This window comes from Leptidea sinapis, chromosome 2, assembly GCF_905404315.1.
Source record: "Leptidea sinapis chromosome 2, ilLepSina1.1, whole genome shotgun sequence".
NCBI lineage: Eukaryota > Metazoa > Arthropoda > Insecta > Lepidoptera > Pieridae > Leptidea > Leptidea sinapis.
The window spans coordinates 16693156-16977570 of NC_066266.1; the positions used below are offsets into that span (position 1 = coordinate 16693156).

Genomic DNA, 284415 nt, shown 5'->3' on the forward strand with positions numbered 1-284415 from the left:
TTCACATTCAAGGTAATTAAGAAAATAGGAATATATTTTCTTTACATATTATATCATTTTCTTGTACCCATAGTACAGGCTATGTCTAGTTTGGGGCAAGATATTTGTGTACAAGTGTGTCAATATTATAATTATTATATCCTCATCCAAATAAACAATCATCCCTTTAGGTAAATGACCAGCCCTTAAATGTTTGTACCACTGGATGATTATTTTGTGCTTTTCAATTTAATGAGAATAGGAATTTCTGTGTGGGTTTGAACCTATGTATCTTAAACTAGTAATTGCAGTGATGATGATTTACTATCTCAGGTTTAGGTTTCTCATACTTTTTTTGTACTCCATTTTAAAAACAATTACTATTTTTGATGAACCCCTGCTGCTATTTCTACCATATCCCCAAAACTCATCTAAACATGTGAAATACTAGACATCATTATATTAGTTGAGAATCATTGAAGTTCATGCAAAATTGCAATCATAGTAGAAGTTGTATTCATCCCTTTGCATATGTCATATATGTCAGTGAGTTTTGTCTCCTGTCTCAGGTCTTTGTGAAAGATTTCAGACTTAGATAATTTATACATCTAGATAGAGTCTCATGCCGTTAGACAACTGGTAAAAACAGGTCAGTAATATTAGTTTAGTGTGTGTGACAAGCTATGTCTTCCATTCGCGATTTTTATGACACTATGTTAGTGTCCGTTAATTGCTCAAAATAGAGGTTAGCTGTCATAGCCTATCTAGATGTATAAATGATCTGAAATTTTTCAGGTTTGTCCATGTTGAAAACCTTTTGAAATTCTGTTGACTGTTTTGTATGATATGTTGTGACTTAATTAAGTGATAGTACAGGGTGAAGACTAAATAAAATACATTTTCTTTCATAAATATCTCAGGATGGCAACAATGACTGATCACTATGGAACCACAGGAACTCTCTCCCTGAAGTGGGACCCCAAGAACTTGGAGATCCGCACCATGAGTGTGGAGCGAACTCTGGAGCCGCTAGTGCTGCAGGTGACAACCCTGGTCAACAGCAAGGATAAGGCTGCCAAGAAGAAAAGACGTAAGAATTATTTTAAGGAAGAAAAGGATGAAGGATGAAATGTGTTGGTCTCCTGATTATATGTGTCACTGCCACACTTATTCTCCTGCAATACCAAAAGAATTGCAGCAGCATTACCTGTATATCAGTTAGGTGTTTACGGTTTATTTAAACTACCTATGTCATATCTTTCTGAAAACACAGACAACGGAAGGAAGCTTATTCTATACAATTGATTGTGTGACACAAAGTCTCTTGAAAGCCACACCGGAAGAACATCACACATCCAGATGGTGAGGCTGTTATTAATGTATCTGGTGCGATGATGCATTACAACATCAGAAATCAAGTCAATCATCACTTCTGAACATTCCCCATGACAAACTGATTGATTTTTATTATTTTTTATTTATTTACTTATTCATTTGTTGGAAAAAACAACAACTACATATCATAAATCTAGGTTAAGAAATAATATGTTGAGCAACTTAATGTTTCTTACTAATAGCATTGTTTATTGAAAATTGAAATTGTAGGTGAATTAACAATATCTAATATTAAACATCTAAAGTAATCCTTACTGCTAATAATAATAAGATACAAGTTATTTATTAGATTATTCTAATTTACGCTTCCACTTGAATTTGTAAGAAACCGTTTTTTTTCCTTTTTAATATATGCAATCAGTCCCCAAACTATGAGCGTTGATGATGTGTTGGATATCTGGAGTCTTGTGGGAAGAGTGGTCCAAAGACCTTACCTTCATTTACTTGAAGTCCAATTCGACAATGCTCTTTTTTGTGTGTTGGCCATTCATTCAAACTTCTCGGAGCGATCTCGTATTTATTAAAGTTTTTGCCCTTGGGTTGTCCACTCCTGCACATTCCAGGGTTACATGATACAGATATATGTTTGAGATTTTCTCGAGATAGTCAGACAGTAGTAGTAAGACTACTGCGAAGGCGGCTGATTATAAGAATGTGGAGTTGATGTAATATGTTCTTTGTGAGCGCTCACGCCTCCCAATTCTATAGCAAAACGGTGTTAATGTTAAGCCAGGATACATTCAGCTTAACCCTACGACTCAGCTTCTGTAGTGTTGTACTAATGAATGAATGCTGCTACAAGTAAAATAACTGAACTATATATTCATTGTAATTGTTCCATGGTTCTTATTTTCAGCGGGTAAATCGAAGCGTGCGAGTGCCCTCGTTGCGACCGTCGAGAGAGCCACGGAAATCTTCATCGAGCGAGGACAGACCATCGCTTATGAGAACCCCGAGATCACTCAAGAGATGTTGACTGCTGTGGAGGAAGTTAGGAAGGCTGGTATGTAATGCAATAGTAATATAAGATTGCTGTAACAATGTAGAGTCTAAATTTCTCGTGTACACGTTAAGTTAGCTGTAGTATAGTGTGAAGTGGTATCTTTATTAAAATCAATACGATAGGTCAGAATACTATGGAGTTTGTATTGTAAATTGTTAAATCTTGTGCTGCGGGCAGATTTTTGCGATAAGGTGAAGATAAGTTTTGTCGCGACACTTGTGGACAGTTTAATTAACAATGAAATAAAATTTCTATATTAGTTTATGTACAATTTATACACTTATGCAAATCAATTATATGTGCAAGTGACTACCAGGAGGCTTTGTTCTGAGAAGAACCGGCAAGAAACTCAGCAAATTTTATCCTCCCTTTACAGCTTTCACAGTATTCACACATTTTTATTGCCTATATATTCCTGACCTTTATATTTATGACACACTTTCTTCATTTAAATTTCGTTAATGTGATGACGTAATCTTAAATAATCTATCAGACTCTGCTAGAGATGGTAAGTCCCTCCCAGGCTACTGGTTGAATGATGGGGGAGGGCAAAGTACTGCTTATAACACCACGAGAGCAAAGTGCACCCTACACTATGTTTACTTTGGAAACACTCTCGTGATTCCACTGGTTTTCATGTTAGTGTGGCCGCTGGTGATCACTTGGCACCAGGTGATTTGTGAGCTGGTCTTTTCATAAAAAAAAACATGTCAAATAACTCTATAATGCAACTGGGCTTACTGATACAGGAGCGGCCATGTCGTTGGCAGCCCGCGAGTTCTCCGAGGAGCCGTGCGCGTCGTCTGTCCGCTCCGCTATGGTGCGAGCAGCCAGGAGCCTGCTGTCAGCCGTCACCAGGCTGCTGATCCTCGCAGACATGGTGGACGTGCATCTCCTGCTCTCCAAGCAACGTATGGTGAGTGTTGTAGAGCACAGATCTCAGGAGAGTGTTCCGGGACACCAGCGTTTATGTCTTTCAAGTCGGAGCATGCACCGTTGATAACAACCTTGATGCTCCGATTGTCCGATGTCCCCATCACTATCAGGGGAAAAAGGAGTCCATGCTGTGAACAGTTTGATGGCTTGACATTTGATTATGTGTCACTTACTGCTATTTTCACGGGAAGTGTTCTGAAGAGCTGTTTAATCTGATTCCTTCCGCCGAACTTTGATATCATCCCCACCATCTGGATGAGCTTCCTTGTTCGGTGTTTCCGGGACGATACAACTCTTATTTTTTTTTACATATTTTTTTAGCACCAATTTACCCGTGTGCTCGAGGTATAATCTTTTTTATTTTTATTTTATTTTATAACGTTAGAAAACTTACAGCTAGGTACATACAAAAATTAATCTATTATAAAACAGAAAGCTATTTGAAAGTTTTCACAAATAATAACTTTTTATTGTGTATAGTCTTTATTACATTTAATGTAATATTATATAACCTACTTTTACTTTACGTAAGGTAAAAGTTTTTATTCACCTGACGTCTAAATTGAAGTGATGTTGTCTTGAAAAGTTCAAGGTCCTATTCACTATTGACTTCATTATAAAGTTTGCATGCTCTAATAAGAAAACTGTTCTGTCTATTACATTTTGCTGATTATATTTCAAGTATGTTGCCCCGCCTTTGGGAGCTGACAGTGGTTCGTAAGCCAATCTGCTCTAGTAGTTCTGCATAGTTAACTCTACCGTTTACTACATTAAGGATATAAGTAATGTCTGCAATACGTAGTCTTTCTTGGAGAGGCAAAAAATGTAATTTTTTACAGTGTGACATATAATTATGGTAATAGTTTTTTGTACGGAATTGTAAGTAACGTATGAATCTTTTCTGTATTGCTTCAATACGGTTAATGTACACATTATAAACTGGGTTCCATACTTGAGATGCGTATTCTAGATGGCTACGAACGTAAGCACAGTATAATATTTTCCTCAGTTTAATTGACGTTGGTTCAGAACACATCCTTATGATAAACCCTAATGTCTTATAAGCCTTAATAATTATTGTGTTTATGACATTTTGTTTTCTAGTATATGTGCAGATAAAGCAATTTGAAATATTGACATCTAATTTGTGTTCTGCGCAATAACGAACAAATTTATTTATTTTTTTATGTAAATAAGGGACGAGACGAGCCAGACGTTCAGCTGATGATAATTGATACGCCCTGTCCATTACAATGCAGTGCCGCTCAGGATTCTTGTAAGACCCAAAATTTCTGAGTCTTATTCTCAGAAATAGGCGCCGTTGTGGTACCCATAATCTAGCCGGCTTCCTGTGCAACAGAGCCTCCCACTGGTAATACTAGATCAATTTGTAAAAGTTCAGCATTTCTAACACAACTAACCGGGCAAAGTATTTTCATATCGTCGGCGTATAATATTATTTTGAAATTAGAGGATATGTTATTTACGAAAATATTAAATAAGAGGGGTCTAGAATGGATCCTTGTACGACTCCTGAGGGAATAGACATAGTAGCAGATTTAAAACCATTTTAAACAACAATTTGACATCTACTGGCGATATAAGCTGAAAACCATCGATATAGTAATTTGTCAAGAAGAATAGAATGGTCAATTCTATCAATTGCTTTCTTAAAGTCAGTGTATATGACATCTACTTGGGAAGGACATTACTGTGACAGTGTTTAATTGCAAAGATTGATTTGATTTTCACTAAATATGTGTTTTAGGACAAATTGAGCTTGCTTGTGATTTTTTCTAGAAATTTGGCCAAACCACATCTTTGCTTATACTATAAGGCTGAAGTGACATATGTGTGCGTGAAACCACGGGGTTCAGCCAGTATTACTAATGAATATAATATGATCTGCAGGTTGAGAAAGATCTGGACAAGCTGAAGTCGGCGTCGTCCCAGTCTGAGCTGATCGAGAGCGCGCGGCAGTTCTCGCGATCGGCCGCGGAGTTGGCGGCTCAGGCGGCCAAGAGGCAGCGCGAGCTGAAGGAGCCGCGCATGAAGGACGAGCTGGCGGCCGCGCGCGCCGTGCTCAAGAAGAACTCCACCATGCTGCTCACGGCCTCCAAGGTACTGTATGAGTAGTACATGGAGCTGAAGAGTACAGACTAGATGTAAAGACACACAAAGGCTTGTGATCGCAACACATTCGGGATAAAGACTCAACTGAAGTAATTCTCACACTCACACTCAAATTTAAATATTTTTATTCAAAATAGCATTTATTATCACTTAATGAACGTAAAAAAGTACCACTCATTTAAAATAATGTACCTCATACCTGAGAAACTCAGTGGGCTTTTTTTTAATAATTTTTTTTTACAATATAATATCTTACAATACTAGTATAATTATTATGATACAAGTAATCTAAGTTGTTCATTATACACGCGGCTGTGGGTTGCAGTAATTGTAATCAACAGAGTGTCGAGTGAACAAGTTGCTCGCGAGTTTCATACGAACTTTTATCTACACCCATGCTATAAATCCTCCAACAAAAAGTCTAAAACAGTTAGGTTATAGCCAACATTAAAACACCCAATGTTATAATAACCATAACAATGATGTTGGATGACCAAACGAGTGTTGTAATGAAATTCAGTACAACATTACAACACTCGTTTGAATGATGTAATGGTTACTAGGACTGGCTTTTTTATGTTAGCAATAATCTTACTGTTTCAGAATCTTTTATAGAGGATTCATATTTTTGGGTGTATATAAAGTCTTGTATGCAACTGTTGATAATTAGGTATTAAAACATTCGTGTGATACTATAATAAACCCACATTTGTGTTTTAATACCCCTTATTACACAACAGTTGCATAAATAACTATAACAACACACAAAATATGAAAATTATGGGCAATGGAGTGCAAGATTTTTATTTTTGGCGGGCGCCAAATGTTAGGTGATTGATTACATATTATTATTAGCCATACAGCCTATTCTAAATTATAATTATAGTGACCAAATGCATATATTATATAATAAAATATTGGGAATTATAATTGATTTGATAGTAATAAATGTTTTATAGTCTTAATAAGGGACACAAAGAAGGTTGTTACAAAAAAGGATCTGTATTACCCAGTTAAATTAAAAATCCTCTGTTTACTGTAATATAATGTAAGGTACATTAGTGTAAGGATAATTCTATTATGCACAAGTGTGATATAAGTTCAACAAGCAAGTATGTTGCAAAATTTATTATTAAACAAATTAAATCTGTAACATTGTTTGGGTTCATTGCTGCTTCACGGTAGAAATAGACGCCGTTGTGGTACTCGTAATCTAACCGTCATCCCGTGCAAAGGAGCCTTACACTGGTAAAAAAGCGGCCAAGTGCGAGTTGGACTCGTTCATGAAAGGTTCCGCAGCAGCGAATAACATAATATAAAAGTTATACAGAAAGGAAAATGATATAAATTATTTAAATGGAGAAGGCAAAAGATACTTGCTCAAAATCATACAGTGCAAATGAGCTCTTATCCTTTAAACGTATTAAAAAAAATTTACTTACTAGATCTCGTTCAAACCAATTTTCAGTGGAAGTTTGCATGGTGATGTACATCATATATTTTTTATTTTTATTATTTTCTTATTTTAGAAATTACTGGGGGGGGGGGGCACATTTTACCACTTTAGAAGTGTCTCTCGCGCAAACGAAATGAATTGAAATTAGAAAAAAATGATATCAGAAACTTTAATATCGTATTTGAAAACCTATCCATATCCACATATGTGTTTAATGAAATAAAAAATTTGAGTTTCTAAGTTTGGGGCACCCCCAAAATTTATTGTTTTTTTTCTATTGTTGTTGTGTGAAAATGTTAGTGCGGTTTAGAGAATACATGTACTTAACAAATTTCAACAGTATAGTTCTTATAGTTTTGGTAAAAAAGTGGCTGTGACAACACAGACAGTCAGACAGAGATCTATATGGGTTCCGTTTTTGCTATTAGGCTACGGAACCCTAAAAATACTTTTTTTTATGGAAAAAGAGGACAAACGAGTGTACGGGTCACCTGGTGTTAAGTGACCACTGCCGCCCACATTCTCTTGCAACAACAGAAGATATCGGCCTTTATGGAAGGTGTATGCGCTGTTTTTGAAGGTACCCATGTCGTATCGTCCCAGAAACACCGCACAAGGAAGCTCATTCCACAGCTTGGTAGTACGTGGAAGAAAACTCATTGGAAACCGCACTGTGGTGGACCACCACACATCCAGGTGGTGGGGATGATATCGTGTGCTTGTGGCGTGTCGTGCGAATTTAAAATGGCTGAACGCTATCGTTGTTGTGGTGTAGGTGTACGTGCGTCACCCCGAGCTGGCTGCTGCTAAGGCTAACCGGGACTACGTGCTGCGAGCGGTGTGCAGCGCTGTCGACACCATCTCCGCCGTGGCGCAGGGGGCGCCGCTGCCACCTTCTGATGCAGGTACTGGTCATCAACATCATTACAAGAGCATATTATGAAACAATCCATCTTTTTACCTCGAGTCGAGTAGTTTCATTCCTCTGGAATGAGTACATTGACCGTGAAATTAATGCTAATGCGAGATAATAAGTGCTACAACTTCAATATTTTGTTGTTTTCCTGATAAAATAATATATTACACCTTATTTACTTATAAGCATTAATTATTTCTACTAATTATCGAAGTGAATCTTTATAGACGTATGAGAGAAATTTTATAGCAAATTGTCACGATTTTCGGTTACGCGCCATCTTGTTTAAATCCAAGATGACCGCCGCGCAAATTTATGATTTCAACATTATATCCATAATGTATCCGAGGTTCTGGAGGGTGCAGAGAACGAGTTTGGAATCATTTTTGAAATCCAAGATGGCTGCCGCGCGAATTTATGATTTCAACCATATGGATATAGAATTCGAGGTTCTCGGGATGCAGAGAACGAATTTGGAATCATTTTTTAAATCCAAGATGGCCGCCGCGCGAAATTATAATTTCAACAATATAGATATAGAATCCGAGGTTCTCGTGGGTGCAGAAAACGAATTTGGGATCAATTTTTAAATCCAGTATCTATATGTGCCAATAAAGTGTCCCGAAAATGTGGAATGTGTTATGGGAGGGAGAGGGAGATTGAGACCGATTGAGATAGAGTGAGAAAGTTCCTGTTTCTGGTATATATTAACGATCTGCCATTTTTTATAAATAACAAGTATCATATAGTCTTATTTGCCGATGATAAATCTTTATTATTTAGAATCAAACGTCAGCAACATCAGTGTGATAAACAATGCTTTGTTAGGAGTATCAAAATGGCTCAATATGAATAATTTATTATTGAATAAAATTTAAACAAAATGTTTGAAATTTACGTTGCCAAATGTAAGGCAAGTACATACATAAGTAAATATTAATGAGACAGAATTGAAAATTGATGATAATGCAGTAGTTTTAGGTATAAAATTAGATTCCAAACTACAGTGGGGGCCTCATTTACACAATTGAACTAGTAAATTGAGTTCATCAGCTTTTGCTGTAAAGAGATACGAGAACTTACTGACATAGCAAGAATTGTCTATTTTAGCTATTTTCATAGCGTTATGTCATATGGTATTATACTATGGGGTGGTACAGCGGAAGTAAATGATATCTTCATACTTCAAAAAAGAACTCTACGTGCAATATACGAAATGAGCCCACGAGAATCTCTAAGGGAAAAATTAAAAGATATTCATATTATGACCATGTACGGCCAATATATTTATAACAATCTCCTGCAAGTACATAAACATTATAATTTATACAGTAAAATAAGCGACAAACATAATTTAAACACTAGAAATAACTACAAGCTTATAGTGCCTCCTACTAGGCTCTGTAAAATAAACAATTCTTTTGCATGCGATGGTATTAAATTTTACAATATATTACCAAAATGTGTGTGAATTATCATATCATAGATAACTGGACTATCAATAAATAAATTTAAATCTTTTATTAAACGCAGGCTTATGTCGAAGGCTTATTACAATATTGAAGATTATGTAAACGATATTACAATGTGGACTGGAATAGAATTATAGTTGTTTTTTTTTTATGAATTTTATTCAGCCTTGTATTGTTTTTAACCGACTTCAAAAAACGAGGAGGTTCTCAATTCGTAGGTATGTTTTTTTATCTTTGTTACCTCGAAACTTTCGACTGGGTGAACCGATTTTGATCATTATTAATTTTATTATATAATTAATTAATTAATTTATTTATATAATAAGCTGGTGCTTCCCGTGTGGTCCCATTGTAATTTGGTCCAGATCTGACAATGGCATCCGTGAGAAAACCATAAAAGTCTTAAATTTGCTATACATACGTATAGCAAAGTGGATGATAAATTTACGAATAACTCAATATCGCGCCATACGATTTCGATGATTCTTTTTTTATTGGAAAGGATATACTTCAAAAATAGTTTGGTGAGAGTTTTGTTAGGTTCTGATTACGGAATCCATGGCAAAGTAACGGAACTCTTTTATTCTTAGGAGCAAATTAACGATACTCGGCCGAATCTTTTTTATGCTATCCGGATATTTAAGTCATCTACCATAGCATAGTTACCAAGTAATATCTAATTGTCGAATATGATGATCAATGGTACTCCTTAACGACTTACAGTAAGGCAAGTGCGATCTGTGGCAGAATTTCTAACTGTCTGTAATCAAATTGCAAAGCGCTTACGTTCATTGCTGCATTGAAAAATTTAGTGTATCTACACATATTTAAACAAATTGTTAGTTAGTGTACTTCAAATTCACTAAAAATCATATAATAATAAAGAAAAAAATAACAAAAAAACAACCGACTTCAAAAACACTATTCCAAAACACTAATTGTGCACTAAAAAGTATAAAAATAATTGCGTATTTTTATACATTCTAATGAATCAATCTAATTCTAGTTACGATTATTGTAATTTTTGGAGTCAACCAAGATAGGTTTGTTGTTGTATGTATAGTATACATGGTGATCTCGTGAGGAGGTGAGAGCGGGTCGCAGCGGAAGTACACCGAATCCAAAAAATGACAATAATCGTCACTAGAATTAGATTAATTAATTAGATTGTATAAAAATACGCAATTATTTTTATACTTTTCTAGTGCACATTATATCTATTGTTTTAGAATAGTGTTTTTGAAGTCAGTTGTTGTTTTGTTATCATTTTTTTTACTGAATTGCATTTTTTTAAAAATATGTATATGTTTAAAGTTTTGTGTAATTAATATTTTTATTTTATATTATTGATTGACGTTGACGAGCAATCTTTTGATTTTATGTCAATTAAATATTTTTGACTATGACTATGAAAAGTGCGAACGGAGCATGAAGCACATGACACTGCTAGTATAAGTAGAACAACTTCGTTACTAGCGTTGTATCATGCAGGTTTAGCGCGTGGCCGCGAGTAAGTAGAACATCTAATACACAAATAAAATTTGAAAACAACATTTTATCGACGATGCGGAACTCGAACCGCGTTTATTAAAAAAAAACCTCTCGCGTTCCGTGCGAGCGCTCTTCCTAGTGAGCCAATCGTTCGAGTAACGTATCGTCATAAAATATTGTATGCTTTGTTTAACTCTCAGGTTGTGGCTGCATCTACAGGATTTACTTTACAGTTGATAACCTGCTCAACTCCAATAACTAGGGTATTGACTTGAGATGTCACTCTTGCAAAATCTTTTCAAATTTTATTTGTGTATTAATCCCAGAAGTGAGGTATATCACTTTAAAACATAACATATTTAAGTTAATATATTATATATATTCCAGGTAACCGTGTCCCAATTGAAGGACCCGGTGAACTGGCACAAGCGCTGGATGATTTTGACGTAAGTTACAGAATTTAACTACATACACTTTACTACACTGCTTAAATAACTACCTGTTACCCGCGCATTCGTCCAAATTTATCAGTGTGAATATATTAGTAGGTATTTCAATGCTGCGACAGACATACATATATACAAAAAAAATCATATATCTCTCGTTGTTAAGACAATTAAGAACATTGCTTACAGTGCAATCCTCTTCCATCTTACTCAGCATCCTACACATTTCCTTTATTCAACTCTCTTCCACCCAGTCCGCTCCGAGCGGCTATCGTTTTTAAATTTAATAAATGCTCGTTAAATAAATAAAATTGTTTTTTAAAAAGCTTCTCCAAGGCTCACGCACAACAGTTCGACTGTTTTTGTCTGACTTACTTTGAAAATCCAACTTCCACGGAAACGCTTTCTCAGTTTTTGGGTTAATATATAGCCTACGACACTTACAGATCATGTAGGTTTCTATTGGTGTCAGAATTTTCTAAATCGGTTCAGTAGATCCAGAGATGACCCCCTACAACCTTACAAACTTTACCTTATTATAATATGAATACCTTACTTCTCCAGGAACGAATGGTGATGGAGCCTCTGGCGTACTCCGAGCTGAGAACACGACCCTCCCTGGAGGAGAGGCTGGAGTCAATCATATCTGGTGCCGCGCTCATGGCTGATAGCTCTTGTACCAGGTCTGACGATACTGACTGAAATAAAAAAATACAGTTAAATAATTTAATTAATTATAAATAAATTAACATCTTAATTGTTGTTTCTCAATATATTGTTGATAATGTAATGTATGTTCATAGACATATAAGTGAATTTGATAGAAACTGTCATAATGTTAACACCAGGAACAGACATATACTTATTATTAGAAGCAACAGTCAAGATGTTAATTTCTTTGAATTTTGCTCTTAATGATTCTGTAGGACCTAGGTTATAAATAGCGCGAATAGCCCTCTTCTGCACCACAATTATTGTATTAATATCGGCAGCGTTGCCCCATAGCAATATACCATAGAACATAATACTATGGAGTCAGTTAATTGTCTAATCCTTTTAACCTCGTATGCTGCAGAACTAAGTCTGTTCGCCAATCCTTCAATATGGGGGCCCCATTGCAATTGCCTTGCCTTCCACTGGTAATACTTTACATAATAACTTGATGGAAATTAAGTTGATTTTAATGTTCTCCGTTACAGGGACGAGCGTCGTGAGCGAATCGTAGCGGAGTGTAACGCAGTGCGACAGGCGCTGCAGGACTTGCTTCACGAGTACTGCAGCAACGTGAGTGTCGTTACTTATAATGTTGTTTTCAGTTTTATTTGTTTAATTGGTCGCAATGACTTATCTCAAGGGTTCGTCTCCTTGTAATACCAATTAGCTCAATGCAGTGAAATTCCAGGGACCTTGATATCTTCTGCAGGCTCCGCCAGGACGTCCTTCACTTTATTACACTACAGACACAGCATCTTTTCAAATTAATATAAGTCTTAACAACTTTAAATTAAAGCTCATTAAGAGTGACCTATCTACAGTCTCAGAACGTAACACTTAGGTAGTCTTATATAATAAATTGGTTGGAATATTGCATTCACAGATTTGTAATTAATATAAATAGCTCGTAATTTACAAATTTTAATCAATATTTTTCTAGATTTCTCCTTACTAATAATTTTTGTAACACAAAGCGTGCTGTGATTACCTTTGATTGTAGGAAAAGTTAAATTTTATAATTTAATGCAATGTATTTATTAATACTATAACTAGGTACTATTTATTATGTTGGTGATCCATTAAATAAATAAATATAAACTATGAAGAGCTCAAATATCAAATAAAAAGTTTATAATATGAGGAACCCACGGATTGAGATCCGGGGGTCGACATACACTCTTCACGGTCGCTCCGCGAATGACGACGCGATCCAAGTTAGCCCTTTCATTCTACGCAATGAAACTAATTGGCGCAACTAGTAATTAATACCAGAAACAAAGTCGAAATTAGTTAAAGAACAGACAACACAAAATAAACTAGTAATGCTACTGTTTCATAATCCAAATCAAATCAAAATCACTTTATTCATGTAGGTCACGGAAATGACACTTATGAATGTTAAAAAAATATTTTTTCTTATTGAATCTACCGCTACTTCGTAAAGGCTTGTGCTAATGAGAAGAAGTAGCAAGAAACTCATTGCCACTCTTTTATATCATGATTTACATTTTCATTGATTTACAAATCATTTCAATTACAATATAATATGTAAAGTGATGCAACAAACATACTCAAACGTCAAATAGTCAATGCCTGACACGAGTAAGTCAAAAAAGTAAATGTAAATTAATACAAAAGTTATTGAGTACAGTAGCTGCATCATCCACACACACCGTAAATAAATAAAGGTATTGTGTGAGCATCTTATAAGTGATTATAAATAAAGTATATATATTTCTGTTGTAACTGAACAGCTCCTTAACGGCTGTATCAATTTTAATGAAAGTTTCTGTGTGTCTTCAGGTGGATTCGAGAATGGTTTAAATTCATAATTGAATTAACTCCTAAACGGCTGGACTGATTATGATGATTTTTTGTGTGTTCCAGTGAATTTGAGATTGGTTTAGATTCTCAATTACATACATACATAAAATCACGCCTCTTTCCCGTAGGGGTAGGCAGATACCACTTCTTTCCACTTGCTACGATCCTTACATACTTGTTTCGTTTTGTCCACTTCACGCTCTCCTTCAGGATACTCTTGACCTGGTCTTTATTCAAGACGTCCCTGATTTGATCTTGAAATGTCCACCTAGGTCTACCCCTTCCAACACTTTCATTCACACTGGCCTTATACACTTTCATTCACACTGGCCTTATACACTTTCTTCGTCAATCGTTCTTCATTCATTCTCTCGACATGTCCAAACCTAGATTCTCAATTCGTTCATATAATATAATTCTCCTGCTCATGTGTATGTTAGTGAACTCCTCCTAACCCTCCTTGTATCTATTTTTTAATGCTGTATCATAATAAAATAAAAATAATTAATTTGTCTAAAAACTAAAAAAAAAAGTTTCGGAGGACTTTAACTAGAAACACCGCGACACGAGAATTTTATATGTTAATTACTCAAATTTTCCAATTAACTTTAAACATAGTTGATATATTGTTCACGAATTACGTTATGAATATAGAACAAAGAGGAGTTATATTTCTACGCATTTCTTTATTGTGTCTCTTAGCATATCTATAGTATCCAAGGCCTATCCCCGTTACAGAATCTCCCGGACCTACTACTTGTATTAGGCTAGACGCTAATCTGGGTGCGCAGGCTCTAGTGTATTCCTTTTGCAGTTCATGTACTCCTGGATACTGACTTCTTTATTGCTGAACACAGTGCTTGTTGATGTGCCATTCCTTTACATGGGAGACATGTCCTTGGGAGATTCCCACCCCTACCTTCTTATTTAGTCTATCTTGCAATCTTTATTTACCAGTGGAGGCTCCTTTACACAGGATGCCGGCTAGATTATGGGTGCCACAACGGCGCCTATTTGTACCGTGAAGCAGTAATGTGTAAGCATTATTGTGTTTCGGTCTGAATGGCGCCGTACTTAGTAAAATTACTGGGCAAATGAGGCTTAACATCTTATGTCTCAAGGTGACGAGCGCTATTGTAGTGCCGCTCAGAATTTTTGGGTTTTTCAAGTATCCTAAGCTGCACTGCATAGTAATGGGTACGGCGTATCAATTACCATCAGTTGAACGTCCTGCTTGTCTCATCCCTTATTATCATAAAGAAAAAATCTCCCCGGACCTACTACTTGTATTAGGGTGATATCTCTGGGAATGCAGGCTTTAATGAATTCCTTTTGGAGTTCATGTACTCCTGGATCCTGACTTCTTTAGTGTTGAACACAGTGCTGGTTGATGTGACATTCCTTCACATGGGAGACATGCACTTGGGAGATTCCCACCCCCACCTTATCGCAAGGTTCTCATTTAGTCTATCTTGCAATCTTTATTTAGTCTGTACTGCCCAGGAGTTGCTTTGCTTTGTCTCTTATTTGCCACTGTTTAAAAGGAGACTCTGTCAGATTATTTTTTATAAATAACTGTAAGTGTGAATTGCATAAATATAGATGTTAACTATATTTATGCAATTCACACTTTCTTGCAACATCAGAAGAATCACAGAAGCGTTGAGGGCCTTTAATAAAAGTGTACGCGCTTTATTTTGAAGGTATCTATATCATATCGTCCCGGAAACACTGCACATGGTAGCCCATTCCACAGCTTGGTTGTACATGGAAGAAAGTTACTTGAAAACCGCACTGTAGTGGACCACGCCTCCAGGTGGTGGGGATGATACTTTAATTGATAAATTAAGTCATATAATAATACAATTAATAACTAACTGTAGATTTAATATTCCATTTCGGACATACCAGCGGATATATATTCATGATAATGTAATGTATGTTCATACGTACATAAGTGAATTTGCTAGAAACAGTCATAACAATAATGTTAACACCAGGACCAGACATGAACTTATAATGCCAACTACTCAGCTAAGTCGAGTTAGTAAGTCTTTTGTGGGACGATATGCTTTTACAACAAGATCTGAGAAAATGTTCGTGTGGTAAAGGTTACTATCTCATAAATGACTTTCTTTATGATACCACAGATTGGAATGGAGCGACCTCAGGCTATTAAATAATAAGTTTATTTGTACAATATTACTTTGTAAACATATTTTTTCGATGAATAAAAAAGCCCGCTGAGTTTGTTGCGCCCTTTCTTCTCAGGTCTGAAGCATTCGTTTTGGTATGGGTGGTAGTTTTTTTTTGTCTTTCAAGAAGTGATGTCTATCCTATTTTGAATAAAATATTTGAATTTGAATAATTTTTAATTCGTATTGTCTTGCATGAAGGCCGGTCGCGCTGACCAGTCCGAGGGTCTGGAGCGAGCGCTGGAGCACATGTGTCGCAAGACCAGGGACCTGCGCCGCCAGCTGCGGAAGGCGGTCGTCGACCACGTCTCTGACAGGTGATCACCTATTTATAAAAGAGTTCTCTAACAACACCAGGAATACCCCTATCACGGGAGGGTTGCCGGGGTTAAAAGTGAGTGTCGGGGCTTTTGTGGCTCAAGGGGTTATGGCCGCGGTAATTATTTATGATCACATGAAAGCTAGTTCTACCAGTGGGAGACTCCTTTGCACAGGAAGCCGGCTAGATTATGGGTACCACAACGCCGCCTATTTCTGCCGTGAAGTTGTAATGTGTAAACATAACTGTGTTTCGGTCTGAAGGCCGCCGTAGCTAGTGAAATTACTAGGCAAATCAGACTTAACATTTTATGTCTCAGGGTGACACGCCCAGTTGTAGTGCCGCTCAAGTTTTTCGATAATCCTGAATGGCACTGCATTGTTATGGATAGGGCGTATCAATTACTAACAGCTGAATGTCCTGCTCATCTCGTCCCTTATTATTATAAAAAATAGTACTAAATACAGTCTAGTAGGGGAGAGTGTAGAAGATGTAGAATCAGAGGAGAGTGTAGCAGATGTAAAATCAGAGGAGAGTGTAGGAGATGTAAAATCAGAGGAGAGTATAGCTGATGTAAAATCAGAGGAGAGTGTAGGAGATGTAGAATCAGAGGAGAGTGTGGGAGATGTAAAATCAGAGGAGAGTGTAGGAGATGTAAAATCAGAGAGTGTAGGAGATGTAGAATCAGAGGAGAGTGTAGGAGTTGTAAAATCAGAGGAGAGTATAGGAGATGTAGAATCAGAGGAGAGTGTAGGAGATGTAGAATCAGAGGAGAGTGTAGCAGATGTAGAATCAGAGGAGAGTGTGGGAGATGTAAAATCAGAGGAGAGTGTAGCAGATGTAAAATCAGAGGAGAGTGTAGCAGATGTAAAATCAGAGGAGAGTGTAGGAGATGTAAAATCAGAGGAGAGTATAGCAGGTGTAAAATCAGAGGAGAGTGTAGGAGATGTAGAATCAGAGGAAAGTGTGGGAGATATAAAATCAGAGGAGAGTGTAGGAGATGTAGAATCAGAGGAGAGTGTAGGAGATGTAACATCAGAGGAGAGTGTAGGAGATGTAAAATCAGAGGAGAGTGTAGGAGATGTAAAATCAGAGGAGAGTGTAGGAGATGTAGAATCAGAGGAGAGTGTAGGAGATGTAAAATCAGAGGAGAGTGTAGCAGATGTAAAATCGGAGGAGAGTGTAGGAGATGTAGAATCAGAGGAGAGTGTAGGAGATGTAGAATCAGAGGAGAGTGTAGGAGATGTAAAATCAGAGGAGAGTGTAGCAGATGTAAAATCAGAGGAAAGTGTAGGAGATGTAGAATCAGAGGAGAGTGTGGGAGATATAAAATCAGAGGAGAGTGTAGGAGATGTAAAATCAGAGGAGAGTGTAGGAGATGTAAAATCAGAGGAGAGTGTAGCAGATGTAAAATCGGAGGAGAGTGTAGGAGATGTAAAATCAGAGGAGAGTGTAGGAGATGTAAAATCAGAGGAGAGTGTAGGAGATGTAGTATGGCTGCTGTATTCCAGTTTCCTGGAGACAAACGTGCCGCTGTTGGTGCTGATGGAGGCGGCGCGGAGCGGCAACGAGAAGGAGGTGGAGGAGTACGCCGTGCTGTTCACAGAGCACGCCAACAAGCTGCTCGAGGTTCGTGTTAACTTCATTATGATAGTAATATATTACCATTTAACAGTATTGATATTTAAAGTGGTTGTTAACGCCGATCTGTCCTTCCACCATTTGGAACGACGGACGCTCTCAAGCGAGTCTCCGCTCGCAATCTGCAAATTAACGCACTGCGAATCAAATTTTGAAATCGGAATGAGGAAAACCGCTAGAACCAATGGGACTACAAACAAGGACCGGATTTAGAGTCGCCGGCGGCGCAGCTTTATCAGGCCAATTCCTAGTCCATAACTTACAGTCCACTTTCGATAGAAGTTCTCTGAATTACGGTTGTATTGTTCATACATAAATCTATGTTAAAGAGTTCATCTGTGGCGACATTATTAATTCTCACGAACTACGTTAGGTATAAAAGGTTTTTTTTGCCGCTTGTCGCCAATTTTCGTTTCAACGAGCTGAACGGAGTAGCCGTGGATGAAAGTCCGGCAATTTTCTGATTATTACTAATGGTTACCCACTAAGCCTATATGATCTACCTCTAAATTGGCGCCCAACGTTTCTTAACTCGGTGCCCAATGAAGCTTTACACCTTACAGAGTACAATACTTGGTGGTTTATCTCAAAAGACAAACAATGCGCCCATGTGAAAATAACATCTCTAACGGAGATTTAGTAAATAAAGTTAAAGTCTAATACATGGGGCACATAAAAATTTTGCACTTCTAGCTAATCGGAACTATTTGAATTTCGAATGTTATATTTTTTGAAACGTTGCAACCTTTTTAGTAAAAAAAAAAAAAATTGGCGGCAAATCATTTGTCAATTGTTTTTTTATCACACATCAAAGTTCCACGTACGCAACGAAAATGGAATTAAGTCGAATAGATTTTAGAGCGATGATTTTTTATGATTATAATGTTCTCTCTCCGCAAGAATGTGCCGCTCGTCTTCAAAATGATTTTGGGAGGGAAGCACCTTGCGTCAGCGATGGTTTGATGAATTTGAGAGAGGTCGGGTTTCTTTACATGACAAATTTCGTGAAGGGCGGCCTTCAACGCCGTCAACGAAAATAAAAATATGGCTACTGTTAAGCGTCTAATTCAAGAAAACCCGCGGATTACCTGTGAGACATGAGACAAATGTAAAGGAGAGTATTTTGAAAACCAAAAAACATAATATTTTGGTTATAACATGTTGTATTTTTAAATTACGCAAAACTTTTAGTTCGACCTACGTATACTTTATTCAAATAAGCTTAAACTAAACACTTTTCAATCGTCATTATAAATATTTAATTTAAACTACTAAATTCCATACCATATGTTCGGACAAAAGTAGAGCTCGTGACAAGAACATACAAGAAACTTAACGTCCACTCCTCTAACCAAAAAATATATTTCATTAATAGAAATAAAGAATAAAGTGCACGTATACATATAAATTATAGTATATTGGATGGATCAAACATTAGAGCTAAATTCATTGTTTGTGTAGGGATGTTGTGGTCGTGATTACTGTCATAATTAGTATCATTCAACAAATACAATGATTTATTAACTACAACCAGTCGGACCTAGCACCACAAGCAGCAGCCGTTCACGAGTTGATAGAAAAGCAAAGCGAAGCTATTGTTACTGTAGCCGAATTTAATTGACAGTTTAGTACAAATTAAATTTGTTTTATGTTTTGTCCTGTTTGTTGAACATAAGTTATTATGAGAGAACTTATTTTGAATGTTGGCAATATTATAATATTAATTATTTAATGTGTTAACTAACGTTATGGAGAGCCATAAGATATACCAATTAATAATTACATTTCTTTAACTATTATTATTCATTACTATATTAAAGTAAAGTAAATAATCAATGTTGTAATATTATTTTATCTACACCCATGCTTTAAATCCTCTATTAAAGATTCTGAAACAGTTAGATTATTGCCAACGTATAACCATTACATCATCCAAACGAGTGTTGTAATGCTGTACTGAATTTCATAACAACACTTCTTTGTTTTTTTCCCCTTCATGCGCGAAGAGTTTCAACAGACAGCCACATTCTTATTGCTTGATCTTCTTATCTATCGATGCGTGGTATCTGTATGAATTAAAAAAAAACAACAACATTTTCGTTCACGCGCGTCACGCTACCAGAACGTGGCGCGCCGTAAAAAAAGTAGGTTATTCGAAACCCCGCCATTTTTCTTGAAAAAATGAGAGATTCAAATTTTGACAGCACACCACCGGATATTTTAAACGCTGCAAAAGAACATGATGTTGAAGTGAATTTTAATAATTGCACTATACAAAATGTAAGTTATTACTAAGATAAATAATTATTTCTTTAATACTTAGTTTAATTGTATATATTTGATATTAGGTTACTACTAGGCCTGGCCAACTAAGAGTTGGTAGCATTATCAGGGATATAAGCTAGCGTGCTAAGTTTTCAATTACAGTGATTATAAGAATTCATTTTTCTGAACATGCTCTTCGCCGGTCTGCCGCTGTTCCTCTTATCGACGGCGGTACTTTCAACGCGTCACACCGCACCGAACACTAAGTCTCTTCTATCTACTTGTTCTTTTTCTCCTGGATCACTTTTCACTACTTGTTCTTTCTTCTTCTTCTTCCTTTACACTTTCGAGCGAGAACTAGAACTGCCGTAGGCCACGCCTAGTGTGGCTTATATACCCCCGGATCTGTTCTATTTTCAAAATGATTCTCCCATTTCATCTTTAAATTTAATTTGTACTAGAAATTTCTTTAGATATTTTCCATCCTTTTTCTCTGTTCGATTTGATCCTGAACTTACTAGAAATTTCCATTAACTTTAAAAATCCCAAATAATTCCATACAGTGGTAGGTGTATCCGCTGAGCTACGAGTATTGTTGACAGTTTGACAACTCTCGTCATGTACGTCGAAGCGTTGTATCATCTGCAAGACCCGTGAACCGCTTGCGACTGGACTCAATTAAGTTAACGGTTATTATCGAATAATAGCGAAAACGATACATAATTTTCCGGCTTTGATTATGTTAATGGGTTTAGTAAAGTTCCCGTGACAAACTTTGTGGTGCATGCTGTATCAAGTCATGTTCATGGAACAGGAAGAAAAATACGGGAAAATACAGTGCACGGGTCCTCTGGTGGGAAGTTATCACTACCGTATTCCCTCCTACTTCTTTTGCAACACCAGAGGAAACACGAACGCATTCAATCTTTTCCAAGAGTGCGCACTTTTTTAAAGTACCGATGCAATTACCTCCTGGAGACACCGAGCTGTTTATTCAACAGTTCGATTCCTGGAAGTAAGATCCTTAAAAAACCCTCAGCTCAAACAGCTCTTACACTCCCCGTGTTAAATGCGATAGATTTAATGCTGTTTTTAATTGCAGGTCGCAAACCTGGTATGTTCGATGTCGAACAATGAGGACGGTGTTAAGATGGTGCGTCATGCTGCTTCGCAGATCGAGGCTCTCTGTCCCCAGGTTAGTAGGAGTCGACATTATTACTAATTGACTCTTTATGTAAAGCGCGACGATCGGTTCTGCGTTGCCCTCATCCAACGTATCTTGACCAGATCGTCTGTCCATCTTGTGGTGGGCCTACCAACACAGCATCTTCCGGTACGTAGGGGAGGCCTTTGTCCAGCAGTGGACGTCTTCCGGCTGGTGAAGAAGAAGATGTAATGCTCGAGTATCTGCTCTTGTTTCCGCTTGGTCGGGAATAATTTAGTTTAGCCCCAATTATGTGGAAGTTTAGGTTGTCACTTCTGTATATATTGGAATTTGTTTTCTGTTAATGAGTGGGAGTTTTTTATGGAAAAGGAGGACAAACAAGCACGTATGTCACATGATGTGGAGTGAATATCTCCGCCCCTATTATCTTGCAAAGTCAGAGGTTTCACAGGAGCGTGTAGAAAGCCTTTTAGAAAGGTGTATGTGCTTTTTTTGACAGGACCCATCTCGTATCGTCCTGGAAACACCGCACAAATAATTTCATTCTACAGCACGTACAACGTGGAAGAAAGTTTCTTGAAAAATACACTGTGGAGGACCGCTACACATCCAGGATGGTGGAGATGATATCCTAATTTGTGGCGTGTCGTTCCAAGGTGGAAATCGGCGGCAGGAATAATTGTATTTATTGCTCTTCATTCACTGTTAGTCGGGAGTTTATCATCAATTCCTAGTGTAGAAGGTGGTAATGTTCTCCGATCCAGTCCGACCTAATAGAATGTGACACAATATTGTCCAGGTAATGAACGCGTGCCGCGTGCTGGCGGCGCGGTGTCGCTCGCGCGTGGCGCAGGAGAACGCGTCGGCGTTTGGGCGTGCGTGGGAGGCGGCCGTGCGCCTGCTGACGGACGCCGTGGACGACCTCACCACCATCGACGACTTCCTCGCGGTCAGCGGTCAGTAGCCCACACTATATAACTTACCCATATTTCACTAACAGAAATTTTAGCTGCTAACTTCGAACAACTAGCTTTACAAATAGCTAAAAGTCTAATTAATGCAGAATTCATCCGTATTTATAAATGTAATAAATTACAAATAACATAGTTTCGTATAGTCGAGATCAAATGTCAATAATTTTACGCTTTGGTTCCTCTAGAATATATTTCAGTGAAGCATTTAACAAAGTTGACCACACGTTAATGTTGAAAAAATAATATTATAATGGAGTAAAAGACAGTCTTCTGTGATGTTTATCATCACACCTTGAACGTAGGCATCATTTTTCTGTTATGAATCGTTTTTCTTCTATGACTACTTATATGTATAAGGTCAGGTTCTCCACAAGGATACATTCTGGGCCCCCAATCAGTCATAACTTTCTTAAATTATTTTCAATACTGCTTTAAAAGCTATGCTTTTCTTTATGCTAATGACATGTCGAAATTAAAAGGAAATGTGTTACTAAAACTCACTGTAATATCAAATAATACCCAAAATATGTACATCGTATCGCAACTCAAACATGAGTCGTAATCTATATAACCTTGCCCCAGTTTACACACACAATTATACTTGCATAAGAAACTACCATGGTGAGAATTATAACGGCAATGCTCTCGTTGAACTACGAAGATGTATTTTCACTCGATCGATCACGAATTATATTGTAAGTAACATATATAAATGAATGAATCGTTAAATTTGATGAAGAATTATAGAAGTTTTGGCCTTCTGACTCAAGAGAACTTTTGATAATAATACATATTATTTCGTTGGTCTAATTTGAGAGTAGTAAGTAGTAGTAGTAAGGTGTGTGTCACTTACAGAGAACCACATCCTGGAGGACGTCAACAAGTGTGTAGTCGCGCTGCAGGAGGGAGACCCGGACTCCCTGGAGCGGACGGCGGGAGCGATACGCTCCAGAGCAGCCAGGTACGACGCACTATCACAATATTGATAGCCGGAGTTGATGTTTGAGTAATGACTATGTTTGTTGAATCACTTTACGTATTGTAACTGGAATGATTTGTTAAACTATGAAGCTGTTATTGTGTTCACAACACACCCCAAATGAGGATATCATCCTCACCATCTGGATGTGTGCGGTCCTCCACAGTGCGGTTTTCAAGCAGCTTTCTTTCACGTACTACAAACCTGTGGAATGAGCTTACTTCTGCGGTGTTTCCGGGACGATACGATATGGGTACCTGCAAAAAAATGCGCGTACATCTTCCTAGAAAAAGGCCGGCACACGCTCCCGTGATTCCACTGGTGCTGCAAGAGAATGTGAACGGCGGTGATCACTTCACACCGGGTGACCCGCTTGTTTGCCCTCCTTATCCATATAAAAATAAAATTTTGATTTAAAACAGTAGCAATGAGTTTCTTGCCACTTATTGTGGTATAAATGTAAAAAGAACGAAAAACATGACATTCATATGTGTCATTTCCTTTACCTAAATAAATAAAGTGATTTTGATTTGATTTATATACGCTTGTGTACTTCAGCCTCCGGCCGGGTGCGGCGTCTTTTTCTGTAATCAAGTATAGGAGGGTAAACCGCTTCGTAACGTAACGCGTTACGGCGCCAGTCTGTCTGGCTTCTCTTTCTCTCACGCACACGACAGCAATAGGCAGGCTCTTCCACTCTCACTCAAACCAATTGTTACTTTTATAGGATTAAAAAATTATGCTTATAATGTACATACACATAATTCTAATGTACATATTCAAGAATTGAAACTGAGAATAAAACATATTTTATAATCATTAAAATATTTTATTAAGAATTATTACTTTCCTTTTATTATCATATTAATATAAATAATTTAAACAATTTCAATATTAAATAGTTCAACTTAGATTAGTTTAACTTCTTTTGGGCACTTTTGAGGAGGCACATGGTTCAAACCGTCCGTTAACATCAATACTAGAGGTCGAGAAAAACTATGCTAGCCTTTGATATGGGAGAATAAATTTAGCCACGCTTGAAGATCCCTATGTCTTTTATAAGAGATGGCAAACAGGCAAGAGGTGATCACGCGATTGAAAGTGTCACGTGACAACCATCCATGGACATCAGCAACACCAGGGGTCAAGAGATGCGTTGCCGGCCTTTGAAGTGGAAGTAAATCTCTAATCTTGAAGGTCCCTAAGTCGAATCGGTTCGGAAATTTTTAAAATATCTTGGCGCGGTATCAATTTTTTTATGGCAGAAAGGAATGAGACGAGCAGGACGTTCAGCTGATGGTAATTGATACGTCCTGCCCATTACAATGACGACGACACGCCACAAGTTACGATATCATCCCCACCATCTGGATGTGTGGCGGTCCTCCACATTGCGGTTTTCAAGGAGCTTTCTTCCTCGTACCACGAAGCTGTGGAATGAGCTTCCTTGTGCGGTGTTTCCGGGACGATACGACATGGGTACCTTCAACAAAAGCGCGTACACCTTCCTTAAAGGCCGGCAACGCTCTTGTGATTCCTCTGGTGTTGCAGGAGAGTGTGGGCGGCGGTGATCACTTAACACCAGGTGACCCGTACGCTCGTTTGTCCTCCTATTCCATAAAAAAAATGCAGTGCCGCTCAGGATTCTTGAAAAACCCAATCATTATGAGCGGTAGCCCAGTCTCTTGTAAGTCTTGCATAGTAATTTTTTATTTTTTTTTTATGGAATAGGAGGACAAACGAGCGTACGGGTCATCTGGTGTTAAGTGATCACCGCCGCCCGCGTTGCCGGCCTTTAAGGAAGCTTTAATTTCTCTAGCTAAGGCGACCTTCGGACTCAAACACAATTATGCTTACACATTACTGTTTCACGGCAGAAATAGGCGCCGTTGTGGTACCCATGATGTAACCGTGCTATCCTGTGCTAAGGAGCCTCTGTGTAAAGCTGTTCTGTATGTGTCAGGGTTTGCTCGGTGGTGTCCCAGGAGATGGACAACTATGAACCCTGCATTTACACCAAGCGAGTGCTGGAGGCTGTCACCGTGCTGCGAGATCAAGGTTAGACATTTTTTATTTTCACATCACCTGTGTCCAGTACACAGTACGAACCAGCTTCGTATGGATATAATTAAATAAAAAGAAGTAAACATTTGAAATAACTGCCTTTCGTAATAGAATTTCGTTGTGAATAATTTTTTTCAGCTGACTTTTTGATAATACCCTCCTTGATTAAATCATTTGACTTTATAAGTTTGCTTAAACGCTTCAAACATATCTGTTGGCAGGGATTAGATCGGCTCCTAGTTTTTATTAAAATCCAATTGTACCTTGTTACAAATTTACTGCATTTAAATTTCTTGAAGACTGGCAACAACATCTAGAGTTGAGCTCGGCACCTACCTGCAGTTCAATATGTCGCTCTAACCGGCCATTGGTCTTTTATATAAGGTTGTTCCCCCGCCCCCCTCGCCCAGAGTTTTGTAACTTCTTCTTACGCACGAATATGCGCAATATTGCATTTAAAGTTGAAGCATGTTTTATTCTCAAATTCCTTCATAGTTGATAATCACGGGTCGTCCATAGTATCTCAGTTTTACTCACCGCTACTGAACAGTCATCATCATTCATCATCATTATTTCAGCCAAAAGACGACCACTGCTGGACAATGGCCTCCCCAAAGATCCCCATGACGATCGGTCCTGCGCTGCCCTCATCCAACGTATTCCGGCGATCTTCACCAGATCGTCGGTCCATCTTGTGGGAGGCCTACCAACACTACGTCTTCCGGCACGTGGTCACCATTTGAGGACTAAAGTCCTTGTCCGTCGATCTTTGTTCATTGCCCACTACCAATTCAGTTTCGCAACCATCTGAGCTATATTGTTTCTCCTAGGGATCTCCTCATTTCTCATTCGATCTCGCAGAGAAACTCCGAGCATAGCCATCTCAATTGCCCTCTGAGCGACAATGAGCTTCCTCATAACTGAACAGTACTTTCAAGAAAACCTTTCGGTTCGAGTGCTCGGTCGGAGAACTGCTTTAAAACTAGACTTTTACCTCTAACACTGACAGTGAAAAGAAATACGAACGACCATAGCCGATTATCAAATATTTATTTTCATTTATCACTCATGCAAGTCAAGTGGGATACTTTTATTTTAATTCTGAGATCCGCGATGATAAAAGCTTAAAGGCATAAAGATAACTATTCCAATTTGTGTTCCAAGTTCCAAAGAAACGTGATTACTGACGTAAGACGATCTTATCGCGGATGTAATTTGATTTCCTAAATGACATTCAAATATAAAACCTACTGGACACAAATGAGAACCCTGTGCGATACCACATGAAGGAATAAAAGTGGAATGAGTTTTAAAATTAGACCAACAATCTGCATTCTCTTATTTGAAAATGAGTCCAAAACTTCCATGAATATAGCATAGAATTTGAATTTAAAAAAAGTTTAAATTTAGTAAACTATATAAGTTGTTGACTTTATCGAAAGCACTAGTAAAATCTATGTGGGAGCAACAAAATTAGTTTTACAACCCCCAACTTCCAATGAGCATTTTTCCCCAAATTGATAAGTTATTCTTTTTCTCAAAAGTACTAACTATCGATCGGTTAGTTCAGTTGGCAGAGCACTGGTTTTCAAATTTTATTTGTGAGCTATCCATAGATGTACACGTATGGGATTTAAATTTTAAGATGCAGTTGTAAGTATGGGAAACCCCCAAAATTTATTGTTTAATTTCTATTTTTGTGTGAAAACGTTAATGCGGTTTACAGAATACATCTACTTACCAAGTTTCGACATTATAGTTCTTAGGGTTTCGGAAAAAGTAGCTCTGACATACGGGCGGACAGACAGACAGACATGACGGATCTATAAGGGTTCCGTTTTTGCCCTTTGGCTACCGAACCCTAATAAAAGCATGTTCAGTTTTTCAACTGTGGTAACAGTAAAACGAAAATATAATTATTAAATTATATATTACTTAAATCATAACTTAGATTAGGTTCCAATTAGTTCTGCGGTGGTGGTGGGTGGGACCGGATGTACTCCAGCGACCTCAAGATGGCTTCCGGAATCGGAGGAGGAGTGGGGATGTGAGAACCCTGGAAGTATCAATAAACATTAAACTGAAGCCCAACCGGATTCACAACTTAATTATAACTATTGTAAGGCGGAAGTCAAGCCGTATCTATCCGTATCATCTAGCTCTTTGGATTAAAAAACAGAATAGTTACTAAAATATGATACATTACATATTTGATAGAAATAATTGAAATGACAGTATTACGTAATTATACATCTAGAAAGAACCTCTTGCTGTTACTCAACCGATGAAAACAGTCCAGGTTTATTACTTTAGTGTGCGTGACAAGTTACGTCTTACACTCGCGATTTGTATGTCACTTTGTGTTAGTGTGCCTGCATTGCTTATAATAGAGGTTTAACTGTCAACCTCAATTTTTTTCGATGTTGTCACAGCTACCAGTGGGAAGCTCCTTTGCCCAGGATGGCGGCTAGGTTATGGGTACCTATTTCTGCGGCGCCTATTTCAGCCGTGAAGCAGTAATATGTAAGCATTACTGTGTTTTGGTCTGAAGGGCGCCGTAGCTAGAGAAATTACTGGGCAAATGAGACTCAACATCTTATGTCTCAAGGTGACGAGTGCAATTGTAGTGCCGCTCAGAATATTTGGGTCTTTCAAGAATTCTGAGTGACACTGCATTCTAATTGGCAGGGCGTATCAATTACCATCAGCTGAACGTTCTGCTCGTCTCGTCCCTTATTTTAATAAAAAAAAATGTTTTGTGGTTGTGGTGGTGATGGTATATTACCTGGACCTGGTAACCGTTCTCGTCTGCCGTGTACTGGAACTGCACCACCTGGCCGTCTGGAGCGGTCCACTGGGCCTCTCCTTGGGCCACTTGAGCTGCATTTTCCTGATCACATACAGAATATAATTTTGACTACTGACAAAGCAATACAATTTAGACAAATAAATTTTGAAAATTTTATAAACGATGCGGGACTCGAACACGCGACCTCTCGCGTTCCGTGCGAGTGTTCTTCCAACTGAGCCAACCATTCGAGTGTAATTTAGATTTGCAAGAGCGACATCTCAAGTCAATTTTCTAATATGCATATGTTGGGGTTGAGCAGGTTATCAATTATTAGATCCTGTAGATGTAGCCACAACCTGAGAGTTGAACAAGACATTCAAGATTTATGAACGGTACGTCACTCGTACTTGTTGGCTCACTGAAACAGCGCTCGAATGAAACCTGAGCGTTTAGAATTGTTTAGATCTTTTGAAGCATAGGCTGAATTGCGAAGCGCACCGGGATATAATTTGTATCACATAATGATGACAACATCATAATATATTTGAAGAAATCATTTCATCATCACAAGATATTTGAAGAGTGACTCACTGAGTTGGGGTTGTTTAGAGTGCCGCGAGCTCCTCCGGATATTCCGTTCTCGGTCTCGATGGACCACTGGTACTGGCCCTCCAGACCCACGTCCAAATCCTGAAATAAATATTAAAGCATTTATTAAAAGACATAAAAAAGGCATTTATTTTCTCAAAATTGATTTGATTCCTTAAGAATTCTTTTTGATGTCATTTCTAACACTACCACCGCTTCGGAGACAACAAACTGTGCAAGATACTCTCCCAGCATTCCTTTTTCTGCGCTCTTTTTTAATAAAATATTCAATATTGTACTGTCATTTTTATTGCTATAAAATAATCATAATCTAGTCCAGGCTGTCGGATCACTTAGATATTCAGCTGTGGAGTATTAGGATTTACGACAGAGCCATTTTTTTATAAAACATTTAAATTTATTTATAGATAATGCCTGAACAGTGGCTGGGACTTATAAAAGTGTATACATTTACCCTTAAAGCTATTATGTATCATATGAAGCCTTATGTCATACCTACTAAAAACGTGAGGGGTTCTACTTGCCTGTTTGATGATCTTGGCATCTCTCTCGCCGCCGTGAGGTACTATGTGGGAGACGTCAGCCAAGGTGCAAGCCACCAGACAGGAGATGATGAGTAGCTTCTGTAACACAGAGAGTTATACTCTTAAGAGCATACATTCAAAATATATTGATATGTCAATGCGTGGCCCAAACGCGTGGTGGTTAGTAATTACTTCTCACGTAAGGCGTTGAGTATTTGATGTTTGTGTATTTTTGTTGCATCCCTTTACATATATTGTAACTAGCTGACCCGACAGACAAAGCTCTGTGCATAATAAAAAAAAATACTGTTTCTTTATGTATTTGTCAATAATATTTCATAACACCACGAATTATTTTGTAAAATATGCTCCCTGTCAATGACGTTCTATATTATGTTATAGAACGTCATTGCTCCCTGTTGTTATAATATAATGAAATTGTTTCACAGCAGAACTGTCAAACCGTGGGTCAATAAATTCTCTCATAGAAAATATGTCCATACAAAACAAATGTTGGCATTAATAATAATTTATGGTTTCAAATCGAAATAAAAACTATCCTATTTCTCAAGCTGGAGTAAACTGCACTCGATGAAGTAATAGTTTAGGAGTCCATCGCGGACAAACAACGTGTCGTGTAATTTATACAGTATATTAAGATTAAAATGATTTGTAAGACGATGAAGCTGTAAATGTTGATTTAAATGAGTTTCTTGCAACTTATTTTCATTAAAGCTCAACCGTTTCCGAAGTGGTGTTAAGTGTAAATTAGTATCTCCAACACAATAACCACTAACTAATTAGCGTAAATATTAATCTAAATAAGTGTTATTGCACTTACAGGCAACGACCACACGCAGGTACTAAAAGGTATAAAAGACATTTATTTTATCAAAATTGGATTCCTTTACAATTCTTTTTGATATCATTTCTAATATGCTAGATACTACTGAAAAACTGTTATTTCAATATTACAAACACACTCTAATTTTACAGATATGTATAGGCTAGTCCTTTTACCTTGTCTTTGGAGTGTAAGTTTCAAATCGGATCACAACCATTTAATTCATGTAGGTCGTGGGAATAAAACTTGAATGTCAACATTAAATTAAAATTTAAAAAATAATTTATAGTAGTTATATTTAAATGTTTTATTAAAAAATGGCTCTGTCGTAAACCCTACTACTCTACACACACAGCTGAATATCTAAGTGATCGGACAGCCTGGGACTTGATTATGATTATTTTATAGCAATAGCAATGACACTACAATATTGTATATTTTTATTAATAAGAGCGCAAAAAAAGAATGCTGGGAAAGTTTCTTGCGCCGCTTCTTCTCTCTCAGGGCGCCATTTGTTTTCGAAGTGGTAGTAGTATCTAGTATATTAGAAATGACATTAAAAAATAATTCTAAAGGAATCAATTTTGAGAAAATAAATGCCTTTTGTTTTTTTTAGCTGGGAGCAATATTAAGTAATTACAAAGACGAAAGTCAACAAGTATGTAGGCAGTAGGCACCGCCATCAAACAATGCTGGTGTCGTAACAATGACCCTCGGGCTCGAAGAAGCTCGAATTACCATATCGGGTTGTCGCTGACCCGCGCGAGCTCTTGACCCGCCGGTGTTATGGCCCCACTTGCGACATCTGAGCCAGCCGCCACACTGACGGCGGGAGCGGTTTTATCATATGAGCTTTTAGCGTGCGCAATTCTATTTTGATTCATTTACGGCCGTTCCAATATTCAGTCTATCTCTTACTTGAGATAAATATCTTAACTATAGTTGACTTTTCTGTCCCAATAAACTTATCGACGGTATCTTATCCGTGCACGCTGTCTGCCAATGGGACGACGGATAGCTTACCTGCGTTAAAAAGTTTGTATGGTAACTGTAATTAACGCGTCCCAATATTAGGCGATAAGAATGACTTATCGGGTATATTGGAACAGCTTCAGATTATTGAGCTAATTACTGACAGTAGAAGGTAGTCCTTTATCTCTATCTGTAGATAGTATATTGGGAACGGCCGTTATCACATATCTAATAATCCCACACTAATATAACATAGTTTATAATAATGTAGCAAAAACGCTTCATGTTTTTAGGGGTCCGTCCGTTCATTCTTCTTGCTGTCAGCGGGCGTTATTTGAAATATCGCAATCCTTACTAATATTATAAATGTGAATGCGCTTTTACTCTATTTTACGCTTTTGAACCGATTTTGATATAGGCTACATTTTATTGTGGAAAAATCTAAACTAGTAGATTTAAAAAAGGGATCATGAAGATAAAAAATTACGTATGCACGATGATACGGAACCCTAGTTCTTGCACGGATTTTCTACGTTTGTTTCGGCCAAGAAATCAATTTTACTACATGTTAATGTCAAAAATACACGTATAGAGTTTCCCGCTAATCGCTCCGCTCATCACCCAGCGCAATATTATTATAATGTCGGTATTTAAAAATAAATGTCAAGAATGTAACCTTAGGCATTTGTAGTTTAGGTCAAAGTTTATGTCGGGTATTAGAGAAGTGCGCCGGCTTGAGATTAATGATTGGCCAAGCGTGTGTCAGCGGTGCACGAATAAATTGAACTTATAGAAATCATTAAACAAATAAAATATTAATAATGAATATAACTAAATATTGAGCTATTTTTTAGAACCCTTAATGAAGCAGGACTTTATTTTGTAATATGTAAACATTTAAAGTAAGATAAAACAGTGTCCTGGATTATGATATTAATTAAAGTAACTCAAATTTTTATTTATTTTTTGCAGGAACTAGTCTACAAAATACTAGATTTTCTTTATCATAAAATAAAGTCTAAAAATAACGTAATGTAAGGCTTGACTTATTGAGACTGAAACGTTAAATTCGTCGTGTCTGAACGTTGACCCGTTGGATTTTATTTATTAAAAATTAACAGACTGGGATTAAATATGCAATCCATTGCTAAGAAGACTATTGTTATTATAAGTTTATTTTGAATATTTTTATATCACCTCTCGATAGATGCTATGTACATTTCGTTAAGTCAATCTTAATTTACAAATATATAAACGATTATCTGTCAGTGCTATAAATAAAACCTTTAAAGATAATTTTTACGTATAGATACAGTCTCTTGCTGTTAGACAACTGATAAAAACAGGCCACTAATATTAGTTTAGTGTGCGTGACAAGCTACGTCTTACACTCGCGATTTGTGTTAGTGTGCGTGAATTGCTCAAAATAGAGGTTAGTTCTAAACTCGATTTTTTTCGACGTTTTCACAGTTGTCATAGTCTATCTAGATGTATACCACTACATAGTATAAAACAAAGTCGCTTTCTCTGTCCCTATATCCCTATGTATGCTTAAATCTTTAAAACTACGCAACGGATTTTAATGCAGTTTTTATTAATAGATAGAGTGATTGAAAAGGAAGGTTTATATGTATAATAACATCCATTAAATAGTGGAGAAATACTGTTATTTTTGAGGTTTCTAATGTGATGTCGTAAATAATTTCATTTTTTCCGCTTACATTGCAAATGCATTCTGAACTCTACGAGATTTATCAAAATAATGTACTAAGTATTGTATACATTAAAATATATCTCTTATGGATATCCCACAATAACATATTTTTGTCATTTACTTTTTACGACAAATAATGGCTAATTTTCGAAACGATTTAAACCAATAGAGCATTTATCCTTATCTAATTAAATACTTACATACATTGTTGATTTAATATAGATCTATATGGCCCTTAACAGTATATGATTTAAATTTATATTTTCGAAGATATTACAGATTTAAAAATTGGAAATCTTCGTGTTTTAGGGAAAAAATTAATTGTATTACTCTAAATATAACGCGTACGGGCCACGGGCATTAATGAATAAATCAAAACTACTGGATCGATTTTAATCATTTTTTCAGTGAATGACATAGGCTGCGTGTTTTATACCCTTACGAAGCCGGAGCGGGCCGCTAGTATGATCTAAGAATAAATATTTGTCCTCCTAAAGATGGGTTGAACAAAATAGACCACTGATACCATACTTTTAGCATTAGAATGCTCAAAGTTGAAAGTGGTTTAACGTATCATTTAGAGCGTTGATTGATTATAGCGACCGCGATTGTAACGTTCCGATTTCAATAACTTTGATAATAATAAAAGTTGTTTAATAAAAACTAAAAAACAAGCTTTGGTTGAACAGATAATGGTTGAAATTTAAAATGAACACCAATTCCTGCCTTATAAATGAGAAAAATCTAATGCAAATTGAAAAATCGATTTATATTATTAAATTAATGTTTTGTAATCGGTCCTGGATAAATCTACGAAGTTTGAACGAAATCTGGCCGTTAAAAGTGGGTCAAAATCGCGCCCAAATGAATCGGTTACAAACAAACAAACGAACATACAAGTGAAGCTAATAAAAAGCGTGTAAAAAGATAAGTATGTTAAACTTTTCACGTAAAAAGCTCCGGACAAAAGCTTATTAAATAAGTTCAAACCGGGCAACTTATATCAAAAGTTTAAGCGTCCCTTAATAATGCAATAAGGTTTAAAAGCTCAATGGCCGATGATAATAAAAATGAAATATTAATAATAATGCAATACTGACCATATTGTATGTGTGAAGATGTCGTGATACTACAGGGATGGGCCCACGTCGCTTATATATATGTGGAGACAAAGGTCGCCAGTAGGGCTGGCACGGGTGCGTTTCGTACTTTTGAGATTTTATTCAAATTCAAATATTTTTATTCAAAATAGGATGTGTCATCATTGAAAGTCAAAAACTACCACCCATTCCAAAACAAATACATCAGACGTGAGAAGAATGGGCGCAACAAACTCAGCGGGCTTTAGATAGTAATTTTGTACAATTTAACTTATTGTTTAATAGCCTGAGGGCGGTTACTCCGTTTCAAAACTGTTAAGAAAGTCATTTATGTTATAGTAACTTTTACCACACAAACGTTTTTTTCAACAATTACAATTCTGTTGAATAACGTAATTCTTTTGTTTTGAACATTTTCTCGGATCTTGTTGTAAAAGCGTATGCATCGCCCCACAGAAGTCTTACTAACTCGAATTAGGCTAGTAGCAGGCATTATAAATTTATCTCTGTTCCTGGTGTTAACATTATGGTTATGACAGTTTCTATCAAATTCGCTTATGTGCCTATGAACATACATTACATTATCAAGAATATATTGAGAAGCAACAGTCAAGATGTTAATTTCATTGAATTTTGCTCACACTTACATACACTTGCAAGGGTAATAAGAATACTTTTTTTTAATTATTACATTTTATAAAAAATATAGCTTAAGTAGGTAATCGGAGAGCCATAATACATCCACTTGCACTCAACACCTGAGGGAGGAGGAGATGGCTGAAAAACAGCGCTGCATGGAAATATAGATCCATGATTCCATGTCAGGTGAAGCTGAGCCTTTTCCTTCTGCCTTTTATTTCATCGCGTAGCCTATTATTCTTCTTTTTATTTTTGTAATGTTTTGTATGGCAATAACGAATTTATTTGTGATCGGTTAAGCTGATTCACAGATTAGCGAGCACAATCAAACTGGCAAGCAGATAATCATTTAAAAACCTATTGTTTGACCTCAGTCACATGATTACAATGCGTGTAATAAGTTGTTTTAAACATTATTAATTAAAATACAAACTACAGGCGCACTTTTCACAATTGCCCTATAAGTTAACTGTGACAGATTAATTGAAAAGAATATTTAATACCAAAGAATATAAACTTAATTTTAATCTAAATATTACTCGCAGAAACATTTTACTCGAAAGCAATATTCTGCTACGTAAAAAAACAGATATTTAACAATTATAAATTAAACAAGAAAAAAAAGATAGCATTTTATTGATTTGGCGCTAATCTATTTATCGTACATTTTAAGGAGCCTTTTAATTTAATTTAATTTTTATAATTATAACTTTATTCATGTAGTTTCGATGTTTCACCAATAGAAGTTTAGTTTATCATTGTCGTAATTATAAATAGTTTAGTGTCATCTCTTGCCTTGGAGGTGGTATTTGCTGGAGACGATTGTTTTGGATAAAACTTGGCTGACAGTGTCAAGCGAGCCTATGTTATTACAGACTTTTTACTATCTTTAATTTGAAGTTATAATTTCGCGATTACTGTTGGTAAGTTCTTAAAATTTCACCCTTAATAACGTTCGCGAATAAAAAATGTTAGTTGTAGTATTAAACTAAAATATAAATATTCTAATTATATGTTTATAAACTATGCAAGTGGCAACCCTGGCTACCGTGACCTCAAAATTGATGAACGCAATTATTTTTGAAGAGCTTCTGGCCCGTTCATCAACTGAACTTTGCGGTCACTTTTTATTTAAAAATCAGCCAGGTGCGTGTTGGCGTTATGTCACAACCGTAGAGTTAAACAAACACGCGGAGATTTATGAATAATGCGTCGTTCAAGTTACAGCGTCGTAGACGTAGTACCGCGTCGTCCATTTTGGTACAAATTAAAATTATTGTATATTGTGTCAATATGTCAAGCGTTTCAGAAGCTCCATAAAATCTTCTCGTCAAAAATACCACAGTGTCTGAAGATGAAGGTTTTTACCAATGTGTGTTGCCAGTGATGACTTACAGACGTGGTCGCCAATAATGGGCCTAATGAGAAAGCTTATGATCGGTCAGAGGGCAATGGAGTGGGCTATACTCGGAGTTTCCGTGCGAGATCGAATCAGAAATGCAGAGACCTGTAGGAGAACAAAAGTCACCGACATAGCTCGGATGGCTGCGAAACTGAAGCGGCAGTGGGCAACGCACATAGTTCGACGGACAGATGCCCGTTGGGGCAGTAAAATCCTGGCATGGCGACCACGTACCGGAACACGTAGTGTCCATTGGATTGTCCATTGTACATTGGATGAGGGCAGCGCAGGACCGATCATCGTGGAGATCTTTGGCCAGCTGTGGACGTCTTCCGGCTGATGATGATAATGTCAACGGTTCATGCGTTTGTTGAAGTGTTCAAAATGTTCTCGACCAGAGGTGGAATATCCTTTATTTAAAAAGATTGTCTTTAAAGTTGACTATATACTACACGTTGAATCCCGTATTAGGGGCGCCGATAGGTGCTTTCCCGGGATGCTTTTTACATTTAAACCACTTAAGCCCTCACCATCGTTGATGATGGAGTATTTTAGTAAAACTTGACTTTAAACTTTTGAGTTTTTTATATAAGAGGGGGCAAACGAGCAAAAAGAGAGGTGAGACAACCGCCCATGGACATCCACAACATCGGGTGCCAAGAGGTACGCTGCCGGCCTTTATGGTGGGAGTATGCTATTTTCTTGAAGGTCCCTAAGACGTTCTGTAAAACAGCATCCGGTAATTGATTCCACTAAGTTGGCTGTGCGTTGCAAGAAGTTCCTCGCAATAAGCGCGGTTTTTAAAGTTACGTATTGACTTTTGACGTCATGTCCGAACAATTCTGAGCACTCCCCGTGATAAATGATGCACGTCTCCGGATGAGAAAGATAAACATTAAATTGTGTATATGTATGAACGAACGTAACAAACTATAAATAATATTAATAATAATTCAATACATAAACAAAACTTCGGCGTAGCAAAACAAAAAATAACTTTGTAACTATTATAAAACACTAGTTCGCCTCGACCATCATTTCATGGCTCGTATTTACCCTCGACTTCGTCCGCGTTGCATCTTTACTTTGGTCAATTTATTTATCTTTTAGGATACTTTTCAAATTATTCACATTCAAACTGTTCTTGTATGATACAGCGCATATCCCTGTGGACAGTCTCTTTAATAGTATTTCCCTGTGAACTTTAATATCCTCTTTCATCCCCATGCAAAGTTTCAAAAATGCTCGAACAAATGTTTATAAATGATTTCTTATCAAATGCCTTAATACAAAGTTTCATGGTTTTATCTTCGATAATGACGGATTTCCATGCGAACTGCCATTCCCTATTTTAACCCCTCTAGTTATTATTTTTGCAATAAAAGGTAGCCTATGTCCTTTGTCAAGCTATAGTCTATCTCTGTACTAAATTTTATCAAAATCGGTTCGGTGATTTAGACGTGAAAGCGTAACAAACAAAACAGTCACATATATAATAATAGTTGGGATAAATTAACTGAAACATTCTATATTATGAATACCATATTGTGTAAAACTTTTACACTGATTTGTCTTTACAAAGGAGACTGTCCATCTCCTATACATCATTATACCAGTGGGAGGCTCCTTTGCACAGGATGCCGGCTAGATTATGGGTACCACAGCGACGCCTATTTCTGTCATGAAGCAGTAATGTGTAAGGATTACTGTGTTTCGGTCTGAAAGGCGCCGTAGCTAGTGAAATTACTGGGCAAATGAGACTTATCTTATGTCTCAAGGTGACGAGCGCAATTGTAGTGCCGCTCAGAAATTTTGGGTTTTTCAATAATCCCGCGCGGCACTGCATTGTAATTGGGCAAGGCGTAGCAATTACCATAATTATTTTCATTAAAAAAAAAATACATTGATAATTTCAAAATATTTGATCAAATAGCACACATTCATTGGATCACATATATAACATAACTGTGACTATATCTTGATAAATCAATTCTGTTTAAAACTTAAATCGGTCTAAAACCATACACTAGCGAATATATCACCTGACAGAAAGTGAATTCGTGACCAATTTTGATTTGTCAAGCTAGTTGTGGTTTAGTATTCAAAATACTAAGGACCTTATGCCAAGCGTGGCTGACTTGTTACGACTCTTGTCAATCAAAATAGGTTACAGTTACAATAGATTCGTTCACCATTTCTATCTTGATATCTCAGCCAGAGAGGTTCTCTCTCGGACGCTTCGTTAACTCCAGCTGAAAAAACTGACAATGCAGCTCAGGATTATTGAATAACCCAAAAATTATGAGTGGCACTACAATTGCGCTCGTCACCTTGAGACATAAGTCTCATTTGCCCATTAATTTCACTAGCTATGGCGCTGTTCAGACCGAAACACAGTAATGCTTACACATTACTGCTTTACGGCAGGAAAAGGCGCCGTTGTGGGGCCCATAATCTAGCCGGCATCCTGTGCAAAGGAGCCTCCCACTGGTACCATCCGTGATATGAGGATCTAGTAGAAATTGGGTTCTAATAAATCCATATATAATTTGTTATGTTTTGAAGTGATAGCCCACACTTCCAGGATTAATACATAAATAAAATTTGAAAACAAAATTTTATGAACGATGCGGGACTCGAACCCACGACCTTTCGCGTTCCGTGCGAGCGCTCTTCCAACTAGTACCTATTTTTATTTCTATTGTGATAATTTTTGTTATGTTATTTATTATCAACACGGAAGAACACGTCGCACGAACATCAACTCTGGCGTTTTTTGTAACGAAACCGAGAACGTTTGGAAAAAACTAATGAATAAAATACATGACGCCTCGTAATTATTGGTCAAGGTGATCGCTTCGATCGTATAAATAGTAGTTTATATTATTGATGTATTGACATTAAATTCAATGTGATTTATTTATTCAAAATATCTCACTATTTAGATCAAGGCTTATGATTCATATTTCGGTTGTCATTCTTACTTTATTAAATAAAAAAGTAAAAGTAAAAAACCGTGTACACCTTCCTTAAAGGCCGGCAACGCTCTTGTGATTCACCTAGTGTTGCAAGAGAATGTGGGCGGCGGTGATCACTTAACACGAGGTGACCCGTACGCTCGATTGTCCTCCTATTCCATAAAAAAGAAGTAAACAAAGTTTTTAAAGGATTAAAACTCATGTAATTGTAACTGTGTTTTTACATTCGATTTTTGCGTAAATGTTATGTTGCTAACCCGACGTTTCAAGGCCTACCATGAACTGTTATTGCGATTCAATTGACGACCTAAAATGAACTGCTTTGGTATTTCATACCACGACCCTATTAGAGCTATTCAATTTAGGTTGACGTCTAATCAAGTTGGAAATTGAATCGCAAACTGTTTTAGCTGGTTCATTCACTCGTACTATGACCTAATATTTCAACATAAACTTAGCTAGCTAGATGGCTTATGTGAAGCTTATGTGAAGTGAGCGATTAAAAAAAATGCTACTTTCTTAGCAAAAAATAATAAAAACATACAGAAAAGGAAAATGGAATTGATGAAAGATGAGATCAGAATCTTTTACTGGGCATTTTTGTAAAATGCTATATTATTATGTTTTTATATAAACTCCGTCAAGTTATAAACCATTTACACGTCTAGATAGACTATGAGAGCTATGAAAACGTTGAAAAAAAAATTGAGTTTAGTATTAATTATTATAATTATTGGCTTGTGGGTGTCATATTCGCGCGGGGCTTATAGCGTTCTACGTGTCACATGCGTTAAGGAGGCTGTTGGGGCTACCGTGGCGTTGTAGTGCTTCTGGAATGTTTGCTGATGCTGATGCATCCGTGGATGGTTTCCATGGGATAATGCGCAGAAAACCGGTATCCATATTGCAGCGTCTACGTGTTAGCAGTAACAGCATCCTAAGGATGATTGCTGCCAGAGCTGACTGTTCCTTCCAGAAACACTGGATACAGTTAGCTCTAGGTTTATAAATATATTTCACTAATAATACTAACGTAGTTCATAAGAAGCATTGTTACTAATACATTTACTAATATATATATGGAGATCTCTTTGAATTAAATAAATAAATTAACCTATATTTTGACCAATTCACGCACACTAATACAAAGTGTCATACAAATCTTGAATAAGACGTAACTTGTCACGCACGCTAAACTAATATTATATAAATATTTCTGGCCTGTTTTTATCGGTCGTCTAGCAACAGGAGACTACTAGATAGATCTAGACGTATAAATTATATAAGGTCAAGTTAATAGAAAAAAAAACGGGATAAATGCGAGTCGGACCTGCCTACTGACGGTTCCGTACATATTTTTTAAATCAAATCAAATCAAAATTACTTTATTTACGACTACAATTTATATTAAGGGAATGACACTTATGAATGTCAAAAGGTTCCTTTTGTTTTTATATCTACCGCCACTTCGGATAGGGTTGAGCTTTAATGAGAACAAGTGGCAAGAAACTCATTTAAATAAAAATTTACAGCTTCATCTTCTTACACATTTCAATTACAATATAATATGTAAAGCCAACACCTTTGATATAACTAGCTGATGCCTACGACTTCGTCCGCGTTGATAAAATGTTTTTAAAAATTCCAGTCCCGGTTCCCGTTCCCATCATATTTATGAATCTTATTCCAAGGATGATTGCTATTGCAAACTAAACCTACTATTGGAATAGATATAGCTCATCGGCGTGAATTTCAGTTTTTCACGAATCCCGCGCGACCATTAATGTTTCAAATCTAATTTAATCTTAAGCGGGCGTAAGAGGCTGCGTGGAAGACGCCACAGTTAAACTTCGAGAAATAGGTACAATTTGAGACTTACTGTTGTATCATAGCGTACAAAATATAAAAATATCAATTTTAAAGCGGGTAGACGCGAGTTCGTGTCAAAAATTCAGCCTAGACCCGTGGTCTTTTGCAGCAGTAGAGAAATCGACGAGCGCTGCTGGCCTTTGAGGAACAATAATAAAAATTGAAACGATCTATTGAAATTACATGGTATATTTAAAAGATCGCAAAAAGAAATACTGGGAGAGTTTTTTCGCCTTTCATCTTTTTCAGAACTCCATTTGTTTGTCCTGAAGCGTTGGTAGTGGTATTGAGGCCGCAAATAATTCAGAAGGAATTGATTTCTAGAAGTAAATGTCTTGATGTATTTGAGTTGCGGGAGTATGCTGATTGATATAATATCTAGTTGTTGATTCCTTTTATGGCGTGTCTGTACGTATCGTAGACGAGGTCCCAGAAAGACAGGCGCTGGTGTAAGGGTCTGGTGTTGACGCTCGGACATGTGTCGATGTTGAGATAGTTGAGGGACTCTGGAGTAACAGGCGGCCAGGTTATGGGGAGCAGTTCAGTGACATCAGGAGTGGGGTTGCTGAAACAATAAAACAATCTAGTAAAGTTTATGTTTAGTCTCATACAATTGATATATCAGCCAATGTGGCGATATACTTTCTTGTGTGGTGTTTCCAGGATAAATGGAAAAAAATCGTTTTTTGAAAAACTGATATGGGCATTGTAATTATTATGACGGCTACTCACATTATATATTTTACTAGCTGACCCAGCAAATGTTGTTTTGCCGATATTAAAATCGCGATACAAAAGTAACTGTTGATCTTAGATGGGTGAAAATTTGAAGTTCTATGTATTTTTTTAAGCTGACTCATAATCAAACAAATGCACTTAAAATTTCATGAGAATCAGTCAAGCCGTTTCGGAGGAGTTCAAAGTTTAACACATGACACGAGAATTTTATATGTTAGATATATTTGATGACGATATTTGGATTGCAAGAATCGTCGTCTCTTTTTGCAATACGAATGCAACAAAAAGATGGTATGATGGTGGTATGGTGGATGGAAGTATGGACGTCATCAGTAGTGTGTGTCGTGAATTAGGGAATCAAAGACCAAAACGAACTAGGTGCCAAGTGGACAGATTGATGTACTTACTACTATTAGTGTCAAGTGTTTCTCGCCGCCAGCGCAGTTCCGCCGTGACCACGATACATGCAATTGGATCGAAATATCGGCATCAAATATATAAAATATATATCGTGAGTACCCGTCATAATAATTGTTAAAGATTTAAAGAAAAGTTTAAAAACATTTACATAGTTATCAACTTAAAAGCGGGCAACGACCTTGTGATTCCTCAATTGTTGCAAGAAAGCATGGGCGAACGCTAGGCAACCATTCTATTCATAGGTGGTAGCGGTGGGGGAAAGTCCGACTGATGGTGAAACTTAGCGATACCATCAGTAGTCCCATAATCATGGGATGATCACCATACGTACCCGTATTTAGCAAAATTGGTCCACATTGTAGTCATCCTGTCAACGATGAGCTGATCCTCATCACTGATGTCTCCGAATGGATACCTCATATCAAACAGATAGCTCAATTCATCTGCATGAGATGCCCCTTCAAACGATATGTTGAACTGGTGCTTCTGATAGTTTCTGCCGCCAGCGTACGAGAAAACATAATGGTAAACATTCTTGGCGTTGATTAGGTACCGTCCTATACTTCTTTGCGATGGATAGTTGAAGTTGATGTCTGAATCGAACAATATCTGGCTGAAAACTTGCTTATAGCTCACAGAGCTATCGCCGAGATAGAAACGGCGTATATGCTTCTCTGCATTACCAAGTTTATCCATATCAAAAGCTAGAGGAAGAGTTGCATCAAATGGGTCTTCAGTATTCAGTTGGTCTTCTGTTTTTCTTAAATAATATATTAGACTCTCCATGCTGTTGAAGCCGATTAGTATATTCATATTCTTGGCTTTCTGCACTACTTCCACGCTCGATGTGTGTTCAGTCATTAAGTTCTCAACTCCATCGAACTTCTTTTCGACACACCCGCCGGAAATAAATTTAAGTTCATGAGCAGCTGCCATGACCAGTTTTATATCTGTTTTCTTTAGAAAGTCCAAGGCGCTATAAATACATTCTGTATCAAGTCCTAAATGTTTTGCGATTTTCAGGGGAACGCTGGTGTCTGTATCTCTAGTTGCCCAAGGTGCTAATTCTGTCCCGCTTTGCATTATAGCTTGATTGTACAGCTTTTCGTTGTTGGAGGTCAGATGTTGTCCAACGGATGATCCGCCAGCACTTTCCCCAAAAATGGTAATTTTGGTGACATCGCCGCCAAACTGACCAATATTTTCTTTCACCCATCTAAGCGCCATTGTTTGGTCTTTTAAGCCCTGGTTTCCAGGAACTTCGGGGATGTCCAAACACATGAAGCCATACGGGCCGAGTCTATAGTTAATCGTCACAAGGATCACGTCATGCCGCACCAAAAACCTTGCGCCGAATTCGTTTCTTGTACCCGAGCCACTCTCGTAAGCGCCTCCGTGAATCCAGACCATGACAGGCAGTTTATTCCTGACATTGGATTTGTTAGGAACGAAAATGTTGAGGCGGAGGCAGTCCAGGGAACCGATGAAGCTCTCGGAGTACTTGTCTTTTTGGGGACACACGGCGCCGTCGTCGAATGCTTCAAAGACCTCTTCAAACACTGGATGTGGTTGGGACGGCTGGAATGTAAAATTCGTTAAATTAGTCACACAGATATTTTAGGGGAAGCGTTTTATTAACGTCAATCATTTGAAAAAATGTGTCGCAGACCCGAGAAGAGTGCAATAAGTTCAGAGAGCCTCTTTTTCTAATTTCGACACAATCCTTCATAAGGTCGGCAACGATCTTGTGTTCCCTCTGGTGATTATATTTTATTTATTTATTCATTCATAAAGGCTAACCAACTAAATACAATTTATTAACTTAATTAAACAAGTATAATAAAATAGTTTAAATGTACTTAAATTATAGGTAGCCACAACATTACTATACTAAATACATGTTATATTTTAAAACCTAAAGTCTGTCATTTTGGAGAGCATTTTTAATTTGTTTTTTAAAATTCAGAAAATTTTATGAATATAACAGTGTTTTCATCTATATAGAAAATCTTATATATAAAATTCTCGTGTCACAATGTTAATCCTTACCTTACTCCGATATACCGAAACGGCTTTACTAATATTTACCAAATTTTATATGCATATTAAGTAGGTCTGGGAATCGGCTACTACCTTTTTCATCCCCCTAAATGTTAAGGGTGGTCCCCTAATTTTGTTTTTTTTTGGGCGTAATTTTTTGTTTTTATTTTTTTATGATACAACATTAAAAAATACATACAACCCTAAATTTTCAACCCTCTATGGTCAACCCCTATTTTTGTATCGCGATTTTTATATTATTCTGTTCCATCCACTAATCCCCTATAGGGTTGCAAGATGGCAATCAATACATACAATAATTGTAGTACGATAAATTTGGTAGGTCTGAGAATCGGTTGCATCTACTTTTTACACCCCAAAAATTTTTTTATTACTTTATATGGCAATACAATGTTTGCTTGGTCAGCTAGTACTATTATATAATTGTAACATTAGCTGTAGGGGAGAGTTTGAGCCATAATCACTGTGATGGAATTTAATGTGCATTGGGGAAAAAATACTAAGCCGACAATTGTCTGAAAAAGTCAGGCACATGCAAACCAATTTGTGATTAAAGCGAAGGACAGTCTATATAATATCTTAAAAGTTTATGTAAACACAGCAATTGTGAAGCATTTCTACGTATTCGCAGAGATCTCATTTGAAAAGTATTTAATTTATTCTTATGTTATCATAACGGCTATTTAAAAAAAAACTTAAATTTGAAAGAAACTCTTTTTGTACAGATTCTATTCTAGATGATATTCTCTTCGATTATATTCTAGATTAGATATGACAACAGAGATGAAAAGTATCTCGACTGGCAAAATACTTCTAAATCTTTCGTATAACGGAAAATAAAACCTAGCATTTTAAAACTGTTACGAACAATGTGATCTATATGTCTAAAACACCAAAATCTTTAGAATAATTTTTTTTCAAGCAATAAACACGTTATTAACTTGTAACTACTTTTAAATTTAAATGTTTCCTAGAAAATTTTAAACATTCAATTGCCTACTTTTATATTGACACCATAAGTATATTGTCGATATTATCTTGAAGCATTTTTGAAGTAAAACTTCTTTAGGCGCGACTTGGGGGTAACTCATTTTTCCGACGGAAGTAAAGATTCAGTACTTCCGGCAGAAAAAAGTCAATTGAAACAATTTTTAACCGTTATGGTTTCAACTTAATAGTTATACAAAATTGTCTCAAATTCCTCAGTAATACTTTCTAAAAATCTCCAAGTGTATTTATTTATTTATGACTAATTTTGTAATAATTAATAAATAAAAGTTCTCAGTCTGACGTTTGCGACATTCGGTTATTTTTTCTGGTTTCTTCGTCCATTTGACAGGCAAAACGTTCGAGCCCATACAACCATTTTCGTTAATATGCAATAACAACGTTATATTAATAATTTGATTATTTTAATTCAATTATTTATTAATAACACGGCTTTAATTAATGTAAGTATATATTTAATGGTATAAATTAAATCTTTTTGTCTTTCAACTTTTTAAGAATATCTGTGGTATACTGGGTGTCTCAGAATAGGTGGGACAAGGGCAATTGAAAATAACATTTGTCTATGAGCTTTCAGATAAGCGAAAAAAAGTATATACTGGTAACTGTATCTGTTAATTATTATTCATAAAGTTAAATATAATTAAGTTTTACTTCAATCGTGCGTTAAGGTTACACGCACACACTTTTTTTGGTCCTCAAAACATTTTACCGTCTTGTATAATTATTATATATCATAAATGTATACTACATCTGATGACGGTAAAGTGTTGCAAGATAGTAAAAATGAGAGTACAGTCAAAAGAATTTTATTTACTTCAAGTTCTATATTGTCCTTTTTATTTGCGCTGAAAACCTTTTAAATATTTTCTATTATTCGTATTATTTTCAGCAAACACTTTAATTTGATATTCTAAATTCAAATTCAAATATTTTCATTTAAAATAGGATGTGACATCACGTATTGAAAGTCAAAAAAACTACCACCCATTCCAAAATGAATGCCTCAGGCCTGAGAAGAATGGGCGCAACAAACTCAGCGGGCTTTTTTTTTCATCGAAAAAATATGTTTACAAAGTTATATTGTACAATTAAACAGATTATTTAATAGCCTGAGGGCAGTCGCTCCATTCCCAATCTGTGGTATCATTAAGAAAGTCTTTTAACAGTAATACTTTTGTTTTGAACATTTTCTGGGATCATGTAAACGCATATACATCGCCCCACAAAAGAACTTACTAACTCGACTTAGCCGAATAGGAACTATAAGTTTATGTTTGGTCCTGGCGTTAACATTATGGTTATGACAGTTTCTAAAACATTCACATAAGTGCCTGTGTCCATACATTACATTCTCTCTTCTGCAGCACAAATATTGTGTTAATATCGTTGCCCTATAACAATATACCATAGGACATAATAATATGGAAGTAACTAAAGTATACTAGTTGCGCCCATACCCATGTGGGGTATTCTGTCAACCCTTGTAGGGTTCTCTCGTAATTCCTCAGAGTCCAACGGTTCCCGTTCCCGTATAGCAGCTTGTTTTCGTATGGTAAAACCATCAGTTATTCAATCGTATACTAACTGTATTTAACTGTTTGGCACAACTAAGATTGCCCGTATCATGACATTTTCAAGTGCATAAAGAATACTTTCGAGATTATACTTATCATGTTTAGTCGCGTAGCGTCAAGGACGAAAATTATTATCGTATTTTTTCAATCTATAAGTGCTATAAGAAAATCATCAAAAAGCATTAAAAATAATTTAAATTTCCAATTCAGTTCTCTTACCGCCAATTGCAGAAAGCATATTAGAAGTTAATGTTTCGTTATATCACATGCTATCTTTTACTGACAAAATGAAAAAGAAATTGACGGTATTATATTAACAGACGTTGTCCTGTACACACGTCTTAAATTTGAAAAATCGGTCCAGCCGTTAGGAGGAGTTCACTAACATACACATGACCATTATATTATATGGACGAAATTGAGAACCTAAACCAATCTCAAATTCACTGGAACACACAAAAACATCATCAAAATCGGTCCAGTTCTCTAACCAACTGAGCTAACCGTTCCAATGACGTATCGTCATAAAATCTTGTATGCTTTGTTGGACTCTCAGGTTGTGGCAAATGCGGCCGGTAAAGTTATATCCATTTCTGGCATGTTTTTTATTTATTTTTTGTCTGAATATTGAATATTTTGAAAAGAATTAATACTGGTCAGTTTCAATTTATATTCTCTTTTTTAAATTGCCTTCAATAAGCCCTCAAAAGATGCCTGCGCTTAATTTGTAAAAATTATCAGAAATTCCCTGTGGCTTTGATGATTTCGCTCAAGATGGTTGTTTTCGCGACTCCTAAATCGTATAGAGCAAAAAATCTACGTACCCCAAACGGGTTGTCCAAATCCACTTGTCCATACGGGATACCGAGGAACATGGAGTAGTCCCCATCGTCAGCTTGCAGCCCCCTGATGAGACCCTGCTTGGTATCAACCAGAGGGTCCAGCCTTGAGCTGATCTCTGCGTGGGCAGACGCTAGTAGGAATAGGAGAGGCCACATCGCTGTATATAGAATGACTAGTTCATATTATGTTCAACTCGTATATAAGATAACAACGATTACAGATTACAGATGATACAGAAGATAATTTTGATAATTGACGGTCGGCTCAGTGAAAACTCCTCTTGGGTTAAGAGATGAGAGATGGCATCTAAAAAAATTATACGAATTGATCCATTTTACGTGGCAAGTGAATGAGTTAGTGATGCCGTAGTAATGTGCCTCCGGCTTAGAAGTTGTTTCACGCTACATGAGTAATAAAATACAACTGACAGTGCACGTCATGTTATTCAAGTTGACTGGTGGTTGCAATGACGTTCTTATGTATACAATGTAATTGGGTGGGTGTGTTTGTTTCGAGTTTCTATTAGCTTATTGTGCCATCTTTCTCGACATAGACGTAATGCAACTAGGATTCGAAACATTGCGAATTGGACTGACGAAGAACAAGGAATTCCAGATAAAAGCACCGCGTTAGTATGGGCTCCACGTTGTGTTTCTGAATCACAAGAGTAAAGCGAGGCAGCCAGTAAACCTCAGACATAAACAACTGGATACTTTTCGACGCAGAAGAAGAAATTTATGAAGTACCGATTTGAATCGAGCAGCGTTTCGATACGATTCCAGTACTGATTACCGCTTGCATACTAGCGTTCACTTTGGGTCAATGGACGTTATTTGCAAGTATTTTCCGGAGAAACGCCAGTATTGTGCTGCCTTAGTGGGAAACTACCGAATCACGACATTTTCTAGCAAACACTCAAAAATATGTTCTATTAATGATCTGCAGCAACCACTTTATGAACATTTTGCATGCCGAGTTAGCCCGCAAATCTTTAATTTCCGATCCGTCTATATATATATAAGAGATTTCCACGTGTATAGTCATTCATCACGATATCTCTGGAACCATAAGGATTTTACGAAATTCTATCGGCGAGAGAACAACGTCTGTCGGGTCCGCTAGTTAATCATAAATTGTATTCGAATGAGTGTTCGCGTCACATAAATGAATCGGAATTCACCAAAAACTAGCTTGTGAAATTACTGGGCAAATGCGACTTAACATCTTATGGCTCGAGGTGACGAGCGCAGTTGTAGCGCCGCTCAGATTTTTGTGTTTTTCAAGAATCCTGAGCGCCACTGCATTGTAATGGGCAGGGCGTAAATTTACTAAAAATCACCATCAACTCACGCATTCTTTTTATTGAACGCCTTACGTAGACTTACGTTGATTACATTTCGTCTCAACAGTAGTAATTCTCTTGCAACATTTTTTTACGGAAAAGGAGAACAAACGAGCGTACATTTCCCCTGGTGTTAAGTGATCAACGCCGCCCACATTCTTAAAGGAAGGTGTACGCGCTATTTTGTTTAAGGTACCCATGTCGTATCATCCCGCAAACACCGCACAAGGTAGCTCATTCCACAGTTTTTTAGTACGTGGAAGAAAGTTTCTTGAAAAACCGCACTGTGGAGGACCGCGACACATCCAGATGGTGGGGATGATATCCTAATTTGTGGCGTGTCGTGCTAAGGTGGAATTCGGTGGCAGGAATCACGTGAAACAGCTCTACGGAACACTCCCCGTGATAAATCCGGTAGAAGACAGCGACGTCTCTACACAACGCCAAGTTATCCAGCTGTTCACAGAACACTGGGTCCACTACAATTTGAGATGCTCAACGTTGCACGCGGTCAAATGGATCGAGCTGATCTGGGGTGGGGACTGTGAAATCATTTAAATTATGTTTGTTGGTTATTGCTCCTTCTTCCTGTCTATAGACCTTTTGAGGCTCATTTACATACGCAAGTTAAATCACAGAACATACAGTACTAGTACAGAACTCTCACTTACTCGACATATGTAACTAAATATCTACTTTAGCGGCCTGCTAATAAGGTGCCGTTTAAATCTCACTTTGTTGGCATCTGCAACGGACGCTAACACCACGATGACACTGCAATGTACTCGTATGTTGTCTACTCAGGGGTGACACCCCCGACAAAGACAGGAGGCGCTATTTTGACTTTCAGTTGTACTACTTTGTTAACCAGTTCCTCATTACCGTACTGTGTGTGTATTTCATTACTACTGGGCAAGTAATGAAACCTGGGAATATTGTTCTCAGGATGAGATCAATGGTTTTGAATTGTTTTGTTTATTTTCGTCCATATAAGTCGCAGTAGTAGCTAGGAAAAGGATAGTAACGGACAGCAGAGCCCCGCATGCCACCTGAAAGACTTAGTACTACACCTAGTCGCCCTGGCTTCGGCGAGACACCGTCAGTCTTACACTGAGCATCCCCTCAGCCACCCATCCATCGGCACGCTGTGTATGACACCTTGGATTGGGTTTTTGAGAAATTCTTAGCCATCAGCTAGTGACAGACCATATTTGTACAGAGAGTCACTAACAGATGGCCAGGATGCACCGGCCAGTAGTCTTCATTCCGGGAGAATAGAACATTTCAGCTCGGCACTTGGTCCTTGCCCTTTGGCACACTTGGAGGTAATCTCTCGTAGCACCTCTTTGATGTATTTAGTTATGTTCTTCTTGAGACTCTTTTCGTAATCTCATCATAATCACTACATATTATAAAACAATGTCCTCCGATTCTGTCTGTCTGTTCGCGTTAAACTCAAAAAGTACTACACCGATTGTCGTGCTGTTTTCACCAATGGATAGCGTGATTCTCGAGGAAGGGGTTAGTATATAATTTGTAAACATTAACGATATTTGTTGGAGGTGTCGGAAACCAATAAGCCGTCTGGGAGATTGTATTCAACTATAATGCTATTTATATGCATTTTAATACTTTAAAAAATAGCAATTACATATAAAGCGGTAATGTAAAAAATACACAAATACGATATTAATCCGCAACACTTTATTACTACATATTATAAAATCATTAATTTCCGATGGCTTTAAATTACATTATTCTCGAATACTTACATTATTTTTTTTATTGACAGAACAGCGTCTGTTGGGTCAGCTTAGTATATATTAAAACTTAAATAGTATCAGTTTGTTACTAATAATAGTTTTACCACGGTTTTATTTTGCCACAGATTAACTGTAGTGAGAGAAATTGTGTCGTCACACAGATTAAATCCACTCGACCAAACTTCATGAAAAATTCGTTTAATTACAACAAACGGCTTCCTCCTACACTCCAGTATTTGGAGAGTTTTCGTAGATGCGATAAACTAGTTCCCAGAAAGTCATCCTGTCGTGGAACGGTCTGGTCCCGACGGACAGGTCGGAGTTTATATCCAGATAGGTCAGCGAACTCTGGGATGCTGGCGGCCACAGAACTGGCAGCAGCTCGGTTGTCGCCGGTGTTGGGTTACTGGAAGTAATAATAATAAATCACCAGGATGCCGGCTGGGTAGGTTATGGGTACCACAACGGCGTCTTTTACTGCCGTGAAGAAGTAAAGTGTAAGTTTTATTGTGTTTCGGTCCGAAGGGCGCCGTAACTGGTGAAATTACTGCGCAAATAAGACTTAATTATGTCTCAAGGTGACGAACGCAATTATAGTGCCACTCAGAATTTTTGGTTCTTTCAACATTCCTGAGCGGCATTGCATTGTAATGGGCAGGGTGGATCAATTACCATCAGCTGAAAGTCTTGGTCGTCTCGTCCCTTATTGTCATAGAATAGTACCTACGGAGAAAAGTAGGTCGTTCTCACACGCGGAATATTGACACCCGAGCCGTGACAATCGCGGGTGGCAATGTGGCACGTGGTGCGTATACGATTTTTTTTCCCACCTGGATAAAAATCTCGCTATTAGTCCCCGGTACGAGGGACAAAAGTCGTCTTGCCGGGAGAGAATCGGCCAGTTTTGTCCCTCGTACCAGGGTCTAAATGCGAGCTTTTCATCAAGGTGGAAAAGTAAATATATTATTGTTATTTCGTCGGCATCGTGTGTCGTTCGTGTACCCATGTTATATCGACAACATAGTTCATTGAAGATCTACGCTTTAGAAAAGTCTAAAAGCCTAGTGATTTTATTGAAAACTAGCTGTCACGATAGACGTTGTTCTGTTAAAAAAAAATCATGCGGTTGGAATTTCGTAAAATCTGTTCTTAGGTGACCTCTACTCGACGAAAGGAATATTCCTACCGCACCTAAATTTCAAGTCTCTACGCCTTATGGTTCCAGAGATATCGTGATGAGTCAATATATTGGTGGAAATCTCTTTTATATATTAGATTACTGTTACATACCCGTACTTGACAAAGTTGGTCCACATAGTACTCATTCTGTCTACAATCAGCTGATCACCCTCATTGATTTCCTTATCCAGGGTCCCCATATCGAATAAGTACCCTAACTCGTCAGCATGTGACGCTCCGCCCTCTGTTACATTAAACCTTGTCTTTACAAAGTTTCTGTTACCGCTGTAAGAGAATATATAATGATACACGTGCTTGGAAACTTTTAGATATCGGTCCAAACTTCGCTGAACGGGATAGTTATATAATATGTCAGAGACGAAGTCCAATAGTTCAGACTTAACTTTGATGCTCGGCTCTTCATCACCGATGTAGTAACGGCGAATCATCTTCCTCAGATAATCAATTTCTCCGTCAAAAGCTGTTGGCAACAGTTCATCAAATATATCAGTATTATTACAATAATCTTCTGTTTCTAGTACAGATGATATAAGACTTTCATGGCTATTGTATCCCGATAGTATTGGCATATTATTTGATTCAAGTCTAAATTTAGTAATTTGATGTTCAGTCACAAAGCTATCAATTCCTGCGAATTCTTTCTCGACGCAAGTAAGAAACGCTAAGTTTAATTCTTTTGTTGCCCCGATTACTAATTTGACATCAATGCCTTTAAGGAATTCTAAAGCGTCGTAAATGTTTTCCGTTTGAAAACCCAATTGTTTTGCTAGCATTGTTGGACCAGCATTTCCAACATTTTTTATAACCCCTGGAGTAAATACGGAGCCACTGTGCAGAATTGCCTGGTTAAAAAATTGTTCATTATTGGACAGTAAGTGGCGTTCTATTGATTCTGCTCCTGAACTTTCTCCGAATGCAGTAATCTTGGTGGCATCACCACCAAACCTTTCAATGTTTTCCTTTATCCATCTCAAAGCTAAGACTTGATCTTTTAGACCTTGGTTTCCAGGAACTTCAGGTATATCCAGACACATAAATCCATAGGGACCCAACCTGTAATTTAGCGTGACTAGTATTATATCGTGTCGTACTAAATATTTTGGCCCGTAGAGGAACCGACCGGCGAATCCAATTCGGCAACCTCCTCCGTATATCCAGACCATGACTGGAAGCTTATTTCTAGATGTAACATTGTTGGGAACGTATATGTTTAGATGTAGGGAGTCCAGGGATCCCACTATGGTTTTATTGAATTCTTCTTGTTGAGGGCATATTGCTGAGTCATCGTTGGCCTCGAAGATTTCTTCAAATGGTGGATAAGGTTGGGCAACCTGGAAATATAGTATAGCGCTATTATATTTGAATCTCATTGGTGTTTTATTTTAATTGTAATCAGCTCGAAACATTGCAATCGGGACAATGGACCAATAATAAATGGTCCAAGCTTTAATGTTGTCAAATGTTTCTGATACAGGTACATAATGAAAGTTGAATGTCAACAGTGTACAACATATCCAAATTTGGGCCCATAATATATCCTTGAGGCAACCGAAGTCTCTTACTTATTAAATATAAGAGAACTGCCGTCAGAACGTTAAATCCGTACGTATTGATAGCGACTACTCAAATAAATTGAAGACCATGAGAGCTTCAGAGTCAAAACTATTTGAAGGAAAGGGAGTCATTACTTAAATAATCAAATTCTCTTGACAAATCTAGCAGCACTGTAAATGTACACATTCGTTGGTCTTGAACGAGCACCCTTCCCCAATCCTAGACGTCAAATTGGGCGGTTGTGGTGGTACTACGTCCTTTTCTGAAACCTAAATGTACGTCTGGCAATGTATTATGTTCTTATAGTATACAAACAATGCAATATACTGAAAGGCCTCCAATCTTTTTATCCAACTCAACCTGTCTAATTACATAAGGAAAGGCGGTACTATGAGTTCTTTGCAGACCCGTTTTTGAATAACGTTCATCATGTTACCACATGAGAAAATGAGCATGTCAAGATAAATGCCATCGCTTTCATTTCATCGTTTGATGTTAGACTTCTTATTGTTTTACCTGCCTCTCTACAATCTGTCAGCAGAGAATGCTCGCCTATTCGGTCACACAATTAGGAGAGATAAGAGCCTTGAAAAGCTGATCGTAGTTGGGAACATAATTTTTTTATACTGTTTTGTATGGGAGTGGATAAAAGTAATTAACACAAATACAAAAGTCTTATATGTTGTACTTACTTATATTTTTATATAGTCAAAATCTCTTGTAGTTGTTTTAAAGACGATGGTCAAACTTAACTCTGACGTTGCTATTGAAGAAAGTAGCATTGAATTTCAAAAGATTACCATTCATTTTGTAAATCTCTTCTAGCCACATACAAGACGAAGAGTTATGTTATCCACAACGTCCACAGTTCTGATAATGTTATGTAACATATTCTCAGAATCACGGAACAAAAATTTACCGTAATCAGTCGTTTTTCAGGACGGCCTCTTAATAAGAAGTGTTAATAAACTCATTGCCACTCTTTCACATCAATACTTACTGCTCTAGCGTTTTACATAATATTAATGCAATCTATGCAATAAAATACTCAAACGGTTGCAACTCAAAAAATATTTTTTTAATAGATATGATTTGGAGTTCAGTCATTATTAATTACACTTTTTTAATCTTCGGATTCGTACTCACCCCAAATGGATTATCTTCGTTCACCCGCCCGTACGGTATCCCCAAGAACATGGAGTAGTCTCCATCGTCGGCGTAGAGACCTCGGATCAGACCTTGTTTGGTGTCCACCAGGGGCTCTAACCTTATCATGGCCTGAACGGAAACCAACAGGAACAGGAGTGCCCACAAACTTGTTCTCATCATGACTGAACAGCGGTCTTTCTAATTTTGCTAGATGATGCTACTAACCTAGATTTAGGTTAATTCTAGTACCCACATTGGAAGTGACAATTGTTCGCAATGTAACAGGACACGATTGACTGTATATAACCTTGCGACTGAAGAAATTTAAGAAGTTTTAACTGAAAAATCAAAATAGGCAAAACAACAGGCTAGACAAATCACAAAAATGAATCAGAACAATTGGTTACTGTAACAGTTCTGGCACTTCATCACTTGTCTAAACTGACGTCGGTATCTAATAAGAAATAATTATTTCATTGACATTTATTGACACTTATCTTCTCGCATCCTTTTAGCCGTTCGCTGCCTGTCCTTCACTAAGTGTATTAACATTTTAAACAAAATCTCCAATTTGTCATAGCCAAGTATAGGCTGAATTAGAAAAATTTTATTTTATTTGATAAGAGAGAATCGTTTCTCTTCTCTATACGAGCAGGTATAATATAACAAATAGACACTACAGTTTCAATTAAATCTACAAATTTATTGAGAAAATTCAATGCGCTAATAATTTACAATTTTATGTCATATAAAGTACAACCAAAAGTAATGTCGGGTAACATCTTCACCCAAATTCTCTTCGAGTTAATCTTCTCCATTCGTCGTTTTTGCGTATGTCTGATAGATGAGGTCCCAGAAAGCCATTCGGTCGTGGAACGGTCTGGATCCAAGGTGCAGGTTGTTGCCTATCTCGAGGAAGGTCAAGCTGTCCTCGGATGCCACCTGCCATTGGATTGGAAGAAGGTCACTTGTCTCTGGTGTTGGATTTCTGAAATTGTTTATTTGTTACAAAATGTGAAGTAACCTTGGTGTTTAATTCTTGGTCACAAGGAGGATGCAGGTATTGACAAAAGTGGAAGGAGCTAGGAATATATTTCAAGATCCTGGTGACCACTGTTCTCCTCTGTGATCTTTGTCTTTGTCTAGCTATTATTATTATTTTCAGGTTAGATTGACTATATTCATCTTTATTGTTCCCAAAATAATATTTTGTCGAGTTTAAAGTATTCCAAATAATTAAATTAGATGCACATTTCATTAATTAACTAACCAAAAGATATAATTTTAATAATTACAAATTTAAGCAGAATCTAAATCTAAAAACCTTAAAAAATAAAATATAGTAACTAAAATATATTATTAAAAGCGTTCCCCCTTTGAATAGCTAGACTAATTCTTTGTCCGGGGTAGCGGCCAGCTCTTCGGTATTCTTTAGTTTAAAAAAATAAATACTTTTAAAGAAATTTACGCAAAAAGCACGATACAATAGATAATAATTGTCCTCGAATAGTACTTAATAATGTTTCTGGCATTATCTTCCTTTAAAATTAAAGTCTCTTAATGTATTGTTAAATATTATGTACAGATTTGTTTTTGTAGTTACTTACCCATATTTGACAAAGTTGGTCCACATCGTAGTCATCCTGTCCACAACTAGCTGATCGAACTCATCCATCTCCTTGTCCAGGGTTTGCATATTAAATATGTATCCTAACTCGTCCGCATGAGCTGCGCCACCTTCTGTTATATTCATCCTCTTCTTTACAAAGTTTCTGTTACCGTTGTAAGAGAAGATATAATGGTACACTTGCTTGGAAAGATCTAGAAATCTTTCCAAACTTCGTTGAACCGGATAGTTGAAATTTATGTCAGAGGCAAAGTCTATCAGATTATATTTAATATCGATGCTCATCTCTTCATCACCGATATAGAAACGGCGAACGATCTTTATTAAATCATCTATTTCTCCATCAAAAGTTGTTAGTAAAGGTATTTCAGCAAACAGATCAGTACTTTTAAAATAATCTTCTGTTACTTGAACGAAACTTGATAGACTTTCATGGTTATTATATCCCGATATTATAGGCATGTTATTTGATTTTAGTCTTTTATTGGTATTTGGATGTTCAGTAAGAAAGCTTTCAACTCCTTCGAATTCTTTCTCAAGGCAAACAAGAAATGCTAAATTTAATTCCTTTGTTGCCCCAATAACCAATTTAACATCAATGCCTTTAATGAATTGTAAAGCGTCGTAAACGTTTTCCGTTTCGAAACCCAATTGTTTTGCTAGCAGAGTTGGACCGTCGTTTCCCACACCCTTCATTGTCCATGGACTAAATACAGAGCCACTGTGTAGAATAGCCTGGTTAAACAACTGTTCATTGTTAGACAGAAGATGAAATTCTACTGATGCTGCTCCTGCACTTTCTCCGAATGCAGTAATCTTGGTAGCGTCTCCACCAAACTGTTCAATGTTCTCCTTTATCCATCTCAAAGCTAGGGCCTGATCTTTCAGTCCCTGGTTCCCCGGAACTTCAGGTATATCAAGACACATGAATCCGTAGGGACCCAGTCTATAATTTAGGGTGACTAGTATAACATCATGTCGTACCAAATATTGTGGTCCGTAGAGGAATCTACCAGCAAATCCGATTTGGAACCCTCCTCCATAAATCCAGACCAAGACTGGAAGTTTGTTTCTGGTCGTGGCCTTGTTGGGAACGTATATGTTTAGATGTAGGCAGTCCAGGGATCCCACTATGGTTTTATTGAATTCTTCTTGTTGAGGACATATTGCTGAGTCGTCATGGGCTTCGAAGACTTCTTCAAATGGTGGATACGGTTGGGCAGCCTGGAAAATGTAGCATAGTATTAACATAACAGAAACATTCTTAGAAGCTATGTTTTAGTGTATTATTTTGTAATCAGCTTGGATCTGAAAATTTCAAATGGGATCCAACCTTGACGTTTTAGCCTAAACGTTATCAATGTAACGTTACTCGCCATATAGATTTTCGCTCAGATACAGATAAGCTATCTCTTAAGTATTGCAACATCAGTCCCACCTGTTATTTGTCAATTTTGCTGTAATTTCTGTCACTTATTTCTAAGACATATTCACATTAACACACATGATCCAGGTGAGCCATATTTTATGCGGAGCTATAACTAATATCTTAAAAGTTTCTACTAGACTAGCTTTCGTTATATTGTCTTGACTATATTATAAGAAGAATAAATAATGTTAGACACCGCATTAAGAAGATTTCAGTATGTCAATTGGGACCTTTACCAGTGGGAGGCTCCTTTGCACAGGATGCCGGCTAGATTATGGGTACCACAACAGCGCCTATTTCTCCGTGAAGCAGTAATGTGTAAGCATTAATGTGTTTCGGTCTGAGGGCGCCGTAGCTAGTGAAATTACTGGCCAAATGAGACTTAACATCTTATGTCTTAAAGTGACGTGCGCAGTTGTAGTGCCGCTCAGAATTTTTGGCATTTTTCAAGAATCCTGAGTGGCACTGCATTGTAATGGGCAGGGCGTATCAACTACCATCAGCTAAACGTCCTGCTCGTCTCGTCCCTTATTTTCATAAAAAAAATAAGAGCTGCAGTTGCCTTATTCGCACTAATGATTGTCTCGTCCGCCTTAGTGCTACGGTATGTTCTTTTAAGATTTCTTGAAACTCAGCGAATGTTTCCTCTTAACCTTCCCAAATCGGCAGTACCCCAGGGCACTAGATTTATCAGATACACCAAAACCCTATTCCCATAGTTCTGACTCTTATTTTGTTTATATGGTGGTGTATGCATGGTCTTTTAGCTTGTTTCAATAGCTTTCAGATACATCCACTCAAATCATACTAATTATAATCAATCTATTACTACACGTAAAATCATACGCATTGGTAGAACGATGCGCGATCGCTAAAATCGCGCCAATCTGAGGCATACTGCGCGCGATCAGAGCTTCCCAGAACGGAAATGTTAAACATCCAAATCAAATGTGTCTATTTGAAAAGTGACCTGTGAAAGTTACAAGTGAAGAATGCCGTAGAACTGAGATGAGTGGGCGCAAGAAACAAGCAAATTATATGGAATTGGTATATGGGTAAATAACACAGACCGTATATTTGAACGGCGTCACCTCTGAATATTAGGACCTCTGTTGTGAAGCTACTGAAGATCCTAAACTCATGTGTCAGTTAGAGTGGGGTGCTTTAAACTTAAAGTAGAGGACTTACGGTAAAGAAGACAACCCTAACGTCAGAAGAGGTAAGATTCACGCGATAGAAAGAGAGGCAACTTCTAGGTGATAAAAGATGTAGGGTTATAGCACTGTGCGATCTGACTTGCACCTTATTGTATTGACAAGAGTCACTATTTCTTTAAATGATTTTGCGGAGTGAGCCTTCTGTACTTGTATTATTACATATTGTTTGGTTTTTTTGTTACTCACCCCAAATGGATTATCCTCGTCTACTCGTCCGTACGGTATCCCTAAGAACATGGAGTAGTCTCCATCGTCGGCTTGGAGGCCTGCGATCAGACCCTGTTTGGTGTCCACTAGAGGGTCCAACCTTGATCTGGCCTGGACGGAAACCAGCAGGAACACGAGTGGCCACGTACTTGCTCTCATGATGAGTGAACTTCAGCGGTCTGTTATATTTGACAGGTGATGCTGGTATCTGGAGTGTCTGATAGTACTGATCTTTATCTCCGTAATAGATATGCCATATATGATAAACCATAGTTTGCAAAGATATTATACAGGCGAGCCGGCGACTTTGGATTTAAATAAAATAAATAAATAAAAGGTATTTATTTCAGGCATAATAAAACCCATAGTTACAAAAATTAAAAAAATTTTTGGACACTGTAAAGGGGTGCCAAGTTAAAAGTAAAATTAGACTAACTAAAACTATATAAATATTGCACAAATTTGTGCAGTCATTTTTTGTTCTTGTCCATGTGAACAGAGATCCAGCGCTTTAACACTGGATTCCTGATGTCGTCAGAGACAGCCACGAGTATTTTGTTGTCGGAACGTTGCAGTCTCCGCCAGAAAGAGGCAACGCGAGACCGAATTATGGCAAAAAAGGCGGGGACCCCAGCGTCTGCGAACATGCCCGACGCGCTGCAGCACCGCGGGAGCCGCATAGGAGCCCGGAACGCATCATTGTACTGGACTCTTATTCTGCTCATAGCTTTCTGAGAAAACGTTACCCACAGCTGGCAGGTGTACATGCCTAAACACTATGCCTTGAATAATGTGGTTTTTACATCCTTGCTGCATTTTGCAAATCGTCGAGCGAGCATGTTGCCTCTGACTGCAAGGGCCCTCCGCTCGCGCTCAATGTCATCATCGTCATACAACCGTTCCATCAACAAATGTCCTAGGTACCTGAACTGCTTAACTACACCAATCACCGTGCCGTACATAAACACACTCGGCACTCTCTCCAGAGGCTGTCTTGCCTTAAACACCATCATTTGAGTTTTAGAAACGTTGTCTTTCAGTCCGTGCGCATTTCCAAAATGCTCACAGACCGAAAGCAGCTTCCTCAACCCCTTGATCGAGGGGCTGAAGAGCACCATGTCATCCGCATAGCTTAGGTTATTCACGCAAACGTTCCCTATATGGCAGCCGATCTTGGTGCTCCTCAGCTCCTCAATCAGCCCATTGACATAGAGATTAAACAGATCCGGAGAGGTCACCCCACCCTGACGAACTCTACACTCTAGCCTATAATTGCTAGAAGTTGCGTCGCCCCATTTTACACAGTTCGTTTGGTTTCCGTACCAGAATCTCAGCAGCTCGACCACATGTGTGGGTACTTGTGACGCCAATAGCTTGGCCCAAAGGATATTGTAGTTGACCAAGTCAAATGCGCGGCTTAGGTCTAAGAAGCACGCATAGACAGTAGTATTTCTGGACGTGTAGTAACTAACAGTTCCCTTTAAACTAAATATAGCGGCATCTGTCGAGAGTCTGGGACGGAAACCAAACTGCGCGTCATAAATTTTGATGTTTTTAAGCAGCTCAGGATAATGAAGACATTCTAGAATTTTGCCTAGTTCGTACCCAATGAGATAGGTCGATAATTAGAGGCAGAACTTAGATCAGCCGTTTTGTTCTTCACGATCGGAACTACAATTGTGTGCATCATGGCCTCAGGCAAATAACAATTTTTAATGCAATGGTTAAAGAGACAACATAGATGTTTATAAATTTTATCACTGGCTCAGATTACGTGCTCAATACTGAGCCCGTCATGTCCGGGTGATTTACCACGCTTCATACTCAGTATAACTTTCGAGATAAAAGTGTAAATTCAATGACGTTATTATTGTAACTAACTTCAGTATCGAGTTCGGAATCCGCGGCCAAAGGGCTTACTTTGAACCTACTTGCAAACAATTCAGCAATACCGGACGGCTGCTGGCAACCCTCCACGGATACAGATAAACTTTGTTTATGATTTAAGTTTTTTGTTGCATTCCAAAATTTATAAAAGTTTTTGTTTCTTCTATGGCTAGCTAATATATTCATTTTAATACTGTCTTCATTTTTCTGACACCATTTTAATTTGTTTTTGAATAAATTTACGGCTATTATACATATTTTCATATTCAATAGCGCTAAAGGGTTTGCCAGCAACCGTCCAGTTTTTGAAATAAAACTGAGCTTCTTCATGGCTTTCTCTGACGTGGTAGTTCCAACCCGGTACCTTCTAACGACTACTCTGTTCACGTGAACGACAACTAACAATAGCAGCGTTCTGTAAAACATCCGTTATATGTCTGTAGTGTCTATCTATATAATCATGGTGCTCCCGTATATGAACACATTTTAAATAATTATCACAGTCACAAATATCAGAATAATTTAAGCTAAATAAATCTAAATTATTGTAACAAAATTCTCCATAAGTATTTATTTGACTTGTAGTTCTCTCGCCCCATTTTACATACTTTAGAGAGTCCGGTCCACAGGAGGTAGCTGAACTCATTGTCAATCCAGAGATATTGCACTCAATGCTCAGTGGATGGTGATCGGAGCTTCTGACATCATGGGTAACATACGCGCCGACCACGGTATCCCAAGCCGCTTTGGTGGTTATACAGTGATCCAGCCATCTCCTGCTACCAGTAGCCAAACATTGGAAAGTATATGTATCAAAATTGTTGCCCAATTTAATATGGTCAGTCCATTCCCATAACATGTCCTCACAAAATTTCATTAATTGGTTACCGAACCTAGCACCCGGGTGCGCATTTAGGTCACCCATTATATAAGGCACTTGAACTTCAGATTCGTCCACAATCGCACTGGCTTCAGCTAAACAGTCCGTAAATTCCTCTACATTCTTACTATTGTCAACCGGCATATAAATATTTACTAATAAGAACGAACTCTTGCCTACAAAAACACGAATTGCTTGAATTCTTTTGTTTGAGCACTGCACGGGTACAACGTTGGAAAATATTTTCTTATCCCACATGATAGCGAGCCCACCGTATGGTCTTCCGCGAAGTATACCCTCCGAGGAGTCCACGGACGACTTCGCTACGCTGCCGAATGATGTATTGATGGACTGCACGAAGTTCAGGTCGTGCTCCATAAGCCAGGTCTCTTGCAGTTAAATTATATGTGAAGTAGTTGTCAAGTCTAACACAGTTATAATAGAGCTCTTAATGTTCTTACAATTAAATGTAGATATTATTATTCTAGAGATTGTACTATCCATGTTAGTGTTTTGGTAATTTTATTCCTCTCGCCGTGTGTTCACGGAACAACCTGAATTTGACACCTACTGGCCAAAAATCTTTACTAAGAAAAGTATCTAATTTATGTCTGGCGACTGATAACTTGAACTAACAAAAGTCCGTTTCGTGTCTTTGTTGCAATGGTTCTATTTTAAGACATTCTTCATTGTTTTCTTTTTAATAGTCTGATACATCCACCACTGTAGTACACTTTTTTAATCGAGATATGTAGATATGAGATGTCAAATCCGCTAACTGCAATCTACTAGAACTTTGCGCAGTTCCCGTTAAGTTATTAATCGTTTTCTTACGTTTTTTACTTTCTACAACTATAAAACTATCATTCATATTATTCTGCGAAACACGGCGACCCCGCGATCGCGGCGAGCTATCCGTAATTACCATATCTCTATACAGCGGTACGTGCGTTTGTATATATGTTGTATTGGTAGCAGCGGCTACCTGAATCTGACCCTTCGGTTTGTCTATGCGAATCGTCGATCACAGCAGGCGATAACTGGTTGACGGCTTTTTCATATTATTACGCCTTTGTGTCTTGTGACTGTGAGCAACTGATTGCGATGCGCTGTTTTGCATACTATTTTGTTGTTTACATTCGCAAGTGGAACTTTCTTTATTCTTTAATGAATTCACTATGGATTTCACTTCCTCAAAATCTGATTTTATTTCTTCCATTTCTTTTGATGAACTTGTCCCCTTTTCAGCTTTAATTATAGCCACGTCATTCCGTAAAATCGCTATTTCTTTTAGAAACGATGTCGAGTCAATATAGTTAAAAGAAACAGGTGGGATCTTGTTTGGATCTTTTGCCACAAAATAGGCAGACACTCAGGGTCACACTCTTTTATCAACTTAATCATATCCTGCATGCTTTTCTGTTCTCCGCCGCATTTTTTTTCTTAAAAATTTCTTGTGCGGTGCCAATAATTTAAAAGCAACACTACGAGCTTCTTCAATTTCGTTTATGGTGTATGCAGTCATGCATATCTCTAAAATTGCCGTCTCGGGTAGAACATGAACTTTATTATTGAGGAATGCAAGTAGTTTATTTATAACCACTTTACATCCAGAGCACTGCACGTCCGTGGCTGTATCCGCAGGTGGCGCGTTGCGATTTGTATTCGCTTGCGAAGCGAGAGGGGATCGAGATAAAGGCATTGTGCGACTCGCGCGCAACTCGCGCGGCAGCCGGCGAGAGACTGATTTGATCCTTATATTATATCTTTACTTATCCCTACTAATATTATAAAATGTGAATATAAGTTTGTTTGTTACGCTTTTACGCCGGAGCTACTGAACCGATTTTGGTGAAATTTGGTACAGCGATAGACTAGAGCTTGGTACAGGACATTGCCTTTTTACCCCGGAAAATGAAATTCACGTCGATGAGCTATAACTATACCCCAATAGTAGATGTAGTTTGCCGTAGCAATCTTCCTCGAAATAAGATTCATATAATATGTTGGGAACGGAGGCGAAAACGGGAACCGGAACTGGAATAGGACATGAGATAGTCTTCAATTCCAAACTTGCTTATTATTTTTAGAAACCCATTATCAACGCGGGCGAAGTAGCGGACATCAGCTAGTAATATTATAAAGCGGTAAAGTTTGTGAGGTGAGGGATGATTTCTGGATCTACTGAACCGATTTTGAAAATTATGATAACAATTGAAAGCCACGTTATTTGTGAGTGTCATAGGCTATATATTAACCCAAAAACTAAAAAGATATTTAATGTGGCAGCATTGGAATACTTACTAATATGGTAATACTGGAAAAAGTGGAGGAAATCGCGGCCTATACTGTATTTACAGTATATTGTATACTTACAATCGTGGTATTAGTGTGAGGGACTTGAGCGACAATATATTACATTCTCTTATTTAGTAAAGCGCGTGCTTAAAAATTGTAAAGAATTGTTTTATGTATTTTAACTATATACAGCTTTCTGTCTGCAAGTTACTATAGAAGCCATTTATAAAAATACATCATTTTAATTGAGGCACATTGCGCCCTTTCAAGATCTAAAAGTATGGATTTTACTGTGCCTTCCCAGATAGGTATACAATATGTAAGTATAGACTGGGCTAAAGCAACATATATTTTATCGAGAAGGTGTTTAAGTGTGTTTGTAGAATAAGAATTTTTAAGGACATGTGTCTTAAACTTCTGAAAATCCAGGAAAGTTTCCGAATTGTCTCAATCAGTTGTTCAATATGGTGGTATCAAGATAATCACTGATTCATCACAATTCCTAAATATTTTGTGCTCGCAGCTTTTTTTATAGTCGGCCCGCAAGTTTTACCATACATGCTATCACACTTATGAACTCGTAATATCAAACTTCTTTGGCTGAGAGGGACTAGATATGCTAGAACAGATATAATTAGCTGTAACTGTATTCAGAGTTTGTAAATTAATATCTAAGCAATAAGCAAATTAAATATAGGACAGGAGCTAGCAAACTTAATGACAACTGACTAGGGCTGCAATTAGATCTAAAGGGGGAAGCCCATTTTAGGCTATCAAACGCCCAGTAATTTACTTTTATCTAAAAAAAATCTCAAATTTTTCTTAATTAATATATCAAGAAAATATTGGTACACTGTCACACATAAAAAGTAACGCAACGATATTTTACAATACAATAAGACTGCTGCCAATTACTAAGTTTGAAGCGATTTACTAGGTTTAAACGATTTCGAACTTGTTTATAATAATATATTTGTTACAATATGATATGGTATTTTTATTGTCATCACACAGGTTTTAAATAACAGGATTATGTGAATAGCTTTTTGTGTTGATAATGATTGGGGCGTGTTTTCATACAGCCATAATATACATATTCATTGGATGTTGTAGCAAATATATTATGTTGTTGCACAGTGCAATTGTTAGGTATAAAGGAACACGTTACATGCAGTGTCAATAATAATATTATTTAATGATCAATATAATTATACGATATTTAATTATTCGATTTATTTATCTATTATATGCAGTGGGGCCCCCATATTGAAGGATTGGCGAATAGGCTTAGTTCTGCAGCATATGCGGTTAAGAAAATCAGACGGTTAACTGACATAGATACGGCGAGATTAGTATACTTTAGTTATTTTCATAGTATTATGTCCTATGGTATATTGTTATGGGGCAGTGCGGCCGCTATTAATACTATCTTTGTGCAGAAGAGGTCCTAAAGAATCATTAAGAGAAAAATTTAAAAAAATAAACATTTTGACTGTTGCTTCTCGATACATTTTTGATAATGTTTTGTATGTTCATAAGCACATTGAGGAATTTTCTAGAAACTGTGACATTCATAATGTTAACACGAGGAACAAACATAAACTTGTTATGCCTACTACTCGATTGGGTCGAGTTAGTAAGTCTTTTGTTGGGCGATGTATATGCTTCTACAATATGATCCCAGAAAATGTACAAAACAAATGTGTTACGAAGTTTAAAAGAATTGTTAAAAAACGTTTGTGTGGGAAAGGTTATTATAGCATAAACGATTATCTTAATGACACCACGGACTGGGATTAAAGCGAACACCCTCAGGCTCTTTAATTATAAATGTTTATTGTACGATATTACATTGTAATCCATATTTTATATAAAAAAAAGCCCGCTGAGTTTCTTGCGCCCATTCTTCTCAGGTCTGAGGCAGTCTCTTTTGAATGGTTGGTAGATTTTGTTATAAATCCTATTTTGAATAAAAATATTTGAATTCGAATTTGAATTTGAATTTATTTTTTGGCAACATCTATGTAATTGTAAAATGTCAACTTACAAATCAAGTTCTGTTTGTATTCCCGTGTGCGTTTTCAATTTGTTTTTCTCTGTTATTGCTATTTAACCGACGACCAAGTTTAGTGAAAATGGTCACCTACGATTTTTCTATTCCTCAGGTGCTGCAAGGGAATGTGGGCGGCGGTGATCACTCAACACCAGGTGACCCGTACGCTCCTTTATCCTCCTTTTCCAAAAAAAAAAATTTGACGATGTGCTTATAATGTATGACCCCCCAAAATAATGCGTAAGATAAGAAAAATGTATTTGCAATTCGATAAAAAGCAGTTATATTATAAAACGTAAAAATATGTTTTTTTTTTCCAAAAAACCCATTTTTTCAAGTCAATTTCCTAACTATTTTCTTATTTATAGTTCATATTGTATTCCTTTACTGTTCTTTGTATCCCATCCCCCATTAAAGATTATAAATTATGACTGTTTCCATCCAATATATTATGTTATTTAGTTGAGTTCTCGTGAAAGGCTTCGTTGTGCTTGCTTACATGTCACTTGCTTGTGGCGGCGACGTGGTACGGGTCGTTTCCTTCCCTAACATATGGTTGAGGGAGGCGATGCCTGTTCCATGCGTCATGCTCGTGAACGGGCGCTACATGTGATGGCAGGATGTTACCAGAAACTCTGCTTCATGCTTTTAATTGTATTAAAGTTATTATATGTTTTTTAATTGCTAATAACATGCTTACAAAATATCTTTATTTATTTACGGTGTGTGTGGATTGATACATCTACTGTCATCTACTTTCTCAATAACACTTATATATTTACGTATTAATTTACATTTACCTTTTTTTTACTTATTCGTGTAAGGCATTGACTATTTGACGTTTGTGTATTTTTGTTGTATCACTTTACATATAATAATATATTGTAGTTGAAATAATTTGTAAAAAATGGTGAAAATGTAAATGAGTTTTTGAGTGAAGAGAATTTTGTTAACAATTCATTTAATCATTAGTTATAGCCATATTCTTTCATTTGTTTCTGAATAATAAAAAACAAGGATGTCTATGTCCACATCACCTTGAAAACAATGAGTAAATGATTTATTTAATCTAATAAATAAATAGTTGTGCACAATGTTACACTTGACTCATACAATTTGACCTCTACTGCATCGTTGGGATTTCTCAAAAGCATTTGACTATCATCGTCTTCAGATATTCTTTGACTTACAAGTATTCCTTCGCGTCTCCATTAGTTCTTCTTGTATATGACTGATAGATTAGGTCCCAAAAAATCATTCGGTCGTGGAACGGTCTGGATCCAAGGTGCCTATCTCGAGGTAGGTCAAGCGGTCCTCGGATGCCACCTGCCATTGGATTGGTAGAAGTTCACTTGTTTCTGGTGTTGGATTTCTGAAATAGTTCAATTGTATCATGAGATGTGTAGTGTAAGGATACGTAAACCTTGGCGTACTTTTCAGAATCACTTCGCAGATGCAGGGATTTTTAGGAGTATAAAAAGCTCAGGAAGAATGTCAGGAGCTTAGTGTATGAAGGTCTAAGATCTTTATCTATAGCTCTGTCAGATAAGCGTAATTGATTACATGTATACCTATGATTTACGGCCGTTCCCACTATACTATCTGGAGATAGAGATAAATTATTACCTTCTACTGTCAGTAATTAGTTGTCAATAATCTGAAGCTGTCCCAATATACCCGATAAGTCATTCTTATCGCCTTTTATTGGGACGCGTGATTCGCAATTTCTATACAAACTTATATCGCTGGTAAACTATACGTTGTGGCATTGACAGACAGCGTGTACGGATAAGGTGAGTTACCGTCGATAAGTTTATTGGGACAGAAAAGTCAACGATAGTTACGATTTTTATCTCATGTAAGAGATAGACTGATTACTGGGAACGGCCGTAAGTAGATAGAAAGATTTTAAGACATCTGTTTTTTACTCATTATTATATTAAACTAAAGTTCAAGCTTTTTTTACTCTACCGTCTTCCTTATAATGTTTCCAAAATAATATTTAGTATGGTTGTGTTCTACAATTTTTAATAAAAAAAAAGTTTATAATTACAAAAAGTTTAGCTTTATTTATTCAAGGTCCACCAATACAGGATACACGTCATGTCAATTCATAAAACTATAAGACAATGTCCAAAAATCCTGCAATTACAGCTGCACACATCATGCACATAAACATACAAACAATTTTGTTCATAAATAATATAAAAGTATATTATATCATATCAATACAATATAAAAAGATTAATTAATTTCACAAATCATTACAAGCTTAAACATAATCACTAAAGAATTAATTAGAGTTTGTTCGATCAGATACAAATGATTATTTTGCCAGTTGAGATGCTCTAGTTTGCAAGTGATGGTTTTTATCTTACTCAACAGCTGCGGACAATCCATCACCTCATCAATGATTTGATAGAAAAATATCTGTAAATGAATTTTCCTTCGATCCTCCATTGATATAATTTTATAATATTATTGACACACTTTTACACAAATTATCTTACCCCAAACTAGGCATAGCCTGTACTATGGGTAGTAGGGTACAAGAAAACGATATATTTAATACAATATACTTACATAAACATACATAAATACATATAAACATCCATGACTCGGAAATAAACATCCCTATTCATCATATAAATGATTGCATCTAGCTGGTTTCGAACCCGAATCATATAATTATATCATATTATAATGTTCAAGCTTGCTACTATAGCAGTCGAAATGTATAGTTTCAGGCGTAAGTAAATAATTATTAGAATGTTTTTTTGGATATTCTCATCGCATTTTATATACTTGTAATAATAAGAATTACAAGCAACAGAACAATACTCACTTTAATAATAATAATAATACTTTTTAAGTTCCTCGGTATTCCGCAGAACAAAACCGAATCTTAAAAGCCTTGGAAGTAATGTTATTAATGTGTTGGTCAAATCTTAAGTTGCTATATAAAATCGCTCAGATATCCCGAATCTGCTTAGTAAAATCTTGGTCTAAATGCCGCTTTTTTAATGATACAGAGGTGTTTTTATTTGTTTGTGTGCGCTGTGATTAAAGGGAAAACGATGCGATTGGCCGCGGACTTTTGTTCGGTCTTGATATCGGTAAAATTAGCGACATTGCACTTTATAATAGATGATAATAGATTAGCTGACCCGACAGACGTTGTTCTGTTCATAATAAAAAAAAAACTGTTGCGGATCGAATTTTGGAAAATCCGTTCTTAGCTGACCTCTACTCGGTGAAAAGAATATTCCTACCAAATTTCAAGTCTTTAGCAGTAGTGGTTCCAGAGATATCCTGATGAGTGACTATATACTTGGAAATCTCTTATATACATATATAGATTAAACTTCGGAAATGGATTGTCTTGATTATGGCCTTCAGATTTGAATGGTCAGGGCGAATGCGAGACGGATCAGAAATTAAAGATTTGCGGGCTTACTCGTCATGCAAAATGTTCAATAAGTAGTTGCTGCAGATCTGAAGAATTGCTATTATCATTGCTGCATTGATCTCTTGACATCGATCAAGTTATTTGTCCATGTTGCCCATGAAGTATAATTGTAAAAATTTAAGCTGTGCATCTTCGAGAGGTTGCAGTGATCCAATACGAAGGTGAATCTGTCCTTATATATACAATATCAAAAGCAAAACCCGTATTACTGATTTATAAACACTTTTTTTAGAATTAGCATACACAATACATAGGAATAAGTATAGTACGTATGTTATTCGTTTACTGTATTGTGTGTAAGTATGTAAATAAATAAATACCTTGAATGTCGGATTAAATCCTCGTTCTTAGATGTCTGCCCCAAAATGAGGTCATTTGGAAACAAACATTGTATTTTTGAGTGTTTTCTAGAACATGGCAGCACAATTCTTGCGTTTCTCCGCAGAATCCTCGCAAACAACGTCCATCGGCCCAATGCAAAAGCTAGTATGCAAGCAGTACTTCAGTACAGTATAAGTACTGCAATCGTATCGAAACGCTGCTCGATTCAAATCAGTACTTTACGGGCTGCTACGCTTTGTTCTTGTGATTCATAGCACGAAGACGATCCATACTAACGCGGTTCTTTTCACCTGCAATTTCTTGTTCTTCTTCAGTCCTTTCATTCGCAATACTTCAAATCCTTTTTGCATTACGTCTTTGTCGGGAATAATTTGAACGTCTTGGTCGTGACATTGTTAATGATAATATCGGCACTATAAGCTAATAGGAACTCGAAACAGGTCAAACCAACCGGTCAACTTGAATAACATGACGTGCACTGTCAGTTGTATTTTATAACTCATGTAGCGTGAAACTAACAAAAAACTTTATTGAATTCTTTCTATTCTCGAGATGTCATCAAAATGTCAATCCATACAAAATGTATCAGAAAATATTTTTTTTTATAATAATATTTTTTCGTATTTTTTTTTTATATTTTATGACTTATCCTGGCTCCTGGCTCTAAGCTACCTCCTCACCAATTTTCAGCCATATCGGTAAAGCCGTTCTTGTGTTATAAATAGTGTAACTAACACGACTTTCTTTTATATATATAGATGATAATTATCATCGAATACTATTGATTAGTTTCAGATGGATACTATAAGAAAATATTATGTACTAATATATGTATTAGTAATTTACCCATATTTGACAAAGTTGGTCTACATCGTAGTCATTCTGTCCACGACCAGCTGATCGTACTCATCCATCTCCTTGTCCAGGATTTTCACATCGAACAAGTACCCCAACTCGTCCCCATGAGCAGCGCCACCTTCTGTTATATTCAAAAACTGCTTTGTAAAGTTTCTGTTACCGTTGTAAGAGAATATAATATAATGGTACACGTTCTTGGAAAGATCTAAAAATCTTTCCGAACTTCGTTGAATCGGATAGTTGAAATTTATGTCAGAGGCAAAGTCTATCAGCTTATATTTAACGTCGATGCTCATCGCTTCATCACCGATATAGAAACGGCGAACGATCTTTATTAAATCATCTATTTCGCCATCAAAAGTTGTTGGCAAAAATACATCAAACAGATCAGTACTTTTAAAATAATCTTCCGTTTCTCGAACGTAAGTTGTTAGTCTTTCATGATTATTGTATCCCAATATTATTGGCATGTTATTTGATTTTAGTCTCTTGTTTGTATTTGGATGTTCAGTAAGAAAGTTTTTAACTCCTTCGAATTCCTTCCCAACACAAACATGAAATAATATATTTAATTCTTTTGCTGCCCCGACTACCAATTTAGCATCAATGCCTTTAAGGAAATCTAAAGCGTTGTAAATGTTTTCCGTTTCAAAACCCAATTGTTTGCTAGCAGAGTTGGACCGTCGTTTCCCACACCCTTCATTGTCCATGGTCTGAATACAGAGCCACTTTGTACTATAGCCTGGTTAAACAACTGTTCATTGTTAGACAGAAGATGGAATTCTACTGATGCTGCTCCTGCACTTTCTCCGAAGGCAGTAATCTCGGTAGGGTCTCCACCAAACTGATCAATGTTTTCCTTTATCCATCTCAAAGCTAAGGCCTGATCTTTCAGTCCCTGGTTCCCCGGAACTTCAGGTATATCCAGACACATGAATCCGTAGGGACCCAATCTGTAATTTAGGGTGACTAGTATAACATCATGTTGTACCACATATAGTGGTCCGTAGAGGAATCTACCAGCATATCCGACTTGGAACCCTCCTCCGTAAATCCAGACCAGGACTGGTAGTTTGTTTCTGGACGAAGCCTCGAGGGGGACGTATATGTTTAGCTTTAGACAATTCAGAGATCCAGCTAAGATGTTATTGAATTCATCGTATTGAGGACACATTGCTGAGTCGTCTTTGGCTTCGAAGATGTTTCCAAAGGGTGGATACAATCGAGCCGCCTGAAAATATGTTTTAGCACTTTAATTTGGGTGGGATCTTTTAAGTTTGCAATCCAGCCAAAGGACCTTGTAGTTTTAGTCCAAAAAGAATGCGGTTTCTTCACAATTCATCGCATTTCTGCTTTAGCTCTAGTGACGACTATATGATTTACCTCGGTCTTTCAATACGTTTCTGGGAATTTATAGGTCAGTCAACAATTTCATTAAATTCATTTCAAAAATGTATTTATTTATTATTATACCACAATGTACACTGTCCTTACAGGGGAGTCCTAATGCGACAGTATATTGCCAGTGCATAATGCCTTTATTTTATTTACGGTATGTGTATTGATGCATCTACTTGTATTGTACTTTAAGTATGTACTCAATTAATATAACTATGTTTTTACTTATTAATTTACATTTTTTTTGACTTACTCGTGTAAGGCATTTAGTAATTGACGTTTGTGTATTTTGTTGCATCACTTTGCATATATTGTAATTGAAATTATTTGTAAATTTAAGTGAAAATAAGAACTTGCAATACCATTCTGTTTTAAAAAGGGCAACCTTAGAGTTTTTTGCTCGTTCTTCTCTAAGGAAATCTGCCTTCCGATTGAGCTGTATGAAAAAAAGATATATTTCAAGTGCAATGCAATTTACCTACAAAATAAAATATTTTTGATTTGATTTACTCTAATCTATCTTATTATATTATTATCCTATTCACAATTATACTTAAAAATAAATAATTTTTATGATAATTCTTAAACTACTACTTAACAGCTATCTTATGTGTAGTTAATAATCCACATTGCTATCCTTGTGATCTCACTCAAAGCAAGGAGCAAATAATATGTATCATCGCGGAGTGCACCAGACAGCGGCGCCTGCCTGAGTATATGGTACGCCCATACAGCACGGCCAGAAGCTTCAATCTAAATATCTTAAAAACGTTGTCCGCGCGGAATAGTTACTTTGGGCAGTTTTTTTTATATTTTGGGATTTTTTGCAAATAATACACAATCAAACTGCTCTTTCCGCTGCTGGCGGCGCTCTTCTACGATACAGCGGATATCCCTTGTCAATGTGGACAGTCTCATTAACAGTATTACCCTGCGAACTTTGATGTCATCTTCATCCCCATGTAGGTCAAAGTTAGAAAAATGCTCGATGAAATAGTATGAGCACTATATATATATAGATCAAATACTACAGCATTTAATAATATGAGAACGAAACCTTTGCTCAGTGTTCAGACTAACCTCTATAGGTCAGGGACTTGGGGGCAGGCACTGTGCCGCTGAGTTTCACACGAATTATATTTGTGTGGAGTTGGTGTGTGCGTGTGAATCAAGATAGCTAGCTCCGCCCAAACGCTGAAGGTCGTTGGCATTTTGACTAAGTGCTCTATAAGAACAAACTGTGGCCACTGGAGCGGACGAACCAACGAGATTCCAGAGTCAGTACTGTGTGAACTCTTGTCGAGGAAAGCAGTCGATATTGTCTGGAGTCTGGCTAGACGAAAAACAACCCTGTTTGGTTGTCGTCAGACCAGTTTAGACTTGTTCCCCCTCCCCGGAGCGAGCACTGGCTCCAGTGTAGAAGGGAAAACAGCGCGTCAATATTTGTTTTGTTCAGTTGACGGTCTGGGCAGGTCTGGTCGGGAGATATTCCGCTTCCAATGTAAAACCGGCCTAATGCAGATCGAATTAGTAGTACCCTACAAAGAGCTACAATTAATACAATTCAACCCGCACAAGAAGATCCCGCAAAGGTTGAGACCCATAAAGATTAATATTCCCTTGCTAAATATAGGTATATAATTGACTATGAAATATATATTTATCATATCTTTTCTTTTCTATATCCATCTATGGGATGACGTGTGGGTATTTTTATTTGTATGGCCGTGGCAAATTTGTGTTTTATATAATATGGATTTAGTTATTTAAAATGTCAATATAAATTAAAATGTGCGTCAGTAAAAAACTTCGGCTTGATGAAATAATTTATTTTGGAATGAATGAAATAATTTAGGACTAAGATCAATTAGATTCTTATGCTTTATTGCTTATCACATTTTACATCAAATGAAGTAAACGATTATTTATTGTTTTATGTTGTAACTTAAATGGGTGTAAGTTGTAAAACTAGCAGTAAACTGTACCGAGGCAAACTGTCGTGCCGATACATCAAGGTCTCTCATAAAAGTTTCAGCTCTGCTTCGACTAGGATTGTATTGGTTAACACTAGTAATTGTATTCCCTCGGCATAATCAAAAGTGCACAACTAACGCAGTTGTCCATGTGGTTGGACGTCTTCATTCCTCTACGTTGCCGTTACCGCTTCACTCTGTCATATGATGTATTATGATTATGTAGCAGTACTTATGAGACGTCCATTCTATTTTGATTGGGCTATTTGAAAAATATGGGTAATAACCAGTATTATTCGTACTCACCCCAAATGGATTATCCTCATCCACCCGTCCGTACGGTATCCCCAAGAACATAGAGTAGTCTCCGTCATCGGCGTAGAGACCTCTGATCAGACCTTGTTTGGTGTCCACCAGGGGCTCCAAAATTATCAAAGCCTGGACGGACACCGGCAGGAACAGGACCGGCCACGTACTTGTTCTCATCATAACTAAACAGCGGTCTTTTATATTTGACAGGTGATGCTGGTATCTACAAAGTATGAGACAATTTTTTTATGGAAAAGAAAGATTACTAGCGTACAAAGGATGTTAAATGATCACCGTTGTCCATACCACTTGGCAACACCAGTTAGCATGAAATATCAATGGATGTGCGATGGGGGACAGGCGATGTGCAAATTTACCCTTAAGAGGAAACATTACCTTTTTTGGAGTTTAGAATTCTAAATAACTTACCGTCGCGCGAACAAGTAGCACTTCCGACTACAAATCATGTGTTAAAAACTCAAAAAACAGCGTATCGTTCCCGACTTTAACTAAATGAAAAGGAAATGTTGCATTGATTTAGGCTTGTATTTGTGGTCCATTCGTTTTAAGCTGTTTGAAGTACCCAAGCACTTAAAATCAAAAATATCAAAAAAGCATAAACATATAAATACAGATATTGATTATATTAATCTAAATTACCAAGGGCAAAAAGTCGAGAACGTGTGTATGGGAATAAATTGTAAATAATGTTTCCTCTTAATTTTGATTTTTGCTCGAAACGTCAAGAGGTCCAGTGGTCTGTGAGCGGCTCGATTACTGCGTTGGGAGGTCGCTTCATTGTGTGTCTTCTATCGCACTCATCACGGAGAACGTTCCGAAGCGTCTTACATAATCTCTGCCGCCTAATTCCGCAGCACGCGCCACAATCTCATAAAAAAAAAACAATCTTGATATCATCTTCAAAATGTGGGTGTATTTGTTTCTTAAATAGTGCGGCTTTCTCTGCCACGTACAAACTATGGAGGGAATCGCGCGATGTTTCCAGCTCAATATGATATGGGCACCACAAAAAATGCACGTTAATCTAAAAGGATACCTTCCACGTTCCTGTTTTTCCTCCGGCAGTAACAGCAAGACACTGTGGACGAAATTTTCAGTTCAATTCAGTGAGTTTAGTGACTAACTAAACTGGCTGAACTGAAAACTTTTCCTTAAAATCGTTTATAAGTTTTTGTTTTTTGTCGGCAGTGATGTCCAAGTTCGCAGTCCGAGTGGATGCTGCGGTGTCTGCTTTGGGAGCTGGTGGCAACGCCGGGTTGGATGAGAACGACTTCATCGACGCGTCTCGACTGGTCTACGATGCTGTGAGGGAAATCAGACGAGCTGTTCTCATGAACAGGGTGAGTGAGAAGGTTGTGAGAAAACGTATTCTGCTGACAACCGGTGGGAGTGGCTAGTAAATCTTAGGATGCTGGCTGTTTCTTTTCCCAGAAAAAGAAATGCTGTCTTAGTAGGCCAGTAAAATTAGTACATTACTGGGCTACTAACACCGATTGGATTTCGTGTTTTCCAATCTACCTGAGCGGTGGTACATTGTAATGTTGCAGGGCGAACATATCATCATCGCGAGAATCTGGCTAGTATACTTACTTATTATAAAGAGCCGGTGTTTATGGTGGAAGCAAGTTACCAGATAGGTTGAATGAAGGTGGCCACTGCCTTGAGAATAGCGGTCGCAATTACGACCCAGATTGCTTGAGGTCTCTGCTTCTATTTATAGATTGTGCGAAATACTATATAAGCCAGCGATATGCTGTGATGTACCTCTGCTTCATAGTATATAAGGTTTTTTTTTAAAACGATGTCCCTTCTTTCACTCTTTATATATTTTTATAGTCGGTAACTATTCAATAATATGGCAATAAAAGCTCCGACACTGTCTCTCCAAAACATGAGTTTTTCCAGCCTCTCCATTTATTCAAACCTCTGGTGTTTCTAGACAATTTGGTAACTTGCCTCATCAGAAACTCTTCTTCTTAATTACCCATGCTTACAAGTAGGATAAATAAACCGATTTGGACTAGTAGCCGCGACTGGTCATGTCAAAATGGGAAATTTCACGCGTAACATGTTTAGTCTGCTATTCCAGCAAACTTAGTACTTCTCTGCAGAAACTCTTCGCCTCTTACAGCTACTTTGTCGAATCGTCGGCCTTCTGCTGTATTCCCGAATCGATGTGACTTAGACGTTTCAACCTTAGAGCATACCAGTGGGAGGCTCCTTTGCACAGGATGCCGGCTAGATTATGGGTACCACAACAGCGCCTTTTTCTGCTGTGAAGCAGTAATGTGTAAGCATTATTGTGTTTCGGTATGAAGGGCGCCGTAGCTAGAGAAATTACTGCGCAAATGAGACTTAACATCCTGTGTCTCAAGTTTACGAGCGTATTTGTAGTGCCGCTCAGAATTTTTGTGTTTTACAAGAATCCTAAGCGGAACTTTATTGTAATGGGCAGGGCGTACCAATTACCAACAAAGGAATGTCTGTCATAAAAAAAATACTGTCCACGCATAGGCTAGCAGCACATCTCTAGACATGTGGAATTCCGGATGACGAGGGTTTTTTTTTTAAGAAAACTTCCAATACCTCGGTCATCTGTAAAGTATAGCCAAACTGGCCTCGAAGAGACTGGGGGTCAATAAGTCTGACGAGGAACTTCTTTGTGCAAGCAAACTGCAATGAATTTTCTTGCGTCGTGTTTCCACGATAATACGAAATGGGTTGCTTCGAATAAAGCGCACAGAAACAAAATCGCTTCAGTGCTTCCTCCGGTGTTGCAAGAGAGCGTGGGTCACGGTGATCCATACTGTCGTTTATCTGTCTGTCTCATCCAATGAAACTAATTTGCCCTGAAATAGGGTTTAGCTGTTAAGGTTATCGATATTTAAGTTAAAATGAAGGTTACCTATCTAAATATGGTGATACTATAGGACGAAGACGACTTAGATCCTGAGGATGTGGAGTTAGACGAACAGTACACGCTGGAAACACGCAGCAAATGTGAGAGAACGATATCTAGTTGTCTCTGTCTCCCGCGTGATGTTTGCTATGTTTCGTCTCGCTTCTTATGTTATGTTCATGTCTTGCGTCGTTGGTTGAGGAAACATTTCCAATTTGTTCTCATAGATGGATTGATATAGTTAACTCTTAAAATATTTAAGATGTCATTTATGATGGAACTTACTGGAAATATTTTCATTACTAGTGTTTTGTTTGCTTTTTATTTGTGTTTGCATAAGTAATACCGAATATCCATTGGTACATCGGAATATTTTTGAAAGTGAAAATAAGTGAAATACGCTCTCGTGTGACCATTTTTCTCGTGTTTCAATAAACTTTTTTATTTGAACCGATTGAAATCAAATCAATCACTCAATTAAGCGGAGCTGTAAAGAAAAGAACAAGCACCACATTTTACGTTAATTGCTTTTTGGACGGTTTTGCATAATTACTATTTCTTTCAATTTGTTGAAGTGAAAAGTAATTACCCGTTCATGTTGTTTCAATTTATTTTGAATGCACATAATATGGTAAACTATCGCATTTTCCGCGTATTAGAACTGTTATGTTTAAATTGAATATTTTCACTCGATCAAATTAGCGGGTAGTTCGATAAAATATTAATTTCATTGGATTTCGGTATTACTGGTTATTGTTTTGTTGAGTCTGCATGTGCATGTTTGTGTTCAGACCAGTGACGACCTGGATACCGACACGGAGTTCGAACCCGTCGAGGACATGACGATGGAAACCAGGAGTCGATGTGAGTATACAGTATCCCACTTCTGACTTTGATTCGTTGATTGTTAGTCATAAAACTGCATAAATCTTTCTTTTAATACAGGCTTATCCTTGGTCAGTGTGAAAAATAAAAAGTAAATAGAGTATTTTAAAAAAATGTCAAAATATTTATTGATATATAATAATGTGAAGAAATCAAAATGGTAAGTAATAAATATATTATCCGTATCACTGTTGGTAAATTTATAATAAAACAACGAAGTTTTTCAATCTATTTGCAGAGAATTTATTACGCAAATAATGAAAGTATTTTATGCCAACAAAACTCGCACGAGTACTGAACTTATTTATAAAATAAATACCTAATTTATGCGCGCACGTTTCTTCGTTTCGCGCGTTTCTCGAAATGATCGTATCGTTTTTAATCACCGTTGCCAATGTGTCGACATCGGAATCGATATTGTTACATCCTTAATTCTTAAGAGCTTCTTTGCCATCTCTCTTGCGGAACTGTCATTTAAATAACTTTGATATAGTTCCTACCCTAGTGAAACTCTGCGAAAAACTATAATCCTGTAAAAAACGGATATAGCTGAAATCCTCTACGTTTTAAGCAACTGTTCGCTTTCAAACTTAACCGGATTATACTTCGTCGCCAATCGCTGTACTTTAATTACTACTATTTCAAAGGTATTTGTCATGATAAATAGTATTGGTGGTACAATAATTAAGTTTTCGTAAATTTTTTATCTAGATTGAATTATTGGCATGGCTCCAACTGTAAAGTTAGTTAGGGGTATTTTGGCGTTTTTTTTTTTTCGCCCTGTCCATACAAAATGGAAATGTAATGAAAAAATGAATTTTCTGCTCATATTCTGTAGATACATAATTATTTTTTGTAAATAAGCTTTAGATAAAGAAAAATGGTTTAGCTATGCGATAGTTTGGCGATTTCTTGGAATTGTACCAAAATTGATGGACAACGCGGGATTCGCTAAGGTTTCGGGCTTCAACAAATATTACCGCCATCTGCCAACCGTCCTTTACTACACCGATCATAAATTTATTTTCGCAGTAGTGAGTGTATATTATATATGTTTGGTTTTTTTGTGGAATGGTTTTTATTTATTGATATATGTATATACAGGATAATTTTATAACGGTATTATTTTAATTAATTCGGTAACTTTAACTTGGTTATTTTATTTTGTTTCGGTCTGAATTGCGCCGTAGCTAGTGAAATTGCTGGGCAAATGAGACTTAACATCTTACGTCTCAAGGTGACGAGTGCAATTGTAGTGAAAAGTAGAAGTAGTAGAAGTAGAATTTGTGGGTTTTTCAAAAATCATGAGCGGTACTCCATTGTTATGGGCAGGGCGTATTAATTACCATCAGCTGGACGTCCTCTCGCCTCTTATTTTATTAACAAAAAAGGCGCGTGAATGAATGCGGAGTGTCGGCGGGTCTTTGCTTTAAGGTCATTTTTCTATGGAAATAAAAAAGAAAAGTCCGCTGAGTTTCTTGCACCCGTTCTTCTCAGCTCTGAGGCATACCATTTTGAATAGGTGGTAGTTTTTTGACGTTCATAAGTTATTTTAAATCCTATTTTGAATAAAACCATTTTAGTATGAGTATCGCATGTGTACGGCTCTCGAGTCGCCGCTCCGTGTCGCGGCACGCGCCTTTGTATATCTGTATATACATTTATTAAGATGTATTGATTTAAAAAAAAAATGATTCAAAATTTTATCATGCTGATCGGCTATAGTTTCGAGGCTTTAGTTTTCTGTTACAAAACACGCCAGTTAAAGCTCCTGAAGGAATTTAAAATCATCCTGTATATCTGATGTTAAATTGATAACATTATAAAGGACAGCGGGATAATTTGTGAATGTTTGCAGCAAGCGCTCACACCGGCGAACATGGCGTTGACGAGTATCCCGACATTAGTGGCATCACCAACGCCAGGGTAAGTTGACTGTGTTATGGCATCATAACATCTATATATTTAATGTTTATTATTACCAAAAACGAGATCCGTAGGAGAACCAACCAAAACTTACCGACATAGTCCAAATGATTACGAAACTGAAGTGGCAGTGGGCAGGGCATAAAGCTCGACGGACATATGGCCGTTGGGGCAGTAAGGTCCTCGAATGGCGACCACGTATCGGAAGACGTAGTGTCGGTAGGCCCCTCTAATATGGACTGACGATGTGGTCAAGATCGCCGGAATAGGTTGGATGAGGGCAGCGCAGGACCGATCGTCATGGAAATCTTTGGGTAATGCCGTTGTCCAGCAGTGGACGTCTTCCGGCTGATGATGATCACCAAAAATCTTTAATGCAATATTTGAGCGAGATTACGCCTGCAACACGCTTAAATCAGCAAGTATTACCGTTATGCCAATTTTCACGGATCATCTCGTTTGAGACAAGTGATGGTTGCAGGGAGGAACATGACCTAATCTATCCTTGTGGTATGCAGTAATAATAATAGCCTTTATTCAGGCGTAAAATGGATATTTACAAATACCAAATTAAGTTAACGACTCTCTGCTCAGTCGATGACATTGACAACTTCGTCTGTTTGCCGAACATTGGCAAAGCCTTCCTCGATTTCTTTCAAATCTTCTCAGTTTAGACCTTCCTTGTCCGTAGTTTTCCTGCTATCGTCTTTATCTCGTCTTCGTGCGAGTTTCTCTGCCTCGTTTCCTTTTTCTATTTCTAAGGTACCAAAACAGTATGATTTGTTCCATTTTTTATGCCTCTTGATTGATGTCCATTGCTAACCTTCCGTATTCTAGATTATGGTATGATGTATAGAGCTCCTTATCTATATGTATATATATCTTAGAGGCCCATTTATCGTGCAGGATTGCACGGTTACTCTAACGAGCCCAGGAACTTTCAGAACCTTCCTGGAATGTTCGCAGTCTTGACGAAGTAACATCATATTTTTGAAGAATTTTGCCCCTAGGTTGGTACATTCCAGAATTACATGAATGACCGTACTCAGTAAGCCAATTTATTTGGGGCTATTCCAAAGGGTGCGTACAAATTATGCGAGCCCTAGTTATACCCTTATTGTGTGTGACAGACCAGTTCATACTTGTAACCCTTATTAGCTATAACTTTAAAGTTTCTGGCACATGGAGACTCTTATACTAACCTGCAATACCTTTTTTGAGTATCAAAACAGTCAAAACTACAAGTGTCCCAACTAGCGTACTCATCTTGGATGGTTTGCCGCGCGTCATTTATGCGCACCTTCACAGTGATTACTTTTTTTTCCCCCAGCCCTTATCTCGTCACATTGCGCCTCCAGTTAGTATTTTTTTCTGTATCCTGGGTCTTGGCCATCTGTCTTCCAATAATGGTCCAACATGCTGGCTGAATATGATTGTATTTGGAGAGGCCTTTTCCAGTGAGACGTCTCCTCCTTGTTCACGAATATTGCTGAATCAGCCTAGTGAATTTAAGGCTCCCAGGAACCTGAAGTTGAGTAGCAAGGAGTTGTTTCTGCGACTGTTAAGTCCAGTTAGTAATGTTGGGTATATGTAGGAAGCCATGCGCAAGATGACCGAGGAGGACAAACGCAAGATCCTGCAGCAAGTGGAGCTGTTCCGGCGCGAGAAGATGACCTTCGACAACGAGGTGGCCAAGTGGGACGACGCCGGTAATGACATCATCATGCTCGCCAAGCACATGTGCATGATCATGTTGGAGATGACGGACTTCACGCGGTGAGTACACACGTGTATTACAAAATACAAAATGTTATTGTCTTTACCAACTTTGTACATAAATCAATATTCATGATTGGAGCCTCCAGCTATGTTAGAAGACTCCGCTCTTCCATAGCTTATTAATACTTATTACATTACTTACAGACAATCAAACATATTCTAATTACTAAGAAGTATGTATTCTAAGAAATAAGATGTATGTGTGCGTTGGGTGTGTTTTGAGTGATAAGTAAGGTGTGAGAGGTGTGATGAAGTGTGTGTGAGTCAGTGTGTATTTGTGATCAAATGACATTCATTTCATAAGTATGTCTATAATGAAATGTTTATGTTACTGTTAAATTAATATGATTGTGTTAAAAGTTCTTCAGTTTCTGTGTAAGTGAGTGAACTTGTCCAACTTATTAGTATTTTTTTTACATTCATGAAGTTATTTTGAATGGATATATATTTCCTTATTTACCCTATTATAAAGCATGGCTGAGAGCTTGCTGTACTGGCGATTGGCAAATCCGGTTTTGGTTATAGGAATTCGATAACGCAGTCTCGTGCCAGATTTGCGACTCAACACGTCCTGTGGATGCCTCATGTAGAGGCGTAACACGTGTTGAATTGTTTAAAGACAAATTTTGGCGGAATTAACACGAAAAGAACTCAAATCATTTGAATAATTATGGATTTCCGCAGAGTAACGCCTAATTCAATAAATTTTCATAATATATATTCATCTTTTTGATAAAATGCTTGCATCATAGTGAAGAGTTTTAAATGTTTTTAGAACTATAGCAATAATATATAATTTTCTAACAGACAGAAGGTTACTGATATTTTATAGTCTTTCAGTGGAATATCGTGTCTCTTTGAAATACATGGTGTATTAATTACTAGCTGATGCCCGCGACTTCGTCCGCGTAGATAAAGAGATTTTTAAGTTTGGAATTGTAGATTATCTCATGTCCTATTCCACTCCCGGTTCCCGTTCCCAACATATTAATCTTATTTCGAGTAAGATTGCTATGCGGAATTAAACCTACTATTGGCAATCTATCATAGCTATCTATTAAAGCTCATCGACGTGAATTTCAGTTTTTCACAAATCCCGCGGGAACCATGGATTTCGTCGATTCCGGCATAAAATGTAGTATTACCATATAAATTAATAAAATCTTTAAATATTATTATAAGATTAATATTAAAAAAAATTGGGTATGAAAAATAGATGTTGGCAGATTGTCAGACCTACCCGATAAGTTTCATGCACATCGGTTCAGCCGTTTCGGAGGAGCTTGGTAACAAACACTGCGACACGAGAATTTTATATATTAGATTAATAGTTACAAATATTTAGCAGAGTGGTCAATTTGTAAGGAGAGGTATTAAGTGATTATTGCATAATATAATTTAGATTATTTTGTTATTGATGGTTCAGTTCTCGTGACAGGCTTCGTCAAGCTCACATAAATGTCACTGCTTGTGGCGGCGACGTGGGTCGGGTCGTTTCCTTCCCTAAATATGGTCGAGGGAGGCGATGGCTGGCTAAAAGTTAAAAGAAACTCTGCTTCATGTTTTTAAAATTAAAGTATTTTTTTTTTTACAATCGCCGACGACTGCCACTATTCTGTCACGCTCAGCTTTGTAACGCTTGGTCGGGTTAAATCGGCTCGTATTAATGAAGACTCTCTTGATAAGCATAGTGCTATTTTGTTTTATAATTAAACTCAACATGATGTTTTTATGAGTTTGGTATGATTCCAGCGGGCGTGGTCCTCTGAAGACGACCATGGATGTCATCAACGCCGCGAAGAAGATCTCCGAAGCTGGCACCAAGTTGGACAAGCTCACCAGGGAGATAGCCGAACAGGTAAGTGTTATACCTCGAAGGAAAGAAACTCTGACAGCGGGTTGGGTCAGAAACTGCAATATTTAGTCTGAATTGTTAACAGAGTGTATTACTTTTGAATTAGGCCATAGAGGGTAGAGGCAAGGAGAATCATCTGTGTATATGAGAGTGTCCGTCATAATGTTTTAAATTAGGGTGGCGCTACAGTCGCATCAGGCATCATAATACTAATCACTCTAGCTGCACGTTTTCTCATAATAACTCTTTAAGGTTATATTCACTACATTATTTTGTATTACGTAAGTTGTTGAAGTTTTCAATAATTAACTACTTTAGTCGACAATAATATTAATTTCTTTAACTCGGCATACTTCAGTTCGTATACAATTGCTACATTCTCCATACTTCATACTATACCCCGTGTCTACACTAGCGCCATTGTGGAAGCTTTTTGAACTATTATTAACATCATAAGCTGTACACTTTTTCAACTTATCTCCGATGTGAGATATTACTTCTTGCCTCAACCCTCCATAAATTAGGCGTAATGAAGGAAATCCATGAATATCAAAATTTTATGTTGGGTATTTATTCTATTCATGAATACTTTGAGGAAATAAATGTTTGTGTGTGGAGCATCTGATGTTCATTGCTATGTTGTCCGAGGTTACTATACCTTTGATAATTTAGTACTTTCATCATTTGTTTCATAATTAAATGACATGTAACGCAATTTATGTTTAAAACATTTGGCAGTTGTAGCTGCCGGTAGGAGTAAAAACTTAAAGTTTTTTTAAATTTTTAATTTATAATTAAATAAAAATTATTATTCTTAAAAAATAATTAAATTGTGGATATGCAATTTTTTTTAAAACAAAACAATGCACTGTATATACACATTGTAATTTTTAACTAAATCATCCAATTTCACTTTTAATACGTCAGCTGTATAGCTACAGATATACTGCTATAAGCATTTCGGTGACGCGAACTCACGAGATTTCACCCATCCAAAAAGTGTCGATATATTTTTTTTTTATTATTTGTTTATCGCGTACGCCAGTCGTGAGCATGTCGGTGCAGCATACCCATAAGATTTTTCCCTACCAAAAAGTGTTCAACACGGCTAAAGATATTTTTTCACTGCAAAAATGATTGAAAATGTTTTGTTCCAGTGTCCGGAGTCGTCCACGAAGCAGGACCTGCTGGCATATCTCCAGCGCATCGCTCTGTACTGCCACCAGATCCAGATCACCAGCAAAGTGAAGGCCGACGTCCAGAACATCTCTGGGGAGCTCATCGTGAGCGGGGTATGTCTTGTTAACTCCGATAGCGAACCTCACATTTCTTCCGTTGATTTTTAATGACAATAAGGGACGAGACGAGCAGAACGTTCAGCTTGTGGTAATTGATACGCCTTGCCCATTACGATGCAGTGCCGCTTAGGATTCTTGAAAAACTCAATATTCTGAGCAGCACTACAATTGCGCTAGTCACCTTGAGATATAGGATGTTAAGTCTCATTTGCCCAGTAATTTTAGTAGCTATGGCGCCCGTCAGACCGAAACACTATAATGTTTATAAATTACTACTTCACGGCAGAAATAGGCGCCGTTGTGGTACCCATAATCTAGCCGGCATCTTGTGTAAAGGAGCCTCCCACTGGGATATGTTTTAACATTTCGTTTTTGTATTTGAAACCAGCAATCTTGTTTATAATTTCAGTTGGACAGCGCGACCTCCTTGATCCAGGCAGCCAAGAACCTGATGAACGCCGTGGTTCTCACCGTGAAGGCGTCCTACGTGGCATCTACCAAGTACACGCGACAGGGAACCATCGCTGTGAGTTGCTCTATACATTGCTGCCTTTGAACTACTACGAACCACTAGTCGTTGACAAAATCCGACATGTACTCGTGGTAAGGTGAAACTATTGGAAAAGGTTTAATTAAATGGTATGATTTCCCAATCATACTATTTAAAAGAATAAAGTCAAGTCATATTTTTTGTATCAATTTAAATTTATATATCTATATGTATAGATAATTTGTTCATTTTACTTGTAAATTATATAAAAATATCTAACTAAGTACATATATTTTAGTAAATTATGACCGTTATGCATTATTTGTGGATTAAATTGTTCGTTAAATTAATATTTTTAAGTGTGACATATTATATTTATGATATCGCTAACGTTTATGCTTGTTAATATATATTATTTGAACGTGCGCTTTGCTTCGCTGGGACAGAACTATGTAAGTGTAATACCTGCAATAAAGCTTTATTTATTTTAATACTATTTAATTTTATGTAGAACGTTGCTTATATATAGCTTGTAGTTTTATTAATTATATGTAATGTCGTATCAAAAACAAAAGGTTTCAGAGGCATAAATGATAAACATATATAAAAATCTTTAATATGTTTCAAATTAATAATACGGTTACTTGTATCAGCTACAACAAAAGGAATCGTGTTGTCGACAGCTGATGTCAACAGGTCGACTTGGTAGGTACCATTGAAAATCAGTGTTGGAATTGGGGTCAACCACATTCTCTTCCAACACCAGCGGCGTTAAGGTACCCATGTCGTATTATTTTGGAAACAACGCTTAACCATTAGCTTTGTAGTACGTGGAAGAAAGCCCCTTGTAAACCGCACTGTGGAGGACCGCCACACATCCACATGGTGGGGATGATATCTTAATTAGTTGCATGTGGTACTAAGGTGCAATTCGGCGGCAGAAATACGACTCGTATCATTCTCAGTCGTCCGTGATCACGCTGACTGTAAAGTAAATAATAATAGACGTTCCAACACTTACAAATAGTTTTAACTGGCGAGAAATAAAATGAAATAAATTTCGGTGAACAGTCGCCGATAGTGGTGTGGAGGATGAAGGCGCCCGAGAAGAAGCCGCTCATCCGGCCCGAGAAGCCGGAGGAAGTCCGCGCCAAGGTCCGGCGCGGCAGTCAGAAGAAACAGCCCAGCCCCGTACACGCGCTCGCCGAGTTCCAGAGCCCCGCGGACACTGTCTAGAGTGAGTAGCATCGCCCTCAAACATGCACAAACATGCACTTATTGCATCGATATAATAACCCTAGGTACACTATTTCATAATTCCATTGATATAATAACCCAAGATACACAAATTCATACAAAAGTTATAGTTTAAAGTGTGCTCAACAGTTTGGGTATCCCAGAACGTAACTTACTTAAAGGATATTAAATTTAAGGCACATTTAACGATGATATTCACTTATTTTTCTTTCAAAACACCATTTTGGCTTCTTGAGAGGCCGCAACAGCATTAAAACCTACCAACAATTCAAAACACTAGTCACAATGCCGAATAATTTGACTCGGCAAATATTATAATTTTTTTAATAAATTAGTTGGTACTCAAGTACTACTCTGTGTAGAACCCTGATTTTGAAGTAAAAACTTGTTTAGCGGCGTTGAGCTCTTTTCTTGGGACAGGTATAAAATGTTATACTCGAGTCAGGACACGTGACCTGATCGAAAATTCGTAAGAGACTCGTGAAATGTGGAAATGTGTGAAATGATGGATGAATGATTTATACTTCTAACTTATTATAGTTCGGCTATTTCAACTTAATGATCATATGGTCATTGGACCACACGTTGAATCATTGTAATTGCGAAGCCGAAACACCGCGAGGTCGAGGGATCGAATCCCAGCCGTGTAATATTCTTGCAGCCTTACAAATAAAATTGGCATAAAGTTATAACTAATCATAAACCAAGAATATGTAAAATGTTTACAATTAGACATTTTGCTTCCGAATGGTTTGTTTACGTATAACATTTACCGCGTTTATTTGCAAGGCAGCTTGTCATTCGGAAAACTTCAGAATTATTATTGTATTGACAGTGTTGTCAACGATATTGTAAACATTTTGCATTTTCTTTGTTTATCATCAGTTATAACTTTATACCAAGGTTATTTGTAAGGCCGTTACAGTTTATTTTTTTTCGGTTTTTAAGCTTTGTCATTAGCAAAGACTACCTAAGGCGATAGTTATACTTGCTACCATAAACGTATTCAGTCAGATTTAGATATTGGGGATGATGATGAAGCTGGTAGTGAAGATGATTGAAAGAAACGATTAAATTATGGATGAAAGTTGATTTTTCAGAGAGAAAATGTTTTTATGTAAAATAATTGTAATACTTCTGAAGTGTTAAATTTTTTATGTAATATAAATTGTCATTATTGTGTACGATAGCGCAATAAATGAATATTGTATTTAATAACATAAATACTAGTATTTTTATACTGATAAATAAAGCAATTCGTGCGAAATTATTCCCTTACCATTCCATAATATTTAAAAGTCAATTTCAAGTTTTCACCTCTGCCGGCACATCCAGGAGTGCATACCGTTATTTTTTTTTAAATTACAATCAATGCTAAGCGATGTAACAAAAAAAAACCGACTTCAAATACACTATTTCAAAACAATAGATATAATATGCACTAAAAAGTATAAAAAAAATTGCGTATTTACAGGCAAAATATGTTTATTTTATTAATACAAAACTATTTTCCTTCCAGGTACCGATATTGAATAACCTACGAGTTAGCTCAAGTATTTATTTATATTTAGCATTAGTTGACGGTATCCTAAGAGGTTATATAAGCTGATATTAGAGCGGCCCTGTGCGCTCATACGTAATATAACTTAATTTCAGTCTTGACTCGCTTCTTTATGCCAGGTTCACATATTATAATGAAAGAAAGCTATCGAACGAATGGTAATATGTGTGTGTGAAAGATTCGGCCAGGGAAAGTCTCTTCAGAGACATTACGCTTTTATTCGCCGTGTACATGGCAATAAGGAGTGACGAAAATAATAATATTTGTGGTGTCGAAACGCCTAAAAGAGGTCAAGTCGAATCTCATCCAGTATTACGCCAATTATATACGCACGTTATTGCTGTATGACTGTGTACAATTTTAAGAGTAAAAAAATAAATTTAGTATAAACGTGTTGCGTTTGTACACAATATGTAAGAATTAAAAATAAATAAGTAAACTAATGATTGCGAAACTGAAGTGGCAGTGGGCACATAGTTCGACGAACAGATGGCCGGTGGGACAGTAAAGTCCTCGAATGGTGACCGCGTACCGGAAGACGGAGTGTTGGTAGGCTCCCCACAAGATGGACCGACGATCTGGTCAAGATCGCCGGAATACATTGGATGAGGGCAGCGCAGGACCGATCGTCGTGAATATCTTTGGGGGAGGCCTTTGTCGTAGCAGTGGACGCCTTACGGCTGACATGATGATGAAGTAAACTAATTGTTGTTTTAATTAATTAACTTATTTACAATAATAAATCGTGATTTCAAAATATTACCTTAAAACCTTGATAACTTTCAAAATACAGCCTATAGTCTTAATGGTGTTTAAATATCAACTTTAAAACTAGTTGTTTTACCATGACGTCCTTTCAGGTTCACTTGGTTAGGAAATTCCTTAATGCGAAGTCTGTTATATTAAATGATACAACTGCTTGAGATAATTTTGTAATCAGAGAGCGAAGACTGTATATTAATTGCCCTGTCGCAGTTTAGCTATTGTGTAGTTTCGACGTTTAAATTATTATAATTTTTTTGTAGTATTCGAGTATTTTTCAGATATTAATTGCATTGATTATGGAAGAGATTCTTATATGTAATTTGTATATTCTGATATATAATTCGAATTAGTAAGTTTTACTATAAACGCGCGCTCTATGTCAGCTTGTATAACCTCTTAGCGTAAGACTTGTATTATGTAATCATAGTTTAGTAAGTTGCCAGATTAAGAACCATTTCTCAATAACAACTAAACATTTTAAATATTTATTAACTCTCTATGTAACATATAACAAAAATTTCGTAATAAGTAAAAACATGTTTCTATGTACTAGACAAGATTCCACCTTGAAAATGAATTTTGAACAAAGATATATATTGTTCGTCTCAATTGCAAAAATAAAACATGACTCCCCATTTGATGAATTGGCTGTGTTTTCTGTTATTATGAAAAAAAAAATATTAAAGAAACAATAATCTGTACACTTTATAGTGTGACAACAATTGATTCGTAACGTGTTGCATCATCTACGATTGAGAAATGTTTATAACATACAAACCGGTTACATTATCTCTGGATCTAACGTTGATGACGTCACATCGTCGCTTTGGTACGTTGTGCAAAACAGGCATCACTAGGATATTATTAATAATAAATCAAGAAAAAAAATCATTATTATTGATTGGTGTAAAGGTGTTGTGTTGTGATGACGATTATTATTATTATAATGATGAGAAATCAATGAAAGTATCTAGGTTAAGTACAGAGAGATTTATTGAAGTGAATACTTCTTTGGCATCGTTGTGATTTGAAAGTCGATGAAACGAAAAAGCGATAGTAAAAAGAGACAGACACATAATAAATTCAAAAGATAACGTGGGGAAAAATTTGATAGGAATCATTATACAGTGTTGTCGTACCAGGCGATCATAGTTGAATAAGAGATTGTCGTATGTTTGACGCGAGTATACCTTAATATATTCTGACGTCATGCGAACGACGTATTACTACATAGACACCTGGAGAACATAAACATGGTAGCGATGATAGTAATGTCTTAGCGGTCGAAGTCATGTGTCACCCTAGCAACATGTACCAGGACTTCATATTTAGCTTAGAGGTTCATGCACAATGCAGGTTTCTTCTAACACACTTGTAAACATGTAATTTTCTTTTCTGGCAGTTCTATTGTAGCGACATAGAACAATAGAAATTACAGAAGTATTGACAATAAAAGTCAAAACGCAGCAATGAAAACTTCAAAAACAAAGCAGTGATAACACCTAAATATAACAGTTATGAAACTGTAAACCGTACTGTCACAACAGGGTGAGCGCGAGGGGGTGAAAGAGGTACGGGAGGGGGCTTCGCGTTCCAGCGAGGTCCGGAGATAATATGGCCTTTGAAAATGTAACAGATTCCACTAAGTGGCTGTGCGAGACAAACAGTTGCCCGCGAACGTTTGTTTAGTTTGAATTATTGAAAAATGGTTCTATAGATATAATAATGATTATGAGAATTTGTAGTGGATTTCCAATTTTTAAAAGTATGCTGTTACGGTAATGGAAACTAGACGAGATAAATAATGTAAACAAAGTTTCCGGATGTTGAAAAATTTTTATCGAGTCGACCTTTAAATATTGATAAGAATTCAAACTGCAAAAATCAATAAGAACAATAATACTAACGGACTTATATTAACCAAAAAAGTAAGTAAATACGTAAACGACAAAATACGTGTATCACTTCGAACGCAATCCAAACAGGAATGAACTGGTTCACAAAATGGCTGACCAAATTTTCACAACTGCTCTGTTGTACCAGCCCAGCGAAGCTCTCTAAGAAAAAGCGGTTCACTCGATTGTATGAAACGTGTAGTCTTTGACAGATGACGGCTATAATCTTGTAAAAAAGGGAGATGGCCGAAATCCACTACGTTATAAGCAACTGCTCGCTTTCAAATTTAGTCGGATTGTATTTCGTCGCCATACTGTATTTACTATTATTTTAAACTTATGTTAATTTGTTGCACGTTTCATAGTAAACTAAATTTCAAATTTGACTTAGGCAGTCTTGCCTCTTATTACGTAGTATTTACATCCTCTTTGTCCTGTAGCACGAAACAAGAAACGACAGTGATAGGGACAGAGATTATAATCGCTCGCTATCGCGATGTAACTTAGTACGGTCCGTTTGTTTACATTATTTATCTTGTCTCGTTGGCCTTAGTATGGTATTATTATTATTACTTACAAACTTAGTATCTTAAACCATTTATACGTCTAGATAGACTGTGACAGCTATGAAAACGTCGAAAAAAAATGATTCTAGTACTAACCTCTATTTTGAGCAATTCACGCATACTAACACAAAGTGTCATGCAAACCGCGAGTGTAAGATGTAGCTTGTCACGCACATTAAACTAATATTCCTGGCCTGTTTTTATTGGTTTTCTAATAGCAAGAGACTATCTAGACGTATAAATTATCTCAACTTAGTATATTACCGTGACAGCAAAGGGCGTCTCAATTATATAGGCGTAGTAGTATTGCTTAGGAGTAGAAAGTTATGTCATGAAAGCATTTTAATCAAATTCAGCCTTATTACTGTGTTTTAAGATTTAGTTTCGACTACAGTGAGTAGTAGAACAACATAGGTCTTATTGCTCTGCTATATTGACTGAGAGCGTTAGGATAGGTGTTTCGATGTGAGGACAACGTGCGTTGATATTATTGGTACTTTTAATATTGGACAAATGACGATATAATATTTATTTTAGATTATTAAGTAGTAGATAAACTAACTCACATGTACTTTCCGTTCGATAAATATTCCTTTTAATCCGTAACTGTTACTGTAGTTATTTTTGCAGTTGTTAAAACTTCACTGAGGACTCGCACGTAAAACATGTGCGAGTAAACTAAACAAAACAAATTAGAACACACGTTTATTTATTTATTTACATTTACACGTTTGGTTTTAAAGGACTCTTTCTTTTTATATTTTGATTGCAGATTATGATCGGAGCTATAGTATTAAAATAAAATAATAAACTTAAACATTTTTGACAATCACTGCGAAACTATTACGGGCTCTATATGTTTAACGTAATTAACAACTTAAATCGCATTTATATTAGGATATATATATGTTCAAATAATAATAGAGGATGGAAAATTGAATAAAATCACCAGTTTAGTTTAAAAAAAAAACCTACCAACTTATAGTAGTTTATAACATTCAATTTAAGTGATTTAAAATATTTTTAAAATAAATATTTAAATTTGATGTAATATTTTGATTGGTATCGTTGGAAGTTGTGGAATAGTTTCGTCAATTAGGTATACTGAAATACAATATATTTATGCGTTGTTTGCACGTACGTCGTTCTGATTAATACTAAATCACTAACTCGCTGGTGGTCTGTAAGTCACATGTTTAACTCGTCGAGTATCTTTCCATTTAAATTTCTATGATTCCAATGCTTCTATACTCGTAAAACACGGCAACACGGACGCCGTGTACGATATTGGTTATTAGTGATTTAGATGTAAGTTTGTATGTAATTGTAGTTACGTATGGATACAATAACGGAAGCCAAATTTTATGAGTGATTTTCAATGTATTCCTTTGCTTATGAACTGTTTTTTATATTTAGTATTAAGATGCGGTTAATTAATAGTTATTTATGCAACTGTTGTGTAAAGAGTATTAAAACACGAGTGTGATAATAGTATCACATGAGTGTTTTAATACCTAATTATCAACAGTTGCATACAAGACTTTATCTACACCCATAATATGAAGCCTATATAAAAGATTCTGAAACAGGTACCTTACTGCTAACATTAAAAAAGCCAGTCATAGTAACCATTACATCATCCAAACGAGTGTTGTAATGAAAACGGATGATGTAATGTTGTACTGAATTTCATTACAACACTCGTTTGGATGATGTAATGGTTATTAGGACATTGGGTGTTTTAATGTCGGCGATTAGCTAACTGTTTTAGAATCTTTAATAGAGGATTTAAAGCATGGGTGTAGATAAAAGATATAATATGGACTAGCTGGTATCTGGTCCGCTTCACCTTATAAATAGGGGCGTGCATATATATCATATAGGCAATTAAGCAGTGCCTACCTCGTTATAAACCTAAATAAATACAGTACTAGTGTTAAAGTTAATTTCGTTTAATTAGCTTCCGTTATTTATTACCAAACTTCTATTGAACATCCACTCTTAAAATTTTTCCTTACGCTAGATACTAGATACCTACGGTAAGCAATCTTTGCATATTCCAAAGATCAACTGTGACCTCAGTGTCTACCTTACTAGAAATACACGCCCCTGCTTATAAATTTAGCCAAAAAAATCAGAACCAACAGCGCCATCTATAGTTTCAATTGGGCCAACGGTTCTCTAGTTTTATGTGAACAAACATACACACCTTTAAATTTATCATCTATATTGGTCAAATAATCTTTTAGACCATCGTGTGACGTTCACCTGAGTGCTTCTGTTTGTATGTCAGATGACTGTGGCCTAAAACAATAGTTCGCTATTAAGTGTTAGATCGCCTCGTGTGGGGCTGCCCTAAGTAGTAACTAATACTCTTGTATTCCGACTTTCATATAATATATAATCAAGTACTAATATGGATATTTAATAAAGATATAGAATATATTAGTGTTTTATTTCAATCATAAATACCTTACTTATTATATCTTAATAAATATTGATAGCTTTGAAGCGCCAGAAAACGCCGTCTTGGAAACTCTGCACAAGGAAGGGAGAAAGTTTTTTTTATGATAAAAAAAGCCGAGGTGAGCAGGAAGTTAAGGTAATTGATACGTCGGTAGGTAGGTAATGCCCATTACAATGCAGTGCCGCTCAGGATTCTTGAATTCATAAAGATTATGAGCGGCACTACAATTACGCTCGTCACCTTGAGTCATAAGATGATAAGTCTTATTTGCCTGGGCAATTTTAATCAATAAAATAACTGGTAATGTCACTAGCTACGGCGTCCTTCAGGACGAAACACAATAAGTATTTCACATTACTGCCTCACGGCAGAAATAGGCACCATTGTGGGACCCATAATCTAGCCGGGATCCTGTGCTAAAGAGCCTCCCACTGGTCAAGTTCCTTGAAAACCAGACTGTGGAGGGCTGCCGAAATCCAGATGGTGGGGATGATATCCTAATTTGTGGCGCGTCGTGTGAAGGTGGAATTCAGCGGCAGGAATCGGGTAAAACAGCTCTTCGGAACACTCCCCGTGATAAATGCGGTAGAAGACACACAATGAAGCGACGTCTTTACGCAACGCCAAATGATCCAGCCTTTCACAGAGCACTGGGTCCGCGACAAAAGATTGAACGAAAAAGACATCATATCATATAATTACAATGATTTTCAATACGACATTATAATTATTAGTGTGTAGAATTAGAAACTTGTCCAAGCGAGTGTACTATGGTGTCGGCCGATAATGCCTACTACCCGGCAAATTCGAGTTAGTAAGTATTTTGTGGGGCGATGTATATGCTTTTACAACAAGATCCCAGAAAATGTTCAAAACAAATGTATTACGAAATTCAAAAGAATTTTTAAAAATACGTTTGTGTCTGTGTGCACGGATTGGGAATGGAGCGACCGCCTTCAGGCTATTAAATAATAAATTTGTATGTCCTTTTTTTTGCGCCCGTTCTCCTCAGGTCTAAAGCACACTATTTCTAATGTGTGGTAGTTTTTGACATTCAATAAGTGATTTTAAATTCTATTTTGAATAAAAATATTTAAATTCGGTGCTACACTCGCGATACTCTCCTCTTTCTGTCTGGATACTAACTCATACTTACTAGATAGACGCTTAATATTGACAAAAATTTTATGTTTCTAAGAAATCATCATCATCTTTTTAGCTGGAAGACGTTCACTGCCGGACAAAGGCTTAAAGATTTCCACGACGATCGGTCCTGCGCTGCCCTCATCCAACGTATTCCGGCGATCTTGATCTACGTCTTCCGGTACGTGATCGCCATTCGAGGACTTTATTGCCCCAACGGCCATCTGTCCGTCGAGCTATATGCCCTGCCAGTTCAGTTTCGCAACCATCTGGGCTATGTCGGTGACTTTGGTTCTCCTACGGATCTCCTCATTTCTGATTCGATCTCGCAGGGAAATGCCGAGCGTAGCCCTCTCCATTGCCCTCTGAGCGACCATGTGCTTTCTCATAAGGCCGATAGTTAGCGACCACGTCTGCGTACCGTAAGTCATCATTGGCAACACACACTGCTTGAAAACCTTCGTCTTCAGACACTGTGGTATTTGGGACGAGAAGATTGTACGGAGCTTCTCAAACGCTTTTCGAAATACTTTTAAATGATTAGGCATATTTCGGTAAAGTCATATATACGAGTAAGTATAAGAAACTCCCAGAAAAACAGGTAAATATTCTAAAAAATCTTTTAACACTTTCTGTTCGCATAAACCACCAATTCTAGTTACAATTTAATATCAAAAATCTAAAGGAATGACTTTTATCAGCAAAACACACGAGATATTCATAAATTTGTTGTTAAACCGAGTTTTATTGCACAAATATAAATTGAAGTACTTCGAGAATAAATCTCAAGTTTTATCATAAATATGTAGTGCTTGTGAAATATTATACCATGGAGTATTTATATTTCATGTTTGGTAAGTTTGTTAGACTTGATATACTTTTTGGGTTTTATGAAACACTTAGCTTAAATTTCGAGAGTATGTCTAATACAGCGGTTACAAATAGCAAATTCAAATTTTTATTCAAAATAGGATGTGTCATCATTGAAAGTCAAAAACTACCACCCATTCCAAAACGAATACCTCAGACCTGAGAAGAATGGGCGCAACAAACTCAGCGGGCTTTTTTTTCATCAATAAAAACAAGTTTACAATGTAAAATCGTATAGTAAAATTTATTATTTAATAGCCTGTGGGTGGTCGCTCCATTCCCAATCTGTGGTATCATTAAGAAAGTAATTTATGTTATAGTAAACTTAACCACATAAAAGTCTAACAATTCTTTTGAATTTCGTGATACATTCGTTTAAACATTATCTGGGACCTTGTTATAAAAGCATATACATCGCCCTACAAAAGACTAACTCGACTTATCCGAGTAGTAGGCATTATATGTTTATGTTTATTCCTGGTGTTAACATTATGGTTATGACAGTTTCTAGAAAATTCACATAAGTGCCTGTGTCCATACATTACATTATCAAGAATATATATATAAGATGTTAATTTCTTTAAATTTTGCTCTCAATGATTCTTTAGGACCTACGTTAGAAATAACGTGAATAGCCCTCTTGCAGTATGTAGTGTTTAAATGTTTTTATAAGAGATATATTTTCTTTATTTTGGAACTAATAATCTTGGTTATGATTTTATCTATTGTTATAGCGGCTTAAAAAACTTTTATTTTATAATTTAAACACAAACGAAAACTTTATAAAAAAGCGCAAAATAGCTTAACGGATTACTTAGATGATAAGAAAGCTTGGGAATAAACTTCCTATAACTCTGCCTCATTAAAACAAAACTTTATAATTTTCTAGAATTATATTTTTTTTTTAATCTAAATTATTATGCATGTAGCTCTTATTATAAGAAACCAATAAATTGACTATTCAAAATTATCAAATATGATTTCAATGAATAAAGATATTTTGACTGTGACTTCTACAATATGATCCCAGAAAATGTACAAAACAAATATATTACGAAATTTAAAAGAATTGTTAAAAAACTGTGTGGGACGTTTACTATAGCATAAACGATTTTCTTAATGATACCACAGGCTGGGAATGAAGCGAGCACCCTCAGGCTCTTTAATTATAAATGTTTATTGTACGATATTACATTGTAATCCATATTTTTATATAAAAAACACCGAGGTTCTGATGGTTTTGACGTTCAATAAGTGATTCCTATTCTGAATAAAAATATTTGAATTTGAATAAGTCTCTGTAAGACTCTCTGTCAATTTCAGATGTCTAACTATTTTGGTTAGTAATAGCTCTCAGACAGATAGAAGGTCGGACTTGTTGTAGAATTTATATTGGTGTATGTCCGGAGACCAAGATAGTGAATTCCCAAACGACTGCGAAGCAAATATAAAAACTTCCTTTTTAAAAAGTAAACCCTCGTAGGTAATGTATGGATGCACGAAAGTACGAAACATTTCGTGACTCACTTTTGACTAGTTTTATGCCGAGTAGATGATCCCCTGATGCTAAATCCTTAGATAAACGATTGGTCTGCGCTGTGCTCCACTACCGAAAGAACAATAGCTTTTTTATTCCGGCAACTATTAGATGCTTGTGTGAGTCTTCTTGACACTCAATGGTATCTTTGAAATTTTGTAACATACGCTTCGTGTTATTTTACATTGAAATTAATAAAATACAAAATACTTACTGATGATATGCGATCCCAGTTTCTTATTTCTTGTTGTATTATGTTTACAAAGTCGTACTATGCAATACGGGAATTTATTTTCAATTATTAGCAAAGTTTAACAGAACATTTGGCACGTCAACGTCACACATTGTTCTAGACTGGCTCGAGTACGCCCACTTGTGCGTAGTATTAATTGCCGCACTTTCCGCCTACGCCTGCTTAGGCTAAATCTTTGCCTGAAAATATGCGTCGAAATGGTTTGTATTGGTGACATTCAACTAACTAAGTCTAAGACTAAAGCGGATTTCCACTAGCTGGTTCTGGTTATCACACATCCGAATCCAACGCTTGAGTAGCGTTTGTATTATTTTTATGCAGTCGGAGACAAAGAGCATAGGGGTCAGCAGCTGATGGTATGTGATCAGCGCTACACTTTCTCTCTTGTTACACAATACACCATAGGAATCAGAAGGTTGGATAGGTTGGTAGATATAAGTTGGTAGGATCTGAACGGCTGGATCACTTGGCGTTGCGTAGAGACTTCTCTTCATTGTGTGTCTTCTACCGCATTTATCACGGGGAGTGTTCCGAAGAGCTGTTTCACCTGATTCTTGCCGCCGAATTCCACCTTCGCACGACACGCCACAAGTTAGGATATCATCCCCAGCATCTAAATATGTGGCGGTCCTCCACAGTGCGGTTTTCAAGGATTTTTCTTCCACGTACAAAGCTGTAGAATGAGCTTCCTTGTGGTGTGTTTTCGGGACGATGCGACATGGGTACCTTCAAAAAAAGCGCGTTCACCTTCCTTAAAGGCCGGAAACGCTCCTGTGATTCCTCTGGTGTTGCAAGATAATGTGGGCGGCGGTGATCACTTAACACCAGGTGACCCGTACGCTCGTTTGTCCTCCTATTCCATAAAAAAAGGTTGAAAGATCTTTGAAAAGCATCGAACAAACGTACATTGTCCAAATTCTCTCCATACTCTAAATAATAAATTTGTTACTGCGAGAAATAGTTACAAAATATAGTTTAATTCACCAAGGAAATTATTACAATTACGTTATTTTAAGTCTCCAACTTTTTCAAATTCAAAATCAAACAAACTTTATTCAGACTAACGCTTTTGAATCGTCACTACAAATATTTCTTGTAAATTAACTTAAATTACGTAAAAAGTTGAGCTCGTGAGAAGAACAAGAAACTCAACGGCCACTCTTTTCAATCAAATAGAGTATTTTACAATGGCTGTAATATACATAACACATTAGTTTGTAAGGTGCTGATATATGAGTCGTCCTTAAATAATATAAATTATTTCATAAAAATTAATAAAGAATTGAATTAATATAAATTATTGTATATTGGATGCATCAACGTTTAGAGATTTAATTCATTGTTTGTTCTCTTGGTGCTGCAATTAGTTTTAACTCGAATGAAGCTGATTGAGGAATATTTTTTTAATTTAATTAGGGGGGGAAGATGATGTCAGGCCTCGGTGGTGTATATTCTTATCATTTCTAGAAGATATACATCAAATAAATGCTGAGATAGAGCCAATAGCGTACGCTCAGGTTGGTGGCACTGGGCTATTGGCGCGCATCATGCAGTCCGATCATACACGTCCTCGCTGCCTCTAGTTCTGCCGACGTACAGGCTAGGGGTGGATCCATGTGAACTTTCAGGTGGTTCGTCTACCCCGGGCAATGTTACAGTCCCTTATGAGTGTCACACATCTTCACCTACCTCATGACTGTAATAGCGAAGTATGAAGGGCACAGGCGAATTGTTGGCGCCCTAAAACCGACTTTCTAGATAAGGGAGACAACCCCGACAGAAAAACCGAAGTGTAGCCTTAACCGGCTACCCCAGACCGTAAGCTTGCGGTCATGTTTTGCAGGAACGGGGGTCTGAGCTTCGCCACTCGGATCGCGAGGAAGGTAACCTCTCTAACTAATCCCCCAATCCTACAGTGAGGCACGCGCTAATAGGATGAATGACTGATGGGTTAACTCAGTCTTTAGCGACCAACCTCGACATACTGGGCTACGTGTCGTTGAACCAATGCCTTCTCTCCTATTCCTGAATAGGCGTCACCCTGAGAGTGACTACTGAATTCGACCTTACTCGTGGGAATAAAAACTAATATGAACGAAAACAAAACTACCTCACCCAAAACCAATCAAAAAACCCTCACTCAACAAGTATTCCATTCCGGACTATTTAATAGAACACGCTCAGCTTCTCTTAGCGATATGTCTAAATCTGTCAACCAATCAGAACTACAATCAAGAGACACACTGGATATGACTGAAAACCCATGCACCCAGCAAGCACCTCCACCCTGGCAGCGAGTGCCAGGTACTAACAAGCGGAAAAGAACAAGCGATTCACCACCAAACAGCACTCCCGTGCCAGTATCAAATAGGTTTTCTCCTCTAGCCTTAAATGAGAAGAACTCCACACCGAACCTAAAAACAAATAAGCCTCCGCCTATCGTTCTATATGAAATAGAAGACGTAAATGAATTGACTAAACTTATAGAATCAGTATGTGATGCCAAACTATTTAAAATAAGGATAGCAAACAAAAATTTACTGCGAGTTCTTGTAGATTGCCCGGAAACCTACAAGGATGTGATATCGGCAATAAGAGCCAAAGGTTTGATAGGTCACACGTTTACGCCAAAAGAAAAGAAGGCATATCGCATAGTAATAAAGAAACTTCATTATACCACACCTCATAGTGAAATAATCGATGCGATAGAAGCTACTGGTAATAAAGTCCGTGGAGAAATAATTAACGCCCCATATGGTCCAGACAAAACTCCATCTTTTACATTTTTCGTCAATTTGGAACCAAATAATAACAACAAAGCAGTGAAAAATATAGAGTATATCCACCACCAGCGAGTAATAATAGAAGACCCTCGAAAAGCGAAAACAATTATTCAATGCCAGCGCTGCCAGCAATATGGTCACTCCAAAAATAACTGCATGCGGCCCTATAGATACGTTAAATGTGGGGAAGGACACAAGACCGCTGATTGTCCAAAGAAAGATCGCAAATCTCCAGCAAAGTGTGCTTTGTGCACATGCGACCATCCTGCAAACTATAAAGGCTGTCAGGTTTATTTGGAAATCGCGTCCAGAAAGGCAAACCAAAACAGAAAACACCCTGCTCGACCTTCTATGAACGACATGAAATTAACTAAACCAACTGAACCACAAGATCACCCCAACAAACCCTCTCACCTAATCCCACCCAACTCCGTGACAAGCGAAGCTACTCTGATATTACAACAAATAGAGGCAGCCCTAACACTGACTGTGAAACTGAACCCAACCCTCAACAAAGTCGGATTGAACAAATCTTAATAAAACAATCCGAAAAGATAGACCAACTCATTCAACAGATAGGTACTCTCTTAAACCTATTGACGTCCGTTGTCTCTAAACTACATTCGTAATCCCCTTACGTATAGCAACGTGGAACATCAATAGGCTGTCATCGAACATACTTTAACTTGAAGAAGTAATTAAAAATAATAACCTTGACATAGTTCTTATCTCCGAGTCACATTCCTCAAAAAATAGTCTCTACCGAATGAAGGATTTCAACATCTACTTTACGCCTCATCCTGACATAGGCAAAGCTGATGCGGGCACCGCATTAGTGATAAGATCAAACCTTAAACATACCGTGCTGGAGGCATACTCTACCCAACATATTCAGGCTACTACCATAAGACTTGATGACCGAGCAGGTCCGATTACATTGTCCGCCGTTTACTGCCCACCTAAGCATAAAATAACCTATCAAATGTTTCAAGACTACTTTTCTCACCTTGGAACCAAATTCATATCAGGAGGGGACTGGAACGCTAAGCATACATATTGGGATTCTTGCATGACTCTTCCAAGAGGCCGAGCGCTTAAAAGCTGCTTTGATAGTCTCCACCTCACTTCAATATCCTCGGGAGAACCGACGAGCTGGCCAACAGATATTAACAAGACTCCAGATTTGTTGGACTTCTTTGTAACCAAGGGGATCAGCCATCTTTACTCCACTGTAGAATCGAGCCTTGACGGTTCATCTGATCATACGCCGGTAATCCTCACCTTAAGTACTTCAGTCATTCATGCCGAGCCATCTGACTCCTTATCTAGTGGAAAAACTGACTGGCATGGCTTTCGTAATTTCTTGGACGAATATATCCAGTTAAATGTTCCTATGAAAACTCCGGAGGATATTGACAATGCTTGCTTGTACCTCACAAACCTGATCCAAGTATCGGCGTGGAAAAACTCACCAGTCTCCACTCGTCTTCCAAAGATGTCACTACAATCAGCAGATATTAAAGAAAGCCTTAGAGAGAAACGAAGACTACGAAGAATCTGACATCAATCTCGCCATCCTGCAGATAAAACCGCCTTCAACCGAGCAGCAAAACAGCTAAAGTAGCTATTGCAAGATCAGGCAAATTCTTCATTCCGAAATACTCTCGAAAGATTGTAACCTCAGGGAAAGGGCGAAACGTCGCTTTGGAAAGCTGCTAAATCCTTTGCAAAGCCGTAAGAATATCACGCTCCCCTCAAACAATCAAACTCATGGGTTCGAACGGACGCTGAGAAAGCAGAAGTATTTGCCAATTATCTTGAAAATGTATTCAAGGTGAATGATGGTGGCGATGAATCTGAGATTGATAAAGTACTTGGACAAGATCTCCAGCTATGCCTGCCTCTCCGACCCACATCTCCAAAGGAAATCGCGTATGAGATTGGACGACTGAATTCCAACAAGGCACCTGGATTTGATTTAATTACTCCCACAGTTCTTAAAAATCTTCTCAGAAAATGCATAACATTCCTTGCCTCACTCTTTAATGCTACCATGAGAACTTCATATTTTCCCATAATCTGGAAAGTATCGGAAATTATTATGATTCACAAAGCTGGAAAACCTCCTCAACATCATTCCGACCAATAAGTGATATCAAAATTATGGGAAAAAATATTTTTAGTCCGCTTGAATGAACTCATGGTAAACTGCAACATCATTCCAAAGCACCAGTTCGGGTTTCGGAAACAGCACTCGACAATTGAGCAGATGCATCGGGTTCATCACAAGATCTGACGCTGCTTTGCAATGAAACTTTTCTGCTCTGCGGCATTTTTAGACGTTCACCAAGCATTTGACAGAGTCTGGCACAGAGGGCTATTGTGCAAAGTTAAAGACAAACTCCCACACTCTCTCTACCTCATCATCAAGTCCTACCTGGAAGACAGGCTTTTCCAAGTGAAACAGAGAGATGCCAGATCTACGCTACGAAAAATTGAAGCCGGCGTTCCACAGGGTTCAGTACTTGGTCCCGTAATGTATAGCATATTTACTTCAGACTTACCGGTATCTGAAGACGTCACCGTAGCAACATATGCCGATGATGTAGCCTACCTTGCAAGCGATGAAGACCCAGCACAGGCTAGTAATAAGCTCCAACACCTTTTAGACGAGACCCATGCATGGATGAATAAATGGCGCATTCGGGCAAGTGCTCAAAAATCGAACCACATCACCTTCTCGTTAAGAAGGGAAAATTGCCCTCCTGTCAAACTTGGCTCTGATGTTCTACCAGATTCTGAGAAAGTGAAATACCTAGGCTTTAACTTAGACAGAAGATTCACCTGGATTTCTCACATAAAGAAGAAACGGGATGAAATTAATCATACGTTCCGAAACCTTCACTGGCTCATGGGTAGAAACTCTGTCCTGTCTACTGACAATAAGCTTCTAATCTACAATGCTGTATTGAAGCCCATCCGGACCTACGGAATCTCACTGTGGGGCTCTGCCAGCAAAAGCAACATCATGCTCATCCAACGTGTGCAAAACAACATCCTGCGTACCATCAACAAGTGCCCCATGGTTTTCCAGAAATTACGAGATCCATCAATATCTTGGCGTTCCCAGTGTTCAGTCGGAAATTGATAAATTCAAAAGGAAATACGCTGATCGCCTCTCGGTTCACCCAAATACCCTGGCTAATCTCTATCTGATCTGATCTCCTGATCTCCTAATCCGTCCCAGAGCGATGAAAAGGCTGAAAAGGAAGGATGTGTTATAGGAAGGCAGATGAGACACTGGTCTCTTCGTCTAAACGTCATACTCACCCAACTCATCCGCTTATAGTCTTGTGACTGATCGCAAATCCGACTTAGATAAAAAAAAAATAATAATCAGTGTATGAAATGTAGTGCCGCCAAAAATTATAGTAATCAGATACCTACTCATTTAAATACGTAATATCTGCTAGAGCAAAACTTATAACGATGACGCCATTTTGTTTTGAAAATGTTCCTGAGTGAACTTCACCGAATCCGAGTGAGTGAACCGGATGCGGTTCGGATGACATTGATGTTAGTCGTCCGAATGCCCTCGGATCATGTGCTTATCTGAGTAGCGTCCGCATGGACGATATCAATTGTCGTTCGCAACGAATTAAAAAAGGAAAATTTTTAAAATCTACCTAATTAATTTTAATTATTATTTTATTCACATTAATGTTGACAGTAAAGTGCGATGCGGAATGCGAGAGTTTTGTTAAGCGCCGAGGTAAAAAAATTAATCATGATTCCAAATTACAATGAGCCAGTTACTACTGCAACGTACTCGGTTAAATATATTTCGAATAAATATTAAAAACAAGTTGGACCGACGATCTAGTCAAGATCGCCGGAATACGTTGGGATGAGGGCAGCGCAGGACCGATCGTCGTGAAAATCTTTGGGGGAGGGCTTTGTCCAGCAGTGGATGTCTTCCGGCTGATTGATTCGATGATGACGATGCAATACAATGACATTTGTGATATTTTCTTATATGAAATACAATCTTATCTATCAATTACCGTAAGAGTTATTTTATTAAACAGAACAATGAACAGTCCATAAAATTTATTCAAACCAAAATAATGGCCATCAAACAATGTCTGTTTAATATTCGCTTCATTTCTTTCTCACATTGACACACCATCAAGTTAAACACAGCATCAGAGAATGCAAAAGGTTTGTGGTAGATGTACAATGATATAAGGTGTTGCACAGATGCGGTGAAAACTGTAGCCTAACAACTTCAAATCTATATCATCAGTTTAAGATGCGGTTCGAACTGGTCGAATAGACTCGAACAGTGTGAACGCCGCTTTATCATGTAACGTACACGTGTACTGTATTTAGAAATACTTCATGTAGTGAGATTTAAGTTATACTTGATCTTATCTATAAATATGTAACAGATTTCCACCGATAATTGGCTCATCACAATATCTTTGGAACCATAAGGCGTAGAGACTTGAAAATTGGTAGGAATATTCCTTTCGCGAAGAACGAATTTTACGAAAACCCACCCGCAAGAGTTTTTTTTTATGAACAGAACAACGTGTGTCGGGTCTGCTAGTATATATTATAACTAGCCGTTACCGCCCGCTTTGCTAACTTTAAAAGGAAATAAATTAATGAAGGAACGTTGGAATTCGAAAAATTATAAAATAAAATTTCGCATCGAATGGTGGTAGTTTTATGTCATACGATCGGTGGTTTAGGTGTGAAAGCGCCTCAAACCAAGCCCATTTTCATTATACATATATAAAATAATAATCTATATATATATATGTAGATAAAATTATTTAAATTATGATATATATAGATTATATATTATAATTAATCTTATTTAATCGCAGAGCAAAATGGACAATCCGAAATTGATATCTATATGGGTAAATTAATACAATTTTAAGTACCAGTCGTTGTCCAGGCCTTCTGTGCTAAAGGAATCTGTTGCCAATATTATTTTATTGTTTGACGCTCTGTGGTAGCAAACATTGGAAGTAATTATTGATTAAATGTGAGTCTTATCTGATTTCTCTTACCTGTTTGTTTTTGCCAGCTTCACTGATGAGTGCTGGAAATATTGTAGGAAAAGGAATGATTTTTTGGTAATGGGGGCTCCTGCAACTGGAGCTGTTGACTGTATTCACAGGTGGAGACGCGACCACTACCTCCAAGTATCACCTCCAGTTATCATTCATACCACCACCCTGACCAATAACTTTGAAAATGTATCAGCGCTGAAACCAAACTGCGAAAGTAAACCGCGCGTGACTAATGACAAGTTCACATGTAGCGATTTATTTTAAACGACTGCTAAGAGTCAAGTTTACCAACAGACGTTTAAATAATTGACGACTGTTTAAGACTATTTCTGCCGTGAAGCAGTAATGTGTAAGCATTACTGTGTTTCGGTCTGAAGGGCGCCGTAGCGTAGTGAAGTTACTGGGCGAATGAGACTTAACATCTTATGTCTCAAGGTAACGAGCGCAGTTGTAGTGCCGCTGAGAATTTTTGGGGTTTTTCAAGAAACCTGCACTGCATTGTAATGGGCAGGGTGTATCAATTACCATCAGCTGAACGTCTTGCTCGTCTCGTCCCTAGTTTTCATAAAAAAACGATGAATAATTTAGTGTTCATCATGCACTATCCATTGATTAAGTATTTTAACCGATATTTGATCACCTTCGTATATCCCACAGGCAATGTAACAACGTGTCAAAGAGGTCCGTACCTCTGTACGACAGCCTGAGCTCGTATGCCTCGAGTGTCGACAGTGTGGCTATATTTATAGGGGTCGGCGCATGTGGACGTGCTTTCGAATAATGGTTTTTAACAATATTTTTATATCACAATGTAATCAAATGATGACTTATGATTTAATTCTAGAATAAAATTATTAATCTTTTTATTCTCGATTTTATAATAGGTGTGTTGTAGTGTTTGAGCCGATATATATCATATATATTTTTATAACTCATGCAGGCTTTGCGGAGCAAACATGAATAGATCGCAGATTTTTTCCTACTTCCTGACACTTATCGTTATATTTTGGATAATACACACTATTTCATTATGAATTGTAGCCTATGTGTTATATACACACACAATCACAAACTTTCGCATTTATAATATTTGTAGGATTGATGCTGTGAGTATATCAGTGCAGATTGATGCCTCATGGGATCTTAGAGCGGTATGAACCATCTATGCCTCATGCACCATGCTCCCACTACCTAAGATCATCCAAAGTGGAACAAACGCGGCGGACCCTGGTGGTCTGTGACGTGGGGATAGGCACTACACTACTGAAAAGGCGATTGTTAGAAGTTCCGAGAGCGGCGTCGGCAGAGTCCTGGTAACTATCGGGATGTGTAGTCAGCAGAAGATCTAATGAGGACGACATGTGGTTCTCCACATCCTGGAGCCACGTTGGCGACTCAACCATATGTGACAGACCATACGCCAATGCAAAATTATTATGCACAGATCGCCCTGCGTAATCTGTGGTACGTGACCCAAGCCAATAGGTCCTAATTGTGGACATTCAGGGAGGGATTCTCCAGGACTCCTTAGTCTGGTACAGTCCTGGAGTTCCTCTGCATATCTTTAGGCACTAATATTAAGTAAAGTGAAGGATAGGAAATTGTGTATCTTTAAAACGCTTTAATTTTATGAAAGATAATGTGAACTAGTTTAATGAAGTCAGTTATTTGTGACTTTAACTAACAATGAAGTACCTACAGCGTCTCGCTGGACATCATTTAATTCTAATGATGCTACACTTTTTTAAAAGCCGTACTGTCGGTCGTTGATCGACTGGTGATCCTCTAGGCATTCCAAGAGCTGGCGGTTAATAATGCTGTTCATGATCTCATCATGGAGAGCAGGGAAGTAATAGCTATACGCCTGTAGTTTGTCGGATCCGAACTATCTCCTTTTTTTTGGATCGGATGGAACAGGGCTGACTTCCATGAGTCAGGTACTACGCCTTTTGTATATGAGAGTCAACTCAGGGGCACACGTTCTGAGCGCGATTGGAGAAAACCCATCCGGCCCGCTCGACTTCTTTACGTCCAACGAAAACAGTTTTCGGTCTGAAATATATTCAGGCGTAGAGCTCTGACACCGCGGGATGATCGGCGGTGTTTTTCCGTTGTCGTCACTAGGCCAGTTGGCGGCAAAAAGAGCGCACAGAAGCTCGGCTTTCTCTTTTGCCGTATGGGCCAGGGTGTCATTCATCATGTGCAACACCGGCAGGAATGGCTGTTTGAAGTTACCAAGAGCAGCTTTCGACAACGACCAGAATTTGCGTGTTCCAGTCGGGTATCTAGATTTTATTCCAACTATTATGAACTATGTGAAAAAATAGACTTGTTACTGAATATTTTATACTTTTATTTATTATTGATGCCCATGACACATAATTAATAGGTTCATAATATTTATATGCTGAGGGGCAACGCTACCTATATTAATACAATATTTGTACTGCAGAAGAGCGCTATATGCACTAATTATAGCCTAGGTCCTAAAGAATCATTGAAAGTACATTTAACGAAATTAACAATAACTGCCATAACCATAATGTTAACAGCAGGAACAAACATAACCTTATAATGCCTACTACTCGGCTAAGTCGAGTAAGTCTTCTGTAGGGCGATGTATATGCTTTTACAACAAGATCCCAGAAAATGTTCAAAACAATAAGTGTATTACGAAATTGAAAAGAATTGTCACAAAACGTTTGTGTGGTAAAAGCTTACTATAAAATAAGTGACATTCTTTATGATACCAAAGATTGGGAATGCAGCGACAACCCTCAGGCTATTAAATAAAAAATTTTATTGTACGATTTTACATTGTAACCAAATTTTTATAAAAAAAAAGAAGCCCGCTGTGTTACTTGCGCCCGTTCTTCTCAGGTCTGAGGCATACTTTTTTGAATGAGTTGTAGTTTTTAATTTTCAATAAGTGATATTATATCTTATTTTGTATAAAAATGTTTAAATTTGAAGTTGAATCAATCAAAGCTTTTGTGAGTGTTGGCCATAACAGTGAAAGTACGAAGTAGACTGAACTCTGTCATCTTGCAGTGACCTCAAAATACAATTTATTTCGAACGGCTGAAGTCCAATAGCCAAGTGGCCTAGTTCATTGCACCTCAGTAAAGCAGAAATGGCTGCTTTTTATATAAATATTGCTGTCGGCACGTTTTTAATGCCAGCTAGTAAGGATTTGCTTAAATCTAACTTATATAATATTATCTTTAATATAATTAATTATTCCTTTGTTAGTAATAGTTTTCGTGAGAATTGCCAGACTAGAATTGTCAATAATCTAAAATTTATTTCTATTGTTAGTGTTGCTTTTCGTGGGGAAAAAAGATCTATTTTCAGATAGAAAAAAATGTAGGTCATGAAGTATTAAGTAGAAATAAAATGTAATCAAAATCTTCACCAAATACACTGAATGCTCAAAGATATTGTAGCCAGTCTGTGTTCAGTTTGAGAGATAAACACATTTTGACATTGTTGATAACTAACATATTGGGTATGTTCCGATATGCACTGCGACCACTGTACAGTGTGACGTCAATTTAGTATGCTGTGAAGCCGTTCCGTGAATATTAGGCTCGTTTCTAATATCCTCGGGCAAGCAGTTACGTAAATAGGGATGACGTTTTTTAATAGTTCATCACCATAATTATTACTGACCCTAGGTACATAATATTCGTCCGTGGATATTATCCTAGACTTTCAATATAACTATATGTTAAATAATTTTTAAAATATATTCTTATTTAATATATAAATGTTTACAGAGATATAAAACGTTACATTTGCGTTTCGAAACCGCCGACTATGTAGAAAAAATTTTTGGGCAATCCAAAAAGAAAAGAAGTTAGGTTATTTTACACGCTTTTTATTAGCTTCGCCTGTATGTATGTATATTTGTTTGTTTGTAACCGACTCATTTGGCCGCGATTTTGACCCACTTTAAACGGCCAGATTTCGTTCAAATTTCGTAGATTTATCGAGGACCGATGACAGTACATTAATTTGATAAAATTATTCCAATTTTCAATTTGCAAAATAAGATTTTTGTTAATTTATATAATTTTTTCATCTTTCGTCTTTTAAATTTCAACCATTATTATCTTTTCAACCAAAGCGTGTTTTTTTTTAATATTTTTACTAAAGATGAAAACAAAGGTAACACATTTAATATATTCGTAGGTCTTAGATCTAAAAGGTATCAATTTGTTGTTGGTCTGTTGGTCTGTCTGTCAAGACTCAAGACCCTTTATCTCGGGAACGCGTGGTGTTATCGAGTTTTCGATTTATGACGAGTAATGAAAAAAAACAATATTTTTCAATTTAATTTTCTTTATTTGTGAATTTGGCTGATATACAGGTGTTGAATATATGAAAAAACATGAGCAGCCAAACTCTGCATAATAACAGCATGCAACATTAAAAAACCAATTATTTAACTATTACTGTTCATAATATTATCATCTAACGGCCGTTTTCAATAACCTATCTATCCTATAGTTTAACTTAGGGATACATTGCTGTCACCGTTAAATAATATAGTAGTTATAGTCCAATGCTATCTGTCAATAGGTTATTGAAATGTAAGTAAGCGTAAAAGGATAGATTTGTCTACCTCTAGTAAGTTAAACTAAGGATAGATAGGTAATTGAAAACGGCCGTAAAATGTCTAATGTTCATTATTATAATTATTATATGTCAAAAATCTAAATAAATGTCAAAAAACTAAATAGATGTAAAAAACAATATGTAAAACAGTTAAAAATTTTCCGTAAGGTAATCACTGATTGTATAGATTATAGAATGTCTTATCTATCAGAAACTTTAAATTTTTATGCCTCTTTCACTGAAATTAAACAATTGTATGATAAAATTTCAGCAGTTGTTGTATTCGTGTCAGGAGAGATGTCCCAAAATAAACTGGACATTATAAATGTGGTGAAGCTGCTGAATAGTCCACAGGAGAGTGGAGGTGACGACCGTGGTTCTACCGAGGGTAAGTTATCAGGGGGCCTACACCTAAAATGCATAGATTCTGCTTCGATATATCGTGACATTAGTCGTGTCGACATTTACGATAATCTCAACGACACCTTCTAGGCTGTCGTTGCTATTATCGTTTCAAGTTGTATAGATATATTTACCATACAATATACATACTTAATAAATATTATTAAAATAATAATATGTGATTTACTATTCAACAGGATTTTTTTACTACCAAATAATTTAAGTCATTTTATTGATCGTTGATGCGTAGAAAGTAATGCAAATGGCCGCCTGAGAAATAGGAAGTCGACGAGAAGGGTTGAGTTACTTTTTTAACATCTTATTATCCGCAAGTTTTGTATTATTTATTCAATTTTAATTGGTCATATTATATTCGTTACATAATTTTTGAATATTTACATTTTGTGTAAATGATGCAAATTGGTGGTGTAGAGTCTGGCATGGTCCTTACCGCCTAAACTATGTTTTGACTTTTGACACTTAACAGCGACATAGCACAGATAATATTTAGTTTTTCAAGGATTGCGCATAATTCATTCACTATAACGTCGTAAATAAATCAAATATTAGTCTATGGTTACGATGTTGTTACGATAAACGATATGTAATACGAACATTTGTTAGAGTACGGTGGGTGCGATATATTCGGGGTATTATTGTATTGTTCCGAATATTGTTCGATTTTGGGAGTAGACCTCCAGACTCATGTGGCGATAAAACGGCCAAGATGATCATTTTTCATGGAAGAAGAACACGAACCAAAAACAACACACACACGAGGAGAAGAGGAGACAAACGAACGTACCTTTATTTCCTTTTTTTTATGAAACTAGAGGACGAGATGAGCAGGACATTCAGCTGTTGGTATTTGATACGCCTTGCCCATTATAATGCAGTGTCGCCCAGGATTCTTGAAAAAGCCCCAGAAGTCAGAGCGCCTCTACAATTGCGTTCGTCACCTAGATACATCAGTTGTTAAGTCTCATTTGCCCAGTAATTTCACTAGCTACGGCGCCCTTCAGACTTCAGACAACTCCAGAGGAATCACTGGAGCGTTGCAGGCCTTTATGGCATAGGAGGACAAATGAGAAGAAATTTTGAGCACCTACATTTTGAATAGAGTTTTCAATGCATATGATGCGAAGAACTGTAAACATATTATGTGGAATCTTGCTCTCATTAGATACGATTAAAATACTACAGAAATACTTTTTTACTTATCATAATATGAAGTGTTTTTTTAAGCCCCGTGCCACGCAGTCACGCCGTGTAATTCGATCTATACACTTTAATAAGTAACTTTTTGAGATTCTCAAATATTTATTAAACCACATCTAAACAATTTCTTATATTTTAAAAGTTATATTACTATTACTAGCTGTCCGGCAAACGTTGTTTTGCCATATAAAGTATAATTCACGTGATAGTTTTATAAGTAATAAAATATTGCCTATATTATAGCCTGTACATCATTTTGTTCTATTGTCAATAGTTTTTGCAGCGCACGCAAAAATAGGTTTTCGATTTTACACCTTGTGTTACAAAATAGCAATTTTATTACGGATCCCTAATTTTGAAAAAAAAACATAGCCTATTGTAGCCTTCCTCGATAAATGGACTACCCAACACTGAAAGAATCATTCAAATCGGACCAGTAATACCAGAGATTAGCGCGTTCAAACAAACAAACAAACACTGCAGCTTTATAATATTAGTATAGATTAATACACAAATAAAATTTGAAAAACAAAATTTTATGAACGATGCGGGACTCGAACTCACGACCTCTGGCGTTCCGTGCCAGTGCTCTAACCAACTGCGCTAGCCGTTCCAGTGACCTATCGTCATAAAATCTTGTATGCTTCGTTAGACTCGCAGGCTGTGGCTTCATCTACAGATCTACTTTACAGTTGATAACCTGCTCAACCCCAATATTTGCATATTAGGAAATTGAGATGTCGCTCTTGTAAATATACAATTGTTTAGATTAGTTGGTTAGAGCAGTGGCTCGGAACGCCAGAGGTCGTGGGTTCGAGTTCCGCAACGTTCATAAAATTTTGTTTTTCAAATTTTATTTGTGTACTAAACCACATCGTTAATTTCTGTTTTGCCACTAAATATGTTACAAATAAGGTATTTGGCTGAATGTATACGTACCTTTGCCATGCGATAAAAAATGAGGTATAATAATTAAAAATGCGCGCCTAATTATGATATTTACTTCGTGATTTACTTGTGATTTTATTAATATTTTAAAATGAAATGAAAAAAAATATGAATCAGAGCAAATGATAGTACAGTAAACGCGTGTTCATATTGCGCGATTTTATTACCCAATATAATACGGACATTATCCCATATAACGCGGGGATTTCCCACATACATATTTCTGTACTGTGAAAATAATGATTTCTACGGTAATTCATAATTAGATTGAGTTGGCAACCATATTTTTTCATAATTTTCTTTAAAATGACGTACAACATAATAAAAAAACACATGGGCGCAATTTACATCAGAAAATTAATTATACTAAAATTAATTACAGTTAGTTGCGGCCAAATTTTTATAGGCAACCAATATATATGGTTAATATATTGCATACGCCCTAAACGTTCATTTAAAATTAGTTTAATCAAAAAAACACAATCAGACGTTGGGATTTTATGCTATTACTACTATTTCAGACTTATATCAAATCACTGCACGTTTCATACTAAAATTAATTTAAATTTTTACATAAGCAGTCCCGCCTCTTATTAAGTACTATTTACATCTTCTTTGATTTGTGTACAATATTTTGTACAGTGCAGCACTGTACAAAAAAAAATTTCATAAAACAATTACTCCCTATAAAACTGAATGAACCACATAAATGTAGATGTAGCGTTCAGGTAGATGCTCTTGGACGTCACGGGTTATCCTGCCGTCAAACATCTTTGTATCGTTTGGTGTCCGTGGGGCCCAGAAACGCGGTGAATGTACAAAATAGCTTCGCGCCTCAATTAGGCTACTGGAGACCCAAGCGCTGGTAGCTATTTCGGTCAACGGATCAGCCTAGCTATCCAGCGCGGAAATGCTGCCAGTATTCTTGGTACGCTTCCACGTAATGATAGTTTTAATGTTATGTAGTCATAGTATTGTAAATATACACTGAACATAAACATTTTGCTAGAGGAGTGGACATAATTATATGTTTCTCCAGCCTATTTTACCGGCAGATTCAAAAGTACTTAACCTTTTCCAATATTTAACTTGGCGTTTTGGTTTAAGTCTTACATACTGCTATTTATAAAAGTATTTTTTGTGAATACAGCGTTTGATGACAGCAATGAAAAGGAAATTAAATTAAAGAAGATAATGAGTCTGCTGCAAAATAATTTTGACGCAAATCTGGACCAAGGAAAGATGCCTTTCAACCCTGAAAGCGGAGCCAGGCTGCACCTGATCAGCAATCCTCAGGAGATACAGGAGTACAGAGCACACCTGAAGAAGAAAGGGTATATCAACACATTAATATATTTCTACCAGTTACGATAAATTTGCGTACGAGCGGCACACTGAAATGATCAGGTCTAAGAAAAACCAAATGCATGGTATAGCTAAATTGTATTTAATTGTTTTTGAATGAATGAATGAATGAATGAAAACTTTATTAATAGCAAACACAAACCACACAGAATAATAAAAGTAAAAAAGAACTTACAGAGGAAAAAAATTAAGAACTAATAACATAAAAATAATACAAATGACAAAAAAAAAACAAGTATATGTATAATATTATAGGAATTATCTTAATTTAAAAGTACTGTGTAGCAGTTATTGTTATTAAAAGGAGCTGACTCAGCGTCATGCTACGTTGGTATAATACCAACACAGCGCTGATTTTCAGCAGCCCCTTGGTCACCCATTGAGTAACTACTATTGTTAAATATTTTTTGTTTTATTAAAGGTTCCATTAACTTATTTACTTTTAAAAGTTGAAATTTGGTACTACTGTTCAGAAATTAGGTACATAAATATTAAAATAATTGCAGTTTTGCATACATATTAAAAATATTAGCAACAATACAAACTAAAAGTTCGATCCCATTATGTATTATTAATAGATATATCTAATAATGTCAGACTTATGCACACCATTTATGAGCATATACGTTATTAATTAAACAGTCATAAGAATAAGGTTTTTAACCTTTTTCCGGAAAGTTCCAACAGTCTTGAAGCTGCGAAACGGTGGTGGTATATCATTCCAGCACTTGGTGGCACTGTACCTAAAACTTCCTCTAAAAGAGGCGGAATGATGGAGTGGGACTGATAGGACATTGAAAGCGGACCTTGTCTCAAAATTTAACTGGCTGCGCTGACCTAGCCATTCCAATTTATTATATAAATATGTTGGTGTTTTTGTCATAATAATACCAAAAAGAAGCGTAGCTAAATGAAGTCGTCTACGAGCATCCATATTTAAAATATTTGCTTCTTTGAGGTATGGAGAAATGTGTTGTCGGGCCGGTATATCCCAGCAAAAACGAGCACATGCATTTTGTACTCTTTGTATTGAATTTCTTGTTCTACGAAGCAACCTCGGACCATACACTGTATCGGTATAGTTAAATTTGGATAAAACAAGAGCCTCACAAAGACGGATGCGTAGTTCTGTGGTTATAAATGGTCTAATTTGGTACAAAAATTTTAATCTATTAAAACTGTTGGAAATTACTTTATTTACATGCTTCTCAAATCTTAGGGATTCATCAATTATCAACCCAAGATTACGAGCTTCGTGTACGCGTTCGATATGCTTATCATTTATGACTAGATTACATTGTATTCATTAATTAATTCTAAGCCTTTACAATTGCCGAAGATCATAAATTTTGTTTCATCCGGGTTTAAAATCAATGAGTTTTTTTCAGACCACATGAATATTGCATGAAGATCAGCATTTATAATATCTATTGCCTGTTGGGCTTCGTGTGGCGGAAAAGAAAAATAAAGCTGTATATCATCAGCGTAAATCTGATATTTGCAGTGTTTTATGTTTTTAATTATGTCAGCAATGTATAGAATAAAGATAAGGGGCCCTAAAATAGAGCCCTGGGGAACTCCCCTCGTTATATTGGCACGTTCTGAAAAATTTGTGTTACCCATTGTGCTCATCTATCACTGAGACCGTCTGTGTTCTATTAGTGAGATAACTTTCAAACCACTTAATACTATTTTCACTAAAACCATAGTAGGCTAGCTTGGAAAGTAGGAGATTTATATTTAAAGTATCAAAAGCACGTGAGAAATCAAGAAGTATTAAGATTGTTACTTTTTTTTCCTCTTGCGCTTTTTTTTTTTCGAAATATTCTCCGTTCAACTTAATGCACTTTTCCATTCGTGCAAACCAATCATTACAAAAGTCATTCCGATACTGATAATAGCCTGAATCTACTGGTATGTCACTTGACAGTCATCTAATATAATAGTTCGCACAGCTGCGATGTTTTCAGGTGTGACCGCTGTTCTTGGTCGACCTGCAGAAGAAATAGTGCAGAGCGACACACGACCGCGTCGGAACTCGGCATATCAGCAGTATATTGTCGTTTGACTCGGTGCTTCATCATAAATCGAAATAAGTTCGCTGAGATGTTTATCTTGAAATAGGCCGCGACGAAAATTGTGATAAATTATGGCACGGAAATGTTCACGCGTGAGCTCAATTTCTGTTAACGACATTTCAACTTTAAACCAACATAGTTTTTGTTTTTGAACTTTTTTTTAATTGTATGAATGTCATTAAGATTTTAAGAGGCCAGTATTCAAATTCTTAAAAAGGTTTTATTATAACTCAATCCGAAATATTCTATTTCCGATAATTTCAGTTTGCCCCCGTATCAGATTATCTTTCAATCCATCTCGATGATTTTAACATAACTTTACTTAGAGATGGCGCTTGATTGTCTTCTACCGCATTTATCACAGGGAGTGGTCCGAAGAGCTGTTTAACATTTTTGCCGCCAAATTCCATTTTCGCACGACACCCTACAAACTTGGACACATCCTCAACATATACATGTTAGGCACGCCTTTACGTATTTGATGGAACTTTCTTAGAAGTTAAATAATTATAAAACAAACAACAATTACACAATGTGGCATGAGCTTTTTTTATGGAATAGGAGGACAAACGAGCGTACGGATCACCTGGTGTTAAGTGATCACCGCCGCCCACATTCTCTTGCAATACCAGAGGAATCACAAGAGCGTTGCCGGCCTTTAAGGATATGTGTACGCGCTTTTTTTGAAGGTACCCATGTCGTATCGTCCCGGAAACACTGCACAAGGAAGCTCATTCCACAGCTTTGTAGTACGTGGAAGAAAGCTCCTTGAAAACTGCACTGTGGAGGACCGCCACACATCCAGATGGTGGGGATGATATCCTAACTTGTGGCGTGTCGTGCGAAGGTGGATTCGGCGGCAAGAATCAGGTTAAACAGCTCTTCGGAACACTCCCCGTGATAAATTGCCCGTGCTTTTACTCGAACACAGCCAATACGAAATCTCGATTAAGAGAATACTTTTGACATGAGCATATTCCATCAACGCAAGTGTTGCCAGAAAGTATCATCAAGTATTTGCCACGCTGGTTCACCCTTCTCTTGCATATTATATAAGACTAAAGTTGCCGATTGCATTCGCAACTAAAGGATTTATCTCAATAAAATGTTTAATATAAGAATAATCTTGTCATAAATAGAGGCGTCTGCTAGTTCAATTATCATCGAGTTGTCATACTGATTGGTCAGTCATTCTGTTGGCATAGCGACATCTCATTCTGCACGGACGCACGTCAAGAAAGGAAAGATATTAGTAGGAAATGTGACGTCAAAGCATATCAACAGTGCTTAAAATATATTTTTTGATGTTATGTATATTATATAGGGTAATTTTGTGATTTTATTACAAATTAAGATTAATATTAATGTATCCTGGATATCCGATAAGTCCATTTTTTTTAAATGCTAGAAATTTAATCTAATTCCCCTTACCTAAAATAGCTGTTAGAGATAATGGTGTGGGTCTGGGAGCAAAATGAAACTAGTGGACAGAATTTGATTCTAAATCTTTCATAAATTTTATATTTATCATAGTAGTAAGCAAATATTCAGAAATCAATACGTCGACAACAATGGTGGAGATCATTAAGAGCGAATTTACACAGAGGCAAACAATTTGATATTTTTTTAAAGTGATTAATTAAACAAATTAAATTTGTAACAAAATTTATTAACGATGCGGATACTCGCGACCTATTGGGTTCCGTCCGAGCGCTCTTCTACCGAGCCAACCGTTGGAGTGACGTATCGTTCATAAATCTTGGTATGTTTTGTTCATCTACAGGATCTACTTTACAGTTGATAACCTGCTCAACCCTATATTTGGAAATTGACTTGCTCTTCCAAATCTAAACACACTTATACAGAGCTAATAAATTTTGAAACTCCTTACAGATAAACAATTACTACGTTTTCAATTTTTTATAACGATTCTTATCCCTCCAGAGTTAAGCTTGGCATCCCTGAGTACAGTAATGACGAGGAAACGTCTTTGAAAGATCGTCTTCAGTCGCTGCGAAGGAACGCTGTCTTCCGACTCGGGAGACGTAAGTTTCTTTATGTATTATTTGCTTATTTATAGAGCACCAACACAGGATAAAAATAAATGGTTAAAACAAATACCAAAGTCATAATACAATCAATCATAATGTGTCCAAACGGTAAACAGCTATAGCCTAAATGTACCGGTCCTAATTTACCTCCCTGAACTATTTCTCTTGCTAAACAACTAAACTACATCTCAGCATGTATTAATTTTAGCTGTATTTTAGTACCCACCTAACCTACTGTAATTTTTGTTTAGTAGTAGCTTTACTTAGAATAATCACAATATGGTATCAAATCTATTGTAAAGTTCTATTATTGAGTCCTTAAATTATAATAAATCACCAAAAACATATTGTATTCAAACAATCGCTAAGTTCCATTAAAATGCATTTAAATTTTACATTTTTACGCGTGATTTCACGAAAACGCTAGACGTCAATTTGTCACGTAAACAAATACGCTGATTTATATAAGAACAAAAGTAACCTAACTTTAAAATCAATGAACTACTAATAAACTATCAATTCCACAGATTTAAGAGAGCGTAATGATGACAGTATAAATGCGCTAAGAGATGGCTTGCCACAGTCTATTGAAAAGTCAATGAAAGGTAAATCAGCCACAATTTATTCAGACAATTCCAATGAGAAACCGCGAAAGAAACAAAAAGAAGTAAAAAAGAAAGGCCGCGAGTACAGTTCAAGTGAAAATAAAAGTAAGAAACTAAGGAAAAAAAATACTTATGATATGAAAGAAAATATAAGTGGAAAGAGAAACAAAGAATACAGAGACCGAAGTCAATCGAAATATACAAAAGCGGAGAAATGGAGTCGTGAGGATATAAAGAAGGAGAAATTCAGCGTGAAGAAGAATAAAGATACAGATCGTTATTCAGAAGAAATTAGACGCAAAAAATCAAAGAAAATTTTACGTGATGAGACAATGGAGAACAAGAAATATGTTGAGAAGAAGGTCGAGATTAAGCGTGTGGAACCCAAGAAAAACTATTTCAAACCAGTCGTTAATAATTGGGAGAAACCCAAGATTAAGCATTATAATGAAAGGCCTGGGGGAAGAAGTGGTAACGAACTCTGGAATGTTAGGACCTCTATTCCGTTCATTGGGAAGAGAGGCATTTACGAAAATGAACGTGGTAATTAATAAATTGCTTAACACAAACATTATCTTTCTTATCGACATCGCACTACACGACTCAAAATTATCCTTATCACCTGTTCGTCCACAATGCGACTTTCAATGAAACTTCTTCCTCGCAAAACAAAACAGTAGAATGAATTTCGAATAAAACGCGAATACTTCGAAAAGCGAGAAAAGTCGGCTCGTTATAATTATGTTGGAGGAAAGGTAAATTTTTTTAAAGTATTATTACACATTTATATGATGAATATGGATTTTTTTATGAAAATAAGGGACAAGACGAGCAGAGCGTTCAGCTGATGGTAATTGATACGCCCTGCCCATTACAATGCAGTGCCGCTCAGGATTCTTAAAAACCTAAAAATTCTGAGCAGCACAACAATTGCGATCGTCACCTTGAGAGATAAGATGTTAAGTCTCATTTGCCCAGTAATTTCACTAGATACGGCGCCCTTCGGAGCGAAACACAATAATGCTTGCACATTACTGTTTCACGGCAGAAATAGGCGCCGTTGCAGTACCCATAATCTAGCCAGCATCCTGTGCAAAGGAACCTCCCACTGGTGTGAATATGTTTATTTGAAATCTTTCTCAATCCTTCGTTTTCAACAAAAATTACTCCACCTCAACCTCGGCGTTGTCCGGTTAGTCACAAGATTTGTTCTGCCGGCTTTTTCAGCGCGACTCCTTTCTGGGCCTTTAGACACAGAGGATTCCTCCATTCAAATAAAACCGATATATTTTTGATTCAACGTCACACATATACAATATTGTCGCGTAGCAACGCTTCGATGTATATGACGAGAGTTGTTAAACGTCATATCGTGCAGCAACGTACATGACGAGAGTTGTCAAACTTCAACACACTGATAATTTCAACAACTCCGTCCGTAATACTCGTAGCTTTAGCGGAAACCCGGTAACCCCGGGTTCGATACACCTATCAGTGTATGGAATTTTTTGGGTTTTGTAAAGTTAATGGAAATTTCTAGTAAGTTCAGGATCAAATCGAACAGAAAAAAAGGGATGGAAAATGTGTAAGCAGGATAAAAGTAGTTAAAAGAATTTTCTAGTACAATTTAAACTTAAAGATGGAATGGGAGAATCATTTTGAAAATAGAACAGATCCGGGGGTATATAAGCCGTACTAAGCGTGGCCTACGGCAGTTCTAGTTCTGACTCGAAAGTGTTAAGGAAGAAGAAGAAGAAAAGAAGAAATAGTGAAAAGTGGAAGTGTTCCAAGAAGAAGAAGATAGAAGACTTAGTGTTCGGTGCAGTGTGACGCGTTGAAGGTACCGCCGCCCACAAGAGGAAAAGCGGCAGACCGGCGAAGTGCAAGTTCAGAAAAAGTGAACGCAAATAAAGACTCGTTCCTATAAACGGAGTATTATTTCCAATCCCTGACCCACTCTCGTGACAATATATAAAAACCTTAAAAGTCCTGGCTGACCTGGGATTAGAGCTTAGAACGTGTATTCAAGGAAGGAGACTCTGGATGGCCACAATCTCTTGAGAAAGAGTAATTTACTCATAGCTGCAACGTATAATAACTTATTTGCAGTTCTATACTGGTATTCTCCGAACCTTGTCGTCCTGCCACGTAACAAAATCAAAGTGTTTCCAGGACTATGAGACAAACTGTGTACCGTATGAAAAGCGCGATCTTAGCCGCGCGCCGTAGATACAGCATCTAGACAATTTTCCGCACCCTGACACAGATTGATAATCATTTACGATCGCCTAAGGATCGGGACCGCCTGGAGAGCCGTGGCGTCTAAGAAATTTCCTACGAGTGTGACAAAAGCTACTTTAGAGAAACGGGACGCAACATAAAGACTAGCCCCAAAGAGCACATCCACAGTGTACGCAAAATTGATAGCAACACCTCGGTGGTGGCAGAGCATGCCCTCACCTCCTACACCTCACATAATATAATTAGGTTCACTAAGATGGTAAAATATTGGCCTGCGATAAGAACTTTATGTCTCGCAGGCTTTTGGTAGACATTCAAATCAACCGGTGTCCTAATTTTAATAGAGACAAGGGAAGGTCTGTGCCACATACTCGGAAACCCGTGTTATTAACACAATGTATGTTCATAGGCACATAAGTGAATTTGTTTGAGGCTGTCATAACCATAATGTTAACACCAGGAACGGGCATAAATTTAAAGTGCCTACTACTCGGCTAAATCGAGTTACTAAGTCTTTTGTGGGGGCGATGTATATGCTTTTAAGATCCCAGAAAATGTTAACGATATAAACAAATGTATTACGTTATTCAAAAGAATTGTTAAAAAACGTTTGTGTGGTAAAGGTTAGTATAACATAAATGACTTTCTTAATGATACCACAGATTGGGAATTGAGTGACCGCCCTCAGGCTATTAAATAATAAGTTAAATTGTACAATATTACTATGTTAACATATTTTTTAGATGAAAAAAAAGCCCGCTGAGTTTGTTGCGCCCGTTCTTCTCAGGTCTAAGGCATTCATTTTGGAATGGGTGTTAGTTTTTGACTTTCAATAAGTGATGTCACATCCTATTTTGAATAAAAATATTTGAATTTGAATGTTATGATCACATAGTGGACATTGTCAGTAGATTTTGTGCACCCGTGAACACCAACACCTTCTGAGAGCTGCTGGTACTCCTGTGCTTAACAGGGTCCACCAGATCCTCCAGAAGCTATACAATTTGGTCATCCTCGAGGGCAAAACGCCGAAAGCATGGCATAGAAGTATAGGTGTTCTGCTCTTATAAAAGGGCGATAACATGCTTGTGAAGAACTTTAGGCCCATATCACTTCTGAGCACTTTATATAAGCTGTTTCCTATGGTTGTCATGAATTGTATCGGGCGCAGGTTCGACGACTTCCAAACAAGCCGGATTCCGAAAAGGCTTTATAACATACATACGCTGCGACATGTTAAACAGAAAACGGAGGAGTATAGCCAGCCACTATGCTTTGCGTTCATGGACTATGAGGCAGCCTTTGATTCGATTGAGACCTGGGTGGTGCTTCAGTCTCTCCAGAGACTCCCAAGGAGTACGTCTCAAAATGAACATGGACAAGACGAATATCATGTTCATGTCGCACCTACTCTCGTATTAATTGAAACTGTACTCTCAAAATTGTTGACGAGTACGTCTACCTTGGACAATTAATCCAGTTAGGCAGGTCCGCGAAAGAGGTCTCTCATCGAATCCAACTCGGAGGGGCAGCGTTCGGGAACTTCCATAAAATGTTCTTGTCCCAAATACCACAGTGTCTGAAGGTGTAGGTTTTCAACCAGTGTGTGTTGCCAGTGATGACTTACGGTTCGCAGACGTGGTCGCTAACTATGGGCCCTATGAGAAAGCTCATGGTGGCTCCGAGGGCAATGGAGAGAGCAATGCTCGGAGTTTCCCTGTGAGGGCCGTAGGAGATTCAGAGTCACCGACATAGCCCAAATGATTGCGAAATTGAAGTGGCAGTGGGCAGGGCACATAGCTCGACAGACAGATGGCTGTTGGCGCGGTAAAGTCCTCGAATGGCAACCACGTTCCTACCGAAAGACGCAGAGTTGGTAGGCCCCCACAAGATGGACCAACGATCTGGTCAAGATCGTCGAAATACGTTGGAAGAGGGCAGGTAGTTTTTTTCACATTCAAAAAGTGATGTCACATCCTATTTTGAATAAAAATATTTGTATTTGAATTTATTCGTACTAGAACTACGGCTATTTGGACCTAGCCGTGAAGTGTTCATAAATGAAATAATAGTTTCTTTTAATAATACACCGACTGTGAACACATTTAAACAAATATTTAAATTGTAAACGATATCGTAATGACGTCATTCATTCTACTTTATTTATCATTATCAAATATTTTAACAATATAAAATAAAATAATACTTTATAAAAGTATTAAATATTACATTTTTAACTGTTCAAATGATATAGACTTTTGTTCTCTCAAAAAAATTATATCTGTTGTCAGTAGTTTGCATTTATAATTAACTAGCTGACCCAGCAAACGTTGTATTGCCATATAAAATAATTAGAAAAACAATAAAATTTTATGGGTATAAAAATATGTATATGACGACCGATTCTCAGACCTACCAAATATATCGTACATAAAATTTATCGATTTTTTTTTTTCATATAAGAGGGGGTAAACGGGCAAGAGGCTCACGGGATGGGGAGAGGTGAGGTGGACCGCCAATGGACATCCGCAACATCAGGTGTGTCAAGAAATGCGTTGCCGGCCTTTAAGGTGGGAGTGTGCTTATTTCTTGAAGATCCCTAAGTTGTATCTGTTCGGGAAAACCGCAGCCAGGTAATTATTGATTCCTAAAGTGGCTGTGCGAGGCAAGTAATTTCTAACGAAATGCGCGGTTGTGGAATGCCAGACGTCTACGTAGTGTGGTACTTTTTAGTGGTGAACGCACACACTTGTGTCTTTTTGGGGTAGAATTGGACGAAATTTTGTCGGCCCCATTCCGAGACTTTGCATAGCATAGTCTCGATTTCAGACACAAGTTTGTTCCGGTTCTCGTCGACGCTATCCCGGGACATGTTGGCACGGCCGATGTATGAAGCATACCTTGTGCTGTCGTCTGCATAGCAATGAATACTGCTGATTTGCAGCATATCATTGATATGCAGAAGAAACAGTGTAGGGGATAGCATGCAGCCTTGCGGGACACCAGCGTTTATGGGGTTTAAGTCGAAGCATGCACCGTTGATAACAACCTTGATGCTCCGATCTGCCAAAAAGCTAGCGACCCATTTGCACAACTTCTCGGGAAGCCCATAGGACGGCAGTTTCGCTATAAGCGCTAAAGCGCTAAGGCATAAATGCCACACTCAATCGAAGGCCTTCGCTATGTCCAACCTTACCGCCAATGCCTCTCCCCCTTCAAATCAAACGCTTGCGCCCATTTATGGGTGAGGTATGCAAGAAGATCACCAGCTGAGCGACCCTTACCTCGGCGCGGCCTCCGGATACCCCACTCACCGGATGAAACACAGCGGCATAGCCGCTATTTCACGCCGGTTTCGAGTGGGGGAGTGGTATTTCTCCGGGCGTGCCGGCCCAATTCGGTTGTGTCCGTGAGGACCCAAAATGGCACTACCACTCTTAAATTATTGTTCTATATTTGATTGCCATCTTGCAACCCTACAGCGGTTTTGTAGATGGAAAAGAATACTATAAAAATCGTGATTCCAAAAATATTTCTAGATCGTAGAATTGCGAAAATTTGAAGTTGTATGTATTTTTCAATGCTGAATCATAATAAAGTAAAAAATAAATAATTTATCTAAAAATTAAAAAAAATTGGGGTGGACTACTCTTAACATTTAGGAGGATAAAAAATAGATGTTGTTTGATTCTCAGACCTACCCAATATGCACTCAAAATTACATGAGAATGGGTCAAGCCGTTTAGGAGTTTAACTACAAAAACCGCGACACGAGAATTTTATATATTTGATTATGTATTATAACAAAGCACAAAACTTCATCAGCTACAATAGATACAGACCCCCATAATATATCGATGGAAAGGTCTTCGTGAGAAAAGATTAAAATTGTTTTTATTGAGTTTGTGATACTAGGTGATCAGGATCAAAAGCTATTCAAACATTTCCCAAGGACTTAAAATGAGGTTTGTTCATCCGAACGTGCCAACAATGGCTATTTGAACAAATTGGTTTGTAACACCAGAGGAATCACAGGAGTGTTGCCGGCCTTTAAGAAAGGTGTAGGTACGAGTTTTTTTGAAGGTACCTACCCATTTCGTATCGGAAACACCGCACAAGGAAGCTCCATCCAAAGCTTTGTCGTGGAATAAAGATCCTTGAAAACCGCACTGTGAAGAAACGGCACACATTCCGATCGTGAGGATGATATTCTAACTTATGGCGTGTCGTGCGAAGGTGGAATTCGGCGGCAGGAACACTCCCCGTGATAAACGTGGTAGAAGACACACAATGAAGCGACGTCCAGTGAGCTCTGGGTAGTGGGTCCCCGTCAATTCGAGCAGCTCTGCGCTGCATGCGGTCAAATGGTTCGAGAGACAATGTGGGCCGGCTTGAAGTATTGCCTAGTATTCTAATATATGTTTGGAAAAAGTAGAGCTCGTGAGAAGAACTTACACGAAACTCATTGCTGAGTCCAATATATGAACCATGTTTAAATATATCAAAAATCACAAGAAGTAATAAATAATAAACTGTATAAACATAAATTATCGTATATTGGATGCATCAACCTTTAGAGCTTGAATTCATTGTTTGTGTAATGATGCTTCGTGAACATGATGGTCGTGATTACTGTCATAATTAGTAATTGCATCCAACAAAGACGTACATACAGGACGTATTTCGAGTCCTCTTTTCCTTATCTTTTATCTCAATGACAGCAAAATTAGGTTGCTATTATATTTGGTGGATATTGGAGCAGACGGTACTCGCGTGTATAATTGATTCTTCTTTCATTGCATGTTACCCGGCGGAAACTGTATAGTGTTGTTTGACACGATTGTTCGATATTCACTCACTTTTTGAACGTCAAAAACTACCACCCACTCTAAATAGACTGCCTCAGACCTGAGGAGAATGGGCGCAAGAAACTCAGCGGGCCTATTTTTATATAAAAATATGGATTACTGTGATTGTACTACAATAAACAATTATAATTAAAAAGCATCAGAGTGTTCGCTTCATTCCCAAACTTTCTTGTTACTTCTTCTCATTAAAGCTGAACCTTTTCCTAAGTGGTGGTAAATGTAAAAGAATACATTTGACATTGACAAACATTGAAAAAATGACATATTTCAAGTGTAATAATATTTACCTATCAAATAAAATAGATTAGATTTGATATCAGTAATATACTTTTTTTTCACAAGAATATCGCCTTTACTTAAAACCATCCTTTCATAGGTACATCTTTTCGAATGACTGCACATATTATAGGTTATCACGGGCTACTATCCCCAACTCGACGACTATGGCGCGCGTATCTTACGTGGTGAGGTGGACGGCTAATCTTGCCATCCTAGCTCCTCAAGGTAGTTAATCAAACCTCTGATGTCACCCATGACCTCGGGGAGAGTCCTCGGTGACCCCAGGTGTTTGTTGTGTCTCGCCATTCTAATAACAGGTGCATTCGAGAATGTCCTATATAATCTCATGAGATCTTCTTTTATGAAAATCGAAGAATGGTGCACACAACATAAGCTAACCGCTAATCCATCAAAGACTGAGCTAATACTTTTCACTAACAAACGCAATTTTGGCAACCTTTCATTACCTAAGTTGTTCAATACCGAGATAAGCCTTACTAAAGAAGTTAAATACCTGGACAGTAAGCTGCTTTGGAATAAACACATAGACCACAAGCTGGAAAAACCATGTATAATATTTTGGCAGTGTACAACCTGGGGTCTTGCTCCAAAGATATGTAAATGGCTATATACAGCAGTTATTAGACCAATTATCACCTACGGAGCAATAGCTTGGTGGCCCAGGACAGAGCTAACAACCGTACAAACCAAGCGATCCCAACGGCTGGCCTGCACAGCCATAACTGGTTGTATGCGCACTACGCCAACGTCTGCCCTAGAAACCATTCTAGGGCTCACACCGCTTGACATACATATCCAACATGAGGCGACAATGTCGGTTCTCCGCCTGAAGCTGATGGGTGTATGCAAGAATGATGACTGCCTCACAGGAAACCTCTGGAACAGAGTAAGGAAGAATTTCCCACTCTGTGAGGCACCCTGTGATAGAATACCCAAAACACACATCTTTCAAAAGAATTACCGTATTCAACTGTTCGAAGTGGGAGCAGACCAGTCAGGTGTAAATGAACTCAGAATTTACACAGACGGTTCCAAAATGGCAGCCGGAACTGGAGCTGGCATCTTCTCAGAGGAACTGAATATACACACCTCTATACCCTTAGGCATACACAGCTCCATATTCCAATGCGAATGCATAGCCATCAAGGAAGCTGCAGACGCGATACTAAGAAGGAAAATACACGGATATTATATCCGTATTCTATCCGATAGTATGGCAGTACTGACTGCGCTGGGGAGCAACACCTATAACTCAGCGCTGATATACGAGTGTCACCGATCCTTAGAACGAGCTACCTCTAACAACTGGGTAACTCTGCAATGGATCAAAGGACACAGCTGTTCGTCCAGGAAGTCTGCGAACACCCCAGGAGTGTTCTGAACATGCCACCGATCGCCTTGGTGTCCCTCCACACTTCAGGCAGCAGGATGCCGCACCTAATGCGGATTGGGACTTCCCACATGTTCTTTACAGTTAGGCTATCTCCATTTGGTAGTGTAATTTCTGGGACGGCTGCCTTTAGCCACTCAAGTGTGTTGAGATTGGAGCACCACAGTTTCAGCCAGAAAAGCAGGCCAGCAGGAGAAAGAATCTCCTCACTTATAGCAGCCAGCATAGCAGCCATCAGCTTGTCTTCAAGTTGGTTCTGTATAAACTGGACTACATTTGTTGTGACGAATGTTATTGCTACAACTGGGTCAGTTTTCGCGGCGTTGGCATATGTAGTAGGTTTTGGCCGATTCAATAGTTTTGCCCTCTTAGGGTCGCCCCTTGGAGAGTTAGTATCATCCAGACGAGAACGTTTGGCCGGTACAGAGGGTTGGGCTACGGCACTGACTTTGTTGGAAGGAGGCCCTCGGTTGTTGGTTGTTGGGACCTTCCTGGAATCAATTCGGGTTTGGTTCCCCGGTATTTCTGAATCACGAGAGGTGCTGGGTTGAGGTTCTGTTGTTGAGGAGGCCATCGGGACTTTAGCGTTTCTAGCTTCGGCCTTGCGAAGGTGGGCTGCTATGCGCCTCTGTCTCCTGTTGGGACGATGGTGACTCATAGGTGCCGATTGCGTTTGACTTTCCCTTTTACAGGGCTTGTCCTGCTTTCGGCCCTTGTAGGACACGAGGGTCCAACCAGCCTCTGACTGCTTGGGCAGGCACCACTTGCGCAGTGTCTGTGCCCATAGACGGTTGGGCCTTTAATGGCTATTTCGCCAGTATGTTCCGGGTGCCAGTAGCTGTTGAAAACTCTCCGGATGTGTTAGTATTCTTGGTAGATTTCTCCACCAAGGAACCTTTTGGTTTCCCTCCAGGTCCCATTTTAAGGGGTTTGTTGGATCTGTTGTTCTCCATGTTAAAACCGGGTTAGATTTCGTTCCCCCCGTTCCCCACCCTCCACGGAGCCCGCACCTGGGGATGGTTAACTTAACCATCAGGGCTACGAAGGAAATATAGGTTTAGCTGGTTGGCGTCTTGCGCGACATCGGGAGCTCGAGATGGATGGCTGGTAGATCGATCCAATCCACCAGGTCCTCCACCCATTCTTACCCCGTCAGCATGGCCGAGCACCTTCCCCTTATGGGGACCAACCTTACCTCGCCTGTGACCCCGCCAAGGCTGGTGACCATTACCCACGTGACGGCTACTCACGGGGCTACCGTTTAGCTTGAAATCAGGGCCAAAGAGAGCGTATTACGTTACAGGGGTATCTAAACCCCGACCCCTGTCCCGCTCAGCTCCCCAGGATTCCGACATCCCCGCGTACGGCGATCAACTGCGCAGGCCAAAACGCAGTTGGATGCTATAAAATCTTGCGGTTGGCACCCACTAACCGCCGGAAGAGTCGAGCAGATATTAGCCATTAGCCAGCAAAATCGAGCAGAATAACTAATCAATCACTGGACCAATTTTACCAGGGCGCACCGGGGAGGTAGGTGTCGCTCCATTCAGAACGCCTCAAAGAGGTTTCTTTGTGGATTCACTCCTCCGCCCACATGTGGAGGTTTCTGCTGAGCGTCCCGACTGCACATATTATGATGATGGAACTATACACTATACCTTATTACATAATATGTCTAACGGCTGTTCCCAATATTCAGTCTATCTCATACTTGAGATAAATCAATCCGAAATATTCTATTTCCGATAATTTCACTGTGCCCCCGTATCAGATTATCTTTCAATCCATCTCGATGATTTTAACATAACTTTACTTAGAGATGGCGCTTGATTGTCTTCTACCGCATTTATCACAGGGAGTGTTCCGAAGAGCTGTTTAACATTTTTACCGCCAAATTCCATTTTCGCACGACACCCTACAAACTTGGACACATCCTCAACATATACATGTTAGGCACGCCTTTACGTATTTGATGGAACTTTCTTAGAAGTTAAATAATTATAAAACAAACAACAATTACACACTGTGGCATGAGCTTTTTTTTATGGAATAGGAGGAATACGGGTCACCTGGTGTTAAGTGATCACCGCCGCCCACATTCTCTGGCAATACCAGAGGAATCACAAGAGCGTTGCCGGCCTTTAAGGATATGTGTACGCGCTTTTTTTGAAGGTACCCATGTCGTATCGTCCCGGAAACACCGCACAAGGAAGCTCATTCCACAGCTTTGTAGTACGTGGAAGAAAGCTCCTTGAAAACTGCACTGTGGAGGACCGCCACACATCCAGATGGTGGGGATGATATCCTAACTTGTGGCGTGTCGTGCGAAGGTGGATTCGGCGGCAAGAATCAGGTTAAACAGCTCTTCGGAACACTCCCCGTGATAAATTGCTCTCCCCGTGCTTTTACTCGAACACAGCCAATACGATCTCGATTAAGAGAATACTTTTGACATGAGCATATTCCATCAACGCAAGTGTTGCCAGAAAGTACCATCAAGTATTTGCCACGCTGGTTCACCCTTCTCTTGCATATTATATAAGACTAAAGTTGCCGATTGCATTCGCAACTAAAGGATTTATCTCAATAAAATGTTTAATATAAGAATAATCTTGTCATAAATAGAGGCGTCTGCTAGTTCAATTATCATTGAGTTGTCATACTGATTGGTCAGTAATTCTGTTGGCATAGCGACATCTCATTCTGCACGGACGCACGTCAAGAAAGGAAAGATATTAGTAGGAAATGTGACGTCAAAGCATATCAACAGTGCTTAAAATATATTTTTTGATGTTATGTATATTATATAGGGTAATTTTGTGATTTTATTACAAATTAAGATTAATATTAATGTATCCTGGATATCCGATAAGTCAATTTTTTTTAAATGCTAGAAATTTAATCTAATTCCCCTTACCTAAAATAGCTGTTAGAGATAATGATGTGGGTCTGGGAGCAAAATGAAACTAGTGGACAGAATTTGATTCTAAATCTTTCATAAATTTTATATTTATCATAGTAGTAAGCAAATATTCAGAAATCAATACCTCGACAACAATGGTGGAGATCATTAAGAGCGAATTTACACAGAGGCAAACAATTTGCTATTTTTTTAAAGTGATTAATTAAACAAATTAAATTTGTAACAAAATTTATTAACGATGCGGATACCCGCGACCTATTAGGTTCCGTCCGAGCGCTCTTCTACCGAGCCAACCGTTGGAGTGACGTATCGTTCATAAATCTTGGTATGTTTTGTTCATCTACAGGATCTACTTTACAGTTGATAACCTGCTCAACCCTATATTTGGAAATTGACTTGCTCTTCCAAATCTAAACACACTTATACAGAGCTAATAAATTTTGAAACTCCTTACAGATAAACAATTACTACGTTTTCAATTTTTTATAACGATTCTTATCCCTCCAGAGTTAAGCTTGGCATCCCTGAGTACAGTAATGACAAGGAAACGTCTTTGAAAGATCGTCTTCAGTCGCTGCGAAGGAACGCTGTCTTCCGACTCGGGAGACGTAAGTTTCTTTATGTATTATTTGCATATTAATAGAGCACCAACACAGGATAAAAATAAATGGTTAAAACAAATACCAAAGTCATAATACAATCAATCATAATGTGTCCAAACGGTAAACAGCTATAGCCTAAATGTACCGGTCCTAATTTACCTCCCTGAACTATTTCTCTTGCTAAACAACTAAACTACATCTCAGCATGTATTAATTTTAGCTGTATTTTAGTACCCACCTAACCTACTGTAATTTTTGTTTAGTAGTAGCTTTACTTAGAATAATCACAATATGGTATCAAATCTATTGTAAAGTTCTATTATTGAGTCCTTAAATTATAATAAATCACCAAAAACATATTGTATTCAAACAATCGCTAAGTTCCATTAAAATGCATTTAAATTTTACATTTTTACGCGTGATTTCACGAAAACGCTAGACGTCAATTTGTCACGTAAACAAATACGCTGATTTATATAAGAACAAAAGTAACCTAACTTTAAAATCAATGAACTACTAATAAACTATCAATTCCACAGATTTAAGAGAGCGTAATGATGACAGTATAAATGCGCTAAGAGATGGCTTGCCACAGTCTATTGAAAAGTCAATGAAAGGTAAATCAGCCACAATTTATTCAGACAATTCCAATGAGAAACCGCGAAAGAAACAAAAAGAAGTAAAAAAGAAAGGCCGCGAGTACAGTTCAAGTGAAAATAAAAGTAAGAAACTAAGGAAAAAAAATACTTATGATATGAAAGAAAATATAAGTGGAAAGAGAAACAAAGAATACAGAGACCGAAGTCAATCGAAATATACAAAAGCGGAGAAATGGAGTCGTGAGGATATAAAGAAGGAGAAATTCAGCGTGAAGAAGAATAAAGATACAGATCGTTATTCAGAAGAAATTAGACGCAAAAAATCAAAGAAAATTTTACGTGATGAGACAATGGAGAACAAGAAATATGTTGAGAAGAAGGTCGAGATTAAGCGTGTGGAACCCAAGAAAAACTATTTCAAACCAGTCGTTAATAATTGGGAGAAACCCAAGATTAAGCATTATAATGAAAGGCCTGGGGGAAGAAGTGGTAACGAACTCTGGAATGTTAGGACCTCTATTCCGTTCATTGGGAAGAGAGGCATTTACGAAAATGAACGTGGTAATTAATAAATTGCTTAACACAAACATTATCTTTCTTATCGACATCGCACTACACGACTCAAAATTATCCTTATCACCTGTTCGTCCACAATGCGACTTTCAATGAAACTTCTTCCTCGCAAAACAAAACAGTAGAATGAATTTCGAATAAAACGCGAATACTTCGAAAAGCGAGAAAAGTCGGCTCGTTATAATTATGTTGGAGGAAAGGTAAATTTTTTTAAAGTATTATTACACATTTATATGATGAATATGGATTTTTTTATGAAAATAAGGGACAAGACGAGCAGAGCGTTCAGCTGATGGTAATTGATACGCCCTGCCCATTACAATGCAGTGCCGCTCAGGATTCTTAAAAACCTAAAAATTCTGAGCAGCACAACAATTGCGATCGTCACCTTGAGAGATAAGATGTTAAGTCTCATTTGCCCAGTAATTTCACTAGATACGGCGCCCTTCGGAGCAAAACACAATAATGCTTGCACATTACTGTTTCACGGCAGAAATAGGCGCCGTTGCAGTACCCATAATCTAGCCAGCATCCTGTGCAAAGGAACCTCCCACTGGTGTGAATATGTTTATTTGAAATCTTTCTCAATCCTTCGTTTTCAACAAAAATTACTCCACCTCAACCTCGGCGTTGTCCGGTTAGTCACAAGATTTGTTCTGCCGGCTTTTTCAGCGCGACTCCTTTCTGGGCCTTTAGACACAGAGGATTCCTCCATTCAAATAAAACCGATATATTTTTGATTCAACGTCACACATATACAATATTGTCGCGTAGCAACGCTTCGATGTATATGACGAGAGTTGTTAAACGTCATATCGTGCAGCAACGTACATGACGAGAGTTGTCAAACTTCAACACACTGATAATTTCAACAACTCCGTCCGTAATACTCGTAGCTTTAGCGGAAACCCGGTAACCCCGGGTTCGATACACCTATCAGTGTATGGAATTTTTTGGGTTTTGTAAAGTTAATGGAAATTTCTAGTAAGTTCAGGATCAAATCGAACAGAAAAAAAGGGATGGAAAATGTGTAAGCAGGATAAAAGTAGTTAAAAGAATTTTCTAGTACAATTTAAACTTAAAGATGGAATGGGAGAATCATTTTGAAAATAGAACAGATCCGGGGGTATATAAGCCGTACTAAGCGTGGCCTACGGCAGTTCTAGTTCTGACTCGAAAGTGTTAAGGAAGAAGAAGAAGAAAAGAAGAAATAGTGAAAAGTGGAAGTGTTCCAAGAAGAAGAAGATAGAAGACTTAGTGTTCGGTGCAGTGTGACGCGTTGAAGGTACCGCCGCCCACAAGAGGAAAAGCGGCAGACCGGCGAAGTGCAAGTTCAGAAAAAGTGAACGCAAATAAAGACTCGTTCCTATAAACGGAGTATTATTTCCAATCCCTGACCCACTCTCGTGACAATATATAAAAACCTTAAAAGTCCTGGCTGACCTGGGATTAGAGCTTAGAACGTGTATTCAAGGAAGGAGACTCTGGATGGCCACAATCTCTTGAGAAAGAGTAATTTACTCATAGCTGCAACGTATAATAACTTATTTGCAGTTCTATACTGGTATTCTCCGAACCTTGTCGTCCTGCCACGTAACAAAATCAAAGTGTTTCCAGGACTATGAGACAAACTGTGTACCGTATGAAAAGCGCGATCTTAGCCGCGTGCCGTAGATACAGCATCTAGACAATTTTCCACACCCTGACGCAGATTGATAATCATTTACGATCGCCTAAGGATCGGGACCGCCTGGAGAGCCGTGGCGTCTAAGAAATTTCCTACGAGTGTGACAAAAGCTACTTTAGAGAAACGGGACGCAACATAAAGACTAGCCCCAAAGAGCACATCCACAGTGTACGCAAAATTGATAGCAACACCTCGGTGGTGGCAGAGCATGCCCTCACCTCCTACACCTCACATAATATAATTAGGTTCACTAAGATGGTAAAATATTGGCCTGCGATAAGAACTTTATGTCTCGCAGGCTTTTGGTAGACATTCAAATCAACCGGTGTCCTAATTTTAATAGAGACAAGGGAAGGTCTGTGCCACATACTCGGAAACCCGTGTTATTAACACAATGTATGTTCATAGGCACATAAGTGAATTTGTTTGAGGCTGTCATAACCATAATGTTAACACCAGGAACGGGCATAAATTTAAAGTGCCTACTACTCGGCTAAATCGAGTTACTAAGTCTTTTGTGGGGGCGATGTATATGCTTTTAAGATCCCAGAAAATGTTAACGATATAAACAAATGTATTACGTTATTCAAAAGAATTGTTAAAAAACGTTTGTGTGGTAAAGGTTAGTATAACATAAATGACTTTCTTAATGATACCACAGATTGGGAATTGAGTGACCGCCCTCAGGCTATTAAATAATAAGTTAAATTGTACAATATTACTATGTTAACATATTTTTTAGATGAAAAAAAAGCCCGCTGAGTTTGTTGCGCCCGTTCTTCTCAGGTCTAAGGCATTCATTTTGGAATGGGTGTTAGTTTTTGACTTTCAATAAGTGATGTCACATCCTATTTTGAATAAAAATATTTGAATTTGAATGTTATGATCACATAGTGGACATTGTCAGTAGATTTTGTGCACCCGTGAACACCAACACCTTCTGAGAGCTGCTGGTACTCCTGTGCTTAACAGGGTCCACCAGATCCTCCAGAAGCTATACAATTTGGTCATCCTCGAGGGCAAAACGCCGAAAGCATGGCATAGAAGTATAGGTGTTCTGCTCTTATAAAAGGGCGATAACATGCTTGTGAAGAACTTTAGGCCCATATCACTTCTGAGCACTTTATATAAGCTGTTTCCTATGGTTGTCATGAATTGTATCGGGCGCAGGTTCGACGACTTCCAAACAAGCCGGATTCCGAAAAGGCTTTATAACATACATACGCTGCGACATGTTAAACAGAAAACGGAGGAGTATAGCCAGCCACTATGCTTTGCGTTCATGGACTATGAGGCAGCCTTTGATTCGATTGAGACCTGGGTGGTGCTTCAGTCTCTCCAGAGACTCCCAAGGAGTACGTCTCAAAATGAACATGGACAAGACGAATATCATGTTCATGTCGCACCTACTCTCGTATTAATTGAAACTGTACTCTCAAAATTGTTGACGAGTACGTCTACCTTGGACAATTAATCCAGTTAGGCAGGTCCGCGAAAGAGGTCTCTCATCGAATCCAACTCGGAGGGGCAGCGTTCGGGAACTTCCATAAAATGTTCTTGTCCCAAATACCACAGTGTCTGAAGGTGTAGGTTTTCAACCAGTGTGTGTTGCCAGTGATGACTTACGGTTCGCAGACGTGGTCGCTAACTATGGGCCCTATGAGAAAGCTCATGGTGGCTCCGAGGGCAATGGAGAGAGCAATGCTCGGAGTTTCCCTGTGAGGGCCGTAGGAGATTCAGAGTCACCGACATAGCCCAAATGATTGCGAAATTGAAGTGGCAGTGGGCAGGGCACATAGCTCGACAGACAGATGGCTGTTGGCGCGGTAAAGTCCTCGAATGGCAACCACGTTCCTACCGAAAGACGCAGAGTTGGTAGGCCCCCCACAAGATGGACCAACGATCTGGTCAAGATCGCCGAAATACGTTGGAAGAGGGCAGGTAGTTTTTTTCACATTCAAAAAGTGATGTCACATCCTATTTTGAATAAAAATATTTGTATTTGAATTTATTCGTACTAGAACTACGGCTATTTGGACCTAGCCGTGAAGTGTTCATAAATGAAATAATAGTTTCTTTTAATAATACACCGACTGTGAACACATTTAAACAAATATTTAAATTGTAAACGATATCGTAATGACGTCATTCATTCTACTTTATTTATCATTATCAAATATTTTAACAATATAAAATAAAATAATACTTTATAAAAGTATTAAATATTACATTTTTAACTGTTCAAATGATATAGACTTTTGTTCTCTCAAAAAAATTATATCTGTTGTCAGTAGTTTGCATTTATAATTAACTAGCTGACCCAGCAAACGTTGTATTGCCATATAAAATAATTAGAAAAACAATAAAATTTTATGGGTATAAAAATATGTATATGACGACCGATTCTCAGACCTACCAAATATATCGTACATAAAATTTATCGATTTTTTTTTCATATAAGAGGGGGTAAACGGGTAAGAGGCTCACGGGATGGGGAGAGGTGAGGTGGACCGCCCATGGACATCCGCAACATCAGGTGTGTCAAGAAATGCGTTGCCGGCCTTTAAGGTGGGAGTGTGCTTATTTCTTGAAGATCCCTAAGTTGTATCTGTTCGGGAAAACCGCAGCCAGGTAATTATTGATTCCTAAAGTGGCTGTGCGAGGCAAGTAATTTCTAACGAAATGCGCGGTTGTGGAATGCCAGACGTCTACGTAGTGTGGTACTTTTTAGTGGTGAACGCACACACTTGTGTCTTTTTGGGGTAGAATTGGACGAAATTTTGTCGGCCCCATTCCGAGACTTTGCATAGCATAGTCTCGATTTCAGACACAAGTTTGTTCCGGTTCTCGTCGACGCTATCCCGGGACATGTTGGCACGGCCGATGTATGAAGCATACCCTGTGCTGTCGTCTGCATAGCAATGAATACTGCTGATTTGCAGCATATCATTGATATGCAGAAGAAACAGTGTAGGGGATAGCATGCAGCCTTGCGGGACACTAGCGTTTATGGGGTTTAAGTCGAAGCATGCACCGTTGATAACAACCTTGATGCTCCGATCTGCCAAAAAGCTAGCGACCCATTTGCACAACTTCTCGGGAAGCCCATAGGACGGCAGTTTCGCTATAAGCGCTAAAGCGCTAAGGCATTAATGCCACACTCAATCGAAGGCCTTCGCTATGTCCAACCTTACCGCCAACGCCTCTCCCCCTTCGAATCAAACGCTTGCGCCCATTTATGGGTGAGGTATGCAAGAAGATCACCAGCTGAGCGACCCTTACCTCGGCGCGGCCTCCGGATACCCCACTCACCGGATGAAACACAGCGGCATAACCGCTATTTCACGCCGGTTTCGAGTGGGGGAGTGGTATTTTTCCGGGCGTGCCGGCCCAATTCGGTTGTGTCCGTGAGGACCCAAAATGGCACTACCACTCTTAAATTATTGTTCTATATTTGATTGCATCTTCCAACCCTACAGCGGTTTTGTAGATGGAAAAGAATGCTATAAAAATCGTGATTCCAAAAATATTTCTAGATCGTAGAATTGCGAAAATTTTAAGTTGTATGTATTTTTCAATGCTGAATCATAATAAAGTAAGAAATAAATAATTTATCTAAAAATTAAAAAAAATTAGGGTGGACTACTCTTAACATTTAGGAAGATAAAAAATAGATGTTGTTTGATTCTCAGACCTACCCAATATGCACTCAAAATTTCATGAGAATCGGTCAAGCCGTTTAGGAGTTTAACTACAAACACCGCGACACGAGAATTTTATATATTTGATTATGTATTATAACAAAGCACAAAACTTCATCAGCTACAATAGATACAGATCCCCATAATATATCGATGGAAAGGTCTTCGTGAGAAAAGATTAAAATTGTTTTTATTGAGTTTGTGATACTAGGTGATCAGGATCAAAAGCTATTCAAACATTTCCCAAGGACTTAAAATGAGGTTTGTTCATCCGAACGTGCCAACAATGGCTATTTGAACAAATTGGTTTGTAACACCAGAGGAATCACAGGAGTGTTGCCGGCCTTTAAGAAAGGTGTAGGTACGAGTTTTTTTGAAGGTACCTACCCATTTCGTATCGGAAACACCGCACGATCAACCAAAGATCCTTGAAAACCGCACTGTGAAGAAACGGCACACATTCCGATCGTGAGGATGATATCCTAACTTATGGCGTGTCGTGCGAAGGTGGAATTCGGCGGCACTCCCCGTGATAAGCGTGGTAGAAGACACACAATGAAGCGACGTCCAGTGAGCTCTGGGTAGTGGGTCCCCGTCAATTCGAGCAGCTCTGCGCTGCATGCGGTCAAATGGTTCAAGAGACAATGTGGGCCGGCTTGAAGTATTGCCTAGTATTCTAATATATGTTTGGAAAAAGTAGAGCTCGTGAGAAGAACTTACACGAAACTCATTGCTGAGTCCAATATATGAACCATGTTTAAATATATCAAAAATCACAAGAAGTAATAAATAATAAACTGTATAAACATAAATTATCGTATATTGGATGCATCAACCTTTAGAGCTTGAATTCATTGTTTGTGTAATGATGCTTCGTGAACATGATGGTCGTGATTACTGTCATAATTAGTAATTGCATCCAACAAAGACGTACATACAGGACGTATTTCGAGTCCTCTTTTCCTTATCTTTTATCTCAATGACAGCAAAATTAGGTTGCTATTATATTTGGTGGATATTGGAGCAGACCTGACCTAACCTGCTCAACCCTATATTTGGAAATTGACTTGCTCTTCCAAATCTAAACACACTTATACAGAGCTAATAAATTTTGAAACTCCTTACAGATAAACAATTACTACGTTTTCAATTTTTTATAACGATTCTTATCCCTCCAGAGTTAAGCTTGGCATCCCTGAGTACAGTAATGACAAGGAAACGTCTTTGAAAGATCGTCTTCAGTCGCTGCGAAGGAACGCTGTCTTCCGACTCGGGAGACGTAAGTTTCTTTATGTATTATTTGCATATTAATAGAGCACCAACACAGGATAAAAATAAATGGTTAAAACAAATACCAAAGTCATAATACAATCAATCATAATGTGTCCAAACGGTAAACAGCTATAGCCTAAATGTACCGGTCCTAATTTACCTCCCTGAACTATTTCTCTTGCTAAACAACTAAACTACATCTCAGCATGTATTAATTTTAGCTGTATTTTAGTACCCACCTAACCTACTGTAATTTTTGTTTAGTAGTAGCTTTACTTAGAATAATCACAATATGGTATCAAATCTATTGTAAAGTTCTATTATTGAGTCCTTAAATTATAATAAATCACCAAAAACATATTGTATTCAAACAATCGCTAAGTTCCATTAAAATGCATTTAAATTTTACATTTTTACGCGTGATTTCACGAAAACGCTAGACGTCAATTTGTCACGTAAACAAATACGCTGATTTATATAAGAACAAAAGTAACCTAACTTTAAAATCAATGAACTACTAATAAACTATCAATTCCACAGATTTAAGAGAGCGTAATGATGACAGTATAAATGCGCTAAGAGATGGCTTGCCACAGTCTATTGAAAAGTCAATGAAAGGTAAATCAGCCACAATTTATTCAGACAATTCCAATGAGAAACCGCGAAAGAAACAAAAAGAAGTAAAAAAGAAAGGCCGCGAGTACAGTTCAAGTGAAAATAAAAGTAAGAAACTAAGGAAAAAAAATACTTATGATATGAAAGAAAATATAAGTGGAAAGAGAAACAAAGAATACAGAGACCGAAGTCAATCGAAATATACAAAAGCGGAGAAATGGAGTCGTGAGGATATAAAGAAGGAGAAATTCAGCGTGAAGAAGAATAAAGATACAGATCGTTATTCAGAAGAAATTAGACGCAAAAAATCAAAGAAAATTTTACGTGATGAGACAATGGAGAACAAGAAATATGTTGAGAAGAAGGTCGAGATTAAGCGTGTGGAACCCAAGAAAAACTATTTCAAACCAGTCGTTAATAATTGGGAGAAACCCAAGATTAAGCATTATAATGAAAGGCCTGGGGGAAGAAGTGGTAACGAACTCTGGAATGTTAGGACCTCTATTCCGTTCATTGGGAAGAGAGGCATTTACGAAAATGAACGTGGTAATTAATAAATTGCTTAACACAAACATTATCTTTCTTATCGACATCGCACTACACGACTCAAAATTATCCTTATCACCTGTTCGTCCACAATGCGACTTTCAATGAAACTTCTTCCTCGCAAAACAAAACAGTAGAATGAATTTCGAATAAAACGCGAATACTTCGAAAAGCGAGAAAAGTCGGCTCGTTATAATTATGTTGGAGGAAAGGTAAATTTTTTTAAAGTATTATTACACATTTATATGATGAATATGGATTTTTTTATGAAAATAAGGGACAAGACGAGCAGAGCGTTCAGCTGATGGTAATTGATACGCCCTGCCCATTACAATGCAGTGCCGCTCAGGATTCTTAAAAACCTAAAAATTCTGAGCAGCACAACAATTGCGATCGTCACCTTGAGAGATAAGATGTTAAGTCTCATTTGCCCAGTAATTTCACTAGATACGGCGCCCTTCGGAGCAAAACACAATAATGCTTGCACATTACTGTTTCACGGCAGAAATAGGCGCCGTTGCAGTACCCATAATCTAGCCAGCATCCTGTGCAAAGGAACCTCCCACTGGTGTGAATATGTTTATTTGAAATCTTTCTCAATCCTTCGTTTTCAACAAAAATTACTCCACCTCAACCTCGGCGTTGTCCGGTTAGTCACAAGATTTGTTCTGCCGGCTTTTTCAGCGCGACTCCTTTCTGGGCCTTTAGACACAGAGGATTCCTCCATTCAAATAAAACCGATATATTTTTGATTCAACGTCACACATATACAATATTGTCGCGTAGCAACGCTTCGATGTATATGACGAGAGTTGTTAAACGTCATATCGTGCAGCAACGTACATGACGAGAGTTGTCAAACTTCAACACACTGATAATTTCAACAACTCCGTCCGTAATACTCGTAGCTTTAGCGGAAACCCGGTAACCCCGGGTTCGATACACCTATCAGTGTATGGAATTTTTTGGGTTTTGTAAAGTTAATGGAAATTTCTAGTAAGTTCAGGATCAAATCGAACAGAAAAAAAGGGATGGAAAATGTGTAAGCAGGATAAAAGTAGTTAAAAGAATTTTCTAGTACAATTTAAACTTAAAGATGGAATGGGAGAATCATTTTGAAAATAGAACAGATCCGGGGGTATATAAGCCGTACTAAGCGTGGCCTACGGCAGTTCTAGTTCTGACTCGAAAGTGTTAAGGAAGAAGAAGAAGAAAAGAAGAAATAGTGAAAAGTGGAAGTGTTCCAAGAAGAAGAAGATAGAAGACTTAGTGTTCGGTGCAGTGTGACGCGTTGAAGGTACCGCCGCCCACAAGAGGAAAAGCGGCAGACCGGCGAAGTGCAAGTTCAGAAAAAGTGAACGCAAATAAAGACTCGTTCCTATAAACGGAGTATTATTTCCAATCCCTGACCCACTCTCGTGACAATATAAAAAAACCTTAAAAGTCCTGGCTGACCTGGGATTAGAGCTTAGAACGTGTATTCAAGGAAGGAGACTCTGGATGGCCACAATCTCTTGAGAAAGAGTAATTTACTCATAGCTGCAACGTATAATAACTTATTTGCAGTTCTATACTGGTATTCTCCGAACCTTGTCGTCCTGCCACGTAACAAAATCAAAGTGTTTCCAGGACTATGAGACAAACTGTGTACCGTATGAAAAGCGCGATCTTAGCCGCGCGCCGTAGATACAGCATCTAGACAATTTTCCGCACCCTGACACAGATTGATAATCATTTACGATCGCCTAAGGATCGGGACCGCCTGGAGAGCCGTGGCGTCTAAGAAATTTCCTACGAGTGTGACAAAAGCTACTTTAGAGAAACGGGACGCAACATAAAGACTAGCCCCAAAGAGCACATCCACAGTGTACGCAAAATTGATAGCAACACCTCGGTGGTGGCAGAGCATGCCCTCACCTCCTACACCTCACATAATATAATTAGGTTCACTAAGATGGTAAAATATTGGCCTGCGATAAGAACTTTATGTCTCGCAGGCTTTTGGTAGACATTCAAATCAACCGGTGTCCTAATTTTAATAGAGACAAGGGAAGGTCTGTGCCACATACTCGGAAACCCGTGTTATTAACACAATGTATGTTCATAGGCACATAAGTGAATTTGTTTGAGGCTGTCATAACCATAATGTTAACACCAGGAACGGGCATAAATTTAAAGTGCCTACTACTCGGCTAAATCGAGTTACTAAGTCTTTTGTGGGGGCGATGTATATGCTTTTAAGATCCCAGAAAATGTTAACGATATAAACAAATGTATTACGTTATTCAAAAGAATTGTTAAAAAACGTTTGTGTGGTAAAGGTTAGTATAACATAAATGACTTTCTTAATGATACCACAGATTGGGAATTGAGTGACCGCCCTCAGGCTATTAAATAATAAGTTAAATTGTACAATATTACTATGTTAACATATTTTTTAGATGAAAAAAAAGCCCGCTGAGTTTGTTGCGCCCGTTCTTCTCAGGTCTAAGGCATTCATTTTGGAATGGGTGTTAGTTTTTGACTTTCAATAAGTGATGTCACATCCTATTTTGAATAAAAATATTTGAATTTGAATGTTATGATCACATAGTGGACATTGTCAGTAGATTTTGTGCACCCGTGAACACCAACACCTTCTGAGAGCTGCTGGTACTCCTGTGCTTAACAGGGTCCACCAGATCCTCCAGAAGCTATACAATTTGGTCATCCTCGAGGGCAAAACGCCGAAAGCATGGCATAGAAGTATAGGTGTTCTGCTCTTATAAAAGGGCGATAACATGCTTGTGAAGAACTTTAGGCCCATATCACTTCTGAGCACTTTATATAAGCTGTTTCCTATGGTTGTCATGAATTGTATCGGGCGCAGGTTCGACGACTTCCAAACAAGCCGGATTCCGAAAAGGCTTTATAACATACATACGCTGCGACATGTTAAACAGAAAACGGAGGAGTATAGCCAGCCACTATGCTTTGCGTTCATGGACTATGAGGCAGCCTTTGATTCGATTGAGACCTGGGTGGTGCTTCAGTCTCTCCAGAGACTCCCAAGGAGTACGTCTCAAAATGAACATGGACAAGACGAATATCATGTTCATGTCGCACCTACTCTCGTATTAATTGAAACTGTACTCTCAAAATTGTTGACGAGTACGTCTACCTTGGACAATTAATCCAGTTAGGCAGGTCCGCGAAAGAGGTCTCTCATCGAATCCAACTCGGAGGGGCAGCGTTCGGGAACTTCCATAAAATGTTCTTGTCCCAAATACCACAGTGTCTGAAGGTGTAGGTTTTCAACCAGTGTGTGTTGCCAGTGATGACTTACGGTTCGCAGACGTGGTCGCTAACTATGGGCCCTATGAGAAAGCTCATGGTGGCTCCGAGGGCAATGGAGAGAGCAATGCTCGGAGTTTCCCTGTGAGGGCGTAGGAGATTCAGAGTCACCGACATAGCCCAAATGATTGCGAAATTGAAGTGGCAGTGGGCAGGGCACATAGCTCGACAGACAGATGGCTGTTGGCGCGGTAAAGTCCTCGAATGGCAACCACGTTCCTACCGAAAGACGCAGAGTTGGTAGGCCCCCCACAAGATGGACCAACGATCTGGTCAAGATCGCCGAAATACGTTGGAAGAGGGCAGGTAGTTTTTTTCACATTCAAAAAGTGATGTCACATCCTATTTTGAATAAAAATATTTGTATTTGAATTTATTCGTACTAGAACTACGGCTATTTGGACCTAGCCGTGAAGTGTTCATAAATGAAATAATAGTTTCTTTTAATAATACACCGACTGTGAACACATTTAAACAAATATTTAAATTGTAAACGATATCGTAATGACGTCATTCATTCTACTTTATTTATCATTATCAAATATTTTAACAATATAAAATAAAATAATACTTTATAAAAGTATTAAATATTACATTTTTAACTGTTCAAATGATATAGACTTTTGTTCTCTCAAAAAAATTATATCTGTTGTCAGTAGTTTGCATTTATAATTAACTAGCTGACCCAGCAAACGTTGTATTGCCATATAAAATAATTAGAAAAACAATAAAATTTTATGGGTATAAAAATATGTATATGACGACCGATTCTCAGACCTACCAAATATATCGTACATAAAATTTATCGATTTTTTTTTCATATAAGAGGGGGTAAACGGGTAAGAGGCTCACGGGATGGGGAGAGGTGAGGTGGACCGCCCATGGACATCCGCAACATCAGGTGTGTCAAGAAATGCGTTGCCGGCCTTTAAGGTGGGAGTGTGCTTATTTCTTGAAGATCCCTAAGTTGTATCTGTTCGGGAAAACCGCAGCCAGGTAATTATTGATTCCTAAAGTGGCTGTGCGAGGCAAGTAATTTCTAACGAAATGCGCGGTTGTGGAATGCCAGACGTCTACGTAGTGTGGTACTTTTTAGTGGTGAACGCACACACTTGTGTCTTTTTGGGGTAGAATTGGACGAAATTTTGTCGGCCCCATTCCGAGACTTTGCATAGCATAGTCTCGATTTCAGACACAAGTTTGTTCCGGTTCTCGTCGACGCTATCCCGGGACATGTTGGCACGGCCGATGTATGAAGCATACCTTGTGCTGTCGTCTGCATAGCAATGAATACTGCTGATTTGCAGCATATCATTGATATGCAGAAGAAACAGTGTAGGGGATAGCATGCAGCCTTGCGGGACACCAGCGTTTATGGGGTTTAAGTCGAAGCATGCACCGTTGATAACAACCTTGATGCTCCGATCTGCCAAAAAGCTAGCGACCCATTTGCACAACTTCTCGGGAAGCCCATAGGACGGCAGTTTCGCTATAAGCGCTAAAGCGCTAAGGCATAAATGCCACACTCAATCGAAGGCCTTCGCTATGTCCAACCTTACCGCCAACGCCTCTCCCCCTTCAAATCAAACGCTTGCGCCCATTTATGGGTGAGGTATGCAAGAAGATCACCAGCTGAGCGACCCTTACCTCGGCGCGGCCTCCGGATACCCCACTCACCGGATGAAACACAGCGGCATAGCCGCTATTTCACGCCGGTTCCGAGTGGGGGAGTGGTATTTCTCCGGGCGTGCCGGCCCAATTCGGTTGTGTCCGTGAGGACCCAAAATGGCACTACCACTCTTAAATTATTGTTCTATATTTGATTGCCATCTTGCAACCCTACAGCGGTTTTGTAGATGGAAAAGAATACTATAAAAATCGTGATTCCAAAAATATTTCTAGATCGTAGAATTGCGAAAATTTGAAGTTGTATGTATTTTTCAATGCTGAATCATAATAAAGTAAAAAATAAATAATTTATCTAAAAATTAAAAAAAATTGGGGTGGACTACTCTTAACATTTAGGAGGATAAAAAATAGATGTTGTTTGATTCTCAGACCTACCCAATATGCACTCAAAATTACATGAGAATGGGTCAAGCCGTTTAGGAGTTTAACTACAAAAACCGCGACACGAGAATTTTATATATTTGATTATGTATTATAACAAAGCACAAAACTTCATCAGCTACAATAGATACAGACCCCCATAATATATCGATGGAAAGGTCTTCGTGAGAAAAGATTAAAATTGTTTTTATTGAGTTTGTGATACTAGGTGATCAGGATCAAAAGCTATTCAAACATTTCCCAAGGACTTAAAATGAGGTTTGTTCATCCGAACGTGCCAACAATGGCTATTTGAACAAATTGGTTTGTAACACCAGAGGAATCACAGGAGTGTTGCCGGCCTTTAAGAAAGGTGTAGGTACGAGTTTTTTTGAAGGTACCTACCCATTTCGTATCGGAAACACCGCACAAGGAAGCTCCATCCAAAGCTTTGTCGTGGAATAAAGATCCTTGAAAACCGCACTGTGAAGAAACGGCACACATTCCGATCGTGAGGATGATATTCTAACTTATGGCGTGTCGTGCGAAGGTGGAATTCGGCGGCAGGAACACTCCCCGTGATAAACGTGGTAGAAGACACACAATGAAGCGACGTCCAGTGAGCTCTGGGTAGTGGGTCCCCGTCAATTCGAGCAGCTCTGCGCTGCATGCGGTCAAATGGTTCGAGAGACAATGTGGGCCGGCTTGAAGTATTGCCTAGTATTCTAATATATGTTTGGAAAAAGTAGAGCTCGTGAGAAGAACTTACACGAAACTCATTGCTGAGTCCAATATATGAACCATGTTTAAATATATCAAAAATCACAAGAAGTAATAAATAATAAACTGTATAAACATAAATTATCGTATATTGGATGCATCAACCTTTAGAGCTTGAATTCATTGTTTGTGTAATGATGCTTCGTGAACATGATGGTCGTGATTACTGTCATAATTAGTAATTGCATCCAACAAAGACGTACATACAGGACGTATTTCGAGTCCTCTTTTCCTTATCTTTTATCTCAATGACAGCAAAATTAGGTTGCTATTATATTTGGTGGATATTGGAGCAGACGGTACTCGCGTGTATAATTGATTCTTCTTTCATTGCATGTTACCCGGCGGAAACTGTATAGTGTTGTTTGACACGATTGTTCGATATTCACTCACTTTTTGAACGTCAAAAACTACCACCCACTCTAAATAGACTGCCTCAGACCTGAGGAGAACGGGCGCAAGAAACTCAGCGGGCCTATTTTTATATAAAAATATGGATTACTGTGATTGTACTACAATAAACAATTATAATTAAAAAGCATCAGGGTGTTCGCTTCATTCCCAGACTGTTGTGTCTTTAAGAAAATCGTTTCTTAACAATTCTTTTAAATTTCGTAACACATTTGTTTTGTATTTTTTCTGGGATCATATTGTAGAAGCATATACATCGCCCAATAAAAGACTTATACTAACACGACTTAACCGAGTAGTAGGCCTAACAAGTTTATTTCTCTTAATTAAAAATTAAATTCTTGATATATTAAATCTTAAAATAATTTTTTTTCCTCGTGTTATCATTATGATTGTCACAATTTCTAGCAAATTCCTCAATGTGCTAATGAACAGAATATTATAAAGAATATATTGAGATGCAACATTCAAAATCTTTATTTCTTTAAATTATTCTCTTAATGATGCTTTTTTAGGACTTAGGTTATACATAGCGCGAATAGATAAAACGAGGTAATACAGCCAAAAAAATACGGGTATCTAGTTCAGACAGGAGTAGGATAGGATCTCCAATCGAGCGAATGTCAACAGTAAAAAATGAGTACCTTAATAAAATACCAGACTTGGACATTGGTGCAGATGGGCTTACAATATTTATATATATGACTAGTGGACCCGACAGACGTTGTCCTGTACACACGTCTTAAATTTGAAAAATCGGTCCAGCCGCTAGGAGGAGTTCATTAACATAACACATGAGCAGGAGAATATATACTTATATGGACGGAATTGAGAATCTTACCAATCTCAAATTCACTGGAACACACAGAAAAATCGTCAAAATCGGTCCAGCCGTTTCGGAGGTAGTTCAGTTACAACAGGCGCACAAAAGAAATATATAATATTAAGATGTACTAAAATTAATTACAATTAAATAATGTTGTGTTGTATTATTTTAAGATACTAAGGGACGAGACGAGTAGGAGGTTCAGCTCATGGAAATTGATACGTCCTGCCCATTACAATGCAGTGCCGCTCAGAATTCTTGAAAAACCCAAATACTCTGAGCGGCACTACAATTGCGCTCGTCACCTTGAGGCATAAGATGTTAAGCCTCATTTGCCCAGTAATTTCACTAGCAACGGCGCCCTTCAGACTGAAACACAATAATACTTACACATTACTGCTTCACGGCAGAAATAGGCGCCGTTGTGGTACCCATAATCTAGCTGGCATCCTGTGCAAAAGAGCCACCTACTCCATTAGAGTTAATTTTAAATTGAACATATTTCGATACACTGTAATTTAAGTAACATTATTAACTACTATAATCCTAGCGGTGTAATACACTAAGAAAGGCAACAGCTAATGAATGTGTAACCCTGTAAGTTATCTCTACACTTAGATGTATATTTTTTATTTTTTGTTTGTAATTAATGTATTAGTGTGCAGTTGTTGGTATTCCTAATAAATAAATATGAATGGCAAATTGTTGGAGATGTGTAGTGAACCTTGCATATAATATGTAGATTGTAGATGAACATATTTCTTTTTATTTGGTTGAGTTCTCGTGCCTTGCTCTCTTAAATGCTACTATCTTATATATTGTAATTTAAATTATTTGTAAAATTAAGCTGTAAATGTGTTAAAAGAGTGCCAATAAGTTTCTTGTTACTTCTTTTCATTAAAGCTGAACCTTTTCCTAAGTGGTGGTAAATGTAAAAGAAAACATTTGACATTGACAAACATTGAAAAAATGACATATTTCAAGTGTAATCATATTTACCTATCAAATAAAATAGATTAGATTTGATATCAGTAATATACTTTTTTTTCACAAGAATATCGCCTTTACTTAAAACCATCCTTTCATAGGTACATCTTTTCGAATGACTGCACATATTATAGGTTATAGGTTATCACGGGCTACTATCCCCAACTCGACGACTATGCCGCGCGTATCTTACGTGGTGAGGTGGACGGCTAATCTTGCCATCCTAGCTCCTCAAGGTAGTTAATCAAACCTCTGATGTCACCCATGACCTCGGGGAGAGTCCTCGGTGACCCCAGGTGTTTGATTGGACGATCTCACCATTCTAATAACAGGTCCATTCGAGAATGTCCTATGTAATCTCATGAGATCTTCTTTTATGATAATCGAAGAATGGTGCACACAACATCAGCTAACCGCTAATCCATCAAAGACTGAGCTAATACTTTTCACTAACAAACGCAATTTTGGCAACCTTTCATTACCTAAGTTGTTTAATACCGAGATAAGCCTTACTAAAGAAGTTAAATACCTAGACAGTAAGCTGCTTTGGAATAAACACATAGACCACAAGCTGGAAAAACCATGTATAATATTTTGGCAGTGTACAAGACTCGTAGGGAGAACCTGGGGTCTTGCTCCAAAGATATGTAAATGGCTATATACAGCAGTTATTAGACCAATTATCACCTACGGAGCAATAGCTTGGTGGCCCAGGACAGAGCTAACAACCGTACAAACCAAGCGATCCCAACGGCTGGCCTGCACAGCCATAACTGGTTGTATGCGCACTACGCCAACGTCTGCCCTAGAAACCATTCTAGGGCTCACACCGCTTGACATACATATCCAACATGAGGCGACAATGTCGGTTCTCCGCCTGAAGCTGATGGGTGTATGCAAGAATGATGACTGCCTCACAGGAAACCTCTGGAACAGAGTAAGGAAGAATTTCCCACTCTGTGAGGCACCCTGTGATAGAATACCCAAAACACACATCTTTCAAAAGAATTACCGTATTCAACTGTTCGAAGTGGGAGCAGACTGACTGGTCTGCTCCGAGGTGTAAATGAACTCAGAATTTACACAGACGGTTCCAAAATGGCAGCCGGAACTGGAGCTGGAATCTTCTCAGAGGAACTGAATATACACACCTCTATACCCTTAGGCATACACAGCTCCATATTCCAATGCGAATGCATAGCCATCAAGGAAGCTGCAGACGCGATACTAAGAAGGAAAATACACGGATATTATATCCGTATTCTATCCGATAGTACGGCAGTTCTGACTGCGCTGGGGAGCAACACCTATAACTCAGCGCTGATATACGAGTGTCACCGATCCTTAGAACGAGCTACCTCTAACAACTGGGTAACTCTGCAATGGATCAAAGGACACAAAGTGCCCATAGACGGTTGGGCCTTTGATGGCTATTTCGCCAGTATGTTCCGGGTGCCAGTAGCTGTTGAAAACTCTCCGGATGTGTTAGTATTCTTGGTAGATTTCTCCACCAAGGAACCTTTTGGTTTCCCTCCAGGTCCCATTTTAAGGGGTTTGTTGGATCTGTTGTTCTCCATGTTAAAACCGGGTTAGATTTCGTTCCCCCCGTTCCCCACCCTCCACGGAGCCCGCACCTGGGGATGGTTAACTTAACCATCAGGGCTACGAAGGAAATATAGGTTTAGCTGGTTGGCGTCTTGCGCGACATCGGGAGCTCGAGATGGATGGCTGATAGATCGATCCAATCCACCAGATCCTCCACCCATTCTTACCCCGTCAGCATGGCCGAGCACCTTCCCCTTATGGGGACCAACCTTACCTCGCCTGTGACCCCGCCAAGGCTGGTGACTATTACCCACGTGACGGCTACTCACGGGGCTACCGTTTAGCTTGAAATCAGGGCCAAAGAGAGCGTATTACGTTACAGGGGTAACTAAACCCCGACCCCTGTCCCGCTCAGCTCCCCAGGATTCCGACATCCCCGCGTACGGCGATCAACTGCGCAGGCCGAACGTGCTATAAAATCTTCCGGTTGGCACCCACTAACCGCCGGAAGAGTCGAGCAGATATTAGCCATTAGCCAGCAAAATCGAGCAGAATAACTAATCAATCACTGGACCAATTTTACCAGGGCGCACCGGGGAGGTAGGTGTCGCTCCATTCAGAATGCCTCAAAGAGGTTTCTTTGTGGATTCACTCCTCCGCCCACATGTGGAGGTTTCTGCTGAGCGTCCCGACTGCACATATTATGATGATGGAACTATACACTATACCTTATTACATAATATGTCTAACGGCCGTTCCCAATAATCAGTCTATCTCATACTTGAGATAAAAATCGTAACTATCGTTGACTTTTCTGTCCCAATAAACTTATCGACGGTAACTCACCTTATCCGTACACGCTGTCTGTCAATGGGACGACGTACAGCTTACCAGCGATAGAAGTCTGTATGGAAATTTCAATGCACGCGTCCCAATATAAGGCGATAAAAATTACTTACCGGGTATATTGGAACAGCTTCAGATTATTGACAGCTAATTACTGACAGTAGAAGGTAGTAATTTATCTCTATCTGTAGATAGTTTATTGGGAGCAGCCATACAAATATCACTAAAGATAGGAATACCACTACTGATGTTCCTTCTATGTTCTTCACGTATAGCAGCTTCTATTAAAAATATTCTTAAAACCTTCGGTTTCGTCAAATTGAGGTTAAATTTTCGAGCAAAAAGCTGTCAAATTCAAACATTCCTTCGCAACTTAAAAATGTTTTGGAGTAGGTTTAGAAATTGTTGAAATGTCAAATAATGTTCGTTCGGGACGAAACTTCGGAACGAAAGGAACCATAGTAGGAAACACCCGAAACTTTGATCGATACTTCGTTTTTTGTTGAATAAGAGTAGACCTACAGTTCTCATTCAAATTCAAGTTTTCCGAAGCGGTCGTGTAAGCCTTGACATTCGAAAGTGTAACTTTATCTTTGTTTTTAACCTAAAATTAATTTTTGATTTCATTTATATCAAGATAGCCATAACATTACTAGGATATCCTACTCATTTGAAAAAAAGAGTCCACAAAGTTGGTGTGCAAGTAAAAGAGTTAGTGAAAAACGTGCAGTTGTGATCTTCTTTTAGGGAAATAAGACGAGCAGGACGTTCAGCTGATGGTAATTGATACGCCCTGCCCATTACAATGCAGTGCCACTCAGGATTCTTGAAAAACCCCAAAATTCTTAGCGGCACTACAATTGCGCTCGTCACCTTGAGACATAAGATAAGATCTTAAGTCTCATTTGCCCAGCTATTTACTAGCTACGGCGCCCCACAGACCGAAACATAATAATCCTCACACATTACTGCTTCACGGCAGAAATAGGCACCGTTGTGGTACCCATAATCTAAACGGCATCCTGTTAAAAGGAGTCTCCCACTGGTTAAATCTGCCAGAAATCAATATCATGCAAGAGAAAATTCAGGATTATTATTTTGTAGATGGAAGGACAAACGAGTACCTGATGGTAAGTCATCATGAAGATGTACTACTTACTCGCAACCGCGCGCTAAACCTGCACGATTAACTATAAACCTACGCGACGAGTGGGGAAGATGTTCTACGATTTCGCGGCCGCGCGCCGAACCCTGGAAAACCTCGAATACGATATCCACAGTGTTGAAATCATAATTTTGCGTGGCAGCCATCTTAGATTTAAAAATGATCCCAAATTTGTTCTCTGCACCCTCGAGAATCTCGGATACGATATTGATAGTGTTGAAATCATAAATTTGCGCGGCGGTCATCTGGGATTTCAAAAAACAAAATGGCGTGTAACCGAAAATCGTTACGATTTGCTGTAAAATTTCTCTCATACGTCGATAAAGAAGTTTCACTTCAAAAACGTACACACAGATTGGTAAACCGATCATACATTGTTATGTGGCGGGCGGGGATCGAACTGGGGTCTCCTTGGTGAACTACTGAGAGTTAACGTCTAAGGCCCGATTTTACCAATGACACTTCAAAGTGAGTTCAATAAAACACAGTTTTACGTAGAATGCCAGTTTTGATCTAGATTAAACACAAAGCGATTTCACCAATTTACATGTAATAAACAATAGAATGTATCAAATACCTGTCAAAAATATCATCGATAAGTATGAACAAAATCAAAAAGGATATATATTATGTCAATGTTTCTCTTACGATAACGATTCCTTCCTTAAAGGCCGGCAACGCTCTTGTGATTCCTCTGGTGTTGCAAGCGAATGTGGGCGGCGGTGATCACTTAACACCAGGTGACCCCTACGCTCGTTCAGTGCTATCACTGTAGAAAAATCCGTTCCGTTATGGACTGCCAGTATACTGCCGCAGTACCATAGGGAAATATATGACGTCATAAATCGCCGCCATATTCTACTGTGAGCACTGGCGTTTTCGAGGTAAGGTACTCGCAGTACTTTGATCACGTGATCAGGCAAAACCACTCGAGTGCTTTAGGTTTTATAAACAATACCTATAGTTTAATCCCAAATATTTTTAATTTGACAGTACTCCAACAACAGTTTCTTAATGAACTAGAAAACTTTAATACACGTATTCGAATGCTGCGTCATAAAATGCGGCTGACAGTATACGGGATTGCGTTCCGTTTTAAATAGTAACCAATATAACTAAGTTGCTATAAAGGAACGGCTTCACAATATACTAAATTGACGTCACACTGTACAGTGGTCGCAGTGTATATCGGAGCATACCCATAATATGTTGAGCGTCCAAAATTAGATTGTCAGCATTTAAACGCGTTTAGGCTATAGTTTGTGTTGGTGAAATCATAATTGAATCTGTAAAATCTTTTACAAGAGTAAACTTGGTTTAGTGTTTTAATCGCGTTCTATTTCAATAAATCGGGGCTATGGAGTCAAAATAATTACAATAATTTAAATTTTTTCTAGATCGCAACGATTGACGTTAAAATTATTTTTTCAATAACATTTAACCATAAATTAAAATTTGTTATTGACATTATAATTGAATTATTGCTGTTTGCTTTGCATTGAAATGCGACGGCGTAGAGAATTCGCGACGTCGCTAGGGTTCCTTAGGAAACAATAATAATATTAATAATATTAACACACTTTTTACACAAATTATGTTGCCCCAAATTAAGCATATATAACCTGTGTTATAAGTTGCAAGACAACGATATATTTAATACAATAAAAAAAATAAGCCTTTATTGCTGTTACTAATAATATTTTTTTTAAATATATATCCTTAACTAATTGCTTACGATTTTATAACAGCGTGTCCTTCGACAAAGGCCTCCTCCAAAAACTTCCATCTTTCTCTCTCTCTCGCCATTCTCATCCATTCTTGGCCAGCCACTCTCTTAAGGTCATCCTCCCATCGTTTTATTAGTCGTCCTTTGCTTCTTTTGCATTCTCGTGGATACCACGCCGTTTTGATGTTTGTCCATTTTTCGCTTTTAACGTAGCATATGTCCCGCCCATTTTCACTTAAATGTTTTGCATACAGTTTTGACATCTTTGAATTTAGTTGTCCTCTTAATTTTTGTTAGTTTTATTTTATCTCTTCTTTTAATTCCAGTAACACTCGTTTCGATTCCGTTATTGGCAGATTTCGCTTTTTTTCAACAACTTTTCTGTTAATGCCCATGTTTGGCAACCATACGTTAGACATGGCAAAATATAGGTATTATATACTTTTCTTTTTTCTTTAATTGGCATATCTGCATTTTTCATAATCTCGCTAAGGGACCAAAATCTTTTCGAGGTGTTGGCTATCCTTCTGTAAATTTTTTTAGGCATGGTGTCAGTTGCGGCTATAAGCTGACCTAGATAAATATACTTCTTTACACATTCAATTTTTTTGAAATAGAAATAGAAACCACTTTATTAGCAATAAAAAACACTCACACAAAAAACAATAATTTACAATATTAATTAAAATATTAAAATACTAAATTAAATAACGTAACAAATATTATAAATAATTAATAATAAATAAATAAAAATAACAGTGTGAGCGTGATTCCCTGCTAAAAGGAGCTGACTCAGTATATTGTTGTGTCAGTGCAGAAGACACCAACACAACACTGGTTTTCAGCAGCCCCTCGTGACATTTGAAGTAGAAAGTTCCTTTAGTCTTCCCATTGCAAATTAATTTGCGTAGGTATCAAAGTAAGTAGTGTAATAAAATAAAAATAAGTTAATAATTGTAATAATAATAAATTTTAAATCATACTATAAACTATACGTAACTGTATATAATATAATAAAGGAGATATAAATGAGATATAAATATATTGGTGAACATTAAATAATGATAAAAATACAGAATTGTGTTAATTTATAAGATACATTGCACATCAAGGATAATTATTATATAATGATTCTAAAATAGTTTTTTTATTTTTCAATCTAAAATTTTGGGCATTTTTTAATATTCTTAAAGGTGGCGGTAAATTATTCCAGCACTTAGTAGCACTGTATCGGAGACTACCCCTGAACGCTGTTGAATGATGCCGGGGCACCGCTAATATCTGCGAGGCAGATCTGGTCTTTATATTATTAGCATTGCGTTGCCCCAGCCATTCAATATCAATCAATACCCTTAATCTTGCCGGCATCCTGTGCAAAGGAGTCTCCCACTGGTACGCGTCTGCCCTTGAATCAACTCAAGCGTTCAAGTTCTGAGAAGTATTGAAGTGCTCGACATCTTAACGTAAATAGTGATTCAACTACAATTCAACGGATATCTGGTATCATTTAGGATGTACTATCAGAAGAAGATTTTATAAGAACGACATGTGAGCACCACGCGTGAGCGGCGTGGGTGGCTCTACTAATTGGGACAGACCATAAAATAAAATAAAAATAAAATAAGCCTTTATTGCTGTTATTTTTTAACTTAATTAACAAAACATATTAAAAGTTTAGTAGAGGTAACAAAATAATATCATTTACTTAAACTAACTAGGTGCTATCGTTGGCATTCGGTTATTCTCTCCTTGCAACAGCTTGTCTTTCGACAAAGGCCTCCTCTAAGGCTTTCCACTTGTCTCTATCTTTTGCTATACGTAACCATTCTGGGCTCGCTGCTTTCTTAAAATCATCTTCCCATCTCTTTGTCTGCCTTCCTCTGCTTCGCGGACTTCGGACAGACCATATGGCTACGCAAAACTATTCACAGGTCGCCCTGCGAACTGGGCTACCCGAGTTCGAATGAACGCAGCCCATGAGACAATTCGTCTCTGCGTTACCATTATGGAACTTATAGACACGCACGAAGATACGAACGGAGTCCTCGAAATCTACGCGCAGCCAGAGAGTAGACAGGTCCCTACCGTCACAAATGCCAAGACAATGTCAGCTATTTTTTTTTCTGAGGCTTAAATTATGCCATCATCACTCTGCGATACCGTTAGGAATAACAAGGTTAAACGATGTTTAGTTAGCGTAGAATCGAAAGCCGCTCTTGAACCGACGCGGGGATAGGCTGGATATATTACAAGAGTGTCGTAATAATCCAGTAAGTCTGATCTTTCTTTTCTTTCTGACTTTCCCACATTCAATTCAAATCAGAATCAGTTTATTCATGTAGGTCACGGAAATGACACTTATGAATGTCAAAAAAAAAATCATATTGAATCTACCGCTACTTCGTAAAGGGTTGAGCTAATGAGAAGAAGTAGCAAGAAACTAATCGCCACTCTTTTATATCAAGATTTACAGATCATTTCAATTACAATATAATATTGAAAATGTAAAATGATGCAACGAACACACTCAAACGTCAAATAGTCAATGTCTTACACGAGTAAGTCAAAAAAGTAAATGTAAATTAATACAAAAGTTATTGAGTACAGTAGCTGCATCATCCACATACACCATAAATAAATAAAGGTATTCTGTGAGCATTTTATAAGCGATTATAAATAAATAAACATGTATATATCCATACATATATATATACACAATAACTTTTAAGAAACTGAAACCCAGTCTCCGGCAACAGGATCATCCTGCCACCACAAGCAGCGCCCGTTCACGAGCATGACGCATGAGCCAGCCATCGCCACCCTCAACCATATCTTAGGACGACCCGTCCCATGTCGCCGCCACAAGCAGTGCCATTTAAGCGAGCATGATGAAACCTGTTACGAGAACTCAGCAAACAACAACAAAATAATCCTAATTTACGTATCATGCAATACTCACCAAATACCTCTACTTACAATTTGACAATTCTGCTTAAACTTGTAATTAATATTATTGTTGCGTAGCAACGCTTCGACGTATATGACGAGAGTTGTCAAACTTCAAGACATTGTTAATTTCAACAGCTCTGTCAGCAATACTCGTAGCTCAGCGTAAAAGTGTTTACTTTAGACGCTGTAGACCCGGGTTCGATACACCTACCAGTGTATGGAATTTTTTGGGTTTTGTAAAGTTAATGGAAATATCTAGTAAGTTCAGGATCAAAACGAACACAAAAAAAGGGATGGAAAATGTGTAACCAGGATAAAAATAGTTAAAAGAATTTTCTAGTACAATTTAAATTTAAAGATGGAATGGGGGAATCATTTTGAAAATGGAACAGATCCGGGGGTATATAAGCCGTACTAAGCGTGGCCGACGGCAGTTCTAGTTCTGACTCGAAAGTGTTAAGAAGAAGAAGAAAAGAAGAAGTAGTGAAAAGTGAAAATGTTCCAAGAAGAAGAATATAGAAGAGACCTAGTGTTCGGTGCAGTGTGACGCGTTGAAGGTACCGCCGCCCACAAGAGGAACGGCGGCAGACCGTGTAAGTGCAAGTTCAGAAAAAGTGAACTCAAATAAAGACTCGTTCCTATAAGCGGAGTATTAATTCCAATCCCTGACCCACTCTCGTGTTATTATATTTTACTAATATTAATCAAAAGCTCAATCCTTTAGGGTAATCAAATCAAGATCACCTTATTCAGGCAGGTCAAGGAAATGACTTTTCTTTTTATATCCACCTCCTTTGAGGGTTGAGCTTTAATAAGAAGTGGCAAGAAACTCTTTGTGGCAATCACTCACAAATCATTTCAGTTACAATATATGTAAAGTGATGCAGCAATAATACTCAAACTACAAATAAGTACTCAAAAAAAAAGTAAATTAATACGTAAAAACAAGAGCTATTGAGTACATTCACAGCCGTCTACTACTGTATCAACAATAATACTAGGCCATGGTACAGTAGATGCATCAATCCACACAGACCGTAAATAAATAAAGCGACCATTTTATTAGCAATTATAAAAAATATAATTTTTAATTTTAAAACCATGAGGTAGTTTCCAGCCACAGGATCATCCTGCCACCGCAAGCAGCGCCCGTTCACGAGCATGACGCATGGGCCAGCCATCGCCTCCATCGACCATATTTTAGGGAAGGGCACGACCCGTCCCACGTCGCCGCCATTAGCAGATAGACTCAGCTCTGCGACATACGCCGTAAGAAGGATTAGAGAGTACACGAATGTTGCGACCGCTAGATTAGTGTACTTCAGTTATTTCGTACGGTTCGTAACGTAAAAAGAATTCTAAAGGAATGAATTTTGAGAAAATAATGGCTTTTTTGCCTTTTTCGAATGCCCTAGTGGTCCCGGGACATCCCTATACTTTTACACCTCGAGGTCGCACATTGACAAAGATATATAATACATGTTATGCTACAGTGCTTACGTGTTTTTTGTAATAAATGCGGAACCCGAATTAAATTACATTAATCGTGATATTATCTGTTCAAATAAAACCAATTACTGAACATCTGTGTAAATTGTAAACATATTCTGTTCATTGAAATATTTTCGTATAAAAGCCAGAGTAACTTGAAGGAAGTTAAGTTTTCACAGCTTGAAAATGGCCTCCGGTAAACTGGTGGTACTTCTGGCTTTGGTAAGTTTATCATAAATATTACATTTATAAAATAAAACTGTATGTTTGTTAGACACATGAATAATTAGTCAATCAATTTTCTTTCTTTGCGAATTTGGGTAATATACAGGTGTTGAATATATACGAAAATATATGAGCAGCTAAACTCTGCTTAATTACAGCATGCAACATTAAAAAAAAACATATTATTATATACAATTACATAATGTTCTTAATATTATTATCTAAAATGTCTAATGTTCATTAATATAATTATTATATGTCGAAAATCTAAATGTCAAACAATTAAATAGATGACAAAATACATAGTTAAAAATTTTCCGTAAGGTTAATCACTGATTGTGTGGTAGGCATATCTGGTGCTGTTGCGATTTTGAAATAAATTTAAATTACTTTTTACAAATACTATAATTGCATTGTGAGAATTTTATATTCTTTAAAATACGGCTTGCAGCTATCTGTAATTTTTAATTTAAAAATGGCCCTTAAACATCTCTTTTGTGCCTTAAACACAGCTTTTTTTCATTACCCCAGAATATAAAACAATATCTTAACAGAGATACCATATATCCGTGGTAAACCGTCAGTAGCACCGACACGTTTACTGTTTTACTCAACATATAAAGTGCAAAGGAGAATTGCCTTAACTTAGTACAAATATGAAATTAGACAAGATATTTTTACAAATGTAATGTCTCTATCCTTCGTCTTACGTCGTTTATCATTGAAAGGGCTGGACATATTTTCACGGAACTTTCAGTACTAGATAGCTCATGCTATAAGAAAATTAAAAAAAAACATATTATTGAAGTAATCTACTTCAATAATACGTTTTTTTTTTAATTTAATTTAAATAACATTCTACTTTACTCTTTGTTTGAGTTTGACGCCAGAGAAAAACTTAAAGCATTTAACTAATAAACGGTTGCCTCTCAATATATTCTTTATAATGTTATGTAGAGTCACATAAGCGAATTTTCTAGAAACTGTGTAATTATAATTTTAACACCAGAAACAAAAATTAATAATTGGTTGATGTACATGCTGAAGATGTGAGAAAATTAACAAAACGAATTTTTTGCTAAATTCAAAAATAACTAAAGCATAAATTGCTTTGTATACCACATTTTGGTATGGAGAAACCGCTACCAGGACTTAACATATCAATTTTATTGGAGGCCCTGAGGAATGAACCTTCAAAATAAGCGCGTACACATTTCTAAAAGGCCGGCGACGCTCCTGCGGTGCCTCTGGGGTTGTGTGAGAATGTAGGCGGCGGTGGACACTTAACACCAGGAAACACGTACGCTCGTTTTTTCCCCTTTTCCATAAAAAAGGCCTACTGGGTTCGTGGCCTGCTAATGTTTCTTTACAAATGGGTACCTTCTAGATTTTTGAAATTCAATAAGTTATTTTATAATCTATTTCGAAAAAGATTTGTGTCTGTGCCGTTTGGTGTCGAGACATTTGGTCCGTGGGGCCCAGAGGCGCGGAGAATGTACAAAGTACTATCTTCTCGCCTCAATAGGGCTACTGGAAACCCAAGCGCTGGCAACTATTTTGGTCAACTGATCAGCCTGGCTATCCAACGTGGAATGCTGCCAGTATTTTTGGTACGCTTCCCCTTAATAATTTTAGTGCTCTTATTTTATGACTTTTCATTTAAGTAAAGTAAAATATGATGTTGAACAGGTCGCAGCAGTGGTGGCGACCCCTACCTTCAAACAGGGGAACTACGGAGTCGCTAGAGGCAAGGTAATAAACCTCTAAAGTATTTCATGATAAAGATATTTTTATGCTATTAAACTTATATAATATAATAAATATAAAAAAGTATTTTTTTATATATTTTCATTTAATAAATTAATAAGGAAATAAAAAACTATTACCACGTACTGGAAGACGTAGTGTTGGTAGGCCCCCCACAAGATGGACCGACGATCTGGTCAAGATCGCCGAAATACGTTGGATGAGGGCAGCGCAGGACCGATCGTCGTGGAAATCTTTGGGAGAGGCCTTTGTCCAGCAGTGGACGTCTTCCGGCTGATGATGATGATGATGTAAAAACTAATTTATAAAATTTAAATAAAACGTAGCAATAATTTAATAATAATACAAGAAATGAATATTAGTTACGTAAGGTTTGGGTCAAGTGTAGAAAACTAAATATTGCGTTGTTAGTAAAATGGAAAATTTTGCGTAAGTATCTTTGGCGATTTTTTTCTATCGAGACCATTTTTTATTACAGGTGAAATTAGAAGTGAGCGTTTCAGCGGGTATTGGATTAATATTCCAAAAACACCAACGTAAGTATTATAAAAAAAAATAAAAAGTATAATTTTAATAAAATTTGGGGAATGACTTTGCGGAATTCATTCCAATTTCAGATGCTATAAACGAAGTATTTGTGTGTTAATTCCACTTAGTTTCACTAATCAGTTCGACGTGTGTTTCGCATTTACGCAAGGCATCGTCAGGAGCTACTTACTCTCCAAACGCTGGAAAGAGAAAGGAAGTCAAGGAGATTGTAAGTAAGTACAGTGGTACAGTACATTTGTACTTCCCTAATCGTGATCAATCTCGTTCCAGCAGTTGGAGTTAGAACATCTTCTGAAGATGCCTTGTGGCGGGACATATTTCGGAGACAGTTTTGTGAACTTAGCGGAATAAACACATAAAACAGTTGAAATAATAATCTTAGATATAATACATCTAGATAGACTATGAAACAGCTGTGAAAACGTCGAAAAAATATTGAGTTTAACCTCTATTTTTAGCAATGCATGCACACAAATCGCGAGTGTAAAAAGTAGCTTGTCATGCACATAAACTATTAAACCTGGCCTGTTTTCATGCGTTACCTTACAGCAAGATACTCTATTTAGACGTATAAACGGGGCATAAATAGGTACTATACTTAATATTTCGATTACAATTAAATTTCATTTTAAATGCTATTTTAACCGAAGTATTTATTTAAAAACTGTTTAACGGCCGTTTCCAATATTCAGTCTATCTCTTACTTGAGATAAAAATCGTAACTATCGTTGACTTTTCTGTCACAATGAACTTTTCGACGGTAACTCACCTCATCCGTTACACGCTGTATGTCAATGGGAGGACGTATAGCTTACCAGCGATAGAAGTTTGTATGGAAATTGCAATTCTCGTGTCCCAATATAAGGCTTTAAGAATGACTTATCGGATATATTGGGACAGCTTCAGATTATTGGCAGCTAATTACTGACAGTAGAAGGTAGTAATTTATCTCTATCTGTAGATAGTATATTGGGAACGGCCATAAATTTGCCATTCAGTTATATTCAGCTATCACATTACATACATACTTAATTGTTATTTATTTTTTTCAGCTAACTCGAGAATATGTAACTCGTTTATTCACCAAAACCTCAAAAGATGCAGTGAGTATCGAAATAACAATAAAATATTTTTGTATTATATTAAAATACTTATATTTTATCATAAGCGGTCATAGTCTTACAATATACTAGCATATAGATTACAGACAAACATACAGCTAGATAAAAAAGGAAAGCGTATCTATAGTTAGTTAGACAAGTCGTAAACCAGTGGGAAGATGCACAGGATACTGGCTAGATTATGGATACCACAACGGCGCCTTTTTCTGCCGTGAAGCAGTCATGTGTAGCTAGTGAAATTACTGAGCAAATGAGACTTAACATCTTATGTCTCAAGGTGACGGACGCAATTGTAGTACCGCACAAAATTTTTGAGTGTTTGCAAGAACTCTGAGCGGCACTGCATTGTAATGGGCAGGGCGTATCTTATTGATGTAACACGAATGGGTTAGCAACAAAATAAAATTTATGAGATTTTGTAACTACCATAACGACATCAATACCACGCCGTACCCTCGACCTGGCTGCTGTTTCAGATGAGGAACACCCATTAACAGTTTGTTCTTCTTCTTTTCAGATCGGCCGACTCATATAAATGAACTGGTGACATTTATCACAAACTGTAAGTAATATTTTTTTGTGTCGGATAATTACAATTGATATAAATAATCTATATCTATCTATATATATAAAAGAGAATGTATGTTTGTATGTTCCCTTATAACTCCTAAACTCTTCGACCGATCTCAATGAAATATATATATATATAATTAATATGGCAAAACAACGTTTGCCAGGTCAGCTAGTATTTTTAATAAAATCCTTACGTCCTATATGTATGTATATAAATATGACCAAAACAATATGTTTGATAATACTTCTTCTTACCATTCGTCTGAGCCAGTTTGCAGTAGAACAGAAACAGACACAAACGTACCGCATTTATATCAAAATACCAATTTGCATGCAAGAATTATTGCCCTTTAATAGATTTAAATCGGTAATACTTTAATTAAAAAGTTTATTACACTGTAAATGAATACCTGAAAGAGAGAACCCGGTGGATGCTTAGCAAAACACAAAGATAAATAAGTACACACCAGCTACTGTCACAGAAACTAAATAATTTAATGTAAATTTAACTTTGTTTACAATTCTTGATAAGTACAAATGTGTTTAATCGCACAATTGCTGAATAAAAATCATTGTTTCATCAACCACACATTTCAATTTTCAACCAATCCTCTAAATTTGTTAATTTATATGGACTATGACGTTATTGCTCACGCTCACCAAGCGAGCCAAAATGACACACGCTTTAAGAGTTCGCGTCGATATACCATCCTCATTTAGCTAGTTAGTGGACATCGGTAGGCTAAACTACATCTGAGCAGCTATACTTAAAGATTGACAGGAGACAACTCCTCACAGATTGTTTCTGTAGCTATTGCCAGCTCAATAGGCATTAAACTATGGTCTTGAAACCTTAAACAAGGTATAATTTTAACACTAATTATAAAAGATCTAAATAAGAATCAATATTCACAAATCCCTTAAGTATTTTATATCAAATCTAATAATATGTAAAAAAAATATCGCGAGTCACGGACGAGTAAAAAAAGAAGGCTTGATATTAGCAAGTGAAGCACCGTTATGCTTGTGTGTGTGCGGTTACGGGGGATACTAGTAACACAATTTATACTCCATTAAATAATCATATAAACCCACAAATACTTATATATCGTTATGTATAGTTTTTACACTTTCGCACAACGCACGACGGCATTTTTAAAATATTTTATTGAGACGCAAACTGATCTGTCACAGACGATGACAATTCTCATAATGGCCGCCTATCGACCTGTAGTAGTGTATGTGTGTACGTGGGGCTATGTATTTACACGTTAATTGGCTTGTTTTGGTATTACACTGTTATGTAAGGTGACACGGAGTCCTTATTTTTTACTAGTCCGTGTCGCAAGTGAATTATTTGTTTAATCTAAAAAAAATCTGTTAACTTCAGTTAAAACTAATAAACGTTCTTTTTATCATTTCTTTTGAATTTCATAACACAATTAAAGAAATTACTTTGATTGTGTTTTTTATAATAACACTATTTTCTATATTTATTACACTAATTCACTAGCACTACACTAACTCAAATGGTTTTGTTCGTTTTAGTCTTCTTACTATATCAGTGTTGTCAAGGAGCTGAATTGCCTCGACTATGTTGATGAGCTTCACCATATTTTTATTTAACATTGTCAACGAACTCGATGTTGAGTTAATGGTTAATAAAACTTTTTTAATTTTCAGTATCCATCGGTCTTGGGGGTATCGTTGAGAATGAATTTGATGGATGTAAGTTTTCAACATTTTTCATTATTTTGAATTTTTACAACATAACCCACACATTAATCCTTTTTCATGAGAATTGGCGACGAGACAAAAAAGAAGACGACCTGATGGTAGGTGATACGTCCCGACTATTAAAGCCTATTTACGAGTCTTGTTCCCCAGGCACGCTCTCTATTTTTAAACATATTAAGATTAAAATGTTAGGTCGACATTAAATATATCCGTCCGCCGCCACATTAAATATGCCCACCATCTATGTAACAAATTAGATAAAGTAAAAGGCTGGACCTAATATTGATAAATTAAAACAAATAATACCACACGCGCGCTAATAAGTGAAGGTAGGAAGACACTCTGTCTGTGGAAGTATAACTGGCAACGTCGCAATTTACGCATCATCGTTTGCGACGCGTAAAGAAGCGACTGTTCATATTTTTTAACTAAATTCTTGCGTGGATAACGTAGCATTTTGTGACATTTTAACAGGTGCAAACAGTTAATATGCTTACAATCCCTGTTATTGATTAATAATCTCTGGAGTGTTAACTATAACCAACAGCAAGTATTGGCAGCCTACAAATTAGACTTAAGTGTATCTTTAAGAGGATTAAGTAGTGTTCATAGCTCCAAATGCTATATTTTCACCATAAAACTTGTCTACAAACACATTGTCTGCGTGTTTTCTGCTTACACTTGCCTTAAGTCACATTAACCCAGTAATTTGACTCAATATAGCGCCCTTCACAACGCAACAAATATTTCCTGCACATTACTGCAAGACACCAAAAAATGGTTTATTTGAACTTTTTACTAATCCTTTTTTATTTTTCAGTTGGTTTCCTGTTATCCAAACGTGAGTATATTTATTACTTATACATTTAATTTTTTATATAAACCTTGAGTTTGGTATTTATTATTATTATTATTTTATCTAAAATCATGCATGCATTTAAAATAAACCATTTAAACGTTTGGATTTGGATTTTTATGTCTTAAGAGGTTTCACCTGTGGCGTTTATAAAAATATGAAAAATATATTATTGATCGTCGTATAGGTTGTCGAGATTGGTTTTTTCGATCCTTAATCATAACATAAAAACAGAATTAAGAACGCAATGATTTATAATATTTGTTTCTTTTCAGTAATTATCTCACTAACCAGAGCATCTGTGTGCAAATTTGGAGGATACAGTAAGTATTATTATTATTAGTTATATCTGTAATAATTATACAATTATAAATGTAGATGTGGGCTATCAATCAGAATAAAACGTTAACAAGAAAGCAATGGTGAACGACATTCGACCCTACGTCATTTAGAATAAATTCGAAGTTTTACTGCATTATCTAAATATGACCGAGTCTCAAATTTTCTACACCTTTCACGGACGTAGGAGTCTTCATTTTTCAGGCATTATTGTTAAATAAATTCAATAATAAATAACTCTAATTATAATACAACGATACAATGCAAGGCTGAACAAAACAAAACACCATACTGCTTGTCATTGACGTTGCAAAAGGCACGTCTGGTTGCGTGTATTTAATTTATTTCTCGTTATTTATTAATTATAAGAAGTAAACTTCACATACATTCGTTTATTCTTTCTAGAATCAAACCACTTGCCAGAAATATGCACGCAACACTTCCCTCAGTTCGGAGTGAAAGGATGTGGCAGTTCTATCGATGATATCATCAACAACTGGAAGCTGAAGAACGCCAAGCAACAAGTTCAAGTTTATATCGACAAGTATACTTCAGGCAAGTGTATTAAATAAATTGGTGACACTTATTCTCGTATCTTATCCAACGATCACAACCATCACTGTGTTTTCGATATTCCGAATGTATAGTAAGTTTATATGACGTTACTACCGTAAATCTAACGTCAATGTCAAAATTTATTTTTATCTCACTTGTCCGGTTTTGGTGACTGATTAAAAACTATTTTGGTAATTTTAAAATCAAAATTTCTTTTTATCTCATTTGTCCGGTTCTGGTGACTGATTAAAAACTTTTTTGGTAATTTTAAAATAACGGTGTATTCATCCTCTTTTCAGGCCTTAGTTCAACAAAAGGCGTTGTCCGTGTACTATTCAAGGTCGCTCTCACCTTGGCTGACGTTCTAGATCGTAAGTTGAATTCAACCTCATATTTTAAAACAATATTGACATTGTAGCGTAATTAATTAGTAATCAATACCATTAATATGTTATTTTGATATTTAGGCTTCTTGCGTAACTAACTAATTTAAAGATGTTGTTAAGTTATTCCTTGATTAGATTCAATCTATTTAAATCCGCTATTCTAATGGTGAATGGAGGATGAGCTCAGTTCTAACTAATCATTATATTATATTTATCACTAGGTTTGGTACTAAATACTAATCATATACCAGTTGTTCCCCAACAGGCTAAAGTACCATAATTTAATAATTGGTAATTACAAAATTTACATCAAGAATCCAAGTAATTTTATGACTTTAGGCCTTAGGGCTTACGGGCTAGGGCTTAGACTATACTTTTACTTTTCTGAGTCTATTATCTATTATATACATATTTCGGTATGATGCGTTAGACAGCAAGAATCCTACGACACAGAGTCTTGATAAGGAAATTATTATAGCGCGATTTATACTGCTTGTAGTGCCATCTAGTAGTAGAGCGTGGAAATCATACTAAGCCGATTTAGTTTAAAGCCTATGCTATTTTATTGTGTGTATATTTTCAGAGCGGACCATCTCGAAGGCAACATTTAGCACTGTAGTGATTCAATGTAAGTATTACCAACACTAACATCAAAGAAAAGTATGCGCGTGTGTATGTATGTGAAAATTTATTGAATTGGGCGTTACTTTGCGGAAATCCATAATTATAAAATGATTTAAGTTTTCTTTAGTGTTAATTCCCCCAATATTTGTTTTTAAAACAATTCGACACGTGTTTCGCCTCTACAAGAGGCATCCTCAGGACGTGTTGTCTCGCCAAAATCTGGCACGAAACTGAATCAAATGAGCCGGAAGCCGCTCTTTTATACCCTCGTCCCATGAAATGACGCACTGTGATTGGTCGGCTGTTGTGACGTATTACCCCCGCAAGAGACACGTAACAAAGGTGATGGGACTAAATTTGTTTGTTCATTCAACAATGTAAACATGTTATTTTTGTTTTATTATTTCTAACACATTTAAGCGAAATCCTTTTTCACATGTATGTAAAATATTAAAATAATTATTATTTCCGAGTGAGTGACCTGTATCAATTAAATGTTTAGCGAAGTGTGATTTTTCGGGGTGATTATTCCTAATATAATTGGACTTAATGATGATCCCATTGCTAATCCTTCCTTTTGGCGATAGAATTGGTTTTTTTTAAAACAAAGATTGGCGGAATTAACACTAAAGAAAACTTAAATCATTTGTATGTATGTATGAGGTCACGCAAGAAGTTATACCTACTTTTTTGGCATAACATAATAAAAACCCTTAAAAAATTATGCCTCATGCTATTTTATGTTTCTATATAGAACAATATTGTATTAAATATAACAAATAAAAATATTATTATACCGGATAGTTTAGTAACGTTTATTTTAATATCTTTTAATTAATTTAAGCGATTAGAAAGAAATAAATTTTTATTTTATTTTATAACAGCTTATCGATGCATATTCTTTTGAAATTTTGTTTCATTCTCGTCCATTGGTTGTGATTCAGTAAACTAGTTGAAGTATGATAAAAATGGCGTAGTTGACCAACTAACGTCATAACGCGCGAGAAAGTTTAACCTCAAAAACAAATTAATTGCAGCAACGAAACTATCATCACCAATTTTGCCTTGGTTTGGAATAAAAAGTTTAACTTTAAATAATTCCTAGTGATAATTTCGCAAATTTCGGTATACAGCTTCCCAAATAGTAGGTAACATAGACAAGATGAAGATCATGTCTAATGCCTATGTTGGACCTACTCCCGTAACTGTTCTCTCAAAATTGTTGAAGAATACGTCTAACTTTGACTAATAATCGCGTTGGGCAGAATTTCGGGAAAGAGATCACTCGTCGAATCCAACTTGATTGGGCAGCGTTTGGGAAACTCCGTAATATCTTCTCGTCGAAAAAACCACAGCGTCTGAAGACGAAGGTTTTTCACCAATGTGTGTTGCTAGTGATGGCATCGCTAACTATGGGCCTTATGGGGAAGCTCAATGTCGCTCAGAGGGTAATGGAGAGGGCTAAGCTCGGAGTTTCCCTGCGAGAAATGAGGAGATCCGTAGGAGAACCAAAGTTACCGACATAGTCCTCGCGAATGGCAAACATGTACCGGAAGACGTAGTGTTGGTAGGCCCCCCATAAGATGGACCGACGATCTGGTCAAGTTCGCCGGAATACGTTGGATGACGATTTCAGCGCAGCACCGATCGTCATGGCGATTTTTGGGGGAAGCCTTTGTCCAGCAGTGGACGTGTTCCGGCTAAATGTTAACACAATACCTTTCTTCTCATGAAGGCTAAACTTTTCCGAAGTGTTGGTAAACAGTAAAGTAAATGTAAAACTCTAACATTCATAAGTGTTATTTTTAATAATTCTAATTGCAGTCTTAAATGTAGTCTTAAATTCTGGTATAGAAGATTCAAGGTTACTAAACAACATAGAGACTTCATATCTTGTATTATTGTACTACCTACCTGAGTAAAACCAAAGAATATAAAACACAAAATAACGTTTTGCAAAGGTTTTCTGTGCTGTTTTTCGAAAATAATTTAATAGGGCTCTATTAAATTATCCATACTAATAAATATATTCAGTAAATAACAAACGTCTTTTGAATGACCTATCTGAATTGATAACAAATTTGTGCTTACATAAGTAATATCTTTGTTTACAGTGAGCATCGCAATTGGAGCTCTAGGAAATGAAATAAGATATAACTGTGAGTATACAACATTTTGATTGAGTAATGTACTTTTCAGACAAAACTGTATCTCACATTGACTCATGATTCCTCTATTGAACTTAAACTAAACCCTCGTATTTATAAAAATTAAAAAAAAAGAGCAAACACTTATTTGCAATATATTATTTCACAGTGGGAAAGACTATCGCCTATGGAATTTTGAAAACTGCTCATCCTCTGCTGATACAGGATGGATACCCAGGTAAGAACTTGCCTTAATATCATGGAGAGAGCTTTTACTTTATAATTGCGGTCTAAACTTGTTTTGTTTTAAGTCCTATTTTGAATAAAAAAAATATTTAAATATAAATCCTTAATGTATTTGTACAAAATTTCTTACTTCTTATTTCTTATAAGAACCGGTACACAAAAAATACCATAAATTATTTTGTGTACAGGAGCTACAACAGGTTACTAATTTTTTAGGAGAATAAAGTACTTATACTTAAAGATGAAAATTTACGGCAATTATGCCCGCGGCTATAACGTATGACGTCATGCAATGAAGGCATTTATAGGATTAGTCAAAGTAAACAAATTAAACTGTGTTGTAACGTACCGAAACTCAATACGGTATTGATTCCAGGTGTATTGAATAGCTGGGACGTGGTCCAAAGTGCGATCCAATCGTGTAATGGAAATGGAGGGCCGTTCAATTCAAACAACGACTCAGATCATGGTAACGATGACTGTTCCGATGAAAACGGATACTGGGACGATGATACTGATGAAAACACAGTTGGATTTAGAAAGGGTGCAGGTTCAGGAGCTGGTCAAAGTAATGGCAAAGGATCTGGGACTGGTTTAGGATATGGTCAAGGAAATGGCGGAGGATCAGGTTATGGACAAGGATCAGGTGCAGGCGCAGGATCTGGTGCAGGAGCAGGATCAGGTGCTGGTTCTGGAAAAGGTCAAGGAAGTGGCGCAGGATCAGGTGCAGGCGCAGGTGCAGGTGCTGGTTCTGGATATGGTCAAGGAAATGGCGGAGGATCAGGTGCAGGCGCAGGATCTGGTACAGGAGCAGGATCAGGTGTTGCTTCTGGAAAAGGTCAAGGAAGTGGCGCAGGATCAGGTGCAGGTGCTGGTTCTGGACAAGGTCAAGGAAGTGGCGCAGGATCAGGTGCAGGCGCAGGTGCAGGTGCTGGTTCTGGATATGGTCAAGGAAATGGCGGAGGATCAGGTGCAGGCGCAGGATCTGGTGCAGGAGCAGGATCAGGTGTTGCGTCTGGAAAAGGTCAAGGAATTGGCGCAGGATCAGGTGCAGGCGCAGGTGCAGGTGCTGGTTCTGGACAAGGTCAAGGAAGTGGCGCAGGATCAGGTGCAGGCGCAGGTGCAGGTGCTGGTTCTGGACAAGGTCAAGGAAGTGGCGCAGGATCAGGTGCTGGTTTTGGATATGGTCAAGGAAATGGCGGAGGAACAGGGTATGGACAAGGATCAGGTGCAGGCGCAGGTGCAGGTGCTGGTTCTGGACAAGGTCAAGGAAGTGGCGCAGGATCAGGTGCTGGTTTTGGATATGGTCAAGGAAATGGCGGAGGAACAGGGTATGGACAAGGATCAGGTGCAGGCGCAGGTGCAGGTGCTGGTTCTGGACAAGGTCAAGGAAGTGGCGCAGGATCAGGTTCTGGTTTTGGATATGGTCAAGGAAATGGCGGAGGAACAGGGTATGGACAAGGATCAGGTGCAGGCGCAGGTGCAGGTGCTGGTTCTGGACAAGGTCAAGGAAGTGGCGCAGGATCAGGTGCTGGTTTTGGATATGGTCAAGGAAATGGCGGAGGAACAGGGTATGGACAAGGATCAGGTGCAGGCGCAGGTGCAGGTGCTGGTTCTGGACAAGGTCAAGGAAGTGGCGCAGGATCAGGTTCTGGTTTTGGATATGGTCAAGGAAATGGCGGAGGATCAGGTTATGGACAAGGATCAGGTGCAGGCGCAGGATCTGGTGCAGGAGCAGGATCAGGTGCTGGTTCTGGAAAAGGTCAAGGAAGTGGCGCAGGATCAGGTGCAGGCGCAGGTGCAGGTGCTGGTTCTGGACAAGGTCAAGGAAGTGGCGCAGGATCAGGTGCTGGTTTTGGATATGGTCAAGGAAATGGCGGAGGAACAGGGTATGGACAAGGATCAGGTGCAGGCGCAGGTGCAGGTGCTGGTTCTGGACAAGGTCAAGGAAGTGGCGCAGGATCAGGTGCTGGTTTTGGATATGGTCAAGGAAATGGCGGAGGAACAGGGTATGGACAAGGATCAGGTGCAGGCGCAGGTGCAGGTGCTGGTTCTGGACAAGGTCAAGGAAGTGGCGCAGGATCAGGTGCTGGTTTTGGATATGGTCAAGGAAATGGCGGAGGAACAGGGTATGGACAAGGATCAGGTGCAGGCGCAGGTGCAGGTGCTGGTTCTGGACAAGGTCAAGGAAGTGGCGCAGGATCAGGTTCTGGTTTTGGATATGGTCAAGGAAATGGCGGAGGATCAGGTTATGGACAAGGATCAGGTGCAGGCGCAGGATCTGGTGCAGGAGCAGGATCAGGTGCTGGTTCTGGAAAAGGTCAAGGAAGTGGCGCAGGATCAGGTGCAGGCGCAGGTGCAGGTGCTGGTTCTGGACAAGGTCAAGGAAGTGGCGCAGGATCAGGTGCAGGCGCAGGTGCAGGTGCTGGTTCTGGACAAGGTCAAGGAAGTGGCGCAGGATCAGGTGCAGGCGCAGGATCTGGTGCAGGAGCAGGATCAGGTGCTGGTTCTGGACAAGGTCAAGGAATTGGCGCAGGATCAGGTGCAGGCGCAGGTGCAGGTGTTGCTTCTGGAAAAGGTCAAGGAAGTGGCGCAGGAGCAGGTGCAGGCGCAGGTGCAGGTGCTGGTTCTGGACAAGGTCAAGGAAGTGGCGCGGGATCAGGTGCAGCCGCAGGTGCAGGTGCTGGTTCTGGACAAGGTCAAGGAAGTGGCGCAGGATCAGGTGCTGGTTTTGGATATGGTCAAGGAAATGGCGGAGGAACAGGGTATGGACAAGGATCAGGTGCAGGCGCAGGTGCAGGTGCTGGTTCTGGACAAGGTCAAGGAAGTGGCGCAGGATCAGGTTCTGGTTTTGGATATGGTCAAGGAAATGGCGGAGGATCAGGTTATGGACAAGGATCAGGTGCAGGCGCAGGTGCAGGTGCTGGTTCTGGACAAGGTCAAGGAAGTGGCGCAGGATCAGGTGCAGGCGCAGGTGCAGGTGCTGGTTCTGGACAAGGTCAAGGAAGTGGCGCAGGATCAGGTGCAGGCGCAGGATCTGGTGCAGGAGCAGGATCAGGTGCTGGTTCTGGACAAGGTCAAGGAATTGGCGCAGGATCAGGTGCAGGCGCAGGTGCAGGTGTTGCTTCTGGAAAAGGTCAAGGAAGTGGCGCAGGAGCAGGTGCAGGCGCAGGTGCAGGTGCTGGTTCTGGACAAGGTCAAGGAAGTGGCGCGGGATCAGGTGCAGCCGCAGGTGCAGGTGCTGGTTCTGGACAAGGTCAAGGAAGTGGCGCAGGATCAGGTGCAGCCGCAGGTGCAGGTGCTGGTTCTGGACAAGGTTCAGGTTATAGACAAGGATCAGGTTATGGACAAGGATCAGGTTATGGACAAGGATTAGGTGCAGGCGCAGGAACTGGCGCAGGAACAGGTGCAGGTGCTGCTTCTGGAAAAGGTCAAGGAAGTGGCGCAGGATCAGGTGCAGGTGCTGGTTCTGGACAAGGTCAAGGAAGTGGCGCAGGATCAGGAGCAGGTGCTGGTTCTGGACAAGGTCAAGGAAATGGCGGAGGATCAGGTTATGGACAAGGATCAGGTTATGGACAAGGCTCAGGTGCAGGCGTAGGATCTGGTGCAGGCGCAGGTGCAGGTGCTGGTTCTGGACAAGGTCAAGGAAGTGGCGGAGGATCAGGTTATGGACAAGCATCAGGTTATGGACAAGGATCAGGTGCAGGCGTAGGATCTGGTGCAGGCGCAGGTGCAGGTGCTGGTTCTGGACAAGGTCAAGGAAGTGGCGCAGGATCAGGTGCAGGCGCAGGATCAGGTGCTGGTTTTGGATATGGTCAAGGAAATGGCGAAGGATCAGGTTCAGGCGCAGGTGCAGGTGCTGGTTCTGCTTCTGGGAAAGGTCAAGGAAGTGGCACAGGATCAGGTGCAGGTGCTGCTTTTGGAAAAGGTGAAGGAAGTGGCGCAGGATCAGGTTATGTACAAGGATCAGGTGCAGGCACAGGATCTGGTGCAGGAGCAGGATCAGGTGCTGCTTCTGGAAAAGGTCAAGGAAGTGGCGCAGGATCAGGTGCAGGCGCAGGTGCAGGTGCTGGTTCTGGATATGGTCAAGGAAATGGCGGAGGATCAGGTGCAGGCGCAGGATCTGGTACAGGAGCAGGATCAGGTGTTGCTTCTGGAAAAGGTCAAGGAAGTGGCGCAGGATCAGGTGCAGGTGCTGGTTCTGGACAAGGTCAAGGAAGTGGCGCAGGATCAGGTGCAGGCGCAGGTGCAGGTGCTGGTTCTGGATATGGTCAAGGAAATGGCGGAGGATCAGGTGCAGGCGCAGGATCTGGTGCAGGAGCAGGATCAGGTGTTGCGTCTGGAAAAGGTCAAGGAATTGGCGCAGGATCAGGTGCAGGCGCAGGTGCAGGTGCTGGTTCTGGACAAGGTCAAGGAAGTGGCGCAGGATCAGGTGCAGGCGCAGGTGCAGGTGCTGGTTCTGGACAAGGTCAAGGAAGTGGCGCAGGATCAGGTGCTGGTTTTGGATATGGTCAAGGAAATGGCGGAGGAACAGGGTATGGACAAGGATCAGGTGCAGGCGCAGGTGCAGGTGCTGGTTCTGGACAAGGTCAAGGAAGTGGCGCAGGATCAGGTGCTGGTTTTGGATATGGTCAAGGAAATGGCGGAGGAACAGGGTATGGACAAGGATCAGGTGCAGGCGCAGGTGCAGGTGCTGGTTCTGGACAAGGTCAAGGAAGTGGCGCAGGATCAGGTTCTGGTTTTGGATATGGTCAAGGAAATGGCGGAGGAACAGGGTATGGACAAGGATCAGGTGCAGGCGCAGGTGCAGGTGCTGGTTCTGGACAAGGTCAAGGAAGTGGCGCAGGATCAGGTGCTGGTTTTGGATATGGTCAAGGAAATGGCGGAGGAACAGGGTATGGACAAGGATCAGGTGCAGGCGCAGGTGCAGGTGCTGGTTCTGGACAAGGTCAAGGAAGTGGCGCAGGATCAGGTTCTGGTTTTGGATATGGTCAAGGAAATGGCGGAGGATCAGGTTATGGACAAGGATCAGGTGCAGGCGCAGGATCTGGTGCAGGAGCAGGATCAGGTGCTGGTTCTGGAAAAGGTCAAGGAAGTGGCGCAGGATCAGGTGCAGGCGCAGGTGCAGGTGCTGGTTCTGGACAAGGTCAAGGAAGTGGCGCAGGATCAGGTTCTGGTTTTGGATATGGTCAAGGAAATGGCGGAGGATCAGGTTATGGACAAGGATCAGGTGCAGGCGCAGGATCTGGTGCAGGAGCAGGATCAGGTGCTGGTTCTGGAAAAGGTCAAGGAAGTGGCGCAGGATCAGGTGCAGGCGCAGGTGCAGGTGCTGGTTCTGGACAAGGTCAAGGAAGTGGCGCAGGATCAGGTGCTGGTTTTGGATATGGTCAAGGAAATGGCGGAGGAACAGGGTATGGACAAGGATCAGGTGCAGGCGCAGGTGCAGGTGCTGGTTCTGGACAAGGTCAAGGAAGTGGCGCAGGATCAGGTGCTGGTTTTGGACAAGGTCAAGGAAGTGGCACAGGATCAGGTGCAGGCACAGGTGCAGGTGCTGGTTTTGGATATGGTCAAGGAAATGGCGGAGGATCAGGTTATGGACAAGGATCAGGTTATGGACAAGGATCAGGTGCAGGCGTAGGATCTGGTGCAGGCGCAGGTGCAGGTGCTGGTTCTGGACAAGGTCAAGGAAGTGGCGCAGGATCAGGTGCTGGTTTTGGATATGGTCAAGGAAATGGCGGAGGATCAGGTTATGGACAAGGATCAGGTGCAGGCGTAGGTTCTGGTGCAGGCGCAGGTTCAGGTGCTGGTTCTGGACAAGGTCAAGGAAGTGGCGCAGGATCAGGTTCAGGCGCAGGTGCAGGTGCTGGTTCTGCTTCTGGGAAAGGTCAAGGAAGTGGCACAGGATCAGGAGCAGGTGCTGCTTCTGGAAAAGGTCAAGGAAGTGGCGCAGGATCAGGTTATGGACAAGGATTAGGTGCAGGCACAGGATCTGGTGCAGGAGCAGGATCAGGTGCTGCTTCTGGAAAAGGTCAAGGAAGTGGCGCAGGATCAGGTGCAGGCGCAGGTGCTGGTTCTGGACAAGGTCAAGGAAGTGGCTCAGGATTAGGTGCAGGCGCAGGTGCTGGTGCTGGTTCTGGACAAGGTCAAGGAAGTGGCGCAGTATCAGGTGCAGGTGCTGCTTCTGGAAAAGGTCAAGGAAGTGGTGCAGGATTAGGTGCAGGCGCAGGTGCAGGTTCTGGTCAAGGATCAGGTTATGGACAAGGATCAGGTTATGGACAAGGATCAGGTTATGGACAAGGATCAGGTGCAGGAGCAGGATCAGGTGCTGCTTCTGGAAAAGGTCAAGGAAGTGGCTCAGGATCAGGTGCAGGTGCTGGTTCTGGACAAGGTCAAGGAAGTGGCGCAGGATCAGGTGCAGGAGCTGGTTCTGGACAAGGTCAAGGAAGTGGCGCAGGATCAGGAGCAGGCGCAGGTGCAGGTGCTGGTTCTGGACAAGGTCAAGGAAGTGGCGCAGGATCAGGTGCAGGAGCTGGTTCTGGACAAGGTCAAGGAAGTGGCTCAGGAGCAGGATCAGGTGCTGGTTCTGGAAAAGGTCAAGGAAGTGGCGCAGGATCAGGTGCAGGCGCAGGTGCAGGTGCTGGTTTTGGATATGGTCAAGGAAATGGCGGAGGATCAGGTTATGGACAAGGATCAGGTGCAGGCGTAGGATCTGGTGCAGGAGCAGGATCAGGTGCTGCTTCTGGAAAAGGTCAAGGAAGTGGCTCAGGATCAGGTGCAGGTGCTGGTTCTGGACAAGGTCAAGGAAGTGGCGCAGGATCAGGTGCAGGAGCTGGTTCTGGACAAGGTCAAGGAAGTGGCGCAGGATCAGGAGCAGGCGCAGGTGCAGGTGCTGGTTCTGGACAAGGTCAAGGAAGTGGCGCAGGATCAGGTGCAGGCGCAGGTGCAGGTGCTGGTTTTGGATATGGTCAAGGAAATGGCGGAGGATCAGGTTATGGACAAGGATCAGGTTATGGACAAGGATCAGGTGCAGGCGTAGGATCTGGTGCAGGCGCAGGTGCAGGTGCTGCTTCTGGAAAAGGTCAAGGAAGTGGCGCAGGATCAGGTTATGGACAAGGATCAGGTGCAGGCGCAGGTGCAGGTGCTGGTTCTGGACAAGGTCAAGGAAGTGGCGCAGGATCAGGTGCAGGCGCAGGATCTGGTGCAGGAGCAGGATCAGGTGCTGGTTCTGGAAAAGGTCAAGGAAGTGGCGCAGGATCAGGTGCAGGTGCAGGTGCTGGTTCTGGACAAGGTCAAGGAAGTGGCGCAGGATCAGGTGCAGGAGCTGGTTCTGGACAAGGTCAAGGAAGTGGCGCAGGATCAGGTGCAGGCGCAGGATCAGGTGTTGGTTTTGGATATGGTCAAGGTAATGGCGGAGGATCAGGTTATGGACAAGGATCAGGTGCAGGCGTAGGATCTGGTGCAGGCGCAGGTGCAGGTGCTGGTTCTGGACAAGGTCAAGGAAGTGGCGCAGGATCAGGTGCTGGTATTGGATATGGTCAAGGAAATGGCGGAGGATCAGGTTATGTACAAGGATCAGGTTATGGACAAGGATCAGGTGCAGGCGTAGGATCTGGTGCAGGCGCAGGTGCAGGTGCTGGTTCTGGACAAGGTCAAGGAAGTGGCGCAGGATCAGGTGCTGGTTTTGGATATGGTCAAGGAAATGGCGGAGGATCAGGTTATGGACAAGGATCAGGTGCAGGCGTAGGATCTGGTACAGGCGCAGGTGCAGGTGCTGGTTCTGGACAAGGTCAAGGAAGTGGCGCAGGATCAGGTGCAGGCGCAGGTGCAGGCGCAGGTGCTGGTTCTGGACAAGGTCAAGGAAGTGGCGCAAAATCAGGTGCAGGCGCAGGGTCTGGTTTTGGATATGGTCAAGGAAGTGGCACAGGATCAGGTGCAGGCGCAGGTGCAGGTGTTGCTTCTGGAAAAGGTCAAGGAAGTGGCGCAGGATCAGGTGCAGGTGCTGGTTCTGGACAAGGTCAAGGAAATGGCGGAGGATCAGGTTATGGACAAGGATCAGGTGCAGGCGTAGGATCTGGTGCAGGCGCAGGTGCAGGTGCTGGTTCTGGACAAGGTCAAGGAAGTGGCGCAGGATCAGGTGCAGGCGCAGGATCAGGTGCAGGCGCAGGATCAGGTGCTGGTTTTGGATATGGTCAAGAAAATGGCGGAGGATCAGGTTATGGACAAGGATCAGGTTATGGACAAGGATCAGGTGCAGGCGTAGGATCTGGTGCAGGCGCAGGTGCAGGTGCTGGTTCTGGACAAGGTCAAGGAAGTGGCGCAGGATCAGGTGCTGGTATTGGATATGGTCAAGGAAATGGCGGAGGATCAGGTTATGTACAAGGATCAGGTTATGGACAAGGATCAGGTGCAGGCGTAGGATCTGGTGCAGGCGCAGGTGCAGGTGCTGGTTCTGGACAAGGTCAAGGAAGTGGCGCAGGATCAGGTGCTGGTTTTGGATATGGTCAAGGAAATGGCGGAGGATCAGGTTATGGACAAGGATCAGGTGCAGGCGTAGGATCTGGTACAGGCGCAGGTGCAGGTGCTGGTTCTGGACAAGGTCAAGGAAGTGGCGCAGGATCAGGTGCAGGCGCAGGTGCAGGCGCAGGTGCTGGTTCTGGACAAGGTCAAGGAAGTGGCGCAAAATCAGGTGCAGGCGCAGGGTCTGGTTTTGGATATGGTCAAGGAAGTGGCACAGGATCAGGTGCAGGCGCAGGTGCAGGTGTTGCTTCTGGAAAAGGTCAAGGAAGTGGCGCAGGATCAGGTGCAGGTGCTGGTTCTGGACAAGGTCAAGGAAATGGCGGAGGATCAGGTTATGGACAAGGATCAGGTGCAGGCGTAGGATCTGGTGCAGGCGCAGGTGCAGGTGCTGGTTCTGGACAAGGTCAAGGAAGTGGCGCAGGATCAGGTGCAGGCGCAGGATCAGGTGCAGGCGCAGGATCAGGTGCTGGTTTTGGATATGGTCAAGAAAATGGCGGAGGATCAGGTTATGGACAAGGATCAGGTTATGGACAAGGATCAGGTGCAGGCGTAGGATCTGGTGCAGGCGCAGGTGCAGGTGCTGGTTCTGGACAAGGTCAAGGAAGTGGCGCAGGATCAGGTGCAGGCGCAGGATCAGGTGCTGGTTTTGGATATGGTCAAGGAAATGGCGAAGGATCAGGTTCAGGCGCAGGTGCAGGTGCTGGTTCTGCTTCTGGGAAAGGTCAAGGAAGTGGCACAGGATCAGGTGCAGGTGCTGCTTCTGGAAAAGGTCAAGGAAGTGGCGCAGTATCAGGTTATGGACAAGGATCAGGTGCAGGCACAGGATCTGGTGCAGGAGCAGGATCAGGTGCTGCTTCTGGAAAAGGTCAAGGAAGTGGCGCAGGATCAGGTGCAGGCGCAGGTGCAGGTGCTGGTTCTGGACAAGGTCAAGGAAATGGATCAGGTGCAGGCGCAGGTGCAGGTGCTGGTTCTGGACAAGGTCAAGGAAGTGGCGCAGGATCAGGTGCAGGTGCTGCTTCTGGAAAAGGTCAAGGAAGTGGCGCAGGATTAGGTGCAGGCGCAGGATCAGGTGCTGGTTTTGGATATGGACAAGGATCAGGTGCAGGCGCAGGATCTGGTGCAGGAGCAGGATCAGGTGCTGGTTCTGGAAAAGGTCAAGGAAATGGCGGAGGATCAGGTTATGGACAAGGATCAGGTGCAGGCGTAGGATCTGGTGCAGGCGCAGGTGCAGGTGCTGGTTCTGGACAAGGTCAAGGAAGTGGCGCAGGATCAGGTGCAGGCGCAGGATCAGGTGCTGGTTTTGGATATGGTCAAGAAAATGGCGGAGGATCAGGTTATGGACAAGGATCAGGTTATGGACAAGGATCAGGTGCAGGCGTAGGATCTGGTGCAGGCGCAGGTGCAGGTGCTGGATCTGGACAAGGTCAAGGAAGTGGCGCAGGATCAGGTGCAGGCGCAGGATCAGGTGCTGGTTTTGGATATGGTCAAGGAAATGGCGAAGGATCAGGTTCAGGCGCAGGTGCAGGTGCTGGTTCTGCTTCTGGGAAAGGTCAAGGAAGTGGCACAGGATCAGGTGCAGGTGCTGCTTCTGGAAAAGGTCAAGGAAGTGGCGCAGTATCAGGTTATGGACAAGGATCAGGTGCAGGCACAGGATCTGGTGCAGGAGCAGGATCAGGTGCTGCTTCTGGAAAAGGTCAAGGAAGTGGCGCAGGATCAGGTGCAGGCGCAGGTGCAGGTGCTGGTTCTGGACAAGGTCAAGGAAATGGATCAGGTGCAGGCGCAGGTGCAGGTGCTGGTTCTGGACAAGGTCAAGGAAGTGGCGCAGGATCAGGTGCAGGTGCTGCTTCTGGAAAAGGTCAAGGAAGTGGCGCAGGATTAGGTGCAGGCGCAGGTGCAGGTGCTGGTCTAGGATCTGGTTATGGACAAGGATCAGGTTATGAAAAAGGATCAGGTGCAGGCGCAGGTGCAGGTGCTGCTACTGGAAAAGGTCAAGGAAGTGGCGCAGGATCAGGTGCAGGTGCTGGTTCTGGACAAGGTCAAGGAAATGGCGCAGGATCAGGTGCAGGCGCAGGATCAGGTGCTGGTTTTGGATATGGTCAAGGAAATGGCGGAGGATCAGGTTATGGACAAGGATCAGGCGCAGGAACAGGTGCAGGTGCTGGTTCTGGACAAGGTCAAGGAAGTGGCGCAGGATCAGGTGCAGGTGCTGCTTCTGGAAAAGGTCAAGGAAGTGGCGCAGGATCAGGTGCAGGCGCAGGATCAGGTGCTGGTTTTGGATATGGTCAAGGAAATGGCGGAGGATCAGGTTATGGACAAGGATCAGGTTATGGACAAGGATCAGGTGCAGGCGTAGGATCTGGTGCAGGCGCAGGTGCAGGTGCTGGTTCTGGACAAGGTCAAGGAAGTGGCGCAGGATCAGGTGCAGGCGCAGGTGCAGGTGCTGGTTCTGTTTCTGGGAAAGGTCAAGGAAGTGGCACAGGATCAGGATATGGACAAGGATCAGGTGCAGGCGCAGGATCAGGTGCTGGCGCAGGATCAGGTGCTGGTTTTGGATATGGTCAAGGAAATGGCGGAGGATCAGGTTATGGACAAGGATCAGGCGCAGGAACAGGTGCAGGTGCTGGTTCTGGACAAGGTCAAGGAAGTGGCGCAGGATCAGGTGCAGGTGCTGCTTCTGGAAAAGGTCAAGGAAGTGGCGCAGGATCAGGTGCAGGCGCAGGATCAGGTGCTGGTTTTGGATATGGTCAAGGAAATGGCGGAGGATCAGGTTATGGACAAGGATCAGGTTATGGACAAGGATCAGGTGCAGGCGTAGGATCTGGTGCAGGCGCAGGTGCAGGTGCTGGTTCTGGACAAGGTCAAGGAAGTGGCGCAGGATCAGGTGCAGGCGCAGGTGCAGGTGCTGGTTCTGTTTCTGGGAAAGGTCAAGGAAGTGGCACAGGATCAGGATATGGACAAGGATCAGGTGCAGGCGCAGGATCAGGTGCTGGTTCTGGAAAAGGTCAAGGAAGTGGCGCAGGATCAGGTGCAGGCGTAGGATCTGGTACAGGCGCAGGTGCAGGTGCTGGTTCTGGAAAAGGTCAAGGAAGTGGCGCAGGATCAGGTTATGGACAAGGATCAGGTGCAGGCGCAGGTGCAGGTGCTGGTTCTGGACAAGGTCAAGGAAGTGGCGCAGGATCAGGTGCAGGCGCAGGATCAGGTGCTGGTTTTGGATATGGACAAGGATCAGGTGCAGGCGCAGGATCTGGTGCAGGAACAGGTGCAGGTGCTGGTTCTGGACAAGGTCAAGGAAGTGGCGCGGGATCTGGCGCAGGAACAGGTGCAGGTGCTGGTTCTGGACAAGGTCAAGGAAGTGGCGCAGGATCAGGTGCAGGCGCAGGTGCTGGTTTTGGATATGGTCAAGGAAGTGGCACAGGATCAGGTGCAGGCGCAGGTGCAGGTTCTGGACAAGGTCAAGGAAGTGGCTCAGGATCAGGTGCAGGCGCAGGTGCAGGTGCTGGTTCTGGACAAGGTCAAGGAAGTGGCGCAGGATCAGGTGCAGGCGCAGGTGCTGGTTTTGGATATGGTCAAGGAAGTGGCACAGGATCAGGTGCAGGCGCAGGTGCTGGTTTTGGATATGGTCAAGGAAGTGGCACAGGATCAGGTGCAGGCGCAGGTGCAGGTTCTGGACAAGGTCAAGGAAGTGGCGCAGGTGCTGGTTTTGGATATGGTCAAGGAAGTGGCACAGGATCAGGTGCAGGTGCTGGTTCTGGACAAGGTCAAGGAAGTGGCTCAGGATCAGGTGCAGGCGCAGGTTCTGGACAAGGTCAAGGAAATGGCGGAGGATCTGGCGCAGGAACAGGTGCAGGTGCTGGTTCTGGACAAGGTCAAGGAAGTGGCGCAGGATCTAGCGCAGGAACAGGTGCAGGTGCTGGTTCTGGACAAGTTCAAGGAAGTGGCGCAGGATCAGGTGCAGGCGCAGGTGCTGGTTTTGGATATGGTCAAGGAAGTGGCACAGGATCAGGTACAGGCGCAGGTGCAGGTGCTGGTTCTGGACAAGGTCAAGGAAGTGGCTCAGGATCAGGTGCAGGCGCAGGTGCAGGTGCTGGTTCTGGATATGGTCAAGGAAATGGAGGAGGATCAGGTGCAGGCGCAGAGTCTGGTGCAGGAGCAGGATCAGGTGTTGCTTCTGGAAAAGGTCAAGGAAGTGGCGCAGGATCAGGTGCAGGTGCTGGTTCTGGACAAGGTCAAGGAAATGGCGGAGGATCAGGTTATGGACAAGGATCTGGTGCAAGCGCAGGTGCAGGTGCTGGTTCTGGACAAGGTCAAGGAAGTGGCGCAGGATCAGGTGCAGGCGCAGGATCAGGTGCTGGTTTTGGATATGGTCAAGGAAATGGAGGAGGATCAGGTGCAGGCGCAGGGTCTGGTGCAGGAGCAGTATCAGGTGTTGCTTCTGGAAAAGGTCAAGGAAGTGGCGCAGGATCAGGTGCAGGTGCTGGTTCTGGACAAGGTCAAGGAAATGGCGGAGGATCAGGTTATGGACAAGGATCTGGTGCAGGCGCAGGTGCAGGTGCTGGTTCTGGACAAGGTCAAGGAAGTGGCGCAGGATCAGGTGCAGGCGCAGGATCAGGTGCTGGTTTTGGATATGGTCAAGGAAATGGAGGAGGATCAGGTGCAGGCGCAGGGTCTGGTGCAGGAGCAGGATCAGGTGTTGCTTCTGGAAAAGGTCAAGGAAGTGGCGCAGGATCAGGTGCAGGTGCTGGTTCTGGACAAGGTCAAGGAAATGGCGGAGGATCAGGTTATGGACAAGGATCAGGTTATGGACAAGGATCTGGTGCAGGCGCAGGTGCAGGTGCTGGTTTTGGACAAGGTCAAGGAAGTGGCGCAGGATCAGGTGCAGGCGCAGGATCAGGTGCTGGTTTTGGATATGGTCAAGGAAATGGCGGAGGATCAGGTTATGGACAAGGATCAGGTTATGGACAAGGATCAGGTGCAGGCGCAGGATCTGGCGCAGGAACAGGTGCAGGTGCTGGTTCTGGACAAGGTCAAGGAAGTGGCGCAGGATCAGGTGCAGGCGCAGGTGCTGGTTTTGGATATGGTCAAGGAAGTGGCACAGGATCAGGTGCAGGCGCAGGTGCAGGTGCTGGTTCTGGACAAGGTCAAGGAAGTGGCTCAGGATCAGGTGCAGGCGCAGGTGCAGGTGCTGGTTCTGGATATGGTCAAGGAAATGGAGGAGGATCAGGTGCAGGCGCAGGGTCTGGTGCAGGAGCAGGATCAGGTGTTGCTTCTGGAAAAGGTCAAGGAAGTGGCGCAGGATCAGGTGCAGGTGCTGGTTCTGGACAAGGTCAAGGAAATGGCGGAGGATCAGGTTATGGACAAGGATCAGTTTATGGACAAGGATCAGGTGCAGGCGTAGGATCTGGTGCAGGCGCAGGTGCAGGTGCTGGTTCTGGACAAGGTCAAGGAAGTGGCGCAGGATCAGGTGCAGGCGCAGGATCAGGTGCTGGTTTTGGATATGGTCAAGGAAATGGCGGAGGATCAGGTTATGGACAAGGATCAGGTGCAGGCGCAGGATCTGGCGCAGGAACAGGTGCAGGTGCTGGTTCTGGACAAGGTCAAGGAAGTGGCGCAGGATCTGGCGCAGGAACAGGTGCAGGTGCTGGTTCTGGACAAGGTCAAGGAAGTGGCGCAGGATCAGGTGCAGGCGCAGGCGCTGGTTTTGGATATGGTCAAGGAAGTGGCACAGGATCAGGTGCAGGCGCAGGTGCAGGTGCTGGTTCTGGACAAGGTCAAGGAAGTGGCTCAGGATCAGGTGCAGGCGCAGGTTCTGGACAAGGTCAAGGAAATGGCGGAGGATCAGGTTATGGACAAGGATCAGGTGCAGGCGTAGGATCTGGTGCAGGCGCAGGTGCAGGTGCTGGTTCTGGACAAGGTCAAGGAAGTGGCGCAGGATCAGGTGCAGGCGCAGGTGCTGGTTTTGGATATGGTCAAGGAAGTGGCACAGGATCAGGTACAGGCGCAGGTGCAGGTGCTGGTTCTGGACAAGGTCAAGGAAATGGCTCAGGATCAGGTGCAGGTTTTGGATATGGTCAAGGAAGTGGCACAGGATCAGGTACAGGCGCAGGTGCAGGTGTTGCTTCTGGAAAAGGTCAAGGAAGTGGCGCAGGATCAGGTGCAGGTGCTGGTTCTGGACAAGGTCAAGGAAATGGCGGAGGATCAGGTTATGGACAAGGATCAGTTTATGGACAAGGATCAGGTGCAGGCGTAGGATCTGGTGCAGGCGCAGGTGCAGGTGCTGGTTCTGGACAAGGTCAAGGAAGTGGCGCAGGATCAGGTGCAGGCGCAGGATCAGGTGCTGGTTTTGGATATGGTCAAGGAAATGGCGGAGGATCAGGTTATGGACAAGGATCAGGTGCAGGCGCAGGATCTGGCGCAGGAACAGGTGCAGGTGCTGGTTCTGGACAAGGTCAAGGAAGTGGCGCAGGATCTGGCGCAGGAACAGGTGCAGGTGCTGGTTCTGGACAAGGTCAAGGAAGTGGCGCAGGATCAGGTGCAGGCGCAGGCGCTGGTTTTGGATATGGTCAAGGAAGTGGCACAGGATCAGGTGCAGGCGCAGGTGCAGGTGCTGGTTCTGGACAAGGTCAAGGAAGTGGCTCAGGATCAGGTGCAGGCGCAGGTTCTGGACAAGGTCAAGGAAATGGCGGAGGATCAGGTTATGGACAAGGATCAGGTGCAGGCGTAGGATCTGGTGCAGGCGCAGGTGCAGGTGCTGGTTCTGGACAAGGTCAAGGAAGTGGCGCAGGATCAGGTGCAGGCGCAGGTGCTGGTTTTGGATATGGTCAAGGAAGTGGCACAGGATCAGGTACAGGCGCAGGTGCAGGTGCTGGTTCTGGACAAGGTCAAGGAAATGGCTCAGGATCAGGTGCAGGTTTTGGATATGGTCAAGGAAGTGGCACAGGATCAGGTACAGGCGCAGGTGCAGGTGCTGGTTCTGGACAAGGTCAAGGAAGTGGCTCAGGATCAGGTGCAGGCGCAGGTGCAGGTGCTGGTTCTGGATATGGTCAAGGAAATGGAGGAGGATCAGGTGCTGGCGCAGGGTCTGGTGCAGGAGCAGGATCAGGTGTTGCTTCTGGAAAAGGTCAAGGAAGTGGCGCAGGATCAGGTGCAGGTGCTGGTTCTGGACAAGGTCAAGGAAAAGGCGGAGGATCAGGTTATGGACAAGGATCAGGTTATGGACAAGGATCAGGTGCAGGCGTAGGATCTGGTGCAGGCGCAGGTGCTGGTTCTGGACAAGGTCAAGGAAGTGGCGCAGGATCAGGTGCTGGTTTTGGATATGGTCAAGGAAATGGCGGAGGATCAGGTTATGGACAAGGATCAGGTGCAGGCGTAGGATATGGTGCAGGTGCAGGTGCTGGTTCTGGACAAGGTCAAGGAAGTGGCGCAGGATCAGGTGCAGGCGCAGGATCAGGTGCTGGTTTTGGATATGGTCAAGGAAATGGCGGAGGATCTGGTTATGGACAAGGATCTGGTGCAGGCGCAGGTGCAGGTGCTGGTTCTGGACAAGGTCAAGGAAGTGGCGCAGGATCAGGTGCTGGTTTTGGATATGGTCAAGGAAATGGCGGAGGATCAGGTTATGAACAAGGATCAGGTGCAGGCGTAGGATCTGGTGCAGGCGCAGGTGCAGGTGCTGGTTCTGGACAAGGTCAAGGAAGTGGCGCAGGATCAGGTGCAGGCGCAGGATCAGGTGCTGGTTTTGGATATGGTCAAGGAAATGGCGGAGGATCAGGTTATGGACAAGGATCAGGTGCAGGCACAGGATCTGGTGCAGGAGCAGGATCAGGTGCTGGTTTTGGATATGGTCAAGGAAGTGGCACAGGATCAGGTGCAGGCGCAGGTGCTGGTTCTGGACAAGGTCAAGGAAGTGGCACAGGATCAGGTGCAGGCGCAGGATCAGGTGCAGGTGCTGGTTCTGGACAAGGTCAAGGAAGTGGCGCAGGATCAGGTGCAGGATCAGGTGCAGGTGCTGGTTCTGGACAAGGTCAAGGAAATGGCGGAGGATCAGGTTATGGACAAGGATCAAGTGCAGGCGTAGGATCTGGTGCAGGCGCAGGATCAGGTGCTGGTTTTGGATATGGTCAAGGAAATGGCGGAGGATCAGGTTATGGACAAGGATCAGGTGCAGGCACAGGATCTGGTGCAGGCGCAGGATCAGGTGCTGGTTTTGGATATGGTCAAGGAAATGGCGGAGGATCAGGTTATGGACAAGGATCAGGTGCAGGCACAGGATCTGGTGCAGGAGCAGGATCAGGTTCTGGTTTTGGATATGGTCAAGGAAGTGGCACAGGATCAGGTGCAGGCGCAGGTGCTGGTTCTGGAGAAGGTCAAGGAAGTGGCACAGGATCAGGTGCAGGTGCTGGTTCTGGACAAGGTCAAGGAAGTGGCGCAGGATCAGGTGCAGGCGCAGGATCAGGTGCTGGTTTTGGATATGGTCAAGGAAATGGCGGAGGATCAGGTTATGGACAAGGATCAGGTTATGGACAAGGATCAGGTGCAGGCGTAGGATCTGGTGCAGGCGCAGGTGCAGGTGCTGGTTCTGGACAAGGTCAAGGAAGTGGCGCAGGATCAGGTGCAGGCGCAGGATCAGGTGCTGGTTTTGGATATGGACAAGGATCAGGTGCAGGCGCAGGATCTGGTGCAGGAACAGGTGCAGGAACAGGTGCAGGTGCTGGTTCTGGACAAGGTCAAGGAAGTGGCGCAGGATCAGGTGCAGGCGCAGGATCAGGTGCTGGTTTTGGATATGGTCAAGGAAATGGCGGAGGATCAGGTTATGGACAAGGATCAGGTGCAGGCACAGGATCTGGTGCAGGAGCAGGATCAGGTTCTGGTTTTGGATATGGTCAAGGAAGTGGCACAGGATCAGGTGCAGGCGCAGGTGCTGGTTCTGGAGAAGGTCAAGGAAGTGGCACAGGATCAGGTGCAGGCGCAGGTGCTGGTTCTGGACAAGGTCAAGGAAGTGGCACAGGATCAGGTGCAGGCGCAGGATCAGGTGCAGGTGCTGGTTCTGGACAAGGTCAAGGAAGTGGCTCAGGATCAGGTGCAGGCGCAGGATCAGGTGCAGGTGCTGGTTCTGGACAAGGTCAAGGAAGTGGCACAGGATCAGGTGCAGGCGCAGGATCAGGTGCTGGTTTTGGATATGGTCAAGGAAATGGCGGAGGATCAGGTTATGGACAAGGATCAGGTTATGGACAAGGATCAGGTGCAGGCGTAGGATCAGGTGCAGGCGCAGGTGCAGGTGCTGGTTCTGGACAAGGTCAAGGAAGTGGCTCAGGATCAGGCGCAGGTGCAGGTGCAGGTGCTGGTTCTGGACAAGGTCAAGGAAGTGGCGCAGGATCAGGTGCAGGCGCAGGATCAGGTGCTGGTTTTGGATATGGTCAAGGAAATGGCGGAGGATCAGGTTATGGACAAGGATCAGGTTATGGACAAGGATCAGGTGCAGGCGTAGGATCAGGTGCAGGCGCAGGTGCAGGTGCTGGTTCTGGACAAGGTCAAGGAAGTGGCTCAGGATCAGGCGCAGGTGCAGGTGCAGGTGCTGGTTCTGGACAAGGTCAAGGAAGTGGCGCAGGATCAGGTGCAGGCGCAGGATCAGGTGCTGGTTTTGGATATGGTCAAGGAAATGGCGGAGGATCAGGTTATGGACAAGGATCAGGTGCAGGCACAGGATCTGGTGCAGGAGCAGGATCAGGTGCTGGTTCTGGACAAGGTCAAGGAAGTGGCACAGGATCAGGTGCAGGCGCAGGTGCTGGTTCTGGACAAGGTCAAGCAAGTGGCACAGGATCAGGTGCAGGCGCAGGTGCAGGTGCTGGTTCTGGACAAGGTCAAGGAAGTGGCGCAGGATCAGGTGCTGGTTTTGGATATGGTCAAGGAAATGGCGGAGGATCAGGTTATGGACAAGGATCAGGTGCAGGCACAGGATCTGGTGCAGGAGCAGGATCAGGTGCTGGTTCTGGACAAGGTCAAGCAAGTGGCACAGGATCAGGTGCAGGCGCAGGTGCAGGTGCTGGTTCTGGGCAAGGTCAAGGAAGTGGCGCAGGATCAGGTGCAGGCGCAGGTGCTGGTTTTGGATATGGTCAAGGAAATGGCGGAGGATCAGGTTCTGGTTATGGCGAAGGAGAAGGTTCTGGTTCTGATAATGCATTAGGCACCGCCAGTGGTGCTGGATCGAGTATTGAAATCGGTGCAGGTTTAGGGCTGGGAATCACAAAATCCGTGGGAAATTACGGCAAAAGATATTCATCTGCTCTAGGATTTGGTGTTGGTGCTGGTTTAGTATCAGAGAAAAGATATTCAGCGAGCCGTCCAAGCACGGGCTGTTTTACATCTATTCCTCATCGTCTCTAACCCTTCACTTAGCTTTGCAGGATTTGGACCTGAAGGTTCCTTCGACAGTCCTCGCTATATACCAAACAGACAATATATAAAATAAAATAAATGTTTAATCATAAATATATTAATGTGCATTTATCTGTTGTTATTATTTTGATCCACTCTGGCAGTAGTCCTTTCCAAAATGCAATCATATCTAGGTCTTCCAAATATAAATAATACTCTATGGACAGCATATCTTTGAAATAAATAAAAGTATAAGTTATATTACTCCACAGAAGTATTGCAAAATCTATTATTTAATTAAAAAAATTTAAATTTTGAAAGTGAAATTTTCAAACAAAACAAATATTTAAATAAATGATCTAAGATAAAACAGTACAGCAGTGCAAAAAACGTACATTCAATACACCTCTGGAACGCAAAGAACACTTTCTCTCTAAGAAGCTGGAACGACTCTAAATAACTAAAAAGCATAACCTCACCAGAATACCTCACAATCATAGTTTATCGATACTTTTTTAGGTTAAATCTTAGGATCCCGTTGCACGAAATTTGAGGCAAAAAATTTGTAATTCTAATAATAATTAATGCACCCATGAAATTACAAAACCAGGCCGTTAAATTGTAAGAAATGAAGGCAATTTACAATCTAGCGTTAAGTTATAATATCTTGTGTGAAAGTCAGTGATTCAATTTCAAAACTTCTGAATCGATTATAATGAAACATTACAACAATATAGCTTACACATCAGTATAACACATAGGCTTTTATTTTATAAAGGAATAGTATGAAAAAAAGCGTGACATTACGAATAACTCAATATTGCGCTAACCGATTTCGATGATTCTTTTTTTAATTATTATGATTTATGAAAGATGATTTTTTCTTTTGGAAAGCATATTCTTCAAAAGTACTTTCGTGAGTTTGGTTAAGTTCTGATAATGGGATACATGACAAAGTAACGAAACTCTTCAATTCTTAGGAGCAAACTAACGATACCCGGCCGAATCTTTTTATATTTTACTAGCTGACCCAGCACACTCGTGATACAAAAGTAACTGTTGATCGTAGATAGGTGAAAATTTGAAGCTGTATGCATTTTTTAATGCTGACTCATAATCAAACAAATTATAAAAAAATGTCAAAGAATTAAAAAAAAAATCGTGTGGACCACCGTTAACATTTAAGGGGATGATAAATAGATGTTGTCCGATTCTCAGACCTACCCAATATGCACTCAAAATTTCATGAGAATCGGTCAAGCCGTTTCGGAGGAGTTCAATGTTTAACACCATGACACGAGAATTGTATATATTAGATTTTATTTTATTTATTGGAACACCAACAATAGATATACATAACATTTCCTCACACATAATTAAGATTCTACATAGCCTAATAAAAAGGCATAAAATGCATTAATTTTCTCAAAATTTATTCCATTAGAATTCTTTTTGATGACATTTCTAATATACTGACACGAGAGTGGGTCAAGGATTGGAAATAGTACTCAGCTTATAGGAACGAGTCTTTATTTGAGGTTCACTTTTTCTGAACTTGCACTTCGCCGGTCTGCCGCTGTTCCTCTTGTGGGCGGCGGTACCTACAACGCGTCCCACCGCGCCCAACACTAAGTCTCTTCTATCTCCTTCTTCACCTGGATCACTTTCCACTTTTCATTACATCTTCTTCCTTTACACTTTCGAATCAGAACTAGAATTGCCGTAGGCCACGCTTAGTACGGCTTATATACCCCCGGAACTGTTCTATTTTCAAAATGATTCTCCCATTCCATCTTGAAATTTAAATTGTACTAGAAATTTCTTTGAACTATTGTTATCCTGCTTACACATTTTCCATCCTCTTTACTCTGTTCGATTTAATCTTGAACTTACTAGAAATTTCCATTAACTTTACAAACCCGGGTCGACTAAAGTAAACACTTTTCTGCTGATCTACGAGTATTGCTAACGGAGCTGTTGAAATTAACAATAGAGTTGTCAAACGTCATATCGTGCAGCAACGTACATGACTAGAGTTGTCAAACTTCAAGACATTGATAATTTCAACAGCTCCGTCAGCAATACTCGTAGCTTTGGCGTAAAAGTATTTACTTTAGACGCTGTAGGCCCGGGTTCGATACACCTACCAGTGTATGGAATTTTTTGGGTTTTGTAAAGTTAATGGAAATTTCTAGTAAGTTCAGGATCAAATCGAACAGAAAAAAAGGGATGGAAAATGTGTAAGCAGGACAAAAGTAGTTAAAAGAATTTTCTAGTACAATTTAAATTTAAAGATGGAACAGATCCGGGGGTATATAAGCCGTACTAAGCGTGGCTTACGGCAGTTCTAGTTCTGACTCGAAAGTGTAAAGAAGAAGAAGAAAAGAAGAAGTAGTGAAAAGTGGAAGTGTTCCAAGAAGAAGAAGATAGAAGAGACCTAGTGTTCGGTGCAGTGTGACGCGTTGAAGGTACTGCCGCCCACAAGACGAACAGCGGCAGACCGGCAAGTGCGAGTTCAGAAAAAGTGAACGCAAATAAAGACTCGTTCTTAAAGGAACGAGTCTTATTAGGCTTAGTATTATTTCCAATCCCTGACCCACTCTCGTGTCACTATCATCATATTTCAGTCACCTACCGTAATGTCGTTATGGTCAAATAACTGTTGTAGTCGAATATGATGATCAATGGAACTCCTTAACGACTTACAGCGAGGGTGCGATCTGTGGCAGAATTTCTAACTGTCTATAATCCAATTGTAATGCGCTTAAGTTCATTGCTGCATTGTAAAATTTAGTACGTCTACACATATATAGGCAAATTTATTAGTTAGTGTAGTTCAAATTATCTAAAAATAAAACAAAAAAACAACCGACTTCAAAACCACTATTCCAAAATAATAGAAGCACTACAAAGTATGAAAATAATTGCGTATTCTTTTTACAATCTAATTAATTAATATAATTCTAGTTACGATTATTGAAATTTTCGGAGTCGGTGTCAGCCAAGGTAGGTTTGAAACTACATATTATATAGTTATAGATGGGATGTGCTTTAGTCGCACGCGTGACGAGAGGAGGCGAGAGGCGATAACGAGGCCGCGGCGAGAGGAAACCGATTCCAAAATTTAATTAATTAGATAGTATAAAAATCTGCATTTATTCATACTTTTCAGTGCATAGTTAGTTTAGTTTCCATCATTCGCACGACACGCCACAAGTTAGGATATCATCCCCGCCATTTGGATGTGTGGCGGTCCTCCACAGTGCGGTTTTCATCTAGCTTTCTTCCAGGTACTACAAAGCTGTGGAATGAACTTCCTTGTGCGATGTTTCCGGGACGATACGACATGGTTACCTTCAAAAAAAACGCGTACACCTTCCTTAAAGGCCGGCAACGCTCCTGTGATTCCTCTGGTGTTGCAAGAGATTGGGGATGGCGGTCAGAATGTCTGAAGATTTTTAACCAGTGTGTGTTACCAGTGATACGGAAAGCAAGCGTGGTCGCTAACTATGGGCCTGATGAGAGAGCTCATGGTCGTTCATGGGGCAATAGAGAGCCAAATGATTGCAATTTTGAAATGGCAGATAAAGGCAGTAAAGCATGGGGCAGTAAAGTCCTAGAATGGCGGCCATGTACGATCTGGTTAAGATCACCGGAGGTCGAGGGCAGTGCAGGACCGATCGTCGTGGAAATATTTGGGGTGGGCCTTCGTCCAGCACTGAACGTCTTCCAGATGATATGATGGTACTTTATTACGTTATAATTACGCCTTAATCAGTATATTTGATGATATTTTTATATTGAGCAAGACATAAATTTTTAAAAATCAGTGGGAGAATCATTTTGAAAATAGAACAGATCCGGGGGTATATAAGCCGTACTAAGCGTGGCCTACGGCAGTTCTAGTTCTGACTCGAAAGTGTTAAGGAAGAAGAAGAAGAAAAGAAGAAATAGTGAAAAGTGGAAGTCTTCCAAGAAGAAGAAGATAGAAGACTTAAGTGTTCGGTGCAGTGTGACGCGTTGAAGGTACCGCCGCCCACAAGAGGAACAGCGGCAGACCGGCGTAGTGCAAGTTCGAAAAAAAAGTGAACGCAAATAAAGACTCGTTCCTATAAGCGGAGTATAATAATATATAGAAAACAATGAACTATGAAGTCATAGTAATGTGTTGGATGTTTTCGACAGCTGTTGATATTCTATATTTATATAGCAATGTTCGTTATTGAATAAAAAATAATTATATCATAATATATGGCATATTCCCTTTACTCAGAACTAGTATTTTATTACCACAAAAAAAGTTCGGTCAATATAGACTATTTAACATATTTTTTTTAATGCACAGTAACAGAATTCTTACACATTAGACATTTCACAAATCCTACCTTATATTATACACTTTAATAATAACTTACAACATAAAAATACCACGTGCCGTTATATTAACATAATAGGTTCGCAGTCGACAAAAAGGAGCTAGGAATGTTAAGTTTGCTTAGCGATTTATAATCAAATTAGTGAACTGTATTAAAAAATTTCAATCACTTACTATTTTCGTGGGATAACTTTTTGAAATTATGTTAAGTATCAGTTTTTTTTAGTATTTTAAAACAGTTTTTTTATAATAATTAATACACAGTTGGACGAGTAGACAATATAATATAGGCACATTATATACAATTGAGTTATGATGCTCCTCGTTATGAAACTTAATAAATATAGCACTAGTGTTAAAGTTAATTTACTACCTACGGTAGGCAGTATACGAAGCAAGCAGCGTTTCATACAACTTATATCGTACTGTCGGACTAAAGCACTATAACTTCTAGTTAGATATACAGTTCCTACCTTGCTAGAAAACTAATGCACGCCCCTGATATTTAAAGTCTTCGCTTCTCGGTTCTCATTCTAATCTACGTACTCATAAATGGAGGGACGTTTTTTGGACTCCTTAAGAATCGATTTTCATATAAGGCGCACGGTATAAGAAAAATATGGAAAGTAAAACCTACTCATCAAATAGGATAGTAACGTTTTTGATGCGCATCATTTCTCGCGCACCTTTCACTTTTCAGTTGTGTGTGTGTGTGTGTAACCAGCATACACAGTAAACTGCGTGATAGCTTATGCATGTAGTATAATACACCTATTAGGATGTGCCAAAATGTAACTTCCTTAATGGACCTTTTAAAATTGGAATTTTGAGTTCCGCTTGTAACAGGAGTTGTGTTTGCGCATATCCTAACATATTTTGAGCGTTAAGGATTTATTTTTTTATACGCTTTTATTAGCTTCTGCTGTATGTCTGTTTGTAACCGACTCCATTGGGCTTGATGTTGCTCAGTACCGTTCAAAGAATGATTGCGTTCTGAGGAGTAAACTCCAGTCGCGCGTCGGAGCTGACACACACACTTTTTCTATACGGTAACACTGGATCGGAATATTATTATATCAAAAGAAGCATCGTATTTAAAGTATCGCTGTATTAACGCACCGTAGTAAAGGTGTTAGTATAGTATTATTTAACGGGAACCTATATTTTATGACTTTGAAATACATACACACTCGCAATGCAAAGAATACAGTCAATGACATTGCATTACATATTATGACAATTCATATAAGGAGCGGACGCTGGATACTAAAATTGTTTGGCAAAACAACGTTTCCTGGGTCGCCACTTGGTATGAAATAAAATAAGCAATTAATTGTTGAACAAATTTCCCTAAAAACAAACAAAGGGTATGTTCCGATATGCACTCCGAGCACTGCACAGTGCTATCACTTGTAGAAAAATTCGTTCCGTTATGGACTGCCAGTATACTGCCACAGTACCATAGGGAAATAAATGACGTCATAAATCGCCGGCATATTCTACTGTGAGCACTGGCGTTTTCGAGGTAAGGTACTCGCAGTACTTTGATCACGTGATCATTCAAAACCACTAGAGTGCCTAACGTTTTATAAACAATACCTACAGTATAATCCCAAATATTTTTAATTTGACAGTACTCCAACAACAGTTTTTTTAATAAACTAGAAAACGTTAATACACTCATTTGAATGCTCCGTCATAAAATGCGGCTCACAGTACACGGGATTGCGTTCCGTTTCAAATAGTAACCAATATAACTAAGTGGCTATAAAGGAATGGCTTCACAGTATACTAAATTGACGTCACACTGTACGGTGGAGTGTATATCGGAACATACCCATAGATTGCATACATCACCGCATTACGTAATTACTCCGCCAGTTAAGCGCAAGGGGCGACAGATCCGTATGACCGCCGTCCCCCTCCCTACTTTCCTCGCGATCAGCATGTAATCCATGCTTCCACGCGGTGATCATACCTTGCGTAATAAATTACCTAAAACTTTCGGTTGAATTTACTAAGAATTGATATTTAGTAATTGTAATGTTTTTTTTTTTCATATAATAATAATAAAGGTGTTTTATTTCGTATTAAAAAACAATTACCATTTGAAAAACTTAAGAATGTAAACCTATAAACTATAAAATGTCTCTTAGTTCGGCGTGCCGGTTGGCAAAGGCCTTCTCGAACGACTTCCACTCTTGTGTGTTTCGTGCAACTCTTATCCAGTTAGGTCCTGCTGTCAATTTTATTCCATCTTCCACCTTGTGTGCTGTCTTCCTCGTTTTCTCTTGGGTACCATTCTGTAACTCTTTAGCTCTATTTCCCCACTTTATCCGCACCATGTGTCCTCCCCATCTCCATCTTTGTCGGTAGATTCGTTTGAGTATGTCGGTAAGTTATTTTCCTTATCAGTGTTTCTAATCTTATCCTGTAGTTTATAACCTGCAATTCCAACTTCATTGCTCACTATGTTACGTTTTGCAAGTTTTTCTCTCAACGCTTTGGTTAAGGTCCAATTCTTATTCTTAGTCAAATATTGCGTACTTGAGTATAGCTAGAGTCTCTATGCTATTTCACACATTTAAACCTATCTACAAATTAAGCTTAACTTTACCAGTGAAGGGCTTTGCACATGATGCCAGCTAGATTATTGGTACTTGGTCATGAAGCAGTAATGTGTAAGAATTATTGTGTTTCGGTCTGAAGGGCGCCGTAGCTAGCGAAATTACTACGCAAATGAGACTTAACATCTTATGTCTCAAGGTGACGAGTCCAATTGTAGTGCCATTCAGAGTTTTTGGGTTTTTCAAGAAGTAATGGACACAGTGTATTAATTACCATCATCATCTGAGCGTCCTGCTCACCTCATCCCTTATTGTCATAAAAGCTGTAGTACTCTTAATCTACCCTATCGTGTGACACCGTGTCCGTCTTTCATTTTAAACACATGATGTTTCAGCAGTATCTTATTAAGGAACACCTCCCCGCATAAACAGCGGTGGTTAATCACCTCCTTCTCCGCACAGATATTGTGTTCAACGGACACATGCTTCATCATACAATCCTCCTCCGTCCCAATTTCTCTACACAACACACAAATATGAACACCGTTTGTTAACACCAGACCACGAAACCCACAGATCTTATTCAACACTAAATCCTTCACTGGAGCCATGAAACACTTCTTGTAATACGCATAGAATACTTTATTTGTACTTTTGTGCTTGGTTATAATGTGGTGCTTGAACAGAAGGTCACTCTTCGCTTCGTATTGACACATCGTGCATAAAAGATATTTGGGATGTTTTTTCGCGTGCTCTATCAAATGAGGTCTGTCTTTGCATTTTGTGTAGCATATCCGGCAAGCTGACACACTTTGGACATTATGCGTTTGAAAATGAAACCATACCGCCCTGAGTTTGATTTTTTTCAGACATATCGGGCATTCGACTTGATTACTTGGATTTTGATTGTCGAGCCGTATGTGGGAGTATTTTATGTGGACGAGAAGCATCTGCTTGTGGAAGAATATCTGGTTGCAAATATCGCAGATGAAGATCTCTCGCTCAACTCGGATCGCGTCTTCGGAACTATGCAGATGAATAACTTTGTAATGTTTCAGCATTTCTTCTTGGCTCCTGTGCATTTTGAAACACACCTGGAAGCAAACATATTTACTGTAAACCTTAAGGTTTTAAATTTCGCAGGACTAACGAGCATACGGGTCACCTGGTGTTAAGTGATCACCGTCCACCACATTTTCTTAGAAGGTGTAAGCGCTTATTTTGAAGGTACCCATGTCGTATCGTCCCGGAAACACCGCACAAGGAAACTCATTCCACAGCTTTGTAGTACGTGGAGGAAAACCGCACTGTGGAATACCGCCACACATTCCGATGGTGGGGATGATATCCTAATTCGTGGCGTGTCATGCGAAGGTGGAATTCAGCGGCAGGAATCAGGTTAAACAGCTCTTCGAAACACTTCCCATGATAAATGCGGTAGAAGACACACAATGAAGCGACGTCTCTACGCAACGCCAAGTGATCCAGCCGATCACAGAGCACTCGGTCCCCGACAATTCGAGTTGCTCTGCGTTGCACGCAGTCAAATGGATCGAGCTGATACTGGGGTCCACCAGACCTTTGCTAGACCAGAGCTTTGTAGAGCGCTAGAATGTGAGCTGGCTTGAAGTATTGCCGTGCTTTATTAATGACGCCCAGCTTCTTTGAGGCCAATTTGGCTTTGCTTCCACATGACCACGGAATTGGCAATCGCTCGAGATTTCGAGACCCAGTATTCCGATACTGGGCAAGGCTTTGAGAGAAGTGTTGTCGAAGAGCAGTGATAGGACAAATTGTGTTTTTAAGAATAATAAAATACAGTGAAATCATTGGGAGGCTTTTTAGGGCAGTATGCTAGTTAAGTTAGTTTAACTGCTGTGGAACTCAGCAGTCTTTTTTTTACGCTGAAGAAATAATAATAAACTTTTATTGAAGTAGGCGTAACTTTGCGAAAATCCATAATTATCCAAATGTTTTGGGTTTTCTTTAGTATTGGCAGAATTAACACTAAAGAAAACTCAATACATTTGGATAATTATAAACTTACTTAGCATAGTTACCCTTCAGCAACAAAGGTCATAATTTATAATACAAATAACAAAAAACAACTGACTTCAAAAAAACTACTCCAAAACAATAGATATAATATGATATGAAAAATATGGGAGTGCAGGAAGAAGTGAAAACCTGAACATTAACATTGTGCATTTTTTAATATTTTGGAATGGTTAGGGAATAATAATTGTGCACGAATTGCTTTATTTATTAGATTAAAAGTACTTGCATTTATGTGGTTGAATACAATATAAATTTTTTGCGCCATCAAATCTAACACTTCAGAACTATTAAAATTATTTAACATTAAAAAGTTCTTTCAGAAAAATCAACTTTCATACATAATCTTATATATAAAATTCTCGTGTCACAATGTTCGTTCCCGTACTCCTCCGAAACGGCTTGACCGATTCTCATGAAATTTTGTGAGCATATTGAGTGGGTCTGAGAATCGGCCAACATCTATTTTTCATACCCCTAACTAATAAGGGTTGTTCACCCTTAAATTTTTTTTTTTTTAATTTTTGGACGAAATTTTTTGTTTTTATTTTTTTATAATGTGGCATTAAAAAATACATACAACTTCAAATTTTCACACATCTACGATCAACAGTTACTTTTGTATCGCGATTTTAATATCGGCAATACAACGTTTGCTGGGTCAGCTAGTAAACTGTAAAAATATATCACGGCTGAGATTAGATCCACCTCGCTGTGTTTCGGCCACTGGTCCAACGAACATATGATAATCAGGTGGAAATAGCCGAACTATAATTAGTTACAAGTATCAATCTTTCATTAACATTTCAAAGACTGTCTTATGAATTTCCGATCAGATCACATGTCCAGACCTGAGTTTCACATTATATACCAATCCCAAGAAAAGTGCTCAACACCTCTAAAGATGTTTTCACTTCAAAAATAGTTATAAATTTTCCAAAATCCAATTTTAAGTTACAATTATTGTAGTTTCTAGTAATACTTAAAACACATATTACTATACTAAAAGTAAATAAATAAAATATAATATATGTCGCAGATATATTGTCAAAGCCATGATATTACAATTACACTAGTGATATTATATTTAAACGGTAGATTGTCAATCAACTTCATTTCATACAGTTTAACAGCCTGATTTTAGTGACATTGTAATGTCACGGGTATTGGTAAACTAACAACCAATAAAATTGTCAAGATAAGATCTTGCCTTACAATTTCACTATAGCGTACCCGTCGGGCTCTAGGCGGTACCAACTCAGAGAAACCATGAGTAAAGCCATTTCATACACATAAAGTTTACTTAATTCTGTGCTACATTTCAATTCAAATCTGCTATTGGCTTTTGCACATCCTTGTTAACATCAGGAGGGCCATTTACTTGGTCTATCACTTAATAAAAAATAAAACCAACAGATACATCGGATCCCTTGTGTACACATATTTACAAGTATTTTACAAGCAATTCTTCTATCTGAGAAGTGTAGTTGATAATTTAAAAGAAATAAAAATTGTGTGTGTACAAAGTACACATGTCAGAAGTGAAACCTGCATTGTGCATGAACCTTTAAACTGCATATGAAGTCCTGGTACATGTTGCTAGGATGACACATGATTTCAACCGCTATGAAAGACATTACTAACACCGCTACCATATTTATGTTCTCCTGGTATCTATGCAGTTATAAGTTGTGCATATGACATAAGAATATATTAAGGTATACCTACTCGCGTCATACATAAAAATAAAATAGTATGCATATTTCTGTCTCATTCTTTGCCAGCTTCATCCTACACATTTTTGTATTTCTGTCTCTTACCTGTCGTTTTTTCCGTTGCATCTGGTTTGAAATTACAATTATTCTAAAGAAGTTTCACTTCAATACCTGCCTTTCTTTAGCCCCCTTAAACTAAGGGGGCTAAAGAAAGGCAGGTATTATTTCTTCTCAGATTTAAGGCAAAGTCCATTTTACCAAATTGATGTTGCACCCGTTATCTTTCAAATGTCTGATAGATAAGTATTCACTGACTATTTTCTTCTGTTGTGGACCTATTTTTTGGTCAATAACCAAAGTTTCAAATTCTTTAGAGTCTATTCTCAAGATGGCACACACAAAATTTTAATTCCTTCAAAGAGGCATGTAGGTTTCCTTTGAAATAAAATGATGAATGTTGACTATACATTAATTTAGATATTTATAATTATATATATTTATATTTATTTACAAAATAAATATAAAATATCATTTACTAAATAATAAAAATCTTATTTTTAAGTTGTTATAATCATTCAAATCTCACTTTTTTTAGCACACTTAGAACATTGTTTTTAAAATTGGACAAGATTTCTTTAAAAATATCTAAGTGAGCAAGTTTTCCATTGATAAGTCAACATGTCCGCTTTATATAACTATTTCCAGCATAGCATGTCCTACTTTTTTTTAACTACGAGCAAGGGTTTACTTCAACAAGTATGCATGTTTCTTTTGGGAACTTATATTATTCAGCATAGCTGGAGTACCTAGAATTACTATTATGAAATGGAGAGGGGATCAAACCAGTGCCAATCATAAAATGTAAAAAGCCTTAACCTTTGCTCTATCAACACACACAACCACTTATCTCTCTTTTTCTACACATGTTGCTTCATTATTTTTTTTAAAGTAGAACTATCTGCAATCAGGATATTATACTATAAACAAATGAGGGTTGGATATGTTCTATTGTATCATTTTTCAGAGGAAAATCTTTTCGAATCGAATCGAAGCAAATCAAGTCAAGGGACGGGAGTAACTTTCTATGAAGTGAGCTTCATTATATTCTGTTAATTGCGAGTACAGAGTAATAATCGACGACAATAATAATATTTTATTTTGTTTTTATAGTTCATAGTACAATCTTACTTACCCCACAAATAAAGTTATTTTTTTGACTCAGACTTATTCTTATCAAATCTAGTCTGTGCACAGTTTTCTTGTGCAAATCCACCTCAGTTTCGCTGCACCAGCATCCATCATTACATATATCACAGCTGTAACTGTTGCTTGGCCCTTCCTCTGGCTGGCTTGAAACCCTAATTCCAATATCGTCACATCTATGGAACATGCTTGAATGTCTTATAAAATATTAATATGCAAATGATAAAAAAGATGTAACAAATAGTTTACTAATATTTTGGAACCTTATGTTAGGGTTTTTTTTTAATTTATTTAGTGCCACGGGATGCAAGTCTATAGGCCAAACTTATTATTAAGATAAAGTTAAATTTTTCTCAGAGTATTTACAATAAATTTGTACAATGGCTTGTATAACGATGAATTACACAAAATGTCTTGTAAAGTGGAAGGTGTCGTTTGCATTTTCTTATCATCCAATGTTATATTTTGAATGTCTGCTGCTAAAATTAAACGATGAAAGTTATACTGTTGACAATTCATGACCATATTATGTTCTAAATCAGCTGTGTTATCTGTTGTAAAGTGTTTACATTTACGCTCTGATTCTGGTATTATCTTCAGTTTTGCTAGGTGTGCCGGGGTTCTACAATGAGCAAATCTCAATCGGTTTATAGTGGTAATAAAATTTCTCCACCACCACAATCCACCACTTCATTACCAGAAATACCACTGTGGGAAGGTACCCACTTAAATGTAACACATTTGCCATTATTCTTTAACTCTAATATGATTTTAGTAATATCAAATAAAATATAATTACAACAATGCTTACTTGACATTGTCCAGAGCTGTAATACAGCCTAAGCTCATAAACAATTAAAAAGTTTCTACTATTTACATCCTTTATGTAGCACTCAGCCGTAGATATGCTGCATGTGGGATCAATCTTATAACATTTTGTTTTATTTATTTGAGAATCATAATAAGCTGAGGTGACATTTCCTGCAACTTTTGAACCATCTGTATATAATTTGTAAAAAAGTTGTTGTCTATTTACAAAGCTTAAGAATTCTGACTGATTTCTAACTATTTCAGTGTCTATTTCAAAAAGATCATTACTCATACATATAAAATCAATATTATACAAAGGTTTCATGTTACATGAATATACATTTACACATAAAGTTTTTAAATTTAATATTAAGTTCATTATGTCTGGGATATGATCAGATATCAATTGAGTAGCATTAATGGAAAGATTAGACAGCAAACTCTGAGTAAAATCCTCTTTGGGTAGAATTCTATCTAAAACAAATTTATTGTTATTAGCTAATAACTTAAGGCCAAACTTATTGGCAATTTGTAACCTTCTCAATTTTAGAGGAAAAATGCCAGATTCTGCCTCCATTGCATTTATTGGAGTGGAGCACATAGCTCCTGTAATAATCCTGAGAGCCTTATTCTGGATAGAATCTAACTTCCTGAGGTAAGTAATATTCGTATTCATGTATGCTAAGGTACTGTAGTCAAAGTGGCTTCTAACAATGCTTTTGTACAGCATGGACAATATTTTAGGGTCAGAACCCCAGTGTACACCTGCCAAAGAATGCATAATGTTTATTTATTTATTAATTTATTCATGTATAGGAAACAAACAGTATTATGATACTTAAATGTTAACAAATCTTAAAACTTACACTTTCACCAGTGAAGTTTCCAACAATTTATATGACACTTTTAGACAACACTTAGTTAAAAGGTAAGTAACAGTAAGATAAAAACCACAAAAGAAAAGTAATACAAATTTACAACTAATTACAAGCTATATAAGTTACACAATACTATACACGCCTATTATACAATACTATAATGAATTAGTTACAAATGAGATAAGTATTCAGAAAAAAAATGTAAGAATGGGGTTAAAAAAAATCAGTAATTAAAAATGATCACAAACCAATGATCTGAAAACATTTAACTTTTCATGAAATATGCCAATATGACTGTATGCTCTATTATCACAGCTACATGCCCGAATTATAGACCTGTTCTTTCCATGTACTGTTCTCGCATAGGCAACATCTAATACATCTTTACATCGGGATGTAGGCCTTCTGCAGTGTAATCCTATTTTACTTAATAGAAATGGAGAATCAGCTATATTATGTAATAATTTATATAAAAATATTATGTCTCTATGCGTTCGACGGTCTTTCAAAGAACTTAAATCGTTGGAGTGAAAATTAAATGTGGGATCTAATTCTGAATGTTGTCTGAATTCTAAATGCTCAACGAATTTATTTTGAATACGTTCCAAGCAGTTTATATGAATATTATAGCAGGGGTTCCAAACAACTGACACATACTCAAGATGTGACCTGACAAAAGCGTTGTATAAAATTAAATATGTATGCAATTTTTTAAACTCACTTCCCTGCCGTAAAATGAAACCAAGCATTTTATATGATTTATTAATTATACGATCATAGTGGGTTCTAAATGTGAGTTTACTATCCAGGGTTACCCCCAAATCTCTAACCTCTTGAACTCTTTTTAATTTTGTGTCATATATCTGATAATTATACAGTATTGGATTAGATTTTCTTGAAAAACTTATGGCACAACATTTTTCAACATTTATAGTGAGACCATTTTTTACGCAGTAATTACCCATGTTAAGCCCTTTAGAAGATTTTTTAATGATATTATTAATATGAGACTCAAACTTCAGTTTGGTATCCAACCATATTCCCAAAAACTTCTTTTCATTCAACCAAACCAATGGATTACCATTAAAATATATTAGAGGAGTATCTTGTATATTACCCATTTTTTTACTGAAAACCATAGCACCACTTTTATTTACATTAATATCTAGTTTTAAGTCACTATAAAATCTATGGATTTGCTCAAGTGAATTGTTCAAGCAGTGTACAGCACTATTTACATTTTTACTAACACTATACACAACTATGATGAATTTGTTAAATATCTGTTCATTTGAGATGTATACAAGTTGTACAATAAGGGTGAGATAGTAGATCCCTGCATTATTCCTTTATAAATAAGCCTAGGTCCATGTAAAACATTATTGAATTTAATAAACATTGTACGCTCATACAGAAATCTGAATAACTATTTACAAACTTTGCCAGGTATTCCAATGGCTGTGAGAATCTCAATTAACACTAAAGGGTTAACATTATCAAATGCTCCATTAACATCAAGAAAGGTTCAAACTGTATGGGAATGGTTATGAAATGAGTTTTTGATGTCTGAAATTAAGGATGTAAAGCTTTCTGTGCCACTTCTACCTCTACGAAAACCAAACTGCTCTTTAGGTATGATATTATTTCTTTCACTATAATGTTCTAGTCTAAACTTTAACATGCATTCAAATAATTTTCCTATACATGACGATAATGAAATAGGCCTGCATGAGTTGCAATCATTTGTTGGTTTATCAGGTTTAATTATAGGGATAACACATTGTGTTTTCCATGAATCGGGCATAATTTCTGACAGCCATAAGTGGTTATATATTTTTAATAAGATAGTTATTTTTAATAAGGTAGAAAGTGTTAGGGTGAAGGTTCTTTATTAATTTGTATGTTATGCCATCAAGACCTGGTGTGGTGTCTTTCATAGATTTGAGAGCAGTTTTAAACTCTTTCATAGTAAAGGGTTCAGTAAGAAAGTAGCCATGAAGGTTACCAGTTGATTGAACTTTTCTGTGTTTATATCTTTTTCAGGTGGAGAGATAGGTGCTAGCTTATCTAAAAAGAAGGTATCCACTCATCATTTATTGGAGCTTTTCTGTGTGAGATTTTTTTAAACCTCCGAATGTAATTCCAAATCATGCTAACTGGTGTATACCTATTAAATGACTCACATAATGAAGTCCAGCCTGCCTTCTTTTTCTCGGATATTAACCTTTTTTTTGTGCATCAGCTTTTTTGTATTCAATATAATTATGTATTGTTGGAAAATGTCTATAAAAGGCTAATGCTTTTTTACTTTTAAATACTGCCTCAGAACACTCATTATCCCATCATGGAACCGGTTTTCTAATTTTATAAGATTTTGTATTATTTGTTTTTTTAAGTTGAGGAATACAGTCTTGTTTAATGTTGTTTAAAATGTCACAAAATTTATTGTAAAGATAAATTGAATCTTGTGATTCTAAGTTTATTTTATTGAATGCTTTTTCACTTAAAGTATGATATTTGCACCAATCTGCCTTACTATATATATATAGTGTTCAGTGGGACTACCAATTTCATATTTTTCAATTGATGTTTGAATATCTGTTATTGTAGGATAATGGTAGCTACCCAGATAACGGGACTATATCAGGACTTACACATGTTATATCTATTGCTGATGGATTATGACTTATGGTACCTACTGTGGTTGGAGAACCTGTGTTAAGAATGCAAAGATTGGACTCATCTAATAAATTGTAAATATCATTCCCCCTGGAGTTTGAAGAATTACAACCAAAGGCAACATGATGTCCATTAAGATCACCTGATAACATTAAGGGTTTGGGCAAGTTATCTATAATTTGCTTTAATTTCTTGCATTTAAAACGACCCCCTCTTGGAGGACTATATGCACACAGCATGGATATTTGGCCAATGTTGAGTTTTAAAATAATTGCAACTGTTTGTAAATGGTTATAGTATGGTGTTTGGATAACTTTATATTAATATGAACCCTTTATCAAAAAAGGTACACCTCCATGACCATTAGGTCTGTTTTGAAGTATTATATTATAGTCTGGTATATTAAATCAACTGTTTTCTTTCAACCATGTTTCATTTAACATACAAATGTCTATATCCTGTTCAAAAAGGAATTGTAGTAATAAAGGTTTTTTGTTTTTAACACTTTGAATATTAGACTGTGCTACTGTAATGTAATTCTTTATATTTTGATTGTTTTTATCAGAGCTATGATCCATATTATAATAAATTTTTCAAGAAAATATCTCTTATTCTATTTGTTGTAAGAGCTTCATTACTAGGTGAGTTGGCTAAAGAAACTAATGATTTCACAATGGCATTTAGAATAATTTCATTGTTTGCTATTTTTTCTAATTGTGTTTTATTATTTACTGCTATAGTGTCTCTTTTATTAGATGAGTTAGTATTTACAATAGAATTAGGGTTATTTACATTTTTTTCAGTGGATTTAGATTTAAGTGCTGGAAAATTCTTATCATCTAAAGTATTGCTACTTATAATAGAAGCAAATGTACGGCTCTGGTTTAATATAAGTGTACGTTTTTCTTCTAATTTCTTTAATTTTATTGGACAGTCCGTTGAAATTGCTAGTTGAGCCCCGCCGCAGTTGATGCAACACATGGTATCCATTGTACATTCTTTGTATAAATGACTGCCCACACAAGAGGAGCACATTTGTGTGCCTCGGCACACTTTGGCTGAGTGATTAAACTTAAAACACTTGAAGCATTGAATTATTGGTGGAATATATGTAAAAACTTGGTATCGAAATAGATTTAAAAATACATATTTTGGCAAAGTTGTTGAGGAAAAAGTTATAGCTATTGTGGTCATTGGTGTTAACTTTTTATTCTCATCTTTCTTCATGAATCTTTTAACTGATATTATGTCTGCATCTGAAGTGATATTTTGATATATATATTCGTTGGACATATAAGTTGGCACAAATTTGATTAAACCCACCTACTCAACCAGGTGGGCAGGTATGAAGGCTCTATATTTATATTTTGTCAGAAAACTGTCGTATTTTAAAAAGCTGTTTGCTGCAGCAGCTTTTTGAAAAGTTACAGCAATTTTATGTGAATTTATTCTGTATACACTCGTTATGCCTTTCACATTTTCTGTAAAGAGTTGGGTAAGTTTTATAGGGTTTTTATTACCCAACTTTTCATCGTCTGTTGATGTAACATACACGGTATAGTCACTATATGTGACATTTTCTAGAAATAATCTAGTATAATTTCTTTTAAAATAAATTTTATACTTATCATTATTTCTCTCATCTCTCTCCGAAATCCGCGCGTATTTTCTTTTTTTGTCCGAAGACATCAAATCAAAAACAATCGCCATCTCCATCACTTTGAGACCCCATTCGTAGATTGGAATAATTAATTTACCAATAAATATGAATTTTATTTATTAAGAAATTTTAAAATGACCGCCTTGTTTTCTTGGTTTGTTTTTGTATTAGTCACTTGCAAAGAGAATTTAAACACTACCTACGTTCAGTCACTTGTCAAGTTGTGTCAGTTGTCACTTGATATTATAGTTGATATATTTTTAAATCTTTCTCCCCTAAATGAGACAGGCAGAGCTGTACAGCCATCGTTAAAGGTATGTTTTTTATGTCTTATCAATAAAATCTACTTAATAATAAAGCCAAGTTTTTCTTCAGGCATATAGAGTCTGGCGAACGAAAGTTGGTAAGAACTGGAATAATTTGCAAACTTTTAACATTGCATAGCTATCTAATGCAATGAAGGACAATTCGATACACAATATCTCGATTATTTAGTATGACCATTTTGATAAGATACTTTGTATACTTCGTTCAAGTAACTGCGTATTATTGTCTTTTTACCTTAAAACTGTTTTATTTTGGTTCATATTAATTCTATTTGATATACATTTAACAGAATTATATTTATTTAATATTAAATTATAGGCATCATACATCATAATTACTGGGTAAATGAGACTTAACGTCATCTAACATTATCATTAACCTTCTGAGATGGATGGAATCTTACCTACAAAATCGTTCCCAAGCTGTAGTAGTAGGAGACTACTGCTCAGACTTTGTAACCATTCCATCGGGTGTCCCTTAAGGCTCGATTCTGGGCCTCCTTTTATATGCCTTCTATCTTTATGACAATCAAAGATAACTCAGACTGTTCCATACTGCAAACCGAATTAGATAGACTTTGTTGTTATTATAATTGTAACCGCATAGGTGTCAACCATGAAAAATGGTTATATGGCTCTTTCACGAAAAAAAAGTTTCCGACAGAATTTAGTTACCAGATTAATCAACACCAACTTGATAAAAAACATGTGCGAAGGCTACAAGTTGTCGGCTTTACCTTTGATTCGTTTGATAATTTGCGACGTAATTTAAAATTCACTGTGTTCATTTATACGAACACTTTTTTATTTCAGGATACCTATCTGAACTGAACTTTAAATTGAATATTGCGCATTAGAATAATAATGGAAACGTAAATTTTCAAAACGTCCACCACATTCTTAATGAATACACAAATTACATCGCCGTACAATGTTGTCCCGAAAAATAAATGTCAAATTCACAGTAATAATAATAATAACAACTAACTTAAAAACACAATTTACACATACACAAAGTCAAGGACCTAGTTAATAAGTGTCTATTTCACTAATTGCATTTGTTAATTTTACTAGCTAAAAGTTAAATTATCAAATACAATTAGATTCGATACAATTACAATTAGAAATTCAGCTAGTTAGCTAGAACTTCAATTAATAAGTTCAATTAGTTTTTCATAGTCAATCGTTTGAGGCAATCGCGCAAAAAGTATGAAATCAATGCGAAATGCAAATTAGCCTCACTTAAAATAACGAAAAAATAATTCCTTAATAGGGAATTCCTTACAATTATAGTTTATCGACACTTTTTTATACTTATTTAGCAACCATCACCAAATACCTTAACATGGCTACTTTTTTTGTGATTTTCGAATATCTTAATAATTTTAACAAATTATTTATTAGATATACTTTAAAAAATATTTTTGTTACGATCAAACAACACCTTTTCGATGTGGGCGAGTGAGACAGATGAAACGCCGCTCAATTCTGTCTTCTATCGCATTTATCAAGGGTAGAGTTCGGAAGAAGCCGCTGGTTTCCACGACACGCCACAAATTAGGATGTCATCCCCACCATCGGGGTGTCTGGCATTACTTTACAGTACGGTTTTCGAATTACTTTCTCCCACGTACAACCAAGCAGGCTGTGGAATTCAAATTCAAATTCAAATATTTTTATTCAAAATAGGATTTATAATCACTTATTGAACGTCAAAATCTACCACCCATTCAAAAGAGACTGCCTCAGACCTGAGAAGAATGGGCGCAAGAAACTCAGCGGGCTTTTTTTATATAAAATATGGATTACAATGTAATATCGTACAATAAACATTAATAATTAAAGAGCCTGAGGGTGTTCGCTTTAATCCCAGTCCGTGGTGTCATTAAGAAAATCGTTTATGCTATAATAACCTTTCCCACACAAACGTTTTTAAACAATTCTTTTAAATTTCGTAACACATTTGTTTTGTACATTTTCTGGGATCATATTGTAGAAGCATATACATCGCCCAACAAAAGACTTACTAACTCGACCCAACCGAGTAGTAGGCATAACAAGTTTATGTTTGTTCGTCGTGTTAACATTATGAATGTCACAGTTTCTAGAAAATTCCTCAATGTAAACATACAAAACATTATCAAAAATGTATTGAGAAGCAACAGTCAAAATGTTTATTTCTTTAAATTTTTCTCTGAATGATTCTTTAGGACCTAGGTTATAAATCGCGCGAATAGCCCTCTTCTGCAGCACAAAGATAGTATTAATATCGGCCGCACTGCCCCATAACAATATACCATAGGACATAATACTATGAAAATAACTAAAGTATACTAATCTCGCCGTATCTATGTCAGTTAACCGTCTGATTTTCTTAACCGCATATGCTGCAGAACTAAGCCTATTCGCCAATCCTTCAATATGGGGGCCCCACTGCAATTTGGAATCAAGAGTAATGCCAAGAAATATAGCAGATTCCACTGGTTTTACCACCTCTCCATTTAATAAAATATTCGCATCTACATTTTTGCCATTTGGCGCGGTGAATTTAATATATTTGGTTTTATGATTATTTAACAATAAGTTATTGGCGCTAAACCAGTACACGATGTCAGATAGAGCATTGTTTACTTCGTCATATAAAACTTGGCTTCGTTTCACTTTGAATATAAGTGAGGTGTCATCCGCAAACATACCACCTTGTGTTTTTTTTCTACAAGGTTAGGTAGATCATTTATATAAATTAGGAAGAGGAAGGGTCCAAGAATAGACCCTTGTGGTACCCCCATGCCGAGAGGAGTCCCAGGAGATCTCCTGCCATTCACCTCGACCCTCTGAATCCTATTATTTAAATATGAGATCAGAAGATCGAGTGCAGATCCTCTTATACCATAGTGGCATAGCTTCCTGACCAGCGTAGAGTGTTGAACACAATCAAAAGCCTTAGATAAATCACAAAAGATACCAAGTGCATTCTGTGATTCCTCCCAGGCCTCAAAAATATTCCTGATGAGTTCAACACCTGCATCCATAGTCGAGCGTCCCCTAGTAAAGCCAAATTGTTTTATATGAAGTAACTTATAAGTGTTAAAGTGAGTAAGCATTTGGCTTAAAATAATTTTTTCAAAAATTTTACTAAGGGTCGGCAACACCGAAACAGGGCGATAGTTATTCGGGTCAGAAGTGAGTCCCGATTTAAATATTGGTGTAATTTTACTATACTTCAGAAGGTCAGGAAACACGTCATGTTCAATACAGCTATTAAAAACTAGTGCTAGATATGGTGCTATGACGTCAATAACAGAACTTATTATTTTTACAGATATGCCCCATATATCAGCAGTTTTTTTCATTTCTAAGGATCTGAAAGTTTTAATTATTTCTGCTGGGCTAACAACACTGAATTTGAAATTTTGTTTACATTCCTTAACATTTTCCAAAAGAAGTGACTCGGCAACACTGGTGGAGGAGACAAGGGTGCTTGAGATGGAAACTGGAATGTCAGAAAAAAATTTCTCAAAAGCAGAAGCTATTTCCTGCTCAGAGTGGATTTTTGTATTGTTTATTATTAGATTATATTCAAACTTGCAGTCTTTCGCTCTTCCAGATTCCCAGTTAATAACTTTCCAAGTCATTTTTATTTTATTTGAAGCACTTTTAATTATTTCTCTAATATGCATTGACTTAGCAATAGTACATACTTTCTTAAATAATTTTGAATATTTTTTCACATATACAAAGAAAGATGCACCATGATTACATGATGATCTCTCACTATATAGTTCATATAACCGTTGTCTGCTCCTATGAATACCAGCTGTTGCCCAGTTGTTAAATGACAAGAGACCACCCGAGTTGACTGTCTTTGAAGTAAATATAGAAGCAAACTCTGTTTTAATTATTTTAAATAACTTACCATACATCTCATTTGAGTACTGTTATAATTCAAATACAAGTTTGAGAGTTTTTCTGAAACATTGCCTCTATATTTCTCGATTCGCCCATTGTTTACCGGAACAAACATAAACTTTTTAGTTGAAGTACATTTGTTCCCTTCAATATTAAGAGGCTAATTGACCAAAGTGGTCTGAGCTCAGTTTACTAATTATTGATTGAGAAATAGGTTTATAATGAACGAAATGAATTTATAATGAACGTCCTTGTGCGGTGTATCGTGGATAAATGTCAAAATAAAGTATGTACACATTTCTAAAGGTCTTCAATGCTCATTTCTCCATAAAAAATCCTGAGTATCAAACGGGCAAGTTGTTACGATTTTTAACAATTAGATTGCTTTGTATTACGTAAGATGTAAAGCATACCTACCCCACGATTCTATTATATCGATACTTTTCTAAACATACACCAACAAGATAAACTAGCCTACAAACTATAACAATTATTAATAAATTAATGAATGGGTAAATTTTGTAAAAAAGAAATTATTTTCGTAAGTTCAACTTACAAAACCACTGTTTTCTGAGTTATTTTTGAGAAGCAAATAAGTAATTTGGTACGAATTTTTTATAGGTTGCTTTCGAAATACGTAACATGTGAAACAAGCAATAAATCGTTATTGTTAAGTTCTTCCTTATTCACAATAATTATCTCTCAACTCCTTTATAATTTATAAAAACAAAATCACGAAGCTGGTTATTTTTAAATACCTAGGGTGTAGTGTATTTTTACAACAATAATGATTGTTAATTCCACAACAATTTTAAAATAAACTTAAATAACTTATTGTTTATCGATTACAACTCCCTTTAAAGAAAGCTAATTATCGATAGAAGATATCTTTACCCTACCCCACCCGTACGAATTTCGAGCTTACTTTGAATCGCGCCGCCCGCGACCGTCAGACACCGCCGGCACGTGTACGCTGCCAAAGAAAACCGCCACTGGCGGCAAGGCCGTCTTATGACACTATTGAAATATTCAAGTTCATTGAACCCTTGACCCAGTTAACTAATACTACACAGTACGTATAAATTTGCGCAAAATGGTAAGTCTACTTTTTGACAAAACCAATGCACGAATATCGTCAACAAATATGCTAACAAGTATGTACCTACATTTATTTCATGTAAGTTAGTTCCATACTGTATATACTGACACATACTGAATACAATCATGGTGTTTTACTGTGTTGATTGCTTAAAATTCAGGCCTTTTAAAATGTTAATCCCTAATAAATAATTGATTTTGCGGAGTGAGACTTGTTGTATTCTTTGGTAGAATATTTGGTTTTTCAAGAATCCTGAGCGCCACTGCATTGTAATGGGAAAGGCGTATCATCAACTAAAGGTCTTGCTCGTCTCGTCCCTAGTTATAAAAAAACTCGCGCTACCTTCTTGAACCAACTTATTTTTAATTGAACGATTTTCAACTTAAAAGTGGCTGCTTGCTCCAATTAGTATTTGATATGGTATGTAAAGTGGCTTAGGAATATAATTAAATGAACTTTATAACTACAATCGAACCAAATCAAACACAGGGAAATAAAACAAGAAAATGGCAAGAACATTTTAATATTAACAAATAGACCATTTTACATAATAATATTATATTAACATTATTTAGTGTAATACATAATAAATAAGTCAGTAATACTATTTCATGATATTTTTTATGATATTTCAATTTCGTTTTTGACACATCACCTTTTTTATGTTTATGGGGATAAAAGGGCAAGAAACTTGGGTGATGGGAAGTCATGAGTCAACCCATCAGTAACACCAGGGGTGAAGAAATGCGTTTCGGCCTTTAAATTAGGAGTATCCTCTAGTCTAGAAGTTTCCAAACGGCCGTTTTCTATAACCTATCTATCTTTAGTTTAACTTACTAGAGGTAGACAAATATCCTTTTACGCTTACTTACGTTTTAATAACCTATTGACAGATAGCATTGGACTATAACTATGGATAGATAAGATCTTGTCATTAACAGGCGTTCCCAATACTCAGTCTATCTCTTCCTTGAGATAAAAATCGTAACTATCGTTGACTTTTCTGTCCCAATAAACTTATCGACGGTAACTAACCTTATCCGTGCACGCTGTTTGTCAATGGGGACCCATATAGCTTACCAGCGATATAAAGTTTGTATGGAAATTGCAATTCACGCGTCCCAACATAAGGCGATAACAATGACTTATCGGGTATATTGGGACAGCTTCAGATTATTTACAGCTAATTACTGACAGTAGGAGGTAGTAATTTATCTCTATCTGTAGATAGTATATTGGGAACTGCCGTAAACGGTGACAGCAATGTATCCGTAAGTTAAACTAAGCGTAGATAGGTTATTGAAAACGGCCGTAAAGCGTGCCATACGGGGCCTTCCATAAATTAGGTTACAAAAATTGTATCTGTGAAATCCCTCTCCCGTGCTGTGACGTCATATTTTTTCAATTTTACTTTTTATAGATCGGAGGACAGTGACCTGGCACTTACCGACGACTTAAGCCTACATAAAGCCTTAAAAATAAAGATAGAGTTAGTAATATTTCCTTGCAGATAACTTTCGAGTTATACTAATCCCCACTGTTCCTTGTCTCACAATGTTACATTGGGTTAGACCCCTCCCCCTTCCTTATTTTATTTATTTCAATAAGAGAAGAGACGAGCAAGACGTTCAGCTGATAATAATTGATACGCCCTGCATTACAATATAGGCGCCGTTCCACAACGTACCCATAACCCTCCCACCGGTGAATTTAAAGATTGACGTAATTAATGGATGGCGCTTATCGGGAGGACTGAAGTTGGTAATTGATTCGACAAAGTGATTCCCGCAGCTCACATTAGCGTTGAAGGAAATGGTACTTTTGCATATTTAGGGAATGGGTATCTGATTAACCGCAATAGCAACAAAGTTTAAATTGACAGAGAGTGTATTTCTACCGTCGCTATAATAACGGAATTTTTATATTTATTTATTTATAGCTTTGTTAACAAGACAAGCTCAAACCAAATTACAATAAAAGAAGAATATAAAAATCGCCCGTTAGGTTTATGGGCAATTAATTCCTTGATATAAGTTAGACCTCCAGTTTTCAACAACAGATAATGAAAAACAAAATGGCGAATGATCAGATTACAAAATGGCCGCCATGTTTTTTTTTATAAGAGGAAGCACACCGGACAATAGTCTCAAGTGAAGATAAGTTGAAAGGATAACGTGCATGGATATCCACGCGTTGACTTTTGAGTATCTGTTATTCTGCGTCGCTCAATTTATTAAAACATATTATTTTGGATTACTTATACTTCTAGATAGAGTCTCTTGCTGCTAGACAACCGATGAAAACAGGCCAGGAATATTAGTTTAGTGTGCGTGACAAGCTACGTTTAACACTCGCGATTTGTATTTGTGTTAGTGTGCGTGCATTGCTCAAAATAAAAAAAAAATCTTTCTAGATTCTAGACGTATAAATGATCTAAGCATATTATTTGATTATAAACATATTATTATAGGTTAAGGATTAACATTATCGAAAACGTGTAGTTTATGAATTTTTTATACACTTTGAACTTTTCTATGACTTTTCGGCGAATACTAAGAGATATAAAATATAAACAATTTGTTATGTTTTTAAAATGATAACCCTCACTTCTAGGCTTAATACACAAATAAAATTTGAAAACAAAATTTTATGAACGATGCGGGACTCGAACCCTCTGGCGTTCCGTGCCAGAGCTCTAACCGTTCGGGTGACGTATTGTCATAAAATCTTGTATCTTTGTTCATCTCTCAGGTTCTGGCTTCATCTACTATTGTTTAGATTTACAAGAGCGACATCTCAAGTCAAATTCCTAATATGCATATATTGGGGTTGAGCAGGTTATCAACTGTGAAGTAGATCCTGTAGATGAAGCCACAACCTGAGAGTTGAACAAAGTAAACAAGATTTAATGACGATGCGTCACTCAAACGGTTAGCTCAGTTGGCAGAGAACTGGCACGGAACGCCAGGTCGTGGTTCGAGACCCGCGTCGTTCATAATATTTTTTTTCAAATTTTATTTGATATAAAATATCTTATCTATAAATAACATAACCAAAGCTTTAATAATAACTTAACAGTATAGGGACTAACCGTAGTTTTACAATACACTAGCGCGAGAAAAACAACGCGTGCGAGGGAGAAGAACATCTTTAACGGAGATACAGCGAGATAGGAGAAATATTCTATAGTCGCCGTAAACGACTTTGATTGAAAAGTCGTAAACGGTCTGCCACGCTTGGCATTAGCACGTTAGTAATTTGAATATTAAACTATTCAAATAAAATTCTCCTGAAAACGTGATCTGGAAAGGTCCGCATAACTAAAATAATAATAAAAATGTTACTTTTACGAAAAATCTGATGTTAAAACACGGTTACAATTACACGCGTTTAAATCCTTTAAAATAATCCGTTAATCCAATTAAATAATAATATTATACCAGCTAACCTGTGGGTTAGTTACATTAATCATCATCATCCGGAAGACTTCCACTGCTGGACAAAGGCCTCCCCCAAAGATTTCCATGACGATCGGTCCTGCGCTGCCCTCATCCAACGTATTCCGGCGATCTTCACAAGATCGTCCGTCCATCTTGTGGGGGTCCTACTAACTTCCGGTACATGGGCATCATTCGAGGACTTTACTGCCCTTACGTACACATTGACCCATTAAAATTGATCACAATGTCAGGTCGTCTATGAGCGAGTTTATTCTAAATCTATCAACTACCGAACGCATTTATTTCATAATTACGTGTCGCTGTATGGGCGTGGCCTTAGCAACGAACGCCCCCAACCCAGAAAACTGTACACTAAACAATTTGTAATGTTTTTAAAGTGATAACCCTCACTTCTGGGATTAATACATGTAGCATGCTACAAACTAAGAGTTGAACAAAGCATACAATATTTTATAAAAGATACGTCACTCGAACGGTTGGCTTAGTTGGAAAAGCACACGCACGGAACGCGAGAGGTCGCGGATTCGAATCCTGTATCGTTGATAAAATTTTGTATTATTTGTATACTGTACACTATATTATATTTTAAACAATTATTGTTATTAATTGTATTATAAGCTAAGACTAGCAATAGAGCGTGGCTCTCTCTGTGATAGAACAGAAACGATGACAATTTTATAACATTTTACTACTACCCTCGGACTTACAAATCACATGATAGTTATCGAGTGAAAAGAAGAACACAATATTTTTATGTGATTATTATGCGAGTAAAGTGGGAAAAATAATCTATTTTTCTAAAAAAAACATTTGAAAATGCAGGTGATTTCGTTTTTTGACAATCGACACCAAGACAGTTTATAATATATTTCGGCGCAAATCCAACACAGCTTTAATAAAACGTCATTAGAATACATTGTAATATGAAAATATTGTAAAAAGCATTAGTTGACAACACGTGCATGCGCGCCGAGCTCTATAAATACGGCCATACTGTCGACGCTCGACGCATTCGTGCTCGGGCTGTCGTACTTCACGAAGCTCTCTGAGACGTTGTAACGCTGCCCGTGGAATATACGAAGGTGATCAAATACTCGAGCAGATTTCTTTCGATGATCCAATTATGAGTGATCACCAGCAAGTCGACAATTGTGACGTCACACATTTTAAAAACAATACCGAGGTACCTTCTCCATTATACATTACATTACTTGTTGTCGGCAAACCTATAATAAAAATGTCATCGTTTCTGCAATAATCTCATAATAATAATGTTATCTTAATCATAATTTAATATCGACCGAAAACGCATTGCATTATCCCAAAATACACATAACATAACTTCTAAATATCGCAATATCACATCGTTATCATATATTAGAGGAACTTATAATCCTTGCTTTTGAACTGATTACATCCGACGTCTTCGATTCGTTAAAAAGCACAAAAATCATAGACTATTAATAGCCTACTGAACCCTTAAATTATACTAAAATTTAAAAATTACCCGTTATTAAAAAATATGGCGTCTAGTTATTTATTAACAATCCTGTAAACAACCCATTTTTTATCCATAAATTAAATACTTTAAAACGAATTTTAATAATAACCACAACGGTCTAAAAGAATCTAGTACCAACAAAACAACCCCAAATAAAACATACTAAAAAAAATAAGAATGCACTTTCAGTAAGTGTTGCCATAACTCACGCAACTCCAGTGCTGATATCTATAAATAATTGTCAAACGTCAGTTTTCAGTGTGATTTGATAGACTGTGGCAAATGTGCCAGCATTTCCCGCAACTAGATGGCGCTAATTTGGCAACAAGTTAGACAGACCTGTCAACTTCAGTTGCTAGTGACTGTACGGACTGAACAATGATCATTTTAAACTGGAATGCTCTTCAACACCGTATCTTTACTCATTACCTGGTAGGCTACCTCAACCTGACATTGGCTCGATTGTCGTGACCTTTCCACCTAAATCACAATATAGAGAATAGAATAGAATAGAGATATGCTGTCTATTAATCCCGCTACAACTTTATTTTTCAAATTATAAAAGGATGCACAACTCAGTAACCCAATATATTGAAAATAGTAATTTTGGATGGAAATGTATTCAGGTGTAATACATTCAGTTAGTTAATTTTTCAGTAACTTTTTCAACAATATCAACAAATTATAATACATTTTAATTAACACTAAAACATTTCAGCAACGAATGAACGCTTCCACTTGGATCAAAGATGAAACAACAGCTTTGCTGGCTTTAACATATTGATAAAATAATTTATTTATTAATACGGCTTTACTCACTTACCGACTAGTTTCGGAACATTTGGAGGTCCACCTACTTGGAAACCAGTGTTACAAAACGCATCTCACAATAAGACTCAAGATCACGTAGTGGTCATTGTGAGTACATTTTGTGCACCGTTGGACACCAATAGTGACATAGTGTCAGTTTTTACCAGTGGGAAGCTCCTTTGCGCAGGATGCCGGCTAGATTATGGGTACCACAACGGCGCCTATTTCTGCCGTGAAGCAGTAATGTGTAAGCATTATTGTGTTTCGGTCTGACGGGCGTCGTAACTAGTGAAATTACTGGGCAAATGAGACTTAACATATTATGTCTCAAGGTGACGAGCGTAGTTGTCGCTCAGAATTTTTGGGGTTTTTCAAGAACCCTGAGCAGCAATGCATTGTAATGGACAGGGCGTATCAATTACCATCAGCTGAACATCCTGCTCGTCTCGTCCTTTATTTTCATAAAAAAAATCGGCGCCCTCCCGCCCTGTCAAGCCGCGCACTACGAACACAAGTCCGCAGTATCAGACGGAACGTTATCGCGAACCCACCACACTCACCCTGATGAAGGACACCGATAAGTCGCGAGTACATCCGTATTAAAAAATAAGTTAATAATGAATCACGAAAGTTTTAATAATTTGATAAAATAATAATTAAAATATTTTATTTGGAAAGGGCAACGTATGACGAGTCGACTAGTACATGTTATGTGCTACTATTAACATAATATATATAATATGTACAATACTCACATTATTGCAAGATATACCTAACCTATATATCGCACTGATATTTTTTTTTAGATAATATTGACCCACTTTTACACAGATTATCTTGCCCCAAACTGTAGCCTGTACTATGGGTCAAAGACAACGATATATTTAATACAATATACTTACTTAAACATACATAAATACATATAAAAATCTATGAAACGGAAACAAACATTCATATTCATCATATAAATGTTTGCACCTACCGGGATTAGAACACGGGTCCTCTAGCTCAGTAGGCAGGGTCACTGACCACTGGGCTATGGGGTAAAAAATCAACCGAATAAACAGCTCCTGGCAGCACTGGTGTCACTCCCGTTATTCTTCTTCCTGTTCTCCAGATATGTGTGATAACCTCCCCCGATGATGCCCATCAGTATTATAAGCCCGACTAAGGTGTTCGATTTGAATTTTTTGGCGCAGTCTGCTGGGTTGTCTGGGTTAAGTGTATATATCTGAAAAGGTTTTTTTTGTTACGCCAAAGTATAAATGCCTGAATAAGTACACACACACTTTTTTTTAACTTAATTGTTAATCCTATTGTAAAAAGCATAAACAGCGCCCAATAAGAAAGATAAAAGGCATTTATTTTCTCAAAATTGATTCCTATACAATTCTTTTGATGTCGTTTCTAATATACTAGATACTATTACCGCTTCGGTAACAAATGACACTCTGAGAGAGAAGAAGAGACGCAAGAAACTCTCCCAGCTTTCTTTTTTGCGCTCTTTTTAATGAAATATACAATATTGTACTGTCATGCTATTGCTATAAAATAATCATAGTCTAGTCCCAGGCTGTCGGATCACTTAGATATTCAGCTTAGGAGTAGCAGGATTAATGACAGAGCCATTTTTTAATAAAATATTTAAATTTATTAATAGATAATGCCTGAACAGTGGCTGGGACTTTATTGTAGAAGTGTATACATTTACCCTTAAAGCTATTATTATGTATCTTATGAAGCCAATTAGAATTAGTTACAAGCAATGTCTTATTTCTAGTGTTATAATAAAGAAAATCACAATTAAGAGCAAAAAGGTGACTTTTGTGAACGTATTTTAAATTTTCATAAATGTACTGACAATGAACAGTCATAATATTTATTGCTTTAAATTATTCTCTGAGACTGTCAAAGACTGTTAAACTCAAATGATCAAGATAGAACAATGACCTCTACTATATACCACTGGACTGGCGGCTGTCAAAGTGCTTTTGTGCCTGTTTGATATTCCCCATTTTGGCGCTGTTGGCCATGTAGCGAGAGTCTGCGGTACTAAAACTAGTGATGACAACCTCAGCAAACATTGATAGATGGTGGGAAACTATTTACCAAAAAAAAATTATGTACTTTATTACGTTGATTCTTGAAGTATAAATAACACGGAAAACGAAAGAAATGCAAAACTACTTCAGAGTATTGTACGCTTCTGTCGCAGCCATTTGTATTATACGTCAAAATTAGTTCTCTGGACGCTCGCGAGTGGCCCTTCAAATATGCACAAAAAATTTGCTGTCAAACATATGGAACAGCCCGGCCATGGCCTGGTATTTATACAGGTCAGTGATATATACATACCTGTAAACCAGCATGAGTTGCATAGGCACCCAAAGCCGCGTAGTACGGCCATGCCAAGCCAGCCGCATTGCCGGCCAATCCGAAGCCGGCTAAGCTGATGGCTAAAGCAGCCGTTAAGGCTGGTTTAGTATTAGCACCGAACGTCAACGCGGTCGACTTGATACCTATTCTAGAATCGTCGATTTTATCCTGAAACAAATGTTATTTTATAAATTTTCTATGGCGTAACAAATAGAGGCAATTCCGACTGTATTGAACTAGATTAAACTATCCCAAATAATAATTAAAAGATACATAAAAGAGAGAAATATCTTCTCGTGTAATGTTTTTAGTGGTACATGCCCAGATGTATAGATGACAGTGACATAGATGAACTTGCCCCAAATAAATATTACAATTTGTGTACTTACAACTAGATTAAACTACCTCAAATTATGAATAATAGATATATAGTATAGGGGGCATATCCTCTTCGTGTAATGTTTTAAGAATGCCGTAGCTAGTGAAAGTACTGGGTAAATGAGTCTTAACATCTTGTTTTAAGGTGAAGAGCGCAATTGTAGTGCTTTTTGGGTTTTTTTAGAATCCTGAGCGGCATTGCATTGCAATGGGCAGGGCGTATCGATTACCATCAGCTGAACGTAGTTTTCGTCTCGTCCCTTACGGTCATAAAAAAGCCGAACAATAATTAGTTAGAAATATAAATCTTTCATCCATAATTTCATCGACAGTCTTACGAATTTTCGATCAGCCCACGTGTCCTAACGCTAGTTCCGCAACTCAAATAGCACTTCAAAAAAAACAAACCTGATGTGCATATATAGTATCATACAGCACGGTCCAAGCCATGGCAGCGGTGTACAAAGGTATGCAGACAGCAGGATCCACTTGCCCTTGTAGTGCTGAATACCCAAGAAGTGCGCCCCAGTTGAATGTTGCCCCGAGATACAATTGAGGGTATCGCGTGAAACGTTTCGCAAGGGGATATGTTATTACGAAAACTGAAAAAGAAAAAAGGGCAAGCAACATGTTATTTTTAAACCGATATGCCTCACTTCCGGTGTAAATTGTACAAATTAAATTTGTAACCAAAATTTATAAACGATGCGACAACATGACACAACCTGAGAGTTGAACAAAATTTACAACCCATGCATACTCGAATGGTTGGCTCAGTTGGAAAGAACGTTCAGACGTAACCCGAGAAGTCTTGGGGTCGAGTACCGCATCGCTCATAAATTTTGGTTTATTTATTCAAGTTACACTAACACAGAATACAGATGTCAATTCATAAGATTGTAACATAAAGTCCAAATGTGTGTCTGCAATTACACGTGAACACATCATGCACATAAAAATACAAACAATTTAGTTCATAATAATTATATACAAGTAAATTGAAGTCCTATAACGCTAACATGTCTAAACAATATAAAAAGATAAATTAATTCCACAAATAATTACAAGCTACAATACAGTCACTTCAATATAATCACTAAAATACAATATACAATATATTTTGCCAAAGCGTTTTTGAAGTAAAACATCTTTAGGCGTGACTTGGGGGTAACTCAGAATATTTTTTTGACGGAAGTAACGTTAGTACTTCCGGCAGAAAAAACTTTTAAAATTTTTAGGCATTATAAGTTAATAGTTTAAGAAATTGTTTCAAATTGCTCCGTAATATTTTCTTAAAATTTCCAAGTGTATTTATTCATTTATGACTACTTTGTAATAAACAATAAATAAAAGTTTTCAGTCTGACGTTTGCGACATTCGTTAAGTTTTCTTCGTCCATCTGACAGGCAAAAGGTCCGAGCCCATAGAGCCATATTCATTAATATTCAACAACAACTTTATATTGATATGTGTGATATTAATTATTTTTATTCAATTATTTATTAAGGACGCGTTTACGAATCCGACAAAAATAAGATATTTTTCGGTAGAGTGGTGGTTCGGTAGTAATGAAATTAAACTAAGTCTAACAAAACAAAAAATTGCCACAAATAGATTACTTCTTTATCTCCAATTAGCGGGAAATGTTTGCTTTGAAATTTTGATATTTTATGTCGTAAAAACGATTATCCGTTACCTCTTCACGCAAAATTGACGAAATGGGGATTCAGGATCAGTTTTCTGCAACCACTTACACAATTTTGGCTCTTAAAAATTATGTAAGGAAAGCAGATATAATATTTTCAAAAACACGGGAAATAAATTAATGAATATCTAATAAATAATCTCAGAAAAAAATATAAATGAATCGTCTAAAATTCATATATATTTCTGATAAGCATGACCTTTAAAGTGTGGTATTAAGGGTTATTTTATTTTGTCACTCCGTACGCATTGCACGGAAAGATCTATCGAATTCGAAATAACCTCAGTCCGCGCTCGGCCGCCGTCGTGGGTAGACACTGTGTCGGTTGTAAGCAGCAGCTCGTACTCGGAAAGATCGCTGTACGAACATGAATATTTTTTATAAGCTATACAATACTGTCTTTGATACTTTACATATTTTGTACGCAGACAGATTTTCAATAAATTATGTTTCTGTATTTTTTTTGAAGAATTAGTGATTTATAAGTTCATCTCTAAATATAAGGTCTAATCGAAATCCAAGATGGCGCTTATAAAATTGGCAACTTTTCTTCATGGGTGTCATTTTCATGGTTTTCGGGGTCAACAATAACGAATATCGGGTCAAAATCGAAATCCAAGATGGCACCTATGAAACTTACCAACTTCTTTACATGGGTGTCCTTTTCATAGTTTTTGGGGTCAACAATATCGAATATCGGGTCAAAATCGAAATTCAAGATGGCGACTTTAAAATTTACCAACTTCTTATCATGGGTGTCATTTTCATGGATTTTGGGGTCAACAATAACGAATAGCGGGCCTAAATCGAAATCCATGATGGCGCCTATGAAATCTACAAAATTTTCTTCATGGGTGTCATTTATATCGTCAAAATTAGAATTCATTCATAAACTTAAATTATCTTATAAAAGGCCTGTCTAACAATATCCCACATGCTAAATTAATTCTTCATTTCCTAAATATAGAAATATTTTCGTTTCGACTTTTCACTGACAATATGTACAAAACACATTCCGTTACCAATCTAATTAAAAAATCTCAAAATTTGATTTTGAAAGACCTATCTAATTGTTCTCTGCACCCTCGATAACCTCGGATAAGATACCCATATTGTTGAAATCATAATTTTTTGCGGCGGCCATCTTGGATTAAAAAAAAACTGCGTTTACTGCACACGACGTTATGCGACAGAATTGCCATCTAAAATTCAAATATTTAACTACTAAACGAATACATCAACCAATTATCAAAAATACAAATGTATTAAAAAAATAAAATTCAAACTTGCTAAAGTATCAAATTCATTTGATTCCCGCAATTAACTTTAAGTACATGTAAGTGTTTGAGCGGTGTCAGTGTAGTAGTGCGATTCGATACCTCTCTGTTTTGAGAACGCGTCCTTAATAACACGGCCTCAATTTATGTTAGTTTACAACGTGAATCAAAAAGGGTATAACATCCCTTCAATGCTATGATGCAGTCATATGCAATAGTATTGTGATGTTTAAATTTGAATAAATAATAATAAAAAAGCCCCTACAAAATAAAAATATTATTTTTCAATTTCTTTTCTCAGACAACCCTAACTTTTAAAGAGACCGCCATATAATATGGGCGGAGCCGTTGTTTGTAAACAAAATTAGGTAACCTACCTAAGGACTTAAACATTAGGTATTCGATAATAATAGTACATACCAATCTTGCTGCGCAGCTTTTTAACACTCCTTGAGTTTCACAATAAATACACAGAAAACACCACATCACGTCATGTTGATTATGTTTTAGGTAGTTAGGTACCTAAGTAGATACCTAGTTATTTCATCACTAGTACATTCAAAACAGCCCAGGTACATCACACGTGATACAGTTATAAGGAGGTTTTTTTTATTATTATGGAATAGGAGGACAAACGAGCGTACGGGTCACCTGGTGTTAAGTGATCACCGCCGCCCACACTCTCCTGCAACACAGAGGAATCACAAGAGCGTTGTCAGCCTTTAAGGAAGGTGTACGCGCTTTTCTTGAAGGTACCCATGTCGTATCGTCCCGGAAACACCGCACAAGGAAGCTCATTCCACAGCTTCGTGGTACGAGGAAGAAAGCTCCTTGAAAACCGCACTGTGGAGGACCGCCACACATCCAGATGGTGGGGATGATATCGTAACTTGTGGCGTGTCGTGCGAAGGTGAAATTCGGCGGCAGGAATCAGGTTGAACAGCTCTTCGGAACACTCCCCGTGATAAATGCGGTAGAAGCCACACAATGAAGCGACGTCTCTACGCAACGCCAAGTGATCAAGCCGTTCACAGAGTACTGGGTCCCCGACAATTCGAGCTGCTCTGCGTTGCAGGCGGTCAAATGGATCGAGCTGATACTGGGGTGCGCCAGACCAGAGATGACAGCCTATTTGGCTTTGCTCTCCAGATGGCCTCGAAATTAACAATCACTCTAGATTTCGAGACCCAGATTTCTGATACTAGGCGAGGATGTAAAGGAAGTGTTGTCAAAGAGCGGTGATACGACAAATGGGGTTTTATTCGTAGTATACGCGCAAACTTGAGTCTTCTGGGAGTTAAATTGGACAAGGTTCATATTTACCCACATAATAGGGGCAAGCCTCCACATTTCTAAACTCTGGTCTGCTACTTTCTAAGAACAATTTCTTAATAGGAGCCTATTAGAATTATCTTTATTGGATAATACATTTTTTGTGTTAAGAAGGGACAAGACGAGCTGGACATTCAGCGAATGGTAATTGATACGCCCTGCCCATTACAAATGCAGTGCCGATCAAGAGTTAAGAAAAAACCAAAAACGCGTGCGGAACTACAATTGCGCTGGTCACCTTGAGACATCAATCATTCAAATAATCCTACACTAAAGTGCTTAGGTGATAACTTATCAAAAATGAGAACTCATTTAATTTCCAACACATCCCTTTGATTTTACAAACACATAAACATTCTCCAATCACAGAGTCTCCTATCATGATATTCACATTCACACATTTCAAAGAGTAAAAATGCCGATAGGCCGAACTTTTTAACCTAAAAATATGATTTACAGAGTTTCATAATTGGATTAGAATTACCTTTATTGGTATTAATTAATCTTTATTGGTAATTAAAGTAAATACAAATTTAGAATGATTTTCAATGTCAGCTAAAGAAAATGCACATACAAAATAACTTCGTCTTCATGGCAAAATGAGATTATAATTTTCCTCACAGGTGCAATGAATAGTAGGCATTTTACTATTATCTGATATAATGTCACATCTACGTTATTCATCTGTTTTAGGTCAAAGAGAGTTAAGAAAAACAGCTAATAAGGGTTGCGGGATGCATAGTTTTTGCGAAAACTGTGGACTTTAAATATTGTATTCAAATATAACGCCAATTCATTTCTGACTTCACATAGTCATTAGAGATGACCTAAGGAATGTCGGGTTCAAAGCATAGTATACCCTTTTTGATTCACGTTGTATATTTAATGGTATAAATTAAATCTTCTTGTTCTTCTTTCAACTTTTTAAGAATATTTGTTATGTACTGGATGTCCTAGAATAGGTGGGACAAGCAAGGGCAAACGAAAATAACATATTTATATATATATATATATATATATATATATATATATATACATATGTATCTGTTAATTATTCCTAAAGTTAATTATAATTAAGTTTTATTTCAATCGCGCGTAAAGATTACACGCACACACTTTTTTTTAATAAATTAGTTCATTAAATTTTACTAATCAGAGTGTCAGGTTCCTCTTAAATTGTGCAACTGTATCTCCAAAAACATCTATAGATCGCTTGTTTGAAATTATAGTGTTGTATTGACGCAACAGCCTGTGGGGAGTTATATCCGATTACAATACTTGGTTACAAATTTAATTTGTAAAAAATTGTAAGTTTTTATATATATTCTCTTATTTATTCAATAGTGGAAACCAAACTGTGGAAAGAGATTCCTTGTACACAAAAAAAGCGCATCCTCATTTCTGATCGGACGGCAACGCTCCTGTGATTCCTGTAAGAAAGTGTGGGCGATAGTTCTCACTTGTATTCAAGTGACCCCTCTTTCGTAAAACAAAAAGTGAAAAAAATAGTTTCGTAAAAATTTTAATACTACGAAATATACACGATTTATGTATTATTTCCGACTCCATATTCGTTTGTAAACTTTTGTAACTTAAATTATAATTTTATTTATTTAATTAAACTGTCAGGCGCGTCAACTTCATCAGTTTTGATATTTCGAAATTTGCGTGTGCCAAGCAATATTTGCGTGTGCCAAGTAAAATTTGCGTGTGCCAAGTAAAATTTGCGTGTGCCAAGTAAATTTTGCGTATGCCAAGTAATATTTGCGTGTGCCAAGTAAAATTTGCGTGTGCTAAGTAAAATTTGCGTGTGCCAAGTAATATTTGCGTGTGCCAAGTAAAATTTGCGTGTGCCAAGTAAAATTTGCGTGTGCCATACTTGGCATACTTTACTATATTTGCGTGTGCCAAGTAAAATTTGCGTGTGCCAAGTAATATTTGCGTGTGCCAAGTAATATTTGCGTGTGCCAAGTAATATTTGCGTGTGCCAAGTAATATTTGCGTGTGCCAAGTAAAAGTTGCGTGTGCCAAGTAATATTTGCGTGTGCCAAGTAATATTTGCGTGTGCCAAGTAATATTTGCGTGTGCCAAGTATAATTTGCGTGTACAAAGTAAAATTTGCTTGCGACAAGTAAACATTTTGCACTAAATGCACGGACGTAATTTGAAAATGGGCAAACGGCTCTTTTTCAACCGCAATAGCGAGCGCCAAGATAGTACTTTTCCCGCATGAGTAACACAAAATTAAAAAATAACTTAAATACAAATGTATTCTCAATAATGAATATTGCTGCTATTAAAAAGTTAATAGAATAGAACATTATGCAACCAGAGTGCTATATTTGTTATTGAAATCAAATGATTTGTCCATATTGCCACGAGAGTGGGTTAGGGATTGGAAATAATACTCCGCTTATAGGAACGAGTCTATATTTGCGTTCACTTTTCTGAACTTGTACTTCGACAGTTTGCCGCTGTCCCTCTTGCGGGCGGCGCTACCTTTAACAGATCACACCGCACCGAACACTGTTCTTTTCTATCTTCTTCTTTTCCTATTTACTTTCGTTTCGTTTACTTTCTGAACTAGAACTGCCGTAAGCCACGCTTCGTACGGCTTATATATCCCCGAGACTGTTCTACTTTCAAAATGATTCTCCTCCATTCCATCTTTAAATTTAAATTTTACTCGAAATGTCTTTTAAATGTACAAAACCCAAAAATTTCCAAACACTGTTAGGTTTATCGAACCCGGGTCTACAGGGTCTGAAGTAAACACTTTTCCGCTGAGCTACGAGTATTGCTGACGGAGCTGTTAAAATTATCAATGCCTTAAAGTTTGACAGTTCTCGCCATGTACGTTTCTGCGCTACAATAATTTAGTCAGGTCATAATAGCCAAGCTGTACTTACACATACTGCTAGCACCGAGCACTATGCTGTAGCAATTTAGCTGCAGCAGAATCCCCAGGGACAAGCTCAGCTGTGCAGCAAGGAACCCAACCGCTTGCTTCTGGGATATCACCCCGGAGACCAGAGGACGATTCTTCGTTCTTTCTACCTGAAAATCATGTGAGAAATTACTGGATTATTTATCATTTAAAGGGCTCATTATCGCAGAGTGGCTCGAATCATTGACCATCAAGTCATCTCCGATCGGCTTTATTCTTTGGCGTTGCGTTAAGATGTGGGTTTATTACGGTAATTGCTCAGTTGTTCGGGTTGATACCAGCACTCGAATTCCACCACCGGACATTACATCAAAATGTGTAAATCCACCCGCCTCATATTGAGGTCTAGCTTCTGTACAACCGCGAGTTTTATTTTAATGAAAATAAGGGACTATATGACTTAGGAACCTTCCATAGAATAGATCCTTAACTTAAAAGCCTGCAAACGAATCTCTTGACCCCTGGTGCTGCGGATGTTTATGGGCGATTGCCTCAACACTTCCTATCAAGTGAGCCTCTTTCCAGTTCGCCACCTCTGACTGACTGTATTGCCTCCGTTGACGGAGTTAAACAACCGAGATGGCGAATTCACAAAATGGTCACCATGAAATTGGAAGAGTTGTTTCTTCTGGAATTTCATTGCCCTAATGGAAACATTCAAGCCACTACATGGAGTATTCAATATGAAAAAAAAAGCACCTGAACTAGCTGATGCCCGCGATTTCGTCCGCGAAAATAAAGGGTTTTAAAAATAATAAGCGAGTCTGGAATTGAAGATTATCTCATTTGATATTCCAGTAGTTCCGGTTCCCGTTTTCGCTCCCGTTCCCAAAATATTATATGAATCTTATTTCAAGGAAGTTTGTTATGGCAAACTAAACTTACTATACTATTGGTATAGCTATCGCATCGACGTGAATTTCAGTTTTTCACATATCATGCGGGAACCATGGATCGGTTGAGTGGTTTAGGCGTGAAAGCGTAACAAACAAACTTTTATTCACATTAGTAATATTAGTAGGTTAGGGATGTGGAAGAAGGGAAGTAGGGATGTAAGGATGTGATTAAGTACTGAGAGAGTAATTGAAATGGCAACCTATGTATCTATGTCTCTATGGACAGTTGACATACCATAGAGACCTAATGTCTCTATGGTATGTCAACTGTCGAGGAATATAAGCTTTTTAAAATACCTGTGCATCAATATCTCTGTCCCACAGATCGTTGATGGTGCATCCAGCGCCTCTCATCAATCCAGCTCCGGCCAGGAACAAGCCAGCCACATACAAACTGGTATATGCGTCTACATTCCCAGGTAATGATGCCAATGCTATTGACCAGGCGCCAGGGTAATAGAGTAGGTAAACTCCTGAAATCATGTATAACTGATATATTAGTTTTTTATGGAAGAAGAGGAAAAACGAGCGTACGGGTCACCTGGTGTACAGTGATCACCGCCACTCACATTATCTTGCAACACCAGAGGAATAACAGGAGTGTTGCCTGCCTTTAAGGAAGGTGTACGCGCTTTTTTAGAAGGTACACATGTCGTATCGTCCCGGTATCACCGCACAAGGAAGCTCATTCCACAGCTTTGTAGTATGTGGAAGAAAGTGCCTTGATAACCGCACTGTAGAGGAACGCCACATATCCCGATGGTGGGGATGATATCCTAATGTGTGGCGTATTGTGCGAAGGTGGAATTTATTAGAACTTTGGAACACTCGCCGTGATAAATGACATAGAAGGCACACAATAAAGCGATGTGTCTATGCAACACCTGGTGATAGGGTAGAGTAGCCACAGAAAGGCAGGAATGGAGAAAAAGTGATAGTTACTAATGTTAAACTCTCCAATTAAAAGGCTAAAATAAAAAATACTATTCTTGACCAACACAAACAATTCGATAAATTCGAATTAAATAATAATCTGGTTTTGGGTTCCCTACTTCAGATCTATTTCTGTTGCAAAACTGGAATGCTTGTGTGTTTAAGATATTCTACTAAATGGCACAAATTTGCAAATAGTTAGTAAGCCTGAGATAGGCTAAAAACATTACTCTTTCAGCTACCATGTGACGCCAAATAGCTGAACTGAAGAATTACTTACTACTTACTTACTTAAGAAGAATAAGATTTAGTTGTAAATATCATTAAGTACTTGTAATAATTTATGTAATTATATTTGTTTATGTCCTTTTTAGTCTAACAGCATGTATATTTGTTTTAGGTATAAAATAAGAAAATAAAACTTGTTTCAATCTTTAGCACAAATCACTACCAATCAAATTAGAATACAAAAATACTCTAAGCTTGGTGGTGTACTTTAACATGACATTGGCAAACTTGTGGTATACCTTCCACAGAAGCCATAGTAGGAAGAATAGAATAGAATACTATAATTACCTGTAGGTCTGTCCCACCGAGACAACTGTATGTATGGATCAACTTTATCCCTCCAATACACCTTTAAATTAGAATGTGGGATCTTATCTATCACTATCTTTGGTGTACTGGTCTCAATGACAACTTTCTGTCTATGCTGATCACTCTGTGTTGAATGTACTCTGTACAACTTATCTAATCTTTGGTGCTTATAATACAAGTGTCCACATATACACTGTGATACAGGCATTGCTTTATGCATTTGTAATATTTGTTTATACTGCCTCAGGAGCATTTTGATTTCTGAAACAAAATACAGACATTTCAATTAACCTTCCGAAATCAAGCAAGCGCCCCAATGCACAAGATTTTTCAGATACACCAAAATTGAAAGTGTGGTACAGCACACTACACCCTGACCAAGTTCTGACTCTTATTTTGTTTAGAAGATGGTTAAATTTGCATAGTCTTATAGCTAGCTTTCTTATACATTCACTGCCTAATTATAAGCAATCTATTAATACACATAAAATAATATACATTGACAGACCACTGTGTGCGCAAGTCACACCGACCTAAGACATACCCAGGGATGGTGAAACTTGCTGATTTCATAAGGTTAATAAGGTGAAATCCTGTAACAGGTAATTTTTTTTTGAGAAAGTGATCAAGAGAACAAGTCATTCACCCATAAACCCCACCGACTTAAATGAAGTAACCCAAAAATCTGAGAAGGACTACAATTGGCTTGTCTCCTTGAGACATAGGATGTTAAGTGTCATTTGCCCAGTAATCTCACTGCCATTTTCATGTTTTACACATTACTGCCTCACAGCAGAAATAGGCTCTATTGTGGTACCCATAATCTAGCCGGAATCTTGTGCCTCCCACTGGTATATGCTAATTTATGGTAGATGAGCTCATGATATAATATTATAAGGGTTAAAAGCTACACCCAACAGTTCCATGTTGAATTGTTTATTGACCAGAAGTCATAATTAGTGTGTGTGATAACAGTAATAGATTACACCTAGCTCATACACCAAAATCATAGTTAGCAATGCAGTGTAACATGAAGAAACAGATAATATACAAGAAACAACAACATAATAAATACTAAAATACATAAAAGGATGGAGAAGCCTTACCACCTTTAGTAAACTCTATCTATTACAAGGTTGTAGGAATACCACAAACTAAGATGAAAATTATGATATTAAATGAATTTATACATCATTCAAATATATTGTGACATAACATAACCTAGAGTATTCAAATTGGAATATACGCTATAATCTGCGTTTATAGACAAAAGTACTAACCTTTGTTTCAAGGAAAACTACTAACAACTTTACTTATATTATCTAATACGAAATAACTTGAAAGTCAAGGTTAAAAACTTAAATAAGAAATGTTCATTTATGTAGGTAATAAGTTAACACATTTCTACGCTACACTGTCGTTTCCTTTTGATATTTTATTTGGTAATCATCACTCGATTGGTTTCTACGAATGAAACACTAGTAACTTGACCTCCGGCTTATCTTTATGAAATTATTGCAATTTGCAAATATTGTACTATTTTTAAATTGAAAACACACTTCAAAGTTCAAACTTCAAAATTTTTGGCATTTGATTGATGGAAGACAAATATTATAACAGACTAAAAATATTGTATAGTCTAAATGGTATGGATGCCGATAAATTCCATTGCGGCAATGAACCACCGTTCGTTTTTGCAACAATGTTTTATACCTCTTTAGGAATATTAAAATATGATGATGATGTCCTCCCAGACGTATCCGTCGACGGCGACACCCTTAACTCGTCTTCGCCTGGGCTCTTGCATGAGCTTGAGCATGACTCGCAAAACCAAATTTTGTTTTGAAGGTCCTATTACAAGAAGCGCAGTAAAGAGACCCACGTGAATTGCGAGTATAGTTGTAGGAGGGCCTGGGTCGAGTTTCTCGGATCAGGCATTTGGCGTCAAGGTCTTCAAGACGGCAACGCTCAAAGTTTTCTATACCCGTGTTGACAGCAGTTTGCCACTCCGACCTCTGCGTTGCAAGCTCCTCCCATGTCTCACTAGACATGCCAATTGCAGTCAAGTGGCGTTTTAAGACATCCTTGCAACGCAGAAACTGTCCTCCAGGCTTTCGTTTAAGTGAGCTAAGCTCAGAGTAAAATACCTTTTTTGGTAATCTGGAAGACTCCATGCGTACAAGGTGTCCACACCAGCGTAGTTGGCCTTTCATTAGCATACACTCCATTCCAGCGAGCTTAGCTCGACGTAGAACGTCCGAGTTTGGCACACGATCCTCTCACCCATCTCACCCGAAGAATCGCCCGAAGACACTTCATGACAGCTTCCTTCCGGAGACCCAGTGCGGGTTCAGACCTAAAAGAGGTACAGTTGAAGTCATCTTTGTAGTCAAGCAACTTCAAGAAAAAAGTTTTGAACAACACCGCGACCTCTATTTATGTTTTGTGGACCTGGAAAAGGCCTTTGACCGTGTTTGAAATGCATCGAAGTCAGTGGCGGTCACATCGAGCAGAACCTGCGGATGAGGGATGCTGACCAAGTGGAGATAATATCATTAGTACAATATTGTTGTTCGTTGTTTAACAAACGTCAAACAAATATGAGTGAAAACATGCGCGTTCACGCTGTAAGGGCATGGTTATGGCTCAAAGAATTAAAATGTATACTTGGGGGAGTATGCTCTTTTCTTGAAGGTCTCTAAGTCGATTGGGCTCGGGAAATAGCAGCCGGTAATTGATTCCACAAAGTGGCTGTGCAAGGCAAGTAATTTGTTGCAAACCCGCGATTGTGGAATGCCAGATGTCAACGTGATGCGGGTGCTATTCTACATTTTGACGTAATGTCAGTGGAATTGGTGGTGGGATTCAGCCCGCTCAGCTCCTCTGAGCACTACCCGCTATAAATGCAGTAGGAGATGCAGAGAGAACCTACATCTCTACGTAACGCCAAAGAACCAACCCGACCGGAGATAACATGATCGTGCTTCTTCGTTGTATGTGGTCAAATGAAAGAAGCTAATAATGGGGAGCGCCCGCCAAGAGGTGACAACAGTGGCTGATGAGGCCGATATTTGCGCCTTATATAGTTGCAGGTCGTGTAGTCTCGTCTTACTGAGTACACTAAGCTTTAAAGAGTCTAGTTTGGCCTTCTCTTCCAATCGACCACGGAACTGAACATCGCTCGACATATCATCACCAAGTATGCTGATATAGGCTGTTAGAGGAGTGATTTCAAAATTTCAAATTCTTTTTAGTGGTAAGCGCACAAACTTGTGTCTTCTTGGTGTTGAATTGGACCAAATTTTGTCGGCTTCTTTCCGAGGCTTTGCAAAGCATAGTATCGATTTCAGATACAACTTCTCGTCTCGTCGACGCTATCTCGCAACATCTTCGAATGCCGGTGTTTGAAGTATACCATGTGCTATCGTCTGCATACCAATGAATTGGACATATATTTCATTCAAATAACATTCACTTTTCGTAAAACAAGTTTTTTTCATAAAAGTTGTAAAATTCTTGTGCAAAGTTCAATTTTGTTTAATGGTATTATTTTCTTATACTGTATTTTTTGATCCGACCTTGTCATGACAGGTGACAAATGACAGTAGTTGTGACCTGCGATCGGACAATTAAAAAATAAAAATCTTTAAAAGTAATTTTGTTGATCCAACATACAACACACAAAAAACAATTCAGATTTTAATACAAATTAGGTAATAAGTTATCTAGTTAGTACCGTCTTTTTTTTTGTATTTTGTTTGTTCATTGTTGGTATTAACATTAAAATGAGGCATGGCATCGTTTTGTACACAAAATGCAGTAAAATAATCTAATATTGTGGACATTAAACATTATAATTTAATTGCATTCTAACTAAAATGGCAAAAATAAAGAAGAAGAATACGGGAAGTAAAGTGAAAGTAAATAAGTTTAAATGTCCCGAATGTGGGAAGGTGAGTTTTAATATTTTGCCGTTTATAAAAAAATATTGATTCCTTCAGAATTCATTTAGATTGCTGTGAAAATGCAATCTAAAGATAAATATATCGATAGTTACCATGGAATTTACTAGTTTTTGATACATTACCACTTATGTTATTCATGTAATAATCCAGATACAATAATAAAATGTGAAGCTAAAAATGCTGTCAACTGTAATATCGGAAATTTATTGCTATATAGTTTTTAAAATTCATTAAATAATAAGGGATTGATTTGAAATTCATATCTTTATGGAAAGTGTGAGGGACAATACCACCAGCACAACTCCACCCCACAGAAATCTAGTTATAACATAGATTACGATATATTTGACTGATATTATCAATAAAACTAACAGTCAAATTCAATCTTTCATTGCTAATTATTAATTGGGTTGTCATCATGGGAGTGTTCCCTCAAACTTCTCCCATTATTCTGACTCTTGTCTTTTAGTCTCAAAATATGAAAAAAACACTGTTTCATGATGATTTAACATCGCAACTTTAATCATTAATAAGAGACAAAGGTTGATAGGTCTCATTAGACTAGTCATTTCACCAGCTATGGTGCCCTTCGAACCAAGACCATAAGAATGCAATTCCATGTTTGAATGGAGTTAACATTCATTTGTGGTGCGAGCTAATTGATTATATAAATTTAGTAGAACAAGATTGTCACATTTGGCAGCTGATCCAGCTGAAACCAGAACGGACCAGTTCATTCTTGTATACCAAATTGGCTATAACTTTAAAATTTCTAGCACCTGGTGACTCCTATAGTAGACTGTAACCTTTTTGAGTATGAAAACAGTCTATTTAACTGCCAATTGTCAATTTTTACGCGCGAGCCGAAAATCAATTGTCCCAACTGCGGGTGAGTGAATGACAGAAGCTTGTTTGATGCAATCTCAAAAACCAACAGCAAGTGGTTCACCTTGCAGCACGTTTGAGCGAGCTAATCCCGTCTTCATTGACATTTGACGGTTTGCCGCGCGTAATATGGACATACCTTTATACCTGTACATCTTTTCATTATGGCAGATAAAGAAGACCTTTATGTCAGCATCCTGTTCAAAGAAGTCTCCCACCCGTTCAACCATCAACAAAGTCGCAAGTTGCTGGCAGTGTTTAGACTTATTTGCTCTGCAACAAAGTAGACTCACACAGAATCCATGGAATGCTGAGCAGTTTATGTTTTAACAGGGTTTCTATGAACGTGCAAGCTTAACCCATCACTTGCAGCTACACAGTGATGACCGTCCATATGTATGCAGTATCTGCCAACAAGCTTTCAAGACAAACAAGTACTTGTGTCGACATATCAACAATGTCCACAACCCGAGGGAAACAAGCTATGAATGTCAGGAGTGCCAACGGGTCTTTAAATACAAATCTGGATTAGATCGACATATGCCTGTGCATATAGGTAAGATGTTTCAAGTATTCTTTATTCAATTATAATTCATTCATAATTATAAATCATACAGAAAGGTAGAGGTGGGTCCACCCTTATCATTTAGGGGTGTGAGAAATAGATGTTGTCTGATTCTCAGACCTACCCAATATACACACAAAATTTCATACAAATCCGTTCAGCCGTTTCGGAGGTGTTTAGTAACAAACACCGAGACACAAGAATTTTATATATTAGATAATACAGAATGACCAAAATGCTTGTCAAAATGTTAATAGATGTAAATACCTTTAATATGAAACACAATAACATTGTTTCAGAGGATAGACCACACAAATGTAAAGTGTGCAAGAAAGGCTTCAACTCGACCTACTCCTTGTCCGTTCATATCAGGATTCATACAAGTAAGTGTACTATAAACTTTCTAACATTATCACTGCTACCCAATCACTATCTATTATTGTTTTATACAGGGTGTCTCAAAAGAAAAATAATAATAATAATATTGATACACTTTTACACAAATTATGTTGCCCCAAACTAGGCATAGCCTGTACTGTGTGTACAAGACAACAATATATTTAATACAATATACTTACTTAAACATACATAAATACATATAAACATCCAAACTTGGAAACAAACATCCATATTCATCATGTAAATGATTGCATGCTACCGGGATTTGAACCCGGGACAACAAGCAATATTTCCGAACATTACAATTCACCATGCCAATAATAATAATTATTATTTATTTGCATAATGTGTGCGTCTTGTATGCAACAAAAAAATACTATATGAATCTACACATTAGCCAAAAAGGGCATGCAAATTACATTACCTCCATATCATTATATAATAATAAAATTCTAAGAATACAGCACATAATATTTCATTGTTACATTATATTAGCATCTACACAAAATATACATGTCATATACATATTATGTAGTCAAAGTTAAACACAAGATTATAAAATCACAAATTTAAAAGTCAGATACAGCATAAAAATTGTAATTAATTAGCCATTGATATAAATTGAATTTTAAAAGGACCGATATTAAACATTTTAATAGCCATAGTAAGTTTATTCAATATTTGAATACACATGGCATGACAATTTTTAGTAAACAAAATAGTCCTGGGTGCTTTATTGTAAACAAATCTATTTGGATGTCGTTGGTCGCGGTCATACATTTCCTTGGCAGTGGTGAAAAGATATTTATGTCTCTTTACAAAAATGCTAATTTCGTAAATGTATAGGCACGGCAAGGTTAACAATTTTAGTTTAATAAACAGCCGTCTACACGATTCGTTCGGACCTACAAGCGCACGGATACATTTTTTTGTGCAATATATGCTTTTTGGATGTATACGCCATTACCCCAAATTATAATATAATAGTGATAACTAGAACTTTAGTCGAATGAATAGATTTTTAAGCATTCGTTTCGGATTTGTTGCATCGCAGTAGCGGCATTTTTACTTATTAACTTTATTAATATAGTTTTTAAGTTTAATTAATTAATATTAATTATCCATACTGATTTTCCCTCGGTTCCCCCTGCAAGCGCACTATATATATTAGCGCATTTCGCATAAATCATTCATCGATTTCAACTTATTTCAATAAAACGAATAATCAAAAGTGATATATCGGTTTTATAGTAATAATATTTATTTACTTAAGGTACTAAATTAATATATGACACTTGTTAAAGAACAATAATTAATGGTTCTACTTGTGAGTACGCGGATCTCTACTAATAATTGGTTACAATGGTAAAAAGGGTTACACGGGTTGGCCCTGTAATGGTTATAGACGAATGGTTAATGGTAACTAGGACCGGCCCGAACAATGGTTATACGCGTACTGCCTTACCTTAAAGGCAACACATTGTTATAAATAATTATTCTTATCTCCTAAGCAATATTTGTAATATAATGCTGTTCGATGGATTCACTTCGAACAAAATGAGTTTGGGATACTGTTATAATTTAGTATACTATATAATTATCGTAAAAGTTTGTTTAATTATATTCGTTAATGTACTATTGGGAATGGAGTGAACACCGTCTGCCTATCATTTATAAAGGTTTATTGTTTGATATTACATATATTATTAACAGCCCGTTCTTCTTAGATATAAGGCATACTATTTAAAATGGGTTGTAGTTTTTGACGTTCAATACGTGATTTTGAAACCTATTTTGAATAAAAATATTTGAATTTGTAAACTTTCAATGTGTAAAGAAACCTTTGTAAGGTTACGTGACTGACTTCTGGCCAAGTAAAAAGAGACAGTGATTAGCCTCTTCGTGGATTTTCTGCTTATTTATTATATATTTATTTATTTTATGAGGCACTTCAACACTACATATTAATACATTTACAAATACAAACTTAACATTATTTACATTTCTAATAATATGTCCTACACCTATAAAAGAAATGCACAGCATTGACTAATAATAATTTAAAGTAGGTGTTTTATAACTAAGTACAAATAAAAGTGAATGTGAAAATTAATTTAAGTTACTGGGTTAGTTTATAGAATGACTTAAAAGTATGTGAGTATATTATTTTGAAGTGAGCCATGAGAGCCATTGAATATATCTTACATTTGGGTGTTTTCTAAAAAGCATGTTCGTCAGCTTTGATAATTGGCGAATTCATTTTAAATTTGATTTTATTTGAGTTCTGCTAAATGTATTATGAATACTTTTACGCGGATATCTCGAAGGTACGGTGAGAGATATGGAGTAGCACCGTATTATTGACATAACTGTTAACTATTTTGGAAATAAACAAGATGCATTTTACGGCGCGTGTTTAGGGATTTCATCTTAAAAATAAATCTTTTCAAAACAGATTAATTTTGTTGGACAAGACCTTAAACTCTTTTAAATTTATTTATTTTGATAATACCAAGCATTTATGCAGATTTAGTCACAAAATGATCAACGTGAGATGTAAAGCAGAGTTCTCTGTCCAATATAACCCCAAAATCCTTTATTTCACTAAGTTTAAGTTCTGTAAGTGTTTCTGCTTTTTAAGAGTCTGCGGATTAGGGATGTTTGAAATGTCAAGCCTCTGACGAGTATCCTGGGACGATATTGAAAGAATTGAACTTTTTAGGTATAGGTATTTGTGTAAATTGCGGTATAATAATTAAGTACAAAGTAGAAAACAATTTAATTCATAACTTATAGTACAATAATCCTAGACAAGTACTGTAGTTGCGATGCGTGTTTGATGCAGTCGATGGGTTTCACACATTGTCCGTAGCTCTCTACGAATCTGTGGAGAATAGTTTTTGTAAATTTTAGCCATTTTATCGAGACTCCGCTATACTTAGATCCGTTCTTCTGCTTGTCGGCGGACTGTCTCTGTCAAAACGCTATAGAGTGATAGCTTAGAAGTAACATTTCGACAGATTATGTATTACTATTGCTGCTATATCATTAAAAAAATAAAACAAAGATGGCGAATTCTAAAATGAATATTAAAACGGAGTTGTTTTTTTTAACAAATGATCTCATCCAACCTGTTCCGGCGATCTTGACCAAGTCATCGGCCCATCTTGTTTGGGCGTACCAACACTCTTCGTTAGTGATAGATAGCCTAGCCGAACCCTGGAATTCTTAGCATCCCATGCCCTGTACCTTCTGTGGCTGCTGCCGCAGCCACCACGAGTAGGGCCGTTTACGACAGCTACTGCTAGTCATGTTTTTGGGGGTTTTTCCCATAATCGCCACGCTTGGCAGCAAGGTTTGCGATCGCAGTTGATGGTGATGCTCTCTCGCAAAGACGCTGATGCCCATCTTCCGTTCTTTGTATCCCCCCCTCTGTTATAAAAGACTGGCACGTGATGGTAACCTTGCGATAGATACCGCACATCCAGATATTGCGGATAATATTCAAGTCTGTGGCGTGTGGTGAGTGGACGGAATTCGGCGACAGGGAACTGGTCACCTGGCACTTCGGGACATAAATGCTGTAGAAGATACACAATGCAGTGATGTCTCTACGCAGTGCCAAACGATCGTTCCTATAATAAGAGCAGCTCTGCGATGCACGCGGTCAAATCTTCGAGCTTTGTGAGACAAGAAGCTGGGCGTCTTAAATAGAGCAGTGCAATACTTTAAGCCGGCCCACATTCTAGCTCTCCTGCTCTACAAAGCGCAGTTCCGGCCACATATGCAGTATTGCTGTCATCTCTGGTCTGGCGCATCCCAGTGTCAGCTTGAGCCATTTGACCGCGTGCAAAGTAGAGATGCTCGATTTATAGGAGACCTAGAGCTATGTGAACGGCTTGGCGATTGTGTGTCTTCTACCACATATATCACGGGGAATGTTCCGAAGAGCTGTTTCACCTGATTCCTGCCGCCGAATTGCACAACTCGCCCTAAATTTGGATATCATCCCCACCATCTGGATTTGTGGCGCTCCTCCGCAGTGCGGTTTTCAAGGAATTTCCTCCACGTACTAAGGTATGGTACCTTCAAAAAAGCACGTACACCTTCCTCAAAGGTTGCTGACATTTGATTCCTCTGGTGTTGCAAGAGATTTTGGGCGGCGGTGATCACTTAACATCAGGTGACCCGTACGCTCCTTTGTCCTCCTATTCCATAAAATAGACGAGGCTGTCACAATAATATTTAAGTTTGAATAAAAACATGAACTAACCCTGTTTTACAAAAGCATCCAGGTATACCTATGGGCAGACATTTCTTGGACTTCAGCGTAATGATATACCTGTCCTCTTCACTGCTATGTAGCTCCACTGCTTTGCGGAGGAGTTTTAGTAATTTCTTCACGTCTATTAGAGGCTGGATCGCCTTATGCTTGCCAAATAACTTTTCCAAAAGCACCTGGAATGTGTATATTTTTACGGATTGTTCAAAACTTATTTTTATGGAATAATAAATTTTTTCTTGTGTGAGGCTTCTTTGCACAAAATGTCGGCTAATTGCGTTCCATAGCGGCGTGCTTTTCTGCCGTCGAGCAGTAATCTTTAATTATTTAGCTAGGGACGGTTAGTACCGTATTATCAATGCATATGGTGTTAGATGGTGGTATACAATTAGTTATAGTTATGTACACTTTTGTTGCTTTTTTATAAGTTCTATTGTAATAACTGTTGGTAGACCTTAATCCAAATAAATTAATAAATGTTTAAGCGTTGCTGTTATATTACTGTGTGTTACCCTAATGCAGCTATAACCTTAATTATATATTTGAATTTATTACCTGTGGGAGGCTCCTTTGCACAGGATGCCGGCTAGACTATGGGTACCACAACGGCGCCTTTTACTGCCGTGAAGCCGTCATGTGGCCATAAAGGCGCCGTAGCTAGTGAAATTACTGGGCAAATGAAACTTAACATCTTTTGTCTCAAGGTGACGAGCGCAATTGCAATGCTGCCCAGAATTCTTGGGCTTTTCAAGAATGCCGAGCGGCCCCGCATTATAATGGGCAGGGCGTATCAATTACCATCAGCTGAACGTTCAGCTCGTCTCCCCCCTTATTGTCATAAAAAATTACTGAGTAATATGGTTATTTTTCATATACATTTTGGAGTTCAGCAGTTCTCTTTTTACTGTTAACTGTTTAATTGTTAGTAGGTAGCATTAGTCCCTTTTATTTTAGAGGAAGAGGCGGGCAAGTGTTTAATTTGCAGTAAAGTAATACAAATCAGTCCCCAATCGACATCCGCAGTAAAAGAGTTGCGTTGATGGTAGTGTGGTCTAGTCTTGAAGATCCCTAAGTCCCGAGAACGAATAGTTTCGGGAAAAAGCAGCTAGAACAGAAGGTTGTAGTTAAACGCGCGGTTGTGGAATGCCAGATATTGACCTGAACTTGGTAAAATTACTCTCGCGCGGGTAGACGTCTCTCGGTCCATCGAGCGCCTTGTCGTGAAGGGAAAGTGGAGGGCACAAGAGGGCGAGGAAGGTCGCCCATGTGATGGACCGACCAAATTAAGTCTGCTGTGGGCGGTCCATTGAACGAGTGTACCAGGCTGTCGGCCAGCAGAGAAAAGTTGTGAATGCTCGTGAGGCGAAACACTTCTGCCCCAAAAGGTCACTTCGTGATGACTACGACCGCTCTGCCAAGACTGTCCCGAAGAAGAAGAAGATTACTTACTTGTGTCATTTCTGCAGTAAAACTGAAGTGTGACTTCGCGTACTTATTCAAAATATTCGTCATTATATTTATAAAATCACTGTTAATTCGCCTCGTCCCATTGCCTTCACAAACATCGATCCCAGCATGGTGGTTTTCGTACTCCATTTTGTTTTCGACGGAGATCTTGTTAGCGTCGTCCATTTTGTTTTCATCGTTCATACTACGCGAAGCTATTTTATAGTTTTGTATAAGTTCGTTAATTATATTTGTGACATTTGCGTCTGGTAGACGCCTTTTGGCTTCTATTTTGTTTTCTTCCGCATCTTCTTGATCGTGGCGCCTTATATATATTTCGTTGGCGACTGGAAATATCTTGTTGTCCATGCTAGATTTAACAGTCAAGTCTTGGAAGACCGTCTTTTTGTAGTCCAATATTTTTAACCTTATGAAAAGAAAAAAAGTACTTATATGACTATGACCGCATTGTTCCAGGTGTTGCTTAAAGAAAATGGCTCAATATGTTGCTCAATTCGTTTATTACTTCAGGATAGATATGGAGTTTTTTTTCATTTAACAGCACCTATGATTTAATATACGAGTCTCCCAGAGGGGTCGGAGATTACGACATTACATGCTCCTTGATTTTGGGATTGTTGATTTTTAACCCTCAAAACATCCCCGATCTGATCATGGAAGATATGCCAAGCTTGCCATTTTCCAACTCCATTGAAAGATATTTTAACTTTATCTCTGCATCAGATCAATGGTACAATTCTAATAAGAATCCTCTACGGCCTTATAAATAAATATGTATATAGTTATTTTATACATTTTACTTATGATTTGTTTATACGGACGTATGTTTTATTTGCGAGGCTGCCTGATATCAAGAAAACTTGAGAATTATCATTGTATTGACAGCTTGTTGTCAGCTATATAGTCAAAATTTTTCATATTCTTGGTTTATTCTCAAATATAACTTTATACCAAGTTTTATTTGTAAGGCCATTAAAGTACAAACTGCGCAATTTTATTACCTCAATACATTTCTCTTTCATACGTTTAGAAACTTTGTTCGTACATGGAACAAAGTTTCTAAACATATAACAATTTAAAAGGCTTTTCTTCTGGTGTTGCTGGAGAATGTGGGTGGTGGTGATCACTTAAGATTAAGTGACCTTTCACACCTGATTTTATTACCCGATGTAAATTTCCCTAAGATTTGTCTTGATCAATTCCACACGCCATTCGCCTCTATACGAGGCATCGTCAGAAATTCACTTGCCAAATTCTGGCACGAGACTGAATTGAACAAGCCCGAAACCGCTCCTTTATATCCTCGTCGCATTAATTAGTGCTCTGTGATTGGTCGGTTGTTGTTACGTTTTACCCCCGGAAGAGATACGTAACAATGGTGAAGAGATCAAATTTGTTTGTTCATTCAACAATGTTAAAATGTTATTTTTGTAATTTATTGTTTCTTATTATTCAAACACATTTTAGTGGATCCTTTTTTTAGCGTTTAAAAATATTAAAACTATTATTGTTTCCAAGTGAGCGACCACTGTCAATTAAATTCAGGATTCTGGATGAAGTACCTTCTGATTGCTCCCAGGACGCTTTCACAAATGACGGGACAAGAGTATCCGTGACGCGCCCACGGTAGCGAGTTAGGATCCTCGCAGTATACTCGCGGTTCTGAAACTAGAGCATGAAATATATTTAGCTGATCTGATGCTGAACCCCTGCCCTTCTTGATAGGCTAGAGCAATCACAAAATCCCAAAAAGTATTCAAAAAACTGACCCTAAATATGGAGATTGATCGCATGTCGTTCTAAGTGATGGGAGAGATTTGCAGGGCGTCCAGTCCGCCATTAGATCAGCTAGCTAGATGACCATGAGTGTGAGAGTTTCTATGATAGGTTTGATGCGAGTGCCAAAGCTTCGATCAAATATGTTTTAGATCAGCAATAGAAATAGGAGCGGAAACGTGCGGTGTTATTTGTATTTAGCATGGCCGAACTACGGTCATAGCCATCTTTTAAATGTTTTGCAAATTACACTTCTAGCAAACAAAAAGATCCTTATATTTACTGTAAATAACTAATAATTTGACTTTTTGCATAAATATGAACAGAAATGCCCCATATGTATCACCAGTTTTTTTCATGTCTGGAGAGTTGAAAGTTTTTAATTATTTCTTACTAAACTGAAATTGAAAATTTGTCTACATTCTGTAACATTTTTTAGAATAAGTGACCCAGCAACGCTGGTGGAGGAGACAAGAATGTTTGTAATAGAAACTGGATTGTCAGAAAAAATATTTTTCAAAAGCAGAAGCAACTTCCTACTCTGATTGAATTATTGTATTGTTTTTTGATAGACTATATTAAAAGTTGGAGTCTTTCACTCTTCCAAATTCCCAGTTAATAACATTCCACGTCATCTTTATTTATTTGTGCATTTTTTAATTATTTTTCTGATATTTTAATATACGCGAGAAAAGAACTCTCACTAGCCGTTTTCTGCTCCTATGAATGCCAGCTGTTGCCCAATAGTTAAATCACAAGAGAGCACCTAAATTGACTGTCTGAGAAGTAAATATAGAAGCAAACTCTGTTCTTATTATTTTAAATAATATGTCACACATTTCTGAGAGTTTTACTGAAACATTACAAACAAGACCGAAAATACTTACAGCTAAAACAACAGTAGAGGCACATAATGAGTATAAAGTACATTTCGCTTGCTCATTAGTAATTACTTGAAGAAATCAAATTTATATTGTCTCATAAAACTGTTATGGCGTGGTTTAAGCATTGTGATAGCACTTACGTTGAAGCCATTAATCTTATTTAATACTGCGTCACTTATTGTGCGTGCTGTTTGGGACATGTTGACTTTCCTGAGTTCACCTTTTTTAACTGCCAGCGGTGGTCTGAAATACGGCTGCGTTGGTGGAATGAAAAGGGAAATATTTCGAAGACCGGAGGAGTCATCCCTTTGATGTTAACAACTGGGCAGCTATGACGGGCTTTGCGGGGAAACTCTGTTAAAGACCCTTTTTCTTCATCAGAAAGAAAAGGTTATGGAGGTGTTGATTATTCTGTAGTATCGCACTGTTTTTTAGAATGTTCGTAAGATACCGGTTTTACACATTCAAATTCAAATATTTTTATTCAAAATAGGATTCGAAATCACTTATTAAACGTCAAAAACTACCACCCATTCATTATACATTGCCTCAGTCCTGAGAATAACGGGCGCAACAAACTCAGCGGGCTTTTCTTTTTTTTTATAAAAATATGGATTACAATGTAATATCGTACAATAAGCATTTATAATTAAAAAGCTTGAGGGTGTTCGCTTTATTCCCAGTCAGTGGTGTCATTAAGAAAATCATTTATGTTATATTAACCTTTCCAACACACACGTCTTTTAACGGGTCTTTTAAATTTCGTAACACATTTGTTTTGTTTATTTTCTGGGATTATATTGTAAAAGCATATATACATCGCCCAATAAATGACTAACTAACTCGACTTAAACGAGTAGTAGGCATAACTAGTTTTTGTTTGTTCCTCGTGTTAACATAATAATTGTCACAGGTTTTAGCAAATTCCTCAATGTGCAACTAAATATAATGGTTAGGATGCGGTGGTAAAATGAAACATCAACTACTTAGTTGCTAGATGTATATTGAACCAACCCAGACTTATTTTCCGGTCTTTATGCACTTGCCCCAACCATCTAGGATAAATTTCGCATCGAATGGTGGTAATTTCATGTCGATACGATCTATAGATAATACTTCGGTTCCTTTTTACTAACACCACTACACCTTGTTTCAGATTCAAAGCCGTACAAGTGTTCATACTGCGAGTACGCCTGTCGAGATAACTCCACGTTGAGGAAACACGAGGCGCGGCATCGGGGGGAGGTGAAGAAGTATCCATGCAAATACTGCGAGAGAAAGTTAGTGCAATTCATAAAAGCCTGGTTTATGAGAATCGATTTTAACTACATATTGTTGCAAGTTCAACAGTACTGATTTTAATTTGTAATTTAATTCATGGGCTGTTGGCTTAAACTTTACTCTTACTGTGAGCCTATTTTGCGTGAAAACTAGGCTTCTTCTACTTCCATCTACTGTTTCTGTACATTGTATGTGTACATTCCTTTTTTTATGGGAAAAGAGAACAAACTCGCATACGGGTCACCTGTCGGTATGTGATCACACACACACACACACAGCTGATACTCTGTTGTAACACCAGAGGAATGACAAGAGCGTAGCCGATCTTATAAAGCATCTAATAAACGTACATATGAATTCTAAAACCGAAAATTGGTATGTGGCGGACCAAAGGGTCCTGAATTCGAACCCTTTTGAGCCTTAAGCTGGTCATGCTGGCCCAAAGCGAGTTGGGTGGCACATCAAACCATTTTTTTATGGAAAAGGAGAACAAACGAGCGTAAGGTACACTTGGTGTTAAGTGATCACTAACGTCCACGTTTTCTTGCAACACCAGAAGAATCTCAGGAGACAAGCGTTGCCGGCTTTTAAGGAAGGTATACGCGGTCGTTTTGAAGGTACCCTTCTCGTATCGTCCCGGAAACACCGCACAAGGAAGCTCATTCCACAGCTTTGTAGTACGTGGTAGAAAGTTCCTCGAAACCGCACTGTGTAGGACCGCCACACATCCAATGGCAGAGATGATATCCTAATTTGTGGCGTGTCGTGGGAAGGTGGAACTTGGTGGCAGGTATCAGGTGAAACAGCTCTTCGGAACACTCCCCGTGGTAAATTTCGGACAAATCGAACTGCTCGACTTGTTGTTTTTAAGTGATTTCACTTCGCTTCTGCGTTAGAATAGAAAAATTGTGCCAAAACCTCGGTCTGATAACGCATGAAATCCATAATTCTTGGTCTCCAGATGTGTCTCTTTCATACAACCACACTTAATCTCAGTGCTCTAGCCTAAGGCCTCGCACTAAGTACTAAAGCTACATACTCAACCTGAACGTGGAAATTACTTCTTCGTTGATCACCTCTTCCCTCCATATTCGGTGCAAGATCATCTAATATGTCAGCGTTACTTCTTCGTTGATCACCTCTTCCCTCCATATTCGGTGCAAGATCATCTAATATGTCAGCGTTACTTCTTCGTTGATCACCTCTTTCCTCCATATTCGGTGCAAGATCATCTAATATGTCATAATATTAATCAACAGATTCTGCAACAACCAAACACGGCAATTACACGTGTTCGAGAAACATATGAATATAGATACGAAGCATACGCCTTGCGAGATTTGCGGAAAAATGTTCAGATCCAAAGGACATCTTCGCGCTCATACTGTGAGTATGGATTTTTAAAAAGCTTTTGGTATGTATTCCTTATTTGCTGGTCTCAAAGTGGACCCTTGGGTGACCTTTTATTCTTTGTGTGGTACCAATACTTTGTTTTTTTAATGTTTTAATTGTAATTGTTTTGACTTTTGTTGTTAATAGTTCTGTAGTTTATGTTGTTTTGTGTCGCTATAAAGTAATGTCACAAAAATAAATAATTACTTTCCGCAATTAACCCATATTTTTACATTGATTTTTCATCGTTATAATAATAACAATCAGCATCACAACAGTACACCGGGTAGTATATAGGCACTTTCCGAGAAGATATGCTCACTCACTTTCGGCCTGATGAAGAAGCTCATTGTTGCTCACCGGGCAATTGATAGGGCTATGCTTGGAGTTTTCCTGCGAGATCGAATCAGAAATGAGGAGATCCGTAGGAGTCACTGACATAGCCGAAATGATTGCGAAACTGAAGTGGCAGTGGGCAGGGCACATAGCTCGACGGACAGATGTCCATTTGGGCAGTAAGGTCCTCGAATGGCGAATACGTGCTGGAAGACGTAGTGTTGGTAGCCCCCCGTAGATCTGGTCATGATCGCCGATAAAGGTGCCTTGAGGGCAGCGCATAACCGATCGTCATGGCGATCTTTGGGGGAGGCCTTTGTCCAGGAGTGGACGTCTTCCGACTGCTATGATGATGATGATGCTCACTTCAATAACATTTTTTTTTCAAAATATCATTTTAAATCATTTATTGAACGCCAAAATCTACCAATAGTATAAAGTAATAGTAACAATATAAAAGTATAAAGTTACTTTGGGAAGTTCCCTGAAAATTCGTTAATTATTTATAGAGACAAGTGCACACTGAAGGCCTGGCGATACAATGCGAGATATGCGGCACAACGATATCTAACAAATATAACTTGACGACACATCTCAGGACCCACGTGGATGTCAGGCCTTACAAGTGTACCCACGCTGGCTGCAAGAAAGCTTTCAAGGACAAGGTTGGTAAAAACAACAATGCTTACACATTACAGCTTCACGGCAGAAAATGAAGCCGTTGTAGTACCCATAATGCAAATTTCAAATTCAAATATATTAATTCAAAATACGATGTGACATCGCTTATTGAAAGTCAAAAACTACCACCCATTCTAAAGAGAATGCCTCAGACCTGAGAAGAATAGGCGCAACAAACTCAGCGGGATTTTTTCCATCAAAAAATATGTTTACAAAGTAATATTGTACAATTAAACTAATTATTAAACTTTCCACACAAACACAATATGCCTCAGACCTGAGAAGAATAGGCGCAACAAACTCAGCGGGATTTTTTCCATCAAAAAATATGTTTACAAAGTAATATTGTACAATTAAACTTATTATTAAACTTTCCACGCAAACACAATCTATCTAATCTAGTCGGCATCCTGTGCAAATAAGCCTCCCACTGGTAAAAGCCCTTTTTTATGGAATAGGTGGTGTGAAGTGATCACCGCCGCCCACATTCTCTTACTGACCCGTACTCTCGTTTGTTTTTGTTTGTTGTTTTCCATTGACAAATAACTGTAAATTTTTCCCATCTTATCATAACGTGATCTGCTGACAGATTTGATTTTTGGTATTATATCATTTATTTTATTATTAACAATCTATATTCTATCTTCTTAATATATATAAATTACGTGACACGTTGTTTGTCCACGATGGACTCCTATCCTAAAGTAGCAGGTTAGTCCAACTTGAGAGATAGGATACTTTTTATTTCGATTTGGGACCCATAATTATTTTTATTTTCAATATTTATTTTGTATGAACATATTTTCTATGAGATAATTTATTGACGCACGGTTTGACAGTTCCGCTGTGAAAAAAAAAAAACACCTTACAACACCAGAGGAATCACAAGAGCGTTGCCGGCCTTTAAGGAAGGCTTACGCGCTTTTTTGAAGGTACACCCATGTCGTATCGTCCCGGAAATACCGCACAAGGAAGCTCATTCCACAGCTTTGTAGTACCAGGAAGATAGCTCTTTGAAAATCGGACTGTGAAGGACCGCCACACATCCAGATGATATCCTAACTTGTGGCGTGTCGTGTGAAGGTGAAATTTGGCGGCAGGAATCAGGTTAAACAGAGCTCTGCTAATAACAGAGTTTATTTGCGGTATAAATGTAAGTTTGTTGGAAAATATAATAAACACTACCTTAATACTTGAATGGAGTTCTAAAATCTTTCCTGAAATACCGACATTTATCGTTCAGAATGAAGAAGCTCCGTCCACACCAGGAGGACCAATACTCTACCTGATTTCGACCGCAAATCTGCCTGCATATTTATCACTTACCGTAATATCCCACTGGCTGGAGAAATGGCGGATAAAAAGCGAACGAAACCAAATCTGTTAATGTAGTATTCACACTGAATAGAGAAAGTTGCCGTTCAGTGATACTAAACAACATAAAAGTATCCTGATTTACATTTGGACAAGAGACTTAAATGGCAGAAGCACATATTCGCAAAAAGACAGCCACTTGGCATTCAGACATGAAAACTCTAATGGCGTATTGGCCGTAAATCCCAACTTTCTCTTGAGAATAAAATACTATTGAACAAGGCTTTAACTAAAGCTAATCTGCACGTATGAGATCAAGCTGTGAAACACTACCTCTTACTCCAACATTGAAATGTTACGAGTAATATAATTTTTTTCGAGGCCGAAACAGAATGGGAATATTCGAGCCGGCCCACATTCTAGCGCTTTACAAAGCGCAGGTCCGGCCACATATGGAGTATTGCTGTCATCTCTGGTCTGAATTACTCTATCAGCTCGTATCAGCTCGAACCATTTGACCGCGTGTAACGCAGAGCAGCTCGAATTGTCTGGGACCCAGTGCGCTGTTTCACCTGATTCCTTCCGCCAAATTCCACCTTCGCGCGACACGCCACAAGTTAGGAAATCATAAGGAGCTTTCATCCACGTACTACAAATCTTTGGAGTAACGTTCCTTGTGCGGTGTTTCCGGAACGATACGTCCATGAGTACAATGTACGTAAAAAAGCGCGACCGCACCGTGGAGGACCGTCTCACATCCAGATGGTGGGGATGATATCGTGTTTTTGGCGTGTCGTGCGATGATAGAATTCGGCGGCAGGAATCAGGTGAACTTCGGAACACTCCCCGTGATAAATGCGGTAGAAGACACACTTTGGTTATCTGTTAATGTGCAAATAGAATGTGTATTGAAATGAACAATTTATACACTTATGAAAGTCAAGTTTGATGTCATCGGTTCAAGAGACTACTGGAGCCAGGTTGTTCTGAGATGAACCGGCAAGAACCTCAAAGATCTATACATTTATATCGTCTATATATTTCTGAAGTTTATAATAAGCTTTCTCCATTAAAATTTCTTTAATATTAGGTAGCTATATTAGCTAACTTGCTAGAAACTGTCCTAATCATAATGTTAACACCAGGAACAGACATAAACTTATAATGCCTTCTACTCGGCTAAGTCGAGTTAGTAAGTCTTTTGTGGGGCGATGTATGTGCTTTTACAACAAGATCCCAGAAATTGTTAAAAACAAAAATATTACGTTATTCAAAAGAATTTTTAAAAAACGTTTGTGTGGTATGGGATACCACAGATTAGGAATGCAGCGACCGCCCTCAGGGTATTAAGAGTTCAGTTGAGTTGCACAATATAACTTTGTAAGCATATTTTTTTGATGTAGACAAAAGCCCGCTGAGTTTTTTGCTCCCGTTCGTCTCAGGTCTGACGCATTCGTTTTGGAATGGGTGATAGTTTTTGACTTTCAATAAGTGATGTCACATCCTATTTACAATAAAAATATTTGAAATTGAATTTTAAAATAAGTGTAATAAATAAGTTTTTGCATGCTTTTAATTTATGCTGGATAGAGGACACTTGTAATATTTAAGATACCTACATACCATAGCAAAATAAATTAATTAATTTGATTTCATTAAGAGCAAAAAGGTGACGATTTTTGTGAACATAATATATTAAATTTTTCATAAATGTTAAACGAAGTTTAGTAACGTAATGTGGGAGTTTACATTTCCCTTATTTCAGAGCTCTCTCAAGAAGCACATCATCATACACTACCCCGAGCATCAGCACGCGTGCGAGATCTGCGGTCGCAAGTTCGCGCGACAGCTGCGACTCACGCGACACCTGTCGCAGCACTTGCCTAAGGAACGCAGCGTCGAGTGCGATTACTGCGGCGTCAGGTAAGACGTGATCGACACATCAATCAGTATCCTTTGATTTTTGTTGTTTTTAAAGTGATATCACTCAATTCTGTGATTAATTGTTATACAAATTAAATTTGTAACTTGTATGCTATTGTATGCTTGCCTGGTTAATCATAAGCAATGGAAGTTAAAAGTTAGAGAAAAAATATCGATTAGTTCCTGTAGCTGATATTTGCAACAAACCTCATTTTTCCTCTTTTGTTCCCGTCCACCTAGAAACTCAAAGTCAACACACTGTTAATCTTTTGACATCAAGATCTTCCCAACGATATATTATGGGGCTACCTATTGTGGTTGACGACGAATAAAATTTACTACGCCGCCTTCGTTTTTTATAGACATTACATGACAGTTAAATTTGTCTCTTATATTTACTGAACATACCGCCACGTGTCACAGCGCAACTTTCATGACGTGTTAAAGTTATTATTACGACTGCGTGTGATTACGGCCTATTTACTTGTGTCCAATTTAAAGTTTTATTCTAATTATTAACTACATAATAATTTGTTTAGTGTATTGAGGCTTAAAATCAGTGTCTGTAAATATGGAGTGCAGTGGTGGTTGTGGACGTCCTTTGACAGAACAATCGCTTATGAAGTGCTATTACTGTAAATTAGGCTATCACTCTGAGTGTCTGCATATTAACCCACAACAATACAAGACACTTAGTGAGGACTATCTGGCCTGGCCGGCACGTAATTCAGTAATTCCGTCCGCTGAGGAAACTAACACGTCACCTAAACTCCTCGAACACCAGGCGACACATCCAGAATTTGAATTGCGTAGCTTTACAAATGATCTACAGAATATGCTACAAACATGGCGTAAAGAAATCGACGACAGCCTAAATAGAATTAGTGGCGATATCAAAAGTGCTTTATCTGAAGTTGAGCTTGAAATGCAATCACTGCGGACCGAGCAAGCTAACTTGAAAAGTGGTTTGGCCAGTGTAACCAAGGATATCACCGAACTGCAATCATCGGCCCAATTTCAATCAGAGGAGCACGCTCACATTGAAAAAAAGGTACGTGAACTTGAGGAATTTAAGAAGGGTGTGCTTGGAACAGCTAATCTTGTTTCTACCCTGGAACATAAAATCGACTCCCTGGAGCAGCTGGCGAGGCAGTGCAATATTGAGATATGTAACGTACTTGACAAACGGAATGAAAATCTACTTTCAATACTAGATGCCATAGGCTTGGCTTTTAACTACACAATCTCGAACAAAGATGTAATTTCGATTCATTGAGTCTCACATGCAAATCAACAAAACAATCGCCAGCCTAAAAACATAAGTGTCAAATTCACCACTAGGATTCTGCGTGACAACATTCTAAGTGCTTTCCGTAAGGCTCGTGGAGTACGGAGTGAACAGATAGGTATTCAAGGTCAGTCGCATATTATCTATATGAATGAGCATCTTACTCTTAAGAATAAACGACTTTTTCGCGTGTGGAGGCGAAGAGGCTCAAATATAAGTACGTGTGGGTCAAAAATGCAACTATCCTCGTCCGAGAAAATGACACCTCCCCATCATTCGCTATCCGATCCACTGGGGATTTTACTAAATTTAAAAATCGAGGCGCTGATAGAATGGATAACTAGTCGATATCAAATAAAATACATATACATTTTTTGTGCACTCTGTCTCGCTCATCATGCGATTATAGGCCTTAATTACTACACCATTTGTGTTCCATAAAATTTCACAGCTAATACTCCGATCGATGCATGTAATTTATTTTCTGACTTTTTTTACTCGGTTTTTGTACCATCTACTCTTACCAATGACTTTGACATAGATCATATTGAATGCACTGGTAAGGATGAAATAGTGTGTGACATTATCAGTCAAACTGTTATCACGACTGAAAATGTAATTAAGGCTCTAAACAAGTTGGATGTAATGAAGGGTTCTGGTTTGGATGATATACCTCCAATATTTTTCAAAGCCACTTCTACTACCATTTACAAACCACTGCATATTCAGTATGTGTCTTAAACAAGGCATACTTCCAGAGAAATGGAAAATTGCTCGTATAGTGCCTGTACACAAAGGTCCAAAAAGAACGTAGAAAATTACCGACCAATCTCTATCTTGCCTGTACTTTCCAAGCTCTTTGTGTGGCTTGTACACGATTCCATTTATCCACTGATACATAGGATTATAATTGTAAACTCTGTTACAAAATACCAGTAGAAAGTCATGTGCGCAATAATCAAACGCATAAACTTTTTGCTAATATAAAATGTCGTACAAATTCTGTCGAGCGCTCACCACTATGGAGAATGACACACTCATATAATGCGTGCTTTGGCAATATTGTTTTTTTTTTTTCACTCGTGTGGGATCTTTCAAAAAGCTGGTCATGGATTATCTTAAGAAGGATTTTACTATATTAGACTAAACCTGTAGAATAATAGGAATAAAACTAAACGAATATATTTTTTATATGTACACTTATACATGTAACTTTTGTAATTAAGTATTAATTAATAATGATGTGGTTGACGTAGTGGATAGTATTACTGTATTATATTATTACTGATTTTTTTCTAAGCACTGTGTGCTACTGTTTGTTGACCCGAATAAATTAAATAAAATAAAAACATTACAATATCGATGATAATGGCATTGCAGTTTTTTTATGACATTAAGCGACTGGACGAGCAGAACGTTCAGCTGATGGTAATTCATACGCCCTGCCCATTACAATGCAGTGCCGCTCAGGATTCTTGAAAAACACAACAATTATGAGCTGCACTAGAATTGCGCTGTCATCTTGAGACATAAGATGTTAAGTCTCATTTGCGCCAGTAATTTCACTAGCTGCGGCGCCCTTCGAACCGAAACACATTAATGTTTACATATTACTGCTTCACGGCAGAAAAAGGCGCCGTTGTGGTGACCATAATCCAAACTCCTTCCAGGTAAGTTGATTAATCTACGTACTTTTTACAAGTCGTCTTTCTTGTTGCAGCTTTTACAATAAGAACTATCTAGCGACACACATAAGAAAGAAACACCTCCGCAAGGACACGTTCAAATGTAACGACTGTCCCTTCGTAACTCACAACAAACCCAGTCTTGTGATGCACATCAAGTCAGGACACGAGAATGAGAAGGTGGGTCCGGTATTACACATGGCTAAATTTATTGAAGGATTCGCTAATAGACTAACGGCCGTCCCAATACTGAGATAAAAATCGTAACTATCGTTGACTTTTCAGTCCCAATAAACTTATCGACGGTAACTCACCTTATCCGTACACGCTGTCTGTCAATGGGACGACGTATAGATTACCAGCGATAGAAGTTTGTATGGAAATTGCAATTCACGCGTCCCAATATAAGCCGATAAGAATGGCTTACCGGGTATATTGAGACAGCTTCACATTATCGACATCTAATTACTGACAGTAGAAGCTAGTAATCTATCTCTATCTGTAGATTGTATATTGGGAACGGCCGTTAGTTCTGCAGCAAATCAAAATAGCTTTATTCATGTAGGTTACGGAAATGACAATTGTGAATGTCTAAATTCAATAAGAAAAAAAAATTTTTTTTTCTTATTGAATCTACTGTTACTTCGTAAAGGGTTGAGCTAATGAGAATAAGTAGCAATCAACTCATTGCCACTCTTTTAAATCGACATTTGCAGCTTCATCCGTTTTTACAAATAATTTAAATTACAATATAATATGTAAAGTGATGCAACAAACATACTCAAATAGTCAATGCCTTACACGAGTAAGTCAAGAAAGTAAATTAATACTTTGCGACCATTTTTTTTAGCAATTATAAAAAATATAATAACATTTAATTTTAAAACCATGAAGCAGAGTTTCCGGCTACAGGGTGACGCATGGACCAGTCATCGCCTCCCTCGATCATATTTTAGGGAAGGGGACGACCCGTCCCATGTCGCCGCCACACACACGTTAAAACATCAGATAGTTAACTGACATTGGTTACTTAAGTGTGTATGTGTTATCAAATTCAAAACAATTATTAAAAAACGTTTATGTGGTAAAGGTTATTATATCATAATTGATTTTTATTAATGACACCACAGATTATGAATAGAGCGAATGCCCTCAGACTATTTAATTATTAATTTTATTGTACAATATTGTACCTAAATAGAGAGAAAAAAGCTGATCTGAAGCCATACTAAAAAAGCTACCACCCATTTCAAAATGAATGCCTCAGGCCTGAGAAGAATGGGCGCACAAACTCAGCGGGCTTTATTTTTCATCGAAAAAATATGTTTATAAAGTAACATTGTAAAATTTAACTTATTATTTAATAGCCTGATGGCGGTCACTCCATTCCCAATCTGTAGAATCATTAAGAAAGTCATTTATGTTATAGTAACCTTTACCACACAAACTTCTTTTAACAATTCTTTTGAATAACGTAATACTTTTGTTTTGAACATCGCCCCTCGCCGAGTAGTAGGCATTATATGCTTATGTCTGTTCCTGGTGCTAACATTATGGTTATGACAAATTCTATCAAATTCACTTATGTGCCTATGAACATACATTACATTATCAGGAATATATTGAGAAGCAACAGTAGAGGTTAATTTCTTTATATAGTTAATGTCTTAATTAAAATATTTGTATTTGAATATTAAGTACATATTTGATGTTAGCTTTTATATAATTTGAGTTTATTTCGTTACAATGTTATTGTATTACCAGGACACACAGTGCAAGCTCTGCAGTAAGATATTCAAGCGGCACATCTACCTCAAGTCGCACTATTTGAAATCGCACTTCATTCGATACAAGACCAGGAGTTTGTGAGTATAACTTATATTAACTGCTCTGGTATTAAGGGTTCCTATACATCTAAGAGACCGTTGTCCTTAACTGTCTTTAGTTATTTATGTAACTGTTGTGTAATAAGGGATATTAAAACATGAATGCGGATTTATCACACGGGGCGAAGCCGAGTGTGATAATAGTATCACTTGAGTGTTTTAATACCTAATTATCAACAGTTGCATACAAGACTTTATCTACACCCAGAATATGAATCCTCTAAAATATTCTGAAACAGTTAGCTTACTGCTTACATGAAAGATGGGAATGTGGAGCGCGCGTAAACGAAAATGTTCTTTTTTTGAAATTCATACAGATACCACGCATCGAGCAAGAAGAATGTGGCTGTATGTTGAAACTCTTTGCGCATGAAGGGATAAAAAAAAAACATAGGAGTGTTGTTATGAAATTCAGTACAACATTACAACACTCTTTTGGGTGATGTAATGGTTATAAGAACATTGGGTGTTTTAATGTTGGCAATAAGCTATTACTATAATAATAATATAACTACTTGGATTTGAGGATTTAATGCATGGGTGTAGATAAAATAATAAACGCTATGTATAGTTACTGCCAAGTTTAAAATTACTTCTCCCTGTCATGTAATTATGTAGTGACAAAGATACTTCTTTTTTTCTTGAGATTTGGTATAACTTCACTTCGCGTTTATAAATTGTTATAGTTAGTGTTATGTTTACACCGTACAAGTGTTATATTCTTTCAAGTTTATTACAGAAAGTTATTGGAAATTTTAAGGCACGGATGAAAAAATATCAGAACAAATTACAGTTGCCACAAACGATTCATCCGATAAAGATTGGAAATTGTGTTTAATATGAATATTCACTATTTTAATATCGTTTAATATTATTAGTTCCATATGAAGTACTTGAAATTAGAGATCGTTAGAGGACTAAGATTGGCAGCTTAGATTCGAATTTCGAACCTGAGCCTCCACCCTCCAGTTCATTCGGACTGAGCAGAGTAGAGGTGCGTCATTGAAGGTTTTTAAATTAATTACTACAAAGCTTTGGAATGAACTTCCTTGTGCGGTGTTTCCGGGACGATACGACATGGGTACCTTCAAAAAAAGCGCGTTCACCTTCTTTAAAGGCCGGCAACGCTCCTGTGATTCCTCTGGTGTTGCAAGGGATTGTGGGCGACGGTGATCACTTAACAACAGGTGACCCGTACGCTCGTTTGTCCTCCTATTCCATAAAAAAAAAAAACTGTTTTTTGTCAATGGTCAACAGGTTGTCAAATGGTTAATAAGTTCATATTATTAATTATATTATTACCATTGCTAAATTTAATAGCAAGTAGCTATTTCTTCAACATAATATCAAGACAACGTTTTCGTTCACAACTTTGTCAGCCGTTTTGAATTAAGTACAACAAAAATATTGTAAGTTTATGACAGCAGATTAAAGTTAACATTTTCTAATGAAATGATCTTCCCTTGCAAATCTGCAAGCAATAATAAAAGCTGTTTTTGCGCGGCATTCAATCATCAATTTACTGGCGTTGTTGTGGCGGAAGTGCCACTGAGAAAGGGATAGGTGCAAAAGAGACGGAATTATGCCTCATTTATTGCGAGTTCCGGACGAAGACGTTGATTGAATTTTTTTAGCTTACTAGCTGACCCGGCAAACGTTGTTTTGCCAGAAAATTATTTTCAGTGTTCGACCACAAAAATGCCACTCACAATATATGTGGCTTTCTATTGGTCACAGAAATTTTAAAATCGGTTCAGTAGATCATCATTAATATATAGTATTACTTGACATTAGATTTATTTGAACATTATATGAATTTTTGTAAACCCCGCCGTGCTTTGCGGAGCAAACATGAATAGCTCGCAAATTGCAGATTTTTCTCCTACTTCTTGACACTTATCGTTATTTTTGGATAATATACACTATATCTTAATAAATTATAGCCTATGTGTTATTCTGATATGTAAGCTATAATATTGTAAGGTTTCGTTAAAATCCATTGCACAGTTTTTGCGTGAAGAAGTAACAAACATACACACACGCTCACTAACTTTCGCATTTATAATATTAGTAAGATTATTTTCAATAGGTTATTAAAAACAGTTAATTCACTAACGAATATATAACTGTTGAAACAGTTTATTGACTTAACGATCACCTCTACACATCGGCAGCTAGATTCGGACCTGCGCCTCCAGTTTATCGGGGCTGAGCAGAGAATCAACCGGAAAGTAGATCTTGCAGATATAACCTTGACTTTTGAAGCAAACAAACTTTTTTAACGTTGTTATAACTTTCAGGACAGGAAACTCTAAGGTGCGGAAAATAAGGAACAGCAATCGTGTCCTCAACGAATTTGAAGTTTCCGTCATCAAAGAGGAGGTGCCCAGTGGTAAGTATTTTGTAGGTTCCATCCGTAGAGACGATACATATCTCTAAAATTCAAATTCTAATAATTTAATTTAATAAGATGTGGCATCACTTATAGAAAGTCAAAAACTACCACCGATTCGACAAAAGAAATTGTGAAGAATGGGCACAAAAAATTCAGCGGCTTTTTTTTCATAGAAAATATGGTGACTATGTAAAATCGTATAACACAATTTATTATCTAATAGCCTGTGGGCGGTTGCTCTATTCCCAATCTGCGTATATCATTAAGAAATATATTTTTGTTATAGTAACCTTTACCACACAAAGGTTTTTTAACAATTCTTTTGAATGTCGTAATACTTATGTTTTGAACATTTTCTGGGATCTTATTGTAAAACTTAGCCGAGTAGTAAGCATTATAAAATTATGTCTGTTCCTGGTGTTCTCATTATAGTTATGACAGTTTCTAGCAAATTCACTTATGTGCCTATGAACATACATTACATTATCAAGAATATATTGAGAAGCAACAGTCAAAATGTTTATTTTTTTAAATTTTGCTCTCAATGATTCTTTAGGATCTAGGTTATAAATAGAGCGGATAGACCTCTTCTGCAGCACAAAGATGTATATTACGCACAAATTTGCTACTCCAAATCTATTGTATTTTACACACACACACACACTACACTACTACAACTAAATGATTGGACCTACCGGGATTCGAACCCGGGATCTCTAGCTTATGTTACAAATATTAAAACCATAAGTCTACTTTACTTTTACTCCAGAGACAATGTTGGTTCTCTCTAATCTGCCTCCTGACAATCTTAACTTCCTCTTTGTTCAGTTGGTTGTCAATGATTACTAACGTGTTTAACACAAACGATCAGCAAGCCAGTTGATCTGCAACAGTTGACCAGTATGGTTGCCTTCTAATACCATATTTGTACAGTGAAGTAATTGCAAAAAATCTAATAAAGCGCTTATTGTGAAGACGACTTTTTATTCTACGACCTAAAACTTAATAGTCAGGGTCACTAACCATTCGGCTATATGGGTCGACAATGAAAGAATCTAGGTATATATAACAAAAAGTAGGTATTTATTTCTCTGACAGAACTTTATACCGACACAATACAACAGATACTGCAGAACTATTAACAACAAAATTCAAAACGTAACTGTGAAAACTTCAATAACAAAGCAGTGATAGCACGAAAATATCACGACATGTACCTAACGGTAGTGAAACTGCAAACCGTACTGACGCAACAGGACGGACGCGAGGGTATGAAGGGGAACGGGAGGGGCTTAAAGTTCCAGCGAGGTGCAGAGATAATGTGGCCGTGAAGTATCACTCAATCATTCACGTGCCATTTCTACTGGATTTCGTTCCTTAAAGGCCGGCAACGTCCTGTGATTCCTCTGGTGTTGCAAGAGAATGTGGGCGGCGGTGATCACTTAACACCAAGTGACCCGTACGCTCGTTTGTCCTCCTTTTTTCCATAAAAAAAAAACTATGTGCGTGTAATCTTTACGCGCGATTGAAGTAAAACTTAATAATATTTAACTTTAGGAATAATTAACAGATACATAATATATTGCATTAAATTTACATTAAATAAAGCCGTATTACCAACTAAGCATTCACGTATTAATGAAGAGCTAGGAGCATTGTTAGATATTATACAATTTTTTGTCTCGGAAACGCTGACGACTTAACTTTATCTTTTGAGCAATGTTTTCATAGCATTTTTTCTACCTAAAATAAAAAAATACCTTTATTAATATCAAATATAATTAATATTATTTTATCAAGTGAGGTTTTATATATTTTACAAAGAATGATATAATGTTATATTTTGATATTATTATTCATCAGAAAATAACTACAGCACACAAAACACTTAAGTACACTTTTTATAGGTCAAGTCATTGTCAGGTTCTTGTTTTTCTCTTTTATTCTTATTTATTGATGAAAGAGAAAAATGTTCCAGGGATTCCGCCATTTTATTTGTTTGATTATTATTTTCATTTTCTATTCTATTTATAATTAATTAATACCATTCGCACATTTTTAATTTTCACTCATTAAATAAAGGAATTTATAATAAGAAATTGAAGGTTATATTATTAATAGCACATATCAATATGACGTTGTTATTGAATAAACAAATTATACACTTGGAGACTTAAAAAAATATAACTGAGCAATTTCAAATATCTTCTAAAAATTTAAAATGATACCGGTTTAAAAAATTGTTTCAATTTCCTTTTTTACTGAGCGTTACTTCCGTCAGAAAAAAATTCTTAGTCACACCCCCCCAGTCGCGCCTAAAGCAGTTTTACTTCAAAATTTGAGTTTTTACATCATAAATCGTATGGTAAACAAAGTAGTAGCTTATAGTAAACACTAAAAAAAATTGTATTACCGATTTATATTTTTCGTATATCGTCATACTATTATTTAAAGATTTCGATACGTCATCAAATATAAACTTGTTTGCTTGTTATTAGTCATAAATTTCGATCTACCCGCTTGTAACCTCAGACACGGAGGTGGAGCAGGAGCCGCTCGCAGACGCGCCGCAGACGTCGCACGAGGCGGACGTGCCCGCTCCCGCGCTCACTGCCAACAAGCAGGTGTTAGCTAGCGAAACGACAGGTGAGATTATAAAAGAATAAAACTTACCAAATTTGTGATAAACAAACATCGACTGAATTTGAGACAATGATTTTTTTCCCCACCTTGATTAAAAGCTCACTTTTAGTCCCTGGTACGTGGGAAAAAAAATCGTATACGCACCACGTGAGATAAGTAGGGCATTGCCACCCGCGATTGTCTGCCTCGACTTCGGCTCGGATGTCAATTTTCTCCCTAGGTGAGTAATATACACAAATGAATTTGACATTTCCTGAAAAATTAGCTTAATTCTAACTCCTCCATAAGGCAAATTTATTGGCGTCTCCCTTCAAGATTGACTTTAGGAGGTTTTACTGTGCAAGAGGGGGCAATCGGGCAAGTATTTCACCTCATGGAAAGTAAAAAACCAGCAACGCATGGACATTTGAAATTCCAGAGGTTAATGAGATACGTTGTCGGCCTTTAAGTTGGAAGTATGTCCCTAAAAAATTTGACAACTGTAATAATGTAATTCCAGCTATAAAAATACCTGAAGCACTGCAAGACCCGCAGGCAGAGAAGAAGGTGAGGAAGCGTGTGGGGATACTGCTGAAGAAGTCACGGCAGATTCGTGCGCGGAGGGAGATAGAGGAGATCCGTAAAGGCTACAACAGCAGAATGAAGGTGTTGATGACGAGGAGAGGTGGGTAGGATGTACTTATATTGTCGCTCAAGAGGTTTTCCAGAGAAATCTCGTGGTTTATGCCGCGGCCACATATTGGATATATTTGCACAAACATAGCTCATTGCGGCCACTCAATACTCCACTGTGTGAATCAGTCAGATCAGTGGCACCACAACGGCGCCTATTTCTCCGTGAAGCATTAATGTGTAAGCATTACTGTGTTTCGGTCTGAAGGGCGCCGTAGCTAGTGAAATTGCTGGGCAAATGATACTTAATATCTTATCTTTATATCTTAATAACAAATAAATGAAAATGAATATGTCCCAAGGTGACGAAAAAATCACGATTATAGATTGAGTTGTTGAGAGGTAACGAAATCTCATTAGCTATTAATATTTATATATTTTGTACACTATGTTCGACTATGATGAACAAAAAACATCTCGAAAACTAATATTCAATATGATTATATATTTTCAGAACCCAAAACATCAATCCCTTACGTTGCATGGCCGAATCTCGAAAGCGCAAATAAACCTACAAGAAACGCAATAGTTGATAGCGATCATCGAATCATAATTGGAAAAACTGAGGTCGATGATGATGAAGAATGTGATGAAATGGGAAATACTGATGAAATAAAAGATGACACTGACAAATCAATACTTCATCCAACTGAAGCTAACTACAGAAAAGCTGGAGGTACTGAAGACATTTCTGTAAGTCATCAACAAGATGATAATAAAATGATATTTGATAACTCTAATGAAGATTTGTTGAATCATGACCTTGGAACTGTGATATATAAAAATGAAAATAGTACTAAAAGTTTAGAAAAGACAATTGTTAATCAAAGTAGTGTAATACAAGAAACTGTAGTCCAAGATATAGAGCCAAGTATTAGTGACTTGCATTATCAAATAACTGATGTGGGAAGTAAAGAAGAAATACTTAGTGGCTTTAGTAATACGTGTGTTGAAGTCCAAAACGCAAAAGAAAATATGGCAAGCTCAAGTAATCAAAGTTTTGATATCCAAAATAAAGAGGAAATCATTAGCAGCTCTGATAATCGAGCTATTGGAATTCAAAATAAAGACGAAATTCTTAGGGACTCAAATAATGAAGATATTGAAACCCAAAATAAAGAGGAGATACTTCGCAGCCCAGTTAACCAAGATATTGATGTCAGTCAAATGAACGATGAGCAACAAAGTCTGAGCAATAACGATGACGACGTCACTCTTATTCTTAATGATAACGTAAATGAAGTGAAAAATAATGAAAGTATTACTGATGACAGAACTAACAATGAAAATAATAACAAAGAAAGCGTAGCTTACACTAGAGCGAAAAGAAAAAGTAATATTCCCCGTAAATATAAATTTAATGACACTGAAAGTGATACGGATGACGACGAAGATTATAATGAAAACGAAACCAATGACAAAAAACGTGCTGATAAGCCTGGGGGCAAATTATTGTCAAATATACATCAATGTTATGTTTGTTTTAAGGTAAGTAGGTCTAAAATGTATAGTTTTTGAACATTTCAGAAGTAGCAAGTGAAAATTCACATGAAATGCGTTTTCGCACCTGCTACTATGTTTGGTAAGGAAGAAACTGGGGGTCGAACAAACAATAGAGTGAAACACTAGTTCAAGCCGGTCCGCATTATATCGCTTAATTGGCAATGACTCCTCTGATGTTGACATAGAACAGAAGTGAATATAATTACTCACCAACAGATGCTAGTTGTCTTATTATTATTTTATTTTTTTAGATTATGATGTAAAATAGCAGGCAACACCTTCGTTTTGATTTAATATAATTGTTCTAATAGGACTCTTATTTTATATTTCAGCTTTACAAAACCAAAGATGAGCTGCTCGATCATTGTGAGCAACATTTTGATGTTTGTAACAGAACCATGCTACGAAAATGTCCACTGTGCGATCATGTTGCCGACAAAAACATGAGAAGACACCTCAAACTTAAACACAACATTAAAACGAACCTTCGCACTGGACATATAAAAGATAGAAAAGATAATTCCGGCGGCTCCAGATTCTATTACGAATCCAAAAGTAATAAATTTGATAAAATGGAAATAATTCCGAGTGTTAAAAATTTGAACCGCGAAGCGTACATGGATTTGGATAAAAAACGACGCGAAAGTAATATAACAACAGTGCAAAAGAAGAAATTGGTTAAGAAAGGGAAAGAATGGATTGTAATGAAGGAAAGAGTTAATATTGACAACTATGTTTTGCCACAATTCGATTCTGGTGATACAGAGATTGGTGAGACAGATGATTACTGTCAGAAATTGAAGAATTTAAGCAGGGTTGCTAAAAAGAAAGGGCATAAAATGATGTATCCTTGTGATAAATGTGTGAAGATTTGTCAAACACTGTCCGCTTTGAAACTACATTATAGAACACATGATCCAAATCCGAAACCTTACAAACCTAAGGTGTGGAAACACAAATTAAAATTAGATGAGGAGAAACCTAAAAAAGGGAAAACAGGCAATAAAATTAGTAAACTAAATAAATCTATTAATGATAAACAAAATATAGAAACTAGTGATGGTAGCAATAAAAATAAAACTAACAATAATAGGTTTTTAGATCCAAAACCAGTTGTAAACAAACATAAATGTGACCCTAAATTAATTAAATTTTACAAAAACAATATAAAGGGCGGAGATATTGAATTTTGGCAGTTCTTAAAGATCTATAACAGACTTACTCGGGAGAAAATAGATAACTTCGAAGACCTAGAAAATAGAACTGATTTTGGACTTCAAATAAAAATGGAAACCATAAAAGAAAACAAGGTTGGGGGCACAGTTGAAAAAGAGAGTGACGATAAACCATGCAAGGAAAAAAGAGACAGAGGAAGGGTACAAGTAAAGAAGAATAGATATAAAAGAAAGATTATGTTGAGTAAGAAAGAGTATGAAAAGAGGAATGAACTGAAGAAAAAATTGAGGGAAAATATAATAAATACATAAATATATATTTTTTTTGAATTACTTAGTGTGTATGTATTATGTTTAGAGAGCAATATAAGTATTAGTGTAAGCATACAGAGTGGATAGTAAACAGAGACAAAATTTTATATTATTTCAAGTATTGTAGTGTGTGGTTTATTGGGAATCTTATTACTAAGACACCACTGCCATTTTATGTCTATCAGCGGACTGTATCACATTAATCACTATAGTTAGATAGTATTTGTCAATATCACCAAAAATACAAAAGTATCTAGTCTTGCCATAAATACTGAAACAAAGGAAAATTCTTCACTGCTAAACGTACGGATTGTTTTAGGGACTCTAAATTGTCAAGGCGTTTAGAGCAAGCTGTACTCTCCAAAACTAACCATAAATCATAAGCCAGCGGATTAAGATTGGGACAAGACGACGGCTAATCTTCAGGCCAGTTCGTTTCCAACCAAGGCTGCGTAGACCGAGCTTTATGACCCGACGCCGAGTCTTGCTGGAAGGACCATTCTTGGTTATTGAACATGGTGTTGTTAAGGGGCTTCACTACATTCTCAAGAATGGTATCGTGATGCACTTGTGCCGATGTTTTGATACCTTTTTCACAAAATTATGGCTCAGTCACTCCTTCATTACTACTACCCCATTAAACCATCACTGAAGTCAGATAGTGCCCACGTTGCACTCTGTAGCTTTGAGCATAAATACGGTCATTTTGTTTGTTAAAATGCTGCTCAATTGTAAACAAATTCTCATCCTTAAATAAAATTTACCTGTGACCTCCCTTTGTGTACCGCTTCAGTAGCTGTTTCGATTTTACCACCATATTCTTTTTTAAATTATCAGTAAAGAAATGACTAGTATATCTCTTATAGGCTGTCATCGTAAGTCATCTTTTAAAATATGCGCAAGGTTGTAGGTGCTATCTTCATTACCCGACATAAAATCTTTTGATTGCGGACAGGATTCCTTCGAATTCTATCTCATACTGCTTTGACCACCTTTTTCGTACTAACACTACGTGGACGGCCAGATCTTTTTCTGTCACAAACAGAGGTCTCATTGTTCCTTTTAATAGCCCGGTACATAAACATTTTACTAATACCAAGCATATGGAGAGTTTTAAAAATTGCATTTGGCATGCCTACTTTGTGTAATGCAATCAGCAACGATTCGGTTCTCTTTATCACCCTACTCCATTTTAATATCGCATAATATTGTACAATGTATTGGCGCCAAAATGAGAAAACTCAATGAACAATCACATGAAAATGACAGATTCCAAATTGTAATATTTTGTTTATTTTTAATTGTAACAGGATTTATGGCCAGACTAAGTACATACAGTTATCGCGCTAGTTGAAAGCAGTCGGGGTTTCAGGTAAAGATTTGGAGCATCTCCCCCGCTGTCCGCACGTCTCACCTCGCGCGCCTTCAGCATCCATATTCACTTTAAAAAATAGTGCAGTCAATCTACTTTCATATGGAGAATATTTTTTCGTACTACCAACTGTTTCTTGTTCACTCTGTATAATTTTATTTTGACCTTACTGTAGTTTTAAAGGATCTCATCAGATTTATTTTTATTTAGCGAATAATATATCGGTGTGGAAGATTATTTACGTATTTAAATATTTGATAGTAAACAATATATGTTAACTATTCCGGGCAACGAACAAGCACTCTACCTTGCAGTGTTGTCACTCCTATAGACATCAAAATGGCACTTAATTGCGTCTATTATATGGTTGTTCTCACTTCACAGGTGCCCAATAGGTGTCATATAATAAAAAATATATGCAAAAGTAACGCGTGTAAATAGACTATCAGAAGCTTGAAATATTTTTATTGGTCCTTCGAACCTATTTACTCCAGCTAAATTAGGGGCGATAGGGCTCTTCTTAACATCAAATTTTTGAAAAAAAACAATACATGTTTACTGATTGTAATTTAAGTAGGGATATCTTAAATTTTTTTTAATATATAATGCGTCAGTGGCGAAATAAGTAGAACCGTTCAGTCACCACAGTGGACCCGGAACGTATCTCGCCCGCCACGTGTTTTTCGGTTTCCCGATTCATATTTTGTACTATTGGTCATTTTTATAAGGTCGGCAACGTTCTTGTGATTTCTGTAACACCGATACAAGAGAGTTTAGGCACCTACTATTAGCTACTCGTATGTATGTTCGTTAGTCTTCCTTCCCCAAACCTAATCTATATCTTGGTATATTTATTCCAATTCCAATCTATATATTGTATATTTATATATACATTATGGCGCCATCGATCATCATCCCCATTTGTTGAGATGTCGCTCTTTGTGATCTAAAAATAAGTCGGGTCACTCTTTTTAAGGTTTTTGATGGCAATTTTATTTTGAACAGGAAATTATATTTTTTTAATAGTGCAAAAATTTCTGGGAATGCCAGTCAGAGCGAATTTAAAGTGGCGACAAATTGTCAATTTTCAACCAATCCTCCGATTTGATGTTATGAAGTTTTTAAACTTTGTGGTACTTTTTCGGCGTTTAACATTTTATAAAGTTACATAGTAATGTAAACAACCGAATAACAAAATATTTCTTTGCACATTCTCTATATTGGCTCTACTGAAAAATCTGTGTTCCCGGCCTTAGTAAATATAAAAGGATGCAGACAGGGGTTTGGTTGGAGGGTAGTTCATAATTAACGTATAATAATTTGTTGATTAATATTAAGTGTGCTGTTTTAGTTAGTTTTATTAAGAGTATATAATAGATAAATGGCTGTATAGCAGAGATAGGTAAAGACTTTTCTGGTTCATTGAATGTGATGATACTGGTAATATTAGTTAGCCAAGCTCCACCTAGAAAGGCTGAAGTTCACTGAAGAATCCACAGGCTTCAGGCAGGTTTGCTGCCCGGGATGACGTGCACAGTTGATTCTTTAGCTCTAAAACATCTACATAGCAGACTGTCCTTGGCACGTATTGCACATTATTGTTTGTCTAGAGCTGTGTTTTTCAATCTTATTTAATTCGCGCCCCATTTCATTTTGAAAAATTCTGTCACCTTGTCAGTTAGATAAATAATTTATAATTTTAATTGAACTCTTCAATGGCAGACATTAAAACTAAAAAGAGAAATTGATTTCAATTATAAAATGATTTGATTGACATTTAAAAAAGCAACATGATTAGACAAAGGTCATCCTTGTCACCAAAATTGTGTTTTTAGTATACCTGGCCTTCTTCCTTCTTAGGGGCGACCCCCCAAATAAGGCTTCGCGACCCACAGATTGAAAAACACTGGTTTAGATGACAATTGTGTTATCGTCCCTGTCAATAAGGTTTGTTCTTACGTCAGAGGTTTCTTGTGGATGTACTTTGTGGTAAATATCATTTTCGTACAATAAATAAGTAGACTCACAATCACGCTCAAAAATTGTCTTAAGCAAAACTCTGCGTACGCGTCTATTAGGCAGAGTTTTCGTTCAGTTGTGTGTCGACCGCGCTTTGAATACAACGCCACGCAATGAAAAAATGTTAAGTAATAAACTGTCCAAAAAACAGCATAATATCCAAACTTTAAAAAGGATGGAGTGTCGTATTCCAGTGCAACCACCAGTGTGTAACTCGAAGTTTTTAAATCATTTTGCTAATAATTACATTTCAATTGATAAAACAAAATGTTCTTGCATCGTGTTCGCGTCCGAGCTTCTTATGAGCGTGTTCAATAGACTTTGAACATTACTGCTACGAAATAAGGTGTTAATTTGAATGAATGTTATCTGTACGTTAACGTTATGCAACGTTTATTCAACACCGCTCGGACATTTTTGACGATTTTTTATTAGATGATTGGAATTCTATTTGTCTATAGTACGTCAATGTTAGGAATATAGAAAATAATTTGTTGTATCCAATCCAATGTAAGAAATATAAAAAAATACTCACTTTAGTGTTATATATATTTCATAAAAACAACAAACTATATTAATAGCTGAGCGTTTTAAATTAGTTATTTCAGTTCAAGAGCGTATAGTATGTATCTGTATGTTTAATAAATAATTAAATACCTATAATAATTCTCAACCATAGAATATACTATCGTATAGACGACCTGACAGTCCGTTAGCTAATAGTTTAATATTCCAAATACTATGGAGCTTTTAGTTAGTTTTATTAAGAGTATATAATAGATAAACGGCTGTATAGCAGAGATAGGTAAAGACTTTTCTGGTTCATTGAATGTGATGATACTGGTACTATTAGTTAGCCAAGCTCCACCTAGAAAGGCTGAAGTTCACTGAAGAATCCACAGGCTTCAGGCAGGTTTGCTGCCCGGGATGACGTGCACAGTTGATTCTTTAGCTCTAAAACATCTACATAGCAGACTGTCCTTGGCACGTATTGCACATTATTGTTTGTCTAGAGCTGTGTTTTTCAATCTTATTTAATTCGCGCCCCATTTCATTTTGAAAAATTCTGTCACCTTGTCAGTTAGATAAATAATTTATAATTTTAATTGAACTCTTCAATGGCAGACATTAAAACTAAAACTATATTAATAGCTGAGCGTTTTAAATTAGTTATTTCAGTTCAAGAGCGTATAGTATGTATCTGTATGTTTAATAAATAATTAAATACCTATAATAATTCTCAACCATAGAATATACTATCGTATAGACGACCTGACAGTCCGTTAGCTAATAGTTTAATATTCCAAATACTATGGAGCTAATGCCGTGTGTAGCTGACTATTTATGACTTGTCAATTTAATAGGTTACAGGCCAAAAGAATCGCTTTCCCTTTCTATCTAGCTGTCTCTCCGATATGTTCTTCTCTCTCAAAGTCAAATAAACTATTCAATTTATAGGGTTAAATTAAGCGCTTTTGAACCGTCACTATAAAGATTTGTTTTATATAACTGAAAATTTATTGAAGTAGGCGTTACTTTGCGGATATCCATAATTATACAAATGATTTAAGTTTTCTTTAAGGTTAATTCCGCCAATATTTGTTTTTAAAAAATTCGACACACTGAAACTGAGACTGCACAGTCTCGTGCCAGATTTTGGCGAGACAACACGTCCTGAGGATGCCCCGTGTAGAGGCGAAACACGTCGAATTGTTTAAAAACATTGTCGGAATTAACACTAAAGAAAACTTAAATCATTTGTATGATATAACTGAATCAACCAGATGTTCGGAAAAAGTAGAGCTCATGAGAAGAAATACAAGAAACATACTGGCCACTCTTTTCAATTAAATACACTCTGTCTATCAATATATACCCTAGTATATTGTAATTCTTGACAGAAATATTTGAGACAACTTACTCGCGGTATATTTTTGACAAACTTTAGTCACCATTTACCATTGGGACGCTACTTTGCACAGGATGCCGACTAGATTATGGGTATCACAACGCCGTGAAGCAGTAATATGCAAGCATTACTATGTTTCAGTCTGAAGGGCGACGTAGCTAGTGAAATTATGGGCAAATGAGACTCAACATCTTATGTCTCAAGGTGACGAGCGCAGTTGTAGTGCCGCTCAGAATTGTTGGGGGTTTTTCAATAATCCTGAGCGACACTGCATTGTAATGGGCAGGGCGAATCAATTACCAACAGCTGAACGTCCTGCTCGTCTCGGCCCTTATTTTCATTAAAAAAAGTCTACTAATAGAAGCCTGTGGAGTTGTTATCAGAATAAGTGGACTGTATAGGTTTGTGTGAATAGAATTAAAGGTTTTTTTAGTGCAATAGTTGTTTATTGTTAGAATAACATCACATACTAGAAATATATCACTTAATTATAACATAATAAATATATTATAAACATTCTTCGTTGGTTTCATTTTCTTCCGTCCCATGTATCTGTATGACAAGAAAAAAAAATATTTAATTGATAGAGTGACACCCTATCAATTTATTACCATAAAAAATTGTTTAAGGGGTTTTATACAATAGACCAGTGGGAGGCTCCTTTGCACAGGATGCCGACTAGTTTATGGGTACCACAACGGCGCCTATTTCTGCCGTGAAGCAGTAATGTGTCAACATTATTGAGTATGAGCCTGAAGGGCGCCATAGCTAGTCAAATTACTGGACAAATGAGACTTAACATCTTGTCTCAAGGTGACGAGCGCAATTGTAGTACCGCTCAGAATTTTTGAGCTTTTTTCAAGTATACTGAGTGGTATTGCATTGTAATGGGCAGGGCGTATCAATTACCATCAACTGAACGTCCAGATCGACTTGTCCCTTAATTTCATTAAAAAAAATTTAGATTATAATGATGAAATGTGATGAGCAAAGTGATCAGATGATAAGTGATGTGCGGCGAGATAACGGAGGTCTTAGTCACTGTATAATGAAGATATTTTTTTATGGAAAAGGAGGACAAACGAGAGTACGGGTCACCTGGTGTTAAGTGATCACCGCCGCCCACTTTCTCTTGCAAAACTAGAGGAATCACAGGAGCGGTGCCGACCTTTAAGGAAGGTGTACGCGCTTTTTATGAAGGTACCTATGTCGTATCGTCTCGGAAACACCGCAATAGGAAGCTCATTCCAAAGCTTTGTAGTACGTGGAAGAAAGCTTCTTGAAAAGCGCACTGTGGAGAACCACCACACATCCAGATGGTGGGGATGATATCCTAACTTGTGGCGTATCGTGCGAGGTGGAATTCAACGGCAGAAAACAGCTCTTTGGAACACTCCCCGTAATAAAATGCTGTAGAAGACACACAATGAAGCGACATTTCTACGCAACGCCAAGTGATCCAGCCCTTCACAGACCACTGGGTCCCCGACAATTCGAGCTACTTAGCGTTGCTCGCGGTCAAATGGATCGAGCTGTGACTGGGGTGCGGCAGATCATCCATTGTGTGGCAAAGAATCCCCACTATAAAAATGGTGTTGTAAACGTTCAACGTTTCGGGAAAGACGTCACTCGTCGAATCCAACTCGGATGGGCAGCATTCGGGAAGCTCTATAAAATCTTCTCGACCCAAATTCCACAGTATCTGAAGACAAAGGTTTTTCACCAGTGTGTATTGCCAGTGATGACTTACGAAACGCAGACGTGGACGCTAACCATGGGCCTTATGAGGAAGGTAAATGTTGCTCACAGGGCAATGGAGAAGGCTATGCTCGGAGTTTCCCTGCGAGATCGAATCAGAAATGAGGAGATCCGATGTCAGTGACTTAGGTTCACCTACCAAAGACCCAGGGCCGCGCCGACCCACGGCAGCGCCTGTGTGCGAAACCTATGAAGCGCCTCTTTTTTAACGAATCATCATAAAAAACGAATTTAATTTTTGAATGAATATTTTTAATTGTTAATTTTGACTGAAATAAATGTTCTCCAGTTTTACAGTACTTAGATAATATTATCATTAATATCTAAGTGTACAAAACTGTGAAACAATTAGGAATTAGGATACTAAATAGGTAAATCCCGTTCGCTTCTGCTTGCCAATTACTGCGAAAAATAAAACTCGAACAAAATTTTAACATGCTTTATTAATACAAAGAATTTAATACTTAAATATGAATAACAAGGAAGCTGACTTTTTTCTAAGAATAATAATACTAACATGACTATTACCTATCTATGTTATGTTTTAAAAAAACAACAAGAGTCTTAACATTTGCAAGAATACAAACATTACTTAAATTATAATATTTCCACTTTTCTCGCTTTTTTGTTTGCGAAATCCTTAATAGTTTCATGTATGTCTATATGGTCTAGTATGGCCTCCTCTATGGATATTGTTGCTAAATTAGTTAATCTTTCCTGACTCATTGTAGAGCGCAGGTAATTTTTTATAAGTTTTAATTTAGAAAAGGACCTTTCCGCGCTAGCTACTGTAACTGGCATAGTTAGCATAATTCGTAATGCTATGGTAATGTTAGGGCATACAGCTGTCAAATTGTTTAAATATATAAATTCAAGAATTTTCACCACATCATTACTTAATTTTTTGAAAAATGGCTGACAAGACATAATTTCTTCACACAAATCATCGGCGTTAATATCCAATGAATCATTTGCAGAAAGTTTCTCCTGTAAACGATGACAGCTACTTCTTAATCGACTTTGATCTTGGTCATCACTTAAATTAAATAAAAAATTAAACACGTCGTTGTGATTATTCAATAAATCAAATCTTTCATCTACGGAGGATAACGCTTGGTCTAATATATAAAAAAATACATTAATTTTAAAAGAGGTTTTCGGATCATTTATAGTGTGGTCTTCGTGTTCATAATCAAAACTCTTTGGAGTTTTACGACGTCTTAGGGGTCTGGATCTGGAAGTTTCAAATTCAGGTTCGACGTCTAATTTTTCGGCAATTTTTTTGGCATCACTTACAATTTCTTCAAAATTTGTGTCTGTTCTAATTTTTATCAAAAACTTTTTTAATTCTGTTAAAGCATCTAAAGCAACTTGCATATTCATATCGACGGACTGTAGAATTTTACTCACAAAATTTACTTTTGTCAATATTATATGCCATACATTTAGTGAACAAATGAATGAAAAGGTGCATATTTTTTCTGCTAGACATTTAGCGTCATATTTTGCCTTCTGAAGATATGATATATTATTTGATATTTCATATAGGGCATCATAAATTTTTGGTAAATTTGTAAACAGCGGTTTTATAGCATCTATTCTGCTTGACCATCTTGTTTCAGATAATGGTTTTAAGGTCAGATTTATGACATATTTTTTTAATAAATCCCATCTTTTAGGAGAGGACGAAAAATATTTATATAAATCTTGCACAATACAAAAAAAACCAGTCGTATGATGATTGAGGTTGGCAGCGTCGCTTACTATTAAATTTAAACTATGACTAGCGCACGGTACATAGAAAGCGCGGGGATTTAAATCCAGCAATCTTTTTTGAAGACCATTATTCTTACCGCGCATATTTGATCCATTATCATAACCCTGTCCCCTTAAATTGTTTATATCCAAATTAATGTTGTCTAGTTTTTCTAAAATAAATGACGTCAATCCAGCGCCAGTTGTATCTATAATTGGACAGAAAGCTAGGAAATGCTCTCTTGTTTCCAACTTTCTAGTTTCTGTGTTAAAATTGACAAATCTTATTATAATACTAATTTGTTCTACGTGTGAAACGTCAGGAGTACAATCCAGTATTATTGAAAAATATTTATTAATTCGACATAAATTTAAAATAAAATGTTGAATTTGGTTACCGAGTATGTAAATTATTTCATTTTGAATTTTATCTCCAAGATAAGTCGGCATATTTTTGAAATCCGTATCATTCGTTACGCGTCGTATGTGTTCAGTCATTGAAAGATCAAATTTTCCTAACATTTCAATACATTTTAAAAAATTACCATTGTTACGATCATATATTTTTTGGCTTTGGCCACGAAAAGCCATATTTTGTGTACTTAGAAATTGGACCACATATATTATTCTTTTGATAACATCGTACCAGCGCTGCTTTTCAACCTCTAAAAGTTTTTGTTGAATACTATCTATAGTGTTCTTATTTTAAGAGCATGACACAAATCTGTCCATTTTTTATAATTATTGAAATGAGCAGAACTTTTCTCATGTCTGCTGCAATACAAAGCTAGATGTTGCCAATCACTAATTCCCTCGCAGAATTTATTTTTATGTTTTGATTCAAATAGCTTGCAACAGAAGCAGTAAACGGCATTTTTGGACACTGAATACAGCAGCCACTCCCTGTGATACTTTTCACCGTTTCCTAAATGCCTTTCCTAATAATACTCAGAAAATTTTCGTCCCGAAAAATCACGCGGAAAATTATACTGTTTAATTTGTTTAATCGGATTTTCTATTAAATACTGGATCAAAGTAGCGTTTAAAACTTCTGGCCAGGCTCCAGGATCATCTTTGGAAAAAGTTGGTATTGGTGACGATAATTGTCTTGACGGTGACGATGGTGTATCAGGCACAGGCACAGACGTAACTTCGGCGGCATCGTCTTAAATTAATAACAGATAAACAAATACATAATATTGTTCACATGAGTACCTATCTATCTCCTTGTCTGAATAAACTGATTTATCTATCTATGAATAATTTTTTATATTTATACAAATTAGAGTGTATGTTTGTAATATTAAAATAACCGCTTTTTACTAAATGCTTATGGATGTACGCATTCAGTAAAAAGTACATAAAATAAAATATAATTTTTTACAATTTTTGTCTGTCTGTTCCTTCCGTCTAATCTCTAAAAACGGCCGGAAAAAAAGTTAATTTTTCTATTCAAAATTGAAAAAAAAAATTTTTTTAAAATATCCCAAACAGAAGTTATAATATTTATTTTATACAAAATTACATAAAAAGTACACACTTACCACTACATGAAGCGTTTTTTGAATCAGATTTAATAACACTTTCATCGATTACATGACTGGTTTCTGTCTCTAATGATTGTGTCGAAGTGGATGGTTGAGCCGTAAAATATTTACTTATTTTAGTTGCATTTTTATTACGTTCTTCTTCTTGTTTTCTTTTCCTTATTAGATTCTGGTAACCAGATAATTTCTTTTTTTTTATCATGATTACTATCACTCATCGTGAAAACACGTTAAAACAATCAGTAGGTAACACCCAAACAATGATTATAAAAATTCAATGCGCACCTTACACACACACACTTTCAATCAAATGATTGTTCATTTGTTTCGTTTTGCCTTAGCTATCTCGTTCGTTAAAATCGGGGAATACCCGTGACCCCACCCCCGCTTGCGTCGCACGCATCGCATCGGGTTGCGTTCAGAAACTCACTCATACTCATACAAACTCGGCGCCTCTACGGTTGAAAATAACTAGTACTTTTTCTCTGGTTCAAAGAACTGCCGCCGTTTTAACGTTGAGCTCGTAAGGAATGTAAACTAAAACCCTAAACGTAAAATGAAACCATAAACGTGAATAATAATAAACATTAAATATTGAGAGACTTGTTCAATAAGCGTTATAGCTGTTTTGTTGTTTACAAGGCCTATGTTGCGCCTATTGTACCTACTTACTTGTCGATACTCCACTACAAAAAACAATCATATAGGTAACAAAAATAATTTAGGTGGCAGTGGCGGCGCGGCGCCCCTATTGTCTTGGCGCCTGTGTGCGCCGCACACTTCGCACACAGGGGCGGCGCGGCCCTGCAAAGACCTACCTGACATAGCCCAAATGATTGCGAAACTGAAGTGGCAGTCGGCAGGGCACATAGCTCGACAGAAAGATGGCCGTTGGGGCAGTAAAGTCCTCGAATGGCGACCAAGTACCGGAAGACCTGGCCAAGATCGCAGAAATACCGTTGGATGAGGGCAGCGCAGGACCGATCGTCATGGCGATCTTTGGGGGAGGCCTTTGTCCAGCAGTGAACGTCTTCCGGATGAAATAATGATGATGAAACATTCAATAGATGATGTTCAAACATTATTGACTATACATGATCCATACAGTCATTACTTACACTTTGTGAAGAGTGTTCTTTACTCACTACTATGGAAAATCGAGTCTTAATGAGAAGAAGTGGTAAGAAACTCGATGCTACTTTGATTTTTGATAATGTTATGTTTCTCTATCAATAAAAGGATGAATTATCATTACTTACAGCATCAGCAATGTCAATCCACTCCAGCGCTTTCACAAGATTATCATTTTTAGATGGTTTCTTATCCCAGTTCCAGTACATAATATCCTTGAAGAGAGATGCTACCTGTAATGAGATTTATTTATGGTTTAATTTTTTTTAATCATAGGGAATGTAGTGTGTGGGGTACTTTGTGGGGTTTGTAGTTGTTTATGGTTGTATGTGTCAACCCATAGCCTTAAGAGATGTTGCTTTAGTTACCATTAATCCCGTATATAATACACATACATATTCTTGAAACTTAAAAACAAAACTTCTAATTTAGATATAAATGTTAATAAATTCTTACATGGAATTTTCTGTCAGAATCTTCGGACAAAGGTCTGTGAGCTTCAGTGAGCATAGCTCCTCTGTAGCCTTCTGGTAATGGCACTATAACTCCATCTAATGCATGACCTCGGAATGTTGCTGTCAACTCTACAAAGACAATTAGGAAATCACACTTGATTCAAGAAAAATAAGGTGCATTACCAAAATAAATTATACTTTTTTTAACACTGATGGTGAGAAAATAGGACAGCCTGTAGTGTAAGTGATTTCATCGAAATCCACTACAGGCTGTCAATGATTTAGTAAAAAATCGAGCGGATCTTTTAGAGACTATAAGCCGTAGTAAGCAGGATAAAAACTTTAATTCTAATAATCACTTTGCCTCTAATATTCTAGATTATTTAAGAATAAGCTATATAGTTGGCTAAATGCATATGATTTTTATGTATTCCGACAGGAGCCTAAGAATTCAGTGTTTATATTATATAACAACTACAACTTAAACTATGACATTCTTTTTCCAAGTAGTATGTACCTATATCCTCTTTATTATAAAACCATATAAATTATGTCCCTACTTTATATAAATTAGTACTTAGACATTTTTGACTGTATAAACCACACTGTTACTTTCCAATGATGTGTTCATCTTTAATTGTTCCATAATATATCAGAATTGTACCTAGCATAAGTTTATATAAATGTTGTAATATATGTAATGTTGATGATTCAGATAAATAAACCAGTCCGTGACAGGTATTTAGCTTCAGTGCTCCGGCCGAAACTATAATGCACCTGTTAAGATTGCTTTTATACGTTGTAGTTAGTCGACATTATGCTGGTACATATGAATTATGAGTTATAAAATTAGAGCCTACATCACCAGAATCTTCTTGTGTTCTTAGCCACTTGGGGATAGATTTTAACTCTTTAAATTAATGAACAGAACCGTGGCGGTTTGTGTAACATTATAATTATTAATTACATACCTCCGTTACCGTTATCATTAACATAGGGCTCAAAGTATTGGCTAACATTAGCAGTACCATCTGCTTCTATTTTACATGGGATATATTGAGCTTTTTGTTCAAACACGTCCTTGCAGTTTGAGTCTTTTAAATTATTTTCTACATGTATTGACATTGTAAAAAGTTTCTCCCTAATCACTAATCAGTGAGTTTTAAATATAAAAATTTAAAAACCACGTTCAATAAAAACAAATAACAAATCACATTCCCGCCATTCAATATAATTTACATCTTACTTGACAGTTGACAGTTATTTTTATTGTTTTATTTATTTAAAGCATTGGTAACAAGACCATCAGCAATCCATGCATGCATGACTCCGAAGCCGTAAAACAAGTTACAATTTAAAACAAGGTCTCTGAAAGCTTGTAAATTAATTGTAAACATTTCATCATCCGTCAATATAGTACCTAATATTGATTTCGTAAAATTCAAAGAACTTGCAAAATGTAATGAGTCATGTCGTTAAAATTGTGGTTGTGCTTTTCATCGAGGGAATTTCTTAAGTGATATAACATTGTTTGATCGTAATTCACGTATCGATTACCGATACCTTGACTTTCAGTTACCGAGAGTTTTTGTTTGAACAGTTGCAAATATTATTGTTATTGTTACGTCATTGTGTCTGTAAATAATTTGGCACTACCTACATTACTTTATTTTGTGTTTGTTCATACGCGTTCACTAGTCGCTGCCAAGAGGACTTTTTAATTTAACCTTGAACCGAAGTAACAGCTGTTTCCATGTAAGTGCCTTTGTCTTATCTTATATTAAAAAATACAAGTTCTTCATCATTTCAATTGCATAAAATATTGTTGTAATGAATTTATATTTACCTACATACACACATTACAATAATAATGTTTTATTTAAGACACTTGAAAAACATTAATATTATAGCTATTATGTTTCTCATTAGATTTTTTTTTAAATAGTTTCCTTAATTATTTTATATTTAAATGATCACAACACTATTTTCATAAAAACAATATCTATTAAATTAATATTTCTCTGGTAAATAAATCCATTACATAATAATTATAGAGGAATGTAAATTATGTTGCAATGAAGCTAAGTTTTTGTAACTGAGCCATAAATGGTTATGTTATATTATTTCATAATATTATGTCAGCACATATGAGGTAGCAATTACTAATAATAGATTCAAGATCAAGATTATGACTTTCAAATGTGTTTGTTGGCACTAATGTTAGTTATAAATTGATATAAGCAATAAAATAATAGCTTTAAGAACATTTATTAAGAATAATTTATTTATTTTTCAATTGAGTATTACCTTGCTAACCGAGCCTTGCTTGGATTTTTAAGAAGGTACAAAACTTGAACAAACAAAAACTAATAGGACATCTGGATTCAAACCGGGTCTGCTACTTTCAGGATCACCCAATGTCCCATCTGAGCTATTACAGTCTTGTATATAGTGGCAAAATTTACCTTTGTACTCTAATGCTATTGTAGCAGTTTCTCATTAAAACACGGATAAAACTACATTTTTGAAAATTAAAACCTAGCTAGATCGATTTCTCGCCCCTAAAACTACCTGTATACAAAATTTCATTAAAATTGTTGGAGCCATTGCCGAGATCCAGATTATGTATATATTTATATAGGAGAATTGCTCGATTAAAGACGATTTATTATAAGATTTGTATTATTTTATTTATTATGAATAATAATAATGTAATGTTTTGTAATAAATTGTTAATACTGCCAAAGTCTTATAAAATAAAATAGAGAAACTTAAGTTTCTCTATTAAATATAACTAAACTCACAGCCAAATTTCTATACTGTATGTTTGATAATAATTTTACATTTACCAATTGTAAATAATATAGAATTTAAACATAAAACAAATTTATTTTTCATGTGTTGTTTTTGTTTACCAAGACAAGCTTTATCAATTAAAATATAAAGATAAAGTTGTTGGTAAATTAGTTTTATCTTGCTATCTATTACTGGTCATGTTTTGATATGCTGTTAATGTAATAGATAATACCTTATATTTAGGGTATTTTTTTAAAAACTACATTAGATGTTGTGCAAATTAAATTCAAATAAAAAATATTTTGTTTCATACATACATCACATCATACACTTGCAATATTATGTATTTTTTTTTCATACAGCTCATTTGGAAGGCAGATTTATTTAGAGAAGAACAAGCAAGAAACTCCATGGTTGCTCTTTTCAATACAGATTAGGTGTATTCTTATTTCAAATGCAATTTACAAATCATTTCAATAACTAAGAACTAAAGACTTACTAACAATAGCTGCCCTGCGGTTACAACAGTATTTTTGTTATATATAGTACCTGTTGGAAGGGTGAATAGTGTAAATTATCCAATATTACACACAGCCTCTCACTGATGCTCAATAACTACTGTAGCTTATAGACAATAATAGGTATGCACATGGTATCACATTTTTTTAAATATATTACTTAAAGATCAGGGAATTGTACACATAATTATGTATTGACTGACCATTTTCACCAATTTAATATTAGTAGCTTGTTGAGACTTGAACGGTTGACCCAATCCTGGATATGCTATACTTACTGTGACATCAGGAGTCTGGCTAACATATACAAAAATTTAGTTATTGAAACTCGACTCTAAGTAGATGTAGAGATTAATAAGGATATCATCCCTACCATCTGGATGTGTAGCATTCCTCCACAGTGTGATTTCCGTGGAACTTTCTTCCACATACAACCAAGCTTTGCAATGAGCTTCCTTGTATGTTGTTTCCGCGACAATACGACCTTCAAAAAAAGCGTGTACACCTTCCTTAAAGGCCGGTGAAGAAGTGGGCGGCGGTGATCACTTAACATCAGGTGATTCGGAAACTCGTTTGTCCTCCTCTTCCATAAAGTACGCAAAACTAACTGATGTGATACATCAGTCAACTGTTTGATATTTTTAAAGGAAAAAGCTGAAGAACACCCATATGTGTGTAGATCCATAAAACTATAAAAAATTGTCAATCATCCATTCAAACACTAAAAATACTTGAATTCAAAATCACTTAATGAACGTCAAAAACTACCACCCATTCAAAATAGACTGCCTCAGACCTGAGAAGAAGGGGTTCAAGAAACTCAGTGGGCTCTTTTTTTATATACAAAAATATGGATTACAATGTTATATCATAGACTAAACATTGATAATTAAAGAGACTGAGGGTGTTCACTTCATTCCCAGTCTGTGGTATCATTAAGAAAATATGTTATTATAATAACCTTTACCACACAAACGCTTTTAAACAAATATTTTAAATTTCGTACCACATTTGTTTTGTACATTTTCTGGGATCATATTGTAAGAGCATATACTACTATATATTGTTCTAGCATGTACTAGCTTGACTTAACTGAGTGGCCCTGGCTTTTCGTGCCTAAAGCGTATAGAGGGTAGAGGCAATGAGAATCATCTTCATCATTTACCAGTGGGAGGCTCAGGCAGAGGAAGCCGGCTAGATAATGGGTACCACAACGGCGCCTGTTTCTGCCGTGAAGCAGTTAACAATACTGTGTTTCGGTCTGAAGGGCGCCGTAGCTAGTGAAATTACTGGGCAAATGAGACTTAGCATCTTATGTCTCAAGGTGACGAGCGCAAGTGTAGTCTCAGTATTTTTTTTTTTATGGAGTAGGAGGACAAACGAGCGTATGGGTCACCTGTTGTTAAGTGATCACCGCCGCCCACAATCTCTTGCAACACCAGAGGAATCACAGGAGCGTTGCCGGCCTTTAAGGAAGGTGTACGCGCTTTTTTTGAAGGTACCCATGTCGTATCGTCCCGGAAACACCGCACAAGGAAGCTCATTCCACAGCTTTGTAGTACGTGGAAGAAAGCTCCTTGAAAACCGCACTGTGGAGGACCGCCACACATCCAGATGGTGAGGATGATATCCTAACTTGTGGCGTGTCGTGCGAAGGTGGAATTCGGCGGCAGGAATCAGGTTAAACAGCTCTTCGGAACACTCCCCGTGATAAATGCGGTAGAAGAACCACAATGAAGCGACGTCTCTACGCAACGCCACGTGATCCAGCCGTTCACAGAGCACTTTTTTGTTCTTCAAGAATCCTGAGTGGCACTGCATTGTAATGGGTAGGGCGTATCAATTAACATCAGCTGAATGTGCTGCTTGTCTCGTCCCTTATTTTCATTAAAAAAATCAGTGTATATGAAAAAATGGTCGACAAAATGTATTAAATTAGGGTGGCGCTACAGTAGCATCAGGGTAAATTTCAAAAGAAACGCCAAATATAAAATAATACTAATCACTCTAGGTGGACGTTTCCCTATAATTATTATTCATGGTTATATTATCTACATTATTTTGTACAATGTAAGTTGTTCAAATTTTCAATAATGAATGTCTTTAGTCGACAATTTTTTTTTAACTTGGCATACTTCAATTCGTTTACAATTGTTACATTCACCATACTTCATACTATACCCTGTGCCTACACCAGCGCCATTGTGGAAGCTTTTTGAACTGTTATTTACTACATAAACTAGACACTTTTTCAACTTTTTTCCCATAAGAGATGACACTCCTTACATCTCTATCCTCCATACTAAATAAAGCGCGATGTGTCAAGCGCTTGTCATTTTGGACTGTAATGTTATAATCTGGCGCCCTTCGAATTAAAAAAAAACACATGCATTCACATTAATTATTGCTTCCCGGCAGAAAATTGCGCAAATCCTGTGTAAAGTAGTCCATATCCCGCGAGGTAAAGTTATATTATTCCACCTTAATGTGTGGCAGTCCTCCACTGTGCGGTTTTCAAGGAGCTTTCTTCCACGTACTATAAAGCTGTGGAATGAGCTTCCTTGTGCGGTATTTCCAGGACCATACGACATGGGTATCTTTAAAATAAAGCGCGTACGCACCTTTGATTCCTCTGGTGTTGCAAGAGAATGTGGGCGGCGGTGATCCCTTAACACCAGGTGACCCGCAAGCTCGTGTGTCCTGCTATCCCATAAAAAAAATATTGAAGTCAATGCAGAAAGTAGATACGTGGAGATGAGTAAGTTGAGAATAATTATGTAAATGTGACCGCAACGAGGCTGGGTCACCGACCTTTTTATTATAATGTTTATCTCACACGCACACATTCAAATGATTCTTACAAACTCTCTATTTTTATCATCTACCCGCGTTTTCTAATTATAGTTTAATAACTAGAATTGAGAGGTGCGTGGACGAATGCGTGTTATTATTGGATACCGGATGACCGCCGTATGTCTGAAGTTTAGATCATTTATACGTCTAGATAGACTATGACATTTGTAAAGACGTCAAAAAAAATTGACTTTAGAACTAACATCGATTTATTTTTTACCAGTCTCCTTTGGACAGGAAGCCGGCTAGATCATGGGTATATAAAAGCAGTAATGTGTAAACATTACTGTTTCGATCTGAAGAGCGCCGTAGCCAGTGAAATTACTGGGAAAATGAGACTTAACATCTTATGTCTCAAGATGTCGGGGGCAATTGTAGTGCAGTTCAAAATTTTTGGGATTTTCAAGAATCCTGAGAGGAACTTCATTGTAATGCGTAGGATAGACTATGACATTTGTAAAGACGTCAAAAAAAAATTGACTTTAGAACTAACATCGATTTATTTTTTACCAGTGGGAGTCTCCTTTGGACAGGAAGCCGGCTAGATCATGGGTACACAAAAGCAGTAATGTGTAAACATTACTGTTTCGATCTGAAGAGCGCCGTAGCCAGTGAGATTACTGGGAAAATGAGACTTAACATCTTATGTCTCAAGATGTCGGGGGCAATTGTAGTGCAGTACAAAATTTTTGGGATTTTCAAGAATCCTGAGAGGAACTTCATTGTAATGCGTAGGATAGACTATGACATTTGTAAAGACGTCAAAAAAAATTGACTTTAGAACTAACATCGATTTATTTTTTACCAGTGGGAGTCTCCTTTGGACAGGAAGCCGGCTAGATCATGGGTACACAAAAGCAGTAATGTGTAAACATTACTGTTTCGATCTGAAGAGCGCCGTAGCCAGTGAAATTACTGGGAAAATGAGACTTAACATCTTATGTCTCAAGATGACGGGGGCAATTGTAGTGCAGTTCAAAATTTTTGCGATTTTCAAGAATCCTGAGATGAACTTCATTGTAATGCGTAGGGCGTATCAATTATCATCAACTGAACGTCCTGCTCGTCTTGCTTTAAATTCACTAGCTACGGCGCCCTTCAGACCGAAACACAGTAATGATAATTACACATTACTGCTTCACGGTAGAAATAGGCGCCGTTGTGGAACCCATAATCTAGCTGGCAACCTGTGCAAAGGAGCTTCCCACTGGTAAATGGTGGCTAAAGTTAGTTGATGCAACCCAACCTTAGTATTATGAATATTAAACTAGATACCCACATGGATGGAACTACAACCTGAGAGACGAACAAGGCATACCAAGATTTACGAACCTTACATCACTCGAACGGGTGGCTCAGTGGAAGAGCGCCGGGACGGAACCCGAGCGGTGCGGCTTCAAGTCGCGCATTGTGCATAAATTTTGGTTACAAATTTAATTAAATTAATCCCAGAAGTGAAGAAAATCACTTTCAAAATCACAAATTGTTTATAGCCGAAGGGCCTACGATGCGGACTGCCAGACCTTCGTTATTTTATAAATCTACTTCCGAACGAGCTGTAAGAAAAAAAAATACATATTTAAAGTGAAATGCAATTTACCTACTAAATTAAAATATTTTTGTTTGTTTGTTTG

The 284415-nt window shown here is 38.1% G+C and overlaps 8 protein-coding genes across 8 annotated transcripts; 3 read left to right on the plus strand and 5 right to left on the minus strand.

The window, feature by feature from the left end:
* Window positions 1-903: 903 nt before the first annotated feature.
* On the plus strand, window positions 904-87182 carry LOC126975273 (catenin alpha). Its single transcript, XM_050823089.1, has 22 exons — window positions 904-1069; window positions 2231-2377; window positions 3127-3293; window positions 5225-5434; window positions 7678-7813; window positions 11190-11227; window positions 11792-11910; window positions 12427-12511; window positions 16162-16277; window positions 17791-17908; window positions 21288-21380; window positions 22150-22306; window positions 23180-23285; window positions 25267-25361; window positions 75621-75772; window positions 78123-78195; window positions 80075-80142; window positions 81737-81918; window positions 83674-83779; window positions 84934-85068; window positions 85484-85600; window positions 86636-87182. Exons 1-22 carry the CDS (start codon window positions 910-912, stop codon window positions 86798-86800), a joined length of 2745 nt encoding a protein of 914 aa, XP_050679046.1. The 5' UTR covers window positions 904-909; the 3' UTR covers window positions 86801-87182.
* Window positions 40983-47617, minus strand: LOC126975295 (bile salt-activated lipase-like). Its single transcript, XM_050823107.1, has 3 exons — window positions 47438-47617; window positions 42299-43545; window positions 40983-41374 (listed from the first exon to the last, which is right to left on the minus strand). The coding sequence occupies exons 1-3, from the start codon at window positions 47609-47611 to the stop codon at window positions 41188-41190; spliced, it is 1608 nt and encodes a 535-aa protein (XP_050679064.1). The 5' UTR covers window positions 47612-47617; the 3' UTR covers window positions 40983-41187.
* LOC126975285 (esterase FE4-like) lies at window positions 55147-59106 on the minus strand. The gene is made up of 3 exons (XM_050823094.1): window positions 58924-59106; window positions 56072-57315; window positions 55147-55452 (listed from the first exon to the last, which is right to left on the minus strand). The coding sequence occupies exons 1-3, from the start codon at window positions 59101-59103 to the stop codon at window positions 55269-55271; spliced, it is 1608 nt and encodes a 535-aa protein (XP_050679051.1). The 5' UTR covers window positions 59104-59106; the 3' UTR covers window positions 55147-55268.
* Window positions 87183-110665: 23483 nt separating the features above from the next.
* LOC126973159 (fibroin heavy chain-like) lies at window positions 110666-190196 on the plus strand. Its single transcript, XM_050820367.1, has 12 exons — window positions 110666-110756; window positions 119060-119140; window positions 132001-132081; window positions 139834-139914; window positions 164379-164423; window positions 165253-165273; window positions 170049-170285; window positions 174360-178025; window positions 179160-181087; window positions 181136-181163; window positions 181818-186785; window positions 190180-190196. Exons 1-12 carry the CDS (start codon window positions 110666-110668, stop codon window positions 190194-190196), a joined length of 11244 nt encoding a protein of 3747 aa, XP_050676324.1.
* A 5178-nt stretch (window positions 190197-195374) lies between these two features.
* On the minus strand, window positions 195375-196501 carry LOC126978100 (zinc finger protein 687a-like). Its single transcript, XM_050826824.1, has one exon. The coding sequence runs from the start codon at window positions 196492-196494 to the stop codon at window positions 195757-195759; it is 738 nt and encodes a 245-aa protein (XP_050682781.1). The 5' UTR covers window positions 196495-196501; the 3' UTR covers window positions 195375-195756.
* Window positions 196502-212253: 15752 nt separating this feature from the next.
* LOC126975367 (4-hydroxybenzoate polyprenyltransferase, mitochondrial) lies at window positions 212254-230216 on the minus strand. Its single transcript, XM_050823218.1, has 6 exons — window positions 229939-230216; window positions 228727-228902; window positions 227496-227643; window positions 220681-220874; window positions 219874-220062; window positions 212254-218749 (listed from the first exon to the last, which is right to left on the minus strand). Exons 1-6 carry the CDS (start codon window positions 230210-230212, stop codon window positions 218570-218572), a joined length of 1161 nt encoding a protein of 386 aa, XP_050679175.1. The 5' UTR covers window positions 230213-230216; the 3' UTR covers window positions 212254-218569.
* A 31920-nt stretch (window positions 230217-262136) lies between these two features.
* Window positions 262137-270487, plus strand: LOC126977832 (protein PFC0760c-like). Its single transcript, XM_050826459.1, has 2 exons — window positions 262137-263166; window positions 263514-270487. Exons 1-2 carry the CDS (start codon window positions 262273-262275, stop codon window positions 264666-264668), a joined length of 2049 nt encoding a protein of 682 aa, XP_050682416.1. The 5' UTR covers window positions 262137-262272; the 3' UTR covers window positions 264669-270487.
* Window positions 270488-276257: 5770 nt separating this feature from the next.
* On the minus strand, window positions 276258-277833 carry LOC126973166 (uncharacterized). Its single transcript, XM_050820379.1, has 3 exons — window positions 277586-277833; window positions 276616-276743; window positions 276258-276392 (listed from the first exon to the last, which is right to left on the minus strand). The coding sequence occupies exons 1-3, from the start codon at window positions 277737-277739 to the stop codon at window positions 276258-276260; spliced, it is 417 nt and encodes a 138-aa protein (XP_050676336.1). The 5' UTR covers window positions 277740-277833.
* Window positions 277834-284415: the final 6582 nt, after the last annotated feature.

Coding starts and splice junctions, on each gene's coding strand:
- LOC126975273 (XM_050823089.1), top strand. CDS start 910: ATGACTGATCACTATGGAACCACAGGAACTCTCTCCCTGAAGTGGGAC. Junction 22,307..23,179: donor CGACTTCCTCGCGGTCAGCG/GTCAGTAGCCCA, acceptor TGTCACTTACAG/AGAACCACATCCTGGAGGAC. Junction 81,919..83,673: donor GAGATGACGGACTTCACGCG/GTGAGTACACAC, acceptor GTATGATTCCAG/CGGGCGTGGTCCTCTGAAGA.
- LOC126978100 (XM_050826824.1), bottom strand. CDS start 196,494: ATGCACAGGAGCCAAGAAGAAATGCTGAAACATTACAAAGTTATTCAT.
- LOC126975367 (XM_050823218.1), bottom strand. CDS start 230,212: ATGCTCCTGAGGCAGTATAAACAAATATTACAAATGCATAAAGCAATG. Junction 228,903..229,938: donor TCGGTGGGACAGACCTACAG/GTAATTATAGTA, acceptor ACATGATTTCAG/GAGTTTACCTACTCTATTAC. Junction 220,063..220,680: donor ATACTATATATGCACATCAG/GTTTGTTTTTTT, acceptor CATTTGTTTCAG/GATAAAATCGACGATTCTAG.
- LOC126975295 (XM_050823107.1), bottom strand. CDS start 47,611: ATGTGGCCTCTCCTATTCCTACTAGCGTCTGCCCACGCAGAGATCAGC. Junction 43,546..47,437: donor ATTTGGACAACCCGTTTGGG/GTACGTAGATTT, acceptor TTTACATTCCAG/CCGTCCCAACCACATCCAGT. Junction 41,375..42,298: donor ACCAATTTTGCTAAATACGG/GTACGTATGGTG, acceptor TTATTGTTTCAG/CAACCCCACTCCTGATGTCA.
- LOC126977832 (XM_050826459.1), top strand. CDS start 262,273: ATGGGAAATACTGATGAAATAAAAGATGACACTGACAAATCAATACTT. Junction 263,167..263,513: donor AATGTTATGTTTGTTTTAAG/GTAAGTAGGTCT, acceptor TTTATATTTCAG/CTTTACAAAACCAAAGATGA.
- LOC126973166 (XM_050820379.1), bottom strand. CDS start 277,739: ATGTCAATACATGTAGAAAATAATTTAAAAGACTCAAACTGCAAGGAC. Junction 276,744..277,585: donor TAATGATAACGGTAACGGAG/GTATGTAATTAA, acceptor TTGTCTTTGTAG/AGTTGACAGCAACATTCCGA. Junction 276,393..276,615: donor ATTCTGACAGAAAATTCCAT/GTAAGAATTTAT, acceptor ATCTCATTACAG/GTAGCATCTCTCTTCAAGGA.
- LOC126975285 (XM_050823094.1), bottom strand. CDS start 59,103: ATGAGAGCAAGTACGTGGCCACTCGTGTTCCTGCTGGTTTCCGTCCAG. Junction 57,316..58,923: donor ACGAGGATAATCCATTTGGG/GTGAGTAACAAA, acceptor TACATTTTCCAG/GCTGCCCAACCGTATCCACC. Junction 55,453..56,071: donor ACCAACTTTGTCAAATATGG/GTAAGTAACTAC, acceptor AAACAATTTCAG/AAATCCAACACCAGAGACAA.
- LOC126973159 (XM_050820367.1), top strand. CDS start 110,666: ATGTCCCAAAATAAACTGGACATTATAAATGTGGTGAAGCTGCTGAAT. Junction 164,424..165,252: donor TGAGAATGAATTTGATGGAT/GTAAGTTTTCAA, acceptor TTTATTTTTCAG/TTGGTTTCCTGTTATCCAAA. Junction 178,026..179,159: donor TGGTGCAGGCGCAGGTGCAG/GTGCTGGTTCTG, acceptor GATTAGGTGCAG/GCGCAGGATCAGGTGCTGGT.